General features: G+C 36.6%; 25 protein-coding genes, 1 long non-coding RNA gene, 3 other non-coding genes and 1 pseudogene across 36 annotated transcripts; 19 read left to right on the forward strand and 11 right to left on the reverse strand.

The window, feature by feature from the left end:
* Window positions 1-685: 685 nt before the first annotated feature.
* LOC130472139 (uncharacterized) lies at window positions 686-5,427 on the reverse strand. Its single transcript, XM_056842589.1, has 3 exons — window positions 4,933-5,427; window positions 1,024-1,338; window positions 686-697 (listed from the first exon to the last, which is right to left on the reverse strand). Exons 1-3 carry the CDS (start codon window positions 5,425-5,427, stop codon window positions 686-688), a joined length of 822 nt encoding a protein of 273 aa, XP_056698567.1.
* Window positions 5,428-9,286: 3,859 nt separating this feature from the next.
* Window positions 9,287-14,178, forward strand: LOC110794436 (uncharacterized). Its single transcript, XM_021999416.2, has 3 exons — window positions 9,287-9,788; window positions 13,149-13,256; window positions 13,765-14,178. Exons 1-3 carry the CDS (start codon window positions 9,462-9,464, stop codon window positions 14,059-14,061), a joined length of 732 nt encoding a protein of 243 aa, XP_021855108.1. The 5' UTR covers window positions 9,287-9,461; the 3' UTR covers window positions 14,062-14,178.
* Window positions 14,179-16,364: 2,186 nt separating this feature from the next.
* LOC110794404 (60S ribosomal protein L22-3) lies at window positions 16,365-18,986 on the reverse strand. The gene is made up of 3 exons (XM_021999384.2): window positions 18,855-18,986; window positions 18,496-18,772; window positions 16,365-16,661 (listed from the first exon to the last, which is right to left on the reverse strand). The coding sequence occupies exons 2-3, from the start codon at window positions 18,726-18,728 to the stop codon at window positions 16,517-16,519; spliced, it is 378 nt and encodes a 125-aa protein (XP_021855076.1). The 5' UTR covers window positions 18,729-18,772; window positions 18,855-18,986; the 3' UTR covers window positions 16,365-16,516.
* A 2,115-nt stretch (window positions 18,987-21,101) lies between these two features.
* On the reverse strand, window positions 21,102-25,766 carry LOC110794437 (cellulose synthase-like protein D1). Of its 2 annotated transcripts, none has more exons than XM_021999417.2 (3): window positions 25,016-25,766; window positions 22,621-24,222; window positions 21,102-22,245 (listed from the first exon to the last, which is right to left on the reverse strand). In XM_021999417.2, exons 1-3 carry the CDS (start codon window positions 25,588-25,590, stop codon window positions 21,288-21,290), a joined length of 3,135 nt encoding a protein of 1,044 aa, XP_021855109.1. In that variant the 5' UTR covers window positions 25,591-25,766; the 3' UTR covers window positions 21,102-21,287. The 2 variants fall into 2 exon arrangements, with proteins under 2 accessions (XP_021855109.1, XP_056698383.1); XM_056842405.1 differs by having other exon boundaries at window positions 22,621-24,227; window positions 25,016-25,209.
* A 697-nt stretch (window positions 25,767-26,463) lies between these two features.
* LOC110794405 (uncharacterized) lies at window positions 26,464-34,971 on the reverse strand. Its single transcript, XM_021999385.2, has 5 exons — window positions 34,464-34,971; window positions 28,718-28,936; window positions 28,526-28,609; window positions 27,435-27,564; window positions 26,464-27,093 (listed from the first exon to the last, which is right to left on the reverse strand). The coding sequence occupies exons 1-5, from the start codon at window positions 34,871-34,873 to the stop codon at window positions 26,782-26,784; spliced, it is 1,155 nt and encodes a 384-aa protein (XP_021855077.1). The 5' UTR covers window positions 34,874-34,971; the 3' UTR covers window positions 26,464-26,781.
* A 3,729-nt stretch (window positions 34,972-38,700) lies between these two features.
* On the reverse strand, window positions 38,701-52,092 carry LOC110794406 (uncharacterized). Its single transcript, XM_021999386.2, has 15 exons — window positions 51,606-52,092; window positions 46,902-47,304; window positions 46,635-46,812; window positions 46,398-46,537; window positions 44,805-45,615; window positions 44,486-44,586; window positions 44,030-44,174; window positions 43,836-43,904; window positions 43,696-43,741; window positions 42,713-43,173; window positions 42,176-42,255; window positions 41,565-41,700; window positions 40,348-40,531; window positions 39,420-39,502; window positions 38,701-39,301 (listed from the first exon to the last, which is right to left on the reverse strand). The coding sequence occupies exons 1-15, from the start codon at window positions 51,706-51,708 to the stop codon at window positions 39,179-39,181; spliced, it is 3,063 nt and encodes a 1,020-aa protein (XP_021855078.1). The 5' UTR covers window positions 51,709-52,092; the 3' UTR covers window positions 38,701-39,178.
* A 6,948-nt stretch (window positions 52,093-59,040) lies between these two features.
* LOC110794407 (CCG-binding protein 1) lies at window positions 59,041-61,415 on the forward strand. Its single transcript, XM_021999387.2, has 3 exons — window positions 59,041-59,398; window positions 59,507-59,580; window positions 60,876-61,415. Exons 1-3 carry the CDS (start codon window positions 59,176-59,178, stop codon window positions 61,197-61,199), a joined length of 621 nt encoding a protein of 206 aa, XP_021855079.2. The 5' UTR covers window positions 59,041-59,175; the 3' UTR covers window positions 61,200-61,415.
* Window positions 61,416-62,014: 599 nt separating this feature from the next.
* Window positions 62,015-67,942, reverse strand: LOC110794408 (TATA-box-binding protein). The gene is made up of 10 exons (XM_021999388.2): window positions 67,737-67,942; window positions 66,922-67,073; window positions 65,642-65,729; window positions 65,480-65,551; window positions 64,514-64,564; window positions 64,370-64,414; window positions 64,148-64,240; window positions 63,216-63,317; window positions 62,838-62,911; window positions 62,015-62,401 (listed from the first exon to the last, which is right to left on the reverse strand). Coding segments are annotated over exons 2-10 (603 nt in total). The 5' UTR covers window positions 66,999-67,073; window positions 67,737-67,942; the 3' UTR covers window positions 62,015-62,400.
* Window positions 67,943-71,780: 3,838 nt separating this feature from the next.
* On the forward strand, window positions 71,781-74,348 carry LOC110794388 (pollen-specific leucine-rich repeat extensin-like protein 4). Its single transcript, XM_021999358.2, has one exon. The coding sequence runs from the start codon at window positions 71,822-71,824 to the stop codon at window positions 74,171-74,173; it is 2,352 nt and encodes a 783-aa protein (XP_021855050.1). The 5' UTR covers window positions 71,781-71,821; the 3' UTR covers window positions 74,174-74,348.
* A 2,276-nt stretch (window positions 74,349-76,624) lies between these two features.
* LOC110794409 (uncharacterized) lies at window positions 76,625-83,423 on the forward strand. Its single transcript, XM_021999389.2, has 9 exons — window positions 76,625-76,988; window positions 79,291-79,461; window positions 79,815-79,912; window positions 80,365-80,440; window positions 80,527-80,730; window positions 80,817-81,073; window positions 81,912-82,002; window positions 82,100-82,316; window positions 82,954-83,423. Exons 1-9 carry the CDS (start codon window positions 76,788-76,790, stop codon window positions 83,169-83,171), a joined length of 1,533 nt encoding a protein of 510 aa, XP_021855081.2. The 5' UTR covers window positions 76,625-76,787; the 3' UTR covers window positions 83,172-83,423.
* Window positions 83,424-86,021: 2,598 nt separating this feature from the next.
* On the reverse strand, window positions 86,022-91,517 carry LOC110794412 (uncharacterized). Its single transcript, XM_021999391.2, has 4 exons — window positions 91,371-91,517; window positions 91,127-91,231; window positions 89,034-89,272; window positions 86,022-86,251 (listed from the first exon to the last, which is right to left on the reverse strand). The coding sequence occupies exons 2-3, from the start codon at window positions 91,174-91,176 to the stop codon at window positions 89,044-89,046; spliced, it is 279 nt and encodes a 92-aa protein (XP_021855083.1). The 5' UTR covers window positions 91,177-91,231; window positions 91,371-91,517; the 3' UTR covers window positions 86,022-86,251; window positions 89,034-89,043.
* Window positions 86,476-88,729, forward strand: LOC110794410 (protein DMR6-LIKE OXYGENASE 2). The gene is made up of 2 exons (XM_021999390.2): window positions 86,476-87,483; window positions 88,074-88,729. Exons 1-2 carry the CDS (start codon window positions 86,671-86,673, stop codon window positions 88,329-88,331), a joined length of 1,071 nt encoding a protein of 356 aa, XP_021855082.1. The 5' UTR covers window positions 86,476-86,670; the 3' UTR covers window positions 88,332-88,729.
* Window positions 91,518-107,933: 16,416 nt separating the features above from the next.
* LOC110794413 (protein CYPRO4-like) lies at window positions 107,934-113,810 on the forward strand. Its single transcript, XM_021999392.2, has 2 exons — window positions 107,934-109,793; window positions 113,058-113,810. Exons 1-2 carry the CDS (start codon window positions 108,117-108,119, stop codon window positions 113,337-113,339), a joined length of 1,959 nt encoding a protein of 652 aa, XP_021855084.2. The 5' UTR covers window positions 107,934-108,116; the 3' UTR covers window positions 113,340-113,810.
* Window positions 113,811-114,001: 191 nt separating this feature from the next.
* On the forward strand, window positions 114,002-118,358 carry LOC110794414 (jasmonate-induced oxygenase 2-like). 3 transcript variants are annotated; one of them, XR_008932230.1, is made up of 4 exons: window positions 114,002-114,685; window positions 115,600-115,927; window positions 117,306-117,654; window positions 118,219-118,358. XR_008932230.1 is itself a non-coding variant. In XM_021999393.2 (3 exons), the coding sequence occupies exons 1-3, from the start codon at window positions 114,243-114,245 to the stop codon at window positions 117,564-117,566; spliced, it is 1,032 nt and encodes a 343-aa protein (XP_021855085.2). In that variant the 5' UTR covers window positions 114,003-114,242; the 3' UTR covers window positions 117,567-117,753. The 3 variants fall into 3 exon arrangements, 1 of the variants encoding a protein (XP_021855085.2); XR_008932231.1 differs by lacking the exon at window positions 118,219-118,358 and adding an exon at window positions 118,076-118,203; XM_021999393.2 differs by lacking the exon at window positions 118,219-118,358 and having other exon boundaries at window positions 114,003-114,685; window positions 117,306-117,753.
* LOC110794416 (methyl jasmonate esterase 1-like) lies at window positions 117,942-119,421 on the forward strand (annotated as a pseudogene).
* Window positions 119,422-120,214: 793 nt separating this feature from the next.
* Window positions 120,215-121,452, forward strand: LOC130472011 (jasmonate-induced oxygenase 3-like). The gene is made up of 2 exons (XM_056842414.1): window positions 120,215-120,351; window positions 121,216-121,452. Exons 1-2 carry the CDS (start codon window positions 120,307-120,309, stop codon window positions 121,450-121,452), a joined length of 282 nt encoding a protein of 93 aa, XP_056698392.1. The 5' UTR covers window positions 120,215-120,306.
* On the forward strand, window positions 120,291-123,659 carry LOC110794415 (methyl jasmonate esterase 1). The gene is made up of 3 exons (XM_021999394.2): window positions 120,291-122,346; window positions 122,812-122,943; window positions 123,045-123,659. Exons 1-3 carry the CDS (start codon window positions 121,906-121,908, stop codon window positions 123,315-123,317), a joined length of 846 nt encoding a protein of 281 aa, XP_021855086.1. The 5' UTR covers window positions 120,291-121,905; the 3' UTR covers window positions 123,318-123,659.
* A 3,786-nt stretch (window positions 123,660-127,445) lies between these two features.
* On the reverse strand, window positions 127,446-128,060 carry LOC110794438 (uncharacterized). The gene has a single exon (XM_021999418.2). It carries the CDS (start codon window positions 127,931-127,933, stop codon window positions 127,727-127,729), a length of 207 nt encoding a protein of 68 aa, XP_021855110.1. The 5' UTR covers window positions 127,934-128,060; the 3' UTR covers window positions 127,446-127,726.
* Window positions 128,061-139,511: 11,451 nt separating this feature from the next.
* LOC130472321 (uncharacterized) lies at window positions 139,512-140,515 on the reverse strand. The gene is made up of 3 exons (XR_008932432.1): window positions 140,331-140,515; window positions 140,119-140,195; window positions 139,512-139,553 (listed from the first exon to the last, which is right to left on the reverse strand). It is a non-coding gene; the product is annotated as an uncharacterized lncRNA (long non-coding RNA).
* Window positions 140,516-167,438: 26,923 nt separating this feature from the next.
* Window positions 167,439-181,915, forward strand: LOC110790853 (kinesin-like protein KIN-12D). Its single transcript, XM_021995614.2, has 38 exons — window positions 167,439-167,717; window positions 167,814-167,923; window positions 168,019-168,658; window positions 168,870-169,025; window positions 169,103-169,186; window positions 169,560-169,679; window positions 169,769-169,882; window positions 169,977-170,069; window positions 170,205-170,365; window positions 170,477-170,551; window positions 170,651-170,738; window positions 170,821-170,879; window positions 170,965-171,028; window positions 171,120-171,185; window positions 171,275-171,451; window positions 172,152-172,256; window positions 172,348-172,583; window positions 172,667-172,736; window positions 172,824-172,880; window positions 173,098-173,130; window positions 173,218-173,297; window positions 173,388-173,469; window positions 173,644-174,993; window positions 175,735-178,227; window positions 178,315-178,422; window positions 178,504-178,625; window positions 178,699-178,786; window positions 178,878-178,952; window positions 179,064-179,333; window positions 179,421-179,519; window positions 179,688-179,756; window positions 179,843-179,901; window positions 180,003-180,114; window positions 180,200-180,310; window positions 180,428-180,598; window positions 180,700-180,765; window positions 180,874-180,996; window positions 181,580-181,915. Exons 3-38 carry the CDS (start codon window positions 168,020-168,022, stop codon window positions 181,715-181,717), a joined length of 8,013 nt encoding a protein of 2,670 aa, XP_021851306.2. The 5' UTR covers window positions 167,439-167,717; window positions 167,814-167,923; window position 168,019; the 3' UTR covers window positions 181,718-181,915.
* Window positions 181,916-184,962: 3,047 nt separating this feature from the next.
* LOC110790854 (uncharacterized) lies at window positions 184,963-188,838 on the forward strand. Its single transcript, XM_021995615.2, has 7 exons — window positions 184,963-185,519; window positions 186,177-186,250; window positions 186,343-186,528; window positions 186,626-186,721; window positions 186,804-186,875; window positions 187,304-187,420; window positions 187,769-188,838. Exons 1-7 carry the CDS (start codon window positions 185,303-185,305, stop codon window positions 188,648-188,650), a joined length of 1,644 nt encoding a protein of 547 aa, XP_021851307.1. The 5' UTR covers window positions 184,963-185,302; the 3' UTR covers window positions 188,651-188,838.
* A 1,139-nt stretch (window positions 188,839-189,977) lies between these two features.
* Window positions 189,978-190,048, forward strand: TRNAG-GCC (transfer RNA glycine (anticodon GCC)). The gene has a single exon. It is a non-coding gene; the product is annotated as a tRNA-Gly (tRNA).
* Window positions 190,049-190,125: 77 nt separating this feature from the next.
* On the forward strand, window positions 190,126-190,197 carry TRNAW-CCA (transfer RNA tryptophan (anticodon CCA)). The gene has a single exon. It is a non-coding gene; the product is annotated as a tRNA-Trp (tRNA).
* A 4,654-nt stretch (window positions 190,198-194,851) lies between these two features.
* On the reverse strand, window positions 194,852-199,435 carry LOC110790855 (serine/threonine-protein kinase SRK2E). 2 transcript variants are annotated; one of them, XM_021995616.2, is made up of 9 exons: window positions 198,754-199,435; window positions 198,170-198,244; window positions 197,975-198,076; window positions 197,849-197,902; window positions 197,654-197,746; window positions 197,169-197,261; window positions 196,410-196,514; window positions 196,228-196,326; window positions 194,852-195,361 (listed from the first exon to the last, which is right to left on the reverse strand). In XM_021995616.2, the coding sequence occupies exons 1-9, from the start codon at window positions 198,946-198,948 to the stop codon at window positions 195,068-195,070; spliced, it is 1,110 nt and encodes a 369-aa protein (XP_021851308.1). In that variant the 5' UTR covers window positions 198,949-199,435; the 3' UTR covers window positions 194,852-195,067. The 2 variants fall into 2 exon arrangements, with proteins under 2 accessions (XP_021851308.1, XP_056698411.1); XM_056842433.1 differs by having other exon boundaries at window positions 195,195-195,361; window positions 196,228-196,274; window positions 198,754-199,431.
* An 8,548-nt stretch (window positions 199,436-207,983) lies between these two features.
* LOC110790856 (pentatricopeptide repeat-containing protein At2g15820, chloroplastic) lies at window positions 207,984-212,105 on the forward strand. The gene is made up of 2 exons (XM_021995617.2): window positions 207,984-208,646; window positions 209,831-212,105. The coding sequence occupies exons 1-2, from the start codon at window positions 208,071-208,073 to the stop codon at window positions 211,685-211,687; spliced, it is 2,433 nt and encodes an 810-aa protein (XP_021851309.2). The 5' UTR covers window positions 207,984-208,070; the 3' UTR covers window positions 211,688-212,105.
* An 8,600-nt stretch (window positions 212,106-220,705) lies between these two features.
* On the reverse strand, window positions 220,706-224,126 carry LOC130472029 (uncharacterized). 2 transcript variants are annotated; one of them, XM_056842434.1, is made up of 5 exons: window positions 222,224-224,126; window positions 221,878-222,131; window positions 221,702-221,785; window positions 221,543-221,626; window positions 220,706-221,464 (listed from the first exon to the last, which is right to left on the reverse strand). In XM_056842434.1, the coding sequence occupies exons 1-5, from the start codon at window positions 223,269-223,271 to the stop codon at window positions 220,754-220,756; spliced, it is 2,181 nt and encodes a 726-aa protein (XP_056698412.1). In that variant the 5' UTR covers window positions 223,272-224,126; the 3' UTR covers window positions 220,706-220,753. The 2 variants fall into 2 exon arrangements, with proteins under 2 accessions (XP_056698412.1, XP_056698413.1); XM_056842435.1 differs by lacking the exon at window positions 221,702-221,785.
* Window positions 224,127-224,399: 273 nt separating this feature from the next.
* Window positions 224,400-232,876, forward strand: LOC110790858 (upstream activation factor subunit spp27). 3 transcript variants are annotated; one of them, XM_056842438.1, is made up of 7 exons: window positions 224,400-224,869; window positions 226,036-226,147; window positions 226,253-226,427; window positions 227,230-227,286; window positions 227,449-227,618; window positions 231,462-231,512; window positions 232,420-232,876. In XM_056842438.1, exons 1-7 carry the CDS (start codon window positions 224,529-224,531, stop codon window positions 232,546-232,548), a joined length of 1,035 nt encoding a protein of 344 aa, XP_056698416.1. In that variant the 5' UTR covers window positions 224,400-224,528; the 3' UTR covers window positions 232,549-232,876. The 3 variants fall into 3 exon arrangements, with proteins under 3 accessions (XP_056698416.1, XP_056698415.1, XP_021851310.2); XM_056842437.1 differs by having other exon boundaries at window positions 224,401-224,869; window positions 227,443-227,618; XM_021995618.2 differs by lacking the exon at window positions 231,462-231,512 and having other exon boundaries at window positions 224,404-224,869; window positions 227,443-227,618.
* A 22,255-nt stretch (window positions 232,877-255,131) lies between these two features.
* LOC110790859 (transcription factor HHO5) lies at window positions 255,132-258,102 on the forward strand. Its single transcript, XM_021995620.2, has 5 exons — window positions 255,132-255,706; window positions 255,969-256,249; window positions 256,348-256,744; window positions 257,159-257,235; window positions 257,351-258,102. Exons 1-5 carry the CDS (start codon window positions 255,493-255,495, stop codon window positions 257,603-257,605), a joined length of 1,224 nt encoding a protein of 407 aa, XP_021851312.1. The 5' UTR covers window positions 255,132-255,492; the 3' UTR covers window positions 257,606-258,102.
* Window positions 258,103-267,256: 9,154 nt separating this feature from the next.
* Window positions 267,257-272,798, forward strand: LOC110790850 (la-related protein 6C). The gene is made up of 10 exons (XM_021995609.2): window positions 267,257-267,983; window positions 268,530-268,611; window positions 268,711-268,805; window positions 268,906-268,977; window positions 270,240-270,319; window positions 270,425-270,506; window positions 270,601-270,648; window positions 271,021-271,089; window positions 271,206-271,340; window positions 272,303-272,798. The coding sequence occupies exons 1-10, from the start codon at window positions 267,492-267,494 to the stop codon at window positions 272,561-272,563; spliced, it is 1,416 nt and encodes a 471-aa protein (XP_021851301.2). The 5' UTR covers window positions 267,257-267,491; the 3' UTR covers window positions 272,564-272,798.
* A 5,552-nt stretch (window positions 272,799-278,350) lies between these two features.
* On the forward strand, window positions 278,351-278,424 carry TRNAI-AAU (transfer RNA isoleucine (anticodon AAU)). The gene has a single exon. It is a non-coding gene; the product is annotated as a tRNA-Ile (tRNA).
* The last annotated feature ends 7,784 nt before the right edge of the window (window positions 278,425-286,208 follow it).

Here is a 286,208-nt window from a genome sequence, read left to right on the forward strand (position 1 = left end):
ATCAATCTTAGAAAACACTTTTGCACCTCGAAGTTGGTCAAACAAATCATCAATACGGGGTAAGGGATACTTATTCTTAATAGTAATCTTGTTTAACTCTCGATAATCTATGCATAGCCTCATAGTTCCGTCCTTTTTCTTCACAAACAAGACAGGGGCTCCCCAAGGTGAAACACTAGGTCGAATATATCCTTTTTCAAGTAACTCATCTAATTGTTTCTTTAATTCTTGTAACTCAGCTGGTGCCATTCTATATGGTGCCTTAGAAATAGGGGTGGATCCCGGAATTAATTCAATGCTGAAATATAATTCTCTTGGTGGGGGCATACTAGGTATTTCTTCTGGAAAAACATGTGGGTACTCACAAACAACAGGTATGTCGGTAATGGAAGGTCCAGAGGTATTTAAGTCAATAACACTACACATATAACCAGATAAACCACTCTCAATCATTTTATGTGCTCTCAAAGCATGGACAATTTGAATCGTTGGTTTTCTTACTAACTTATGGAATGAAACTCTATCTCCATCTGGCGTTATAAGGGTCACACTTTGCCTCGAACAATTAAGGTTAGCTTCATACTTAGTCAACCAATTCATTCCCAAGATTACATCAAATTCAGATAGGTCAAAAGCTATTAAGTCTGCTCGAAACTCAACTTTCTTTATTATAATAGGGCAATCCTTATAAATGGTTCTACATTTCACAATTTCTCCACTAGGAAGGGAAACACTCATAGAATGAAAGTCACAACATGGTTTCAAATTTAAATACTTTGCAAACAATGGAGAAATAAAGGAATGTGAAGCTCCAGAATCAAAAAGAACATGGGCTGCTAAAGAATGGATAGAGAAAGTACCGGTGATAACATTATCATTCTCATCTGCCTCATCCTGCCTCATCACAAAAACTCTTCCAGCTGGCGGTGGTCGGGGTGGGTTGCGGTTTGAACCTCCTGTGTTGTTGTTGTTCCGACCACGATCGTTGTTAGTTGAAACTGGTCCTCTCGTGGTTGGGGTTACCTGCTTCGGACAATCTCTGATGTAATGATCATGGCTCCCACATCGAAAACATGTGTTTGATCCTACACGGCATTCACTCTCGATGTGGCCTCTTCTCCCACATTTGGCACATTCTTGCGCCCTATTATTCTGGTTTCCACGATAACCTTGTCCTTTGTTTCCAACATCGTTCCTCCTTTGGTTTCCCTGATAGCCTTGGTTAGGCTTCTTTGCTCCTCCTTGACTCTGGTTTTCATTCCTCCTTTTATACCCAACATTCTTCGCTTCTCGGAGCAGTACCACTCTCTCTACATTAGCTGCAATATCAACCATATCCTGGTATGAAGTAAACCTCTGAGTGGACAACCTATCCTGGTACTTAAGGTGCAGACCTCGCTCGAAACGGTTCATCCTGGACTGCTCTGTCGACACCAGGTCTGGTGCAAACCTTGACAACTCCATGAACTTATTTGCGTATTCCAACACGCTCATTGTTCCTTGTTGCAAGTGTAGAAATTCATCTTCTTTTTGTTTCCTCAGGGATGGTGGATAAAACTTGTCTCTCATTAACTTTTGTAGCTCGTTCCAACCAAATCCAGACCCATTCTTTCGTTCCTTGTTAACTTTCCACCATAATCCTGCTTGACCCGTCAAGTAGAACACTTCGAAATCAACTCTCCATTTCTCAGGGCATTGCATGGTTTCAAACAACTGATCAATGCGACTTATCCAATCCTCGAACTCAACTGGATCGGGCTTGCCATCATAGGACGGTGGGTTAAGCGACGAAAAGTTCTTGAACATCGTTGCGCTCTCGTTCCCACTAACATCTTTCTTTTTCCGAGAATCATGGACTAATTCGGCCAACATTGCACTCACATTTTCCAATCGTTCCATCCTTTCCTCATGGCCATTAACATGGACATACTCCTCGTGAGTAATGTCGTTATCATCGTGAACATGATGCTCGTTGCGAGCTCCGTTGGTAACATCGTTGATAGCATCAATGGTCGACATTCTGCATAACATATCTTATCAGATTGAAGCGAAATAATAATATAAAATAAACCCTTTGATCCCGTTCCTACACTCACACTCATATTCATTTTAACTTAGCAAGATTTTAGAACATTCTTTTTAACTCATTCCTTAAAATTCTTCACTTAAAGCCTAATGAATTCTATTCGTGCCAAAACCCGTAAGGTTTAGCACTTATGGTCCAGAACCTTTGCTCTTGATACCAAACTGTAACGCCCCGACCTCTAATTCAATAATTAAAGCATAATTAGCAGCGGAATTAACCTAATTGGTCGGGACATTACCTGCCGTAACTTCCTTTTCGGAAATTACAAGGCAAACATCAATCATAAGCCTTTAAATACTCCAAAATATATATAATAATCCTTTAATATTATTAAAATGAAACTACATAACTTACTAAGAGTCTTTAATTAAAACTATTAAACTATTAAGACTGTAAGCATAAACTAGGTGGATGATAATAAAGTGAAACTCCTCGCCACTACTCGTGTCCATCATCCCCCGCGGTACCTAAAACGGAAAACAAAACGGTGAGCCGAAGACTCAGTAACGAACTATTCTAGCAGCGTAAATTTATTTCAATTCATTTTATTTAATAACACAGGGAGAATAGAATAAGTAAAACATTTAATAAAACATCATATTCACTTCATTCATAAACTTTGCAATTTAACATGCTAGTTGTCGGCAAGTACGAACCGTGAAGGAATTCTCCACTGGGCCTGGGCCCACAAGAGCCTGGGCTCATCGTAACATGGGGCCTGGGCCCTGAGCCTGGGCTCATAAACCATGGGAGCCTGGGCTCGTGATCCATGGGTGGACAGGTGTCCGTGGTGCATGCATGACCGGTAGATAGGAAGATGGTAGTTTATATACCGCCAGACAAACCAGGTCTTTCACTTTCATTTATCATGTTTTGTATAATTTTACCAAGCCTTGGCTTGTATTTCAGTTCGAAATAACATAACTTATTTAGCTCATAAAACATCATTTTGATCCTTGGATCAATAAACATATTATTTCTTTCAAAGCATTGCATAAACATAATTTTATGAGAAAACTCAATCAAATCATATTATAATAAACAATTCAAACAAATCATATTTCATCCCACAATCCATAAAACACATCAAAACATTTAATTCATAAATTCAATCATAACGTCATAATTTCATAAATCATATTTATAAGGGGATTGCGGGTACTAGAAATAGCCGTTACCTCACTTCCGCGATTTTGCTAAGGAATTCGCTTGGTTCGTTCGTCCTGAGCTCCGAGTCCAATTTCTTACAAATATTAAATCGTTGAATTAGTACTAAATCGATAAATAATTTAAAATCAATATTCTATAAATAATAAATTTAATAAGTAATGATTTTATAAATAAATATAATTTCATAATTTAATGAAAATATTATTAAACGAGATTTTAATCGGGATATATTTATATATTTCACAAATCGATTTATATGAAGATATTATATAAAGTTAGTAATTTATTTTATCAAAATTGATAATTAAATCTGAAAAATAATAATCAATTTTATTAGTAAATAATTATATTATGAAGATTATTAAAACATGAAAATTAATAATTAGAGAATCTGAAATTTAATAATTAGGAAATCTGAAATAGTAATTCAATTTAACTCACCAAAGGCCCAAATGAGTGTGGCCCAATTTAATTTGTGGGTTTTAAGCGGAGATATAAGCAAGTTCCAAAAAGGAACTGATTCTTTCTTTTTTTTTTTTGAATGGGGCACGAACAGGGGAAGGGGAAGGGGGCCGAAACAGGGGAAGGAACGAGAAGGAGGAGGGAGAGGAGGGAGGTGGCTGGGTGGCTCGGTGGTTTGGCGCGGCGCCGAGGTGAGGCGGCGATGGTGGTGGTTGATTGGTGGTGGCAGAACGACGAGGGAGACAGAGAAAGGGCAAGACAGGGGCGGACAAGCAGGGGAGTTTTTGGTGGGTTTTTCGATCGGTTTTTGGGAAGGGAGAGGGCGGTTCGCCGGAGCTTTAGAGACGGAGGGTGGTCGGCGAGAGGTTGAAGGTGGTTGGAGGTGGTGGTGCGTTGTGTGGTGTTGGTGCGGCGAGGCGGGGAAAAAGGGAGAGACAGGGGAGATGGTAGGGCGTAGTGCGACGAAGGAGAAGGAGAGCAGGGGAGGCAATGGGGTATACGGTGGTGACTGACGGTGGTTGTAATGGTTCTGGGTGGCTGAGGTGGTGTTTGATGGTGGTTGAGGTGGTGATTATGGTTGGTCCGAATCACAGAAAACAAAAAGGGGGAGGAGAATTGAAATTGATTTCTGGTTGTTAGAAAATGTGGAATTTGTACAAGAAGAGGAAGAAGGCAAATTGAATTTTGCAATTGAATGGAGACTGGATTTGGGGAAGGAGGGGAGTCAAAAAGTGAAATTGCTTGGAAAGCTCCATGCTTGCCAAGTATACTGACTCATACGACCAAAGAGGGAGAAGAGAAAGTGAATTTGCTTATTGGTGATGTTAGGGTTATTTTGGTAATTTTACTTAGTTAGGCTAAAATTCAGAAAATTGGTTTCTATTTTCAGCAATTGATTTAAAATAGAAATGTTTAACTAAAATAATTCTTTATGAATTATCATTAACGAAAAGTTAAATTAAATTTTCGAATAAAATAAGAACGTTCCGAAATTATTAAAAATTTGAAAATGGTTAAGATTAAAAAGGTCGTTAAGCTCGTAGAATTAAATTATAAAATCTAAAAAAAATAAATCGTGTAACAATATTAAAAATTCAAGCGAAACAAAACTTCGTTAATTAAAATAAAGTTTGAAATCAAGATTTAAAACAAAATTAAGCTAAATAAAAATAATTAAGCATAATTAATCAAGTTTTAAAAGTTCGGGGTATTACACTTGCTGACTCGAATGCTGTCTGGCACCTTAAGAATGGCAGGCTAAATGACTTTTTGTACAGCCGTCCCCACAGGATGATGTACCAAACCGCGTCCCTTTTTGTCTTTTTGGCCTCTGCCAAATCTGCTGGTAGGGCTCCAGTCTGTATGTATGTTTGGATACTATCGTACCATTCTGAAGTAGTTGTGATGGCCATGACCCGTAGTTCTTCCGACTCCGTACTTCGCTTATTCATGACTTCCATCATGACTTTTCTTTTCAAGTCGGCGATATTCGAACTTGCTAACTTTGATAGCGCATCTGCCAGCGTATTTTCTTCCCGGGGTACCAGATTAATGCTGAATTTCTCTAGCTGAGCCGACACTGACCTCAACTTTTCCAGGTATTTTACCATTGAAGGTTCTTTGGCCTCGTACTCTCCGCTGAATTGACTTGCTACTAGCTTGGAGTCTATTGTCAGTGTTACTCTTTTGGCATCTGCTGCGAGGCACATTTGGAGAAAGCATCTAGGAAACTGAGCATTGCGTGGCCGCTAGTAGAGTCTACCAGCCTATCAATCCTTGGCAGTGGGTAGAAATCTTTCGGACACGCTCTGTTAAGGTTGGTGAAATCTACACACATTCTCCACGACCCACTCGGCTTTTTTTACCATTACCACATTTGCCAACCATTCAGGGTAATCACATGGCTCAATGAAACCTTCCGCCAACAGTTTATCCACCTCTTCTTGTATTGCTGCCATTTTTTCCTTGGAGAAATTACACTTTTTCTGCCGTACTGGCCTAACATTTCTGTCGGCGTTTAACCGGTGGACCATTATCTCTGGATCGATACCAGGCATCTCATCCGCTGAGAATGCAAAGATGTCCGCGTGCTCTCTTAGCAAGCTTATGAGGTTGATCTTCATGTCACTCCCCATTTCTGTACCGATCACGACCGTTCTATCCATATTTCCAACCTCCAGCTCAATATTTTCTGTCAGACCATCTGGCATTGGTCTTGGTGCTGATACCGGTCTCTCATCAAAGTGTTCCATGTCTAGGTCAGTTCGACCTCTTTTTGTGCCGTTCTTCTTTTTTGGCCTTTGTTCTTGCCTTGCCGGCTCAGTAGTCAAGTTTACTTCTGGGACCATTCTTCCCGGTGTTCTCAAAGCAGTCAAGTAACAGGATCTTGCCGCCAACTGACTCCCTCTTATCTTTGCCGGCCTTTCAAGGTTCGACATGTATATCATTGTCAAGTGATAGGTGGAGACTACCGCTTGCGCGTCATGTATGAATGGGCGGCCGATGATCACATTGTAGGCCGCCGGTACTTTGATGATTAGGAAATCCACCATGAGATCTCTCATTTCAGATCCCTCTCCGATTTTCACCGGCAGCCGTATGCTACCTTCTGGGTACACTGTAGATCCTGAGAAACCGATGACTGGGTAGTTCACCCTTTGAAGCTCGTCCTCTGGTATGTGCAACTGTTTGAAGGCTTCCCAGAAAATGATGTTTGCTGAGCTGCCGCCGTCTACCAGTATTCTGTTCACATCGGCATTTGCTATATCGATTGTTAGAACTAGCGGGTCATCATGCGGGAAAATGATGCCTTTGCAATCTGATTCCGAGAACGTCATCACTGGTATGCTGGGTGGGTTCGGCCACACTCTTGTGTTATGATAGTTTACCATGTTCCTGTGTTCCTCCAAACTTCTGCTGGCGCCGCTTATCGTCCCTCCGTGGACTGGGCCGCCAGAAATTACATACACGGGTGGTTTTTTTACCGCCATCCCTCTGTTCTGCTCTGTAACTGGTTTCCGGCTGTTTTTGCTCGATTCTAGGTGGATGATATGGCTGTTCGATTCTAGGGTATTGTTGTTGATTTTGCTTATGTGGCCGGTATGAATTGGCAGGGTTTCCCCCCACCGAGTTGTTGTTACCATTTCCTTGTCTCGCCCTATACTGCGAAAAATACCCCTTTCTGACCATATCCTCAATGTTGTCTTTGAGGTCTCTGCAGTCCTCTGTGAGGTGGCCGTGTTCATTGTGGAAGTCACAGAATTTCTTGACATTTCTTTCCCTACTCTGCATTGGTGGCTGCCTTCTCCAACCGTCCATCTTGTTGTTTATGTTGTAAATTGTCGTCCGCGGTGTGTTCAGCGGAGTGTAGTTATCAAAGAGTCCTCTGGACTCCCTTCTGTCCTGTCGGGGTCTCTGCCCCTTTGGATTGGCATTTCTGTTATTCTGATTTTTCTGGCTTGCCCCTTGCTGATTATTGTTCTGGTGAAAATTGTTTCCTCCTTTTCCCGCCTGGGGGTTATAGCCTGAATTATATCCGGCATTCCCGCCGGTTGCCACTACCACATTGGAGATCTTCATCATTTCATCCCCCCTGATATACTCATTTTCCTTGTGCAGGACGTCGCCCAGATTAGTGTATGATTTCCGGCTGAGGTACTTCTTGAATTCGCACTCTTGCATTCCCCTCATCAGAGCCAGAACCGCAACCTCCTGCTGTAGGTTAGGTTGGGAATAGTGATTGATTCGTTGTTGAAGCGGGTGAGGTAATCTCTTAATGGCTCTCTATCTCTCTGAGCGAACGACATTAACTCTCCCGACGATTTCTTTCTCTTCTGTTTGCTCACAAATCGTGACAAAAATGCCGCATGCAGCTGTCGAAAACTGTAAATGGAGTGCGCCTCTATGCCCTTATATCAGCTTGCTGCAACTCCTAAGAGTGTGGACAGGAACACCTTGCACCACATGGCGTCAGAATATGTGTACAGCATCATGTGTTGTTCGAATGTGGTGCAGTGATCCTCTGGATCCGTTGTCCCATCGTATCTCCCTGTCGGGATTTTTATCTTTTCCATCCTTTCTTTTAGGATTTCTCGGCACAGAGGAGAATCTTTTGGTTGGATTGTCTGCCGTCTAGATACCTGTAGAACCGGCGCTCTTCGCTCATATTCAGTGGTGGGGACTTGCTCTGTTTCAGGCCACTCTGTTTCCGTCGGATTCGAGCGCTTTCTTTTTTCCGGGGTGTTTTCTTGATTCAGGGCGGTTAGGAGATCCCTAACGGGTAACTGGGGGTTCGCCGACTTGGTCTTTCTTAAACTGCCGACTGAGCCTGGCTGCTGTGAGGCCGGTAACTCCGACAAACCGGCCATCACCGCCGACAGTGTTTTCAATTGTTCTCCCGTGAATACTTCCGATAGGGGAGACAGGCGCTCCTGTAGCGTCTGCTCCAGAGGAGTTTTTGGTTGCTCTCTAGCAGGGCTTTCCATTTCTAACTCATCATCGTCTTCCACTGTGAACTCTTTTTGTGCCGGTATCGAGGTGTTTTTTGTTGCTGGGTTTAGAATTGATTGTGCTTGTAATGGATGGGCTGGGTTTACAAGTGAGGGTTGGAATTTGGAGGTTCCGGCCGGTTGTGGAGTTGTTGCTTTTTCTTGACTTTTCTTTGATTTTTTACCGTCTTTCTGTGAGAGATCCATACTGACTGTTCTACCGTTACAAGGGATGAGGTCCCCTCCTTCTAACGCCAATTGTTCCGGGTGTGGAATGAGAACAGCTGACTGTGGGATACTTGATTCCTGTTGAGAGTGCCGGTTGATATCTGCACAACAGAATGGATTAACTAGCCTCGGGGGTGGTTCGAGGATCCCCACTCCGATGCTTAAGTAAGATTACTGAGGGATTAAGAAGTGATTAAGAGATAATCAGAGAGTAAGAAAGAAGTGTGTTTAAGTGTTTGTGTACCTCATAGCAATAAATGAGGTGCTCCTTATATAGATCAATCCAAGGGTACGATCAGGTGGGTCCCTCGTAGTTAGATAGCGACCTGTTGATAGTGACCCTTGGTGGTTGTCCTCATGATAACGCCGGTAGGGGTCTTACAAATATTGCCGGTAGGTGCTGTTTACCTAAGATGACCAGATTACCTGCAGGTTGAAGTTAACATATGGGGAGTTCTGCCGGTACCAAGTGGTGCCGGTAGGACACCCCGTACAACTGATTTTTTTTTTTTTATCGTTTTAATGTTTTTTGACACAAAATTCTGAAAAAGTGAGAAAATTTTATGACTTAAAATAGAAACAAGAAACGTTTTTAGGAACTCCCTATTAGAAAAACATGAAACATTTTAAGAAACCGACTACACTTGTTTATTGTTAAAAGATCGGATGGTACGTAAAATGCAAGGGAAGTGCACGTGAAACTATCTAAGCATACCATACCATAATACATGTACAGTAACTATTTCTAGCCTATCATAATAATTAATAAAACAAAATCTATATTAGGACATGATCCACCTTGCCAGCCTAAATTACCGTTTTGCATATATTTTTTTTGGCAACTTTTTCTTCCAGTTTTCGTAGGAATATAACTAAACTACATCAAATTCTCAAACTTAATGAATGAGGCAAAATCAATAAGAACTGTGGCAACGTACTAGTAAGTGGTAAGTAATTCTCTCATTAATTTATCGAAATCTTCCATCGTATGAGGAAAGAAAATCCAATTTTTTTCTCTTAGAAAAAAAATGGAAAAATTCAGAGAATCAAGAAAAAATGGGTTGTTAATAACAGCAATATTAATTGTTATGATGATGATAACAACAAAAACAAAGGCAATAGATACAAATCCAGTGCATGATCCATGTTCAGATGCAAAGGTGCAAAGATGGGATGGTTTTACGTTTGCACTCGCATTTTCGTCAAAGGAATCGTTTTATGCTCAAACTCCTGATCATGTTCAGTTATCACCTTGTGATAGTCGCCTTCAACTCGCTAACGTAGCTCAGGTCGCCGTTTTTAGGCCTCAGGTCGACGAGATTTCCCTCCTCACCGTCAACTCCACCTCTAGTCCGGTATGTTTTCCGTTTTTTATTTTATTTTATTATTATTATTAAGGAATTTTTCATATTTACCACCTTTTAAGTTTTATGTTTTTGTATTTACCACATTATGAAATGTTATTTCATATTTACCACCTTAATTTTATGAAAAGTTTCGTATTCACCACCTTTTAGCGAATTTCATCAGATTTTCATCCATGTGAACTCCACTAACCAACTTCTTTAATTTTCCTCATCTTTTAGTAGGTTTTCAATTGAAGAAGTTAGTTAAACAAAGTTTACATGGGCCGAAAATTTGATGAAAACCGCTAAGAGGTGGTGAATTTAAAATATTTCATAAGATTAAGGTGGTAAATATGAAATAACATTTTATAAGGTGATAAATAAAAAAATATGAAACTTAAAAGGTGGTAAATATCAAAATATCCTATTATTAACTACTATCTCCGTTTTAAATTGATCTTTATAGTTACTTACCGTTAATATTTACACAACTATTAAGACAAAATAGAAAAAAATGTAAAAAAGTGAGGGGATATAGGAAAACACAAATTCTTATTTCCATGGGTTGTACTATAAATATTGTACACCAAAGTTAAAATTAACGTAAAATGGTTAAAAGTTACACTTATATACGTAAAAGTTATCTATTTTTTACTGATATATTTTTTCATTTTTAATAAAAAATATTTCTTCAAAATTACTAATAATGTATAAAATTTATCATTTAGCCTTTCAAATGTTTATCTATCAAATTTTTTTTTAATAATATAAAAGTTAGAGAAATTGGGTAAAAGTTGGACACTACAAGAAAGCGCTTGATTACCAACTGCTTTTACCGACCGCCATAAAATTAGTCAGTAAAAAAAAAAATTAGCGACCGAAAAAAAACCAGTCGGTAATTTACCGACCGAAAATTGAGCGGTCGCTAAATTTTAAGTTTATGTTGGTGTACAATAAATTTATTGTTTACCTTGTGCATACAAGACATTTTGATAATAAAATATGGTAATTGAGTAAAAGGGTGAGTGACTGTAAGAAAAAAATACTCCCTCCGTTCCTAAATAAGTGTCACATTTGGGCTCGGGCACGGTAATTAATAAAATTGTAAAGTGTGTAAGAGTTAATGATTGGGAATGTTTTTTTGGGAAAAGAATAAAGTAGATCATTGTTTAATTGAATAAAGTACAAATAAAAGTGTATGTGGGGATTGAAAAGTGGAAAAGTGTAGAATGTGTAAGTAAAAGTAATTATGATTTATAGAAAAGTGGGAAAAGTGTGTGAAAAAGTGTGAAAAGTGTATGGAAAAGTGAGTTAAGCTAACAAATGGGGTCTAACATTTCACTTTTTTCACCGTTTGGGACCTATACCTTTTATTTTCACCGTTTGGGACCTATACCTTTTATTTTCACCGTTTGGGACCTACTATTCTTTTTCAGGCCAAATTTAACCAATGCACAAAAAGATTAGCTCCTTTGGTTAAAAGTTTGAGTTAGGATTTTTTTATTTCCCTTTTTTATTAATCCTTCAACCCACATTCATTGGAACCATCATCATTGCCGTTAAAACTGTCACCCTCACCTTCATCCTCACTGCCACCATCACCAAAACCAACCATGCACTAGTACACCACCCTCACCTTCATCCTCACCGCCATCGTTGTCACCAAAACCAGCCACACACCACCCTCACCAAAACCATTCAGTTAAAAAAAATGCCTCAAACAAATTCTTACTTGTTAAAATAACCCTTCAAGCTCATCTCCTTGCCCAAATCCATTAACGCACAACCCAATCTTCATTTCGAAACCCAACCAACGCAATATCCGCCTCCCAATCCATTCAAGAATTGATAATCAAAACACCATTTAACACTACCAACACCAACACCCATTGAGTAAAACCACCATTCAACACCCACTTTTTTTTCCTCTCCTCTCCAAGATTACCCAACAATTTTTGTCCAGCAATCTCAATTCTACCCAGCTAAGGAATTAATCAAACACCTCGTCACTTCTAAAATCCTTATTTATGTTCTCTCAAAGCTCTGTGCCGCATTTTTCTCTACAGTTCGCTGCTAACATGGAGTTTCTCCAGCTTGGTTTTAATTAAGATGCCTAAATGATCAGAATGTTCATCATCGTAAAAAAAAATTAAAATGATAGGATTTTAATTCTTGAATTGGGTGTTTGATTGCGATTGAGGAGAGCAATTGAGAAAGAGGAAGATGACTGATAAAGAATGTCCAATGATTTTGACCCATTAAAATTGTAAATGAATACATGAGTAGCAAGGATTGAATCGCTAAATAACAGTGGGATTGCCATTTTTGGTTTTTTTTTTTTTTTACTCGGTATGTAGTTATTGCATTAAAAAACTATTTTAGATAGATTAACCACAGGTGAGTTAAGGTTGAGTTAAATGGCCGGAAAATGAGAATGAGGTCCTAAAAGGTGAAAAAAAAGGTGTAGGTCCTGAATGGTGACAATTGTGAAATGTTAGACCCCAAACATTACCTTAACTCATGGAAAAGTGGGAAAAGTAGATGTTCAAAAATAGAAATGTGACACTTATAAGGGAACGCCAAAAATGGAAATGTGACACTTATTTAGGAACAGAGGGAGTATATAAGAGAAATCGAGTGAAAAGTTGTAAATATTGTGGAGTTATACGGTGGGGTTTGGGTTAGATATCTATCTATACTAATATATTAAAAGGCGTTTGTGAAAACGTATATGTGTCACGTACACTCCCTCCGTATTACGCCATGTCACCACTAATAAGCATCATGGATGTTATTGACAACCAAAAAAGCATGTAGCAAGGATCGAACATCAAACCTCATGGATTAAAAGTTTAACTTCCTACCATCTCAACTAGCTACAATGTTTGTCATATTTTCACATATAAATGTAAAATATAATCTTTTAAAATTGGGCACATTTTTAGAAAACGTAAATCCGACTAAAAGTAAAACCCGGAGCAACGCTCGGGCCACACACTAGTTTTAATAAGTAAAACAAGTGGTGGTGGTGGGTCCTAGGGTGGATATATTATTTAATTAGACGATGGGGTTGAAAAGTTAATAAAAATGGAAGTGCGACTCCTATTTAAATACGGCCGGAAATAGTAAGCGTGACTCCTATTTAAATACAGTGGTAGTAGTAAATTTTCATTTTCAAAAATAGAATAAAGTAAAGTGTAGAGAACATTATGAAACCGACTAAAACAGAAAATGTAAATATCATTTTGAAACGGAGGTAGTAGTTTTTAAGTGCATTTACATATTTTATGAATTAATATTTACGTATTTTAATCTGAGTTAATACGGAGTAATGTTTATGTCATGATCATGAGAAAAATATTTGTGTAGGATACAACGGGTGGATATATGGTAGCCTTTGCCGGAAGAGCATATGCTGCAAGATCATTGCCCGTTTTTGTTGCAGATGGTAACATTACTATAACTACGTTTTCTCTGGTAAGCTCCATCTTCTCTTCGATCTTAGAAACATTGTTATTTCGGACTTATAGAGTATAAACTAATCTTATAGATTTAACCATCAGCTTAAACTTTTAGTTGAATTAGTCATTTAATATGGTATAAGCGTGATGCAAAAGTCACAATTTCAAGTCTCATTTTTATAACTTCGACCTTTAATTTAACCTTTTGGTTGAGCTGATCCTTTGACACGAACAACTTTGCCCCCATAATAAGTTAGTTTTAATATTTCCCGGCAATAAATTTTATACTCTAGTGTTAATGGGCCGCACCCGTCACCAAGAGAGAGAATCCACTTAACAAGACCGTAGGAGGTTCCATCTTAAAACCATATGGCAATAAGGGGAGTAGCCCCTTGACCTTGTTAAGTGATTAACTATCTTCTCTTTTATCAATGTGGGACTCTCACACGTGTTGTTTCATGGGTCAGAATGTCAGATCTTAACATCTAGTTACCAATTTTATTTCACTGTGTTTTTCTTTCAAGGTACTCGAATTTGAAAAGGGTACTCTCCAAAATTTGTACTGGAAAACATTTGGGTGTGATTCGTGCAAGAATGATCAAGTATGCCATGAAAACCAACAGTGTGCAGTGCAAAGTTCAATGTGCAAAGAAAAAGGAGGCTCCATAGATTGTACAATTAGCATTCAACTAACATTTTCAGGCACAGATAAAAATGGTGAGGTACTTAACTCATGGTATGAGTTGAAGAATATGAGACGTTTCTCCCTTTTCAGCCTCTTTGCTGGTCTTCAGAATACATTTACTAATGGTCTCTTATAAGTTATAAGCTTACATTCAAGTAGAACGAACATATATATACTATGTATCATGTATGTACGGTGTTGTAAGAACATTTGTTGTAATACTTATATATAGAACTAACTTTTTACTATAGCATTTCTTTCGGATTAAGGAAAATTAAATTCTAATAATCTAACATTTACCCGATAATACATTAACAGTCACACTTATGAGGTATTTCTAGCTGATCCAATCTTTGGTATCCATTTTCTTTAAACAAACCTTTTTGCCGGTTACCTAAAAGAAAAAGTCAACCAACTTATAATTGACTCAATTAAGCTTGCGTGGCATTTTCTTTTTTTAAGTTTTATGCTGACTTGGAAATAACCCTTCATTTCCTTCCCTTTCCCTTTCCCTCTCAATATCAATATCTGATATCCATAACCATGGCCAAGTATTCGATAATACTGGTAAAATGAAAAATCCAAAGTTCTGGAACTTCAATTGCCCTTTCAAGCACAGGAATCGCCTCATCAAACCTCCCTAAACTGCAGTAAATCGCAGCAACAACATGAAGACTCATCGCCAAATCCAAATTCGGTTCCCCTTCAACCGCACATCTTTTGTCAGCAGTTGAAGCAATCAGACCTGAATCGGTGATTCTTTTTTGAGGTTTATCTGACAGATACCGCAAACTACACAGAAAACCTGAGTGGGGTACTGGACTCTCTGAGATGTGTCAATCACCCATGTTACCTCAAACTCTCAAAGGCAAGCAACCACATCCCCAACTTTTAAAGTGTTGCAAAACTTCGATTCAATTTTTAGAAGGAAAAAGTTGATTAACCTTTGCACTCCAAAATCAGAGACAGAATGTCAAAAAAGAAAATGGCATAATTTTAAAAGTAGAAAAATTATCAAGTTGATGTTGATTTGCATCTCGGTTTCAACATTTCTAAAACCACGATATCAATCCCGAACCGCAAAATTCAGAGCCTTAACCGGGCCATCCCCATAAGCAATAGTGTCTCTAGCAAGTTTGAGAAGTAACAGACCTAGATCCGGGTTGTCGAGGGAGGATTCATCTAAGTTGAGGGGTAGTTTTTGCGGGTCGGGTTTTTTCTTGCAGGAGGACCGGTCAGGGGAGGGTTTAGCCCGAGAGGTAGAGGGGGGAAGGGGAGGGAGTGCGTCTGGGTGCGGGAGATGGGGAGTTGAGGCGGGGTCCAGTGGAGGGGCGGATCTGGCTGGTATGAGTGGTGGTTTCTGCGGTGGAGAGAGAAAGTGTTGGTGGTGGATTTTTAGCTGAGACTAAGCCTGGCATTTTTGTTTGTTTGACACGAGTGTGGGGGGAGAGAGAAAGGGGGAGAAGTTGGAGGAAGAAGATGAAGAATGAGTTGGTTTGTTGGTGGTGAAAGGTGAGTGACGTGAGTTAGGATGGAAATGGAAGCAAGCCAACTTACCGAAGGTTAGAGCAGAAAGATGAAGGTGAGAGAAAGAGAAAAGGAAACCAATTATTATGGGAGTTATTGGACTAATTGATGTGGAGAAGAAGAGAATATGTTTTTGGTTGTTAATGGCGTGTGAGCAAGAGCAGGGAAGGAAATGATTGATTTTTTTTTCGAGAATGAGAGAGACGAAGAACATATAAGGAAAATGAGAAAGACGAAGTTAAAAGAAGGAAACCTGCAAAAATCACAATGGTCAATGCCACGTAGGACATGTGACCTGAATTAGCAGGTCGTCATTTAAAAGGGTTTGTTAAAAGAAAATGGATACCAAAGGTTGGATCAGCTAGGAATACCTCATAGGTGGAACTGTAATGAATTATCGGACAAATGTTGAATTATTAGAATTTAATTTTCCTCAGATTAATTGAAACTTAAAAGTGAATATGGCAACTACAAAAGAAAGTGCTTGCCACAATTTTGTAACTTTTTTATTATAATCAAAGGACATTTTTTTTACGCTTTAAAATAGTAAGATCTTTAACTGGACTTTCATATCTTGATCTAAACTCGTATCGAGATATGACAAGAAAAATATATAAAATTGGGCACAATTATACGGAAGAAACTATTGATCGTAATATGAGTCACATTATTCAATAACAACTTCACCGTCCAATATACCATGGTATTAAAAATTTGGACAAAGTAATTTAGGATAAATAATTTTGACTTCATAACCGTTTGATACAGACCGGGATTCGATATTTTTTTTTCGATTAGTCAGTGCACGTTTTTTTTGGGTATTTTGTTCAATAGGAAGAGAAGAAGCTTCAATGATTTGCATTTTAGAAACTACTACGGAGTATTAAAAAACAAGACCGAACAGGCTAATAGTTGTTCTAAACAATAACCACATTAAATCTGGCAAAATATTTCAAGTGATAACATGTCAAACACATACAGAGTACAATCTAACTTTGTCCAAAAAGATTAAAAGATCTCATGTAAGGAAAAAAAAACAATGATCAAAACTTGTTTCTAATGCTCTAGTCTTCTTCCTCGGCCTCATTCTCAGCGATATTGAAATATCGCAACTCGTACACATTGCGCTCCTTGTTGGAGGCAATGACACGAAGCCAATCCCTGACATTGTGCTTCTTCAAATATTTCTTTGTCAAGTACTTCAAGTACCTGTTAAGAATTCAAAACTAGATGAATCAGACTGCAAACTCTTCAATACAATACCCAAATAGAACATTTTAGAAGTCTAGAATTTGGAATTCAGGTAACTCGGGCAACTTGATTTCTCATTGGAAAAAAAAACTCCAACTCTTTCAGAACAGGCAGACTGAAGTAGGGTGTAGAAACGAAAACAGGTTTTGGAATCAGATCAAGAAGATTTGTAATGTTGATGCTAAAAGGGTCACAGGAAACATACAAGACTGTGGATGCTTAGACTCTCACAATTCATCAATCACCAGATGACCTTTTTGTAAGTCTACTTATAAGAGTAGTGCTAGAATTTACGAGAAAACAGGGAGAGAAAAACAATGAAAAGTTGCAGGGGGAGGGGGAGTTCAAAGTGACAAACCAAGCACACATACAGACTAACCAACGTAAAGTTTTCAACCCAAATGCAAGCAGAAAAACATCAAACAATACATTAACCACTTTAACCCAAAGCAATATAAATTAACAACCACTTTAAGCCAAAGCAAACCAGGGTCTTGGTAATTCAACTACAAATGAGCCTCTGAAGTACAAAGAAACAAGCTCCAGCCTCTGATTACTTCCCCCCTAATCCTCCATGTCTGTTCGATATTACCCTGAACCTTCAGGTTCTTCTTATCTGTTCATATATGTTTCTACTGCTTTAATTATTATAGACCAACATCCCCCTAAACTAATTAACATTTGTCTACTCGGACTACCATTACACATGGAGAAGCTAATAGGCAGTCCTACTTTTCATCATCCAAAACCATTAAAACTGCTACCAATTAAGTTAACATCTTAACCATAAACACCACAAAAGTGACGACCCTAGGATCCATTTTCTAGATACCAATTGGCCACTACCATCTCAAATGAATATGATCATCAGTAAAATTTATACTTGTGTACTACAACCCTTGAGATGAAAGACAAATTGCATTTGAAGGAAATATCATATATAATTCTGTATTATCCCACATGCCAATCACATTCCAAACACATACTCAATTCCCTACTGCAGTTATATTGCATTTGAAGGAAATATCATATGTAAATCTGTATTATCCCACATGCCAATCACATTCCTAACACATACTCAATTCCGTACTGCAGTTCCAGAGATTAGGTGCGTTATGTTCCATATTGCAGTAAAAAAGTCAAGCACTTATTAAGTTATGGCTCCAAGAGTGTGTATGTCCAGTTCATGAACTACGAATATGACAGCCATTACAAGCAGTGGTAGTAATTCGATAGAAATCACTCTACCCCCACAAAGCAAAATAAATTTCACCATCTCAACCCAAAGTAAAACAAATGAACATCTCTAACGCCCAAATCAAAACACATTAACGGTCCAAGTTACTTCTTTTCTCAAACAAATACAGCTAATATCATAATTCTCCCATTACATATATAACCATTTAGTTGTCTTTGGCTAACAAAAATAATAAACCAGAAATGTTTTTTTAAAAGACATTTAAAGTTGCGCAAACCAATAATTTAATTTCAAGCAATGGTAGCTGATTCATTTCTACAACAAATATATAAACTCCAATTGACACATTGATTAGCATAGACTTACAGATTAAAAAAAAGTACAGAAAAGAATAAATATGGACGGAAACATTCGTAAATTTAATAATTTTAACAAACCATAAAATCTTAAGAGAATACAGAAACAATGAACAATCTCACAATGTATATGAAAGACAATAATCAATTAACAATTTACCACCAACACAACACGATAATCCAGATGAATGGAAACAAATTAATTAATAAATAAATAAAAAGGAAAAAGGGAGCAAACCTCTTGGAGAAATTGCTGTCAGAGTTTACGGTGATCTTGTTCTTCTCACGAGTAACGGTGACGGAATCACCAAGAGCACCAGCCTTACCGCCGACCTTAATCCTCTCCTGAAGAAACTTTTCAAGTGACGCAATATCCATGATCTTATCCTCCACCGGTTTCGCACAATCGATGGTGAAGGATGCGCCCTTCTTTTTGCCCTTGGCACCTCCTGCTGCTGCTCCTCGACTCATTTTCTCTCCCTTAAATTATTCGGATCTTCGTCTTCTTCTTTGATCTGCAAAGATGAACAAAAATGGAGTTAGCAGCGAGACTTTTAGAAGTATTTCAATGGCAGTGGAGAGAGAAAGATAGAGTACCAGAGGGACTGAGCGGCGAAAATGAGAAAAATGGAGGAAGTTAGGGTAGGGTTTTAAGTTGATGCGAAGATATATGCGTGTGGGATTTTCAGGGGATCATTAACGGGCTAGGCTGGGTCGGGTCGGGTCGGGTCTAAGCTTATCTTAAATTTAATTCTAACTTAATTCATGGTTAATTAAATAAAGTACTCCCTCCGTTCCTAAATAAGTGTCCATTTTCCAAAATATAGCGTTCTCTTGTAAGTGTCCACTTTCCATTTTTGAACATACACTTTTCCCACTTTTCCATACACTTTTCCCACTTTTCCATAAATCATTATAAATTTTTCTTACATATTCTACACTTTTTCCACTTCTCAATCACCACATCCACTTTTATTTGTACTTTATCAATAAACAATTATCTACTTTTTCCTTTCAAAAAAAAATACATTCTCAATCATTACCTCTTACACACAATTCAGTTTTATTAAATATCGCGTAAATGTCCAAAGTGGACACTTATTTAGGAACGGAGTGAGTATTAAAAAAGTGAAGGTTAATCAGGTACTTGATCCAGTAACCGATTTCCACAGGTTTCGGTACTGGATCCAAATTTTTTGGACTAGGTTTGACCAATTCCGGGACTCAGTTCTAATCGATTTCGGTATCGTGTTCTTATTTTGTTTTGACCAGGTACTCGGTCGGCCGGTCCAGTTCACCTCTAGTAATAATATTGCTCACCATCTTCACCCGTGTTAAGAAATGAAAGTCTAGGGATGGCAATGAGTAGCATCTGGATCGGATCCTATTAGCCAGATCCGTTTTCAACACATGGATCCATATCCAGATCCAAATCCGCAGGTCCAAATATTTTGGATCCAGATCCGCTGGATCCAACGAATCCGCGGGTAGGATCTGGATTCACATGTAATTTACTTGTTTCCTTCAAAAATATTGTTTTTTATGCTATTTTTTATATATAAAAAAAATTATGCATTCACCTATGATGTAAAATATATTCTAACGGAATAAAGAAAATAAATATCAAATTATGAAAAAAAATCATATTCTTTTTATTTTATACATACATTTTATTAAAAATAAAATTTCATTTTAAAACGGATCCATGGGTAGGATCTGGACCGAATCTGGATCTCAAAAACGGGATCCAGATCCATATCCTACCCGCCAGAAACGGATCCGGATCCATATTCGCATGGTCCAAATTTTGAATATCTAGATCCTGTAAAACGGATCTGGATACACTGGATCCGGACAGGGTCCAGTATCCATTGCAATACGCCAATACTCATCAGTGGGTGATGAAATTTATCTAAAGAATGGTCTTTAATCTTCATATTGTAATACTCTAGTCCTCGATATATTTTTAGGAATTACAATTACTATTTGCGATTGTACTTTTTTAAGAGTTACAATTCTATTTTTGATAATTATTGGCTTATTGCTCCAACTTTTCAATTGTTTATTATTTACTACGGAGTACTTTCCTATAGGTCAACTTCAATCATAAATAATTACATTTTTTTGTAATTTTACACCTCACTTTTTTTTTTTTTTTTTTCTATTTCTTTATTGTCTATTATCCTCACTTGAATTATTATTATATGAAATTCAACTAAAATCTTTAATACTTGTACCAATTAACACATAACTTCTAAAAAAAATAAGAAGGGCACACAATTTTCATATGTTTATACATTTCCAGAGACACCTACATTAAGGTGATATCTAACTCTTTCTCATTTCTCTCTCATCTTCTAGGGTTTCAGTTTTGTTGGTCTTTCAGGCCGAGAGTCCGATCCTTCTTTTTTATCCATTGTTTTCTCTTCATCTGTCTTTTTTGTTTGTTTCTTTTCCATTGGTTTGTTTTCAATTTATTCTTGATTTTCCTACATTTTCTTAGGTTCTTGATTCTTGTCCATGGATGAGAATTTTATTTTTAGGGTTTCAATAATTAGAAAGTGGTATGGATTCATACGGGTATAAATTTATCATCAACTCGTAGATCAGAACAATTCGTGCTTAGATTGTGGAGGGTTTTACTTGGAAAGATGCGAAAACATCAAAGATCACTGCTAGCGTCAAGCTAGAAGCGGTGGGGTACGAGTTGTGTTTTAGGATACAAAATAGTAATTGTATTTTCTCTAAATCTATGATATGCATATCTATTTTATCATTGTAGTTGTTGTTCTAATTATTAATGATATTGTTCACTGTAACTTAAATAGATAAAATCACAAAGAATGGAGCAAAGATGAAAGATCCATATCAATCATTTCATAAATGTCAAAAGTTCTATAAAAATAAATAGACTATTAGTACAAAAGTTAAATAACTACCAACAAACTCGTGCATTACACGGGACTTAAAACTGCTCGATCAATAGTTCTCGAGACTCGAGAGAAGAACATTAACAACATCCAAGTGAGTCTAAACCTGAACAGCCCCATCAGAAACACTGGCATTACCTTGTGGAGGACTAATTGTAATCCAAAGCAAAGAAACAGTAATAGAAACTAATCCAGACCAAACCCACACTATAGTAGGCATCCTTCCTCTCCTTCCCATAAGCCCTTTTGCAAAAGGGTACATATGAGCCAAAACCCAGAAACTGAAGAAACAACCACCCATAAACTTATTCCACTGTGGAATCACACTGTAAACCGTTTTCGAAAACCCGATAACAAGAGCAACCATGTTGATAACAATAATGGTAAGAGGCATACAGAAAAGACTGGTCCATTTCACAATGTAAAGATCAGCATAGATATCATCTTCATCCTCAGCAGTTGACTTAGAAGTTAATGTAAATGAGATTTCAACCCCTGCAATAACTTTCAGAAGACCCTGTAAAACTGCAGCAAAATGAGCACTTGTACCTCCAATTACCCAAAACTGTTCGTTTCTCCACCATTCTTCTAGCCCAATACCAGACCATTTAACCTCGAGAAGTGACAGAAGCATAAGACAGACAGTTATGGTTAAAAGGTAGCTGAGAAAAGGAACGCTTAAACCTTGTACAATGAATTGGCCTGAGAAAAGTGATAAAGCTGGTAGGAAGCAGTAAACTACTAGGAATATTGAAGTAAATGGGTAGATTCCTACATTGAGATATGCTACTCGTTGTAGGAATTTAAGGCGTCTTGTTGCAACTAATGGATTGTTTTTTGAGAAGAAGATTTCTACTGAACCTGTTGCCCAACGAAGGACTTGATGTAAACGATCTGTTAGGTTGATTGGTGCTGTTCCTCGGAAAGCGTCTCGTTTTGTAATGCAGTAAATGGATCGCCATCCACGGTTATGCATTCTGTATCCTGTTACCACGTCTTCTGTCACTGAGCCGTAGATCCAACCTATTCTTGATCCCCATTCTGTGTTATCTTCATACCTGCAAACAAATATTTAGTAGTGTGAAAATTGAAATCAGAAGAAAAAAGAAACTAAGGTGCACCCGGTTGTACGTAGCTCTACATGCAACTGGGTTAAAGACGCATTTTTGCAGCTTGAAAGCACATTTATACAATTTAAAAGCACGTTTTTACAGTTTAAAAGCATAACATTTTTTCAGAAAAATTCTTTTTATTTTAGTGATTGTATTGTATTCAACAATATGTTTTTTTAAAGCGGGTGTGTTTTTTTCTTTGTAAAAATGTGCTTTTAATGGGTAAATATGTGTTTTTGAACGATAAGAATGTATTTTTATAAGGATTAAAAGTACAAAACAACTCGGCTACATATATATAAATAAGTAGAGTGAAGTTACCAGCAAGAGATAACAGCAACAGCTTCAGCAACAATAGGAGCATCAAGTGGTGGACGAGGATGAATCAAAGCACCCGGTGGGCGGCCATTTTTAACAGAAATATGATCTGATAAAGGCCTCCCTTGAAACTCAGCAACAGCAATAGTATCAGTAAAAATACTCGAGCTTCCAAACTTTTTAGGAAGTTCTAAATCAGGATGTGAACTCAGATGCTCTCTACCAGTAGTAGATTCATCATCTTGATCAGAGTGTTGTTCTTGAACAATACTTGCTTTTGGTTGCTTATACTGTCCAAACAACCCTGAATACTCATTTGCCCTAGGAGGATCAAAACCATAAAGTGCATAACGCCGAAACATACAACCTGTTCCTACATAAACAGGACCCTGAAGACCATCTAAAGCCCTCATATTTCCATCAAAAAAGACTGTATTATGGTTTGCATATCGATCAGAAGGATCAATACCTTCAAATCTTTGTGGGAATTGTACGTAACAGATCCTATCACCACCGCGGTCCATCATGTAACACATTCCTTCTCGAATAGCCATTGAATTGTAAAAATAATGGTCACAATCTAAGTTGAGTATGAAGGGGCCATTTGAAAGTATAGCAGAAGATCTAACCAATGCGTTCATAGCTCCGGCCTTTTTGTTGTGGTCAAATCCAGGTCTTTTTTCCCTAGATACATACACAAACATGGGTAGACGGGTATCAACACCAGTAAAATCAAGTCTCTTTTCATCAAAATGACCGAAAACTGGATCAATATCTGGTGCTTTACTCATTATCTGTAAAATCCCTGCATGATCTCCTTTCGAGTGATCGGGGGCCTTTTGGTACCAAGTTCCGGGCCAATGGGTCCCATCCGCCATCCATGTAGCTTGTTGAACCTCGAGTTGTTCATGATTAATCCCATCTTTATCACTTGAAGTAGTACTAACACTCCTCTGTAACTGATCCTTAGAATTAAGCATGTCACACCGTTTTTTAATCGCATCTGGTAAACCATTAATCCTGACCTTAAACTCATCATACTCCCTCTTAATCCATCTTCGATCCTTGACAAAATCAGGCTTCTTCTTATTAATTGTAGGGTCTTTCTTCAAGTTGAAATAAGTATCTGGATTTCTGGGTTCAATGTTGTGTTTCCTACAAAAAGGCACCCAAAGCTCACCAAAACTTATAGCTTCCGCCATAGCCTCGAAAGTTAGGATTGCAGCTCCATCATCAGAAATGTAGCAGGAGACTTTCTCAACAGGGTATTCAACAGCAAGAATGGATAATATAGTGTTTGCAGTAACAAGAGGTGGTTCTTTATCAGGATCAGCAGTTGAAACGAATATGTCAATTCCTGGTAAGTCGGAACGACTATGAGGATTTGTAGGGGAAGGTTGCTCAAACTTCTCTTTTAATGCTGCAAGGTCTACAGCTCGATCAATGGGGTTGAGTTTAGGTAATTGATCTAATAACCATGAAAAGGCGAACCAAATTTCGCAAACAATTGATAATCCCCATAACCAGAGTGCATCTTGATTCGGGTTTTGTACTCGCCATGTTAGAAACAGAACCAGTGCTACCAACCGTATCACCACTAGTAACCTACACTGAACTAATAAATTGCTTATTACAATTTGATGACAAATTAAAGAAACTTTGGACTTGTTTGGTAATCGGCTGTTGGCTAGTGGCTATTTTACTTGGCTTGTTTGACTGGTTGTTTGCGTTGGCTATTTGACTATAGACTTTCTAAAAATGTGTTTGATAAAGTTGGTTGTTGGCTACTTTGTTTCATACAAAAGGTCTGTTTGGCAATTGGTCGTTGGGCGGTGGCTGTTTCACTTGGCTTGTTTGACCGGTTGTTTGTGTTTGTTTTTTAGGTTGTTGTTTGACTGTAGATTTTCTAAAAATGTGTTTGGTAAAGTTGGTGGTTGGCTACTTGATGTTTCGTAAAAAATGTAATTACCAAAATAAAAGTTAACAATCAATGTAAAAAGCTACTCTTACTAGCTTATAAGTCTTGGCAAAAATCCGGTTTTTTTAGCCAAGCAAAATGTCATTTACCAAACATGTATTATTGATTGTTTGACCACGTAAAAAACCAAAAGCCAATGAAAAAGCCAACAAAGAGTCAAGTACCAAACGGGCCCAAAATGTAATTAGTAAGCTGAAAAGCCAACAACCAATGTAAAAAGCAATCCTTCATAGCTTTTGGGTTTTGGCAGAAAAGCCGACTTTTTAGCCAAAAGCCACTTACCAAACATGTACAAGCCATAAGCCAAAGAAAAAGCCAATTACCAAACAGGCCATTAACCTAATCTTTAAATGATAATGAATCTTATACTCAAAATAAATTAAATTTATGCACCATATACATGTTTAAGGACTAACGTACCTGTATGGACTGATAATAGCAGGACGAACACTGATCTTTCTTGTAAGAGGCTTCCATGGCTTATCCATGAAATCATCCATGGTCATCCCAGCAGTAGTAGCATCATAAGCTTCTTCATCAGACCAACAAGCAGTCCCAATCCCATACTTTCCTTTAGTCTCAAACAACCATCGATTATGATCAAAATCCCCTGTTTGGCTTCTCATTAACATAGACTTACTGTTAGATTTCAACACTGAAACTCTTCTGTCTAATTTCCCAGATAATCCTCCAATTGATCCATTGTTATCTCGTTGTGACTGTAACCTCGAACGAGAGGTTGAAGATGAAGATGAAGAATGAGCTACCCCTGTTCCTTGTGCTGTAACACCTGGTTGATTATCTGGTGTTGGTGGCATTACTACTGTGTAATCCATGTTATCAATCGACATGTCTATATCGTCGTCTCGAGATAGGCTAAGTATACGTCCACTTGATGTTCTTCGTCCGAATCTTACTGCTTGTGGTGGCCTTCCAGCATTATTTGATGAAGAAGATGATGATAATGTTTTCTTTGGTGGACTTGTTGATGACATATTATTACATGCATAACAAATGAATTTTGATCTTTTTTTTTTATTGATAAATTATGTTCCTAAAAATCTCAAACTATGAATTTCAATTATCATCACCTTGTTTAGATTCAAACTTTGAATATACAAAATTTGTGATGAAAAATAATGAAAGTTTAAGGAAATTAACAATGTTTTTTCATGAATTTTGGCAAGCAAATATCAAGCATTGGTTCAATAAACAATGCCCAAATTTAGGAGGATGATTTTTATGGCTCATAAAATCTCTCTTTATATTAGCTTAATAATAGCAAATCTAATTCCACATTTTGAGGTATATCACCCCTGTTCTTGTAACCACAATTCTCTAAAAAGGGTCATTTTTTGGGGGAGAAATGGTGTCTCTTGTATCAAATCCCTTCTACTCCGGTCTCTATAGATTTTACTTAAATGAGTGAAAATTCTCTACATATATAAAAAGTTAAAAACATTGTTTTTTTTTATTTTATCATGATACCTACCTACTTAGTAGGTATCATGCTTTCGAAAATAACACGTTCTAAAAACAAACATGTATTATGAAATGCAAATATATAAATTATGGTCGTTGATACATGTTGTGCTTGAATAATGTGATTTTAAGTCACAATTCGCTTTTAAAAACACAGGGTTACTAATATGCTTCAAAAAATGATCACTATATCTAAGAATTTTGGTGATTAAATTATTATAATTACTATATGGACAATAATGATTGTTGTGAGGGTAAAAAATGTGCTAGAAAAAACTATTAATTTTGGGTCCACGCTAATATTATTGTGGATCAGGCCCACGCAAAAATAATCCCTCTTAGGTTGTCTTGGCATAAGGAGGCAAATTCACCCCTGAGACCCTGCATTTACCAAGGTAATCTTTCATGGAATCTTGTTTCTTTCAAATTTGTTTAAAAAAATCCATTTGATGAAACACAATCTTTCATAGCAAAAAGGCACAAACTACACAAAATGGCCTCCTCTCAAGAATCCAAAAACCAGAACAAAGAGTAAATCAGGAATCCTGCCACATTGACAAAATAAGCAGATACTGCTATACAAGGATTACAAGCTGCCAGCCTGCATCTTCCTAATTACTACTTCTACTATTTACTTAGCAAAAATAAGGGTAAAAACCTTCAGAATTCCCATAGGTCAAAAGACTAAATGTAGTGCACATACTTCAGTTAATCTTTTGTACCATATCAGCAGCTTCTTCATTAGATACCTCAGTAGTATCAACTTGACTTTCAACAGGCTGCTCCTTTTTAGTCTTTTCACCCTTTGACTCATCCTCACTGTCAGAATCATCAGATTCAGACTCTGACGACTCAGCAGAATAGTCAGAGCCTTCATCAGGCTGTGGTGCTGCTGTTTTCTCTTCTGCTGTTAAATCAAGCACCACAGCTCCATCATTCAACTCCTTTTTCGTGGCACCAGCTCGTCGAGTTAGGATAAGATAATGTGCTACGGATTTAAATCCTGATTCAATGACCTACAAGAGGAATAATAGTCCTTAGGGCTCAGCTTGGGTCTTCACCTCAAATAAGATGAAAAAAATGAAGTGTCCTGGTTCTGTTTTCTACCAGCTAACCAAAGTGATGAACAAAGAATATGCACATGACTGGTGAAGTAAGCAAAAATTGCATGGTTTAAGTCTCCCATATTAAACTCTTACGGCCCGTTTGGTGGCCAGTAATAAATGGTGGGAATGGGAATAAATGTAAGTTTTATTTGGCAAGAAAATAACATCATGATGTCCATGATAATGAAATTAAAAGTGAGTTTAGACTTTAGAAAGTCAAAGATAGTTCTAAGAGGAGGTTTAAGTTGAACCTTTGAGTGTTGAATATTGATTGGATCCCATCCCTTTGTCCGACGGCAGCGGCTGCAGTTACATATCCCACGACATGATGGGCATGACCAAGTCGGATTTTCAACAGCTTCCAGAACATTTTCTCCATACCTATAGACATGCAGGAAGCAGCACAAGTAACTTAGGAAAGCCAGTTAAAAATTACCAAATTTACAGCATAGAAGTCATCAACTCTATTTAACTCATTCGACAACCCGCATACCAGTATGTTGCATACACTAACACAATTGTACTTGTAGAAACACAAGAAACATAGACATCCCAAGCACTTGCACAATATGGGATCATTTAATTTTCCACCTATCCGTTGCATACAAGCCTTTTCTAAGCAATATTAAACCAACAAAGATGATAGGAACGTTCTTAAATTTTAGATTTTCTCCTCCCATTGCATACAAGACTTTCCAAAGCAATGAAAAACCAACAAAGAGTTTATAACAGCTTCTTTATCAGTTGGTAAGAACACTTAGAAGGTTTTGGTTCACTGCCTAATCAGGCTTTAAAGTTTGGAAACAAAATAGTGGTAGAGGAAAGTTCATCTATGCCTTACAGTGACATCCTCTTCTCTGCCACTCCAAACATAATACAATTTTCAAGTAAACAAACATTTCAATTGAGAGGTGCATAGCAATCAAACATTTGAATGCAAAACATACAAGAAAACAACACACTTGAAAACAGAGAATTTGACAACATAGAAATATCTACTGTATAAGGTTGTGCAAGATTCTGGTAAGTGCTCTAGACACACAACAAACCTTCCAATCACCAACCAGTAACAAAAATATTACGAGGACTCGATTAGCTATTTCTCATTATTAACTTTACCCCACTACATTCATAACCAAATACATTATACATGCCTAATATATCAAGCAAGTCAGCTTTTTCTACACCTTGAGGTGATAATACTAAAAAAAGCATCAATGGTTAATATGCAAAAATAGCTGAGAATTAAGTGTATGATCACATTCCCCAAAGGTATTCTTTAATACATCAAAGAAACCAGGACAAAATTCAAATGTGAATTTAATGATGAATCAAAAATCACCTTGTGTACAAGCAGTCTCCACAAATCTTCCCCAGGGGAGACCTACATTTGCTACAGTAGGTGAGTTTCCCATGAACTTTCTGCCTGTAACCATATTAAGCATTAATACTACAGTCAGAAAAAATGAGAAATAGTACGATTATTGACCAAATACAACTCTAGAACAAACCCAGAAAACATAAATTCAAATACCTGCATTGGTGACAAGGTGTCCCATCAGGATTATACAACCGATCACCATCTTCGTCTACTCCATCAACCTTTAAAGTCCATTTCGTCTCACAATCGCCCAAAAGCTTTTCATCTTCTTCGGTATAAATCTCGGTTTTCCATTCCTCCGGTATCCAAATTCCCATGTCTTTCAACGATCTCTCAGTCTCCATGATGTGAGCTCGCTGCACATCCTTCAACCTGCAATTGGTTCCCATCAGAACTCAAATCCCAAGCTTAGATTCTATGATATTGGAGTATATGATCAGAAGCAAGACAGCAGCACAGATCAGTCCACTACAAGAGCTGCGTTGATCACTGCTTTACTCTCTCAACTACTGACAGTTGAAGATCATGATGCACAGATTAATGACATGGCACTCTAGTACACAGATTAGTGACATGGCACAAGTTGTTACATGATGTAATAGTTAGTTATAACTAACTCTTTCAGCTGTGTTTGTTTGCCTAGAAAACTAACACACTAGTATATAAGCTGGTGTGCTTCCTCTTGTAATCTGTAACAAGAATCATTCTGATTCTTACTCAATAAAATCTCTTCTCTTCTTCTCTCAATCAGAAGTTCCAATTCAAGAACTTCTTCATGGTATCAGAGCAGGCTACAGATCCTGCTAAGCTTTCCGCATTTCAATAAAACTGTTAAAAGAACAGCAGCAAGTTTTTTTTCTTAGCAATTCTTCCAGAATCTGTTAATCAAAATCAGAAAACAATCCTGACAATTCAAATCAAAGTTCAATCAAAATTCTCTGTTTCGTTTCTTGAAGATTATCTCTTGAGTTTATCATGGGAACAGAAGCAATGCAAGATCCTAACAGTGTGTACTTCATACATACTTCAGAAAATCCTTATGCTGCAGTTGTATCAGACAAATTTGATGGAGAGGGTTATGCAGAATGGAAGAGAGGCATATTGTTAGCATTTGCAGTCAAAAACAAAGTTCGTTTCATTGATGGATCTTTGCCTAAACCAGCTCTCAATCATGCAGACTATCAAGCATGGGATAGATGCAACAGCATGGTCATGGCATACTTGTTAAGGTCTCTGAGTCCTACAATTGCTAAAAGTGTAGTGTTTCTTCCAACTGCAAGAGACATTTGGAAGGATTTGGAAGAACGTTTTTCAGTTACTTCAGGACCACAATTCTATGGATTGCAACAAAGTCTAAGTGAAGTTTCTCAAGGAGATAGCAGCATCACTGATTTTTTCACCAAGATAAAGATGATTTGGGATGAACTGAATAGTGCCAAGGCTGTACCAGTTTGCATCTGTACTGGCTGTACTTGTAATGTCAGTCAGAAGTTTGTTCAAGAAAAGGAGGAAGAAAGGTTAATCCAGCTGTTGATGAAGTTACACAAGAAACACTCTCAAGTGAGAACTAACATTCTTATGATGAATCCTTTACCAAGCATAGCTACTGCTTACAGATTGCTTGTTCAAGATGAAAAGCAACAAAGAATGTCTGAAGACCAAGAAGTGAAGCCAATGGTGTTTGCAGTTGCTGATGATAGAAGGAATAACAACTACAATAACAACAGGGTTTATCAGCCCAAGATAATACAGGGTCCTGGCAATAACAAATTTGCAGTTTCAAACAAAAGAACTGGAAATTCCTTCTTCTGTAATCATTGCAACATAGCAGGTCATTCAATGGAAAGATGCTGGAAATTACATGGATATCCACCTGGTCACAGAGGCAAAAGATTTGCAGGAGTGATGCAAGGTACTGAAGATGTTCCAAGTGATGAGAGTATCACTCACATCTCTGAAGAACAATATCAGCAGTTTTTAAGCCTAATCAATGAGCAAGAACAGCCTGTTCATGCAGCCAATGTGGCAGGTACATGTCTAATCACTTCATTTAATACAAGGTGGATTGTTGATAGTGGAGCTACAGATCATATTTGTTCTAATTTGGAGTTATTTCATACATTTTCTGAGTTGAAAGAAGGTGTTAGAACCATCACAGTTGCTGATGGTAAGAAAGTTGAAGTAAAACATATTGGTGATGTTTTAATTGGGAAGAATATTGTGCTTAAGAATGTTCTACATGTTCCTAACTGTCATTTTAATCTTATCTCTACTCATAAATTGTGTAAAGATCTTTCCTGTGACATCATATTCACTCATGACAAGTGTATGATTCAGGAACATTCTCAGAAAACTTCAGTGGTTCTTGGTAAGATAGAGTCAGGATTGTATGCTGTGGTTGAAAGTGATTTGGAGACTAAAAGGTTGCAGAACAACACAAGTTCAGAAGTTCTGGTTTCAGTTACTGAAGATATCAAGTTGTGGCACTTAAGGATAGGTCATCTACCTTTTGATAAACTCCATCTAGTGAATAAATCTTTGCCATCTGTTGGAAGAAATTGTGACAGTTTTTGTCAAATTTGTCCTAAAGCTAAACAATGTAGACAGCCTTTCCCTATTAGTCATACTAAGACTTTTCAATGTTTTGAGTTACTTCACATTGATGTATGGGGCCCCTATAAAGCAAAGACTCATGACAATTGTACATTCTTTCTTACAATTGTAGATGACTATTCCAGGAATACATGGACTTTCTTAATGAAGCATAAATCTGATTCTGTTGATATTCTATCCAAATTTTTGAATTTTATTGATACTCAGTATGGCTTGAAGGTGAAATGTTTTCGAACTGATAATGCCAAGGAACTTTGTGAAGGCAGAATCTTACCTTTGTATCATAAGTTTGGGATCAAACATCAGAAAAGCTGTACAGACACTCCACAACAGAATGGAGTGGTTGAGAGGAAGCATAGACATTTACTAGAAACAGCTAGAGCTTTGTTTTTCCAATCTAGACTTCCAGTGAGATTTTGGGGTGAATGCTTGCTTACTGCTACTCATCTTATCAACAGAATGCCCCTAAGTAGCATCAATTTTGAAATACCTTATGAGAGGTTAAACAAATCTCCAGTTCAGTTAGATCACTTAAGAGTTTATGGTTGTCTTGGCTATGTTTCAACAATCAAAGCCAATAGATCAAAGTTTGATCCTAGATCAATTCCTTGTGTTTTAGTTAGTTATCCACTTGATCAGAAGGCCTATAGAATGCTTAATCTAGAAACAAAACAGATTGTTGTTTCTAGGGATGTCCATTTTCATGAAAAACATCTACCATTTCATATTTCAGCCACCCAACACACAAACACAAACCCTATTTTCCTTCCAATCCACACTCCATTTGATTTAAATACAGATTTTGACATTCCTGATGTATTTGATATACCATCAGAACCAGATTCCCCAACTACAGATACAAATTCATCAAACACAGACCTTCAACCTGAAACACACACAATTCTTGAACCTGAAACACACATCTCTGTTGAACCTGAACCACCATTCTATCCTGAACCTAGACAATCTACTAGAATACACAAACCTCCAACTTGGTTGGATGATTATGTGTGTACTGTTTCTGAACTAAGTTGGTGCAACATTGTCAGTTACAGTGAACTTCCTGTTTTTCACAAAGCTTTGGTATCACCAGCTGTTAAAGCTCCTGAACCAGTTAACTTTAATGAAGCTTCTCAGTCTGCAGATTGGGTTGCAGCAATGAACAAGGAAATTGATGCTCTCACTGCTAATCACACTTGGGATATGTGTATTCTTCCAAAAGGCAAGAAGGCTATTGGTTGTAAGTGGGTTTACAGAGTAAAGATGAAGAAAGATGGTTCTATTGAAAGGTTCAAAGCCAGACTTGTGGCTAAAGGGTTTACTCAGAAGTATGGAATAGATTATGCAGAAACTTTTTCACCAGTTGTAAAAATGGCAACTGTCAGGTGTTTGATTGCTTTGGCTGTCACTAAGGGTTGGATCATCCATCAACTGGACATTAATAATGCATTTCTGCATGGTGATCTCACAGAAGAAGTATACATGAAGATTCCTGATGGTATTCCTAATCCAGAAAGCAAGGTGTGTAGGTTGAAAAAGTCCCTATATGGTTTGAAACAAGCAAGCAGGCAATGGTTTGTCAAACTTACTTCTGAACTGCTTCATCTTGGCTTTGTTCAGTCAAAAAATGACTACTCTCTTTTCATTAAGACACAGAACAATGAACACACTCTGGTTGCAGTTTATGTTGATGACATATTGGTCACTGGGCCTCATCACTCAGAAATCATTGCTCTCAAGTCTCACTTGCACAAAAAGTTCAGCATCAAGGATTTGGGTGAACTAAGCTATTTTCTGGGAATTGAAATTTCTAGAGTTCAGAATGGTGTTTTTCTCACACAATCCAAGTTCACTAGGGAACTTTTGGCAGACTGTAACTTGGATGTATCCAAACTAGCTAAAACACCCCTTCCTGTCAAACTTAAGCTCACTGATTCAGTGGATGAGCCATATACTGATCCTACTCAGTACAGATGTTTGGTAGGCAATCTTAATTTTCTCACTCACACAAGGCCAGACCTTTCTTTTGCAGTGCAAACTCTTAGTCAGTTTATGCAATCCCCTAAGGTGTCTCATTTTCATGCTTTGCATCACCTGCTTAGGTATGTGGCTCACACAGTTGGTCAAGGGATTTTCATTCAATCCTCTTCTCAGTTGATTTTACAAGCCTATTGTGACTCTGATTGGGCTGCTTGTCCAGATCTTAGATCTGTAACTGGTTATGTCATGCTTCTTGGTACAAGCCCTATATCTTGGAAATCCAAAAAGCAAGGTACCATATCCAGATCATCTTCTGAAGCTGAATATAGAGCCATGGCAGCTGCAGCCTCAGAAATTACTTGGTTGGTTCGATTATTGCAAGAAATGGGTATTTCTAACCTAAGTCCAGTTCAACTTAAGTGTGATAATCAGTCTGCAATCCACATTGCAAAGAATCCAGTTCATCATGAAAGAACTAAACACATTGAGCTAGATTGTCACTTCACTAGGGATAAAGTGTTAGAAGGTTTGATTGATCTCACTTTTGTTCCTACTTCTGATCAGTTAGCTGATGTGCTAACAAAGGTGTTGTCCTATCCTCAACACTCTGACTTGTTATCCAAGCTAGGTATGCTATCCCCACCTAGCTTGAGGGGGGCTATTGGAGTATATGATCAGAAGCAAGACAGCAGCACAGATCAGTCCACTACAAGAGCTGCGTTGATCACTGCTTTACTCTCTCAACTACTGACAGTTGAAGATCATGATGCACAGATTAATGACATGGCACTCTAGTACACAGATTAGTGACATGGCACAAGTTGTTACATGATGTAATAGTTAGTTATAACTAACTCTTTCAGCTGTGTTTGTTTGCCTAGAAAACTAACACACTAGTATATAAGCTGGTGTGCTTCCTCTTGTAATCTGTAACAAGAATCATTCTGATTCTTACTCAATAAAATCTCTTCTCTTCTTCTCTCAATCAGAAGTTCCAATTCAAGAACTTCTTCATATGATACAACATTTTTAACAAGCGATTACTACCAGCTACTCAGTTCACTCAAAAAAAAAAACCAAATTCTCACATGCAAATGAAAAAAACTTATCAAATCTCCGAACAAATATGCAATAAAAGAAACCCCAAAACAAATTGCCAAAGTTGGAAAACCCCATCTAAAAAATTACAATAAAAACCCCTAAATTGTCCAAGTTTCAACCCTAAAAACAAAAAATTATCACAAACTCAGAAATAAATCACCACAAAACACAAAAATTAAATATTGCATTTGTAATTAAAACAAACCTATCAGATCTGCGAGCAGCGTCATAAGAACGGTCGCGAACACGAGGATAAAGAGGAGGATACCGCTTCTTCTTCTGGGGAGCAGGCTTTTTGCGAGGAACACCCTTTTGATTACCATTAAAGCATTGAGAAGAAAGAGTGAAAATTCCAAGCTTCTCCATTCTTTCTCTGTTTTCTCTAATCCTCTGCTCTCTAATTTTCTCATACTCAAATGAAACCTCATTTTCCTTTTCAGAATCTGATTCTGATTCGGATTCTGAGGAGGATAAAGTCTCTGTCTTCTTGATGGGATTAGGGTTTTTCTGGGTTTTCGCCCTTTTTGGTGAGATTTCGGGTTCGGATTCGGAATCGTGTTCAGATTCACTTTGTGGTGAAATTGGAGGAACCCTTTTCCTCAAGGTCATCACCATTTTTGGTTGAGGCAAGCTTTCTCTCTCCAAGTTTTTTTTCTCTCTCTAGAATGGATGGAAATGGAGTGATGGGAGTTGCAGAGTTTGTGTGTCAGAGTGAATGAAGAAGTGGAGTATATATTTAATGCATTTTTGGCACTTTGGCGCGAGAAGCTTCCCTCGCATTTTTTTCATTTATTACAAATTTGTGAGGGAAATTTTACTTTATTTTTTTTTTGGTGAAATTTTAAAAACACAGCAAAATAAATAGCGGCTGAAAGTGATTTTTTTTTTTTGGCAAGGGGTGAAAGTGAAATAGTTGGTGTGGTTTTTACTCCCTCCGTCCCTTAATACTCGCACCGTTTTGACTAGACACGCTTGTCAATGCACAACTTTGACCACCAATATCTTCAATTATATATTATAAAAACTTATAAAAATATAATATTTTGAAAATATATATTAAGATGAAGCCAACAGCATATTATATACTAACATTTATTTTCATATACTAGAAATAAAATAGGGTCAAAGTGAATTATGTGAACAGTGCAAAAAGTCAAAACGGTGCGAGTATTAAGGGACAGAGGGAGTACTCTTTTAATTAGTATACGGATAGCGGGATAGGGTTATACAAATTCCCTATAAAAAAAAAGGGGTTATGCAAATTAAAAATATGTTTGCTTCTTTGAAATTGAAGGGGACAGTAGGACACATGTCAATGACACGATTTATCATAAAAAGTCATAGGATTGTTCTAGTCAAATGGCATGGCATGATATTGTCACGGTGACATGCATGGTACTTTATCGTGTTGGGTAAGAAATGTGTTATCTTCCCCTCATAACACTTGAATTGATTGGACCTAATAAGAATGGGATAATTGACTGAAACTCATTAGACTTTAGCAGAGTCAATGGTCAATAGGGTTAAGGTTTAGATTATTTGTCTCACTATCGTGTCTCATTCCCTATATCACTCTACCATATTGGTTCAATTCATATCACAATATTCTCTCAAAAATAAAAGGTACGAATATAATTAATTTAATGATTTGTACCGATAGAATGAGTTGGGTAGGGAATGAGATACAGTAATGGGACAAAAGGATTTGAATTACTATCAAATTGGATCTCTAATACTTCATCCGTTCCGGAAATATCGCACCATGGTTGACTTTTACTCTTTTAACCATTACTTTGACTCTTAATATCTCTAATCGTGTGCAAGTAAAAATAATAAAAAATTAATATTTAGATAATATTTATCGATACGAATCTAACATGACCCCACATGACTAAAATTTCATTACGTACGAATCACAAAAAATGGGCAAAGTCGTAGTGTGAATAGTGTAAAAAACAAATTGTGCGATATTTCCGGAACGGAGGAAGTATGATTAATCTATCAATTCTAAGAGGTTCTTTTACATAAAAACTAGTTTTATCTTGAGTTTCTTTTACATGTAATTTCATTTCATAGGAAATGCATACTTTTCTTTGGTTGAGTGTTGTTCGTTACGATTCGTGTGGTCTAATCTTATTTTTCTAGTTTATGATCTGGTTTGAATTTTCTAACTTATGTATGGTCTTATATGGTCTAAGGGGTTGTTTGGTTGACTTCTAAAATGGGGAAAGTTGAAATCCGTGGTAATTTATGGATAGGGTAGTTGGTTGGTTGACATAAAAAGTAAATATGGGGGAGATTAAAATTCATGGTAAGTTGAAATTCCTATCAAATATGAAAAGTAAATTACTTAGTCCCCTTGGTCAATCAAAATTTATGGAAATTTTTAATTCTCATTATGTCAACCAAACAAGTTAAGGAAATTCTTAGGATTTTAGTAAGGGAAATAATTTCCTTAAATACTAACTTCTTATGGGAATTAAATTCCTGTGTCAACCAAACAAGCTCTAAATTTATTTGGTCTGTTTTTTTCTTGTATGATTTGGTCAGATCCAATCTGATTTTTTTATTATTTATTATAAGATGATTTTAGCAAAAGAAAATAATAAACGATAAGAATAAGTGAAAACAAAATAAAAATCTTTTATTTTCGAAAGTAGAACATCATTTGAACTTCAGATTCTCATGTGTTTGCCAATAATAGAAGAACATCACCCTCTTCCACGTTTTGTTTTGGTAACCTAGGAAACATGAATTTTTGACATTAATGAAGAGCAAGTGAGCAACTATCCGTGGTGTTGGTTTAAATATGGGTTTTGATTTTGCAGCAATTTTTGTAGAAGACATTTAAGTTTATTGACAAGATAGCTCATTAATTAAATTCATTGAAAATTGAAAAGATTTGAATTACATCCAAAAGATTAGAAGATACTCCGGATTTGAATTACATCCAAAAGACTAGAAGATACTCCGGATTTGAATTACATTAAAAAGACTAGAAAAATACCAAAATCGTCCAACTTGATTGGGAGTATAACACTCTAACAATTTCTTGTTTTTCTTATAATAATTTCTTGAATAAATAAAAAGAATTATCAAGATATTACCGCCACCATTAATATGGTTAATGCTATTATTAGAAGTTTGCAATGTAACTTAAGTACTAAAAACTTATTTTGCAAAGTTCAACTTTAATTTAAAGTTCATACAAATTGGAACCATTAAAGGCCCATAAAATTTGCAATCCAAAATCATTTAAAATCATTAAACACTTCAATAAAATAAATCCTTGAAATAAAAAGCGTTTGAAACGTTCAACATTCACTCAACACTCAATTCCCAAATGAAATGCCAATCTGGAAATGCTTATTCACTTAAAAACACATGTGAACTGCTCACCACAATTACAAGTGTAAAATATGGATCATAACGGGGTCATTAAAGCATAGGGCATGATCAATAGAAAATACGAATCAACAAAGCTAAGTACATACATGAAATAGAAATGCAAACCATGCTTAACTTGACAATGAAATGGTCACTAACAACCTACATGCTTAATAATTCAACATGCAAGACATCATTAAATAAATAAACATTATTTTTTACTAAACAACTTCTTCTCTCTACTAGACGGAATATGAAAATTGCAGAAATGAATTAAGCAATGAACCAGGTTTCTTACTCTTATGTCCACAAAGGGACATTAGCACGGGAGTTACCTATGCTACCAAACTATGTCACGTATCCATGACGGAATTCCAGCGCATTAAATAATAAAATATGGTACAACGTCCTGAACCACAACGGATGCCACAGGCTACCACTGTGTACCTCCTATATGTTTACTCTATGTATACGATCCATGAGCTTTTAGTGCCTATCCAAAATAACTTATCTACTAGACCTTCATTTACTTAGTAAACGAAGCTTTGGCTTGTCACCAAGTATCTTTGTCAGATTACATGGGTACATAAACACACCTACAATATAAATACTTCTCCTTGACATGGGAAAATAGTTGAAACGGCCTTGTAAGCATGGAAAATGCTCACAAACAAACTTGGCACCCCCTCAAAAAATGGGTACATGAAGTCCCCTCGTTGAGCAAGAAAGCTAGACTTAGTTAACATGCTACGAACCTCCAAGTTTTTCACACTTGGGGAGCAATCTTCAAATATGTTTTTTGAAGGTAATGCGAGAACATCTCATCAACTACTGAACTAAACAACCAAACAACCAAACCTCGTGAACATCATACACTCCTTCCATAGTCACCCTTACGACCCTCTTCCTCCATCTTCACTTCACTTCAACACTACCGTATGTTGTAGTTCAGTACATTTCATTCAGTCCAAAAGAACAGAGCGTTAAAGAAAATTTGACGACAATATTTGAAGGCCAAATACAAAATGCTTCAATTTACACAAACATTTTAGGTATTTCAAGGTAAAATCCAAAAATCACTATGCATAGTAAGATAACAATCATCTAAATATATGATTCTTCGTTTTACACATTTACAAATAAATACAAAATCCCCTTACAAAGGGGGGTTGCCTGAAAAAAGAATACTCGTATGTAACAAAAGTGGGACTAAACTCTATACAAAAATCTGTACACTTCTGTACAGTTAACACAAACACCCATAGCTTTTTACCTCTCTACCCAAATCCAAAATAAAAGCCCATCTCTAAACCCGGCCCTGGAAAATCTCATCTCGTCTCGTATCTGGACATCTTCTCTTTCCTCGTCTTCCATGATCTCTCCCAACTCTCGTCTTCTGATTTGTTCCGGAAGATGGCAGAAGCTTCCGAATGGAGGGTCTTCATCTTCAAGAAATAACATTGTTCTGAACTTTGCAATATTTGCTCGAAAAATGTCCAAGCACGTCTCAAATGGTGTTAAATCCTGTTTTTCCTAAGCATGTTGAGCCTGCATCTTCTGATGCATATCTTCGACAACATCTTTCAACTCAGGAAAGATTGATACAAGCACAAGCTCCAAGATAGAGTAGGCAACTTGTTTTAGACATACCGAAGACTGCAAATTTGAAACATATATCTTCAAAACGCACATTCAACCTCGATAACATTAAACGTAGGAGGGAAAGTAAGGTGAGCCTAAAACTGAAGAAGGTAACTGATTTAACAGTAGTTACCTGAAGAAAAAAATAGAGATCTCGTGCACAACGCTTGTACTGATTTGCACCGATCATACTGACTAAGGGCGCTGGAGCTCCGTCTATCAAAAGAGGAGATAAAAGTAAAACCGGTAATCTTAAAAAATGGAGCTTAGAAAGTTAATTAACTTCTACTTCTCGATTAGCATATTATAATATCAACAGATTCAACAGAACTAACCACACCCTAGAGCTAATTAAGATTTAAGAAGGTAAAGCTTAAACAATCAGGATGCAAGTGATGGTACAAACTTTTTGAAGACACAGAAAAGAAAATCCATTTAAGGCTCTGTAATCCATTTCATTTACCTTTTGAATGACGAGGTGCTGAAATTTTAATACACCTTGAATAATTAATTTTGTTTGGCAAACACCTTAAACAAATTGAGATGGACTTGAATTTAGATGTTACTTTGAATTAATCCATCTTTACCTTCTTTTTTTATCATTTAAAAAAGTTATACGAAGTAAAAAAATTCAGCTCCTAAAACAATTAATTCTACCAAACAACTCATTCAATCAACTACATTATCAATTTCAACTAGCTTATCAGTTTCAGCTCCTTTATTAGCTAGTGTTGCCATACATAGCCTTAATCTTACCTAAAGTTGAACGTTTGCATCAAACTTTACCAAGCATCATTAAGCCAAAATTAGCCAGTGAAAAACAGCATATGGTCCCCACACGCACAAATACGGAATGGAGAAGAACAGGAACTATTTCTATTTATACAGTCAACGAGTTTCTAGTCACTAATGGACCGATAAGCAAAGTGCCTTCATGAGAAAAAAATACTGTGGAGAAGAGGAATAATAGAATTGGATATAATTGACATATATTAAGGTTTGTGACACAAAATCCTGTCATAAAATTGAACAGCACGTCATTTTGTAAGGTAGGTACTTACTGAAAAGCATCTTCTTCACATAACTAGCTCTTCGAGCTTCCTCAAGTTGCATCTCAAATGAACAAGATTGGGACTTCCTGCTGGTTGCTCGAGGTGTCGCTTGAAAAGATGTATTGTCTATTTCATCCAATCCACTCCCACTGATCTCTAGCTTGAGAAAAAACTTTCCATCTGGCCAGAGTATCTGAAGCAAAAAAAACAAAAACAAATACTTGAGCGTTTCCTAGAACTAACCCAAATCTCATCTTATTTCCTATAACAGTGGAAAGAACGTGACAATCTTGCAAGGGATTCAGGCTCAAATTGTCCATGTTGGTTGAAACAGGAGCTCCAATTTGACCTACATGAACTTACCTCCTAAGTCATAGTTACGGAGGACTTACATACATAAAAAATTCAAACGCTGTCCTAAACAAAATGACACCATATAATGTACTACCTCCGTTTCGAAATAATAGGGACACTTTGACTTTTGACGCTATTCACAATTTCAATTTGACTATCTTTTGAGATTTATGGGTAAGGAAAAATATAGTCGTGTGGGTCTTGTTTGATTCGTCTCGATATGTATTTTCGGAATATCAACTTTTTATAATTTTTACAAATACAAAATTAGAGATATTAATGTACAAACATTTACATCGGCAAGCGTATAAAGGTAAACTGTCCCAATTATTTCGAAATAGAGGGAGTACATCGCAGTATATTATAGAATCTTACTCTATGTTTTTTTAGATGCATCACTTTGACTTTCACGCTTGTTAACGCATAATTTTTACCTCTGAATCTCTGATATTTTGAAGACATTGAATATTAATCCAATATTTTACATAATAACACTTGTAGTATTGTATACTTCCCCCATTCTCTTTTCATTGCAACGTTTTGACTTCCATACTTGCCTTGTTGCCGATGCATAATTTTGACCCATTAATATCTTTAATCGTCTATTAATAAAAAATATGAAAATATATTGAAAATATACAATAAGACTAATCCAACAACCTTTTAAGTAATAACATTTCTTTTTATAAATAAATTAAAAAAATATGGTCAAAGTGATGTATGAGCTGAGTAGTGCAAAAGTCGAAAACATTGCACTCAAAGGAAAAGAAGGAAGTAAAATAGTAAACAAAGTCGTAAAAGTCAAAGTGTCGCATACCAAAAAAACGGAGATAGAATGACAAATTGTTAAGACGTGTGGTTGATATACTTACATCTTTCACCCACCGAATTCCTTGAGCAACAACATCCTCTCCGCGGAGCCAATTAATCTGCATCAATAGCCAGTCATCAATAGCGTCTTCCATGACTAACTGCAGTATTTGCTTTGAGATCCAAAAGACTTGTCTCCTGAGGTAGCATCAACAGAAGAGCATACGAAAATTTAGTTCTTAGCTTCCAACGAGGAGGGAAAACGAGCAACGAAATTAGTAACATTCCCATGCAACAGTTCCCCAATCTCTAAACTTCAACTGATAAGTTCATGTGTCGAAACAAAAACATTTAGATTGTCCAGTCTAAGCCACCGTGTGTGTCTGTGAGAGAGAGAGAGAGAGAGGGGGGGGGGGTATAAATATGTCCTGCAACAGTGCAAATTACAGAGGATGTTCTCCTCACACTCTTAATAGATGAGACAATATCAAATTAGCAATCGCGCATTTAACATAAATGCCACAGAGGAAATTTGCCATTACAGAAATTCCATAATAAAATAATAAACCACATAGTCTGTAACCTATATATCTCAGCTATTCCATCAACATGCAAATACTCAGCGAGAATAATAATTCTACAGGGAAAGAAGGTAAGATCAAAACAACTTTACCTTATCCAGCCTCTCCTGTTAAGCTGAAATACCTTGTCAACCAAATTCAACATAGGTACGGTAACATTAGGTGGTGCCCACTGCAACATAAGCAAAGGTGATAAGAACCCAAACATTATTTATTCAACGAGACAACAAATTTTTTGACACCTGTTATTCAGCTCAATATATCGAGGGAGGTTTTTCATCCATAAACTATCGAGATATTAAAAGCTCGATAAGAAGAACAAAATAAAATTAAGTTTGGAATAATGAGTATGAGCAAAATGGACACTTTTTTCAATACCTATTTATGGCAAGCACGAAACAGGGAATACATAACCATACAAAGACTCACTACAAAATATTTTATTTCAGAAGTTGAAAAAAAATGATTCATTAATCCAGCCACAAGCCCCACAATACGGTATTGTACAACACAGCTACAGAAGGGAGGCCTTTTCCAAGATTGGACGACAAAATTAAAGAAAATCGGCACTTGCAATATTTTTGTGAATGATAAATTAATTGGAGTGAACATTTAAAAAAGAATTATACCTCAGGTGGCACTCCGACGGGATCATCAATAGGATGACGCATATCCGGCAATCTTGTTACTCCAACAGAGTTGGATTTCATCACAAAAGGTCGCATCGTCTCACCATGCGAGTGTAGTGTATCTCCAGTTCTTTTGACCACACGCGGTGGAAAGCTCTTTGAGTTCAACTCATTATCTGAATGCCACCCACTCCCGTCAACACCGGAATCTAATGCCTCATTGTCAAGACTTCCATCTTTATCCCCTTCTTCGTTATCAGAAAAAGTATTAGCTGTTTCAATTGAAGCATCTAATGAACCATGCATAATAAGATCACGTTCATTCAAGGACAAGTTTCTGGTTGGCACAGATGTAAGTTCTTCAAATTGTGATGAAGATGAACCAACAACTTTGCGCACTAAGCCATCTGAAACCCCCTTGAACTGGCGTACAATATCATCAACAGCATCATCTACGTTTACTGTTTCATAATTTCAAAGAAAAGTCAAACCACAATCTGAGTTCATCTGTAAGGCTGTGGAGTGTGGACAACTATGGAATCACCAATAAAAAGCACATTGTACAACAGAGTATTCAGAAGTTACTAGGAAAATAACAGAAAAGTTTAGATACATCTACATATTACCTAACCTGTAAAATGAACTATGCAAAACACAAATAGAAGCTACAACAGCAGCTATTCTTCCGCAAAAGAAAAAGAACATATATTATGCACCTGAAGATATTGATAAACTAGGCCAAATAAGCATACCAACAATATCACTTATGAATATTGTTCCTCCTTCCAGAAAAATATTGCCATTGTACAGTCATTTTTACAGTTATTTTTACTCTCTAGACCTTGACATAATAATTGCAACCATCACAAATTGTGAGGTTAGAACTCTGGTTGCACAAAATCACATAAAGAAACATTCGACAATCCTAAATCTGAATTAGATTCTACATCAACACTAGAGATGTGTAAAAAACTAGATCATACCTGCGAGTGTTTTCATCACTGACGGTGACTTTCCAAATGAGTAACTCTATAAAAAAACACAATACAAATGCATTTTTATGTGAGAGTTAAGTTTAATCGTCACTTTTAAGAAATAAAGTGAAACATCACAGAGAGCTCACCTTTGAGGAAGCACTGAGAAAGTCCCACACCTCATGCTGTTCAGCAACATTAGCTATGGATAAAAGATCCTAAGACATGATGATTCAGGTTTCAGATATCAGAAGGATGATTATTTGAGTTGAATCATACGATTTCGGATCAGGTGCCCAAAGAAAATTCAAATTTTAAAATAGTTAAACATTAAATATCATACTTGCAGATATTTGTCAAGCTGGATGCAACGCTGATGCACAAAAGAATCTTCAGTGCTGGATGAGAATATCCTTTTTGGAGGCAAATGTAAGTTATAATTTGGAATATCCTTAAGCTGTCGATGTAATCGCTCAAAGTTCCTGTATCTGCTCACAAAAATATCAACAGAAATCTCTCACTGACCAAATAAGGATAAAGGAGCACTGAAAGTAACTTAACATATTCAGTGCATGTAACGCAAAAGAGCATAACAACAGAAAAAATGAACGAGTCAGACAGTCACAGTCACAGATTTAGCAAACAATAAAAGCAAAAGTCACCGAAAACACAAGTAGACTGAAAGTAACACTATAATAGACAGTGCCAACTTCTGAAAATTCAAATCATGTGTATGACGGACCTAAATTTAGGAACACTGCAAGGCATCAAGGCAAAAGAGCAAAGTAAGAGTACACACCTCCTTTTCACAAACCACTTGTTACTCTGTGCATCAGTGACAGCTATAGAATACACAGCAAAAGATTTCGATCCGATTTTCTCAAAGTATGCTCCTACGACCTGTCATTTATGCCATCGGTTGTCACCGTGAAAGTAATTCATAAATCCAGTAACAAAATTTGCTCGATATTATTGTTGCATATCTAAACAAATGGCAGTAAAATTATTCTAATGCTTCTTGTGAAATATAAAACACGACTTTCCTGGAAGTTCACCTCCTACAAACATGTGGTGCTTCATACTTTGAATGAATTAGAAGTGAAGTATAAGAAACTAACCCGACACATAAGCTTGGGAAAGTGTGACCCCTCAGCCCGAATCACTGAACCAGGCAGATCGTTTAATTTTTTTTGTTCACTGCACCTTCCAATGTTTGGACTGTAGAAGTCCTCTGAAATTATAAGGCTTTGGCTTTGACCAATATTAGCACTTTTCTCCTCAGATTCAACTTTTAAATCAGAAGTACTGCAGGACCGCTTAAGCCTAGTTTTATTTCCATCAGCTGTAATAATATTATCACCGTCAACTTCACAGACAAAAGCCATTTCTTTTAAAGTAGAATCCTTATCCACGTCAAGAGATACTCTTTTCTTCTTGTTGCTACCATCTTTGACTAGATCAGTGATATTTGATCCAGCAACGGAGCCAACTAGTTTGTTATCAGGTACTTGAGGAGGATGCCCTTTTGCGGATTTATTGATTTTATCTTTGTAGTGTCTTCCTATAGCCCACATGTTTTCAAGATTTTCAGGCGCAAGAACTTCAGTTCTTCTCTGAGTTGCAGCGTCCAGTACTCGTGCCCAGTCAGCAACTTTTGGCTGCGCAGACTCTTGATAAGACAGATTAGAAGAAGGAGCCAGTGAAGCCTCCAAGGCCATTTTTATCAGCGGATCCTTTTCACCTTGTGGAATTTCATTCTCTTGATTATGGAAGTCTTTACGTTTCTTCAATGAAGTTTCACCAGATCGTATGCTTCCTTCAGCAACAAATTGATTATTATCCCCCTTTGATGACTGATCATCACCATCTGATCCAGCCAAAAAATCTTTGACGTGAAGAAGAAGAATCTCAACCAACTGATTAATATACCTAGAAGCCCAAAAGAAGCAAAAAATAAGCAAACTGAACATCTATTTCAACCCACAAAAGGATTTAATTAGCAGCTCATAACAGACAGCAGACAAGTGCATGTCCATATCATAAACTTTATTTTAATTTTTCGAACAAAACCATAAATTGTCATGTTCCAGGACGAGAAAAATACAAGCACAAGGTTGATGTGTGTCAACAAAATTTCAGGTGTTGATGTCTACTAAATTAAGACGCAACAAGAAATCACATAATCAGTCCTGGGAAGAAATACTTGAACATTAAACTATTATACCGTAACATGACAAGTAGAGAAAAAGGTATTCCTCCGCGCATATGCAAGACATAACCAGCAAAGAAAAAGAATGGGGGAAAAGCATCTGCACCGTATATCAGACATCAGGAAGTAAATTGGCTAGGCCCACCGAGGATGAACTGACGAAGGGCTCTTTGTCAATACAAGAAATATGGTACGACTCCCCCTTAAACCCCTAGCCAACAACCCTTGATGAAAATCCACCCCACTTTACTTCCTGGGAGGTTGATTAGAAATAACAAAATCCCAGGGCTTTGTGTTAAAGAATGATCTCTATTCCTGACAGCCTAAACTTGTCTTTCCATACATGTCAGATTAGCAAAAAAAATACTCCATACCCTTCTAATGTCAATAAGCATGCAAAGGGACTCAAATCAGATACTCCGTAGATATTAGTAGGAAGAACTGAACTCTGAACAGTAACAATAACTTAGAAAGAGTGGAAGAAAAGATATCCAGGACTCACTCTGGACACACAAGATTCATAACAGGCTGCAGTACTAAACAAGTTACAAACTCTCGGGCGATGCACCGAACAAGAGGACATTGTGCTTCTTTTGGCCTCAGAACCAAACCTAGTAATCCAGCCACGAGACGCTGCAGAACCTGTGAGGAGTGAGAAGAGAGGAGTAAGTTATACACAAGCAACAGATATAGGAGTACAAAATTGGAGATAGTGTAACTTCGTAAAACTCCTTCCAACCTTGTACTCACTCTCAGCAGACATCAATGCTGGATGGAGTTCCTTAGAAGCCATAAGATGGTGTTTTAATCTTTCATCCCTTTCTTCAGAAGACAGAGTAACCATAACATCTACGCCAATAGAAGCTTGGGTTTTTCTAAACAATTCCAGATGATCACCTACTAAGTCAACTATATCCCTGAAGCATTAAACACAATTATGTTAGTCATGATGCAAACAACTGCTATTGTATAAGCTGCAGGCATAACTAATAGATAGATTATTTACCTTGTTAGTAAATCAACAAGGTTCACTTCCTTTACCCTTCCTGCGACTTCTCCTAGGGCTTCCAAAATTATGGAACGCATCAGATCAGGGGCTTCTTTGTCAGGTGTTATAGCAGAATACCACAAGTCCGTAACAAAGTCTTCTTTAATTTTATCAACAAAGTCCTCAACTGCAGCCTCTACAATAGGTGATTTAAATTTCCCCCTCCAATTTGGTGGGGGAGGAACTGTAGACAGACGAGGATCATTCACTGACAGTTGCTTCTTCCCCAAATTATAGAGGTATGCTTGTTTTCTGGTTGATGGAACCTTCGGACAGAACTCAACCTGATTTGTCAGGTGGCGCAAAAGAATTGCAATTAAGACTGCAACTGGGATATTCATCCACATTGACTTACTTGTATCTGCACATATTTCAGAAAAGGCATTGGGAATAGTCGCAGAAGCTTTAACCTTATACACCCGTATTAAAAGCCACACATTAGGATGAAACTAAATCAACAACTAATGATCAGATGATTCATCAAGATTTCCCATAAAGCTTAAAGCTTTCTTCCTATATACAAAAATGCAGAAATTCCCAAATTCTTATCAGGAGCATACTACTATGTTGAAACTGATAGAAGTGAAAGGGGGAAAATGAAAAAACTGCATTACTCAGCCAACATTAATGGCTTCTGTTCTAGTACACACAGACAATAATTGATAGTACACTTTCCATAACTTCTAATCAGGATGCCATGGGTGAGGCCAATTCATGTGGCCTGGCCTAGTGTCTGCATCGTATAGTCACGCTTCGAAACTTTGACGAGCTTCCGCTTTGCAAGTGGCCTGTTTAGGAGCAGTCTTCAAAAAACTCAAAATACACATTTTCATAAACCTTTTCCAAAGTAGTGTGTACTAAACCACAACGTGTCCCCATTACTAGTGTTCAGCCGAGTTATTTTTTATTTTGTAAAGGTAGTAAAATTGGGTAATGATTGTAAAAGCTAGCAAAACTGTGTTTTCGGTGCTTAGTGGGTATGTTTCACAAATGTTAACGTCGAATACCGTTCTCACAACCTTTTTTCCTTTTTGTGAGGCTGTGAAGGTAGGCTAAGTCTTAAGAGTGGTTAAATTAAACATTTATTCATGCCCACCTTCTTGCTTATTTGAAAAGGTGAAATCATCTTCAAGGGTGACCACCAAATTAGTGATCAATCTAGCCTAAGATGACGTCCACATTCATTATCATTGCCATGACCTAATTTAACCTATAAAATATAACCTAGGTTATATAAATAACCAACCTAATATGCCTTCATCTTAACCCAAACAAGTTATGTTTGGTGTTTTGCATGTTCTTTTGTTACTTCACTAATTACTTTTTCTTCAATAAAAGAGAAACATCACAAATACCTAACAGCTAGTAAAAGCCGTAGAACTACTAGCAGTTGCTAGGACATCTAAGAATTAAACGAATAGCTTAGATAAGTTTGTCAAATATGTCTAAAATCAGAGACATTTAGGTGCGAAACAATTATTTTGCATTAAAAAGAGAAAACTTAACATATTACAGTTTGACTAGTCTTGAATCGACCCCAAAATACTGCATTTGATTGTAAGAACACAAGTCCTAGGACAGAGATCACATTTATACTTTGCCATATTCTCGACCATTTTGTTATAAGCAGGAAAAGTTCTAAACACAAATATTTGCGGCATAAGAACATGGAGGATATTTACAAAAACAATTAAAAGCCAAAGAAATAATGAGGACAAATCATGGGGGAAAGCAACAATATACTGAGGTAAAAAAAGACAGTTCATATCCATCACCAAATTCTTTTCGATTTGATGTATAAACAATATGAGAGTTCAACAGCTTTAGGACAATTCGTAAGATTGAGTGTTGCACAGCAATTCACCATTCACATTGCATAATCCTCGGAGTAATTCAATTACTATAGCACCACCACCCAGAGTAAACCACACAACTAACAAGCGTAAATACAAAGAATAATTTCATTTGTGTTACCCCAGGCCAATGCCTTGGTTTAAAAGAACTGCAGCCACTTGTTAGAGCTTCTCAGGCTCATTGATGACCCAATAGCTAATTTCCATCAATTTCTCATTCTTGTATCATTTACAAACCCAAAATGCCACTTAAAAAGATTAACAAATTTTACCACTACAATAATTCTGATAATCAAATTTATTCCCACAACTGGTTGGTAGAACAGTATATTCCAGAGTATCCACCAGGAAAAATGCAGGCCAGGCGATGCCAGGCCTGCTAACAGGTGACTTTCATGTACATGAAGCAAACTGAGCAGTCTTCTTGAAGATTTGAATGATATTCAAGGGGGTAAAAAGCAAAACTTTTTTTCTAACGCTAAAGGACACATGAGAAGTTTCATAACAAGAAGGAAATGCTCCACAACAAACTGTGATATTACTTGATGGATAAATATAATCAAGTTTTCTATCAAAAAACAATATGCAGCGTGCATTTACACCTCCACCTACTGTGATGCAGAGGGCCCCAAGGCCCCTTCAACAGCAAGAAGAGCACTAAATGTTGTTGATGGTGGAAATGATAGAGCACGACGCTTTGGTCATCTAAAAAAACACCTCATGTGCAAGTGCGAGTAAAGGTGAGACAACTAAAACTTTTTCCCATCGAGGAAGAGAACCTTCCCAAAAAATATACAAACGAGTCTTAACTATTTTTTCAAGGAAAGATTTTTTGTTAAATAAGAATCAAAACAGAACACCATAAAATAGCACAAAGAAGAGGCTATAAACCAATCTACGCTGAAGAGTGTGAAGTATCATGGATCTATCTCTAAAATATAACAAATGCAGACCCGCCATCCTCCCCCCCCCCCCCCCCCCTGCGCACCTAATTTCCCCAAGAGCTGAACACTAAATGCTTCCACATGGATTTGAAGAATCCGTTGTGACCCTAAAATCTCAAAAGAACGTCACCCTAATGCCTTTAGCAAAGATCAAACCAGAACAAGGAAAGAAGGTGAAATAAACGCAACCTTACACCTTTGATAAAAGAAAGGTTGTTTCCATCAAGATATGAAAGACAACAACCATTTCCTAACTCAAACAAAACTAGAAGAGCAAAACAGCTTTTTACCACTCACAAGTCAGATACTAATAGAGCCTAATAAGAACTAAGGCTACAGCCCTATAGTGGTAGTACATTTGAATCAAACAGCATTTTGACATAAGTACCACACACGTGTCTTTTTAAAATGTGGTCAAATTGCTTCTTGTCTCTAAAAATAGAGGGAAAAGAAGATCTTCCAGTTGCACAGTTATGGAACAAAGCTTAAATAAAACCTATGTCATGAGATGTTATTTTAAATATATCATATCCTAGATACAGGCATACAGCAACATAAATCTCTAATGAAAATATGATACATCGCTCCTCGTAACTAAAACAGTATCCATTTTTCCATTTTCTGTATCCCCGAATCATGAAACCATAAAGCACCTGACATCGTGAGTATTTCCTTGTCCATTCAGCAGGTTTCAGCTTTCTAGTGTAATGGTCAATTGGTCACTTATTCCGAGCCCTTGTTTCTGCTGTCTTTTTAGTATCTTTTTAAAAAGGTTCTGCAACTGAACTATAACATTCTTTTGCTTCTGCGCAACACCACCCCCCCCCCCCCCCCCCTCTTTCTAGTTCCTTCTAGTAGACGACAATTTTATGGTTTCCAAACAGCTTGACAAACTTAAAACCTCTTTGTAAGGGATAGAAATGCAATCAACTACTTCTCTACGAGACTATTACAAGGAACAACGATCTATACTACAGTCACTTTTAAGCGGGACCACCGTAAACTATTAAATAGCTGCACCATTCAGCCCTCCAAAAAAATTCCACCTTGCACCCTCATCTGCTTCAAACTAGCAATATCTCAATTCTCAACCACTTTCTCTGACGTATTCACAGCTGAACCAGGATCCAAGTGATGTTGAAAACTTCCCTTATAAAGCTACTAAAGCATAGAAAACAAGATACGAACAAGCTGAACTATCCATCCTCGCACATCCAATTCCACGTGTCAACAAAAATTCGGTATAATGGACTCAAAACTGACCAATTGCGCCTAGCATTACCTTCATCTGATGCAAATTAGAAACATCTCAACCATTTCCTCTGACATGTTCACAGCTGAACCAATATCCTAGTAATGTTCAAAAACTTCCCTTACAAATCAACCCCGCATTGAAGCATTGAAAACAAACACACCGCCACCCTACATCATTGAACCCTAAGGTACACAACATGAGAGCACAAGACAAACTATCCAACCCTCGCACTTCCAACTACAAATGTACTCATCAAAAGTTCAGCATATTGCACTCAAACTGACAAATTTCAACTCCATGAATGACATTCACCAATAAAGCAATGCCATTGAATTCACTTTGCATCTAATTATACATATTTGCTCAAACCCAAATATTCCCAGAGCTTTAGTAAAGTGCGGTAGTCAGTTATCTAACATCAAACCATCCTCATCTTCTCAAACAGACAGATGATGATAATTAAAAAAAAAACTATATAAATACTAGTAATCAGTGATTATTATCAAATCAAATATTCGCATAAAAATGAAATAACAATCACGTCTGATTAGCAAATTGAAAATTTATACAAAAAAAGAAAATAAAGAGGAATTTAAGAGAGAAAACTTACGAGATAGGAAATAAGTAATAGAGAAGATGAATAAAGCCCACCATAGAAAACGAACTTTAGCTTCTTCAATGAGATCCTGGATGCTTTCCATCCGGCGCCTCATTGCATACAAAAAAAAACCTAAAAATCCGTAATTTAACAATGTCGAAGACGATTAAAATCCCAAATTGAGCTGATTAAGGTTAAAAGATTGGATCTTGTATTCGTATGTCTGAGGTCGAGGAAGATGAAGATCATTCGCGAAAAGTTAGGGTTTGTTTTGATTAAATTGGGTCGCCCAATTGAGAAATTTTAGTCAAAATTGAGAATTAGGGATTGCGACAACGAAAAAGAACATGGACATGAATGTTCACTGTCCGCCGTCCTGTACAGAGGAGAGAGATAAAGGGGGAATCTGAAGAATCTGGGTAGAGAGGTGAATTTTGTCGTTACGAGGAGTTTTACCGGTTGGGCAGTTTGCGGTTGTTTTTGGTGGGAAATAGGCAACTATATTTGAGAACTTGATGTTTAACGCCTCACCCTGAATAAACCTATGTTTTTTTCCGAGTGGAAAAATAGTTGGGCTTGGATACATTTAAAGAGGTCGTGGGTCGGGTTAGGTCGAGCTTCAGGCCGAGCTCACGCAATATGGGTACGATCGGGGTCGGGCTCACGTCAGGCCCACGTTGTATCGTACCAGGCCGGAAAGTTCAAAGCAGGGCTCAGGCCCGGCTCAAGCACATGGGCTCATGTGCCGGGCGTGGCCGGCCCGTCTGCCTAAGGCTAATTTACTAAATTTAGTGTGTTTTATCGTGTCGAGTCGTGTCGTGCTTTTTCTAAAAAAGTAAGGCCCACGACTCCATGCCCGTACCGATCCGGGCTTTTTTCGTGCTGATCAGGTCGGGTCGGGCCCGACCCACAACCATTTGTAGATACGTTACCATAGGAGAGGGCCAAAAAGGCGAACATGTAACCTATTGTACGTAAACTCTTAACATTTATCATTAGATCAATAAGTTATTATAATATCACACAAACCCTAATATATACCATCAGTTACTAGGTCAAGACTTTATTCATAATTCAAGTTATATGATAGGATTGATTTTTCTAAGTTGGAACGAATCGGTTCATGCCGAGTGACTTTCTGATGTGTTGGTAATTAGTAAATTATGATTTTTTTTTATCACATTTGGAAGAGATGATGGTGTTTTCTCATTAACTAGCTTTTGGGCCCGTTCTTCGCACGGGCTTTTACTCACTTGAAACTTGAAACTATTTTTTTGAGGGAGAAACTACAATTTTTCAAACAAATGATGAGTTACATGAAGCACAATTGCACAAGCTGCTATTATAATGCTTAAAATAAAAAATAATGGCAATCTACCTATGAATGCATATATTTACAAAGAGAATGCCAATTTAAACCCGCAAAAGAATGGTTTCATTTAAGATGGATCAATAATTTTGCTGTCTAAAATTGTAGAAAATAGTCTCTCATAAGTCATAACTGAAACCATTTTCCAAAAATTTAAAACAGTCTTTCATCACCCACTTGTTTAACATGGTCCCTTTTCACCTTATAATCCAATCCTTTGATAGAATATCTTATTGCTGAATTCTGCACATTGATGTCAATAATAATTATGAACCAGCAGTAAAAATATCAACTATCAACTGCTCATATATACATATAAATGGAATTCAACTTACAATAGAGTGAAAGAGATAGAAAGTCAGCAGAGATCTTGAGGCAGCCGACAACGTTCAATTGTGCCTTGATAGTTTGGGATGAGAAATGCAATCCAAGTGAGTATCTGCAAGTGAGGTACTTATAAGGGATGTTGAGTTTGTAAGGGATGTTATGAGTTAAATGACAAACTCAATTCAGTTATATTGGAAGGGGAGGTGGAGGGAGAAGAGGAGAAGATTAGGAATTGAAGAAATTAATTCATTACTCAAACTTTTATATATAAGGCGGTTTTAGACAAAAGACCACTTCGGTGTCATATAAGTTAAGTAATATAATCAATTAGTTAAACACAAGAACTAATTAGTTTTGCAGTATAACTAATTAGTTAAGCAATGTAACTAATTAGTTAAGCACTAAAACTAATAAGTTAAACAACAAAATTAATTAGTTAAGCAATTAAAGTGGTCTTTCGGTAAGACGATCTTACATAAAAGTTGTCGTTCATTACTTCATTGAATTGAATTAAATCTATAACCATAGGTGACAAAATGACAAGTGGCATCACCTCATCAATCAACATTTTTTCTATTTTTTTTATAATTAAAATAGAGAAAATTCAAAAGACACCCTTATTAAAATAAATAAATAAATAAACTAAATAAATAAATAAACAAATCAAAAGACACACATAACATAAACATACAATAAATAATCATAACTTAATAAACTAATTAAATTATATTAATCAACTGATATTCCATAACAATAACAATAACAATAACAATAAACATTAAACACTAATACTTACTTTGTATAAGTTATTAGTCTTTTTAAATTCTTAACTACAAAAAAAGAGAAAACTAAACATCTAATCAAAATAGGCCATCAACCTCTCATATTCCTTGCACTCCTTATAAATAAATCGAACTATCAACCATTTCATCATATCACAACACCATCAACTTTATAGCATCATCATTTTCAACAAAAAAATATCATCATACATTTTTCCCAAGGTATGTGTGCGTGTTTTATGTTATGTGTCGCGTGTATCTTCTTTAATTTTCTATGGCCAAATCTTAATTTTCGTCCATGTTTATTATGATTATTTTAATAATCAGTTGTTTTATCATGGATATTATATTGTACAGTATATTATCACGGTTGTTGGATTGTTTTCTCTAAATATTATTTAGATTAATTTACTAATAACCTTAAATGCTATTTATTTATATATTTATATCTTACAATAATGTTTTTTTATGAATTTACATAAATAATTTAAAATTTCATAATACCTAATAATTGTTGTATGTCAAGCAATGTAAGTTATTTTAACACTTTATAAATTGCTCTTGTGCATTTCACGGGCCAAATTGCTAGTTAAATTAAATTTGGAGGTTATAGAAGCTGAAATGGAGGATTGAAGGCCACGTGTCTTCAAATATTATTGTTTACGTGTCCGCCACATGTCTTCAAAATGATGTTGCTTGTGTGTCCTTGAAATGGAGATGTTTATGTTTTTTAAATACTAGGTATTGATTCTTTTATCTTTTCCTCCATCAAACCCTATTTTTTCTTTGTTGATCTATGGATACCAATCATATCACGAACGATTTGGTTGACGGTAAACGCATTTCTTCTCGTTTATTTCTACATCCCATGTTTATAGTATATATGTATTGTCATTTTATCTTACTAATGGGGAGCTGCTCGTTTATACCTCAGGGTTTTATCTACCAGTTGTGAGAGTTTTGTTAAAATGTTAATCTAGAAAAATCTAAATCTAGAATGTACTATATAAAAATCCAGTAGTAAAGTATGTACGTAGAAAAATCTAGCTAAAATAATGTCTAGAATTTACTTAAGAAATATCTAGTTAAGAAATATCTAGATAAATAACAAGTGTAGAATTGAAAAATCTAGATAAATGACAAGTGTAGAAAAATCTAGAAACTAGCCACAAACACTATAAATATGTTGTATGTGCATGAGTTGAGAGGTGAGCCCATCAAGAGAGCTCCCACAAGGCCACGAAATATGAGAGGTAGAAACAAGTGTTCTACTAAAACAAATATTCTTGTACAATTCTTATTAATTAATGTAATCAATTATAAAAATGCAATTTTGTTATATAATTGAGGTCCATCAAAACTTCCGCGTGCGTCCTCAAATTTCTATCGAGTTTCACGTTGTGTTTAGCTTATTGTACAACAAACTAGTTACGTTCATTGCTGCAATTTTCTACGATTTTTACACAACTCATTTCAATTCTTTATTTATGATCGGTTGCATTAGATATATCATTTATGCTAACTCCGGACTACAACAAATAAATATACCCCTCAAGAAAGGTAGTACTAAACAAAATTGTTAGAGAGGGAATGCATAGGGGCAAATCTCTATTGCAATGATTGCGTTTTTTCTAATTCAATTTAATATGTATTTGTTAAATTTAGATAATATTATAGATGTATGCTATGGTCCATGATCTGAAATTTTAACTGAAAAAGGGATTTAAACAATTTAAGGTTTTGAAACTCTAATCACATTTAATAAAAACAATACCAATGTTTATAATTGAAATTATGTATCATAAGTAGCATACACAATATTACAATTAATGTACCATTAGATCGAGTATTTAGCAAATACGAAGTACTTACAATTCATATATACATTTACATTGTGGAATATTCGAAATGTCTTCAATATAAATGTACAACCCCTACTTTGACAATATATCACATCGTAATAATATGACACCACAATACCACATCATAAAAAATGACAGTTGACTAACTATCACGTGCTTCATCCATGTCACAATGATGGTTCGGTTTAGAATTTTGACAATATTCACAATTAAAGATAATCTTCCAAAATCATCTCTCTTTTTTTCCTTTTTTTTTACATAGTCTAAAACTTACATGAATCATAATACTTTACAAACACAACAAACTACAAGGTCTACAACATAAACAAAATAACCTGTAATTTGCATGCTTCGGAGTCCTTGGTTGTTGCCTTGTCGGTGAAATTGCAACCAGCAAAAACCAAATTTACCTATAGGCTCCACTTGATCTCATAACTTTAGCAAGACTTGATCTAGTGGTAAAAGTTTGAGGTTATGAAATCAAATTTCTAAAAATACCTTTGTGAGATACCAGTTCTGTAGGATCTTTCTTCTTACCTTCTAACTAAAATAAAATTCATCTACTTATTATATAAGTTTTATGTCCATGATCTTTTTAAACATTGGTGGTTCACCCGGACTAACACCCACAACTAGTTTTTTTATGCACGTGATGTGTGCTTATAATTTAAACATATACGCACAATAATTTTTATTAATATCTTGTAATTTTGAAATTTTCCCTAGCTAAATATTATGTGATTTAGGTCAATACCTTTTAAATTGATTCTCTAAATATTTTTGTTTTTTATTTTTATGATTTAAGTAAAGGGTAAAATACACAATTGTTATTTTGACGCAGCCTTATTAGTTCTTTTATACTAGTTTTATATGTACGCGATGCGTGCGAGATTATATGTTCAATGTATTTCAAAGATTATATTTTTTAAACATCTTTTATCTACCTAAAGTTAGTTCGCTAATCATGAAGAGATTTTTTTTGTGTGGCAAATTTGTCAAAAATGACCTTTTACAACCCAATTTTTACGCAAAATGATCTTATATATATTGTAAAATCACACCTTAATGTAATTTTTTTTTTTTTTTTTGCGAAAAACAGCCAAAGGCAAGTTTCCAACATTGATTGAGCTTTTTCCGGCCATTGACTTGCACACGAGCAGCACACGTGACTTTATTTTGCTATCCGAACCCAATTTCTCTTTGTCTTCTTCTGGAGTTAAGCGAATTCTAAAAAGTGCATTTTTTTATTGAACCTACGTCTTCTTCATAAACCGATTATAATCTAAAAATTGCATCTTTCATCGAGGCTGTTTCATTTTTAACAAGTGATTCCAAGAAATTCTCTAGTATTTTTACCATTGAGCTCATGATAAACAAGTTGGAATAAATGTCATGTGCAACAATGGTAAATGCCACGTACAAGTCAATGTCCATGATAAATGTCACGTACAAGTCAATGTCCATGATAAATGTCACGTACAAGTCAATGTCCGGAAAAGTTCAGTCAATGCGGAAAACTTGCCTTTAATTATCTTTTTTTAAAAAAGAAATTATGAGATTTCGGAAAAAAGAAATTATAATTAGTTTGATTAGGTCTTTTAAAAATTTCGGAATATCAGTTTTTAGTTGGCTCGATTCCGGTTCCCTTCAGACAAGATGGCGTGGGATCTTCTACTTCGACTGCTCAAGCTGGAACAAGTGCTCAGGGATGCAATAAGGATAAGGGGAAGGGCATACTGCAGGAAGAATAGTTTAACTAAGATCTATTTTCTTCACCTAGATGGATTAAAATGTGTTTATGTAGTATATGGGTTAAAGAAGCTAGGTGAAGTTTTTGGATGGGCTTTTGGAATGTTTAGAAGCAGGTATAAGCGTAACTTTTGAGCCGTCAGTTTTTGGGTTATGGCCATTGTAGTTTGTATTCCCGATACCGTTCATTCGGTTTAATCTAATATAATTCTCCGCTGTGTATTAAAAAAAAGGTCTTTTAAAAATTTCATAGATTGTTGGTAGGGATGGAAATATCCAGTGGATGATCCAATAACCCGGTCACCCGTTCTAATTAAACCGATGAAAATCCGAAATAAATGGATGAAAAGCGGGTGATGGGTGAAGCGGGTGATGGATGCGGGTGATGTTTTTTCATCCATCACCCGACCCACCACCCGTTTATCACCCGATCCATCACCCATTTATTTTATATATATTATTTTTATTTTTGTTTTAAACATAAAAATGTGTTGGTAAATCTATTATTTATTAAAGTTAGTGTTTGTTTAATTTTTTTGGGTTACGAGTTATGCATGATGAGAAACAATTATATGTTTCGGTAGTAAATGTAGGTATATAAGATTTTTTTTGGTTAATTATTATGCATATTCTTAGGTGGTGAATTTGTAGTTGTTACTCCTTCAGTTCCTAAATAAGTGTCCAGTTCCAATAAATAGCGTTCCCTTATAAGTGTTCAGTTTCCATTTTTGGACATACACTTTTCCCACTTTCCTATACACTTTTCCACACACTTTTCCCACTTTTCTATAAATCATTATTAATTTTTCTTACACATTCTACACTTTTCCCACTTTTCAATCCTCACATCCCTTTTTATTTGTACTTTTAACATTAAACAATTATCTACTTTTTCTTTTCCCAAAAAAAAAAAAAAAACATTCCCAATCATTACTTCTTACGCACAATTCAGTTTTATTAAATCCCGCGTAAATTCCAAAGTGGACACTTATTTAGGAACGGAGGGAGTAATAATTTTCACCCGAATATTACCCGATCCACCCGATTTACCCGCGGGTGATGGATGAACGAAATGCGGGTGATGGGTAAAGCAGGTGACGGATGGACCGGGTGGAGCGGATGAAAACGGGTAATAGATGCGGGTGATGCTCCACCCGATCCAAATCCCACCCATTTCCATGATTAGGTGCTGCGGCGGCGCGGCCCCTAGATTGGAACATTTGGGAACAAGTTGCTCCCACGTTATGATTATTTACCACTCACCCATCACACAGAAAAAACAATTGATTAGTTTGTCACCCAAGAAATAAAAAATATCAAAAGAAAAATATCTTAATCTTATCCAAACACAAAATTCCAGTACTTTTTTATTTTATTCAATTTATTATCGATATATCTTCCCATTTATTCTCCGAAAAAAGAAAGAAAAAACCCCAACTCAAACTTAATCAAAACCAAATCCAAAAAACAAACTACTCCGTAAAATAAAAGAAATGATTAGTGGGTCAATGGCAATTTCTGCATCTAATTGTTGTTCATCAAGTTTGTTACTAGAATCCAATAATAATAATTCAAAGAGATTCAATTCAATCATAAGTTGCAATGCCAAAAATCATGAATATAAGGTACCAAAATTGGAGCCTTTTAGCAGAAGCAAATTCGAGAGATCGGTTAAAGATCCTCCTTTGATTCAGAAATCTGAGAATCAGCTTGCTGGTACGAGTTCTTTGATTTTCAATTACATTTTAGCTTAATGTTGAATTTTTTTTTTTGCAGTTTTTTTTTTAATTAATGGGCTTTTGCCATTTTTGATGTTTGATGCAGATTATTGCTCAGTGATTGAAGGTGAAGATTCGTACGATTGTTGGCAAGCTTATTTCGAGCTCAAAGATCTCGAGGTATAATTTTTTATTTTTCAGAGTCAGTTTTGAGTTTTTAGATTGAATAAGGAACTAAAATATAATCCTACTTATACTAATCTTGTTCGATTTTGAAAACTGACAAAAAAAAGTAAAACTACTTTTTGTGGTTTGCATGTTTTAGTTTTTATTTTTGTAAAAAACAGAAAACTGAAAAGAAAAAAAAAATCGATACCGAACGGGCCTAAAGGACTCGTTTTCGGTTTTTTTAATCTTTGAAAGTCATAAGATTATTTAGATTGAATAATGAACCTCAATACCAATTGTTTGGATTGGGGTTGAACTTGGTTGGAGGACTCGGAGGACTCGGGAGTCGTGTTCGATCCCCCGCAACAACAATTAGGAGGGGGAACCTATCCACCCAGAACTCTCCCCGAATCCGAAAACACCAAAAAAAATGAACCTTAGTAATCATGTTGATTTGAAACTGGACGGGAAGTCATATGATTTTCATATTTAGGAGAACAAACCCCAAAGGCCAAAACCCCACCGAAATCCTTTTCCTAATTTTTATTTTCTAATGTAATGTACTTTTTATTTTCTAAATATAAATTAGTAAATGTATTTTTTATTTTAATTTCCTATATCATATAAATAATTAAAAGTATTTTTTTCTAATTTCCTATATAAATTAGAATTATTTTTCTGAAATAAAAAATTACATTATTAAATTTGTAAATTAGAATATTAAGATTTTCCTACTTTTTTATGACATGTATAATAGGTTATAATTTAAATATTTTAGTTTCCAAATACATCTATGACACATAGGTGTGCCACTGTGACACTGCTTAAAGGTCGCATGTTGCGACCTTTATCATTTCTGTAGTTTTTTTGAGTTTTGTAGAAAATAGAAACTTGGAAACAAAAATGAAGCTTAGGCCTAAGTTCTTAAGATCTATTCTGGATATCTCAAAATCGTACTTCGTATATGTGACTATTGCTCCGGAATCAAGGAAATACTTCAGGGGAAGAAGAAGTTGATTGCTCTAGTTGCATTTTCGTAATAAAATCGAAATGATTGAATATACAATCCATGTAGTTTGTAGAATCAAAACATCTTGATTGGTTTGGGATGTCATTTAAGATATTCATCATATTGTTAAATACTTTACAGAAGGAGGCTTCAAAAGGATAAGTACAATTTATAACTAAAATAAGTTTTGATAAGTTCTACGGAGTAATAAGTTCAGATAAGTTCAGGAAAAATAAGTGAAAATCAGGTGAATAGAATGCAGCCTAAGATATTTATGTTATTGTTAAATATTTCACAGAAGGAAGCTTCAAAAGAAGAAGTGGAAAGGCTGATAATAGAAGTAGGTGGAATGAAGTCTCTAATAAGTTGTCTCCATGGAGTTGCAGCCATTCACAAAGCACACAAAGAGGGATCTAATAAGGCGAAAGAAGACACGAAGTCGGAGGTTGAAGACGAAAGAAAGATTCATGTACATATACCAGATGGATTGCCCAGAACTGCTGAGGAAATTGAAGAAGATGAGAAATCAATGATGCCTGATTCTTCTTTTACTAGGATGTTAAGGCATAGAGGCAAACACCCTGCTTGGTACTCCCCTGTTCCTGATCATGAAACTGATTGATATTACTTCAGATTTGAAATCAATTAGGGGAGTAATTAGTAGTGTACTTAAATAAATTTCAGTTGTTGTTTTATGGTTGAAGTTTTGTGATTAGTGGTGTGTTTCTTTTGTAGAACTTTTGGTGTATATTGCTAATCTTAATTAGCAGTTGTTAAAAGCTTTCCTGTATATATGTAAAATTCTGAATTATACATGAGATTATTGCTTTACATCTGACTTTTCGAAACTTGATAAAGTATCACACCATGCTAAGAGCAACATTAAAGAGATCTTATCTTAAGATTTTTCTCATATGTCAGGTCAGTTTTTCACGAATATTTAATTAATTAAATTTTATTAAGATTTTTCAGACTCATTCAAATTTAGCTCATTCACCCCTCGAACTCATTTGAAACATCTCAAATAATGTAACATTTTTTTTTATTTGTTTAACTCACACGATATTCTATAGGATTAGATTATTGTTCTGTTAAGACTCAGCTCAAAGGATGATAAGAGGAAAAGACACAATCCGAGCCTAATTATATGGAAAATATTAGTAAAAGCTTTTAAAGATCAATATTGTATAAAATTTACGTGAAAAACTGACCCAACATATTACACAATAACATTAAATTTTGTATACTAGTAAAGTAGTAAGAAATTTCGGTCAACATTAATATATGAATAGTGCAAAAGTTAAACTATTGCAAGTATTCAAGAAATGAGGTCAACATTAATATATGAATAGTGCAAAAGTTAAACTATTGCAGGTATTCAAGAACAGAGGGAGCATATAAATCTACAAACTTGCAAGTATTCAGGAACAGAGAGAGTATATAAAACTACAATTATATCTTTTGAATCTTAATGTTAATTGTTTTCATACCAAGCTTAAGGTTAAAAAGAGAGAGAACAAGTAACAGAAACTATATAGAATAGAAATTTTTATCCAAAATTTATGTAATTCTCATTCTAGTCAGTTACTGTTTGAACACTTAAAAGAGTTCGTGAAGCTTATACATCATCATCTGGGGATAGGGGAGGACATAAAAAAATGATTTTGGACGACACCAACAGCCACACATCATGAATTATCATCAAATCCACCAGAAGCAGGCGCCAGCATATCCTTTCATCTATTTACAGTTAAGTTGATGAGAGGCGTTTTAAACTCCTAGAACAGATGTGCTCAGCAACTCCCTTGATTTCATGATAATCATCTGTCATGACATAAAACAGTAGTTTGTAATTCACTGTCACATAACATAAAAGATGATAGACCACCAAAAACGGAGCGAGAATCAATCTACTCAACACATTCTCTCTAGTTCAAATTGTAGGTCAAAATTCTACTGAACAAAATCCAAAGACTTGCATCAACATGTATGAAGTGTGAAAGTTGGTTATGCATCAGCGTTTGACCAAATCCAAAGACTTGCAGTTTCGTAATTAGATAAGTGTAATTAGATATGTGCTTTCGTAATTAGATACGTGTAAAAGTTGATATGTGCTTTCGTTATTAGATAAGTGTAAAAGGTGGTATGTGCTTTCGTAATTAGATAAGTGTAAAAGTTGGTTATGCATCAGCATTTGACCAAAATCCAAAAACTTGCAGAGGGAAAGATAGATAAGATAGAAGAAGCAGTTTTTCTGTACCATTGCTGGCTTTTCCTAAACTCAGTAAGCACTGGATATATGTTCTCAAACGCCAAGTAAGTCTCTTCCCTTACCTGCAGATCATAAGACAAAACGTCAATTAACTAAGAATTTAATTCTCCTGGAATGTTTACTTTAGAATTTTACAAGGGGAGACGTGCATTATGCAAAACAATATCTTGTTTGTATTTGCAATGAGCCAATGATTAGGTAATACTAGTTCATATATATCTAAGGTAAAAAAGAAGGCTCAATTGAACACTGGAATAATTATGTGTGTCAAGACGCCAAAACCCTTTTTAAAAAGATGGGGGGAAAGCATAGATCAGCAGAAGATATGAGTTGCTTACACAGAAAACAAACAATTCAAATTTTTACCTTAGCTCCTGTGAGAACAATTTTCCCTGACACAAATATAAGCAACACAATCTTGGGCTGCTTCATTCGGTAGATCAAGCCAGGAAATAATTCCGGTTCATACTAAACATCAACAAAGAAGGAGAGAGTATCCATCACTACTATGTTATTAACAAAATACAAAATCAGCAAGAAAATAGGAAAAAAAAGGTACGATGATTTATTTTTATGCAAGAAATCAAATGATCAATACTTCCGATCTTCCACCAATATCCCGAACAAGTCACCCAGAGACAAAAAGTAGCAGTACAGACTACAGAGCATCAAGATCAATCTACGGGAAAGTCAATCTGCTAAACAGAACTCTATTTTGAAACCAAAGATGGAGTAGGGGTGGGGTTATTTGTTAGCACACACAGGGCGGGGTGTATGTTGTGTCCTGGGTGGACGTGGCACGCCGGCTGAAAAACAGTTTTTGCTAAAAAAAATTAGAAACCAAAACCGAAGTTTAGTTTATATAGAATATATGCGCTTTACTAGCAATAAAATTGTGTTGCCCCAGTGGTAAATCTCAATGCTTTAAAGCTTCCGTGACTTTTGAAAGGGAAGAAAAGGATCTGGAGTTCTAATCCTCCCAACATCTTTTTACAGTTATTTTTTTTATATGTAATCTGACTGATTTGAAGATTCAGTTTACATAGTATAAGTGCCTCTCCGAACCGGAAATCCTGGATCCATTTTTTATCACATAACAAGTAAAAAAAAAGGAAACAATAGTCAGACACAAAGACCAGTAGCCACGGACATAAATATTATATGTAACTGTTCTACGATGATCAGCATCGTTAATTGGCTGGCTACAGCCAGGCTATAGAAATCCACAAGAACACTAGCACGCATGCATAACAGATAGTAGTAAAAGAGCTGGAGGAATACGTGCTGAATATACTCACACTAGAGAAAGCACCATGAGAATATGCAAGCCCCTCCAGTCTGATAGGAAACTTAACATCACATGACCCAACAATATTTTGAATCTTGAAATCCTGCAGAAGTAGATGAAGTTGTTAGATTCACTTATCATCACCCACTAGTTGAAACCACAAAAATTATGTTCAAGTTGAGATAAACTAAATGCTACAAATAATTTTTAGAACTAATCTATGAAATAATACCTTAAACTTTGCTGGAAATCCCAACTTCTGAATGATTCGAGCATACTGAAAGAGATAACATCAGGGAAAATTGTAACTTACATTGGAAAACACAATTATACACGCAACCAACAGTAACAAACACCTAAACTGCATAAAACATACCTTGCGAGCAGCTAGTTTTGATTGATTCTCACTCTTAGCTCCAGTGCAAACCTGAGTTGTAAGGTAACCACCACACAATAAGCAAGAATTAACACCAATTTAATAATCAACATACTTAGCAAAAAATGAGCAACATTAGTAATATTACATTTTTACTGGAATCGGCTGAAAGAGTAGAATTGTAGATACCTAAACAGTAGCTACTAGTATATAAAGCCTTCCAAAATAAGAATTGTTACATCAAACATATTTCAGAGGTATGGGAACATCATGTGGCTTCCTTTAAGAATGAAGTAGGTTTTTAATTGTTACATCAAACATATTTCGACATAAAGGTTTAATCATAATTCCCTTTGTTTTTAATTGTAACCAATTAAAAAGTTGGAACTTCAAAAGATCAACGCTTAAAGTCACAACTTTATATACGAAACACCAACTAAATGTCATGTCATTTTCTATGCCTTGTTTAAGCATTACCCATCCAGTACACAAGTTGTTACTTCACACATATTTCAAGGGTATGGGGAACATCATGTGGCCTCCATTAGGAATGAAGTAGAGTTAACAAAATAAAGGTTTCATTTTTTTTTCCGCAACCTCGAAGTACATATCTCAAAAACTTTTTTATCATACTCCCTTTGTTTATTGCTGTACCCAATTCAATACCTTAGGCTAAAAAGTTGATATTCAAAAGCTCAATGCTTACAGTCAAAAAAAATATACAAAACACCACCATTAAAATGTCTTGTCATTTTCTTTGCCTTGTGCAAGCATTATAATCTGTTGACACGTTGTCATTAAAGAGGGATATCATGTAGCACCATGGAGGAGTATAGATAAAAGTTACACCTAAAAAACAAATAGTAACCAATTAACCATTCTTCCTCTAGCTATGCTTTTTACCCTGTGAGCATTAAACTGAAAAGACAAAAGCCTTTTGGCAAGCAAATTAATTTTCAGACTTACCATTTTACCAGAAGCAAATATTAAAGCAGTGGTCTTTGGTTCCCTTATTCTCATGATCACTGCAGCAAAACGCTGAAAAGAACAGAAAATACTAATTTAGTATTTTGCACAATAACAAGCAAATTGAATGAAGATAATTCCACATTTGAGACAATCATATACCTTTGGGTTATATTCTGCATTACGAGCTTGCAATGCGATTGCTTTAAGATCCAACTTGCAGTCTAAATTGACAGTTGAGACAATATTTCTGTAGCCAGAAACACATCAAGGAGATAACAACAATCAGATTAGAAACACTGCAACACATCAAGGAGGTAACAACATATAGATGAATCCTGATGTATACCAACATTTATAACCGCCCCTGCTGTAAGTGGGACAGAGAGAGCAGCAGGAACCAGAGGAAATAAATCTTGGCTATCTAAGTAGAGGGAATAAAATCTAGTACAAGTGTACAACCAGGTATTGCAGTATGCTCATCATACAATTACAGAAAAACTTTTACCACTTAGATTTATCCTCAATAAGCCAATGTTAAATTACTTCTTTAAATAACACATGCCCTTTCCATTTGAGAAAATCATGGAAGGGAAAATGACCACTCCCACTACCTTAAGCAGATGGAGTACTTTGTAAGGCTATAAAACAGTAGCAGATATCAGAAAATGGTAAAGAAATTCAGCATGGTGCTACTACCTGGACCTCAGATTAAGACCATTAAAAAGCAGGTAAACAATCAACAGAAGAGTAACCATTGAGAAAGAGAATACAAGCAAAAGGACTATGGTGTCGTAGAACTTTAAAAACGCAAAGTAAGAAACTATGAGGCTGACTCGTCATTCAGCTTACAATTACCAAGTATATCCAAAATAAAACGAGGCTTTTACACACAGTGACACAGGCAACACATTTACTGCCGTCTCCATTACATGCTCAACGAAGGAACCTATCTACAAAATCTCATGTACACATTGTTCACCGTCTCCATTACATGCTCAACAACGTAAGCTACCTACAAATTCTCAGATAATCAACCTCCAATATGCAATCTTTCCCTTGGACCTCATATCAATTTGTTCTATTATTACCATACATCCCTAGGCTTACAATACCATATCATCAACTTGTGCACAATAAGAAATAAAGCCATGATAAACATGTACTCGAAACCACTGAAATGGGAAATTGTGAAGGATAATAGTCGTTTACAACATTGAAGTTAGACATTTCTACAATGATGGCTTCGTACAAGTTACAAGTATCAAATCGTAAACATTCCTCACAACCCTCTTTACACTGCTGAGTACACAATCACAATGCAACCACAAAACCGCCACAACCAACTTTGAAAAACCACAACTTAACAATTCAACAAAACTGCAGTATCTTGGCAAATATGTCCATTACTACCATAGCGCAATAAGCTCGTAGAGACTTACTGAAGAGTAGGAACAATCCCAGATGGATGTTTCACTAAATCGACTGGCTGGCTACCTTCCAAGCTTTGTTCTGCCATTTATTCTCACTTTTATCCCCACAACCCCTTTTCTTTCTTCCAAATTACACTATCACCTTAGCTGAAGCTCCTGAACTGCAGACCAAAATTAACCATCAATAACAGAACAAAGATGATTGCATAACCCATTTTGTACATAATCAAAGTCTTAACAACCCACCACATTAGTTATCAATTGATTCATAGCTCCCAAAGAAATTAAACACTTAGTGGCAGAATGTATGTATCATTTCGGAACAAATGTAGTTTTTATTAACATAAAGGAACATAATTTACAACCCAGAATCAGTTACTTGCAAAAATTACAAAATCCCAGAATTATTTCCAACTAAAAATCGCAATGTTTGCTACTCCGTAGATCAATTTTCCGGTGAAATTTATAGGTATGAATCGGTATACTTTTAAATATTTGCTGGAGAGAAAATAGAAACCCTAGAATCTCCCCAAAGTTAATCATATTAACAAAATCCAGCAACAAAGTTAAACGATTCTTCGTAAAAACAACTGCGTCCTCAACCCCCGATCAAATTCTTCACCAACGACGCAGGATCCAAAAAGCGACCAAAATTCAAACCGGCGAAACAACATTGTTCATTTCACGACTCATAAATGGGTCAATAACAACACAGATTCGAAAAATTACACAAAATACCATAAAATATCAAACAAATTCATGAATCAAACTAGAATCGCACAGCAAATCTAAAATTCAAAAATTAGGGTTTATAAGTTTCGAACTTTTTATATAGTACAGGGCTGAGGAGAAATCAAAATCAAGCGCCAAGAGTTTGAAATTGAGGGTATTTTATATGTAAATATGTAGAGAATTTGAAGTTGAAGGATTGAAACACTTTTATATGAGAGATTGAGGATATACTTATGTGAGAGGAGAGAGAAAGAAGGGGGTGTTTGTTTTGCGAACGGGAGGTTAGAAGATCTAAAGATATATAGAGGCGTGTGAGGGTATATATACTGTGGGTGACGTAACTTTGTTTTATGACGATTTTGCCCTTGTGAGAAAATGGTAGGGTCAACGTTTTGACAAGGGTATTTATAAGAAGGTCGATGAAGAGCGCGAGTTTAATTTTTTTTGAGAAAATTTCCCTCCATTGTTGTTGTGAATCTATAATGATTAGTGTGAGACTCTGGTCTTAAGCCATCCAGCTAGGGGTGTTCATCGGTCCAAATACGGGCCGGACCGAGCCGACCCAGATCGGATTGAAGATCGGATTTAATAATTCAAGATCCAAAGACCTGACCGATTAAGCTTGGACCGGATTCGGACCCGGACCGAACCGAAAAAATCGGTCCAAAACCCGGAGCGGACCGGTTGTAGACCTATTTCTCTGTATTTTTTATTTTTTCTAAAAATTATGGTGAAAAATAAAAAATATGTATAAAAATCCAATTGTTTAAGGCCTTTTTTGGAAGCTAAAATAAAATATATCACAATATAGTAATATTTACAACATATTAAAGGAGAGAATTAAATTTTTAAATAGTTTATTTTATAATTTATTAAGGAAAAATCGGTCCAGTCCACAATCGGGTTTTGGACCGAACCAGACCGGACCGAAGACCGAAAATTGATATTTCTCGGCCCGAAGACCGAACCGATTGCCTTCGGTCCGGTCCATTTTTTCGGTCCTGGCATTTTTGCACACCCCTAATCCAGCGCATAGCTTAGTTGATGAAAAGCAACAGAGCGATGTTAAGAAATGTGTATCTATGATTTAGCTATTTGTTAATTGTTCAATGGAGACACATGATGTGACTAATTACCTCATCCACGATGCTCAAATTGTTGGGCGGTAGAGGTCCAGAGGACGAGATTTCACCCTTTTTATTACCCGGTAAATCTATAAAATTGAGTTTACTATCAATTATAATGTCGTTGTTATTTAATGTGGGTTAATGTATCTATACATATCATATTACCATATCGAGTCAATTTTTAACGATTGGTGAGCCTTATAATTTTAAAGGTTGGATTGTAAGGGTGGTGTATTTGTGTGAGGAGTACGACATTTGGGTCGTGCAATGTCGTTAGTGTTAGGGAAGTGCGTAGTCTAAGTGTGTGACCAAGGTTAAGGTGTTGTGTGCTTGAATTGAGGTTAGGCTTGTGGCTCTCCGTATTACATACTACCTCCGTTTCAAAAAGATCTTTACAGTTACTATTTGCACGAACTCCAATGCAATATTTAACTACTAATATATTTTGATGTATATAATGGTGAGAATTTACGGTCAAAGTTTTTATACTTTGGACACATTTTTCTAAGCGTAAAGAACTTTTTGAAACGGAGGTAGTACGACGCTACGGGGTGAATGAAGTTGTCTTCTTAAAATCATAGTTAAATTTTTTAAATTTTTGTTTTTAAAAAAAACATTGTAAAAGGTGAATAGGATTCATAAGAAGCTTAAGTGAGACATTGGCTTGTTTGACGATTGGTTGTTGGTTGTTGGTTGTTGGTTGTTGATTGTCGATTGCTAGCAGATTCACTTAATTGGTTTGACACCTGTTTGTACTATTTTTTTAGTTGTTTGACTTTTGTTTGTTATAAAACATGTTTGATAAAAGTTTATTTGCTTCTAGTACTCTCTCCCATAACTTAAACAAAAAAAATTGATTTGATCAATCAATGTTTTAGTTTAGTCTTGTTAAAAAATGTCGGTTTAATGGAATAGTAGTTAAGACTAAGTGTATGTAAACGATAGGTCACACATATGAATTTTCATTACCCCATTTGCAATTTGTATTGCCCCTATATCTCATTTGTAACCAAAGAATATTATAGAAAATCACCTCTGATCCATGTCAAATCTTAAACATTTAAAATACTTGGTTAATATAAAATTTAAAATTTACGACAACTCCATACCAAGATTTTAATAGGAGTCTAAAGGTGGAAATGGGTTGGCCACTACATAACATGATCCAACACAAAAAAGTATGACATAACACGTGCACGGAAAATTCACGACTTGACATGGGGTATGAAGCCGTGGTCTATGCTTGATCCACATTAAAAATAATAATTAAAAAAAAAACACAGGACAAGGCCCAATGGGAAAAATAGGTTACATTAAGTGAAATCATGTTTAGTGTCTTAGACCATTAGATATGTAAGCAAGATATGAGGGTTTGGGAACCCACTGGTTTGGCTTGGCAAGGCATATTCAGGCCGACAACAATATTTCTTTCTTTTTTTTGACGTGCACAACAATCTTTATAGAATTATATACCGATTTTTTTGTAAATCAACTAAATAATATTCTTTAAGTACTTTTTTTTTTTAAAAAAAAGGTATGTTTAACTTACCTTATAAAAAAAAATTCAACCAACGTTTTGGTCTAATGGAAAGGTTTTTACTTTTCAACCACAAGGCTAGTGTTTAATTCCTCTAATTAAAGGCACTTTGGGGAGAGTTTTCCCTTACCGTTTCCCTACTCTCAAAGTATATAGCTCGTTCACCTGTGTGCTTGACCTAGTAGGACCTTCATCTTACCTTGTCAAAAAAGGTACTTACTCGGAGTACTAACTAGTAACTACTAATTAGTCATACGGGATACTAAAGTCTCTCTCAGAAACATTTACCTCTACTACTGGTCCAAATCTCTTCACCCGTCAGTAGAATTTTATTTGGATGTTAACTAACTTAGTTGGTTAAAGTCACGAGGAATGATAAGTTTGATGCCATGACATTGATCGAATCTCGTTTACATCACTTGCCCTTCAATTTATGACTCTTTCTATACTTAAAAGAGAAAAAAACATTAGCACAAAACTGAAACACCATATTATCTCTAGAATCACGAAGGCTTCATGAATCATGAGCTTGTTTTATCCCTTATCTATTACTTTATACTAAAACAAACATCATGAATGACACATGTCACTTCCTGATGTAATTTTTTCCCTCCACAAATGTATTTCCTAAAATATATCTACTTCATTTTAATTTTTTACAAATGTTAAAAAGAATATTGGATTACAGAATATCACAATAATAGATACCACATAATAATACTTTGCTCAATATTATTTTGGAAATATTTTAATCAAATCGTTATATCAATAATTTAAATGTATTAACTCAATATTTTGATTAAATTAGCATATTAATGAAGCATATAAAATATGAAGTATGTAATACGTAGGAGGACGAAATTTCATATTAGACGATTAAACGAGTATGTTCAAGATTTATTAAATATGTATCATCTTTAGGGGGAAAAGATTTTATAAAAAACATGGTCCAATACTGATTTTACAATATTCGTACGTGCACGAGTTATAATCTAATAAAATATAAATATTGAGTGTAATTTTGATTATTATCAACTACCAAGCTACATAATGTTTTTTTAACAAAATTATGTTTTTACCAAAAAGAATATATCAATGGCCGGATGTCCTAAAATGAAATATAAAACGGTGAGGTAAAAAAAAAAAAGAGGTCATTGTTATATGCGCATAAATAAATGACTACTCCATAAGTCATTCATAATAATAATAATTGTAGTATTATGTACGGGGAGTAATTAATTAAAAAAAAAAGGAATTTATAAGAATATCAACCATAAGATAATTTATTTATTTACCTTTTGACGGGAGACCATAAGATAATAGTTAAATTTAGTAAATTTGAACTCATCTAACATTAGCTATTTGCCTCAAAATTTAAGGAGTATGAGAGAATTAACATAGTTTGCGGCAAGAAAATTTGTAATTATTGGGTTGTCTTTAAACAATAACCAGTTTATCTACCTCCACATTAACATCATTTAACTTCCAAGGTTACATTGCCTAATTGCCATCAATGGGGAAGATTAATCCTTCCATAGTTCGGCCTTTAGGCTGTTGTTTATCCCTCCTCATAGTATCATCCTTATTATCTTCTACCACTTTAGCATTATCTGACGCCGAAGTCTCATTCGTTGCTCATACTCAACTACAAACTTTTAACGAAAATGGGCACGATTTGCCCGACGGTTATGATCTAAAAGTAAATGTAGCCTTCAACTTCCCAAATTCGAGGCTCCGTAAAGCCTACATTGCCCTCCAAGCATGGAAATCGGCAATTTATTCGGACCCAAATGGCGCGACAAAAAATTGGGTTGGTCCGAATGTTTGTGACTACAAGGGCATATTTTGTTCCCAGGCCCTCGATGATGAGAAGTTAACCGTGGTTTCTGGCATAGACTTGAATCACGAAGACATCGCGGGTTATCTCCCCGTAGAGTTAGGCCTCCTTACGGACCTGGCCCTTATCCACATTAACTCTAACCGATTTTGTGGGATTATTCCCAAGAGCTTCTCCAAACTTTCACTCCTTTACGAGCTTGATGTTAGTAACAACCGTTTTGTAGGAGTTTTTCCACAAGTCGTGCTCGAGTTAAAGACACTCACATATCTTGATCTTCGATTCAATAACTTCGAGGGGTGTTTGCCTCCAGAGGTCTTCAACAGGCCATTTGACGCGTTGTTACTCAACGACAATAGGTTCCATTGTCCTATCCCGGACACTATTGGTAACGCAACGACATCTCTTATAGTATTGGCAAACAACAAGTTCACCGGATGTATCCCCAAAACTATAGGCAACATAGCAGGTAAAGTGAATCAAATTGTTTTCCGGGGAAACAAGTTAAGTGGTTGTATGCCATCCGAGTTGGGGAAGCTTCATAACGTGACCGTTCTAGATTTATCTAAGAATGAGTTCGTTGGTTCTATTCCTAAATGTTTCTCTAGCCTTGTAAATTTGGAATCCTTAGATTTGTCGGGCAACAAATTCACTGGATTGGTTGGTGATGATATTTGTCAGTTGCCATTATTGGAACAATTCTTTTTCTCTAGTAACTATTTTAACGGCGAGGGCAAGAGCTGTGATTTGTTTTTAAGGAAGAATATCTATTATGACGACAAGAAGAATTGTTTGTCGGGTAAACATAATCAAAGATCGCCAAAAGAATGTTTCCCGGTGGTGTCACACACAATTGACTGTGAAAATTTTAATTGTGGGGGGCAACCATCTAAGCCTACTCCAAGCATAGCACATGGAGACGATGGAGAGACGCCTAAGTCACCTACACCAGAACACAATGAACCACACCCTCAAGTACCAACTCCTGCTCCGGAACAAGATGATCATGGAAGATCACCTGTTAGACCATCTACACCACCACCAGTACCTGCCCCAACACCAGATGATCACAAAAGAATGCCAGTTAGACCATCAACACCTACACCAGAAATTATTCATCAAGAGTCTCCACCTCCTACTCCAGTGTACTCACCACCTCCAACACCCGTAAATCCACCTCCACCACAAGTTTACTCGCCACCTCCAACACCGGTAAATCCACCTCCACCACGGATTTACTCGCCACCTCCAACACCCGTAAATCCACCTCCACCACAAGTTTACTCGCCACCTCCAACACCGGTAAATCCACCTCCACCACGTGTTTACTCACCACCTCCAACACCATTACAATCTCCTCCACCCCCAGTTTACTCACCACCTCCAACACCAATATATTCCCCCCCTCCTCCAGTTTATTCACCACCTCCACCTCCCGTTCATTCCCCTCCACCACCAGTTCACTCCCCTCCACCCCCAGTCCACTCTCCTCCACCACCCACACCATCTCCACCACCACCATCCCCTGTTTATCCTCCACCACCTCCATCCCCTGTCTATTCTCCACCACCACCACCACCCGTTCATTCTCCTCCACCTCCCGTCCATTCCCCTCCACCACCTGTCCACTCACCTCCACCTCCATCCCCTGTTTACTCTCCCCCACCGCCTCCAGTACAATCACCACCACCACCGGCTCCCAAGCCTTCACCTCCCCCACCAGCTCCAAAGCCGTCACCTCCCCCACCAGTGTTCTCTCCTCCACCATCTCCTAAGCCTTCACCTCCACCACCAGCTCCAAAGCCATCACCTCCCCCACCAGTGTTCTCCCCGCCACCATCTCCTAGGCTTTCACCCCCACCTCCTGTTTTCTCTCCTCCACCACCTGTTCGATCGCCGCCTCCACCTGTACATTCCCCACCACCACCAGTTCCATCTCCATCTCCACCACCTCCTGATGTTAATCTACCACCATTCATGGGTTTCCAATACTCATCACCGCCACCACCCATGTTCCCTGGGTATTAATTAGTGTTCATTATCAAAAATTAAGACATTATTTTTCATCAGATTCTTACATTGCAATTAATCTTTTCTTGTACTTGTTAAAGAGGAAAAAATGTTTATAACCTTGTACGGAGTATTATTAATGTTTAAATCTTGTATTTCCGGTTAACCTTTTTAACAACAATTGAGTATTGACGTGTATGTCGTGAACATGATTTTGCTCATTTATTGAGTAAATGAGTGGTACATAAACAAGTGCGTATATGCGTATATGGTTAATGTTAATTTATGGCTAAATTATGTAATGAATTAATTAAAAACTTACTTTGGAGAAAATTATGGCCAGAATATTAATAAATTGATATTTTAAACACGAAATGCATGATTTACATGTCTTACTGCTACTACTACTATTATACAGAGTATTAAATATACAAATGAACTAAGAAGAATGTTATGTGTTCAATTGTCACTTTTAAACGCAAAATGCATGATTTACGAGTAATATTCAATACTACTACTATTATACAGAGTATTAAATATACAAATGAACTAAGAAGAATGTTATGTGTTCAATTGTCACTTTTAAACGCAAAATGCATGATTTACGAGTAATATTCAATACTACTACTCCGTAGAACATCTCGTATAATCAGATGAACTAGCTAAAGAAAGAAGAGCGGTTTCAGCAATAATGTTTAAAGATGTCAAAATGCCTAAAATATGCCACATTTCAAAAACTAATTCCCAAATTAACTAATTCCCAAATCTACCATCCACGTCAACATTGTCATAAAGTTTTTTCACATTTCAGCGATAATTTGTCAATTAAATTGACGATGTTATAAGGAAAGATCGCCAATTCAATTGACAATTTTGCCGGACAACATCTCCAATTCAATTGACGATTTTGCCCTTTTTTGTTTGAAATTATGTTTCACGATTATGCATATGGAAGAATTGAAAAGAGTAATGTACTAAAACCAATAACAAGTGACACATCACCATTTGAATTGGAGATTTACTAGTCAGATCGCTTGTTCAGTCGGTGATGTAGCGCTGACTCGTAAAAAAAATGACTTGTTTTGTTGATGATGTGGAATATGGCGTATTTTGGAAATTTGTCACATCTCTTAGTAATATTGACGAAAATCGCTCAAAAAAGAATGTTCAATTGTCAGACACATTTTCTTTACTTTTTTTTTTTGTTATTATTTATTTATTTTTGCAGAAGGAAAAATCACACATAACACTGATATCTTTTTCTAGCTTGTACAACTAGACAATGAGCTCTAGCAACTCGCACCCTTGGAACTTTAGAAATACAAAAATAATCTAGTTTGTTAACAACATTCACAACATCATGTATTAAAGAGCGTGAGAATCAAGGGCTGACCTAGTGGTTGAAGGCTCTCCTTCCACCCTTGTGATAGAAGCTCAATTCTCACGCTTTGCAAGAGGGATCCCCGCATTTCCTTCGTCTTTGAAGGGAGGCTTCATCTTCTTACCTTTTTTTAAAAACCATGTAATTTCTCCATTTCATAAATGTCGCACCATCTTGTTTTTTACATTATTCACACTACACCTTTGGTCATCTTTTATAATTTATAACTATATAATCATGAGAATTTTTTTAAATCCGTATCGATATATATATTTCTAAATATTAACTTTTTATAACTTTTATTTATACATAATTCGAGATATTTAACAGTCAAAAAATGTTTTAGAAATCTAAAATCAATATGGTGTAATATTCTAAGGAATGAAGAAATATTAAAGATCGTATTTGCGTCTTTGCTTCATTCGGACTTGAATTGCGGTTCAATTCGCTGCAACTTGTATGGATTTCAGTGATGGATAAAAATGCAAACGCTGTCGTTTAGCACTTGACACATAAATTTGGGTACTCCCTCTATCCCCTAATACTCGGACCATTTTGACTTTTTGCATTATTCACATAATTCACTTTGACACTATTTTATTTCTTTTATATAAAAACAAATGTTAGTACTTCTTCCGTTCCACAATAGATGCATCGTTTCTCATTTGCACGTACGCCAACACGCTTATTTAAACATTAATATCTCTAAATATGTATAAGTAAAAATTATAAAATGTTGATATTTGGAATCCTTGTATTAATACGAATTTAACAAAATCTCACTTCACTATGTTTTTTCTTACACAACATCGAAATAATGATTGTCAAAGTTGATTGATGAATAGTGTGCAAATGAGAAACAATGCATCTATTGTGAAACAGATGAAGTATATTATATTATATTATATTGTTGAATTCATCTTAATATATATTTTCAAAATATTAATATTTTTATAATATATAGTTAAAGATATTGGTGGTAAAAGTTGTGCATTGACAAACGTGTCAAATCAAAACGGTGCGAGTATTAAAGGACGGAGAGAGTATATCCGTATATGAGAGTGTGCAAAGCACGTGAGGGGTATTGTCTGAAAAAAACGCAACCTCCTCAATCTAACCACCAACGAAAGCAGATCTCAGGACCTTTTTCACGTTGATGGCGAAGTAGGAGAAGACATCAAATATACTAGAAATTCCGAGTTCATTTCCTGATATTTTAATTGAGACACCGCCAAATTTGGTTTCTAGTTAATGGAGGAAGGTAGTAACACCAAGTCGTCATTGGAGGAGGAGAGAGAAAATGAGGCGGATGTAACTGCGCAACAAACCAAAAAAGACGACGTAGACGTCGGAGGTGGTGGCGGATGGGGAGGGTGGGGTTTCTCACCGTTTTCGTACCTTTCAGATCTTCAGAAAGCCGCCACGCTTGCCGCCGAGGAGATCTCCCGCAGTGTACTTTCTCTCTCTTTTTCTCTCTTCATTTGTTGTTGATTGATTTCGTTATTATTGCATTTTGACCTAATCGTGATGAAATTGGAAACATTGAATTTCGAAAATGGAGATTCCAGTATTAGGAAATTCGTTCTTACTGTTTGATATCGTGAAGGTTAGGTTCAGGAATTGTTATTGTGAAAAACTTAATTGTGTAGCTATAACTATTTATTTAAATGTTGAATTTGTATGCTATAAAATTTGGTCCAAAATGTTCATTTTCGCAATCCGTAACACCAATGTTGTTCATTTAGAGTTTGTAGTCGATGTAATGTGTGTGAAATGCGATGAAAGAGTAGCTAGGTTTATTTACTTCAACGTTGTTCATGAAGATTGTCTAATATTATGGAAAGTTAGATAAGTTCAGAGTGTTGGATTTGTAAGATGATAAGCTCTTTATTTACTTCAACATTGTTCATGAAGATTGTCTAATATTATGGAAAGTTAAATAAGTTCAGAGTGTTGGATTTGTAAGATGATAAGCTCTTTATTTACTTCAACATTGTTCATGAAGATTGTCTAATATTATGGAAAGTTAGATAAGTTCAGAGTGTTGGATTTGTAAGATGATAAGCTCTTTAGTAAGCGAGGTGTTATTGGTTCGTGAAGGATTTTGATTTTGTGCATAAGTTCAGAGTGTTGGATTTGTAAGATGATAAGCTCTTTACTAAGTGAGGTGTTATTGGTTCTTGAAGGATTTTGATTTTGTGCATAAGTTCAGAGTGTTGGATTTGTAAGTTGATAAGCTCTTTACTGAGTGAGCTATTATTGGTTTGTGAAGGATTTTGATTTTGTGCATAAGTTCGGAGTGTTGGATTTGTAAGATGATAAGCTCTTTACTGAGTGAGATGTTATTGGTTCATGAAGGATTTTGATTTTGTGCACAATCCTTCTATATTCGACTTAACATGTACAGCCTCCTCTAAACCAAATTTTTGGTTGTATAAATAAAATGGAGAACTCTGAGGAGAAATGACAGGCGCTCTTTGGGATGATGCTTGAATATTCTAATTAATTAAAGGCCAAAGGTGTCCACTTCGTCTTTGGCAAATTTTTTCTTTTCTTTTCATTATATCTATGCGTCCTTAAGTCCTTCAATTTTGACTTGTTTTCCATTGACCATTATCTGTCATTACCTCCGTAACTTCTACTTATAATAAATCAGTGTTTCCAGTAAACTGTAGTAACGTGAAGTGAGTGTGCCCCATGCAATAGACTAAGGGGGACTTAGTTTGTGAATCAGTAAAAAAGAGGAGAATCTAAATTTGGAGTCTTATACCTAGTGGCTAGTGGTGTGCTAGGTTGAGTGTCTACATTTTTGAAATGTGCTAGATCAACAATTCAACTTATTTAAAACAGAAATCAAAGGAAGACTAAACAGAGTTCAGTTGATAACAGTGGAAGTACAAAGAGCTAAATTTATCAAGCTTTAGAGTGTCCGGACTCACTCCAAAGAGCTAAGCAGAAAACTAAGATAACAATTTGAAATTATCCATGCCCTTCTCTCTGCTACTTCCCCTTTCTTTTTGTCTAATCTTTTCTGATTCTTTCTTTACTCTCTAAACCAATTATCTTCCTCTTCAAGCTACTCTCAACAACCAATTATGTAATGCCTACGCTACCGCTTTCCATTTGTCTAGTCTATGACATACTACCTTTAGAAATTAAATACACGAGGCGCCACTGTCTTTAGAAAAGTTAGAGGAGTACGCATATAACGACGTTGCAGGATTGTCTACATCAGTTAACTGGGATGTTACTACCTTTAGAAATGTTAAAGGAGTACGGATGTAAAAGTGAGGGTTCCTTCAATGGAATCAGTCCTTTAGTTTGGTTTGTGTGCCAGTGTGTGTCTTGGGTGTATCCTTTTTCTAAGGAGCACTTGCAAATTCTTATACAACCTTCCCGAAGAATGCTGGTGAAAGTATTGTATTTTGTCCTTTATATGATAGCGTTCTTCACAAGTCACAATCAGGTGCTTACTAGCATGACTTTGTGGGAGACATTGTTTTATTTAGTACCTCTTCGGATTATGCTCGGAGTCTTGGACTATTTTTTCTTGTAAGATGTACGACCCGAGTCTGGTGTCTGTATCCACCTAATTTTCAGAGGAGTATTTTCCTTCTAATTTCTTCTTTTTCCAGTAATAAAAAGTTTATCTCCGTAAAAGAAAGTAATAGAAAACACTCCTTGTTTTCTTTTTTCTTTTGAATCTTGATCATGATTTCTTATTAACTGAATTATTATTTGTTCCTGAATGCAGGCTGCTGAGAGCTTTGGTAACGTACAAGATGTTGCTGAAGATGAACCTTCTAAAGCGGAGGATGACGCTAAAGATTCTGTCACAGAAGGGGAAGATGGACAAGAGAAGGAAAAGTTGATGTCTGCTCTGGATAAGTTGGAGAAGGCTAGTGAAGACACATTTCTTAGCCAGGTAAGTCATAGGAAGGATATTATATGAAATGACTCAATTTTATCACCCCCCTTATGTAAAGCCTATATAGAATATTTATGTTGAAATCTCTAGTGTCTAGAGAATTGTAAGATTGCTATCATTTGGCATGACAATATCTTTACGCGTCCTCTTTTCTCACAATTCGATGCATACATCTAATAAACATTTTCCATTTTCACCTTATTGTCATTTGTCACCATCCATATTTTCCCACATGTCAATCTATATGTATATTCTTATACATTCTTTTTCTAATATCTTGTCTATGTTCTCAGACTTCTGACTACATTTTTTACACAATTTAGTTAGTTAGTTGCTTCTTATCTTGGCAGGGTTTGAAGGTGATAGATGGTTCAGTGGAAAACTTTGCATCAGGAGCTTGGAAGGCACTAGGAAGTGCATTCAAAGGCGGTTCCAACCTTATGCAAAAGTAAGTTTGAATCTAAGACTGCAAGATTTTACATAGATATGGTCTCTTGCTGTTCGTGGAAGATTTCGTAATATGTTGAGAATTTACAAAATTCTTTTAGGATATCAAAAAATTTGCTAAATAAATATACTGTTATCTTTGTTCTAGAATGTACGGGGGGAGTAGAACTTTTGAGAAAAATTGTACATTCTAGAAATATTTCACTTTTGTTTGCTGAAAATCTGAGCATGATGAGTTAAAGTCTGCTTAATTGTTTAGATTTACATTTCAGAAGTTCTTTGAATTTTGGATCTAGGAGAGAGCATTTTCTGCCTGTTGCTGTGATTAAATACAGCATCTGTCAATGAAAAAGCCTTGTGCGCTTCTCGAGCTGATGTTTTCTGCTTCCCTTTGTTCTTGAAGATGAATTAAATTTACTACAAAAATTAATTATGAGATTTCTTGTTCTACAGGCTCGAGCATTCTGCCGTTAGTATAGCTGATTCCGTTCAACATGATGCAAGTTCTATTGCTCCATCTCTTCTAGAGGTCTGGATTCCTTGCCCAGTTATGTCTTTGACATCCTCCTTTTTTATCTATAAGGAATATAAAGTTAAGTGTTAATTTTTTGTCAGACTGGAAAAGCTTTTACTTTCAAGGGGATGCAAGTTCTTGAAAACGTGGGTAAGGAGACTATGGATTTGCTGATCTCTGAGACTGGTTTTGAAGTTGATAAGAAGTCTGATGGAGTCGATCATCAAAGTTACGACAACCAGCTTTATGAGGAAATGACATTTGATCGTTGTTTTTACATATATGGAGGCCCTGAGCAGTTGGAGGTTTGTTTTCTTGCAAAAAGAAATTGCATCCGGTTAGATGATTTATTAGTCGCCTAATGGCTAATGAACTTTTACATGCGTTGTAGGAATTGGAGGCGTTGTCAAGTCATTATGCCTTACTTTTTAACAGAAGAAAAGTGAAGTTGTCATCAGAGGAGAAATCATTGTACGAAGGAAAGGTGAAACAAGTTCAACAAATTCTTGATTTAAAGACTGAAACTGATATAACAACCGTGCACTCAGACAAAGGAAAGAAAATAGAAACTAGGGCTGGAGGAAGTGACTCAGAACTTAAGAACTTACATGATTCAAGTCTCAGTAAGGCTGCTGACTTGGCTGTGGGGTAAGCATTAGCTATCCTTCCTTTTCCCAAATTAAAAATATTTACTTGGTAAGTTATGTAGACAACATTTGTTTGGATACTGTTGTATGCTCGTTTCTTGAATCCGACTCCTAATAGCTTATAACCAAACACAATAATAAAAGACACAAGTGTTTTGAGGAAATTTAGATTTCCTCCAAAATAACACAATAACCCCTCGATTGATGATTCCTCTCACCAATGTATTTTTCCCTCTTATTTTCTAGCTAGGCCTAAACCCTCTTTTATAGGCTAAACTAGAAACCCACGTCTACTAGAATTATATTTGTTCCCCAAGTCTAAATAATTCTAGAGATTGTCACATACCAAAATATATCTAGTTTTTTAATTACAATTCTAATTAAACTAAGAAACAAATAATATAGGAAGCCGACGTACGTAAATCGCCAAGACAAAGAATTTACTTTGAGTTGCCTTATTTCCCTACAATATGCTCCACGTAGTTTAGGATTCTTAACAAGGAAGTCAACTCTAAATTCAATTCTTGTTGTAGCTACCTTGTCCGGTGTTTTGGCATGTTCCCAAATCGAGCTCCGACTCCAACCTCCGATACGAGTCTTTGTCAGTTTAATTCCTAACACTATGCTTATTTGTGCTTGTGGGATGCGTTTTGATGACGTCCACACTGCAGAAAAAAAATGGTGTCTTGTGATTTGAGGGGTGTCATTATGCTTTGTTCTTTTTAGTCTTTCTATACTGCCATTATTCCAGAGACATGAATGGTATTACCATTATTTATATATTTTTTTTGGATGATATTCGTTAAACCTGATCTCTCCCCTGTTCCCTGTGTTTTTAGGTTTACAAGTGCACTATCTGGGGTAAGTGCTAATGACATTATTCAAAGGACTACTGGCAGACTGGAATCTTTGCACTCTGAAGGGGTCCATGTAAGCGTGTTACTTTACATTTTTTTTTTAATATATAAATCTTTTAGTATTCCAGTAGTTATTAGATTAGGTATTTACTTCATATCGAATCTTGCAGAGGTTGTCAGAGATTTGCTGTTTTGCTGTGTCCCAATTATTGTTGTTGGGGAAATCCATGATATCTGTTGCAAACAAGAATCAGGAGGAAAATGTAGATGAGAATATGATTAAAATTGATTGGCCGGAGGATTCTCTTGAAAAAGCTAAAATTATCAGATCCAAGGCTCAGTCGATCACCGAGAGCATGGAAGCTGTTTCCAATAGCTTCATTACCGGTAATTTCTTCCTAGCATGTAAACATTTTGATTGATTGGTGTTTAATGCAAAATGTTGGTTGCATACTTGTCGCCACCCCTGAGTCCTCAACAGCTTTTACTGTCTGAACTCGTAATGCAATTATCCCATAAATTTGATACAAGGCGAAAAAGGTCATAGTGTAGCTTGCTATGGTGTATCCTTTTTGGATGCTTGCAGGTTTTAGCAACACGTCTTTGGAACTCTCATATAGATTTTTCGAAATTATCCTAAATTGTGAGATGACATACATAGGCTCCGTTCTATTAGACTTATTTTGACTGAACTTATATTATCTGAACTTATCTGAACTTAATTGAACTTATCTGAACTTATTTTATCTGAAAAAAAACTTATTTGTGTGTGAAAATGTCTGAAAAAAACTTATTTTTGTTGAACTTATCTTTTCTGAAATAAGTCAAAATAAGTCGAACAGAACAAAGCCATAATATTGAAGGTTATAACTTGTCACGGTTTTGATGTTTTCTTATTTCACAACTCACAACACTAACCATTTTTATTTGTAACATAATCAATTATGTTGATGATTCCTAGCAAGTTTGGGTAACTTGGTGATTTGGGTTTTTGTGCTCATAAAATTGCTCCTCACACTTTCAGGTATATCTGATGTGACTGAAGCTTACCTAGCTGCCATGAAAGTTGTTTCAACAACTGATTCTCATGAAACTCCTCCAGAAATGTCAATTCAAGACAAAGCCAATGCATTTTCAGAACATCTTCGCGCAGATCAGAGTATTGCCGTGGATAAATTTCAGGACGGCCTTCAATACTTGTGCTTTGTTACCGTGTCCACTTCCATGCCCCCCGCTCTCTGAAAAAGCGGGATATCATTTGTAAATACTTAACTAGAACTCTTCCAAATTGTTCAATGGAAAGTACCATGTCCAAGTCATTGAGACATCTTGTGCTACTTTTTGATTGCACTAGAATTAGGGGTCAGTGGCGTAGAAATACAGAATTCAGAATTAGATTTGTTTCGTACTTCGTATATGTTACCATATGTAATGCTATTTTATGATTGAAGTTTCTTTGGAAGTTCAAAAATGGGATAAAATCTTGGTTGAGAATTGTTGGTTGAGATGTTACATCCAGGGAAATTAGCCCCAGAAGCAAAGTGTTTCTTCACATTTTAGTTTTTGACAATGATCCCACCATGTGTCATGGTTTCTAATCAGCGAGTAAGACTTTGAAGCACTTATCATGCATTAAGGTTGAAATTTAGTTTGAGATAAACGTCTTTTTTATGAAAAATCAATATGAATAAATGTTTCCCGTACACACTAATTGAACACAAATAAAGAGTAAGAGAGATATCGGTAAAGTTTATGATTCGAGTTCGGATGGTATTATGACTATGTTTGGGGAAAGACCTGATCAAAAGCCGGACCGGTAACAACAAGTATTATGCACATCATGTCGCTCTGGGCTATACTTTGGGTCCAAATCTTCTATCTCGGGCCAAATAACGTGCTTTTGACCATTAACCGTGCCCGTTTTATAACTAAAAATATAGTTTCGAGTTGTTCAAAATCCACCCAAAAATTTTAAAATCTTGTATGAGACAGGTTTGCGATAATTGGCCGTGAGGAAGATCACATTCTGAATTATTTAAGAGCTTAGGGCTAACCTTTTAACTTCTTGCATTAAGTTACTGTGAGATCGTTTCACCCAACGCTTACTCTTTGTTATGAATATTAGACCCTCATAATTTTTTATTTTTTTTTTACCATTGGTGACTTGATTTTCTTGAATGTGATAAAATACCTTAAAAATATGACTGAGTTGGTAAGAAAGTAATAACATCAACTTGTTGAGGGAATATAAATACAAGATCCAGAGATGATGTTTGAAAGAAGTAATTCACGAAGTTAAACACACTTATGTCTGGGAATAGGAATTATCACAACTTTCGAATAATTCGAACAAGGTAGTACTAATTACAGCTATAATTATTCATTCCCCACAAAAACAAAAGTTAGAACTATTGATTGGAATCCTAATCAGAAAAACATTCTTTGTTACATGTGTTATATTGTAAAGTTATACGTAGTACCATTGGAGGATACATAAATGGTCTCAAACGATTAAGGAAAACAGAAAACACTCTCATATAGGCGTAGTACCACTCAAGTTGCTTGGACACCTCCGACCCTTGGTATTGTGAAAATTAAATTTGATGGGTCAATTTGTAACAATTCTGGAACAGCCGGTGTAGTAATTAGAGACCACCTAGGAAATAATATTGTTAGTCGAACCTACAATCTTGGAAACTCTTCTCCACTTCTTGATGAAGCAACAACTCTTCGTAATAGTCTTCTTTTAGCCATCGAAAAAAAATATACGACATATTTTCATTGAGGGTGATAATTTATTAATCATAAATCATAAACATTTTGTAGGGAAAAACTCAATGCCCGTGGAAGATACAGGTATTAATGATATGATATCAAGCAGCTTTTGAATAATTTTGATAGTATTTCTTCTTGCCACATTTATAGGGACGTCAATAGCGCAGCAGATTACGTTGCTGCTTTAGGTCATCGCATACAAACGCACCAAGAAATTGACCCATACGTAGATAATAAATTTTCTTATTTTTTTTTATCTTTAGACAAGTTAGGATATAGTCTTGAGATAAGACTATCCTAACTTTTGTTGTATCTTTTTTTCTTTTTTTCTTTAAAAAAAAAAAAGTGTATAAGAAGTCCGGTCAAGTGGTAATGTGGTACTTCGTATAGTTATTGTGATCTGATTCTCGAGATCAACCTTTTTATAATCCCTATTAGGCAAGAAGAAAGATCTTACTGAACCAATACCTAGGGCTCGACTCAACCTTGTGACCTCTAAGTCAGACGGTGATTTCTACATCTACTCCACCAACTTGTGCCGGTCTCTAGAGACCAACCTATCAGCCCAATCCCACATAGATAATGTTACATACTCCCTCCATATTTAATTAAAAGATACACTTTGTCCGGCACATAATTTTAGGATAATGAGTTGAATTTATTAAGATAAGAGGAAAGTAGCGTAGTAGGTGAATTATTTATTGTAGTAAAAGATGATGTGAGTAAGTATAAAGATCACAAAGAAGGAGATAAATAATAATATAATTGAAAATTGGAAACATGATAGCCAAAAACGGAAAGTGAATCCTTTAATTAAATATGTCTATTTATAGAAAGTATATCCTATAATTAAATACGATTGAAGTACTTTGTATATGTTAAAACAAATGGATTCATATAGTAAGCCTTTCCTAATGCATATTACATGCACCCGAGTGTACGGTACACCCTCTCACATTTTCTCCTTACATGTGAGGAGAAAATGTGATAAGAACCACCAAGTAAGGAGAAAATGTAATAGGGACCACCAAGTAAGGAGAAAATGTAATAGGGACCACCAAAGGGCACAAAAATACCATTCGATGCACGGTGAACCCAGATGCACCTAATAATTTTCAAGTCTTTCCCCCCTCGAAATAACTTTTATCCTTAAAAAACCTATGAGTCCCTACATATGTTTAAAATCGTTCAAATATGCCAAGGTGAGTGGATTTCATAGTCCAATCACTATGAGCAAAATCTATTATCAAGCCATACCACAACTTAAGAATCATTAAAAAGGTGTAGTGAACAGCCGCCAAAGAACAAACCTCAGAATCCATCTTAAACAGATCACATTTGAATTATTTTGTAAAACTATATTCAAAGCATTCCAAGTTGCTAAGAGTGCTGCAAGAAACAGTCAAAACTGATTTTGTCACACCAAAAGTTGATTTTATCACATTATGTACTGTACTCATATAGAGATGTGCCAGTATCACTAATGTGGTGTTCCAAAATCAATTTCTAGAAACATCACATGCCCAAACGAGAGAGACCGGAAGAACCTGGAAAAAAATAACATAGTTCTTAGATGCAACAATAAATTTTCACATTTATCATAATAATTTTTTTAAAAAAATATACATTCAACGAGACGAATCTAGCAAGATCTCACCTGACTATGTTTTTACTAAAACATAAGTCGCCTAAAATAAAGAAAGCAGAGTGTGTAATAGCGTAAAAATCAAAGTGTTACGTATAGGAATCAAAGAAATAACTTTTGAGTTTATGCTTTACATGTGTCAAGCATGAACCTATCCTGATACTTGAAAAGAGAAAAAAAAAACAAATTATCATGGCAATTGGCAACTGCCCTTGCCTGAATGTCATAGATATAGATGCTCTTAAATTCCAGAATTTTCCATAATTATAAAGCATGAACCAACCCATTTCATACTCAACTATCTATATTTGAACTTACAGAATGGGAGAAATTGATCCTGCATTCATTCAACCCATTGAGCATAGGCCTAAACCCATTATAACAGAAGCTGAAGGAATTCCAATCATCGATCTTTCTTCTATTACCTCAAATGATCATTTCTGTAACAAAACTGATCATGGCAACATTAACGACACTGCTAATCTTGTAGCTCAGATAGGCAATGCTTGTGAAAAATGGGGATTCTTTCAAGTGATCAACCATGGTGTACCACTAGAAAAGCTCGAGAAAATCGAGCTTACAGCTAGGAAGTTCTTCGCACTACCTCAAGAAGAGAAGCGGAAGGTGGGTCGAGATGAAGCAAATCCAATGGGGTATAATGACTCTGAGCATACAAGGAATGTTAAAGATTGGAAACAAGTTTTTGATTTTACTGCAAAAGATCCCTCTTTTATTCCTGTTGATCCTGATGATCTTCAACCCAAGGAGCTGATTAACTGCTGGCCACAGTCTCTTCCTGAGTTCAGGGAGGAAGGCCAAGAATATGCAAGGGAAGTGGAAAAACTCGCGTTTAAGCTGCTGAAGCTAATAGCCTTGAGCTTAGGACTGACAGCAGATAGGCTGAACTGCTATTTCAAGGAACATGCGAGTTTTGTGAGGCTTAATTACTACCCGTCCTGCCCTTCTCCTCAACTTGTTCTAGGTGTTACTCGACATAAGGATGCAGGTGCCTTGACAATTCTGGCACAGGATGATGTTGGTGGTTTACAAGTCCGGCGAAAGTCAGATGGTGAATGGGTCAGTGTCACACCCAACCCTGGTGCTTTTACCGTGAACGTGGGTGATATCATTCAGGTAATGCTTTTACCGTCAACTAACTAATAATTAAACTAAGGCTTTGTTTGGTTGATTGTAAAACATTTTCAGTGTAAAGTGATTTTCATGGAAAACAATTTACAACGGGAAACACAATTTCAAAATTAGTTTTCCGTTATTTGGTTCCATGTAAGAAAAAATGATGAAACGAAAGCAAAATGAAAGGTATATTAAGGAGGTGGTCAGAGGAGTGTACAAGAGAGATAAGAAAAGGGAGGAAGGAAAACAGTTTTCCCTTCATTTTGAAGGGAAAATGGTTTTCCATCATTGGGAGAGCAATTTTACTCCTAGGGAAAATGGTTTTACACTCCTTAGCAAACCAAACAATGTAAACTTGAAAATAGAGGAAAACAGTTTTATAGGAAAATGTTTTACACCCTACCAAACGGAGCCTAAGTAGAAAAGAACCATGAATGCTGCTTGGGTTGAAGAATCATCAGGAATCAGGATCAACCAAAGCATCATTTTTAGCTTATTTTGGGTTCTGATATAATCTTGGAGTTTTCTGCCTTGTGCATCTAAATTTCATATTTTGGTGACAAAATCTGTTGTGCAAGTATGTTTTGCAGGTTTGGAGCAATGAAAAATATGAGAGTGTGGAGCACAGGGTAATGGTAAACTCAGACAAGGAACGGCTATCTATTCCATTCTTCTTCTACCCAGCACACTACGTCATGGTCAAGCCCTTAGAAGAGATGATTGATGACCAAAATCCCCCCAAATACACAGAATATAATTGGGGACTTTATTTCGCCACCAAGAGGAAAAGTAATTTTAAGAAGCTCCATGTTGAGAACCTCCAGATATCTCACTTCAAAATAGTTTGACTTATACACTATTACGACAATTATATCTGGGCGGAAAGGCCAGAGTATTGAAGTAATTTATACTCCGTATATCCTATATATAGAATAAAAAGTCTTGTGAGTCTGTGACCCTTTGTTGATTCATTTCATTTGTTCGCTCTTTTGGTTTTGAGCCAAGTACCTATAACATCAAAGGCAAAGTCTTATGTAATGCGATCTTACAAGAACTTTGCAAGATGAAGTGGTTCTTCTTAGGGATGGCTCCTAAGTCCTTAACATTTCTGGGGGATGATATTAAAAGTCTCCCTATAAGTCTATAACTAAAGTCCTCTACTTTTAATAGAACTTTTTTAATAGAACTTAGTACTACCTCCATCCAAATTTTGTTGACATGATTAATGAGGTTTGTCAATTCTACTTGCTGCTCACTATTTTGAAGATCTGTTTTGCAACCTTTAATACTTGACAACGTTTATATAACCATCCGAAAATATCATTTATTCTGAACTGGACTCAGCAAAGCAGGTACAAGCATAACCTACATGAGGTATAGCCGCATAGTAGGGTTGCTCATTAATTTTTGTTCAAAAAATCTACAGTACATTATTGTAATTCACTTGAAAGGAAGACTATCACTGTGCTAAAAGAAACAAGGTAGAAGACACATATTTAATCTTTTTTCTAACACAAGAAATTTTCAGTCTGTTCAAGATAGCAATTTACCATATACGTTTCATTCTGTTAAAACAACATCAGTGGATTCAGTTGCAGAATTTTGTGCTTCCAACAGCTGCGCTTGACGCTCTGCATGTTCTCTTTCACAAGCACTAATCCCCATTATAATGTCCAGCATGGTGCCTGTTGTTCCGAAAAAAACGAGTGGTGCAAGAGATTTCCTCTTTATTCCAACAGGAATCGCTACCAAAGCACCCAATACCGAGAAAACCCACGTTCCCATGGCACTGTAAAGACAACATCACTGATGAGTATTACATTTCAACAGCAGACATACATTGTTTGGTGAAGATATAAAAAGTAGGAACAACAAACACCTCAACTAGAAATAAGCACGCACTTCCTGATTAAAGCGAAAGCCAATAACCTGGTTTATTTGAAATTCTCATGAATTGTCAATAACTTAAAAGCTATTTTCATCATAGCTCAAAACACACTGTAACACATAGATCCTATGATATTACGAGCTGGAAACATCAACCAAATCATGATCTTCTTTTGCAGCTATATCAACTTCACACCAGTCTAGATAATACAGGAAGCTATCAACAACAATCTAATGTCTGCTAGACTTTCAGTGCTTAATTAATGACAGCAAACAATCACTGACCAGTTTTAAATTTCCAGCTTGTCTATATGGTGTATAGATAGAACGGACAAGTAACGATAAATCTTAACTCCTTCCACCATAACATAGCCAACATAGATGAATCCGAATTTTACTTAAACATTATCTATTAACACCAGCAATGTCTCAGCTCCAAAATACTGTTTTGAGTTTTAACTTTTAACTTAAAGATGCCTATTCCAGGATGTGGTCAATGATACTAACTGGCTACAATTATGCTAATAATCTAACTATCTAACCTGCAGAACGCACAGAAATGATCGTCCAGCTTCAAGTTCACTCAAGTTTTTCTATTATCAGAATCCAACACCCATAATGTTCTATTTGCCTTCATCCTCTTCGTTGTACACAACTGTTTCTTAAATAATCTCCAAACTTGATCATGAGTTAGATGAAAATGTACAAAAAAATTGCACTATTTCAAGGTTTCATAGAAAATTTATCAAGCACACACAGAAACTAGCAACAAGCTCAGTCGCCCATTAACTAAAATGAAGGTGCAACCCACGTACCCAGCTACATACTTTGGAAGAGAAACTAAAGGAACGGTTTCTAGCTTAACAAACCGTATTAGCGGCCCTAGAGCCATTTTTCAGCATCCCTTTCCTATCTCAAGTCTCGACCATGAAAGAAAGAGAAATAACCAACAAATAATGAAGCTAGAAACCAATAAAGTATTAAATAACTTGTACGGAAAGTGGCAACATATGATCCCTCAAAAGGTCAAAAGTCTTACGAGCATGAAGTATACAAAGCACTAACTATGTCACCCAAACATACAGCCAATTATTTCCCCCTTAACATTACCCTCGAACCCACAATTGGAAATCCAAATTCAAAAGTAATGTTGGTGAAACCAGAAACAACAAGAACCAGAGAGGTTGATCACAAGGGGTTACACAGTATTGAGTCACGGACTAACTGCCGTGAGTGCCATCTATGTTACTTAGACTTGGGTCTCTTGTGTGTTTCAAGTGTCAAGCTAGGCTATTTATCGAAACAAAACGTGTTTTGGGGCCAAAAATCCACGTGTCGAGTATCTAAAACAAGTACTTGAGGACTTGAGGTGAAATGAAAAGAGACCGACTACCAAATGCGTGCAATCAACACCATAACATTTCATTTAAGGAAGCCTAACCATGAGATAAAACACCGTAATCTAGTATAACAACTTACTGTAACATTTCATTAATTCATTGCAATCCAGAAAGCTCATTAACAAGAAATTGTAATTGAAAAATGTAGAGAACCCAAATTATGGGATTAATGTTCCCCAATAATGAGCAGAAAAATGCATAAAAATATATCAATTTCATCAATAATTAAAAAGAAAACCCATGAAATTTAGAGTGAGAAAAGGGCCAGAAATAACTTGATGGAAAGAAAAAATTGACAAACTCCAACACATTACTCTGGGTAGCATAATCAGGGGGATTGAAGGAAAGAGACGAACTTGGAAATAGAGCATTCCTCAATATGCTTTACTTCCTCTTTCCCAGCCATTTTCTCCAGCTCCTTTGTTTGTTTTGATCTGTTATTGCACCGATTTCTCAAATGTCTATTTACAAAGAAGAAATTCAATCAATCAAATGAAATGGGTAAGAGATCACATCTCAAATGGGTAGCAGAATTATAAGCATTTGAAGAAAGGGACACAAATGGAGGAGATAAAAGAAGGGGAAGAGAAGAGTACTTACTGACGATGATCAGGAATTAGCCAGGTTAGGGTTCTTGAATTCTTTCTTCGATTGGAGAGAGAGGGGTTTTGACTCTTTTGAGGAGGGAATCGGGAACCCGAACTGGTAAGGCCTGGAGTTGGACACGAAAGGATCAAAGGAGTCGCTATTGAACGGTTCGGGTTCGGGTTCGAGTTGGTTAAGTTTGGCACGACTTGACTCGTTATTTTAGTTAATTAGGGTAATTGAAATTTTAATACTTCGTACAAATTATAAGTGGAATTTTCTAAAAAAGAATTGAAATATTAAAAGATAACCACACGAGCAATAACAATAATTATAGTCATATTTGTGCAATGTTTATTAAACAAAACAAATTCAATCGTATATGCTCAAATTACTTAAAGTCGAAATAAACGTTTTTCACGTTCTGTAAAATTGGTCTAGCTACGTTGGAGCTTGATTTGGTTGATACTGAACCCTTTCAAAAGCATAAGGATTATTGAGTCTATTGAGAATAGCAAGATCTTTTGTGCCTAAAAAACCCTAATCTCATAGAAAATCATGAATATCACGATCATTTTGACATTTTGCTCTACAAAACACACTACATTACTTCTCACTTGGAATGGCAATGAGGAAGTCTTAGTTAAGAGTACTCTCACCAGTGAGGAAAAAAGTTCCTCACGAGTGAGAAACGGTGAAATTAAATTGGCTCACACACTACACCAATAGGTAAAATGAAAAATGTTCACAACCAAATCGGAAAAATCTCGCATGGCGTTCTTTAAAATGGAAATTGCTCGCCGAAATATGTGGTCCCAACTGCCATTGTTATTGTCGTCATTTGCAGAAAAAAGCAATGTCAGTTGCTGCCAAAAGGTAATGTTGCCGTTGAAAATGCTTTATTGCATTTTATTTCCAAAAAAAAGGGATAATCTCCTTCGCTGACGCAACTTTGCGTGAGGCCCAATGGGCGACGCCCATTTGTCCAAGTCTGATTGGATGGAGTATGTGGGAAATAGAAAGTGTGGTGGAGTTTAGTGAATAGTGAAAGTAAAAGTGGTGAGGAGTTTTTTTTTTTAGTTCATTGGTGGGATGAATTTGTTGTAACAAAATTTGTATGTGAGGAAAGTGATGTGGAGGAGTAAGACTGTGGTTTTTTCCCCACTAGTGAGAGTGGTCTAATAGTGTAAATCACACATTCACACCCAAACTTAGTTAATAGTGTAAATTACACATTCACGCCCTTAAATTTTTGGAATAAGATCCAATTTCTGATACCTACACAATCCTTGAAATCACACGAAATGACATTGTTAGAGTGTTATATATCTGTAATAAGATGTGTAGCGTGATATTACGTAGTATGGGGTTATTTACTTAGTTATCATATGGCATAATCTGGGTTAAGAACTGATGCATAATATATTAATATGGATGAATTCAGGATGAGTCCTGGATATTCAATTACATGTAATTGCTATATGTTACTATTTTCTATCATTTATTTGTCAAGTTTTGGGGAAGACTGAAGTATATTGCTATTATTTAATACTATTAGTGCTTCTGGATTAAGATGGAAGTTCAATTAATTAATTTTAATTTGATTATGCTGCTTTTTAATTATCAAAGTAGTCAGACATTGTAAATATGTAATAGGTTGCCTAACTCTGATCATTTTAAATTTGTAATTGTAGTAGGAGTTGAGCCTAATTTGGGTGGTGCAAGTACTGGTGATACTAGTCGCGGTGGTGAGAGTGGACAAGAAAGTAATGACTCATCTGGGAGTCGCAAAAGGAAATGGGCATCAAATGTTTGGGATCATTATAATTGCTTCGACGGCGGCGAGTTCAATGACAAACGACCAAGAGCTTATTGCAAATATTGTAACCAAGGACCTGTGTTTGCTGATTCTCATAATGGTACAACTAATTTCAAATGTCATACTGAAATTTGTCCTAAAATTGCTAGTTTTGATGTTGGTCAAATATTTTTAGACAAAGAGGCAAAAAGACCTAAAAAGTTTAATCATCTTATTTACAAAAAAAAGTTGCATTAGCTATCATTAAGCATGGTTATAGTTACTCGTTTGCTGAACATGAAGGGAATAGGGATATTCATATGTATTTGAATGATGAATGCAAGCCAATTTGTCGAAATACAGCTAGGAATCGGACTATTAAAGTTCATGTGCTAGAGAAAAAAAAGCTTAAGAGAGAATTGCAAGAGGTTCTTGGGAAGATATGTTTAACAAGTGATATGTGGACGTCTTCTGTTGGTCAAGGTTACCTTTCTTTGACAGCTCATTATGTAGATGAGAATTGGAAGTTGCAGAATAAGATACTAAACTTTTGTCATGTACCTCCTCCTCATAATGCCCAAGCTTTGCATCATAAGGTTCTTGCTCTTTTAAAGGGATGGGGAATTCATAAGAAAATATTTTCTATTACATTAGACAATGCTAGATGCAATGATAATATGCAAGATTTGTTGGCCGATAGTCTTTCTGTGTTTGGTAGATTACCTTCTGATGGTGATTACTTTCACATTCGTTGTGGTGCTCATGTATTAAACTTGATTGTTCAAGATGGATTGGGTATTGTTTGTGATGCTATGAATAAAGTTAGACAATCAGTTAGATATTGGACTAGCTCTGAGGCTAGAAAACTGAAATTTCGAGAGTGTGCTCTTAGTATTGGTATTGATTGTTCCAAGGGTTTTTGGTTGGATTGTCCTACAAGATGGAATTCCACTTTTACAATGCTTGAAAGGGCTTTTATTTATCGTGCTGTTTTCACAAGGATGGTAAGGATTAGTAATGCAAGTACGCCTCAAGCTCCAACGGAAGATGAATGGTCTAAACTTGAGAAGATATGTGCACTATTAAGACCTTTTGATGAGATTACCAAACGATTTTCTGGTAGGAATTATCCAACTGCCAATTTGTATTTAATGCATGTTTGGACAATTGAGTCTCTCATAAGGAGTTATTGTAATCATGAGGATGAGACATTGAACACAATGGGAAAGAAGATGAAAGAAAAATTTGACAAGTATTGGGAATCTTACAGCATGATTCTTTCTTTAGCTGCAATTTTTGATCCTCGCTTGAAACTTCAATATGTTAAGTTTTGCTTTACGCAATTGGATGCTAGAAGTGCTGAATATAAGACTGAACAAGTGAAAGAATCTCTTGAAGGAAATAATGCCCTTGGTCCAAGTATGCATTCAATGTTAAGTCTAATAAATGCGGTTCAGTATTAATTAACAAGTTAATAATTCAGTGAGATCAAGTGAGCTGAATGCCTAGCTAGAGGCCGCTTCAGTTCAAGTGGAATTAATGATATTAATCCACAGCTTACTCTTGACTGAACCCGTAGGGTCACACAAATAGTACGTAAACGGATCAAGTATTTAATGGCATTAAATACTCCATCTATGGATATTCGGAATCGACGGATCTTGGTTTCAGTGGGAGCTGAGATCGTCACAGGCAAGAAATGAATACTCCGGAAACGATGATATTGCCGGAAACGGAAATATGGATCGTATCGGAAATATAAATATTATCCAAGTCGTAGATGTTGCCGGAAACGGAAACATGGTACGTATCGGAAAATATTATCGGAAATGGAAATATTGCCGGAATCGGAAATATTGCCGGAAACGGAAATATTGTCAGAATCGGAAATATTATCGGAATCGGAAAATAATTCCGGAAACGGAAATATTAAATATTTGTTCGAAACGAAAATTGATTCCGGAATCGGAAATGTTGAATATTGTTCGTATCAGAAATGAATTCCGGAATCGGGAAATTAATCGGAAGCGCATCGTACGAATTAGCATCGGACGAAGCCTGCCAGACGAAGGCCCAGCACGATGCCGGGCCATCGCCCAGCAAGCCAGCGCGCCACAAACGCACCAGCCAAGGCTGCGCCAGGCCCACCGCAAGGCAGGCCCAGCGCGCGCCAAGGCTACGGCAGCGTGTGGGCTTGCGGCAGTGGGCTGCGAGCACGCGGGCTGCGCGCGCGCGCATGGCGCCCCTCGTGGGCTGCTGTGCGTGCGTGTGTGTTTGTGTGCTACTCGAATCCTAAAGCTACCGGGATTTGTCATATGATTAAATCTAATCCTAAAAGATTTAGTTTATTTAATTAGAGTCCTAGTAGGATTATAATTAAATAAATTAGTATCCTAATAGGATTCCAAATCCTTTTCCATAACTCTATAAATAGGTGCCTAGGGTCACATATTTACATCGAGCATTAAAGTATTCAAAGTGAGTTTTTGAGAGCAAAATTCAGTCATACAATTGCCTATAAAGTGCCGAAAATTCAGAGTACCTTAAGGGCGATTCTAGTTGGTCAATCTTAAGGCGGATCCGGACGTGCTGTGGACTATCTACGGAGGGACGACACTTGGAGTCCTAAAGACTTGTTCTTGTTCGGTTCGGGCGCAGCTAGGGAAGGCACACAACAAAGAGTATGCATCTAAACTATGCTAAATGATTATGTGTAAATAATATGTTTTCCTGGCTTTATGGTTTTTCCGCATGATTTATGAATTGTCATATGTATCATAACCTAACAGTGGTATCACGAGCCTCTTATTATTTTCATAATCTAAATTGCATGAACATGGTTAAATATTACAAATTTGCAAGAATTAGAAGGGGTGATTAATTTTCGTAATTGTTAATTAATTGCAAATTGCGTTTATTTAATTATACGTACGCAGTTTTTCGGCAGTTTCTTCGTTACTCATCCAAATCGAGTGATTTTTGTGTCAATTCCGCATGTAAAAGGCATTCTAAAATTTTGACAAAAAAATATTTTTCTGCCGAACCCAGAATTCTCAAATTCGAAGCCTAACTATGACTTTTTGGAGGTTTTAGTTTTTCGAATGCAAAATTTCGTAAATTTAAGATGTTAAATTAAATATTTGCGATTCTTGTTGATAAATCTTGAATTTTTGATTGACCTACTGTATATGTTTAACAAGTTTGAATGCCTAGCCTTGTTAATTATGCAATCTAATTTGTAATTATGATTAATTTGTTGAAAATTAGAATAATTTAGAATTAATTTGATTTTCATAATTAATTATAATTTAATTAGATACCTATGATTAAAAACCACCATAAAAATTGTAAATTTATGATAAATTTTAAATTTTTATGACCTAGACTTGAATCCATATTAATCGGAAATCAATTGAATAATAAATTTTCGATTTTTCGCCCTAAAATTATGAAATTAATATTATTTATTAATTTGTCATTAATTTTAAATATAAATTTTTTAAATTTTATACGATTCGCCCATATAACTTGCACGCACAAAGCAATGGACGCTACGTGTTACCCTTAAGGGGTGTTGTATAGTGCGGGCATGTGACGACGAGCAAGGGAGCTCGTCGCCCATGCGGCACGAATGCAATGAGCAAGGCCATGGTGCACGAGCACAAGGCAGCAGCCCTGCCTTGTGTCGTGGGCTGTGAGCAATGGACGAATGGGCGAGGGCGAAAGCAAGGCACAGCAGTCGCGTGTGGGCAGCAAGCGAGCTGCGCCACAGCGCGCACTGCCTCGCGCAAGCGTGCGGAGCCTCGCGCGCAGCGAGCGCAAGCTCGCGTGCCACGAGTGCTACGCCCAGCGTCAATGCCTCGCGCAGCAAGCGCTGGCGAGCGCGCGCAGCGAGCAATGGCCCGCACAAAGCGAGCGCTGGCAAGCGCGCGCAGCGAGCGCTGGCTCGCATAAAGCGAGCGCTGGCGAGCGAGCGCAGCGAGCGATGGCTCGCGTGCATCGAATGCTGGCGCGCGCAGCGAGCACCAGCTCACGTGATGCCTTGCAAAGGAAAGCAGCAGCAGCGATGCGACGCAGCGCATGGACTGCGCGCACATGGCCAGCGATGGCTGTGTGCGTGTGGCCCATGGGCGTACGTTGCATGGGGTTGTTGCGTTGCGATTAGATCGTTTTGAAATTTTAATTTGAAATTTTCAGTTTACGTAATTTTAATTAATTTTAAAATTAATAATTTAAATTATTTTCTTGGATTTTAATTTTGAATATTGTAATTATAATAAATTTTATTTATTCTAATTATTTTACTAAAATTAAAATCATGAATTAATTTAAATATGACTGAAATTAAATTAAACTTTTGGATTCAATTATAAATTTATATGAGCTTTAAATTTTAATTAAATTTGTATGTTTCCGGTTAGACTAGAAATACATTTTTATGGTTAAAATTAGTAAAGCATATGAATTTATTGGTTTAAGTGGGAGCCCTTTTAGTCATAAACTGTTGATTAGGTCTACAAATCTTTAAGGTTAAAACAACTTGATAGAATTAATAAGGACTGAATATTTGGTAGATTATTGGTGCCCTTGATTAATTGCTGCAAATGTTTACGTGATGCATAATGTGTTTTACTAACCAGCTATGTGGGCCATTCATGATAATGAACGGGTGAATGGTATATATTGTATATGTACTGTTTTGCAGGTTATGAAGTGACTAGTATGGCCCAAATAGGATAGAAAATATGGTCTGCGTACCATTAATTTGAATGTAATTGGTCTAAAGTACCAAAGTTGTTTTTCAATTCAAATATGGTATGCGTACCATCAAATAGTTGTAATTAGTTTTAATTATAGCTTATCCTATTTGAAGAAAATGGTGCCTCCCACGGAGATTTTCAAGACGGACTTTGAAGTTAAAGCTTCAAGATGAAGTCGGGCCATACTAGATCACATTTATCTTATGCATGTTTTAAGTTATTTATTGCTTTTAAATATGTCTTAAAATGCATGAGATCAAAAGCTTGATTATGTTGCATGATTAAGGATTTTAGTTCACTTAAAATCTAACCAACATAGTAAGAGCCTTAAGTTCCAAACTTAAAAATTGAGTTAAAAGGTGCCATGCCAAAATATACACTTGCTTGGATATCCTTTACATCAATCTAGTAATAGTTTTCGCTCAGCGAGGTGTTACTTATTGGTCCTAAAGGGGCAGGGTACACAAATAATTGTGAGTACATGTTAGTTTTGGTGAAACTCAACGATATAAGTAAGGAGTCCTTTTATGTCGTGGCAAAATCGATAGGTTTACCTAATAAGTTCTTAGACGTACCTATCAACCAAGAATAGTTTCTAGACTATTAGCAAAAGGCTTTTGCTTACCTAAGATGTTTTAGGATTAAGTCGACAAACTGTGCTTAGTTCTTCAATGATTTTAGGATCTTGGAATCATTTTATTCACACCTGCCGGAACACATAACTTGAATAAAATGCTTAATAAACATTGAATTATGCATGTATGCTAGAATTTAAGTTTATTAAGAGAAACTGTGAATGGTTATTTATTTGTTTATTCTTTTCAATTGTAGTTTTAAATATGGCAAACAACAATTCATTCAACATTCGATCAATTCTCGAAAATGAGAAGTTGAACGGGAAGAACTTCCTTGACTGGAAAAGGAACTTGCAAATAGTTCTTATGCAGGAAGAAAAGGAGTATGTCCTAGAAGAGGCGATGCCCGAAGCCGCAGGCGACGGGGTCACTCAGGCAGCCCTCAATCGTTGGATTGATGCCAACAAGGATGTGAAATGTCTAATGCTCGCCACCATGAGTGCGGATCTGCAGAAAACGTTCATCAACTCATATGCTTTCACAATCATCAGTGAGTTGAAGAACATGTTCCAAGATCTGGCTCGAGTCGAAAGATTCGAGACTCATAGGCAAATTCTTGAGACCAAGCTTAAGAAAGGCGAGCCCGTAAGTCCACATGTTCTCAAAATGATTGGACTCATTGAGAATATGAGTCGGCTGGATCAGCAATTTTCTCAGGAAATGGCTATAGACACCATCCTCCATTCTCTTCATAGCGGGTATGATCAGTTCAAACTGAACTACAGTATGAATAGTCTAGACAAAACGCTCACTGAGCTTCACGGTATGCTGAAGACCGCTGAAAAGACGCTCAAAAGTGATAAGCAGGATGTGCTTATGGTGCGTGGGGGCAAGTTCAAGAAATCTGGAAAGAAGAGGAATGCTAAGAAAGGTGGCAACAAGGCCAACCCAACTAAGCAAACTGGCGCCAAATCTGTAAAGAGGAAGGTCAGTCAACCCACTTCTGAATCCGAATGCTTCTACTGCAAGAAGAAGGGGCATTGGAAGAGAGATTGCTTGAAGCTAAAGGAAGATCAGAAGAACGGAACAGTCGTTCCATCTTCAGGTATTTTCGTTATAGACTGTATACTTGCTAATTCAACTTCTTGGGTATTAGATACAGGTTGTGGCTCACACTTATGTTCCAATCCACAGGGACTAAGAAGAAGTAGAAAGTTAAGCAAGGGTGAAGTCGACCTACGAGTGGGAAATGGAGCACGGATTGCTGCATTAGCTGTAGGAACTTATTATTTGTCGTTGCCCTCCGGGCTAGTTTTGGAACTGGAAGAATGTTTCCATGTTCCAAGTCTTACTAAAAACATCATTTCAATTTCTTGCTTAGATGCTAAGGGATTTTCCTTTTTAATAAAAGACAATAGTTGTTCGTTTTATTTTAAAGAGATGTTTTATGGATCTGCTAGATTAGTCAATTGACTTTATTTATTAGATCACGACAAACAAGTATATAACATAAATACCAAAAAGGCCAAAAAGGATGATTCAGATCTCACCTATCTGTGGCATTGTCGATTAGGCCATATAAACTTGAAACGCTTAGAAAGACTTCAAAAGGAAGGAATTCTAGAACCATTTGACTTAGAGGATTATGGTAAATGCGAATCATGTTTACTTGGCAAAATGACAAAGCAACCTTTCTCTAAAGTTGGAGAAAGAGCAAATGAACTATTGGGTTTAATCCATACAGATGTATGTGGACCAATGAGTACAAATGCTAGAGGTGGTTTCAGCTACTTTATCACTTTCACTGATGACTTCAGTAGATATGGTTATGTCTACCTAATGAAGCATAAGTCTGAATCCTTTGACAAATTCAAGGAATTTCAGAGTGAAGTAGAGAATCAATTAGGCAAGAAGATTATGGCACTGCGGTCTGATAGAGGCGGTGAATATCTGAGCAATGAATTTGATGACCATCTGAAAGAATGTGGAATTCTATCAGAATTGACTCCTCCTGGAACACCACAATGGAACGGTGTGTCGGAACGGAGGAACAGAACATTGCTAGACATGGTCAGGTCAATGATGGGTCAGGCCAAACTTCCATTAGAATTTTGGGGACATGCACTAAATACAACTGCACTCACTATAAATAGAGCTCCGTCTAAAGCTGTCGAAAAGACTCCATATGAATTATGGTTTGGAAAGCCTCCAAATGTGTCTTTTCTAAAGATTTGGGGATGTGAAGTATACGTCAAACGATTAATTTCAGACAAACTTCATCCAAAATCTGACAAATGTATCCTTGTGGGCTATCCATAGGAAACAAAGGGGTATTACTTCTACAATACATCTGAGAACAAGGTGTTTGTTGCTCGAGATGGTGTCTTTTTGGAGAAAGATCACATTTCCAAAATGACAAGTGGGAGAAAAGTAGACCTCGAAGAAATTCGAGTCGAACAACAAACTCTAGAGAATGCTCAAGATGACATTCAGGATGAAACTCAGAGATCTTTAGAAGAATCTGGTGAGAATCATGGTCAAACTAGAAATGTTACCCCGCGTAGATCGCAAAGATATAGATCTCAACCGGAAAGGTACTTAGGTATTTTGACGAACGAGAGCTGTGACGTTCTATTACTTGAAAGTGATGAACCTGCGACTTACAAACAAGCTATGACGAGCCCTAGCTCCAAGCAATGGCAAGAGGCCATGCAATCTGAATTAGACTCCATGTCTGAAAACCAAGTATGGGATTTGGTCGATTTGCCAGATGGCTACCAAGCCATTGGAAGCAAATGGGTTTTCAAACTGAAAAAGGACAAGGATGGGAAACTTGAAGTTTTCAAAGCTAGATTGGTTGCAAAAGGTTACAGGCAAGTCCACGGTGTGGATTACGATGAAAACTTTTCACCAGTTGCAATGCTAAAGTCTATTCGGATAATGTTAGCAATCGCTGCATATTACGACTACGAAATATGGCAGATGGATGTAAAAACTGCTTTCTTAAACGGCGTTTTAACAGAAACTGTGTTTATGACACAGCCTGAAGGTTTTGAGGATTCAAAGAATGCTAAAAAGGTATGCAAGCTAAAGAAGTCAATCTACGGATTGAAGCAGGCATCCAGGAGCTGGAATATACGTTTTGATGAAGCAGTCAGTGACTTTGGTTTCATCAAGAACGCAGACGAATCTTGTGTATACAAGAAGGTCAGTGGGAGCAAAATTGCTTTCCTAGTATTATATGTCGACGACATATTACTTATCGGAAATGACATTCCTATGTTGAACTCTGTCAAGATTTGGCTTGGGAAATGTTTTTCGATGAAAGATCTAGGAGAAGCACAGTACATATTGGGCATCAAGATTTACAGAGATAGATCTAAAAAGATGATTGGACTTAGTCAAAGCACTTATATCAATAAGGTGCTTGATAGGTTCAAGATGGCAGACTCCAAGCGAGGCTACCTACCCATGTCTCATGGAATAACTCTAAGCAAGACTCAGTGCCCAAAAACACTTGATGAGCGTAGACGAATGAATGGGATTCCATATGCATCATTGATTGGTTCAATAATGTATGCTATGATATGTACACGCCCGGATGTTGCGTACGCACTCAGTGCTACGAGCAGATACCAGTCAGACCCAGGAGAGGCGCATTGGACTGCTGCCAAGAATATTCTGAAGTACCTGAAAAGGCACAAAGATGACTTCCTGGTCTATGGCGGAGATGATGAATTAATTGTTAAAGGCTATACGGACGCAAGTTTCCAAACCGACAAAGATGATTTCAGATCACAGTCTGGGTTTGTCTTCTGCCTCAACGGAGGAGCAGTAAGCTGGAAAAGTGCTAAGCAAAGCACCATTGCGGATTCTACAACTGAAGCGGAGTGCATTGCTGCACATGAAGCAGCAAAGGAAGCTATATGGCTAAGGAAGTTCATAGGTGAACTTGGTGTAGTCCCCTCCATTAAAGGACCAATAGCCCTGTATTGTGATAATAACGGAGCTATTGCACAGGCAAAGGAGCCTAGACACCACCAGAGAGTCAAGCATGTACTTCGTAGATTTCACCTTCTACGAGAGTTCGTTGAAAGAAAAGAAGTCGAGATAAACAAGATTGGAACTGATGACAACATATCGGATCCATTGACTAAACCTCTGCCGTAGGCGAAGCACAACTCGCACACTGCAGCTATGGGAATCAAGCATATTGGAGAATGGCTTTGATATCCCTGTTTAATGTTTTAAAGTTTTAGAGTTTAAATCTTTGTAAAACATTATTGGTTAATCATTCACAATAAATGAAAAGAATTCATTTTTCCATTTAATTTGTGGTTTATTAAATGATGAGTCCCTTCAATTTGACGATATATTCAAGATAGACTGTCAGGACCAGTCCTGTGACTAAGAAATGTCTATCAAGTGAACTTGAATGTCAAAGGTTGAAAATGGTCCCTAGTCGGAGTTTTCTATAAAATTGGACGCATAGAAAACGTTAGACGACTAGAATGCAAGATGACTAGTAGTTCTGTTTCTTGAACTATGTGGACATGGCAATGTCATAATCATTTGCATAGATACTTACTTTGGGAAGACTAGTATCGGACAAGACCTATGAAACTTTACTGTAAGAGATGAAAATCTGTCATAAGTAAATTTCATTAAAATTATTAGACACTAAATCCTCAATACCTGAGTGATTTGAGATTACTTGTTTGAGAACTGGTTGCTTTGACGTTGACCAACCGTCGCACCGTAAAAGGAGGCTATAAAGGCAACGTTCTGGTAATCACCTATCAAACGAAGTCTAATCTCGAGATCGCAAGATTGGGATTGTCCTCCCATAAATCGGGATGAGATGCTTAAAAGTTGTACAAGGCCACTCGGAGAGCTAGAAACTGTGAAATGCATGGCCGTGCTCGGATGAATCATAGGCTATGATTATCTGTTTATTTGATCAGTTGAACTCTGAAACCGAGGAACACCTCTGGACATAATAAGGATGACAACTCTTACCTTATGTTCAAGAGCAAGCATCGAGCGACAAAGGAATTAGGAAATGCACACTTGTCCCTAAGGACAAGTGGGAGACTGAAGGAAATAATGCCCTTGGTCCAAGTATGCATTCAATGTTAAGTCTAATAAATGCGGTTCAGTATTAATTAACAAGTTAATAATTCAGTGAGATCAAGTGAGCTGAATGCCTAGCTAGAGGCCGCTTCAGTTCAAGTGGAATTAATGATATTAATCCACAGCTTACTCTTGACTGAACCCGTAGGGTCACACAAATAGTACGTAAACGGATCAAGTATTTAATGGCATTAAATACTCCATCTATGGATATTCGGAATCGACGGATCTTGGTTTCAGTGGGAGCTGAGATCGTCACAGGCAAGAAATGAATACTCCGGAAACGATGATATTGCCGGAAACGGAAATATGGATCGTATCGGAAATATAAATATTATCCAAGTCGTAGATGTTGCCGGAAACGGAAACATGGTACGTATCGGAAAATATTATCGGAAATGGAAATATTGCCGGAATCGGAAATATTGTCGGAAACGGAAATATTGTCAGAATCGGAAATATTATCGGAATCGGAAAATAATTCCGGAAACGGAAATATTAAATATTTGTTCGAAACGGAAATTGATTCCGGAATCGGAAATGTTGAATATTGTTCGTATCAGAAATGAATTCCGGAATCGGGAAATTAATCGGAAGCGCATCGTACGAATTAGCATCGGACGAGGCCTGCCAGACGAAGGCCCAGCACGAAGCCGGGCCATCGCCCAGCAAGCCAGCGCGCCACAAACGCACCAGCCAAGGCTGCGCCAGGCCCACCGCAAGGCAGGCCCAGCGCGCGCCAAGGCTACGACAGCGTGTGGGCTTGCGGCAGTGGGCTGCGAGCACGCGGGCTGCGCGCGCGCGCATGGCGCCCCTCGTGGGCTGCTGTGCGTGCGTGTGTGTTTGTGTGCTACTCGAATCCTAAAGCTACCGGGATTTGTCATATGATTAAATCTAATCCTAAAAGATTTAGTTTATTTAATTAGAGTCCTAGTAGGATTATAATTAAATAAATTAGTATCCTAATAGGATTCCAAATCCTTTTCCATAACTCTATAAATAGGTGCCTAGGGTCACATATTTACATCGAGCATTAAAGTATTCAAAGTGAGTTTTTGAGAGCAAAATTCAGTCATACAATTGCCTATAAAGTGCCGAAAATTCAGAGTACCTTAAGGGCGATTCTAGTTGGTCAATCTTAAGGCGGATCCGGACGTGTTGTGGACTATCTACGGAGGGACGACACTTGGAGTCCTAAAGACTTGTTCTTGTTCGGTTCGGGCGCAGCTAGGGAAGGCACGCAACAAAGAGTATGCATCTAAACTATGCTAAATGATTATGTGTAAATAATATGTTTTCCTGGCTTTATGGTTTTTCCGCATGATTTATGAATTGTCATATGTATCATAACCTAACATCTCTATTCAAGCTCTTTGAAGAGTAACAACTGGTAATGTGCAAGATAATGTCCCTGGAGCTAGATGTGAAAGTAACCACCTTGCTGTAAGTTCCTTACCTCTCATCTATAATTTTTATTGGTTATGTTATTAAATAGTTTATATTTTGTCCTAATGTCTATGTTTGTGCTATGTAGGCATTTTCGAACTTTGAGAGTTCGTCTTTTCAAGGTAGAACACAACTTGATGACTATTTGGGTGAGCATAAACTATATCCTTTAGCAGAATTGGATGTTCTTCAATGGTGGAAAGATAATGAAATAAGGTTCCCACAAGTTGCAAAAATGGCTCGAGAGTTGTTAAGCATCCCTATTACTACCATTGCATCTGAGTCGGCTTTTAGCTTAGGAAGTAGGATATTAACAAAGTGGAGAGCTTCTTTGTTACCTGAGAATGCAGAAGTTTTAATTACAACTCGGAGTTGGATAATTGGCTACGATGTCGAAAAGGGTGAGTCATTTATCCCCTAAAAATAAATATTTTAAGCTCATTTTAATTATCTTTACGTGTTTAAATGTTTAATATATTTCTTAATTAATTGAATTGCTTGAAGGTGACAATTCTCTTGATGATGGTATTGAGATTCCTCTTCTTCAAGATCCCAACATTGCACCTCAAGAAATCAGTGATGATGAGTATGGTGAAGATGAGGAGGACTTCTGAGAAAAGTTCTGATTACATTTTGGAGCTGTTTGTTTTATTTTGCGTTATCGAAACTTTGTTTTATTAAGCTTCACTTGACTTTATTAGTAAATTTTAGTTTGTATTTTTAATTTGAGCATGACTGTATTTGAAATACTTGGAATTAAATTACGAGGACCTTCTGCTTGGTCCTGTAGTTCTTTGGCTACTGTTGGTCTGTTGTGGTGTCTGAATGTCTGATGGCTGCAGCCTGCAGGTTCCGTTTTTGGCTTGTTACAGTCTGTTTTTGGCTTGCTGCAGGTTTTGTTCATTGAATGAAATGGTTACAGCTTTGCAGGTTCAGTATGAAGAAACCTAAATGAATGAATGAATGGTTGTAGCCTGCAGGTTATGTTACTTGTTGCTTGCTGAGTTGTTGCTGCTTCTTGCTGATTTGCTGGTCTGGCAAATGATAGAGATGTTGCAGTGTTGTTTCTTTCATGTGGCATATGATAGAGTCATAGAGCTGTTGCTGCATGAATGCTCTCAAATGTTGTACGTACTACTAAATGGAAGTTTCGAGCTTTCAATTGGATGTATCTTTATTAAACTTTACTACTATATTATATTATTACTAATTAGACCTTTCAATGTCATACTATTATTAGTACTATGTTTATATTGCTGTTGCAGTGCTGTTTCTTTCATGTTTTACTATTATAGTATGATAATTATTAATAATTAGAAATCTAAATGTTAAAAATTTGAAATGCTTTTAATTTCATGTACATCTAAAATCATTATACGAGTAAAACTAATAGTTATAATAATCATTTAACCCGTGGGTCAATCCGAACCCGTAAAAAAGGCATATAATAGTAAAAAGTGCGTAATAAAAAAAGGCGTAATAAAAGCTCTCAACCCGTTGGGTCAACCCGAACCCGAACACTCTGGGTCTTGAACAAGCATTTGTCAACCCGAACCCGAAACTGACCGACTCGTTATAACCCGAACCCGAAGTTGACCGACACTGACCCGACCCGACCCGACCCGACCCGTTTGACAGGTCTAACTACAATACTATATTTGATCATTAACTTTTATTTATAAAGACAAATTTGCCAAAAACAACTATTTATAACCCATTTTTTGCGAGAAACAACCTTTTAAAAAGTTTTTTGTGAAAAAGGACCTTAAACTAAAATAAACTTGCGAGAGACAACCTTTTTGTTTTTTCCGGCGTTGACTACTCATTTCATCCACTATTGAATTCGTCGATTTTGCTAACCTCGTCATTTTCCCCTTAAAATCAAAAGATAAATTTGTCAAAAACAACATTTTATACACAACTTTTTGCGAGAAACAACCTGTTAATTTTTGTTTTGCGAAAAAAGACCTTTTTGGGTTTTCTAGCGTTGACCACTAATTTCCTGCCATGACTTCCCATGTGCAGGTCACATGTTTTCGTTTTTCCTTATTTACACCCATTTCCCTCCATATTCTCTCATATAAAAGTAGTTGATTAAAACCTAAAAAAAATTACAATTGATTAATAGTATACTTAGATATCTACTTATTTCTAAACCCTTACCTTTATAAAATTCATGCATATGGTAGAGACAATCTAAAGCTATTTGCCTCGCCGCAACACAAAAATACATTGCTTAGCATTTTACATATAACCTCCGCATACAATAAAAAACACCTAATTTCACCACCCTCTTCCAATCAGATTAACAATATCCTTTATGTTTTTAGTAGATTAACGTAAAAAAACCTTAATTCCGAAAATTAGTTGTCAACCTCAAGGCTGTAAATTAGTGGTCAACGCCAGAAAACCCAAAATGGTTATCTCTCGCAAGTTTTTTTTAGTTTAAGGTCCTTTTTCGCCAATTTTTTTTTAAAAGGTTGTTTCTCGCAAAAAGTGGGTTATAAAATGTTGTTTTTGGAAAATTTGTCTTTTGATTTTAAGGGAAAAATGGTGAGGTTAGCAAAACCGGCAAAGTCAATGCCGGAAACGCCGAAAAAGACAAAAAGGTTGTTTCTCGTATTTTTTTTTAGTTTAAGGTCCTTTTTCGCAAAAAAAACTTTTTAAAATGTTATATTTCGCAAGAAATGGATTATAAAAGATTATTTTTGACAAATTTGCCATTTATAACATACCTTAATGGTAATCATTCCTATACTTAGGCATTAACATTTTTTTTAGTTGCGTTAAATATAAGCTACTCGTATTGGGCTTGGGTTACGAGTTCTATTTATATCGGGTATGGTTGGTCAATTAAGTAATTTCGACCATTTAAAAAACTTGTTCTAATCCGCATTTCCGTTTTTCTCCTCACCAGTTACCAGTTTCATTCTTTTTTCAAGGGTGTGGCGGTTTTACATCTAACGTTTTTCAACTTTCAAATTTCAAAAATCAAAAACCAAGAAATCCTTCATTTTCTCCCTCCTTGATCTGCTCTTCAAGCTCATCAATGGGGGCAGCCAATAGTCGCGAAGGTCTGGAGCTCTCTGATTCCGACGATTACGACGAGCGTCAATCTGAAGGTGAAGAGGATGAAGATTACGACACCTCTGAAGAACAGCAAGATGAAGAACAACGCAGCCATGTCAGCCGTCAGACTACTCCTTCTTCTTCGGCTTTGGATGATGTGGAATCTAGGTTGAAGGCTTTGAAGCTCAAATACTCTACTCCTGTTACTGCTTCTGCTTCTGGTTCGCAAAAGAAAAATGCTGTTAAGCTTTACCGTCATGTTGGCGGTGGTACTACCGATTCTAAATGGAAGACTGCTGAGGGTGCGACGACGTATTGTTTTGTGAAGTCTGGCGGTGGTGAAGAGGATGGAGAGGGGGACGAGGACGAGGAAGAGGAGGAAGAGGGCGGGGGTAAGTTTTGGGAATTGCGGGTGGGGTCGAAAATTAGGGCTAGGGTTTCCACGGATTTGCAATTGAAGATGTTTCCGGAACAATTGCGGGTTGATTTCGTTTGGAATGGTGTGTGGGCTATGAAATTCTTTGAGAAGAACAATTATTATGATATGTTTGTGTCTGAGTTCAATGATTGTTTGTTTGAGAATGTTCATGGGGTTGAACCTACTGATCAGAACAAACTGAAAGTGTATGGGAAGGATTTCATGGGGTGGCATAATCCTGAAGCTGCTGACGATACAATGTGGGATGCGGTTGATGATGAATTGATTGGAAGCAAAACCCCTAGTTCGACTCCGTCTAGGATTAAACAGGATTTGCTTGAAGAATTCGAGGAGGTTGCGAATACCGGGATTCAGAGCTTGGCATTGGGTGCTCTTGATAATAGTTTCCTTGTTGGGAATGATGGGATTCAGGTTGTTAAGAATTTTAGGCATGGGATTCATGGGAAGGGGGTTTGTGTTAAGTTCGATAGAGGAACTGGGTCTAAGAATGTGAATTCTTCAAGTAATTCGACACCGAAGAAGGCAATTTTGATGAGGGGAGAAACCAATATGATGCTAATGAGTCCAGTATTGGAGAACAAACCCCACGCCGGTGGTCTCCATCAGCTGGATATTGAGACTGGGAAGATTGTCACTGAATGGAAATTCGAGAAGGATGGTGCTGATATTTCCATGAGGGATATTACTAATGACAACAAAGGGGCTCAGCTGGATCCATCAGGGTCTACATTCTTGGGTTTGGATGATAATAGGCTGTGTCAATGGGATATGCGTGATCGCCGGGGTATGGTGCAGGACATCGCCTCTGCAAACTCTCCTGTGTTGCACTGGAATCAGGGACATCAGTTCTCAAGGGGTACCAATTTTCAGTGCTTTGCTTCAACAGGGGATGGTTCAATTGTTGTTGGTTCGCTTGATGGGAAGATAAGACTGTATTCCAAGACCTCTATGAGACAAGCTAAGACCGCGTTCCCTGGTCTTGGTTCGCCGATTACTCATGTGGATGTTACCTATGATGGAAAATGGGTGTTGGGTACCACAGATACATATTTGATTCTCATTTGCACTTTGTTTTCTGATAAAGATGGGAGGACTAAGACGGGATTCAGTGGTCGTATGGGTAATAGAGTCTCGGCTCCTAGGCTGCTCAAGTTAACTCCTGTAGATGCTCATATGGCTGGGGCAAACAACAAATTCCATGGCGCTCAGTTTTCATGGGTGAGACTGATTTATATCTCTGTTATCTCTTGCATGCTGTTTTATGAATAGGTTGCATTGTTGATTTGTTGCAATATTGTCATGCTCTTCTTTGCGCTTTTTGTTTAGAATCCAATGTTATTATTGGATAGGAAGATATATGTGCTGATTTGTAGCTCTGTTAGCTCTTGCTTGCTGCTTATGATTAGGTTGCATTGTTGATTTGTAGCAGTATTGTCGTGCTCTTCTTTGTGCATTTTGTTTAGTTTTTGTCTATGTTGATGTTGCTCTCAATGAATGTCTATACTAAATGCTTATGCAGCTTTTGTGTGCATGATGTAGTTCCAAGGGAAGGGCACTGATGTAGTTCCACTTATCCCCCTCCCCCCCTTCTGGCTTGGGTTATGTAGAATTGCAGATGCATTAAATTGGATGAATGGTGCTGAAATAGGTTTCTAACTTAGGCTTATTACCAGTTTTTGTTATGTCCTGTTTTTTTTTCAACTGGAGCAATCACACTAAATTTGCATTATGTCTCTAAAATATACCTAACAAAATCCCACTTTAAATGCAAGTAATCCTTAAGACTACATGCTATGCTCAATAATAGTATACTCCTTCCATCCCTTTTCAAGAGATTTTAATTGGAAACGCCAACAAGGGCCAAGTGAAAAGCCAAAGAGAGATACTCCATTAATATTAGCCATGATAAAGCAAGTTTACAGTTCATTTCTAGACGGAAGTAGTAGTAGCAACCAAGCTACAACCTGTGCATGAATAATTTGGTTCTAGGTTGTCACAAACAGAACAGTCAGCTAAATATAATCCACATTGTGGGAAGTGAAAATGCATACTGTCAAAAAATAATGTTAGTAGCAGTTGGGCATCACAGTTTTCTATTTAACTTAATTTACAGGTTAGAGTCAGCCCAACAGTTAATTAGTACAAGAACATTCATATGACAACCCCCTTAACCAGAACTTTGTGAATTGTTGATGATGGAAACCAGTCTCCCTCTGAAAACTGCTTATCAACCTACAGCTTTACGTCAATGTTTCAAACTTCTGTAAGAACATTAAAATCATAACCGGAAATAATCCGAGTAAGGAGCTTCAAAAAAGCAACTTTCTACCTGATTTTGAAACCAATCTTAAGAAAGGAAACATCTGCTTTGGACAATGGCTGCTTCAAATTTTCTTTCTAAACTCCATATATGTGCACTCTTCATGCCCTACACATACAAGGGGTCAAAGGGTTTTCTCATAGATCATAATTAGGGAAGGTTTCCTCTGGCAAACCCGTCCTTGTTTGGTGGGTCACTACAACATCCTCAACAAAGGTGGCCCAACCCATGTAAGGGTCCCCGAAAGACTTGGACATAAGACTTTTATCTGGTTTAATTGACTTTAACTTATGACCCATGTATCGCCTGTAGCCAATGATGAGCTTAGCGAAGTTGCCACCATGGGTCATCACAAATACATCAGACTTCAAGCAAACCAAGAAGTCGAGCGCCGCCAGGCTCGTAACATGCTTTCTGAAGCCATCCAACTCTTCCTTACTTGTCAATTCCTCCTTTGTTACCTGTAAAATAAATTTGATACAAGTTCATCTCCTTGATTAAGTCAAACTACAATCATGGCAACAATAATCTTTTATAGATAATTTAGAATGCGAATGCATGTTTCACAATTACTCCATAATAGTTTGGATCAAATTTGTTTCAGGAATTATAACCAAGGTAGAGGCCATATGACTTCCTAGGAATAACTTTGTTACTCCCTCCCTATTTTATTAGGAGTCACGTGTTAGACCGACACGCGTATTAAGGAACGAATTGAATCTAATAAAAATAATAAAGCAAGCAGGGGAGCGCGTAATAAACTAATAGGAAAAAGAGGATGGGAAAGTATTTTAATAAAGGTAGAGAGAGGGAGTTTATTGTAGTGGTGGTCCCTAGAGGAAATTAGATATATTAAATAATTAGGAGGTGGGGTAAAAAAGTTACTAAAAAACGGAAATGTGACCCCTAAAAGAGGACGGCCGGAAGTAGTATATGTGACTCCTAAGAAAATACGGACGGAGTACAAGTGTCGAGTGCAGTGTGGGTATATATCGAGTGTTTTTGTTAAAATTCCTCTTATACGATGATGAAAAGGCAAGTTCAATGACACACCTCTGAGGTTGACTTTTGAAGTAGTGTTAAGTTCTGACACAGGCACATATTATGAAACACCACTTGTACTCAACTACTACCTTGATTTCAAATTCTCTGTTAATTTTATAATATGGAATCAAACTATCTAACATACCTAGGCTGGGGTTGAGTCTGTCTTGGCCCTTGTGTTTGTGGTTGGATAGTATGTTCGATTATGTTTTGAAGCTTTCAAACAAAGTAACCAGGTCACTTTTGACATACTGGTCCTTTTGATTTAAGTTGATTTGTGATGTATGTTTCTGATGAACATGGTGAAGCCTGTTATTGTGTTGCTTAATGTTCCTGCTACTAATAGATAAAAGTATCTTATAGCGATAATTTTAAGTCTGACTTTGACATTTCAAATTACCTTTGTCATGGGCAGTCGATCTTCATAGAAAAGTACATAAGATTTCTGATGAAAATTGGCTTGTTTTCTGAGTCCTTGTCTAGTTTTCTACATGTCTTAAAAAAACATAGAGTATCTATGTACTTTGGCAAGGAGGGAGAGGGGGATGGATTAGAGCATTGACGGCATTTCTTGATCCCTACCCTAAGACATGCATTATTTTGGAGAATGGGTTCCTATTTACCAATAGGATGGAAAAATCACTACTCAATAGACACACCTTACAGAATCATAAACACAAGCTGGTTAAAACGCACACAACCAAACACACTGCCATGACAAGTTAAACAAAGTTGGTTTTCTGTAGAGCACTTCTATGTACATGATTCATAGATATCTCTTGGACACAGCTTTTGCTCTTGTTCTGTCAGTGACTCAGTGAAGTTGTTTCTAAAGTATTATATTGTTTACAAGTAGTAAATAGATAAAAGATGTGGATTTAAGGATTTATCAAGAAACTAGTATTACCAAAATCTTGCTTGTTTTTAGTGAAATTGATGCAATTTATGAAAATATATGGTTTTTTTGGAGCTTCACCTGAGGTGCTATTTAGAGATTTGTTATTTAGCTAACTAGTTTTCTTAGTTCAGATGTTTCCTTTATTTTTGTAATGCATCTATTAAAGGTACGGGAGAGACGTAATCACAGAATATTGACTTGAATTTTTGTATGCCTGCAGGTCACTGAGGAAGGGAAACAAGAACGTCACATAGTCGTGACAGCTGGAAAATTCAGTGTCATTTGGAACTTTGAGCAAGTGAAGAACAGTGCACACGAATGCTATCGGAATCAACAAGGCTTGAAGAGCTGCTACTGCTATAAGATCGTACTGAAAGACGAGTCTATAGTGGACAGTCGCTTCATGCACGAGAAGTTTGCAGTTAGTGACTCTCCTGAAGCTCCTCTGGTGGTTGCAACCCCTATGAAAGTGACTTCCTTCAGCATGTCGAACAAGCAATAGCAGTATTTCACTGTTATTTTGTCAGTCTCGAAATTCAGTTATCAGATGATTGTGAAGAGTACGCCTGCTGCATCAATAGAACCTCTTTTAATGTTTTTTTGTTGTTTCTAGTGGTTCGTTTATGTGTGTAAGTAGAGCTGCAGCACGTGTTCTCGAGTGCATTACTTAATTTTGGGCATGAGAGACTTCTATAGATTGTCTTTCTTTAAGTAGAAACATTTTATTTTGATTAGTGTTGATTAGGATGTGGAAGATAACATTCTGAATGACTAAATGCAATATCATTTGGAAAGTTAATCCTAGGGGATTGAATGATGTTACCCAAACTCGGGGTTAAATAGTTGTTTGTACAGTTTGGTTTCATCCTAGTGGATTTACTTCTGATCGTATATTGAACTGTGGTTCAGTATATATTGTTAAAAGTAATTTCATAAACTGATGAATGGAATTGAACATGCCCTTTCTTTTTTATTCTGCTGTTCTTTTGAAATTTCGCTTTTTTGCTTCCTCGTTTTTTACGTATGCTCTCATAGTCTCATCTTGATCTCGTTTTGTCGAATATTACTACATTTTATCCAATCAAGTGGTAAATTTGTGTGTTATTTCTGCATTTTTAGTGTTTTATTTGCAGGGTAAGTTTTATTTCTGCAACAAAACAAGACAAATCTGCCCCAAATTACAAAATCAGTGTACATCAGCATTTACTTATTTAGCAGCACCCAGAAAACTCCAAACTCATACCACATGAAACAGTCAAGCACCCCCATAACCCAAAAACAGGGAAAAGGGGGAAGTTGCTAATTAAGAATTTAAGATCCTAGTTTCAACAGTTTTACTTATAAAACATCCCAAGTACTGTAAGTAGTCAACATAAATAATTAAGGTACGAGGTTTTCAGAAGTGATGGGTGATGTAAACCCAGATTTTATTCAACCAACTGAATACAGACCAAATCCCACCTCCACCATTGAAGCCAAAGAAATCCCAGTAATTGACATCTCCTCTGCAAGTGATGAGGTAATAGCAGAGATTAAGGAAGCTTGCGAAAAATGGGGATTTTTTCAAGTGGTAAATCATGGGGTGCCTTTAAAGAAGAGAGAGATAGCGGAATTGGCGGCGAGGAAATTCTTTGGGTTGTCAATGGAGGAGAAGAAGAAAGTGAGAAGAGATGAAGAGAACCCTTTGGGGTATTATGATTCTGAGCATACTAAGAATGTTAGGGATTGGAAGGAGATTTTTGATTTTACTGTACAAGATCCAACTTTGATTCCTGCTTCACATGAGATTGGAGATGATGAGATTAAGGAATTGAGGAATCAGTGGCCTGATTATCCTCCTGAGTTCAGGTATATTTTGTTCTGTTCTCTTTAACTTGAACATCTTTTGATTGATGTGTTTTTTTGTTCAAGATTGATTAGAATTTTTTGTTTTGTTTAATTTTTGGTGGGAATGATGATAAATCTATCTCCAAGATTTGTTCAATTATGGTATATCTAGGGATGTGTTGGAATTTTTATGAATCCCGACTGATTAAAGGTTAGTTTTTGAATGAAAATAATGTGGATTCTGGTTTCGTAGATTGATCAACACAAATTTTTATTTTCAATTAGTAAAAGTTAACTCAAAATGCTTAAAAGGTACCTTTATATAGGTAAAAGTTATCTATTTTTAGTGATTTATTTTTTTATTTTAATAAAAATCATTTCTTCATAATCACTAATAATGTATAAAATTAATCATGTAAATTTGATAGGGATCATTGCCAAACAAAGATTGCGCAGGATCACCAGTTCCTCTCTTCACCTGGATGATTAGTTCTTTTCTGAATTTTTATTTCATTAGTGCTAGTTGGCGTGTAATTGTTTTATAAATTTATAAGTTGCCAATGCATTTGTGGTTTCCGATAGAGCCAAAGATTCATTTGTTCTTTTGGCCGTGGGATGTAATTGACTAAATCAAAATGGCTCTTAAAACCTGTTCGCTTCCTTTCCATGAAGTAGAAGATCTGAAGATGGTCGTCCCGTTATCGATTTTGGGTCAATTGGAAACAACCTCTCTGCCATTGCAGGGGTAAGGTTGCGTACACCCGACTCCCCTACCCCGCTTTTTGCGGGAGCCTCTTTGAGGCAATGGGTAATGATAATGATAATGATGTTGGTTTCTTGTTGCTTTCTATTGCACTGGCTTTCAACTTAATGTTCAGTTAAACTCAGTTTTGACTGAATGTTGGTGAATCTGTTCTTGATGGTTACTCAACCAGGGTGGCCTGTGAAGAATACACTCAAGAAATGGTGAAACTATCTTTTAAGCTGTTGGAGCTTATAGCATCGAGCTTAGGTGTACCTGCGGACCGTCTTAGTGGCTATTTCAAAGACCATGCATCATTTGTTCGAATCAATTACTATCCACCATGCCCTTACCCTGATCTGGCTCTAGGAGTTGGTCCTCACAAGGACTCTGGTGCCTTGACTGTTCTTGCACAAGATGATATCGGAGGACTTGAAGTCAAACGAAAAATGGATGGTGCGTGGATCCTTGTGAAACCTATTCCAGATGCATATATTATCAATGTCGGGGATGTAATTCAGGTACTCTTCTAATCTCTGACTCCCCCCCCCCCCTAAATCAGTACGCATTGGAACTTCTTTCCAGAGTGCCATCTTGTCACGGACCGAATATTTTGGGCACTGGAGTGGTGCGCTCTTACCTAGTGGGCGGTAAGGGCGGAAGCCTTGTGCGGAACGAAGTCCAAGGGCTCGTGAAGCACGAGCGAGCAAAGGTTTCTGGAAAGGGGGACTCTTGTCTATTGGCAACAAGAGAGGAACACGAGCGTCGATCGGGCACTTGGTGCGCACAACAGTCACAAGTGGGGCCGACGACGTGAGTGTATCTGTTCGAGGGGACTTTGTTGAGTCTCGAAAGCTTAAAAAGAAGCGGCACCACTATATCAATAAAGCTTACAACAACGCTAGTGATTAAGCAAAGACAACGTCTGGTGAGGGTATTGGTTCACAACCCTCATAGGGGTTTATTTTGAACTAGCTAAAAACACCCAGTGAACACTGAATTGACAGAAACATAATAATCTTATCTAAAACCTAGAAACTTTAAAGAAAAGTCCTAGAAAGCATTACATAAGGAAAATACAAGGAAAGATAAGGAAGGTTGAATTCTAACGCATCTGCACCTGCCTATTTTAGTTTTAACTTTAATATCTGAGATGTTTCTGAATCCATTTAATTGTAACTACTTACACCTTTAAACAGTACCGTGCCATTATTTAGTTACTGTGCGCCCATGCCTAGCAAAAAGATTGTAAATTTGTTACTCCCTCCGTTCCCGGAATACTTGACCTGTTTTCCTTATCGGGCCGTCCCTTAATACTTGACCTGTTTCTAAAAATGGAAATATTCTAACAATATTATATTATTTCTCACTCCACCCTTATTAACCCACCTACCCCCTACACCATACAAAAAATAATTAAAAATTCAACCCCTACTCTCCCCCAACCCCACCTCTTAACCCACCTCCCACTAACTACATTAAAATAATACCCCACTATCAACTACTACCTATTAAATTAAATAAGTCAATTCAAGTCCCTTAAACTCTGTGCCGGTCAAACCGGGTCGAGTATTCCGGGACGGAGGGAGTATTTTTCTCAGTGTTTCCTTGAGGTACCTCAGTGAAGTACCTGTTGGAAATTTCCCTTCTGTTGAATGGACCAATATGTTGCGGTAAAGTGGGAGCCAAGGGGTTTCAGTAATTAGAAGTTTGCATAGAATTCTTATAAATAAGTTAGAAGCTTTTTTGGAAGGAGGGAAGTAAGGCATATAATGCATGCTATTTACTATTTTCTTCTGAATATAATGCATCAGCAGGACTTGTGTAAAGATATTTCACTCTACCTTGCGTAGGATCCCTAGTTGAACACGATGGTGATGATACATTGTTTTTATGCAGGTTTGGAGCAATGATAAATACGAGAGTGTAGAGCATAGAGTGAAAGTTAATCCCGATAAGGAGAGATTATCAATTCCATTCTTCTTTAATCCGTCACACTATGTTATGGTCAAGCCTTTGAACGAACTGATAGACAAACAGAACCCTGCTAAATACAGAGAATATAACTATGGGAAGTTCTATACTACAAGAAGGCTCAGCGACTTCAAAAAGCTCAATGTTGAAAATATCCAAGTTCTTCATTTCAGAATACAAGAGTAATTTAGGGTCAGTTGTCTAAATGCAAATTATGCCACAATTGTGGAAGGACACTTTCAGAAACTTCTGGTTGAAAAGTCTGCTAGTTTCAGTAAGAACATAGCTTTCCCCCAACAAAACGTTATGAATTCTGATGTATATACTTCTGTTAAATAAAATATCCTTTGACTTTGTAGTCATTGTCTGTCAATTATGCATCTGTGTTGAATGAATATGAAGACTTTTATTTATTTTTCTTGCAATTATGTTGTTGCCATATCCTTGAGGCTGTTGACACTGTCAACTCTGAGATAACAAAAATCTGATGCCAGAAATCATCTACATTTCTGACCATATATAAGGGCACCTTATCATCAAACTCTTTAACACTTCTGCTCCTCTTAATTGTATAGCACTAACCATTTCTTTTACAAACCCAAGACTGAAATTTTACGGGTAAAATTCCATGGAGAATACAAAGAGATGTGCCATTATCCTGTTTCTTTTCTTCACAGCTATTTCTGCATCAACAGGAAAACATCATCAGCATTTTGTGCTAGTTCATGGGTCTTGTTTAGGAGCATGGTCTTGGTACAAACTAGTCCCACTACTAAAATCAGCAGGAAATATGGTGACAGTGATTGATTTAGCTGCTTCTGGGATCAACCTTGTGCAGGCTAGAGATGTTCGGTCCTTCTCAGATTACACACAACCATTGATGGATTTGATGAAAGATATTCCCTCACATCAGAAGGTGATACTAGTTGGTCATAGTTATGGTGGTGCTGTTATATCTCAGGCAATGGAACATTTCCCGGAAAAGGTCTCTGTTGGTGTGTTTCTGACTGCTGGAATGGCCGGTCCATCCCTTAATTATTCTGTTATTGATAAAAAGGTAAACTTTGTCAAACAAGTTTCTCAAATTCACTTATTTGGTTAAGTCAAAGGCTCTGTTCTTTTCACCTTATTTTCACTTATTTCGGGAAAAATAAGTTCAGTTACGTTCAGATAAGTTCATATAAGATAAGTTCAAGAAAAAGAAGGGTTTCCCAAGTACAATTAATAACTAAATAAGTTTTGATAAGTTTAGAAGAAAAAAGTGAAAATCAGGTGAATAGAACGCACCCTAAGTGTGTTCAATGATATGAAATTGACATTGCTAATTTTTCTTTTATTGGAATGCAGACGATAAGTAGATTGGCTAATGTTCTGGACAACAAGTTTACATATGGTAACGGTCCCAACCATCCTCCAACGACCTTTATATTTGGCCCTAAGTTTCTATCACAAGTAGTTTTTCAATATAGTCCACCTGAGGTATGCAGCAGCAACATTTCAAGAAATTTGCAGTTTTTTTTTTCTGACATGTCTGTGATGTATGATGAATGTAATTAGCCTTCTGTAAAATGTATAAACAGGATGCAGCACTTGCAACAGCATTGGTGAGACCAAAACCGCTGGTCAGTTTAGGAGGTTTGGTTCTTTCAAAAGAAAAAAATGGTTCAGTTAACAGAGTTTTCTTATTGCTGAGGAAGACAAGATTGTGACAGAAGATGTTGTGAATTTAATGATTGAGAAAAACCCACCAAACAAGATTTATAAAGTAAGAAGTTCCGATCACATGGTTATGTTGTCTCAGCCTACACAACTATTCTCTCATTTACTTAGTATTGCCCGAGACTTTTCCTGAATCAGAGAAGTGGCAAAGATGCTGATAGAAATCTTATCAGTTATACCCTTTACTCTGTCAGAGAATGTGGAAAAGTTTCTTTGCAACAGTAAATAATCTGTAAGATCAAGTCATGGCTTTTTTCAGACATGATCAGTCTTTGAACCTGTTTTGTTTATGGTAGTAGTCAAATACGAGGTATGAACCAAAGATCTTAATGTTTACAGTTCAACATCAATATCTTCGCTTGTTTAGTGATTATCTTATAGCTATAAAACTGTACTATTCCTTGCAATGTATTTATTTATATATCATGTTGGAAAAACGAGTCAAAGTAACCTTGCATCATCTTTCTAATCAATCTCTATATCCAGTTGATATTATCTTCACAAAGTTCAGTTTTATTTATTTATTATTTGTTTGATGATTTCTCTGTTTTTATTGTTAGCTTTGAACTTTTCTTTGCTAGGAGAAAATAAACATAAGATCTGCAGAAGTGGTACTAATCAAGATCATGATGTCGAGATCTTGAATATTCCAGAATCAAAACATCTTAATAAATATATTTATTATAATGGTCAATGTCCAGTTAATTAATTATCCATGTTATTTTATCTAATCAGCTTATAGTGTGGTTTTTGATGCTGCTTATAGTCTGGAACTTCTTACCATTTCTAAAAGGGTTACAAAAGTCAGTTCTTTGGTGTCTATCTGCAATCTGCAGTTCTGTAAACCAGTTCCATAGTACTTGGCTCTACTAAATGTGTTAAGAAGAGAAGGCAAGTAATGAAGTCCAGCCCACTAAAGCTGCCGAATGCAAGCATTCAGCTTCCTTGTTTTATTTCCTAAAATAGTCTACTGCTTCTTTTTGTTTTCTTGCCAATTATGGCAATGTTGCTTTGCTGTTTTCTAGGTTGATTTAGGACAGCTGTAAGGTAGGGTTGGTAAAAGGGAATCCCACCAACTTTGAGGCAGTATGCGCCGCCTATATAAAGGCTTGTAATGCTCATTTAGAGCAACACAGAAAACACCTGAATGAATGAAAGAAATGGCTTGCTTGCTTGCTGGAAATTGTGAGTGCTTGGTTTGTGTAGCATGAATGTTCAAAGACCAAATGTCTTCATGGTATCAGAGCTTCAGGTTCTGCCATAGCTCTCTTCTTTGTTTTTCATTAAATCTATAATTCATGCTTGTCCTGGTAATGTACCTGTGTAGTTAAAAACATTGATTTTTAGTGAATCTGCAAGCTTAGCTATTTCTGTGATAGTATACCTTTAATTAAGACTACTAATGAGCCAACCAGTCCACTCTACCTACATCCTTCAGATGGAAGTCATTCCATTTCTGTTGAGAAACTCCAAGGCTCATCTAACTACAGAGCCTGGAGTAGATCCATGCATGGAGAGAGATCTCCCTAGCTTCAAAAAGGAAGCTTGGGTTTGTTACAGTGCTGATTAAAAGAGATATTGTAGACACTGTCAAACAAGACCATTGGGATACTTGCAACAACATGATCATATCATGGATCATGGGTTCAGTTTCAGACTCTGTGAAAAAATCTATCATGTATGTGACTGACTGTTCTGTCATATGGAAACAATTGCAACAAAGGTATACTGTGTCTAATGGCTCAAGAAAATATAAAATTAGTAAACAAATCTATGAAACAAGGCAAAATGGAAAGTTGATCACTGAATACTACACTGAGATGAGAGGATTGTGGGAGGAGCTAGAATCCCTGAGCAGTATGCCCCCTATTACAAGCATGACCACAGAAATCTCAGCTTTTGTTGATGCCTTGAACCAAGTAACCAACAACTGGAAGAACAAAGACTGTTCCAGTTTTTGAATGGGCTTGATAATGTCTTTGGAGCCCAAAGAAGCCAACTGTTGATGATGAACCCACTTCCAAGTGTGGATACTGCTTGTGGTTGCCATAGTACTTTGATCAGTGTAGGATCCCTAGTTGAACACGATGGTGATGATACATTGTTTTTTATGCAGGTTTGGAGCAATGATAAGTACGAGAGTGTAGAGCATAGAGTGAAAGTGAATCCTGAGAAGGAGAGATTATCTATTCCATTCTTCTTTAATCCGTCACACTATGTTATGGTCAAGCCTTTGAACGAACTGATAGACAAGCAGAATCCTGCTAAATACAGAGAATATAACTATGGGAAGTTCTATGCTACTAGAAGGCTCAGCAGCGACTTCAAAAAGCTAAATGTTGAAAATGTCTAAGTTCTTCATTTCAGAATACAAGAGTAATTTAAGGGTCAGTTGTCTAAATGCAAATTATGCCACAATTTGTGGTGTGGAAGGACACTTTCCGAAACTTCTGGTTGAAAAGTCTGCTTGTTTCAGTAAGAACATAGCTTTCCCCAACAAAAAGTTATGAATCCTCGACTTTGTAGTCATTGTCTGTCAATTATGCATCTGTGTTGAATGAATATGAAGACTTTTATTTATTTATTCTTGCAATTATGTTGTTGCCATATCCTTGAGGCTGTTGACACTGTCAACTCAGGGATAACAAAAATCTGATGCCAGAAATCATCTACATTTCTGACCACATATAAGGCCACCTTATCATCAAACTCTTTAACAGTTTAAACACTTCTGCTCCTCTTAATTGTCTAGCATACACTAACCATTTCTTTTACAGACCCAGCCTGAAATTTGACTGGTAAATCCATGGAGAATACAAAGAGATGTGCACATTCGGTTACCTTCATCCTGTTTCTTTTCTTCACAGCTATTTCTGCATCCACAGGAAAAAATCATCAGCATTTTGTGCTAGTTCATGGGTCTTGTTTAGGAGCATGGTCTTGGTACAAACTAGTGCCACTACTAAAATCAGCAGGAAATATGGTGACAGTGATTGATTTAGCTGCTTCTGGGATCAACCTCGTGCAAGCTAGAGATGTTCGGTCCTTCTCGGATTACACACAACCATTGACAGATTTCATGGAAGATATTCCCTCACATAAGAGGGTGATACTAGTTGGTCATAGTTCAGGTGGTGCTGTAATATCCCAGGCGATGGAACATTTCCCGGAAAAGGTCTCTGTTGGTGTGTTTCTGACTGCTGGAATGGCTGGTCCATCCCTCAATTATTCTGTTATTGCTCAAAAGGTAAAAACTTTGTCACTTCTCTTAAAAACAAGATTCAGAAACACTTATGTGGTTAAGGCTTCGTTTGGTTTGGTGTGAAATGTTTTCAGTGCAAAATGATTTTCCATGAAAAACATTTTGCAAGGGAAAACACAATTTTAAACTAGCTTTCATTTGTTTGGTTCCTCAAAAGAAAATGGGCGAAGATTGAGGGGGAGAAGGGAGAGGGAGTCAGGGAGGTAAGGAGGAAAGGTGGAAAGGTGGAAAAGTGGTTTCCCTCTCTTTCAAATGGAAAAGGTTTTTCCACCTTTGAAGGAGTTAAGGAAAATTAATTTTCATCCCTTGTCAAACCAAACAACGTAAAATGATTGAAAAGGGGAAATTTATTTTCCATTAAAACGTTTTACACCCTACCAAACAGAGCCTTAGTTCTGAGTATGCAAACATGAAATTGACATTGCTGAGTTTGCTTTTATTGGAATGCAGACGATGAGTAGAGTGGCTAATGTTCTGGACAATAAATTTACATATGGTAACGGTCCCAATAATCCTCCAACAACCTTTATATTTGGCCCCAAGTTTCTGTCACAAGTAGTTTTTCAATATAGTCCACCTGAGGTATGCAGCAGCAACATTTCAAGAAATTTACAGTATTTTTTTTCTGTCATGTCTGTGATGTATGATGTATGTAATTAGCCTTCTGTGAAATGTATAAACAGGATGCAGCACTTGCAACAGCGTTGGTGAGACCAAGACCGCTAGTCAGTGCAGGAGGTTTGGTCCTTTCGAAAGCAAAATATGGTTCAGTTAACAGAGTTTTCATTATTGCTGAGGAAGACAAGATTGTGACAGAAGATGTTGTGAATTTAATGATTGAGAAAAACCCTCCAAACAAGATTTATAAAGTAAGAAGTTCCGATCACATGGTTATGTTGTCTCAGCCTACACAATTATTCGCACATTTACTTAGTATTGCCCGAGATTTTTCCTGAATGTTTATTTCCTCGGCATTAGTAGTTACAGCATCAGAGAAGTGGCAAAGATGCTGATAGAAGTCTTATCAGTTATACCCTTTACTTTGTCAGAGAATGTTCAAAGTTTCTTTGCAACAGTAAATAATCTGTAAGATTTTTTCAGACATGATCTGTTTTTGAACCTGTTTTGTTTATGATAGTAGTCAAATACGAGGTATGAACCAAAGATCTTTATGTTTACAGTTCAACATCAGTATCTTCGCTTTATTAGGGATTATCTTATAGCTATAAAGCTGTACTATTACTTTCAATGTATTTATATATCATGTTGATAAAACGAGTCAAAGTAACCTTGCATCATCTTTCTAATTAATCTCTATATCCAGCTGATATCATCTGCACATAGTTCACTTTTATTTTTTTATTTGTAAGTGGATTTCTCTGTTTTTATTGTTAGCTTTAAATTTTTCTTTGCTAGGAGAAAATAAACATAAGATGTGCAGAACTGGTACTAATCAAGATCATGATGTCGAGATCTTGAATATTCCAAGAATCAAAACATCTTAATAAATATATTTATTATAATGGTCAATGTCCAATTAATTATCCATGTTATTTTATCTAATCCAGCTTATAGTGTGGTTTTGATGCTGGTTAGGGGGAAAATAGCAGTTTGTTGAAGAGAAGTCAACTATGTCAGTGTTTATTGGTACTATGATTTTTCCACTCTTGCATTAAACAATCTATCCTAATACGAGGAGATGTCGAGTTCCCAGTTTGTTTTTTAATCCCTCAACACAGCTTATAGTCTGAAACTTCTAACTATTTCTAACTCTGCAAAAGGATTACAAATGTCAGAAAGTGGAAAATGCTGAAATGAAATCTGCATCAGAGACTGATCTCTCTGAAACTCCTTCTGATTGTCTGTGTTGTGAGTGAGGCATTTTATGAACAGATTGATCAGCAACAGATTCATAAACCCTTTAGCCAGCACTTTGTACTGCTTCATGGATCTTGTTCAGGAGCATGGTCCTGGTAAAAGCTGCTTCCTCTGCTTAAATCTGACAGCCATACAGTCACTGCGACTGATTTAGCTGCTTCAGTGATCAATTCTTTGCAGTCAAGTGATCTTCAGCCCATTTCCAGCTCCGTTTGATGGGGTGTAAAACATTTTACAATGGAAAACGCAATTCCAAAATTAGGTTTCGTTGTTTATGAAAGGGGGATTAAGCGGACCAGAATTGACCGGGTGGTAGAGTCTGTTCCATGTAAGAAAAATGATGAAACAAAAGGAAAATGAAAGGGAAAGTAAGCAGGTAGAAAGAGGAGTGTACAGTAGAGATAAGGAAAAAGAAGGAAAATAGTTTTCCCTTCATTTTGAAGGAAAAATGGTTTTCCATCATTCGGGGAGCAAATTTACTCATAGGGAAAATGGTTTTACACTCCTTTGCAAACCAAACAATGTAAAATTTGAAAATAGAGGGAAACGGTTTTCCAGGAAAATGTTTTACGCCCTACCAAACAGAGCCTGACATACTTGATTTAGTTGCTTGGGTGATCCTTCAGAGCATTGCAGCAGATCTTGATTAACCGTTGTTCGGCTACTTCTTTGGTGTCTATCTGCAATCTGCAGTTCTGCACTGGTAAGCCAGTTCCATAGTACTTGGCTTTACTAAATGCAAGGAGAAATATCGAACATTATTTTCTGAATTTACTGGCTTACTGCTACTCTGAAGTCTGAAACAAACATTCGAGTTTATATTGTGTATAAACTCGAATGTTTGTAAACATGATCTTATATTTGCATAAGAACCTGCTTCTAATTGTTACATTGATGTAAAGTTTTCTACTGGATGATACACCCTTGTATAATTTAGATTTCAATGTGCTCAAATGATCTGTCCATTTCCTGTTAGATATCTTGTTACATGTATCCATTACAGTATGTACATTACCCTTCTTTTCGTAGGAGTTCAAACATACTATGATGACTCCGTTGCTTTATATTTATTTCGTCTGTAGTTCAGCTATCACCAAAGTTCTTTTTTGATCCGAAAAATAAAATAAGGTTTTTTTTGTGAAAATTAAAGATTGTGACGCTTATGAACTTGTGAGAGTGGATTGTCGAACTCTAAACTCATTGCCAATTACTTCCTTCATCTGAATTAATCGTAAGATTGATTCAACCTTGCCTCATAATTAATGATAAGTATAATTGTTTTTCTTAAATGATTTTTGTATTTTTTTTTTAATAAAAGAAAAGTAAACAGAAATTAGGACAATCTTCTTTCAAAATTATATCCTAATTTATCTAAGCATATAAAATAAGAAAATTTGATATCTTCTATATTTTGGAAATAAAATAAGAAAACTTGATATCTGTTATAAGGTCTATAAAATAAGCTAACCATGCATCTTCGGGTCAATTTTACGTGCCCAAAACCCGCTATATCGGGTTAAAAATAGCGGGCTTTAAGCCATTTTCGGGCCAAATTTATAACTAAAATTGTTGTTTTACGTTGCTCAAAACCTGCATTTTTTTAAAAATTCGAGTTGGGTCGGGCCAGGGCCGAACACCAAATGTTCTGCCCAAAACCCGGTATTTTTCGGGTCAGGCCGAGCCCATATTGATCAGCTCTAATCTTGGTAGATCTGAATGTGGTGACCAATATTTACAACATAGTCCACTACACGGTTAGCTTCCTGATATACATGACAGGAAAGTAGAATTATCAAAGTGTGTAAGCAGATATTTGATGTCGTCCATAAATAACTGAATCTTCCACGTACAAGTAACACGTTGCTGCAAGAGATCTTTTGTAGTAATATAGTATATAGGAAGTAGATCATTATACAAAAGGTGACATTTTTTCAAAATATTACACTAGTATACACCTGTCATCATTTTAGCTAATTAATAAATAACCTACTCTAAACTTGTTTAAGAAGATAATCTTTGAGTGATGAATTCTGTAAAAGATATTTTAGAAATTGAGAACATAATACTGGATGGGTTGACAACTCATACGGATAAGGAGGTTACACAACTAATGACCAACATTAGACATCTTTGACACGATTTATCATTTTGGTTTCAAGAGTTATCACTTATCATGTAATTCATATTGTATAATTACGTGTCACTTTCTCATATAAAAAATGGAAAAGTTCGGTTGGCAAACTTTTAGCAAACAAGTTAATTATTTTATAAATAATGAAGATAATGGATATTCGTTTTTTTTTTTTGTGTGTTTTTTTGTAATTTTTAATTACAATAATTGAATGATGGTCCTAGATGGCTAGATCCATCTAGATAATCTAACATATGAATAAAATGACACGCGTTGATTTTGTTTTAATTTTTAATTTGAAAATGGAAACTTGATTAACATCCAAAATACAAGTAAAATATTTGAAATTTCTCTCGTGAAAGCAATGGTTAGACCACAAAAAACTAAATAATTAATATAAGACCATAATTAGGAGGGTCAGTGTCAAGCTTAGAATTCTACTTAGCGGAAGATGCATGGGATTTCCCTGTCCCAACTACCCTATTAAGAAACCCCTTTTTACAGTCTTGATTAGCTATAGCCTATAAGTGGGGCTGCCCTCCCCCGCTTTCGCCTCACCGTGCCAACCACCACAGCTCCGCCTCTTAATTAGGCAAACAAATTCAAATTCAAGAAGCATGTTAAATTCAACTACCCTATTAAGAAACCCCTTTTTACAGCCTTGATTAGCTATAAGTGGGGCCGCCCTCCCCTACCTTCGCCTCACCGTGCCAAGCACCGCGGCTCCGCCTCTTAATTTGGCATGTTAAGTTTGTCACATTCACATTGATCCAATTACTAATAATAGGGGAGTTACAACTAATTGGATTATTTCGGGCGGAACAAATCCGGATAATTGTTAGAATGTACAATGTTGTACCTCCGAAATGAGGTTTATGAAACGACAAATTTTAGAAAGACACACCAAAAATGACATGTGTTATCTCGTACTAATTGATATATTTATCGTTATTGATCCATCTTATATGAGCATTTGCGGATACTCAAAGTTGTACCTCAAAAATGAGATTTAATGAAACAACAAGCTTTAAATTTTAGCAAAAACGACTAAAATCACAAGGAGTGACAACACAAATGAGACAGAAAAGTTGCCAATTAAGAATATGAATTACTACTAATCAAAACTGTGATCAACTCACAAAGTAGAAAATTAACTACATACATACACTAAACTTTAATTTCCTAAAACCAAAACAAAATTGTAATTAATTCAAAACGAAGAACAAACATCGTTACATCGATCGATCCCCTCGTATTCTTGCCATCATTTTGTACAAAGTAGATATACATGCAATACGTATATTTATACTCCTCCGTATATGTACAAAGATCAATTAAATGATGCAGAGAAATTAATTAAGGAAGAAGACCAGGGTAAGGAAAAGGAACTTGGTAATTATAATTAAGAATTTGTCGATTTCTAGCACTCATACGCTCATCATCAGCATCTAAACTTCGATGCATAACCGTTTTAACTGCTTCTGCAAAAACAACCACGAATTCTAACCCTAATCTTACCAAACTTAAGCACATCTCAACCTCTTTAATCACCATTCCTCCCATTTTCTTTTTCTTTTTTGTTTCTCGAAAATTTGATAAATAAAATGCAACTTCTAGACGCCGCGTATTTTGTATCGCTTTTTTTTAGTGTTTGTGTGTTTTTTTGGTTGAATGTTTGATGTTAAAAATGAGGTGAAAAGGTCTGTTTATATATTGCTAGAGAATGGGTAGGCTTAGGTTTAAATTTTTCATGTGGCTAAGGATGAAGTTTTGTTTAAATTGGCTCTTGTTGTTTCCCAAAGGCCGTTTTTTGCATTATTAGGTCATTTTATAAGTCTATTCTCTTTGGACCAACCAAAATAATTTATGATCACAAATATCCAATCTTTCAAGCACTTGCAATTTTTGTGTTCTGTTTTTTTTTTTCTTTCATTATATATTTTGCCACGTAGGTATTGTAGGGGTACTTTGGTAGTTTACGTGGCCTCAAGCCATCTATTTGTTTCTTTATTCTACCCTACCAGGGTTCATATTGATTAAGACCGTTTTCATATAATTAACAAGATTCCCTTAATTTTCCCGAAATTTTAATCGCTTTATTATTTTCTAAACTTTTCAATGGATTATTCTTCATGTATAATGAGGTGCATTTGAATCAAAGTATCGACATTGCAATTTGTAATAATATGAATAGACAAACAGATTAATTGAAATCGATATTGGTAATAGTACGAGTAATCCGTATTTTAAAGGAACTGGAATTAAGAAAATCGAGATTGCCTTCATCGAGTCATGTCGAAATTGTTCTCTTAAGTTTTTAATGGTAGGAGGGCTTATGGGAGCAAATGTCTTCCGTAGCTCCTCCATTTTGTGGGAATTAACCTTTCGAGAGAGTGTCACTTTTTAGGGTTTGTTCCATTTAGACCTGATCATATATAGGCGGAATAGTCTGACTTGTCCCGGTTCTGAAAAAAATTGGTATGGGTTTTGGCCAGCTCAAAACTGAAATTTTAGTTAAAATTTTAACATGATTCGAAATGGCATGATTTGGGTTATGCGTACAAAAAATGGCCGATAGCAAGCCAACATTGGCTCTAGTTTTGTTTACCTAATTTTCACTTATTTGAGCTTGACTGAACTTGTTAAAATTTGTTTTTATTTACGTAGTAAGTATTTATCATGTACAATGTAGGGACTCTGGCTATAACCACAACCACAACCACCACCACCACCACCACCAACCCCCCCCCCCCCCCCCCCCCCAACCCCAATTCCAAATTTTAATTTTAATTTTTATAACATTCATATGATATGTGTTGCAACTATTAGCAATGGAATGGAATTTTCCTCAATTGAATGAAAAAAAAAAAATAGCAATGGAATAGGAAATGGGCAAGCTAAGTTGTTTTACACATTGCAAATAGCTCCAGGGTACTTTTAGTTCTCATTTTTACAAGAATTACAACCAAGTATTATATTTTTGCATTAATTATGTACACTTTAATTAAAGTAAAATCTTGAGAAAAATATGCACCATTAGCTCATTTTAGTGCTCATTTTTGCATTAATTATGTTCACTTTTATTAAAGTGAAATCTTGAGAAAATATGCACCATCTTAAAAGCTCGATATGATGATATCATACGAATTGAATTACTATATTTCGCAAAAGTCTTGCAAAATTTAAGTTTGATAAGTAAATTAATACTCCAAATACGTGGGGTGTTTGCAACAACTAATCATATGATTTGCCAAAACATACTTGTGTTACATCATGCCCTAATATTATTATTGGCCTTATCCAATCAAGTTGTTAACACGACAGCCTTGGGACATATCATGCACTTTTCAACTTTCCTCCTCCCCTTTGCTCTTTTATTAATCACACATTACTACTATTTAATGCAACTTGTAAACTATACGAAGTACGTACTACACTGGCTAGTATAAAAAAAAGGGTTATGATATATTGGTATATATAGCCGTTAGCCCGTTACAGGCTTAGGAGCTGTGTGCAAGATATATTAATTCAACGACTGTAGTTTTAATGAATATTAATGGGGCTTTTATTTAATTTAACTAGCTTTTGAGCCATAAGGATTATTTAACCGTTTTTTAAAGTTCTAATTTTATCAAGGGTATGTTATTTTAGTGGAAATACATGATTTAAATAGATGTAGAATTTGAAGGTTGAAATATTATATAAATAAATTTTATGGTAAATTCATATCGAGTGTTAAAGAGGGAGATGAGGTGAAAATGTTAATGAATAAATGTATTAAATAGTGAATTGATATTGAATGACAATAGTAAAGTGGAAGAGACTTTAGAGTTGTAAAAATAACAACAAAAGGAAAATTGAAAAAACTAAATTGATTGATGAAAGAAGAAGATGCCACGTGGCATCTAATAAGCTATGGTTATGCTTTTTATATACTAGGTATAGATTTGTTAAACAAGAAAAACGGAAGGCTTTCGGTATGTAATACTACGCAAGTGTTTAACACATTTCTTAAACTTGAATTAATATAGAAATATGGGTGATGATAAAGGTCGCAAGTTGCGACAACTAAATGTTGTCGCAATCTTACGTGTCGGAGTTTAATTGGAACATATAGGCGTCACGTAGGTTATGCTTCATCACAATATTTTTACTATCAATGTGATATTTTAACTATGAAAAAATGTAAATAAAGTAGTTGATATAAAAAAGACACAAATTAGAATATTAAGATTTCCCTACCTTTTTTCTAACATGTATAATAGATTACGGAGTATATAAGTTAAATATTTTAGTTTTCAATTTAAATCATGACACAAAAGCATGTCATGTTATCATCGTGATAAGGCTTAAAGGTCGCATGTTGCGACTTTTATCATTTTCGTAGAAATATATGACAATATTACGCGTCGATACATATGATTAAAGTTTAATTTGGTAAATATTTTCATTTTTAACTCGTTATATAAGGTCCAACGTTGTATACTTGAATATGCATCCAAGTAGCTACTCCCTCCGTTTCTTTTTGTTCTTTACATTTGGCTTTTTACACGTTTATTAACGACTAATTAATGTATTTTGAGATTTCTCTATTTTTTTATTTAAACAAGACAAATTACGTTTATTTATAATGTTTTCACTTTTTATTAAAATTATGATATTGGGAAAATGAGAAAAATTTAATGTCTCAGTGGAAAAGTGTGAAAGATTAAATGAACCAATTAATCTAATTGGTTAAAATAATCATTGGACACAAATTTTGATTGAATATTAAAGCATTTATTTGATAATATAAAGGAAATGTAAAAAACATTTTAAAACACCCAAAAATAAAAACGTAAAGAACAAAAAGAACGGAACGTAGGCATTTATTAGTGTAATATAAAGAGGAAAAAGTGTATGATTGAAATCAAGTTGACAGCGTGTACACTATTCAATGATTTTGAATGGGGAAAATTTGAGTCATCTTGTCTCCACTAATCACAAATAAATAACATTACTTTTAAGCAAGACTTATGAATGAAATATTGACGAAAATAATTAATTGGTCCGTACATAAACTATTTAATTAGACATAAATTAAATGAAATAATAGAGCTTTATAATTGTTGATAAAACGCGACTTGTTCACAACCCACGCTATTTGGTGGAGTATAAACCAGTTTAATAGTAAAGGGTTTGGTGGATTAAAGGGTCATCGAATCTTATTCATTAACAACATTTTCAGATTCTGTTCTTTTTCTTCGATCTTATCTTTGATTTTCCCCGTGTTCATCATTTCAATTGTGCTTTCACTATTACTCTCGTTAACTAAATGTCATTATGTCAACATCAACAAATAGCGTATGATTTACCTCTTACATGTACTCATTGTAATTTTTCGTGCTTTAAAGGGACGAGAATGTAATTTATGGCTTTTTTAAAAAAAGAGTGATTTCCGTCAATAATGCTCAAAGATACATTAGTTCAAAAAATACGCCACATTATAACTTATTACCTACTTTACCGTCCAAGTCAGCATTTGAAAGAGAAAAGTATTTTTTTTTCCGGTTCAATTCTAAACCGCCATTTCAATTGGCGGTTTAAATTTAAACAAAACCGTCAATTGAATTGGCAGTTTATGTCACAATACCACGTGGTTTAAGATTACTATGGCAGTTTAAGATTACTATGTAGAAGTTTACACTTAACTAACCGCTATTTGAGTTGGCGGATTTGCGGTGATCGATTAAAGAAAATGAGACCAGTTTTCTTGTCGACGTGGACTGTAGAGTTGAAAATAACTACAAATGTGAGGTATTTTGGAAATTTACGGATCTTCAAGCAATATTGAAGGAAATCGCTCAGATGTGGGATGGACAAATGTATTTTAATTTTATCAATTACAGAGTACTCCTTACCAAGCTAGTATGGTAGTAAAGAGTTGAACTTGTGACTTGGAGCCGAAATGAGAACATATATTGCCTTCTGATGTTGCTGAAATTGTTGTCTTGGAATGACCTTTTAAGGGACGAGAAGGTAAGAGAGTGTAATTTTACACTCAAAACAAATTAATGAAGGATATACGCTAGTATTTTTCGCAAGTACACAACACAATACCTTATCTTACTAATACGCCGTACTTGAGTGACTAAGAGATCACATGGGAAATTGTCTTCTTTTGTTGCTGAAATTTTTTAGACTTTGGAATAACCTTCTTTTGCTTTATCGCGCACACACAAAAAATAAAAATAAAAGACAGTGAATAAGAGATGTATAAAGTTGATCAATGCGTATTTTTGTTTAGACATATACGTATATTTCGAAATATAACCAACACAAGTTGACGGAGAATTCACATTGTGACTTTAAGGTTAAAGGATCAAGCCTATCAGCATGTGCAATACTTGGGTGTGACTCAAGCGTAGATATGCGTAACTGAGCTGACTAACCCGTGATGGATACTGATTTAGTAAACTTTTTCTCCGTCTTCTTACCTAATTTTAAAAATACTTTGTACTCCGTATATATACATTCTGAAATAAATATTGTCACTTGAGAACATCGTATTCTCATGCTACTGAAATGTTTGGTATTGGAATGAACTTTTTGCTTTACATCAAGGTTTTGCTAATAATTGCAGTTGAAGGGGAAAATCTAAAATCTCATAGTTGTAAATTTTGCTATAACTAGTTGTTGGAACGTGCGCTAGCGCGCACGTTTCCCCGAGGTATAAAAAACTATCTCCCGGAACACTATACAAATCATAAGCCTAATTACTCTATAGAAATAGTTGAAAGCAAGAAAAGAAATACGGCTAATTACTTGATGTAGTTTACATATATAGAAATCATGGCTAAGTATAAAAAAATACATGCCTAAGTTTGGAGAAATTAAACACGACCGGCCTAATAGCATAAACAACAGTCGTGATAGTTCCTCGCCCAACTTTGTGGAACGTACAACTCTGCAAGAAAAGATACATGATTACTTAGTTGGTCAATGATGAAGCAAGAAAGCAAGAAACATGCCCGTCCTGCAATTATTCACTATACACAGACTATTGCAATACTCAATCACCTAATATAAGGCCTTATGCATAATAGTATTTTATAGTTGGATAACTAAATTTATTTGCGCTAATGAAATTTCAATTGCACCCTGAATATTTATTTACATTTATATTTACCAGAAAATCCAAGTAGAATTAGCTCATCATTTTCATTTATCAAGTTCACTTGATGTTGTGGTGTACTCTCTAAATTGTAAATTTGAGAGAGTGCTATAGAAATTTGTTGTTTGATTATATGTAAGTTTAAGATATTATGTATACATTGCTCTTGAGATAAGGAGGGATTTGAAGATTTTTTTAAAACAAACGAGCTAACTTTTTCCAAAAAAAATGACCAAAATTAAACAAACCGGCCAAAACACATAAGGGCTTTGCACAAACCACCCCCATTCAACCCGAATAGTCTCGAACATTGCTCGTACTCCTCTGTGTACTACTGCCTTTGGAAAACACTCCATGTATTTCTCAAATCAGTAGATGACATCAGAGTAATTTGGTTGTAAGTTGGACTTTGATCAGACTTCAGAGCTGTTACAATTGCAATTTCAGCTAATATTGCAGACGAATCAACAACTGTGCAAGTCAAGTCAAAATATGAATATAGCATGAGATGCCAACCTTCAAGATTAACAAAAAAAATCCAGCATGTGCCTCGGTAATCAAGGGTACAAATTGGAAATTACACAACATTACGAAATGTTTGTTTATTAAAGACGACACTGGGGCATTAAACATAGAGATGAGATCCAAAAGTTTGAAGCAACAATAAAAGAGGGCAAATAACAAAAGAAGCCCTTAACAGAATGCAGAGGGGTCAAATTCAGGCACCCTCTTGCTGGAAAATCTCTTTCTTAGTAAGCTTGTTCTCGTCCCGAGCCATCACATCAATAGCGCCTTCCTCCTCATCCGCCATAACAAGCTTATCTTCCCCATGAGCCACCATAGCAGCTTCATGTACAACTTGTTGTGCAGCTCATTGTGCAACTCGCAGTACAGCTCGCTCTGCAGCTTGTTGTGCAGCTTGCTCTGCAACTTGTGCAGCTTGCTGTTCTTCCATCGAGTTTCGTTGCGGTACAGCTTGTTGTTCTTCCCCAAGCAGATGAGCATTAGGCTAAAAACCTAAGAAGACACATTTCATCTGTTTTCTGTAACAAACCTCAACCTTAACACTAAAAGAGTACAAGGAAATTCTTGCCAAACTATCATCAAGTAAACTAAAATCAAATTTCAGTTCTCAATTTACTATGCTATAAGATCGAGTTCAATCCGTCTATTAGAAACAAAAATGACAGTGTTTTAACCGACTGATTTACCATAAAAGTCTAAAAAATGTGCTTTCATCAATTAAACTCTTAAAATGCTACATATTTTCCTCCCTCCCTTGTACCTCGCATCCTCTCCTTTCCCTCAAAATCCCCCCTGCTCACTGCCCCCCTCTCACTCCCTGACCTTTACTCAGTAATCAGTCAGCAACTCAGCATATACAACTTATATTTTCCAAAGTCAGACTGTGACACCCAGCAATCAGAGCATACACAATAAATTATGAAATCCTAATGTGATAGTGCCATCATCCATCATTCTAACAGAAAGATGTCTGCATAACTGGTTAGAATGATGGAGAAACAACTCAGCATATAGAGAAACAACTCAGCATATATAGTACCTATAACAAGAGCAATATTATAACAGAAAGCTGTCTGCATAACTCGTTTAATATCCACAGAAGCTGTCTGAGTATGATCAATCATGTTTAACCGAAGTAGTGCAACTAACTGTTAATTAAAATGTGTTAAGACGTACTTTGAATTATACATATTTAAGCCCATTTTATTGATTTCTAAAAATCCTAGAAGTAACTTAATGTCAAATGTTGCACATAATTTGAAGACCAGCATTTTAAGTGGTATTTTCCAAAAGATGAACAAAAACATCCAGATTTTAAAATTAATGAGTGAGTATTTAAACTACTAAGTGCATTCCGACTTAGCGAGAGATGCGAAAAATTAGGCATGTCCCAAATTGAGCTTGGAATCAGACCTCCAAGAAGATTTAAACTCAAATCAAGATATGAAAGAGAGGTTATTCCACCTAAACCATTAGAAAGGCTACCTAAAAGCAAACAATAAGAGAGGTCATGGTGTACCAAGATAGAACTAATTACCCCCAAAGTAAACAGTCATCGGATTTCAGCAGAGAAGAAAGTATTGCTAGAACGCAGGTAAGAAATTATTGCTAAACGGTTCACTTTTTTGAAATGTAAATGATGGTTTAAGGTTCTAGTTTTTGATATTTATAGAAACAAATCAGTTTAGACAATTCAAGTCAACATGGTTATGCATTAAACATTGCTGTGTAAACATTACTGATAAGTCAAGATGGTTATCCATGAATCATAATTGCGTAAAAAAGGCCCTGATTTTAAGAGAATCATCATTCATTAGGTTATTACTTAGTAGTTTGTTTGTAAAAGAGTCAGAGACCAAGTCAAGTTTTGACAACACAAGAATATTCATGTAATTTACCCAATTTCCTTCTATTACTAACTTTATATACCAAATTCTTGCCTTTCCGTCATAATTCCCTCCAACCCAAAATGAAAGGCCAAATTAACCCGGCAAACTGATTTTAAACACAGCATATATTCATTTTATCTCATTTTCTAAACTCTAAAGTTATTCAGCTAAAATTCAAGAGCATTGTTATTAGACAATGAAGTTAACATATACAAGGGGAGTCTCATTACTAACATCAACTCCTGGACCAGACCTAATGTTCATTTTATAGCTAACATTTATAGAGTTCAATTTCAAACAATTTCAAATTTCTAATTGGTGAACTATGCTATGAAATGCCAAATTGTTAATGGTCTAAGAGCTTCTAATTTCAAATAAAAATTAATAGATTTGACCACAATTGTACCTCTTCAGAAAATAAGTACCATTTGCCTTTTTCATAAACTCAACCTTGAAAGATAGTCGAACAACAGGAAAAGAACCACCCATGCCACTAAAAATAAGACTACAGGATGTGTGGATTTTGATCTCACTAAAAATGAAAACAAAATCAGATCAAAACCAAACAAACAAATAAAATAACCACCACAAACCAAAAACCAAAATCCTCAAAAACATAAGTTATACCTAAAATGAATGAGCTTGAGATCATTACCACCTTGGAGTGCGGAAAAAATGTAATAACAACACCAAGCTCACCTGGGCAACCCACTCTTTAGGCTCATCCTCCTCCATAAACACCACTAATTCCGACCTCATACTAATCCATACCGGCGTTGCCTTGCCGCTCGAAATCCCCATCCCAATTCCCTTACCATAACCCTCCCTCCCAATTCTTTCCCCCAAATCTTTGCCATACCTACCACCGTGGAATCCGCTCTTTGAATGTCCTTGAAGAAATAGACCCACCATTTGATTCCTCATAACTCTTCCAATTCTCACTCCTCCCTCCCGCTCATGGCTTGCAGTTCTTGTACGCCCCAGATGCCTTCATTGCCATCCACTTTATCTGCGAGCTCCAGCACGTGTCTTTTAGAAAATTTTCCTATCCCTTCCCTTCCCAAAGAAAAGTTCAAAAACAATATTAGTTTTGAACTATGTTTAAAAGAAGTGTTTGTCAATTACTTCATATTTTTAGGGATTCAATTACTTGAGGTCCTTGAGGATTATTGTGAGAACTAAATCTAGCATCACCTAAGTTGTTTTATTTGACCCCAAGTCATCTAAAAGGAACTCTTCCATAATAAAACTCTCCCTGGGTTAAAGATTGAGTAGCTAACCAGATAAGAGATATCTCATCTGTAATCAATCTATATTGTCTCAATATCCTAGCTTGGCGGAAGACTCAATGGGTTCTTGTTCAGCTAGACCTTTTAAAATTAGACAAAAAACAACCAATAGAGGGTTATTGTTTCTCATACACCCATTTACCAATTACTACATCTTTTAAGACAATGTATCATTGTCATGCAAATCATGCTTATATAATGATATCAGCGTGCATCTAGCTGAATTCAAATTCTCGACTATCCTACTATAATAATAGAACTACATATTCAAGGGCCAAGAAACTTCAATTGAAATTAAGAAGGTTGAAGAAAAGACTAAAGTGATATATGTTCCATAGAACTCCTTAGGAGAAAAAGCTCATTACTCACCCAAATATCAACTGAACCAAGTTCATTTACAGCAAAATCAGCTAACTTTCTCACGTCATTAGGGTTGCAAACATCATATGGTATGCCTACCACTTTTGCATATCTCTGATTTTTCCCATTTACAACTTTCATTTCCCTAAGACTTTCTTAAAGCTCTTTAACAATTGCATCCACTGAATCAGCACTACCTTCAAGGTAGCACACTATGAGTTTGACATTTAAAAAAAAAAAACAAAAGGTGACCTATACCCTAGAGTTCCAGAATACAACCTGCGTGAAATAAGAACCACTCAGTCTCCAGAAGGAATAAATTCTCTAGCAAGTGCTTCACCAAGTCCTCTAGTATTACACCAAGTAATGAGAGAGTCAGACTAAACAAAGATAGAACTGCTTCAAAAGTTCAAAGTAACATTTGGGATACAAGATTTCTGAAATAAATAAACAACCAGACTACCAATTCTTATCTAAGTCGTTTAATAATATCTTTAGATAGGCAAGTCACATTTGTCTAATTATCCATAAATTTCTTGCCTAATGAGTAACATATGCAGATATGTTGTTATCTGTCACAAATAGACTCATTTGTCGATCTCAATTTTCCCTATGGATTACGGACAATCTAAGGTAATCAAAGAAAACATGAGCCAGGAATGGAAAATATCTAATCAAACACGAAATGTAGGCTATCAAAGGCTGCCACTCACCTTTCCTGCATGATCAACATTGCATTTCAATATCACTAACATTCGATAAACACGTTTTAAAAGCTCAAACATAAAATAAAAACTGTAAATCCATTTCATTCAACAAATCCCGTTCTAATCAAGAATAATACAATTCATACCATTAATACCATCCATTGAAGATTTCACAATAGGCTGAGTAGCAATATCGTAAACCTCCCCCGTTGTCGCATTCGGCCCAAATACCTTGTCTGCCATTACCAATACAATCACAAAATTGACTGAACTCCACTCAATCTCTATGCTCCAACTACAAGCAATGCATTATGTATCTAATCAGAAGCATACACTAACAAAACAAACATTACTTCAATAGAAAAACCATAAAAAAAGAGAGAGGGAAACGTAAATATGGTGTTTCTTCTCCTTGGTCCTTACCTTCCCCAACTTTTCCCGGTTATGACACTTACTTTTTTCCATCACAAACATAAAATATTATTGACATCCTTCATCTATGGAAAGTAATATCAGACTATTGTGCTTATCTAATAGGATATCAATCATTCAAGCTAACAATTCAACTACGTCATTCTCTTTGCCAAGACTTGGATAACAAAAGGTGGTTACAAAATTACAATTGTAAAGCTAGCTTCTTGAAAAATCCATCCCCATGTACAAATCTGTGATTGTGGTTGCAGGGCTTAAATGAAATACAAACGGGTGCCAAAGAGGCAATATAAGTGCACATAACATCTTTCGGGTTCTAATAAATAGTCATATAGACAAAGGTCTCAAAACTAACGTACAACCGGAGCAAATAAAACTCCAGTGTTTTCATTTCTATAAAAAAACCACCTATGTAACAATACTAACTAAACAACTAGAAATAAACAAGTTAGGTAAACTATACTACTTATTCTCTAATATCATCCATGGTGAAAGAAACAAGCCATAATATAAACTTGTACCTATTATGTTGGAATGTAGAACTATAATGATGATCAAGATACTACATTTGGTCTGTGACCTTTAAAGATGAATCCACTTTAGGCGACTTGAAAAGAAAATTCTGCAGACAAGAAATACGTTGGAATTAAACATTAATACCAGTCGTAGTTCGATCAAGTTGGATTATAAGGTTCAAATATGTACATGAAAATCTACCTTAGGTTTCAAATCACGATGAACTAAACAATGTAAGTGACACTGAGCAGCGACTTTCACATATGACGCTCCACCACTATCGCGTCTTTCTCTGAATACCGACAATCATTTCTGATTTGAATAACAAAAGAAATTAACATTAGAACATTTATATAACAAAAATATAACATAAACGCTTAGTATCGAATCTATTAGAATGTTGTAACTTAACTCTACTCAATCTCAAAGCTCCAACTGCAAGCAATGCATTATGTATCTAATCAGAAGCATACACTAACAAAACAAACATTAATTAAATAAAAAACCATTAAAAAAAATTAACTCAATTCATCAAATTCTCCAATGAAACCTAATCAAGCATTACAACCCAATAACTGAATTCATCAAAGTAGCAACCATTACACTAATTAAATTGATCCACCACATTAATTAAACCCCAAACACAAATTACCAATTATAACCAACATCAAAAATCAACTGCAAGATAAAAGAGGCAGTCCCCCATCATACCTATGAGCTAAAATTAGCACAAAAATCAAATTAAATAACAATTACATAGAAACCAAATATGCATAAAAATCAAATTAAAGACAAAATTGAAGGTGAGTAATTACTAATGTTGCCCAAATATGCATAAAAACCAAATTAAAGACAAAATTGAAGGTGGGTAAGTTACCATTGTTGCCAAAGATGGCGTGGAAGCAGCCAAGCGTAAACCTGTAATTGGTGGCGCTTTGTAGCCATATCCCCAAACTAATACCTCGAAACCAAGAAAAAAACACCAAATCAATATTCCAAATCAATTAAACCATCCATAATTCAACAAAATCAACAATTAAAAGCAAGAAAAAACCCTAATTCGAAAGATCCGGAGAACGAGAACCATACCAAGGAGTAAGAGACGAATTAATAGTGAGGAGATTCAGAAGATCGGGAAAAAAGAAGACAAGTATGTAACAATGGACAACAAACGAAGAACAAAGAAAATGAAACTGGGAAGGGAAGGGAAGGGAAGAGCAGAAATGGAGGCACCGAAATGGAGAAGAGGAAAGGGAAAAACCCTAAAAAATGAGAGGACGCATACACTAACAAAACAAACATTAATTAAATAAAAAACCATTAAAAAAAATTAACTCAATTCATCAAATTCTCCAATGAAACCTAATCAAGCATTACAACCCAATAACTGAATTCATCAAAGTAGCAACCACTACACTAATTAAATTGATCCACCACATTAATTAAACCCCAAACACAAATTACCAATTATAACCAACATCAAAAATCAACTGCAAGATAAAAGAGGCAGTCCCCCATCATACCTATGAGCTAAAATTAGCACAAAAATCAAATTAAATAACAATTACATAGAAACCAAATATGCATAAAAATCAAATTAAAGACAAAATTGAAGGTGAGTAATTACTAATGTTGCCCAAATATGCATAAAAACCAAATTAAAGACAAAATTGAAGGTGGGTAAGTTACCATTGTTGCCAAAGATGGCGTGGAAGCAGCCAAGCGTAAACCTGTAATTGGTGGCGCTTTGTAGCCATATCTCCAAACTAATACCTCGAAACCAAGAAAAAAACACCAAATCAATATTCCAAATCAATTAAACCATCCATAATTCAACAAAATCAACAATTAAAAGCAAGAAAAAACCCTAATTCGAAAGATCCGGAGAACGAGAACCATACCAAGGAGTAAGAGACGAATTAATAGTGAGGAGATTCAGAAGATCGGGAAAAAAGAAGACAAGTATGTAACAATGGACAACAAACGAAGAACAAAGAAAATGAAACTGGGAAGGGAAGGGAAGGGAAGAGCAGAAATGGAGGCACCGAAATGGAGAAGAGGAAAGGGAAAAACCCTAAAAAATGAGAGGACGGGAAGCAGAGAAGACTGGAGAGGGAGAAGGGGCGCAATAGTAACGAACTAACGATGGATGAAAAGCGCACGTGGCATAATCCGGAAAGAAGGGTAAATGGGTAGTAAAGAGATATGATTGGGGGCAAAACCGTCAGCACACTATTGCTGCAATAGTAACTTGGTTGAAGGGGAAAATCTAAAATCTCATAGTTGTAAATTTTGCTATAATGTAGTTCGACTTATTTGAGCATTCAATTGCTTATTTCAAAAAGAATATGTAAGAGGAGCCATTAAAAGCCCATCCTTACTAGATCAGTAGACATGATTAAAATGCGGGTCGGGCCGATCCATAATACTTTTTCATCCTATTATATTAAGTTAAGTAAAAAAGCGAACTAATTTATTTGTGCCCAAAAGCTGCCATTTTAGGTAAAAACTAGTATAATACCCGTGCGATGCACGATCTATAATCTAAATAGAAATTTATATGAAAAATTGGTAGTCAATTAATTATCATTAAAATAGTGCATGGACAAAATTATTTTTCATCCCTAATCATCACCCCCTGTCAAACATTAAGTTATCTCATCCATCATTCCTTTCGTTAGTCATGCCACTTAATACTTGCCTAATTAACTCATTATTCGATCATTTAACGCCTACCCACCCCTCCCAGTCCCCATCTCAAGAGGTCAGGTATAAAATAAAATTTATCCACGCTCCATCACCCATGCACCAATGTAACCTCACCCCTAGATTCAACTTTTCTTTTTTAAAAAAAAAGACTTTTAAATTTTAAAACTATGTTCTGGCGTCTTCGATAATTCAGTTGTCTGATTATATTAATTGAGTAAATATATAAACATTATAATATGTACATTAGTGTAAAAAAATGTTGATATATTCATAATCATTTCGATGAAAGATAAGCGATGCGGGCGGGAGGGTCCAATTTAAAATTCATTCTCGCCCCGTTCCCGCTTGCTGATAAATTTTTAACCCCATCACCCACCAAAGTTTCATTCATTCCCGCACGTACACTTAGAGAGGATACCCAAAAGACTCCCAAAAAACCTCCTCCACTGACAACATGGCATCCCTATATTCGGTGAATAAGCAACTTTGTCTTTACCTAACATTTGAATATCTTGACATAACTTTATCATTAAAATTAATTTTATTAGCTATAATATGGAAAATTTGCCAAATACAACCTAATAAAGTTCTCTATTTGCCAATTACAACCTCAAATTTCTAATTTTGCCAATTACAACCTTAAACTTATACATCAATTTTAAATTACAACCCAAAATTATTTTCCGGCAAAAATCACCGGAAGATGATGTCATAATGTTATTAAAAATGACATCCATAATAGTTAGGATTGGGTGAGTGTTCCAAATCCAGCAAATGTAAACTCGCCCATCACCAAGGTGGGTACATGCTATCCTTATACCCGCTCACCAACACCGAATCTATATTTGTTAGTAATATTAGTCAATCATCCACGTTTATATTCGTCGTCAGCCTTATCTAACATCCAAACTCGCCCCATAGTCAAGTGTGATGCACGGTCTACATATCAAAATGTTAATTTTGCACGAAGTTTATATATACCTTACTTAGTAAATGAATGGGGATGTGCAAGATGAGGCCAACAATCAAGACAACTTTTATCTTTGTAGTTTATTTTAATGTAAGCAAGCAGTTTGCATTATGTAGTAGAACTCATATACACAGCTTTGGTTGGCCCAAAGTCTTACTAATGAGTTTATAGGTTGTAATGTATAAACTCTTTGTTTTATGTAAGTTTAGCATATGTCAAAAAAAAAAATAAAAAAAAAATAAGAAATTATCGTAAGACACTTGCCCAATTCCCTTTCAAAGCTGAAAGGTATACGGAATACTCGTTGTAGACTTAATGACTTATGTTACATTGTTACCAAGATTAAAATATTCCCCACAACATAAATCAACTATTGGTACTGTATAATGACACTGTAATTTTATAGCCATAATAATTGTTAACGTGATCAGTTAGTTGGTTTTTTTTTTTTTTTGAGAAAAGATCAGTTGGGTTTTACAGTCTAAGAAAAGCGCTAGTATTTTACTGAGATATTTTTTAAACCCTTATTTATTATTTAATTAATTATAGCGGTTTGGTACTTTTTATTTGTGCATTTAGAAAATAATATCTGCATTTAGAAGCTATATTTTCACTACAAAAAATTGTACCATTAACGATGAGAAATCCCGTCGTTAAAGGCCAATAATCGTTGATTAATGGCGGGATTTCCTGTTGCCAGCCCGTCAAAAAAGGGGCCGTCGTTAATGGAAAGTCTCGTCGTTAACCCGTCGTAAAAGACATTTGCGACGGATGTCCCGTCTTTGTTTGATTGTTAGCCTCGTCGCAAAAGACTTTTGCGACAGAATTTTTGACCCGTTGTAATTAGGTTGTTGTTAAAGATACAAATTCTTTTGCTTTTGCATATTTTTTGAGACAAATAAGAAGAAATGCTCGAAGATCTTCGCGGATTGTTTTAACATAATCTTGGTTGAATTAGGATGCAAGATTATTTTTATCTATGACTTATGGGTTTGGTAATATATAATGGGTATCTTTTCTATATTGTATTGGGTAATGTACGTAGTACATGGATAAGCTTGAGAGTTAAAAAGGAAAATTAGTTTAAATTGTTGTGTCAATGAGATATTGGGGGATCACTCTTCCTGTATTTTTCCATATTAGTTAATATTACCATAAAATACAATAAGTTAAATATACAAAAAAAATTATATATTAATTATTTAATATTAAAAGAGAGGCCAATCAATGAGTGACATTTGTCATCACCACATTGATTTCCTTTCTTTTAGTATAATATATAGATAGATACGGGATATTTCATGTTATTTTGGGCCAGGGCAAATATATTATTTAAATTCTAGTTTTGAGCCACACAAAAATCAAACAAAAAAAAAGTTGATTTTTTTTTTTGCCCAAACCCCGACATTTTATGAGCCGGGTCTAACCGGGCCCGCAGAGCAGGCTACATATAATCCTTGTAACTAAATTCTAACTTCTGCAAGGTAAGAGAATTTGCACTTGTTTAATGCATTGAACGTTTAACTTGTGTTAAGTCCTTTTATGAAAAAATGCTATGTTGAGTTATCTTAAGTCCCATAAGAAGAGAAATAACAACCAACTTACACCCATTGTCATTGTTTGGGCTCCCAATTGATTCTCAATTGGGCCACTAAGTCCAAAGCCCAATGGCTCTAAACAAACAGCATCAAACCTACCAATGGCTAGTCAGCCATCCATCAAGGCCCAAGGCCCAAAAGCAATAAATGACCTATGGGCATTTATTATGCAAACACTATAAATAGGCCGCCAAGGCTCACACCTCAAGGTACGTCCAATTTATCGCCTTAAGACTACTCTTCTAGAGAACTTCTCTCTAGAATCCGAGCATCGTTCTTACTTAGGCATCGGAGGGGCTTTCCTCGGAAACACCCCCGAGGATAGTGACTTTGCTCTTGTGCAGGTGAATTCGGACTCTACTCATTCAAACAAGCAAGATCTTCAACACATACGAAAAGGCCTTCATTCGAAGCCCATTGTTTCCATCTTTACAATACCAGAACAATTTGGCGCCGTCTGTGGGGAAGAACACTTCAAAGCCTTTGAAAGACATCAATCACCTCTTTCCGCGAAAATGGTTAATGATGTTATTAACAACAATGATGACGATATGATGGTGCGGTCAGATTCAGAATCTGACCAAGAGGAGCACCCTCAATCGATGGCGAGGTCACAGCCAAGCAGAGCTACGACCGCCACAAACGCAGGACCTCCGATTCCAACTAGGGAAGAGCTCACTGCGGCCATGACCATCATGCAAAACTTCCTCTTCAATGAGAAGCAGCAAGGATTGGCAAAGGACCGCAGAGAAGAGAGGAGGACCAGGCGAAGGCTGAACGAACAGCCCAGTGTAGAAGTGTCCAGACCCGAAAGAGAGCTCCTCCCCTTGACAGGAACACACCTGACGTCGAGATGGATGGAAAGCACGTGGGACACCCAAAAAAGGGCACAACAACAGCCAGATTGGTTTGCAAGACCATCGCCTACTCCAACAGCTCTCCAAAGCGAATCGACTACTCGTAACACTCGGATCCGAAGCTCGGTGCTCAGCAGGTTGAGGCCCTCGGTCCACTCAAGGTTAAGACCTTCGATCCATACGAGACTCGGGGTAGGTGAGTCAAGCAGATCTGGCGAACGACCCGAGGTCAGTAGCCGAGAAAGAAGAAGAGACAGGAGGCATGATCGAACCCCTAGTCCCCATCGTACGCCCGAACGTTCTAATCACAGAACCTCGGCAAACGAAGGCATCAGGGCTAGACTCGGGAAAAGAATCATGACTCCCACGTCATCCCCTTTCTCGGACGAGCTGATCATGGAAGAAATACCGAAGGTAAGACTGCCAGCACACCTAACCTATAGCGGAATCACGGATCCGAGGGATCATGTCATCTCCTACGAGCAGCAAATGTTCTTGAGTCCCTACTCCGAAGCATGTTGGTGTAAATACTTCCCAACCACGCTAACCGGAGTGGCGGGAGAGTGGTTTAGATCGCTGCCGAAGGGATCGATCAAAAGCTGGAAAAAGCTGAAAAAGAGATTCTGCACACAGTTCGTGAGCAACAACCGCCCCGAGCGAACCACAGCAGAACTGACCTCAATCCAACAAGAAAGAGACGAAAGTCTAAGAGAATTCATGGCCAGATTCATGAAGGAATCAACAAACATACCAAACTTGCAGCCAGACGTGGCCATCTTCGCCTTGAAGCACGCGCTCCAGGAAGGGAAATTCCGTGACGAACTCTCAATGAAGAACCCCTCCAGAATAGCTGACGTGCTCCAAATGGCTGATGCGTTCATCAGAACCGAAGAGTTCAACAAGGCCGCTGCAAGATTGAAAGGATCGTCGGATCCGAGAGACACAAAGAATACCCAGAGCAAGCCCGAGGGCGGCTCAAGGAAAGGGAAGGAAAAAGTAGGAGCCAGAGAGATGAGCCCGAAGAAAGACGGGAGAAGGGGTGAACTTCAACCCAGATACACTAACTACACTTCACTGACTCTGCCCCGAAAAGAAATCTTTAGCCTCAACAGAAATGATGAAAAGTGGAAACTACCTGGGAAGCTCAAGTCCAACCCAGCTCGGAGAAACAAGAACAAATGGTGCGAGTTTCATGATGACTTCGGTCACCACACCGAAGAATGCAACTCGCTGAAAGACAACATTGAGGACCTCGTTCGCCGAGGCTACCTGAAACAGTACTTGTTAGACCGAAGGGAGGAAAAAGAAAAGGCCGCAAGTGGCAAACAACACGAGCAACCCCAGAAAAGGGTCTACGAAGCAACAGGGCACAAGAAGAATGACATCCTAGTGGTGTTCGGGGGACAGAAGTCTGGCCAAGCCAGCAAGAAACACCTAAGAGCCCTCTCCCATCGGGTCAACTTCAGCGCGGTGGGAGACAACCAGCCACACCCCCCGAACATGACCTTCACTGCTGATGATTGCTTCGGAGTCCAGTATAAACATGACGATCCTCTAGTCATTTCCATGGACCTCAATAACCACAACGTACATCGAGTGTTAGTCGACGGAGGAAGTGCCGTCAATATCATCTTCAGAAACTGCTTCGAGCAGCTGATCCTCGAAGAACCAGAGGAAGCACTGACGAAAGTCAGTTATCCTCTGATCGGATTCAACGGATCCGCAGCTATCCCTCGAGGAAAGATCACCCTGCCAGTCACGGTGGGTGAAGGCCAAGCAGCAAAAACCCTTCGGGACGAATTTCTGGTGATGGACTGCGACTCCGTATACAACGTAATCATGGGAAGAACCATGATTCACAAGATGCAAGCAGTCCCCTCCACATACCATCAGCTGATGATATACGTCTCGGATGCAGGATTCGCCGAACGAATCAGAGGTGATCAAGAAGTGGCGAGAAGAACCTGCCACACTGTTGTCCGAAAGCCCAAACTAGGGGACGGCCCCGAGGAAGAAAAAGGAGTTACGGGAGAGGAAAGCGAGGCAAAAAGGAGAAGAGCAAGCACGAGCAGCTTATCTCCCGCAGAAGTTGATGCCCGCCCCGAAACCCTATCTCCCGAACCAGATCAAGAAATGGAGGATATCTTCCTCGAAGAAGATTCAGACAGGAGCGTTCGAATAGGCAAGGGCCTAAGCTCGGGGCTCCGAATCGATTTGATCCGACTACTCAGGGATCACAAAGACATCTTTGCATGGTCAGCAGCAGATATGCCAGGGATAAATCCGAAGCTGATTTATCACAAGCTGGACGTCAACGCTGAAGCTCGGCCAATCAAGCAAAAAAAGAGGAATTACTCCTCGGAGAAAAACAAAGCCATCGCCGAGGAGGTGAAAAAGTTGCAAGAGGCCGGATTCATCGAACCATGCATGTATCCGAAGTGGCTGGCCAACGTGGTGGTGGTCAAAAAAGCGAACGGCTCCTGGCGAATGTGCGTGGATTTCACAGATCTAAACCGAGCCTGCCCCAAAGACTGCTATCCCCTGCCAAGGATAGATCAATTGGTTGACTCCACCAGCGGCCATGCACTGCTCAGCTTCATGGATGCCTTTTCAGGCTACCACCAAGTGTTCATGCACCACGACGACAGGGCAAAGACAGCATTCATCACAAGTGCAGGAGTGTTCAACTACAAAATGATGCCTTTCGGCTTGAAAAATGCCGGAGCCACCTACCAGAGGCTAGTTGATCATGTCTTCGCCGACCAGAAAGGGAGGAATGTGGAGGTCTATGTGGATGACTCCATCGTAAAAAGCATCAAGGAGGAAGACCATGTCAAAGACTTGGCAGAGACCTTCGGAAATCTGAGGAAATACAGCATGAAGCTGAACCCAAAAAAATGCGTCTTCGGGGTGAAGTCAGGGAAGTTCCTTGGATTCATGGTGAGCGAAAGAGGAATTGACGCGAACCCAGACAAAGTCCAAGCGGCATTGGATTTACCCGAGCCGAAGACCAAAAGAGATGTGCAGAGGCTAACCGGCAGGTTAGCCGCACTAACAAGGTTCATATCAAAAGCTTCGGACAAAGGAGCCCCCTTCTTCAAAGCACTGAAACCAAAGAACCTCCCCGGGGGAGAAGCAGAACCAGTCAAGAGAAAGGGGGTCCCGAGGAAGGTGGATCCCGAACTGATATGGGAACAGGAGCAAAAAGAAGCTTTTCAGCAACTCAGAGCCCACCTAGCTCAACTACCGACACTGGCCAGACCAAAGGAAGGGGAAACCCTGTACCTATATGTCGCAGTCAGCCCTGGAACCGTCAGCGCAGTGCTTCTCCGGGAAGAAGAGAAAAAGCAACAGCCAATCTACTTCACCAGCCGAACACTCACAGGGGCCGAAACTCGGTACCCGCTCATTGAGAAAGTCGCATATGCAGTAGTGGTAGCTGCGCGAAAACTGAGGCCATACTTCGACTCCCACCAAATCACAGTACTAACTGACCAACCGCTCGAGAAAGTACTCGACAAAATAGAGAGGTCAGGAAGATTGGCTGCCTGGGCCTTCGAACTATCAGAGTTCGGCATCAAATACCAGCCGAGGACAGCAATCAAAGCACAAGCGTTGGCAGACTTCTTGGCCGAGTGCTCATACCAGGAAATGCTGGATGATACGAAAAGCACTTGGGAGGTCTTCACTGACGGATCTTCCACAATAAACGGCTCAGGAGCAGGAGTTGTACTAATCCCCCCGACGGGGAAAAGCATAGAGTATGCATTGAAGTTCGGCTTCAAAGCAACTAACAACGAGGCCGAATATGAGGCCGCAATCGCAGGGATAGAGCTTTGCTTATCCCTGGAGGCCGAGCATGTTTGCCTCAAAACTGATTCCCAGCTTGTAGCCAACCAGATCCGAGGGGAGTATGAGGCCAAATGGCCCAGCATGACAGCTTACTTAGCAAAAATTAAATCCTTAACGTCAAAGTTAAGATCCTTTGAAGTCATTCTCATCCCCCGAGGACAAAACACGCAAGCAGACGCACTGTCAAAACTCGCAAGCTCAACACTCATCGACCTAAACAGGTCGGTCCACGTGGAAGTTCACCAAGAGAGAAGCATTGACTTGCTACCCACCACAGTATGCAGCTTACGTACCGAACCCAGCTGGATGGACGCAGTAGTTGCATACAAAGAAAGGGGAGAGCTTCCCGAGGATAAGCTGCAGGCGAGAAAACTGAAAAGATTCAACAAGTGGTTCATCATCAGCGCCGAAGGAGAGCTCATGAGGAAATCATTCTCCGCTCCGCTGCTAAAATGTGTGGGTCCAACAGACGCTGACTACATCCTAAGAGAAATCCACCTCGGGATATGCGGAAACCACATCGGAGGCAGGACATTGGCACATAAAGCCCTTCGGGCCGGATACTGGTGGCCCACTATGGTTTCCGAGGCAAAGCAGATGGCAAGGAAATGCGAGAAATGCCAAAAGTTCGCACCAGCCATCCATCAACCAGCTCAAACCCTACAATCAACACTGTATCCCTTACCATTCGCACAGTGGGGGTTAGACATCATTGGTCCCTTCCCCTCAGCTACGAACCAGAAGAAGTGGTTGATTGTAGGAGTAGACTATTTTAGCAAATGGATCGAAGCTGAAGCTGTCTCCTCCATCACTGAACCTCAGGTCCGCAAGTTCATATGGCAGAACATCATCACAAGGTTCGGCATACCAAGACTGATGGTCTTCGACCACGGGAAACAGTTCGACAACACCCCGTTGCAAAAATGGTGCAAACAGTTCGGCATACACCTAGCTTACTCGGCAGTTTGCCACCCACAAAGCAACGGGCAAGCCGAAGCTGCTAACAAACTCATCCTCAATGCACTCAAGAAAAGAGTCGAGGATGACAAAAACAAATGGTTAGAAGAGCTACCCGGAACACTATGGTCCCTTCGGACCACTGAGAAAGAAGCTACCGGGCAAACACCGTTCCACCTTGTATATGGATCCGAAGCTGTCATTCCTGTGGAAATCGGAACAGAAAGCCTAAGGATCCAGGCATACAACAGGTATGATGGGCTCCAAGGAGAAAGCAAAAACCAACTTCTGTCCGAAGCTCTCGATCTACTGGACGAAGCTCGGAACGATGCAAGGACACTCAACGCAGCATATTTGCAGAGGGTCAACAAGCATTACAACCGAAGAGTCAACGCCAGACCCCTAAAAGTCGGTGATCTAGTACTCAGAAACGCCGCCTCGGTTCAGAAAGGACGGATCCATGGCAAACTCTCAGCCACTTGGGAAGGACCATACATCATCCATTCCGGAAAAAAGGCCAGGCACGTTTATGCTGAAGCAGTTAGATGGAACAATTTTGAAGAACCATTGGAATACCGATGTTCTCAAGAAATATTTTGTATGATCTATGTTTGTAAACCAAGTAAGTTGTTTAATGAGAAGAGGAAAGCCATCGGCACCATGTGTTTCATTAAACTTATCTCTATATTTATTGTCCCTTTATATATATATATATGCAGCCTCGGATCTGATCAATCCGAGACTAAAAACAGGTTGACTTTGCCCATTCCTTGATAAAATGCAAGAAATGACCAAATCATACACTTCAGGGAATCGTCCAGAATCCTCGGATTCGCGATACCCAGATAAAACTTGTTCGCAACAAACAGTCGCTCGAATCAAGTTATAAAACTTCGGCTCAGATCCACGGATCGCCGAAGTCATAACTAAGAGGCAGACTAGCGATCTCTTGCCCAGGTTTCCGAACCACAAGAGATCGGAAGAACAATCCAGACCTCTTAGCAGATCGACGGATCTGAAGAGTCTGGAAATAAAAGAGTCTCTTAGCAGATCTACGGATTTGAAGAACTCGCAAAACTAAAGAGTCTCTTAGCAGATCTACGGATTTGAAGAACTCGCAAAATTAAAGAGTCTCTTAGCAGATCTACGGATTTGAATAACTCGCAAAACTAAAGAGTCTCTTAGCAGATCTACGGATTTGAAGAACTCGCAAAATTAAAGAGTCTCTTAGCAGATCTACGGATTGGAAGAACTCGCAAAGTTAAAGAGCCTCTTAGCAAATCAAAGGGTTTGTAGAAAGTCTACAGAAGAAAGAGCTCGAAAAGTCTACGGATTCAAAGACTTAAAATTGCGAAAGTACAAAATTGAAAAGAAGCAGCCAAGTAACAAACATTCATTTTTCATTCAATATTTGGGGGAAGTACAAATACATTGAAAACCTCAAAAATTGAAAACAAAATGAAACAGTTAAAATCGGCAGCCATCAACAGACAATACCGGCCTACCGAAGTACTAAGAAAACAAAAAGAAATGAGTACAACGCAGCGCCGAGGCAAAAGGGGGAAAGGCAAGCACATATTCGGAAGTCCTCAACTGGAACCGACCGACTCTGAAGAAGACGACTGCCCGAATCCCTAACTCTTGGGAGTCTCAGGAGCAGCCCCCAGGGGAGCATCCTTCGAAGAACCCCCAGCAGTAGTGTCACCTTCGGAAGTCGCCTTCTGGGCCCGAGCCTCTGCAAGAGCAGCTTGGCGTTCAGCTTCAGCTTCGTCTCGATCGGCCTGGCACTCCACCAAGTGATCCTGGGCCCTCATCCAGAGCGGAACCTTCTCATTCCAAGGGAAATGAGGCATATGCTTCGCAAACATCCGCCGAGCACCCAGGATGCCATTCCAGTATTGCTCCCTACACTGATCAGCAGTGTAGAGGTCAACTCTCTCTTGCTCCAACTTCCGAATGGCCGCATCCTTCTCTCAGATCTTCAGCTGGAGAACGGGCACCTTGTCAGCTTGATTCTGAATAATCTCCCGATGCTTGACAAACTGCTGAAGCCTCGCCTCCGCTTCCTGGCTCTGCTTAGTGGCCGCCTCAAATTTAGACGCCATCTCCTTGAGAAGACTGTCTTTTTCTTCAAGTTCGCTCGCAAACTTGGCGGCCATTTCTTTCCTCTCCTTGTCGAAGGAAGCTATCTTTTCAGCATCCTCCTCAACTTGGAAAGTGAGCTTCCCAACTTCGGCCCCGATCTGCTCAGCCGACTCCCTAGCCTCACGACTGTACTGAAGGTACAGTTGCTTGACCTCCACTAGCTCGGCGAAGAGCTGCCCAGCCTTCTGGTCCAAGATAGGGATATCACGAGCATAAGCCTCCTGATATCTCCTCAGTTGTCTCTCCTCAACCGAGCTACACTCGGAAGCGAACGAGGACCAGAAAACAGCCTGGGGAAGAAGAAAAGATGAGGAAAAGTAAAAACAAAAACGGAACTCAAAAGAGAAAATCCAACACTTACCTCATTCAGATAGTATTGGGCCATCATAGCTGGGTTCCTCTCCTCAGCTCCAGGAACCCTCCACTGCGGGTTGGCCCGAAGAAGATTCTCCCGTGCAGCTTCGGGACCCACCTAAGATCCCACATGAGCCATGGGGTTCTCCCCCAAAACCGGAGCCCTAGCATAGCGACCCATCGCCTCCCTTACCTCCTCGGGGATCCGTTTCAGCGGAACATCCGAGCAAGGGTCAGCGTGGATCAGTCTATCCAAGGCCGAGGTCGAAGTAGAGCCCAAGGTCGAGTGGCGCCTCTTCCTCGTCAGACCCTGTTCGGGCTGCTCCTCCTCAACAGAAGGGACCTCCTTCTCAGCTTCGGGAACCTCAACGTGTGCTTCGGTGAGGTCCACCATCTCCTTATCTGGCCTTTTCTCTCTTTCAAGAGAAACGTCAGCAGATTCCCTCTTCTGCTCGGCCACAGTAAGGACATCCGAACCAGGAACAAGGTCGGCTTCAATCGCCTCCATCACCTTGGTGATATCCTGAATCTCGATCCCTAAAGCAGCAGACGGCTTCAGAGGAGAGGGGATGGTATCTTCCTCAGCCAACGGTTGGTCCACGGGCGGCGGTTCCGCAACCACCACACTCTTTAACTTCTGCCCTGGCAAGGGCATGAAGTGAAGGAGATTCTTGGGAGGAGGCATGTCTTCCGAAACAGTTTCCTGCAAAACAAGCATTCAAAGGTCAGCTTCGGAGAAGGGAAAAACGGACTGCAAAACTCCAAGTCAGAGCAAATACCTTCTCCGAGGACTGGGAAGCCTTCGCTTTCTTCGGATGCGCGGAAGGCCTCAAAAGAGTGCTACCCTTCCTTTTGCGTTGATCCTAAAAAGGGGAGACCAAGGGTCAATAAATGTAAAAGAAGACAAAGGAAGAAATAAAGAAAAAAAGCGTGAAGTACCCGGTTCCTGGATAAAGAGATATCTATTCGAGCCGGAGACGAAACCGAAGGAACGGCACGCGGCACAGCGTCAGTCCCAGGACCCTAAAAAGATGGTCCAGGACCAAGACGTTAGCCGACGGCCAACCAGAAAGAAAGACAAACAAAAGACTTCGGGATATAGAAACACTCACCGGATCCGAGGTTGTCCTCAAATCAGGAAGCACGACCTTCACTGGAACAGCTTCGGGAGAGGAGGCAGAATCCCACGGATCAGCTCGAACTTCAGATATCCGAGCGACACCCGAAGGAGACAGCACGTAATCCTTCAAGCAAGGATTACGAGGATTCTCTTTCCCGAACTTGTAATCAGGAGCCGAGTCGTGAATAGTCTTCAGATCCAAAGAAATGCCCAAAACCATAGGATCAATGCAGCTAAAGCCGTACTCTGCAGAAACAAAGCACAAAACAAAGTCAATAAAACGAGACAAAAAGGAGGAGGACAAACTTACTAAAGCACGGTCCCAGCCGAAAGACACCTACCCCTGTCAAAAATCCTGCTGAGACCGGCAACAGCAAGAATGTCCTCCCGCAAGATATAGTTGAGGTTCGGGAGCCAGTTAGACGGCAGTTTGTAGTTGTCCTCCCGAGCCAAAAACCACTGGAGGAGATCCACGTAGTGGTGATGGTTCCGATCCGGAGCAGCCACGCTTCGCATATCAGGATCAGGAGTCACAAACCACTTCGGAGGGCGATAAAAATGTGGATGCTTCGGATCTGTCGGCACACGAACGAACAACCACTCCGTCTTCCAATTATGGTCAGAGCTGAGGTAAGGGTAGGCCGTAATGTAGTTCGGCTCCCCCTTTCTTCGGGACTTTTTGTTGATGATGGTCCACCAACCATACCCATCCCCCTTGGAAGCGTGATTGAAAGACAGATCGTGGAGATCCCGAAACACGGCGACAGAGCAGGGAAAGTTAACAAAATCGCACACCCATCTAAATCCGATGATGTGCCTCATAGATTTGGGGGTAAGTTGGGCCAAACTGATGTTATACGACACCAGGAGCTCGGAAATGAAGGGATCCAAGGGAAAGCGGAGACCGTTCTCCAAGTGATGAGTATACACAGAGATGAACCCCCTCGGCGGATGAGTCACCCGAGGACGCTCCTGATCGGGAAGCTCGCACCAGTACCCCAAGGCGTGCTGGATTCCGTATAACTCTTCGGCCCTCCGATGGTAGTTCCCCAGCTTCGCCTCCACCAACCAGTCACCACTGACCGATTTCTCCAACGGACCATCGATCTTAGTGGTCTCATGCAGGATCGGGGCATACTTACCCTGCGGATCAGCTTCAGTCCAATGAACTGGAAACTCAGGGTAAGGACGGCGCACACCCGAAGAACCAGCTTTCTTACCAGAAGTTGCGCGTTCAGACGCGCTAGACCCGCCAACAACATCATCTTTGGAAGCGTCCCAACCAGTCGAGCGCCTTTCCACCGGCCTCTCCGAAGGCCGACCCCTCGAAGTTTTCGGTAACCTTCCCGAAGGCACGTTCTCCCTCTCACTAGAGGAGCCAACGACGAACTTGCTTTTGCCCCTATTCTTTGCCATGGTCGCGAATTCTCGGTCTAGGGTTTAGATTGAGGGGTAGAAGGAAAAACGAAGAGGAAAGGAGAATTCAGAAACAAATTACCTTTTTCCGAAGCGGAATTCGCCGATAAAACGAACAACCCAAGTTCCCGAAGTCTAAAGCTGGCCGAATTTCGTAGATCTGAAGAAATTTGAAAACTGCGATCGCCGGAATTTAGAGAGAGAATAAGTTTGAAAGAAGGAGTAAAAAGTTCGAAAGGAGCAAAGCACCCAGTATTTATAGAAAAGAAAGGGGGCGCATCAACTTCCTCAACCCATGATCTCCACGACACAATACAAATCCCCACACTTGTCATCAATGCAAGTCGTCTCTTTTCAAAAAAGAGAGGGAACTTTTGGACTTCTGACAGCTGGAAACCCACCCATTTAATTCTAAATGGACCGGGTCTGGGGGGCATGTTGTTTGGGCTCCCAATTGATTCTCAATTGGGCCACTAAGTCCAAAGCCCAATGGCTCTAAACAAACAGCATCAAACCTACCAATGGCTAGTCAGCCATCCATCAAGGCCCAAGGCCCAAAAGCAATAAATGACCTATGGGCATTTATTATGCAAACACTATAAATAGGCCGCCAAGGCTCACACCTCAAGGTACGTCCAATTTATCGCCTTAAGACTACTCTTCTAGAGAACTTCTCTCTAGAATCCGAGCATCGTTCTTACTTAGGCATCGGAGGGGCTTTCCTCGGAAACACCCCCGAGGCTAGTGACTTTGCTCTTGTGCAGGTGAATTCGGACTCTACTCATTCAAACAAGCAAGATCTTCAACACATACGAAAAAGCCTTCATTCGAAGCCCATTGTTTCCATCTTTACAATACCGGAACAGTCATTAATTGGGTTTGGGATGAAATTAACCTTCTCTTATGTTCAAAGTAGATAGCTCAATCTCCTTGTTGTGCTTATGTCACGACCCAGTCCCATGGCGAAAAGTCATCAACTTGTTGATGAAGGAAATAATGCCCTTGGTCCAAGTATGCATTCTATGTTAAGTCTAATAAATGCGGTTCAGTATTAATTAACAAGTTAATAATTCAGTGAGATCAAGTGAGCTGAATGCCTAGCTAGAGGCCGCTTCAGTTCAAGTGGAATTAATGATATTAATCCACAGCTTACTCTTGACTGAACCCGTAGGGTCACACAAATAGTACGTAAACGGATCAAGTATTTAATAGCATTAAATACTCCATCTATGAATATTCGGAACCGACGGATCTTGGTTTCAGTGGGAGCTAAGATCGTCACAGGCAAGGAATGAATACTCCGGAAACGATGATATTGCCGGAAACGGAAATATGGATCGTATCGGAAATATAAATATTATCCAAGTCGTAGATGTTGCCGGAAACGGAAACATGGTACGTGTCGGAAAATATTATCGGAAATGGAAATATTGCCAGAATCGGAAATATTGCCGGAAACGGAAATATTGTCAGAATCGGAAATATTACCGGAATCGGAAAATAATTCCGGAAACGGAAATATTAAATATTTGTTCGAAACGGAAATTAATTCCGGAATCGGAAATATTAAATATTGTTCGTATCGGAAATGAATTCCGGAATCGGAAAATTTAATCGGAAGCGCATCGTACGAATAAGCATCGGACGAGGCCTGCCGGACGAGGCCCAGCACGAAGCCAGGCCATCGCCCAGCAAGCCAAGCGCGCCGCACAAACAGCCACGCCAGGCCCAGCGCAAGGCCAGGCCCAGCAGGCTGCGCGCAGCGCGCAGCGCGCACAGCGCGCACAGCACGCGCAGCGCGCAGCGCGCGCGGGCGCTGAGTGGGCTGCTGCTCGTGCGCACGCATGGGCGGCCCATCGTGGCTGCCGTGTGTGCGTGTGTAAGTGTTTGTGTTCGTGCACGTTTCCTAAAACGTGCAGAGTTCGGTTAATGATTAAATTCCTAATTCTATTTGATAAATTAATTAAAATAGAGTTCTTGTAGGATTCTAGGTTTAATTAATTTGTATCTGAATAGGATTCCAATTCCCTTTCCATACCGCTATAAATATGAGGCTAGGGCTCACAATTTATAACACAAGTTTCAAAGTATTCAAAGTGAGTTTTTGAGAGAAAAATTCAGTCACACATCTTGCTCAAAAGTGCCGAAAATTTATAGTACCTTAGGGGCGATTCTAGTTGGTCAATCTTAAGGCGGATCCGGACGTGCTGTGGACTATCTACGGAGGGACGACACTTGGAGTCCTAAAGACTTGTTCTTGTTCGGTTCGGGCGCAGCTAGGGAAGGCACGCAACAAAGAGTATGCATCTAAATTATGCTATATGATTATGTGTAAATAATATGTATTCCTGGCTTAATGGTTGTTTCCGCATGATTTATGAATTGTCATATGTATCATAACCTAACAGTGGTATCACGAGCCTCTTATTATTTTCATAATCTAAATTGCATGAACATGGTTAAATATTACAAATTTGCAAGAATTAAAAGGGGTGATTAATTTTCGTAATTGTTAATTAATTGCAAATTGCGTTTATTTAATTATACGTACGCAGTTTTTCGGCAGTTTCTTCGTTACTCATCCAAATCGAGTGATTTTTGTGTCAATTCCGCATGTAAAAGGCATTCTAAAATTTTGACAAAAAAAATATTTTTCTGCCGAACCCAGAATTCTCAAATTCGAAGCCTAACTATGACTTTTCGAAGGTTTTAGTTTTTCGAATGCAAAATTTCGTAAATTTAAGATGTTAAATTAAATATTTGCGATTCTTGTTGATAAATCTTGAATTTTTGATTGACCTACTACATATGTTTAACAAGTTTGAATGCCTAGTCTTGTTAATTATGCAATCTAATTTGTAATTATGATTAATTTGTTGAAAATTAGAATAATTTAGAATTAATTTGATTTTCATAATTAATTGTAATTTAATTAGAAACCTATGATTAAAAACCACCATAAAAATTGTAAATTTACGATAAATTTTAAATTTTTATGACCTAGACTTGAATCCATAACAATCGGAAATCAATTGGATAATAAATTTTCGATTTTTCGCCCTAAAATTATGAAATTAATATTATTTATTAATTTGTCATTAATTTTAAATATAAATTTTAAAATTTTATGCGATTCGTTCATATAACTTGCACGCACGAAGCAATGGACGCTTCATGTTACCCTTAAGGGGTGTTGTATAATGCGGGCATGCGACGACGAGCAAGGGAGCTCGTCGCCCATGCGGCACGAATGCAATGAGCAAGGGCGTAGTGCACGAGCACAAGGCAGCAGCCCTGCCTTGTGTCGTGTGCCACGACCAATGGACGAATGGGCATGGGCGTAGGGCGAGCCAAGGCAGTCGCGTGTGGGCAGCAAGCGAGCTGCGCCACAACGCGCGCTGCCTCGCACAAGAGCGCGCAGCCTCGCGCGCAGCGAGCGCAAGCTCGCGTGCCACGAGCGCTGCGCCTAGCATTGCTCGCGCGCACAGCGAGCGATGTCGCCCGCCCAACGAGCGATGTCGCGCGCCCAGCGAGCGATGTCGCGCGCGCACTGCGAGCGATAGCCCGCGTGCGATGAGCGCTGGCGCGCGCAGCGAGCACCAATGCGTGCGGAGGCTTGCGATAGGGATGCAGCAGCTATGCGACGAGCGCATGGGCTGCGCGCACATGGCCAGCAATGGCTGTGTGCGTGCGGCCCATGGGCGTGCAACGCGTAGGGTGTTTGCGTTACGATTAAATCGTTTTGAATGTTTAATTTGAAAATTTCAGTTCACGTAATTTTAATTAATTTTAAAATTAATAATTTAAATTATTTTCTTGGATTTTAATTTTGAATATTATAATTATAATAAATGTTATTTATTCTAATTATTTTACTAAAATTAAAATCATGAATTAATTTAAATGCGACTGAAATTAAATTAAACTTTTTGGATTCAATTATAAATTTATATGAGCTTTAAATTTTAATTAAATTTGTATGTTTCCGGTTAGACTAGAAATACATTTTTATGTTTAAAATTGGTAAAGCATATAAATTTATTGGTTTAAGTGGGAGCGCTTTTTAGTCATAAACTCTTGATTAGGTCTACAAATCCTTAAGGTTAAAACAACTTGATTAGAATTAATAAGGACTGAATAATTGGTAGATTATTGGTCCCCTTGATTAATTGCTGCAAATGTTTACGTGATGCATAATGTGTTTTACTAACCAGCTATGTGGGCCATTCATGATAATGAATGGGTGAATGGTATATATTGTATATGTACTGTTTTGCAGGTTATGAAGTGACTAGTATGGCCCAAATAGGATAGAAAATATGGTTTGCGTACCATTAATTTGAATGTAATTGGTCTAAAGAACCAAAGTTATTTTTTAATTCAAATATGGTCTGCGTACCATCAAATAGTTGTAATTAGTTATAGCTTATCCTATTTGAAGAAAATGGTGCCTCCCACGGAGATTTTCAAGACGGACTTTGAAGTCAAAGCTTCAAGATGAAGTCGGGCCATACTAGATCACAAATATCTTATGCATGTTTTAAGTTATTTATTGCTTTTAAATATGTCTTAAAATGCATGAGATCAAAAGCTTGATTATGTTGCATGATTAAGGATTTTAGTTCACTTAAAATCTAACCAACATAGTAAGAGCTTTAAGTTCCAAACTTAAAAATTGAGTTAAAAGGTGCCATGCCAAAATATACACTTGCTTGGATATCCTTTACATCAATCTAGTAATAGTTTTCGCTCAGCGAGGTGTTACTTATTGGTCCTAAAGGGGCAAGGTACACAAATAATTGTGAGTACACGTTAGTTTTGGTGAAACTCAACGATATAAGTAAGGAGTCCTTTTATGTCGTGGCAAAATCGATAGGTTTACCTAATAAGTTCTTAGACGTACCTATCAACCAAGAGTAGTTTCTAGACTATTAGCAAAAGGCTTTTGCTTACCTAAAATGTTTTAGGATTAAGTCGACAAACTGTGCTTAGTTCTTCAATGATTTTAGGATCTTGGAATCATTTTATTCACACCTGCCGGAACAATAAAATCGAATAAAATGCTAATAACTTGTTTGAATTGCATGGTTGCTTTAATTTCAAGTTATTATTCATGATAAATGTTTAGACTTTGCATGCTTCAATGTATGTTTTAATTATTGTTTATAATTAAATATCTTGCACTGCAATAAATCCTTTTAGAAAGGTAACAGTAAATTTCCTCGATTGGTAGTGAATCCAAGAACGATTCACGGAAAAGAGAGAAAGTGAGCAATTTAAAATGTACGTTTCTTATATCGACTTTTATGGTTGTTTTCGAATATCAAAATTGAATAGCAAACCAATTGGTGCTTGTGAATTCAAAATACACTGTAGTTTTGAGATCATAAAGCATTGAGTTTAATACGCTCAGCTTTACCAATGGTTAACAACCTAATATCTTTGTCCATTTAATTCTCGAATGAGTCTAGTCCCTAGACATTCGAATAGATCGATGCTTAGAGAACTTTAGAAGCTTCTGGTAAGATCATCTAGTTGAAACAAAATATTCAACATAAATTAAAATGGTAAAGAACCTTGTTGGTGACATTAGACATGTCTAACAAAGTATAAAAGTCAACACTAAAGAATTCAATTCTTAAGACTATAAGAAAGGTTACAAGAAATAGGAAAACGAGGAACAAATGAAAGGAATTTACGATTCCGTTTCTACCTATAAGTTTATGTTTAAAGAAAAGTGACCTAGCAATCAAACTTCCTTGGTATCATATACCGCTTGAGGTTCTTACTTCGGTAATAACTCAAACAATGGAAGCTAGGATACACTAATGACCTACAAGTGGGAAATGAAGCATGGCAATGCTACATTAGTTGTAGGGTCATCTAGTTTGTTTTAAGTCCTTTCAAAGGCTGGAACTTAATGGCTATTTTGTTCCATAATCAGCATACCTAAATTTCTGTTTTTCAAAACACAGAAAAACTCACATTCAAGAAAAACAAAAACAATGTTTGTTTGTTTATTTGAATGAAATGGTCAATTACAGATTGAGTCAATATGCTTGATTAAAACAAACAACTCTTTAAAGAACTTTACTAGGTTCAAATCAACTTCTTGATTTGAGTTCCACTAATCTTTGGCATTGTTGCTTAGACCATATCAACAAGTTAACATTAAAAAGCTCTATTTTGATGGACTTTTGAAAGTTGGTTGATTTCTAGATCAACTTAAGACAAGCTAGTCTTACTTGTTGAAAGTAACAAGGAATATGAACTATTGTTAGAACGCCTAGACGATAGAGTTCAAAGCTAAAGAAAGGTTTTATGACTTTATTATTTCACATGGATTTGAGTGAATATAGGTTTATTTACTCAAATGTGATATAAGTTGAATCTGTTTGGCTAGTTCAAAGATTCAGAGGTATAAAATCCACTTGGCAAGAAATCATAAAGATCTAGGTTAGATCATGTTGATGATTACTTGAGACCAAATATGATCATCAATGATTGTGTGTTGTAATTTCACAATCTAGGTCCATAAGATATGGCATATCTTAGTTGGAATAATCGAAGTCAATTAGTACTTGATTCGATCAATGATGAATCATAAAGACTTTTCCTATAATTTCTAAAACAAAATGCTCAACTACCACCAAACTAAACTAAATTCGCCAAAGCTATAGAAAAGAAATTTCAGAATATCTTTTCGATAATATATATCTAGAGAGTTGCTAAATTCAGTGGGAGCTTAGTGTTTGTTATTCGACAAACTAAGGCCCAAGTATAGATATATGTTTCATTGTGATTTATTCAAATGAGACACAAGGGTATTGTTTCTACCACGAATTTTTGAGAACATAATGTTTGTTTGCTCGAAATAATGTCCTTTTGGAGATTCGTTTCCAAAATGACAAGTGGGAGAAAATAGACCTCGAAAGTCTTCGAGGCGAACAACAAACATAAACGGACATTCCGGAGGCTTTTCGAAGTGCTTCAGAAAATCCGAACTTATTCTTTAAGGACTTTAGAAGTGGCTTTAAAGAATAGATATCTCTTAGAAGACTTTACAAGTGCTTCAAGGAGAACAGAATATTCAAAGGACTTTCAAGTGGCTATTGATATTCTATTGTTTGATGTTCTATACCCAAGTAGGCATAGAATTCAAGTCACTGAAACTATGAGATTCTTCTATTAGATAGTAAAGAAACATAGAGATCAGGTCAATGAAACTATGAGATTCTTCTATTAAATAGTGAAGAAACCTACAACTTGCAGTCAAACTATTACCATGTAGATTAATGAGTTTGTGACTTGTAAGAAAGCTATGACGAAATCTAGATTCCCTAAAATGGTTAGAGGCCATATATAGACTCAAATGTTTTAAATGGTTAGAGGCCATAAAACATACTCAATGTTTTGATGACAAAATTGAAATTTTGTTGATTTGCAAGAATGGGTTCACACCTATTGGTTGCAAGTTTGTTTTAAGGATAAAAACCATCAAACATGGAATTGTGTTCACACACAAAGCTAGATTAGTTGCTAAAGGTTACAAGCAAATTCATGGTGTAAATTGTGTTGAAACCTCATGCATAATCGTAATGCTCAAGTCTATAATTCAAGCAATGATTGCATATTGGTACATATAGCAATTGGATGACAAAACGTATTCCTCAATCAAATGTTGGAATAAACTATGTACATGGTATGTCATAGGATTTGTGGATCCAAATAAATGCTTGAAAGAGAAAGCTAGCTTATAAAATCTAAGTACAGATTTAAGCAAGCAATTGGGAATTGGAACTGTATTTTAAGTGAAGCTAATAAGCATTTTAGTTTCATAAAATATACATGATTCTTATACATATATAAGAAGTTTAGTGGGAGTACATAAAAACTTAATTGGTCCTATGTGTATCACACACATATCTCTCTATTGTAAAATAACATTCAAATGCTAATGACTTAGATTTGAGATTATTCATCAATGATGGACCATGGCGAAACTTAGTACATACTGGGTATTAAGATCTATTTACAAAGATTTTATGATATTGTTTTGGATTAAGTAATGGCATTTACTAAATCAAACACGAAAGTCTCCATTGGAGATATTCGACCCATGTGAATAAATCTAAGTAAAGGATGTTTGAACTATGTATAAGCATTTACTAAGTTAAACATCAAAGGATCTAAATAAGATTCTTAACCTATATTATATGTCAAAGAATTTAGCTGAATTTAGTATCTACTGAAACTAGATAAGCTAAAGTTACATGAATAGAATTCAATTGGGAATTATTCTGCAAAAGAATTTATCATGTATGATATAATATGAGGATCGCCAAAAACGTATCGTATGACTTTAGGCATGACGAACATATACCAATCTCTATTGATCTAATTGAAGATCAACTAGATTGAGATCAAGAATACTTATGGTACTTGAAAAGGTACATAGGAATAGTTCTTGATTCAAGGAAATAAAGATATGCTAAATATTGATGCTACACGCATAAACACTGGCAAAGGATCAAGCAAAGACCCTTTGGAGTTAACCATTGACAAGGGCGAGCTAAAGAGCATCGTGTTTCGAAATGGCAACATGGATTGGAGACCATGAGTTGTTGCGTGGGAAATTAAAATATTAATTTCTATGTTCTAAGATACAGCTGGAAAGTCTTCCACATATCTGTGAACTGCTTGGATAAGCAAATCCAAACAAAGCATCACTAGCAACCTAAACAGTTGAAGTAAAAGTACTTATTGCCTAAGAAGCAATAAAACAGAGTTGTTTATGTTAATTAGTTCTTCATTGAACTTGGGAAGATCACATGTCTGTTGACTTAATGGTTCTTCATTGCAAAATGCGTAGTACCACTAATGTAGCAAGAAAGACTAGATCACAAAATAAACAAACTCGAAAAGATCTTATCATCATATCTCGAAGAACATTCGATGAAAAGGATATTAAGATTGGAAAAGCATGATAACTAAACCTATGCAACAAGTGAGAAGCAACACTCACGTTGTAGCACTGGAAATCAAGCATAGCTTTGAATTCCATGAATTGTTTTAGAAGATGGGTTTGAGGCCCATGGTTATAAAACATTGGGGTTGAACATTTATCATATATGAAATGTATTTTCATATTCCATTTAATCTTGGTTTAGTATTAAATGATGAGTCCCTTCAAATTTGACGATATATTCAAGATAGACTGTCAGGACCAGTCCTGTGACTAAGAAATGTCTATCAAGTGAACTTGAATGTCAAAGGTTGAAAATGGTCCCTAATCGGAGTTTTCTATAAAATTGGACGCACAGAAAACGTTAGACGATTAGAATGCAAGATGACTAGTAGTTCTGTTTCTTGAACTATGTGGACATGGCAATGTCATAATCATTTGCATAGATACTTACTTTGGGAAGACTAGTATCGGACGAGACCTATGAAACTTTACTGTAAGAGATGAAAGTCTGTCATAAGTAAATTTCATTAAATTATTAGACACTAAATCCTCAATACCTGAGTGATTTGAAGATTACTTGTTTGAGAACTGGTTGCTTTGACGTTGACCAACCGTCGCACCGTAAAAGGAGGCTATAAAGGCAACGCTCAGGTAATCACCTATCAAACGAAGTCTAATCTCAAGATCGCAAGATTGGGATTGTCCTCCCATAAATCGGGATGAGATGCTTAAAAGTTGTACAAGGCCACTCGGAGAGCTAGAAACTGTGAAATGCATGGCCGTGCTCGGATGAATCATAGGCTATGATTATCTGTTTATTTGATCAGTTGAACTCTGAAACCGAGGAACACCTCTGGACATAATAAGGATGACAACTCTTACCTTATGTTCAAGAGCAAGCATCGAGCGACAAAGGAATTAGGAAATGCACACTTGTCCCTAAGGACAAGTGGGAGACTGAAGGAAATAATGCCCTTGGTCCAAGTATGCATTCTATGTTAAGTCTAATAAATGCGGTTCAGTATTAATTAACAAGTTAATAATTCAGTGAGATCAAGTGAGCTGAATGCCTAGCTAGAGGCCGCTTCAGTTCAAGTGGAATTAATGATATTAATCCACAGCTTACTCTTGACTGAACCCGTAGGGTCACACAAATAGTACGTAAACGGATCAAGTATTTAATAGCATTAAATACTCCATCTATGAATATTCGGAACCGACGGATCTTGGTTTCAGTGGGAGCTAAGATCGTCACAGGCAAGGAATGAATACTCCGGAAACGATGATATTGCCGGAAACGGAAATATGGATCGTATCGGAAATATAAATATTATCCAAGTCGTAGATGTTGCCGGAAACGGAAACATGGTACGTGTCGGAAAATATTATCGGAAATGGAAATATTGCCAGAATCGGAAATATTGCCGGAAACGGAAATATTGTCAGAATCGGAAATATTACCGGAATCGGAAAATAATTCCGGAAACGGAAATATTAAATATTTGTTCGAAACGGAAATTAATTCCGGAATCGGAAATATTAAATATTGTTCGTATCGGAAATGAATTCCGGAATCGGAAAATTTAATCGGAAGCGCATCGTACGAATAAGCATCGGACGAGGCCTGCCGGACGAGGCCCAGCACGAAGCCAGGCCATCGCCCAGCAAGCCAAGCGCGCCGCACAAACAGCCACGCCAGGCCCAGCGCAAGGCCAGGCCCAGCAGGCTGCGCGCAGCGCGCAGCGCGCGCGGGCGCTGAGTGGGCTGCTGCTCGTGCGCACGCATGGGCGGCCCATCGTGGCTGCCGTGTGTGCGTGTGTAAGTGTTTGTGTTCGTGCACGTTTCCTAAAACGTGCAGAGTTCGGTTAATGATTAAATTCCTAATTCTATTTGATAAATTAATTAAAATAGAGTTCTTGTAGGATTCTAGGTTTAATTAATTTGTATCTGAATAGGATTCCAATTCCCTTTCCATACCGCTATAAATATGAGGCTAGGGCTCACAATTTATAACACAAGTTTCAAAGTATTCAAAGTGAGTTTTTGAGAGAAAAATTCAGTCACACATTTGCCTATAAAGTGCCGAAAATAATAGTACCTTAAGGGCGATTCTAGTTGGTCAATCTTAAGGCGGATCCGGACGTGCTGTGGACTATCTACGGAGGGACGACACTTGGAGTCCTAAAGACTTGTTCTTGTTCGGTTCGGGCGCAGCTAGGGAAGGCACGCAACAAAGAGTAAGCATCTAATCTATGCTAAATGATTATGTGTAAATAATATGTTTTCCTGGGTTTATGGTTTTTCCGCATGATTTATGAATTGTCATATGTATCATAACCTAACAGTTGAGACATCATGATAAATATGCATATCATTCGTTACACTGTAACGGAGAAGATGAAATATTACCAACTTATTAGCTTGACTTGAGTCACTTGACAAAACTAGCCCGACCGGACCCTACCAAACCTAGCTAAATCTTATCCGAAATGGATTACATGAAACTGATCGAAGATAACCGGAATAGACCCGGTATAATCCGATATGTACTTGAAACTAAAGATGGTTTTGGGACGGCCTGGAACGTGCTTCGTGTCGAGCTGTGTGCCTTGGGCCTGAACGGACCCGATCCACACCAAGCCACTTGTTTCTAACGAGTCGGGCCGTGTGCTTTTCCAGAAAAATGCAGCACGTGGCCAATGGCCCACAACCTCGTACTTATGTAAAACCGTACTTTCTTCTCGATATACCGGGGGCGTGCCTCGGACTTGGCCGTCCTGAGCAAATTTTTACATGGAACTATATAACCTGGTCAAAAAGGACTCGAGTCGAATCAACCTGATCAAAACAAATGTAGTTCGAATTGAATATTTCCACAGTAAATATTTCAATTGACCCGAGTGAACCCGAACAATATTTTAGGTACAAGGATGTCCTCTTTGTGATAGACCCAACTTTCATTCAAACTTTCAAATAAATTCGGCCCGATGAAAATTAGATGATGGGCTGGCTGATCCAATGTACAACCCACCCAATCCATATCATTGCCCAACCACCAAGTCCACAACCTCTTAATGTCAATTCTCAAAACATCCAAAAGTCAAAAGAAGGTACCAAATCATAAAACTAACAATAATGACACAAATTCAAATTCGCATAGCCGTTATTACGCTGTTGTTGGAACCCCTTATTACGGAAACTACACTTGTCTACAAACTAACTTGTTATTTCCCTTTTTTAAAGGGTATTTATGTCAAATTCAAATATTTGAACCGCGGGCCAATAACCACCGTCAGATCTTCTCCCCAATTTCAAATCCCCAAAACATCCACCGTTGATTGGTTTCCACATTTTTTTCAAATCCAAAAATCCAAACCCCGATTTTCTCTTTCCTCATTGTCTTCAACTTCAAGTTCAGGAGTTCAAACTTCAGATAGTGAAGTGTGTGAGAGAGAAGATGTCGTATTCAGGAAGACACAAAAACTGAGTGAGATTAAGGGAGATAAAATTCAAATAGAAGATCAAAGCATGTTTGTTTGATTGAAAGGGGAAAAACCCCATTAATTTTTCCAGTTTTTTCCACTATTTTTTTTTTTCCAATTTTTATAGCAATTTTTTTTTTCCAGATTTTGGGGAATTAAGTAGCTGAATTTGACCACATTTTACTTCGAAGTTGCTAGAAAACAATTTCAGGACTTCGCCCATTGCAAATTGTATTCCTCAATTCGTCAGTCAGGTAACGAATTTTGAATTTTAGGATTTCATTTTTATGTTTGATGATTTGCTTAAGCTGGGTGAAATTTGATTCATGTTTATGCTTAATTGGAATAGGATGTTGCGGGATTTCAAATTGTCGCGCCGTAACCCCGAAAAGAATGAGGAAATTGAGAATGTACCTATAAACCCTAATGATCCATCTTCTAATTTGAGTAATTTAGATTCTTCTAGAGCTCCACTGGTTAGCTTAGATCATGAAGTGAGTGTTAAAAGTAAGTTTGAGAGGACACCTATTAAGTCTAAGCTGAAAACTACTGAGCTGCTTCGGACCCCGGAGAGGCAAGGGTTTGGGACTTTAGGGCGGAGGAGGTTCGGGTTTTCGGGTGTGAATGATGATGGGCGGTCTGAGATGAGTAGTTATTTGGGGCAATCTGGTAGAAATGGTGGTTCTTTGAATTTGACACCTAGGGTTAGTGGAGCTACTACTACTGGAAGGAATAATAGTGGGTGTAATGAGCGTATTTCTGCTCAGACTACACCAACAAAGAGTGTTAGTAAGCCTCCTAATCCTGGGTATGCACCGTTGAGCAGCCAACGATATCCGGGGAATAGCAGTGCTCGTGTTGGGAATTATGCCACGCTTTCTAGAGGATTTTCAGTTTCTGGTGCTCAGCATTGTGTTGTGAATAGTGTTGAAGTTCCACATTTTGATCTCAAAGAGGATCCGTCGTTTTGGATGGATCACAATGTACAGGTAAGGAGAGTTCTTTTCTTTTTTCTGATGTTGGTTAGTTAGCTTGTTTGAGGTATAATGTTGCATGGATGAAGGTATATGAGGGCTGTAATTTTGGGGCACATTTTTTGCTTATTGCAGTAGTTGTCAAAGGTTATATAGCCCTGTAGGATTACAAGGTATTGTAGCCTAGAATTCTAGAGTTTTTATCTTTTATGTGGTGCACTTTTAGGTTATATTAAGGGCACGACCTCTTAACGGCGTGGAGAGAAATACTCAAGGGTTCAATAGATGTGTGAGGCAGGACGGTCCGCAGAGCATTACTTGGATTGGGCAACCAGAAACTCGATTTACGTTCGACCATGTAGCATGTGAAACAGTAGATCAGGTACAACCCGGTTATGTTAGCCACCTTTAAGCTAAGTTTTAAGTTTGAAAATGTTTCTGAGATCATGGACATTGCAGGAGATGCTTTTTAGGATGGCTGGTTTGCCAATGGTAGAGAATTGTTTATCTGGATACAACAGTTGTATGTTTGCTTACGGGCAGGTAATTCATCTTTTATTGGTTTTGTTCTTCATGTCAAGTTTAAATGTCAACAAATTCGTCTAATCTTATTATATCTGATTCTGGTGCTGAAAAGCTCAACAATATCTGGTATACAGTTATGCATAAAAGTGTCAAACAATATCAATATTAATATCATGAAATTTATACCCATTGTGGCCTTTATACGTTAAATCGTACCACATACACAACTTTATCTCATGTTCATGTGTTATAGGTGGCTCTGGATCCCACTGCATGTGAAAATAAACTTTGTATTTGTTTTTGTGAACGTCCATTAATAAAAAGGATAGTTAGGTTGGTCATACATCAACTCATTGATCTGATCTAATTAAGGTCTTATTTCTCCTATTAGACTGGAAGTGGGAAGACTTACACTATGCTTGGGGAAATGGATGGCATTGAGTTCACACCCAGTCCCCATCGTGGTATGACGCCAAGAATATTTGAGTTCTTGTTTGCAAGAATCAGAGCGGTAAGTTTTATTTGCTTTGACAGCATTAGCTAGTCAACCAATACTTGGACCTAATGGGAGAATATTTACCATGTGTCCTCATAACCCAGGAAGAGGAAAGTCGAAGTGATGAGAAATTGAAGTACAATTGCAGGTGCTCTTTCTTAGAGATTTATAATGAGCAAATCACAGATCTCCTTGATCCATCATCGACAAATTTGCTCGTAAGCTTCGCAAATTAAGAATACATGTCCTTGATAATAATCATATTATGACTGGGAATAACTCTTCTAATGAACCATTATTTTATCTGAACAGCTTCGAGAAGATGTTAACAATGGTGTATACGTTGAGAATCTTTCAGAATTTGAGGTTCACACTGTAGGCGATATCCTGAGACTTCTGATTCAGGTTTCGTTCTTGATGCTTGTTGATTTGATTCGCCTGTTATCATTTGTGAACCTACTATGCTATCAGTTCTGCCCCTTGAATGGCTTCTTGTCCTATCTGTTACTAGTGTCTTAATCCTGAACTGCTTGGCAACAGGGTTCCTCAAATAGGAAAGTCGCTGCAACAAATATGAACAGAGAGAGCAGTAGGTCTCATAGTGTCTTCACATGTATAATCGAGAGCAAGTGGGAGAGGGATTCGACAACTAACCTACGATTTGCTAGGCTTAATCTTGTTGATTTGGCTGGTTCAGAAAGGTAACACCGACTTATTGCAATTTGATTCCTGGCGTATTCATTTCCCAGCACCTCTTTGGAAACGATGTTGTCAACTTGTCATGTAGTTGATACCGTGACTATCCTTTGCAGGCAGAAATCATCTGGTGCTGAAGGCGAACGATTGAAAGAAGCTGCTAATATCAACAAATCCTTGTCAACGTTGGGGTAGTCTACCTGTTGCTGGATTGTCTTTGCAACTGTTTGTTATTTTTTTACTATATTTTCATCATTGATTGATGTTGTGCATATAAACACGTACTGCAGTCACGTAATTATGCTTCTAGTGGATATTGCTCACGGGAAGCCTAGGCATGTTCCTTACAGAGATTCAAGGCTGACTTTTCTTCTTCAGGTTACTGTTTTTCAGCATTGGAATCACTTGTGTTTATACTTTCCTGTATTGGACCTCACTTTTGAGATCTTATGCTATGTAGGACTCACTTGGTGGTAACTCAAAAACCATGATAATTGCCAACATTAGCCCTTCTATCTGGTAGGGATTGTGATGATTATGTGACTCTTTTTATTAGTTGTAACTCTACTCTTATGCATCTTAGCATTAATTTGGTTTTATCCAGTTGCGCTGCTGAAACACTCAACACACTGAAATTTGCTCAAAGAGCAAAACTGATTCAAAATAATGTGAGTTATCTTTCACTCAAAGGTACTATATACTTATGCATAACAAATGGTGAAAATTTCAGTTGATTAGACTTGCTTCATCTTGTTTTAGGCTGTCGTGAATGAAGATTCTTCAGGGGATATTGCTATGCTACATCACCAAATATCGGTTTTAAAAGTATGATTGGTATATTATGCTGCTTGTAAGAATGTGAAAAGGGTTTTGAACTTTTGACAACTAATTGACGTTGCAATGTCTTGAAACAGGAGGAGCTCTCTACTTTAAAACGTCAAAGTCTCTCCCGAGCTTTAGCATTCGATCCCTGTACAGTGGGAGGTCAGGAAAACCCTGACACAGAAAACAGAAAAGAAAATGAGCAGCCAAAGGATGATGATTTGTTGGGATGTGAATCCAAAGGAAACCTACAAATGTCTTCCAAACAGGTATACTTGATAACTGTTAATACTATTATGCTCCGAGAAAAGCAAGGTCAACAAATTAACATGCCTTTGTTTTGGATTGTTACAATGAGTTACTTCTTTTCGATTTAGTCTTTAACATTTTTTTTTGTGATTTGAACATTATCATTCTATTTTTTTTCTCCTTTATGTTCCGGGGTGTTTTTATATTCTACTATGTTTACTTGATAAACTGGATTTTCTCAAGGAAATGGCTACCACACCAAAAAACGAAAAAAGTATTATATACATTACATGGAATGAAAACAAAAATAAAAATGAAAACAACATGTTCAGTCTAAAAGAGAGATGATAAAACTGAAAACTTGGATGGTGAGGGGTGTGAAAGAACCTGACAAGCTATATGAAGAATCGGGTTAACTGGATATGGGAATGCGAGCAACTTTCCAGGTCGATTTTAATTGGGCTCGATGTGAGTGAACATGAATGTATCAGTATTTCAGAAAGCCATGTGGCTACAGAGCACATAATATTTGAAACAAACGAATAATTTTGGTGATAGAACATTTTATATTTATATTTGGCTGTTGTTTGTTTTACTTGAACATTGATTTCTACTATGTTTTCAGTTTGCAAGTATGTATTATTCTGTGCAAAGATTAAATGATATTTGTTTCTTGTATACTAATGATTACTTGGTAAATTGGTTTAATTGTTTTGATAGTTAAAATCCATGGAATTGATGCTTGCTGGAGCCATGAGAAGGGAGCAGATGTCAGAAAGTTCCATCAAGAAGCTTGAAGCTGAAATTGAGCAGTTGAACCGATTGGTAATTTCTGTAGTGTCATGAGTGCCATGAGTGTAAAATTTTAGCGAATGCAGTACATGGCAGTGAACTCATCAAATTCAATATGTTTCAGGTTCGTCAAAGAGAAGAGGAAGCTAGATGCAGTAAAATGATGCTGAAGTTCCGTGAAGACAAGATTCAAAGATTGGAGTCCCTTGTCGGCGATTTAAAACCAGTTGATGCTTATCTGCTTGAAGAAAATGTTAAGCTTTCGGAAGAGAATAAACTGTTGCGAGCTAAAGTTGACAGGAACCCTGAAGTGACCCGGTTTGCTGTGGAGAATATTCGGCTACTGGAACAGCTTAGAAGGTTTTTCCTCCCCCTGGAGAAAATAGGAATTTTGAGTCATCGTTTTTGTATATTAATTGGAACATTCTTTGGTGAATCTGTAGATTTCAAGATTTTTATGAGGAAGGGGAAAGAGATATGTTACTGCAAGAAATATCCGAGCTTCGGACCCAGGTTTGTGCATCTACATATTTCTTCTTTTCACTTCTGTTTCTCCCCCATGTCGAATTATTAATTCTTTATTTTATGATTGTTTTACAGCTGATTCGATCTCTTGATAACAGTAGCCAACAGCATAAACATGCAGACATGGTTCAAGTATGTTATTCCTATTCCTTCTATAGTATCTCACAGAAGCAAGTTTCATTGGAGAAGTTTATTAGTGTTAGAGCATGAGAGCAATAAGAACCCAATTAGGACATTTTCTTCAAAACCTAATTTAAAATATCGTGGGAAAATCACTTTGTAATTGAGGAGTTTGCTAGAATTCTTTAACGATGTCTTACAAATGGTTACTCTATTGTTGTTGATGCAGGATGCTCCAAATAATAGCAAAGAAAATGAAGAGGTAGCAGCTTTGTATTTCATCTATGCTAGTGGCTTATGAATTTGGTAACATGTTCAACTCTAACTTCTAGTTTCTGTCTGATTTCAGTTAAATTGTACCTTGAATGAGTTAGCAGAGTGCCAAAGCAAGCTAAAGTCTTGCATAGCAACCAATGCAAAACTAAGCAGGTAACAGCTTTTGGGTGTTCTTGGTTATCCAGCAATTTTGTATTTTAGTAAATTCGACCCCTTTGATTGATTTATGTCTATTTTGTGCAGAGAAATTGAGGACTTACAGGCTCATTTAAGGAATAAAGAATCAAGGATACATGATGAAATTGTGATTCCTGATTCAATGAAGGTAGTACATATTACCTAGTCGAAAAGATATTTGATACATGATTTCTTTTATCTTCAGAAAGAAAAGCTAGCACAAGTAGAAGCTTAGAGAATAATTATTGCTTAATATGCTGTTCTCTTTTCTAATGATCGGTTCTGAATGATGAAATATTACTGAATCTTGTTCATATCACAGGAAATGCAAGCTCCATGTCTTGGAGCTCAATTAGTTGATGCGGTTGATGAAAACAGTAGAAGTAATAGTAGAGATCAGGCAAGACATGCTGAAGAAATAGTAAATTTGGAACTTGAGCTGGATATACTGAAAATAATTCTGAAAGAAGAGAGGGTTTTGCGTGGAAAAGTGGAAGAGACGGCGTTTTCATTGACTAGAGATGTCCAGTTGGCAGAGGAGAAACTGTTGTTAATGAGGAAGCAGTGGGAAGGTGCCAAAGAGGACCTAAACGAAGCAAAATCAGTAATCGAAGCACTTGAGTCGCAGCAACTCTTATCCATCAGTGAGATCGAGGATTATAAAATCTGTAACAGCCATTATTTGGAGCTTTTACACCAGCAGGAACTTCAAATTGCTGCACCAACGGAACAAAAACATGACCAAGAATCTACCTTGTCATGTATAAAGCATTCTGAAGGTGAAGATTCTCCGTTACAGTTGCAATTGAAGAGGATGCAAGCTTCTCTTGACAAGGCCAAACGTTTAAATATGTGGTATCAAAGTGACCATGCTTCTCAGAGATCTAATGAAGAAGAAATGGATGAAGTACGGCGTCAAGTTGAGGCAGAAACTGCTGAAGTGATTGTCTGCTTGCAAGAAGAACTTTCTGTCCTTCAGCAGCGTGTGCAAGAAAGTGACTTGAGAGAAAAAGAGGCAGAAAGCAGGCTGCATACTTTTGATATCAAACTGAAGGAGCTGCAGGAAACTTCCGACATGCTGTCACATGAGAATGAAACTTTACATCAAAGTCTTCTAGAGAAAAACACAGAAATGCAATCACTGGTAGATGACTGGGAACTACTGAGCTGTGAGATCGAAGAATCTCTTATTGAGGGACATGACGCTCTTAGAAGTGCCTCAGATCAACTTTCTTCTGATTCTCTTTCCGATAGAAGGGGATGGGTTTCTGAACAATTTGGTAAAATGATCAGACAGATATCTGACAAAGAATCAATAATTGAACAACTTAACCAGTGTTTAGAGGATGCAAACAGTAGAGCCAATGACATGGAACGCATGTTGATGTCCCTTAGAGGTGCAGCAATGGTCATGACTGAGTCTCACCAACAAGAGTGCTATGAGAAGGAGAACGAAATACAGCAGCTGAACGCAGAGTTATACGCTCTCCTCTCTGCTAACAAGGGTTGTGAAAGTAAAGAAATTATGGAAGCTGGAGTACTCAGCCTCCAAGCAGCTTTTATTGACTTTGGGGAAAAATGCGAAAGTAAAATCCTGGCTCTGGATCATAAGTTGCAGAAGATTGAAGGATGTGCCCAAGATGCTAAAATCTCCTGGCACCAATCAAAAGAGGTATCTAATTATTTCTTTGATAATATGTTGGCAAACATAACAATTAGCTTTTAGTATAGTTTATGCAAGTCATGGTTATTCTTTTTAATCTTTTGTCACATGAGCCAAGGCTGCCAAAGTAAGTGGACATTGGTGTAAACCTAGGCCCTAATATGAGTGAACGAAAGAAAAACAAGTTACATTGAAAATATTTTCTTGCAGAAACTCTCTCACCTTTTCTTTTCTTTCTATTAGCCAAGTAACCAAGTATGCCACTTATTTAATCCTCTTTGTTCCTGCACCATTTCCCTTTTCTCCTTAGCCTTGGATATGTCTTCTTTCCTGCATGATGATGCAAGGAGATGAAGTACTAAGCTTCTGGTCAGTAAATAGATAGGGTTGATGTTACTTAATAAGCTTCTGGTCAGTAAATACATATTACTCCTTTTCCTGCTACGGGTTGATGTTATTCCTTTTTCTTCATGTATGCAAGTAACCTTGGGCATATGATATAACAAAAAATGGCTTTTGTGATCCAAAACTCCAAGGTCATAACAAAAAAATGATATATACTACGAAGTACGGAGTATATTTTAAAGAAACTGCTATGACCAAAGTGTGAATGCTTTTTCTTGTGTTTTATCGTTTTTGCATGAGTCACGATTTTTGCTTATTTTTACTGTTAAATTGACCCAGAACCCATTTGCTTATTTTGATCATCATGACATTTGTGTACTTAATGCCTTTCTGTTCTTTGTGTAGTTACTTGAGTTGCAACTGGTCGATGCCGAATCAATTACTGCTCAGAATACAGTAGAGACTTCTTGCCTCCTTGCTAGGTTTGAAGAAGCTCAGGATACAATGAAAGAAGCTGATATAATGATCAACGAACTGATGATTGCAAATGAAACAGTGAAAATTCAAGTAGAAGACCTCAGAACTACGAATGTCATGTTAACTAGTGAAAGAGACGGGCTAATTATTGAAGTACAGAGACTACAATCTGCTAATGAAATGAATGATCAGACTTGCAGAAATCTTGAGAAACAACTCGAGATGGATGTTTCACAAAATTTGTGCCTTATTGAGGAGTTGGAGAGGATAGTTTCACAAGTGCAGGATACATCTGAAGAGGCATTCATATCTCTAACCCATGAATTGAACTGTACAAAGGCCCAGCTTCTTGATACTGTCAAAGTGATGCATTCATCACTCGAAGACATTTGGTCACAGATTTTCATGAAGGACTGTGCTCTCTCCGTGTTACATCTTTGCCATATGGGCGTGCTATTAGAGGCAGTAACATCACTGAATGCAGAAAATGGACTTCTTCACCATGGTATAAGTGAATCAGATGCTGTGATATATGATTTGAGGGAGCACAACATGAAATCAAAAGAGGAGCTTGAAATGTGTCGAATGTTAAAGGGGAAGCTGTTGGCTGACTTTAAGAGCAGCTTTGATCGTATCTTAAGGAAAGAAGGTGAAACCGGAGAGCTTAACTTGAAGCTAGTCCACTTCAAAGAAAAGCTACTGGATCTTCAGCATCAGGAGGAAATGATGTTGGAAAGGTCCAACTTCATGAGTTCTGAGCTCTCTAGCTTAATGATGGAATTGGGGCAGAGTAACTCGCAATTGATTGCATCCGTTGCAGAGCAAGAGGAGTTTTTAACTGTTGAATGTCAGGCTAAAGACTTTGAACTGCTTATTATGGCTTCCGAGCTGCAGGAATTGGCTGACAGCTGTTCTACTATGCAAAGGGAACAAACAAATTTCCAGGCAGCTTCTGATTTCTTGATCAGAGAGATAGTTACGCTCCAGATAACTGCAGATTTGAGAGAAGAGATCATGATTGAAAGGGAAACAATGGCTATCAACATGCAGAAAAGAGTAGACAAAGCTGTGGATGGTGAGGCAAAAGTGTTGACCCAGCTCCAAACACTCGTTGCAGAAAACAAGTTATTGGGAGAGCAGTTGAGCTTGAAGGAGAATGGTTTTGCGAATCTGCAGAATTGGATGTTTTTACTGCAAGCTTCATCTCAAGATCTTAAAAACAGCCTATTGGTGTCAGAAAGTGAGAACGAATCACTGCAAAACAAATTACTGGATCTGAATAGTGAAAATTGCACTCTGCTTAACGATATCCAGACCAATGACTTGAAATTCAAGTCATTCACAGGCGTTATTGACTCACTCAAGATAGAGAATTCGAGCTTACTAGAGAGCATTTCTGTTCTGGAGTCAAGAATAGCCTTCCTGGACAAAGATCTGGAAGGGAAAAAGGCAGAACTGGATGACTTCCAATGCTTGCAATCTTCTACAGTTGAGGCACTTTGCAACAGAAGCCAGGATTTGGAAAGCTACACCATTAAAGCGAATGCACTACAGGAAGAGAACCTCGTCTTAAGAAATGAAGTTCAGTCTCTTGAGCAAAGAATCTTTGAAGTGCTTAACTGTTCTAGTTCTAAGGTTGTTATGAGTGCCAGTTCACTGGAAACTGCTGAGCTGCAGAGTTGCAGGATACATAAACAAATAGAAGAAAAAATCATGTTAATTCTGGATCAAATGTCCGAAGATGGTTGTCAAAACCTGAATATGGTGTCAAGGTTTTTGGAAGAATTGGAGTTCATAGACTTTATAGCCAAAAGCCTAGTATCTGAAAACTTGTCTATGCAGGAAGAGTTGCTCAGGAAAGAAGAGGTTCTGAACGGATTGCAATTTGATTTACGTCTTTTGCAAGAGTCTGCAGCCAACATTAAGGATCAAAAGGATGAGATTGAAGAATTAGCCACCATTTTGGAATCTACAGAAAGTGAATTGGCTACAAGATCACATGAACTTGATGAGGCAGTCGCTTATGGACAAGCGCTTGAAGCTAAGGTGATGAAACAAGGAGAAACAGCATCTGGATTGGAAATGGACTTGGAGAAGGCTAACCAGTCTGTAAACATGCTCTCTGATGACAATTCGGTGCTGAAGTCTCAAGTGGAGGATTTAATGGCAGCACGAAGTTCTCTTGAGAGTGAATTGAGCGAGAAAAAGAGCATAATTGACGATTTGGAGAATGAACTACTTGAAATGGGACACACTCTAGGCCGTGTAAACGATTTAGTTGAATCTTTAAAGAGAAACTTGAATGAAGTTAACACTGAAAAGGACCAACTCCAGGAGGAGCTACTGAACTTGGAAGGAAAGGTGGAAACTGCGCATGCACTTGCTGAGGAAAATGAAGCCGTAGCTGCGGAAGCTCGGGAGGTATTTGTGATAAAAGCACATATGTCCTTTTACTTAATTTTTTGTAAAGCTAGAAACATTGAATGTTCCTCCATTTCCAAACTACAGATAGCCGAATCTAGGAGGTTATATGCAGAAGAGAAGGAAGAAGAGGTGCAGCTTTTAGAGAATTCTGTGCAAGAGTTAGATTCTACCATTAGCGTATTGGAAAACAAGGTGCCTTTACATTGCGTTATATGTTTCTTCATTTAGCTCTTGGATTATTGAATTCTTATATTATTATTTTTGTCAATTCAGCTTGATGTTTTGAAAGGAGAAGCAGAAAGGCAAAGGTTGCAGAGGGAGGAGCTTGAACTGGAGCTTCAGTCTCTTAAAACCCAGATTCTGAATGTTGAAAATGCTGATGCTGATATTAAAAGGTTTGTGAGATTCTGAGTGATTGCTCCAACGAGTTGCTTACACAATTCTGCTGATATGTTCTTTTTTTTGTAGGCATTATGATGAAAAATCAAGAAATCTTCAAGAAGCCATAATGCGTGTACAAATACTTGAGAAAGATTTGAAAAATAAAGACACGCAGGTCTGTTCCTAGTACTTCATCCTTTCTCTTCTTTGAAAGCTTTCAGTTGACTTGATCCAAATATGCTTTTGTCTCTTTTCTCTGTTTACAGATTGTTAAGTGCAAAGCACATATCTCGGAGTTAACATTGCATGCAGAAGCACAGGCTTGTGAGTACAAACGGAAGGTCAGTTTTTTTCTCCTTTCATTTCGGTAAATGTTGTCTTCAATAGATCACAGGTGCCCACAATTTGTTGATTTTCAACCCGTGTATTAATTGTATATATTTGACATGCAGTTCAAGGAGTTAGAAGCAATGGTAGAACAACTTAAATTAGAAGAGGTTTCCAACAATAAGTTGGAGAAAAATGCTACCAAAGGGAGGGGTTCTGCATCCCCTTTCAAGGCTAAGGGTTCAGGTTCCCCTTTCAAACCAAAGGGTTCTGGTTCCCCCTTTAAGTGCATTGGCCTGGGATATCAGCTTAAATGTGAAAAGGATGAGGAGAATAATGCTGAAAGGTTGCGAATTGAAGAACTTGAAGCCTTGGCTGCAAGCAAACAGAAAGAAGTAGGTTATTTCACACCTATATTTTTGCAGTTCTTTTTTTATTACTCCGTATGTAGTTTCTCTCCTAATTGGTTTCCTTTCCCCCAGATATTCATGCTGAATTCCAGGTTAGCTTCTGCAGAAAGCATGACACATGATGTAATTCGAGATTTACTGGGAGTAAAATTGGATATGAGCAGTTATATGGTAAGATTGTGTATTCCATGCATGGTTTGTTTAGAGTCTATTGGAATGTGGGCTAGTAGATGAATAAATGGCTATTTTTTCCCCCTCTTGCTGCAAATGAAAAATACATTGTATTCTTTGTATATTTATAAATCTGCAAAGTGATTGCGCTGCTTTTAATGATTGCAGACGCTGTTAGATAAGCAGGGAGTTCAAAAGATAACAGAAAAGGCTCAACTTGATAGTGTAGAACCGCAGGTGAAGTTATAAGTTATGATGAAGTAACATGTTTCGTTTGATAGTGATATCTTAGTGCTGAAAGTTGAGTTCTGTTATTGTTGCAGGACCAGGAAGTGAACAAGGTAAAAAAGCAACTCAATGAGTTTATTGAAGAAAGGCAAAGGTAAAATCTTTTATTGTAGGCTAGCATTGTCAATTACTTTTCTCAGCTTTCCTAAAAATTACTTTACTCAGCTGTACTGACAATGTTGTCAAAACATTTAGATGGTTGGAGGAAATCGACAGAAAACAGGCTGAGGTTGTTGCTACACAGATTGCATTAGAGAAGCACCGCCAGCAAGAGCAGTTGCTCGCTTCAGAAAATGAAGAATTTAAGGTTGTGATCACCCCCCTCCCCCCTCCCCCTCCCCTTCGCATAATCCTCTCCTAATTATACTTATTTTTCTGCGTGTGAGGTGCAGGCGGAAATTCATAATCATAGGAAGAGAGTGGCGGAGCTTGAAGGCGAGCTGAAAAAGTTATCTGGTCAGCAAAACATCCAACAGCGTATACACCATCATGCCAAAATCAAGGTACGTATTTGATCTCAACTCTAAGTTGGATTACTCCAGAAAAATACTCGAAATTTTGTCAAATTTTTATTTAAGCTTCTGAAACATTATTTTCAAATGTGAATCGGAATATATCAGGAAGAAAACAATGTGCTGAAAGTCCAAAATGAAGACCTTCATAAAAAATTGAAAAGATATGCATCACAATACACAAGTCTCAGGGAGGACCTGGCTGATTATCGTGCTCGCAATGGGAAAGGTCCTTACACTGATTTTGACGAGGAACAGAGACTAAGGGACAAAATAAAGGTTAGTGTTGGCAAAAATTCATTGATTTTAGTTATTGAAGTATTATAGAAAGACCAAAATGGTTAGTGTTGGCAAACTGACAATAAGTGTTTCTTTAACAGGAGACCAAACAGGAAAATCTTCACTTGGCACAGACATTATTGGCCTTATGTACAAACATTCTAAAGGTATGTAAGCATAGATTTAGCTTCTGCAGAATAATTTTTCTAGCCTCAGATTTTCCTTGATCATGTTTCCTGATATGGATTGGGATTTCCGGGATTACGTATCCGTAGGCTGCAGGTATTCAGAAACCAACATCTGAAGTAGACTTATCTGCTGCTGCTGAGGAAGCTCTCGAGGAGCTCGTAACTCGAGTGATTTCATTGGAGAGAGAGGTTGACGATTTGAGATTAAAGGTCCTTATGCTTACCTTTTCTTCTTTTTTGACAGATGACATTAATATTCTATCATACACCCTCCATCCCTAAAAGATTGCCCCATTTGACTTTGCACGGTCTTCAAGACACAACTTAAAACGTAAATAACTCTAATTCTACACGCGTAAAAATTATAAAAAGTTTATATTCCAAATATATATAATGAAACGAATCTAACAGACCTCATATGACTATATTATTTCTTATAGACTAATGAGAATGAATGGTCAAAGTTTACAAAATTTGACCCAGAAAATTGTAATGGGGCAATCTTTTGGGGACAAAGGGAGTAGAATAAAGATGGTTGTGGGCCGGACCGGGCTTCAGGCTTTCGGGCCGGGCCGTCGTGCATAAGCCTAATTACTAAACTTAGCGTGCCTTGCCGTTCTTTTTCCCAAAAAAATCGGCTCACGGCCCACGATTTTGTGCTCTTGCCAGTCCGTGCTTTTTTCGACCGGCCCACAGCCATCTTTATAGTAGGATACTTCCTAATTGTAACTGCTAGTTTCTTCATGCTGTGGTCTTAGGACTGAATTAATGTGTAAACTGTTAAACTTTACAGAACAGGAGCACCAAGGAACGAACCCGATTGACAGAGCATAGGACAGATCCTTCAACATTGAGCTCGAGGTCAGGGGATAATCGACAAAGTCAAAGAAGACGTTCCCAATCACAATTTTTTTCTACAATTGATCGATAGATGAAGTTACAAACTAGTACCAATTAGGCCATGTATAGCAGTAAGTTGTTTGCTTACAGCTAAAGTGTAAATATGTGTATTCTTTGTTTACCAGTAAATGTAAGCTTAGTTTGCTGGCTTGTAATTGTATAGGGTTTATTCTTTTGTTGTATGTAACCTACGTATAATTTTGTTGAGCATAATTATCTCAGTGAGCAATTCCTGCGTTGTGAATTGTGATCAATTCAGTTATCCTAATATGATACGGAGAATCGAAATTGTGAAATAAATACTTCAAATTCTAGAAGGATTGTCATTATGAGTCACAAGTTGTATGGAATAGGTCAACACTTGAGCACTCCTATTATAATGTGAAAGGGCTCGGCCTTGTGTACTCCAAGTTACAAGGTGAGTTTTTCACCAACTTGAGTTGATTGTTTTTATAACGTGTGAAATGTAAACAATGTTGTTATGCATTTGTGAGAATAAATAAGATCGATTATGAGTTAGTATTCATTGAAGAGGTGAATGAACACTTTGATGATTAGGTTGCAAAGTTACTATTCCTTTGCACAATTTAGGTTAAATCTTCTACCTTTCACCTAGGCATTTCGGTAGGCCTATGCTATGTATACTACTTCGTATTACAAACATCCATTACAAGTGATGTACACACAATTCTTTTTAAGGTAAAATGAAGGGGACTCACCTAAAGGGGAGTAAACATGCCTAAATACTGTACAATACTGTACTAATTGTGAGTTTAGGTGTCATGGGGAAAGTGTTTTGACAACACAATATCAATAAAGGGTCAATAAAAGGTTACAACAACACTAGTATAAGTAAGGTAAGTTTTGATGAGGAGTATGATGCTAGGTGTCACGGACGGGCCTTTTGACAGCCCGCGCGGTGCCTGAATCCACGGGGCTTGATCTAGGCCAGCCTACCTCATAAGCGCAACAAGCATTGAACACAACAATAACAAAGGAAACAACACACAATGATACTGACCTGCATCAAGATACGTGCATCAGTTTAGGCACACATGCTCATGGGAGTTGGCTCATATGAGACACGTTAGGCCTTAGTATCGGGAAAATGTCAACACGTGACATAGGGGTGATCAAATACCAACCTCATTGCTAAGACTATTTATCTATCTATCTATACTACATATTAAAAGGCGTTTACAATCAAGTTCATCTTACACGTGGCGCTCTCTCTCTTCCTTCTTAAAGGGTGGTACTCCATGCATTTACATACAATTAAAAAAATAGAAATATTGTTTATGTAAGACTCGAACCCTTGACCTCAGGTTTCAAACAATAAAGACTTATCCACCAAGCTATATGTCATGTTTGATTCTTTTTTTCCAAACAAAATATAAATATGATTTTTCATGTAATGACCCGGGACATCGCCCGGGATCAAAAACTAGTTATAATCTATACCTAGTCTATACCTAGCGAAACCACATTTTATTAGATGACACGTGTCACCACATTTGATTAGATGACACATGTCATCCATTCCTTTCTCCGTCAATTTGGTTTTTGATTCTATTTTTTCTTTGTTGTTTGATATATTATACAACTTCGGCCGCCTCTTTCACTTCATCTTCCTCATACAACATCAATTTATCAATATATTCATTCAACATCTTACACTCCATCTTCCCAATTAACACTCAATATTAATACACTATTTAATTAATATATTCTTTCAACTTTTAAAATTTACCTCTATTTAAATCATATATTCTTTCTAAAATTACAACTTTAAAAAATAGACTAAATAACCACTGTACATCGCCCGTTTTTTAAACAGGCTCAAAAGCTAGTTTAACTATACGAGTATGTAAAATTAGTTATATGAGTATCATGGAAAAAATGAAAAAGCTCTAAATTAATTTACTAAATTCATAAGTGATCTTCGAAATACTCATTATTTTGGAACAAAAACTAATGTGGAATTCGTGTAACTAGTAATCAACATCCCCATAATAGAGAATCTCCAATAGTTGTAACTAGAGACTAGTTTAAAATTTATAAAAGTTTCAAGCTAATAGCTAGACCATTGGAATGAAAATAATAAAATAGTTTGGCCAAGCAAATTAGCTTGTTTAAGCTAATTTGTTTGACAACTAGCTTTCAAAATTGCCAAATAATTAATTGACAAGTGGACAAGTGGGACAAATTTAAATAACAAGCTAGCTGCTAGCCATTGGAGCACAAATTAGCTAAACAATAAAATAGCTTGAAATCTTATTTGGCATAACAAGTTAATTGTTAAATAAGCTTACCATTGGAGATGCTCTTAGGATAACAATTGAAAACAAGAATAAACATTTTGAGATGAAAAAATGTAGCAATTTCATTTTTTACAAATGTTCAGCAGCTATTTCCTTCAATAATGCTCAAAGATTCGTAAATTCCCAAAATACGTCATTTGTTTAGGTAATTTCCACTCTACCGTCCACGTCAGCAAGTAACCCGGTTCAATTTTTTATAATCGTTCAGTAGGAAACCGCCAACTGAAATGACGGTTTAACAAGTAAACCGCCAATTGAAATAGCGGTTTATTTGTTAAACCGCCATTTCACTTGGGGGTTTGTAGTACCCAAAAGAAAGGGGGACACAACGTAAATAGGTTTTGATATATGATGCATATAAAACCGCCGACTCAAATGGCGGTTTTGTTTTGAGTTGGCGGTTTTGTGCTGAACCGAGAAAAAATTACTTTTATTTCTTCCATGCTGTCGTGGACGATATAAAGGAAATAAGTTAGTAATATTTTGGGAAATTATTAAATCTTTAAGTAATATTGAAGGAAATCGCTCAGATCAACTCTTCTATTATACACCCGAGTGTACATACATTTAGAAGACACGTCTCTCACAAATATTTTACGCAGTTGCACACATCACACCCCAATGTATTACGGAGTATTAAAAACGATAATCTATACTATATATTAAAAGGCGTTTACAAGAAAGTATACGTGACACGTGGCGCTCTGCTTATGGGTCGTTCTCTCCATGTAATATTTATACCTTGAGTTTAAACAATAAAGCTTTTACCACTAACCTATTACAAATTTTAATGTTATCATTACAAAAATTATATATAAATAGACGTTAATGTTATTAATGAGTAACCCGGGGCATCGCTCGGGCCTAAAAACTAGTAATACGATTATTTTCCGTATAAGCACACCCGGATATACAATAGGTTTAGGGAGCGCGTGGGATGGACGTGAGTCAAAGACTCAAATTTGCGACGCCGTAACCTCAAAAAGATTGATTACATAATACAGTTGCACTCACCACTATCATACTACTGGCCTCGTCTGTCTCTCTTTGTTCCCCCCCTCCCCCCGTCTCTCTCTGCCTCACCCTTCCCTCTTCCCCCAAAAATTTCCCCATTTTCTCTCTCCTCTGCCCTCACCTGGGTTTTGGATCCACCTACCCTTTCCCCCAAATCAATCAACCAAATCTTACAATTGACAACAAGATTTAGGGTTGAGTTTTTTTGTAGGGTTGATTTTTGAGGGTGGTTGTAGTAGTGGTGGTGGCAGCCATTAAAGGACCTTTAGAAGAGAGATAAAATGGAGTCTCTTGGGACTAACAATGGTGGCAGTGGTGTTGGAGGGAAGAGGAAGATAGAGGACCAAGTTGAGCTTGCGAAGCAAAAAGCTCAAGCCATCGCTGCTCGTCTTCTTAGCGACGCCGATTCTAAGCGCCCTCGCACTCTTCCCGATTCTTCTTCGACTACTCCTGATTACTCTTCTCCTTCTTTTACCTCATCTCATTCTTCGTATCCTGGTATAATTTTTGTTTTCTGCAATTTTCTAGGGTTTTTCATTTTTTCAGATTTGTTGCTCTTCTTTCTTTAATTTCCCGTATTTGAGTTTTAGGTTTGAAATTTGTATCATACTTGCTTTGCCTGTCGAGTTTACAGTTTTTTCTGCTTGTATTCACTATTTCGAGTGTTTATTATGGTGTATGAATTCAAATAAAATGCGCAATTTAAGTTATTGAATGCAGATATTATCAATGTATCTGTAGCACTGTCTTATACTGTATATAATTATTCTATATGTTAATCAAATTTGTGTTTGGTGATGTTGAAGTATTGTCCCATCACCTTTTTGTTGTGTTGATTGATGATTCTTTGCCATTGTTCACAATGTCAAAGAAGTTGTGCCTTGTGATTGTAATTTTTGTGGGATGTAGGTATGGATTTTTTTGTTATAATTCTGCTAAAACCTGGGTTCTTCCATTTACTTTTTTTTTCAATTCTCTTGTTCTCGAAAGGACTATAGTTATTACTTTTGAACTAGTGTCGATTCACTCTGAAGTTCTAGAGGTGTACCTGGCTTATGCTATCTTGTAACTTTTGAATTGAATTGTTTCCTGTGAACCCACATTTTCTGTGGATTTCTAAGTATTGAAAGTTGTGCTTTTTGTCCATGATACCAGTGTCTTATGCTACTCAAACAAGTCAGTACAGTAATGTACCAAGCAGCAAGAAGATCGTTATTCCAAATGCTAAGGTTGGTTTCAACTAGAACTTATTTTAAACCGATGTATGCTCACCTTTCTCATATCTATGGACGATGACACTTGTTTTTTCTTCTGGCTCCAGGTTGGTGTTATTATTGGAAGAGGAGGTGAAATGATCAAAACGCTTCAACTAGAATCAGGTGCTAAAATCCAAATAACTCGGGATGCTGAGTCTGATCCTTCTTCTTTGACAAGGGATGTTGAGCTGATGGGTACCCAGGAGCAAATTAGCAGAGCAGAACAACGAATTAATGAAGTAATTGCTGAGGTGAGAGCAAGTCCTTTGTATCTTATATTCTTATTTGTGATTCTAATTAATTTTTGGTGAAAGTCTCTCATCAATCCTTATTGTATTGTCTAAGCAGACAGACGCGACAAGCTCTACCCCATCTGGAAACAGAGGTCCTCCTCCCCCACAAGCTGGAGGTGAACAGTTTGTGATGAAAGTCCCGAATGACAAGGTATATTTCGTATTCTTAATTTTGGGTCTTTTAAAGTTTTGACTTTCATGTTTAGATTTATATGTGGGCATCTCTATATTAGGTTGCTCTGGTCATTGGAAAAGGAGGAGAAACCATAAAAACAATGCAAAGCAAGTCTGGTGCTCGTATTCAGGTGTGTACATATGTAGTTATTTTGTGAAGATGCTATTTATTTGACTAAACTCATTTGTGTGGCCTCAGTTGGCTCATTGGTTTTGGAATTTTCTTTTTTTATTTTGCTAGTTGGAATATTACTCAGGTCTCACAGTTTGGTGAAGTCGTGTTTGTTCAATATAGAGCCAGATTGTTCAGTTGTTTGCTATGCATTACATAAGTGTGACTCATTAATTCTCGTTCCTTTCTGTGGGGAGGGGGGTGATTTTGCTCGAATTTTAGTTATTGATATTGTGTTTGATCAGAGTAGTGGCTGTTGATTCAGTTTCTTTGCATTGCATATTCGTGACACATTCATTGTCTCTATAGTTTTAGTTCTTTCTTATGGATGATAGTCACGAGGGTTATGATTGGTCGATCTTACCCTGTGATGCTCTGGTTTTGCAGGTTGTTCCGCTTCATCTTCCTCCTGGTGATTTCTCAACAGAAAGGAATATTTATATAAACGGAACACCAGAGCAGATTGAAGCTGCCAAAGAGCTGGTCAATGAAGTTATTAGTGGGGTAAGTTTGTAACTGCTTCTGGTTCTATGCCTTTCCACTGTTCATCAATTTGGAAAAGTTCATGTTTCACAATGTGTGAAAACTTTGCAATTGTAACCCATACGGCCAAACGGCATCTTTGGGCCTTTATTCATTTTTGTGCATGATCAAATCTGGGACCAATTGAAACTGGAAATATTAAAGAAATGCATGTCTTTTTCATGGCTAATTGACTTGTTTCAACTTTCCTCCTTCACATTACTCTTCTTAAGAGTGATGATAACTGAAGCTCGAGTATTTTGTTCTTTTTTTCTTTGTTGCTACTAGCCGTTCTTATACCACATTGAATTGTCCTTGTTATAATTTCAGAACCGTTCGAAGGTTTCGTCTGGGACTAATTCATACCAACAGTCTGGCTACCCTCCTAGTACTGGCTGGACTCCTCAGGGTCAATCTTCTGCACAGCAGCCTCCTGCATATGGCTACTCACAGCCTGGAACATATGCTATGCCACCACCACCTTATTATGGCGGCTATCCTCCACAGGCAAATGCGTGGGACCAAAATCAAACAGCTGCTCCACCTCAGCAGCAGAACACTGGGTACAGTGCGTACGGACAAGCTCAACCACCATCGTCAACCCCCTCGAATGCTGCTAATTACAATTATGGCCAGATGCCGCCAGCTGCAGGCTACAACTACAATCAAGGGTACGCCCAACAGCCACCAAGTTATGGTGATGTCTCAGGTCAAACTACAGCTTCCCAGCCCGAAGGTACAGCTGCTGTCCAAACTTCTCAGCCCAGTTATGGAGCCCCTGATGGAACGACCCAAACCCAACCCGCATCTGCATATGCAACGGGCTACAGTCAGCCCGCAGCTGCTCCTGTGAACGGTTATAGTGCATATCCGAGTTATTCTAGTTCAGCAGCACCTGTTCAGCCAGCTTATAATCAAACAGGCTATTCACAGACAGGTTATGGACAGCAGCAGCAGCAAGAAGGTCAAGTTGCAAACCAGGCATCGTACTCATATTACGGACAAGGTGGGTACCCACCATCTCAAGCCCCCGCTCAAGGAGGCTATTATCAGAGTGGCTATCCTCCAACTGTTCCTCCACCACAAGTGCCGCCAACACAGCCACAAGCAACTAATGGTGTTTCCCAGACATCTTATGCTGACGGCGGAGACTCGGCTACTGGGTCTGGTGCTGCTGCTGCTGCAGAGGAAAGTGAAAATCCTCAAAGCTGACACTTCAGTTGATGAGGGCATCATGGTATTTGCTCCTTTGCTTCTATTGTAGTAGTATTTCTGTCTCTTTAAATGTTTGAAAGATCTCTTCTGTTACAATTTACCCAGAAAAACTATAGGGGTTGATGATTTAGACTTAAAAGGTGCTCGAAGAATTTTGAGTTTTTAACCTGTTTAAATTTTGCTAATGTTGGCTATATGTTCTTATATTCTCACATTTTATGTCTGGATGAACTAGAATTGGTGTTACTGGTTAAGAAGTTTCTTTGGTTATCTTGGTGGGCTTTTCTCCATGCAGATTTGACCTTAATAATCACAAAACCATGTGGAATGCTCCCATTCTGTTAGCTTTAAAGGGAGACAATGCAATATTATGGGGGAAGTAAGAGATAAGTACATACAGTACCGGTACATAGATTGGGTATGAAAACGTCATCCAAAAACAGAAAATACAAGTGTGGTAAAATGGATATTAACACCTTAAAAAAAATCAACTTTTGTAATTAAATACCTTAAAAAAACCTTCTGGAGGGTTTACTCTGAAGTTGGATGGATATATGCAAGTGTGGGCCCCACCTTTGTTTTTTCTAATGGAAATCGTTAACCGGTATTGAATTCAAAATTTTGTATTTTTTAAGATGTTTAAATATAATTTAAATCAAATAAGGTGTTTAATTACATAAGTTGGCTTTTTTAAGGCGTTAAATGACAAAAAAATCTTACGGAGTATGAATAAAATCAAGACACATTGAAGATCTAATACGATCCATTTGAAATACAAGTATGTAGTACTGTTGCAAAAAAAAAATTAAAGGTAAGAAAAAATACATTAGGAGGCCCTCTTCCCGAGGATAATACTTAAGTAATCACTACTAAGAATTGAATGAAGATGATGACTATTACAGGTATCAATACACATTGAAGATCTAATACGGAGGTTGGAGGTTACGAGGCATGTGAGTCAACAAAATTCACTTCGCAACTGGAATACTTGTGTTCAAGTTTCATTGATTTGGTTAAATGATATTCCGCAGTCCGTACTATATTCTAGTTTACTGGTAAAATGAACTATTAGAGTAAACCAAGGCCCGTCAAATACAGATTCTAACATCAACTATTTGGTTGAGTTATTCTAGTTTACTGGTAAAATGAAGGCAACGAAAAACACAGATTGGGTGCCGGAAATTGAACAATTAGAAACTAGATGGACATCAAAATTTTACTTTTAAGAAACTAGATGAAATTTAAACGCCAAAACACCTTTTCATGGAAATTTGGTTGAATATTTTTGATTTGTAAAATTATAATTCCTCTAAAATATTAATCAGCACCAGTGGTCTAGTGGTAGAATAGTACCCTGCCACGGTACAGACCCGGGTTCGATTCCCGGCTGGTGCAATGAAATTTGTTGTTTTTAATCGCAGACTTAATCATGTTAAGTTATATATATAATAGTCATCGTATTTAAACAACAAGGATCCGTGGCGCAATGGTAGCGCGTCTGACTCCAGATCAGAAGGTTGCGTGTCCGATTCACGTCGGGTTCAATCCCCCGATCCTTAACGCGGATAATTTTTTTTTTCCCTCCAGAATTGGATAATATTAATCACCCCTATTCACTTCTCAAACTCCTGCTTCACTTACATAAAGCATAAGATTTATAATCGGTCTTGCGCGCAACAGGTATACGTTAATATTAACGTACACTAAACTTCCACACGTGTGAAAGTTAGACAGCTGCGGAATATGCAAATTCTTCCACGCAATCTGATTTCATAGTTACCTCCCAAACAACTAGAGGAGAAAGAAATTAAAAAAAAACCCAGCAAAAACCAGAGGAGAGAGAAAGACAGAAAAACGCAGAGAAGAAAGGGGAGAAAGGAGAAAACGCATAGATCGCGATCGGAATTGGAGCTTGAATCCCTCATGTGCTTGACCTTCGCTCCAATTCGTAGAGGATCATGGTGTAGGTATCAGGTATGTATTCAACCTCTTTGAATTTAGTTTTTTATAGATTGAGCAATTTAGGTATACAATTATACAATCAAAATGTTTGGATTTATTTATTGTTTTGATAGATTGATAGTAACAAATTGTTGATCTATTCTTATGCCTAGTTGATTTGATTTTGATTGATTTTCTAAGTAGTTGTTGTCTTGATTCTGCTCTGTTGTTCTTGCCATTCTTAAGGTCAATTTATTGAGCTTGATTTTGTCTCTATTGGCGGATGTCATCGTTCTAATTGAAATTGGTTTGAAATTGGATTTAATACCCTGTTTAGCATTGGAGAAGTGGCTGAAAAATATGTTAGTTTAACAATCACGTAATTAGGGATTTTTCAATATCTTATCTTCCCCTGGGTGGGGCAATGATATATGGGATCATAGCATCACGGACTGGTGGAGTTAAGAGGTGCACTCTGGGCTGCAATGTGCATCAGGGTCTTTTGGTGGCGAGGGTGTGATTTAGGTGGGTATGGTTATCGCTCCTATGGTAGTTGACATATTGTAAATAGGATTGTTTTGATTATTTGTTCTCTTCCTCGTTCCCCCCTTCTGCCCCTTCTGGCTTATTGTGTATTTGTGTGTCTTGGGGTGCCTGTTGCAGGAATTGTAGCAGGGTATTATTGATTGGTGAACCGGCGATTAGGTTTTTAGAGGACAGTGACTAGTGAGAAAGAGAGTAGTTTTATTTTTGAAAGTATCACAGAATGTATAGGCATAAATCAGTTTAGTGCTTTCTCATTGAGATGCTACTTCTGGATATCCACTTAAACATGGATACCTCTTTGCTTGCTATTGATTTTGAGGTCGAGGACTCAAAGCAGGAAACCTTTCGCCTCTTGTTTGGGAACATTGTCGTTGCCAAGCTCTCTTATGATGCAGATCTTCTCGACTCCATGTATACACTTTGAGAGTCGCTCTATTTTTTCATCACTAATGTCCTCTTTATATCCAGTAACAATAAGAACATTCTTCACCCTGCCCTCCAAAGTGGAAATCTCTGCCTTGTTTATGTTGAGTTTAAGTTCATTGATGGCTTGCCTTATATCTGGGATGAGTTCTGGCTTGTAATTACAGCAAATTGAGTTTAAGTTCAACGTTGGCTCTTGTTTAAAAGGCTTGAATCAGTTGTTTCCTTCAAATGGATTTCATGATGTTAGTGGTGCTGTGTAGGAGATATTTTTGTACCTGTGAATTGACCTCATATGTTGAATACACTTTGCTCCTTGTTCTGATCTATGTCTTTCTGAGAGTCCGATTTGAATTGGTTTTATCCTACTGTTGTTAGCACTGTGGTTACCTATTCTTTGCAAGTGTTGCAAGCCTGAGCTCAAATTTTTATTCTGAATTGCTTAGGGTGTTACAGCATCTACCACTAGTGATTTCATCACTTGATGCATATATGGGAGATGGTTTACATAGGTATTGTATCTCATAATTTTTTATACCAAATTTTTTTTAAGCCTATTAGCTCAACTGGGCGAGCACCGTGCAACTTGCGCGGAGATGTGGGTTCAAATCCTACATAGGCTATTTGTTTTATTATGAAACTTCAGAAATTAAAGTTAGGCTCTTAACTTTTAGAACAATTTTCATAACTTTAACATACAGAACTACAACTAAATACACATAAAACTACAATGTGTACAATAAAAAGATTGACAGACTCACATTAGCGGAATAAAGCTAGAAATATAAAAGTCAGACTTTTAGTAGTTAAAGTTAAGTTAATAAAAGTAAAAGTTAGGTTTGAGATGACGGAAGACTGTCTTAACTTTTAGAACAATTTCCATAACTTTAACCTATGAAACTACAACTTTAACACAGAAAAATACAATGTGTGAAATAAAAAGAATGCACGACTCACATTAGCTAAAGAAAGGTAAAAATATAAAAGTCAGGCTTTTAGCAGTTAAAGTTAAGTTATTAAAAGTAAAAGTTAGGTTTGAGATGACGGAAGACTGCCTTAACTTTTAGAACAATTTCCATAACTTTAACCTATGAAACTACAACTTTAACACAGAAAAGTACAATGTGTGAAATAAAAAGAATGCACGACTCACATTAGTGAAAGAAAGGTAAAAATATAAAAGTCAGACTTTCCGCCGTTAAAGTTAAGTTATTAAAAGTAAAAGTTAGGTTTGATAGTCGTTTCACAATATATCAAAACACAACCCAATAGTATGTAGGCTATATGGGACTTGAACCCATACCATGTACATAAATGCACATTGCTCTACTATTTGAGCTAATAGCCTTAGTGTTCAAACATTTGCATATTGGGTAGACTGGTACAAAACTTTTCTTAACTTATAACAATTTCCATAACATTAACCTATAAAATTACAACTTTAACACTGAAAAGTACAATGTGTGAAAATAAAAATAATGCATGACTCACATTAGCTGAAGAAAGGTAAAAATATAAAAGTCAAACTTTTAGCAGTTAAAGTTAAGTTATTAAAATTAAAAGTTAGGTTTGAGATGACGGAAGACTGCCTTAACTTTTAGAACAATTTCCATAACTTTAACCTATGAAACTACAACTTTAACACAGAAAAGTACAATGTGTGAAATAAAAAGAATGCACGACTCACATTAGCTGAAGAAAGGTAAAAATATAAAAGTCAGACTTTTAGCAGTTAAAGTTAAGTTATTAAAAGTAAAAGTTAGGTTTGAGATGACGGAACACTGTCTTAACTTTTAGAACAATTTTCATAACTTTAACATACAGAACTATAACTAAATACACCTTGTGGCACGGCAACACCCGTACTATTGAAATGGTTCGTCAGTATCCAGGGTTTCTCTGAATTTGAAAGTTTTCACATAAAACTACAATGTGTACAATAAAAAGATTGACGGACTCACATTAGCGGAAGAAAAATAGAAATATAAAAGTCAGACTTTTAGAAGTTAAAGTTAAGTTAATAAAAGTAAAAGTTAGGTTTGAGATGACGGAAGACTGCCTTAACTTTGAGAACAATTTCCATAACTTTAACCTATGAAACTACAACTTTAACACAAAAAAGTACAATGTGTGAAATAAAAAGAATGCACGACTCACATTAGCTGAAGAAAGGTAAAAATATAAAAGTCAGACTTTTAGCAGTTAAAGTTAAGTTATTAAAAGTAAAAGTTAGGTTTGAGATGACGGAAGACTGTCTTAACTTTTAGAACAATTTTCATAACATTAACATGCAGAACTACAACTAGATACACATAAAACTACAATGTGTACAATAAAAAGATTGACGGACTCGCATTAGCGGAAAAAAGGTAGAAACACAAAAGTCAGACTTTTAGCAGTTAAAGTTAATAAAAGTAAAAGTTAGGTTTGAGACGACGGAAGACTGTCTTAACTTTTAAAACAATTTCCATAATTTTAACCTATCGAACCACAACTTTAACACAGAAATGTACAATGTGTGAAATAAAAAGAATGCAAGATTCACATTTAAGTTTCTTAACTTTTACTCACATAAACATGAAAACTAATCGCATAAAATAAAATAAAAAACCTAAAAAACAAAATCGCAACATCTAAACAATGATATGCATAACATCATCATAGCCTAATCGCAAACAATAAGTGAAAACACAATCTAGAAAACCTAAATTAAAACTAAAATTTGTAAACCTAAATAGAAAAATACGAAAAGATAAAAAATAAAAAATTGACTTATACCTAAATTTGACGACGTGATGTACGTCTCCATTGCGTTGGATTGCTAGCAGCAAGGTCTTAATACTTTCTTCATTATTTTGGATCTCTTGTTCCTTTGCTTTTATACGCATGATTCATTATCATGGTGATGCATTTCTCTGTTTCCAATACGATGCATATAATAAGAATTTTGTCCTGTGATTCTAACATGAAACTAATCGAAGAAAAAAAAGAAGGAAGCTGACCTTGATTATGGAGAAGAATCGCAGAGAAAATAGCAGCCAAAAATCGCATCAATAGATAGAAAAAAATCGCACAAAAATCTTCGGATAGAAGGAGAGAAAGAAGACAGAGAATGTCGAGAGAAAAACAGAAAAAAATAACGCTTTTTTACTCACACGTGTGAGTCCAGCCCACAGTAAGGAAACCCGGTTATTTGGGCTTGGTGTACAATAAATGACTGTACACCCATTATAAACAAGATTTTGTGTAAGATTTTTGTTTAATTTACAAATGAAACAACACAAGCAGTTACATAATGTTACAACCCGATTCCCATTGTTAAAAGAAAGGTACAAAGTTTGCATACCAGTGAATCAGTGATACCAAATGGCACGGTTATACTAACTACATAAACAGTTAAACACACATGACATGAACACAAGAAAAAACTGAAGCTTTTCTTTCAGTTCTCCCTTTTTGAAAATCCCAGCACTTCAATCATCTTCTAGCTAGGAATATGCATCATCAAACAGCATATACAATCTCGCCGCTACTATCGAGATCAAGTTCAGGATCAGATTCTAAATCTTCTTCCATATCATCATCAGTGTCCAAGTTGCCAGTTAGATACTTGTTAAGATTTTGAGATCCAGCTGCAGGTATAGTTGCCTCTGAAATTATCTGCATTATCTCATCAATACTTTGCATTGGCTGATCGGGCTCTTCGAACTGATTATCTGTCGCGTTTTCATCCACGAGTTCTGCTGGTAGGTTCTTCAGAAACCAATCGTGCTGCCTTATCTCGGGAATGGTAATTCTCTGACAAAAAAAATGAAAAAAATGCTTCATAAGTTCAGTTTTCAGGTAAGCAGATTCAACCTCACATTGGATAGATAAGATTTAGCAGCAAAACAAGCAGCTATTCAGTTTATTGTTATGAAAAATAATTCTCGGTATAAGTTATTAATTCATCAAAACTAGCTCTCATCGAAAGAAATCACTCCCTCTATTCGGAATTGATAATGACATTGTTGGGTTAAGTTGTCACATTTTCTAATATAGCTTAGTTTTGTACTCCCTGCGTTCCTAAATAAGTGTCCATATTGAGTGAATTCACGGTAATTCAAGAAAATGAAAAGTGTGTAAGAAAAATAATGATTGGGAGTGTTTTTTTGCGGGAAAGGATAAAAGTAGATAATTGTTTATTGATAAAGTACAAATAAAAGTGGACGTGGGGGGTGGAAAAGTGGGGGAAATGTAGAATGTGCAAAGAAAAAACAATCATGATTTATAGAAAAGTGGAAAAAGTGTATGAGAAAGTGGACACTTATTAGGGAACGGACGATTTAGAATTATGGACACTCATTTAGGAACGGAGAGAGTTATGTTTTATGTTCTAATTTTATCCAATATGCCATGTTGCCGCTATTTAAACTAAGAGATGGGTTAGTAAAATCATGTCACATACTTAATCACGAAGGGGCAGGGCTAGGAAAATGTGTCAACTAATTCGTGACAGATGGAATACTACACAAACTAGAATGAAGTTGATGGATATCAAACCAACAGGTACAAAAATATCAATGAAGTAATGCAACAAGAATAGATGCAAATGCACACATAAAACGATGAAGAATCGAACAGAGTTCCATTAAGTAAGATCTCAACAGTCATAAGTGATTTACCTTTGCTGGGTCAGCAACAAATATTCTTGAAAGAAGATGGCGACATTCTGGAGATATATGTACATAGTCAGGAATAGAGTATTGGACATTTAAAATTCGCTGCAGCAGCAGAAATAAGTTGAGGGTCAGACAGGCAACCACAGAAGCCACCATCTTGGTATATAAACTGATGAATGACTTACGTGTATTGTTTTGCGGAAGTTTTTAGGTTCCTCAGGGTCTTCAAATGGGTAAGCTCCAACCAACATTACATACAAAGTTACCCCACAAGACCACATGTCTGCAATCTGAAATGGCGTAGAAGCAAAGATGAGAAAGAATATTCAAGTGTAGCCAACTAGCCATCACTTAGGCTCCGTTTGGTAGGGTGTAAAACGTTTTCGTAGAAAACGATTTCTCCCTTTTCAATCAGTTTACGTTGTTTTTGATAAGGGATGAAAACAATATCCCATAACTCCCTCAAAGAAAAAAGAAAAAAAAAGAACCTTTTCCATTTGAAAGGGAGAGAAACCACTTTTCCACCTTACCTCACTCTCCCTTCTTCCCCTCAATCTTCACCATCTCCCATTTTCTTTTAAGGAACCAAACAAAGGAAAACTAATTTGAAATTGTGTTTTCCCTTGGAAAATGTTTTCCATGGAAAATCATTTTGCACTGAAAATGTTTTACACCAAACTAAACGGAGCCTTAGTGGTTTTAAAATCAAAGGGTGCATGATGTTTTGGAATACATGAAGAAATATGTATCCTAAGAAATAATCTCCAATCTAGTCCACAATGTCTCTTCAAGAGTTTTCAAATGATAAGTTGTTTAATCCAAAATACAGTAGTAAAGTCGAGTTCCATATGAAGAGAATTCTGAGATCAACCCGAAAGACAATACAAGAAAATGGAGAAGGAACACATAAAGGCACACAAGAGAAGATGTGATGAGTGTATAACCTTGCCATCATATTCTTTCTTGAGTAAGACCTCAGGTGCAATATAAGCAGGAGTCCCAACAGTTGATTTGGGTTGAGAATGCAGAACTGAGGACTGAAAGTGAGCAAACATATACGCAAATATATGTGAGGATCTAAATTAAATAAGCAGCTATGATGGGATTAAGGGGCCAGGGGAAAAAAACTAACAGCTGTAAGAAACATAAGGTGTTCCATAAACAAGTATACTTCCATTTCAGATAATCTACCTATATACACTAAAGATCATACATATGCAGCAGGAATGGTAACATTATTTTTTTTGCTCATTAACTTTTGTTAGATATGCCAATTAAAGTCTAAAGGGAAATGATTGGCACACCAAAAAGTTGATTTTAGCACACCACTATGAAACACAGTTTTCCGTGTTCTACTCACAAGGCGTGTGCCAAAACCAGTTTCCACTGTAAACCATAGTATGCCTATATATCGAGAAAAGGCATATACCTTAGAGTACCCAAAATCACAAATCTTCAAGCGAGGAACTGAACTTCCATCCAGTAACGTGTTCTCCAACTTTAAGTCTCGATGGCAAACTTGCTTCAAAAAGAAAAAGGACAAAGAAAATCAATAAGAAAATGTATAAAAACAAAAAGAAAAAGCCATTAATATAGAGAACTAGTTATAGTCTTATAGAAGTACCATTGCGTGACAGTAGCTGACCCCGGATATCAATTGTTGAAAGAAGAAACGTGCCTAATGGAAGGAGCGGAATCAGTACTTAACTTAGGCAATAATCAAAGGGTAAAAGCACAAATACACAATCACCTCATCCTCGCTGAACCGCCCAGCATTACAAATACGTTCAAACAGCTCTCCACCCGAAGCATATTCCATAACAATAGCCAAATGTGTAGGAGTCAATATAACCTAAAAGTGAACCGATTAACTGGTGTGATGCTTTGATACAATCAAACACTTGAAGAGAAACAAGAAAGGTATATATGCTGTACAAATACTAACCTCCTTGAATCTGACAATGTTAGGATGTCTTAATGACCTATGATTAATAATTTCTCTCTGCACATTCTCATCTATCTGTTCATAACATTTTAATCAAACCATCAACAAAATGAAAAATCTCAGTAATACTTAAAAATGTCAAAATTAAAAACACAGTTGCTTCATTAGATTCTTTTTTTAAATCCCCTGCTCCTAGAGCAAAATTGAAACAAATAGCACACATATTCGACATCAGGGTAACAAAAACATGATGAGGCCTCAAATTTCAGTTACTTTTATGTATGTATGTCAGTGAATCAGTGATTCAGTCAACTGTTCAATTCTCATAGTTCAACTTGATCACTGAAATAAAAATTGTGGGTATTATGAAATTAGTCAGATAATCACTTTAAATAATCCAAAAAAGTCATAAATAAATACATAGTGATCAAATAAGCAGTCAATTAAACAATTCTAAGCCAAATTATAAAGCAAAAAAAAATGGAATCTTAATATAAGCTGTTGTATAAAATTGAAGCTAAATTGCAAAACCCAGAATTAAAAATGGAGTAAGGAGAGATTAAAGAAAGAAATGAAGAACTAACCTTCTCACCTCGCTCAATATATTTAACAGCAACAAGTTGATTAGTAGTTTTATCTCTCATCAACCTAGCAACCCCAAAATTACCAGACCCAATATCTTTTACAAGTTCATATCGATCACTGTTATGCATTATCGGCAAATCGGCGCTCAAACTCCCTCCTCCTCCACCGCCGCCACCCGCCGCAGTCCGATCCATTTCACTTCCCTTCTCCTTTCAAAATAAAAATATCCCCAAATTTTGAACTAAGCATGGAACAAGCTGAAGTGTACCATCATCATCGTTATCAACCTGATCATAATAAAACTCACAATAACTCAAAGAAAAGTGAAATTACGTGTAAAGATATGGAATCCCGTGAAATATGAAAGTGTGATGGAGGATTAAAGCGAAAAATCCTGTGATTCGGCAATTATTTGTCCTCCCTTTTTGTTAAATTTGGTCACAGTTGTGAATTAGGGTTTTGCAGAGTTGGTTGAGAATCGCCACTCGTGAATTTGTTTTCCCCTTTTTACTGATTTATTTTTTGTAGGAGCTCTGTTTCTCTCTCCTCCATAAGCAACTTTTAGCTCAAGCCGGAAGACATGGATGGTTGAAGTTCTTGTTGCCACCAGTTTTTTTTTTCTGTGTTTCTCTTTTTTTTTTTTTGCCCGTTTCGGAAATGATTGATGTGAAATTGTGAATAGCGGGAAATTGTATGGGATTTTTGTTTTCTTTTACATTGTTAAAAGAGTGGGTTTTTTATTTTTTTATTTTTTTAAGGTTGCAGAAATTATGAGAATTACATTTAAAACTTTATTAATTAAGCTAGTTGATATATTTTGAGTTAGTTATTTGACGTCTGCATTTACCGTATTATAAATTGTCCAAAGTAATGCTATTATGTATATGCCCTGAGGAAGGCATGTATTTGCAAAAACATGCCAACCCCAAATAAAAAGGTAAATGTAAATGTAAATGTTAAATATTTTTGGAGGGAAATGTATAACGGAATTGTAAATTTGTAAAACGGGGTGGTGATTTGGCATTGCTGAGTTGGTATTGGTATTACAAAAATGGTATTGGTATTACAAAAATGGTACTAAATTTTTTTTAAATGAAATTCATTTTCCTTAAATGGTACTCGTTTTGTACTAAATTTTATAAAGTGGTATTAATATTACAAAAATGGTGCTAAATATTTTAAATGGTATTCATATTATAAAATTGGTACTCAATTTTTCTATATGGGATCCAAGTTGACAAACGGAGTTGACTAGTCAACAATTTCAAAATGGCTGGGAAATTACAAACAAGCCCATGGTCGTTTTGACGCCCTCATATGTCCTTACTCAAATACCAATTCACCACCACTAATCACTATTCATCATAATTATCCACCACAAACACCCACCCCAGGTCGTTTTCAGCTATTTGGAGGTCATGTGCTATGTACAGACATTAGGCCCCTATAATTTCAAGACTCGAACTCTAGTGTTAGTTATCATGCATTTAATTACTTCTCTGCCGAAGTATTATTTAATACATCAGTGGAGAATATATGACGGGGTTTAACCAAAAAAATTCTTTTGGGCCTAAAATTTTGTGAGTCTGTGTTGTAGGTCTAATTGAACTGCCCCAAAGCCGGCCTATCCCACCAACAATCACCGCAATAAAAAAAAAATCTAAAAATGAGAATTTCAAAGGTAATTTTTTTTAAAAAAAAAACATACCTTCTCGGTACCGCCCCGGGATTCTGGTGGTACCAAACATTCCATGTGGTACCACCATGATCTCCAGGTGGTATGTTGTGTTGCCGAGAAAAATAACCGGCTACTTTCACGAATTAAATATGGATGTTTTAAGTAAAAATAGACCTCGCTTAGTGCCACAATCTTTCTTTTTATGAATTTTTTTAACCATTAATACTAAGAGCATATTTAATGGTAAGCTAATTTGACAATTAGCTTGTTATGCCACATAAGATTTCAAACTATTTCATTATCTAGCTAATTTGTGCTATGATGGCTAGCAACTAGCTTGTTATTTAAATTGGTCACATTTTCCCCACTTGTTAATTAATTATTTGACAACTTTTGGGAGCTAGTTGTCAAGTGAATTAGCTTGTTTAAGCTAATTTGCTTGGCCAAGCTAATTTATTATTTTCATTCCAATAGTCTAGCTATTAACTTGAAACTTTTATAAATTTCAAATTATGCCCTAACTATAACCATTGGAGATGCTCTAAGTCATATATTAGATGTTAGAGACCTTGGAGTAGATTAGCAATTGAGCACTAACGTAGACAACTAAGAGTCCATTCGGTATCACTGTCAGTTTCCAGTTTTTGGTTTTTTGGTTTTATAAGTCATGTGATTTAGATTGAATTATGAACTAAAAAATAGTCAGACTTGTTGTAATCAAGTTAATTGTGAAAACTGACAAAAAAAACCGGAAACTACTTTTTGTGGTTTTCATATTTTGGTTTTTAGTTTTATGAAAAACAGAAAACTGGAAACAAAAAACGATAAGGAACGAGCCCTAACTAAATAAATAGTAAGTCTTTTATACACGACTAATTTTGTCGATGTTTTTATATGGTTCACAAGTCACGAAGAGAAGTTTCATCAACCTTACATAAAGATGGCCGTTGGTCGGGTCGGGTCAGGTTCTGGCTGAGCCCACGGGCCGTGGGCCTAACCAGGTCGGGCACACGGTAGACCTACGTTGTAACGTGTCGGGTCGGGCCGAAAATTTCAAAACAAGACCCGGCCCAAGCCCACGTTTTTTCTTGCCGGGCTGGGCCGGGCCGTCGTGCCTAAGGCTAATTTTACTAAATTTAGCGTGCTTTGTCGTGGCGGGTTGAGTCGTGTCTTGTCGTGCTTTTTCCAAAAAATTAAGGCCCGGCCCACGACCCCGTGCCCTTGTAGGGCCAGGCATTTTTCGTGATCGGGCCGTGTCGGGCTTTTCCGTGTCGGGTTGTCCTTCGTACCGACCCGGCCCACAACCATCTTTAAGCGTACACACAAGAAGAATAAGACCGATGTAACAATGAATGATTAATAGTATGAACATCTATCTTAGAAAGCTTGCCCTGCATTTTTAGCATTAAAATCATAACCATAGTGCATATTATCAGTTTTAGGCCCTGTTTAGTTCACCTTATTTCTCCTGATCTGATCTGATCTGATCTGATCTGGTCTTGTCTGATCTGATCTGATCTGGTCTGGTCTGGTCTGATCTGAACTTATTTTTTCTGATCTAATCTGATATGAACTTATTTTTTCTGATCTGGTTTGGTCTGATCTGATCTGATTCTTCATAATTAAGTTTAAACAAAAATCTACATTTATTAATATTAAACGACTTACGTGTAAAATAAATATTACACAAATTTATAATATTGTTATTATTTATTTGACTTTGCTCATTATTTAACTATTCCTTATATTAGATAGATCTAGACATGATCTAGATAGATCGGTTATGATTTGGATAGGATCTGTACATATCGGTTCTGATCTGGAGATGATTTGTACAGATCTGTTCTGTTCTGGACATGATCGGTTCTGATCTGGACACGATCTGTACAGTTCAGTTCTAATCTGGACATGATCTGTACATAACAATTCTGATCTGGACATGATATGTACAGTTTAGCTTTGATCTGGACGTGATCCGTACAGATTAGTTCCGATCTGGACGTGATATGTACATATCAGTTCTGCTCTGGACGTGATCTGTATAGATCAGTTCTTCTCTGCACATGATCTGTACAGATCAGTTCTGATCTGTACATGATCTGTACAAATTAGTTCTGATGTGGTTATGATCTGTACAGGCCAGTTCTGATCTAGTCATGATCAGTACAAATCAATTCTGATATGGACATGATCTTTGCAGAAAAATTCTGATCCGAACATAATCTGTACATAGTCGATATCTAGACCAGTTATAATCTGGACATATCGATTCTGATTTGGACATGATCTGTACAAATCGGTTTTGATTTGAACATATTGGTTATGTAAGGATCGGTACTGATGTAGACAAGATCTTTGTAGATTTGAACATGATATGGACATGATCTGTACAGATCAGTTATGATCTGGATATTATCTGATCCTATCAATTCTGGTCTAGATATATAATGGTTCTAATCTATAAAAATCAGTTTTGATATGGACATGACCTGATCATATCATTTCTGATCTGGACTTAATGGTTTTAATTTGGATATGATGAATTTGAATGTTTTTTTAATGTTTTTTTATGCCTTAAGTAATACTCCCTCCGTATTTATTTAAGGGGTAGAATTGGCCGGACACGTGTATTAAGATGAAAAATTGAATGAAATAAAGTAATAAAACAAGTGAGGTTGGGTAGATATTTTAATAGGTAAAATAAGTGGGGACCATGTCATTTTAGGGGGTGGGAGGTGGGGTGTAGTTCTGAAATTATTTGTGTTAATAGGGTGATGGAACATATGATATATTAGATAGATTATTTAATTAGATGGTGGTGTTGATAAGTTACTAAAAATGGCAAGTGTATCTCTTAAATAAATACGGCCGGAAAAGGCAAGTGTATCCCTTAACAATGATATAAATATATACTCCGTAATAATAATAATCATCATAATAATCGGGTCTGGTCTTATCTGATCTGATCTGATCTAATCTGATCTAATTAAATCTGAAATAAGTAATAAGGTTCTGAAATAAGGTGAGGCCTTAGTCTTAGTCTTAGTCTTATAGTGAGTGACATTGATGTAGTTTCATGGCATTTCGGCAAACTTGGATGCCAATCACTTTTTCTCGTAAAATAATCACCAGTTTATACTAAACGCCAACCATTATAAAGTTACCATTTTCTAGCATGGAGATAACATGACACATTCTTTAAACGAATAAATTAACAAAACGTGACTAGGAGATCCATAAATTAGTACTTAGAGGAGGGGAAATCATTAATCTCTTGGCCTCTTCCACTAACAGTACCATACACTAGTAATTTTAAAGTTCAGCACAACCTGAACATCTTTTTATAAGCAAGAAAAATAATAATTTGGTTAGAATCCTGTATGAGTCAATCAGACCCAAGTTAGATCCTTTAAATGTGAGGTGTGAGAAGGGTAAATAATTAAATCCAAAAATATTGGAGGTTGAACAAAATTTATAAGCTGAAACCGAATTTCAGCTGAACCAACCCGGAAAATAATGTGTCAAACCCTACCAAACCCTTTTTTACTCAATGGATCTATCAAAAATCCTATACTTGTAGTAACAAAATACTTCAATAATTGTTGACTTTTTTGCATAGTAGACCTTTAATTGTTACTATGATAGCTTAGAATAACTCTTAAAAAAAGACATGCTCACAAAAATAAAAACATGTGAACAGATAGCCAACCACTGGTACATTTAATGACATAAGCAACTACGTAGTATGAAAATCTTATAGCTATTTTGAGCAAGTAGCCGAAATAAAAGTAAGGGGAAAAAGAAATAAATTGTTTAAATTTAAGTATTATAGGGAGTTACAAGGTATTGTAGTCAACCAATGTGAAAACTTGTAGCTTAAATCAATTGTAGCTAGAAATTTGATGTGGCAAACTTAGCTACACCACCTTGTAGCTCGATTGGAGTTGCTTTTAAAGTGTGTTTTATTCACGTTAAAAAATAAGTTTCATCGCTAATAAATTCCGATAATCCCAATCAGATCCAATAAACTTATTCTCTCGAGTTTACTCTTTCAAGTTGCAATTAGGTTTGATTAGATCCAATCAAGTCTAATCAAATCTAATACTCCCTCCGTCCCGGAATACTCGAAACGGTTTGACTTTTTGCACTATTCACATAATGCACTTTGACCCTATTTTATTTCAAGTATATGAAAACAAATGTTAGTATACTTCGTAATATATTGTTGGCTTCATCTTAATATATATTTTCGAGTTATTAATATTTTATAAGTTTTTATAATATGTAGTTAAAGATATTGGTGGTTGTGCATTGACAAGCGTGTTCAATCAAAACGTTGCGAACATTCCAGACTGAGGGAGTAAGTACAAGAGTTTTCATGTGAAAGAAATACACCATTTACATCATTTTATGGTTGAACTTAGTCACAAATGATATTTATGATAATTCGTCATTTTGTACTAGAGCTGGCAAAAGCTGACCCAACCCGCTAACCCGACCCGAACCCAACCCGTTAATAAAGGGTTGGGTCAAGATTTTTCAACCCGTTTAGTTAAACAGGTTGACCCAACCCAACCCGTTTATTAAATGGGTTGGGTCAGGTTGAAAATTGCAACCCGAAAGCAACCTGCCTAACCCGTTTAATTATTGGGTCATAGGTCAACCCGTTCAACCTAACCCATTAACCCGTTTAAAAGTTAAAAAACAAATTAATGAAAATCTGAAATCAGTATTGGGCTTTATTTGTTTGGGCTTAAGGTCCTTTTTCTTTAATCATTTATATATGAAAGATTGAAAACCCTAGCATTCATTATTCACCCTCATTCTCTGATTTCTCTCGGTCTATCTCCTCTCTCACATTAGAACTGAAACCCTAGTCTGAGACTCTCACGCCGCGCAGCCGCTCCGCTCGTCGCCTCGCCGGTCTACTACTCTCCTCTCACAGTCTCACCGGTTCACCGTGTTACTCGGTGGTCTCCTCTCACAGCGCCGCTCACTCACTCTAATTCAAGTATGTTTTTTTGAAATTTTAAGTCGAAATTTAGAGTAATATTTTGAAACTTCAATTCGAAATCTGGAGTAATTTTTTGGGTTATTGAGTTTGTGATATGATTCCTGACTTCCTGGTTTAATTTTGAAATTAATGATGGTGTATTTGTGCTAATCAAATCCTAACAGTTTCTTTTTATTTGGCTCATATCTATTGAAATTAATGATGGTGCATTTGTGCCTTTCTAGAATATGCTCATGTATTTTAATTATTTGTGCACTTTTTCCTTTTAATTTGTAAGTTTTTTTGTTTATTTGTTAACGAGATCCAATGACTAGTAATGTGTTTGGGTTGTTCGAAGGTTCATTTCAGGATTTCAGTCATTTGTACAGATAGTTCTATAGTTCTATGTTCTAAATTATTTGTTAATTTGCAAAGAAAAAGCTAGAGAACCTAATCTAAATGAGTGAAAGTAATTGCCAATATGAATTACTGATCTGATGCAAATTTGAATTAAACTACATTTAATAAGAGTTTCTTTTATTGGTTTATTTTACAGTAATGGAAGGCTTTCAAAAGTAAGAATGCTCGTGAATGTGGATGATACGACACCCTCACCCATAGCTGATTCACCAAGAACTCAAAATTCCAACAAAGTTTGATGTTTAAATAGGGATAGCCCCTATTAAAACGAGCTTTGAACAACTATTAACGCATTGTAACATATTTAAATTTTACCTTTATGTCAGAATTTGGTTATGTATTCTTAAACTTTAATTTCAGATTTGGTGGTGTATTAAGCTTTATGACTTGTGATAGCGCATTGATTAATGGAAAAAATTGTAAGTTTGAGACTTTTTAATTAGCAGATTGGAAAGAACAGGTTATTAGCAGGTTGTCTACAAAAAAAAATTTAAGTAAATGGGTCAGCAGGTTGAAATCAGGTTGACCCGTTTAATTTCAGGTTGGGTTGGGTCGAAAATTGCAACCCGTTTAACTAAACAGGTTGGGTTCGGGTTGGGGAAATCTCAACCCGTTTATAAACAGGTCGACCTGATTTCGACCCAATCCGACCCATTGCCAGCTCTATTTTGTACGCACATTTATCAAAATGAATCATCTCTATACTAAAAAGCCGATGGATTACAAATTTTTGGAGTAATTTTTTGTTCCAATTTTACCCCTCTATCCCTTTGTTTATTACAAACTCTTTTAGCTAATTCAATTTATTATTTTTGTTTGCATGATTGTCATGTTGATCAAGAATTATTTTCCTTCGCTTCTTAAACATTGCATCATGGTATATGATTTTGACTCTTAATATCTCGAATTATGTGTAAGAAAATTTTTAAAAGTTGATATTTAGAAATTTATGTTGATACTATTCTAATAAGACCGCACATGACTATTACAATTTTCCATACGCATTAGTTTATTCACAAAAATGACTAAAGGCCTAGTGTAATAGTGTAAAAATCCAAATGGTGCTATATTTAGGAAAATGGGGAAGTATGATAGACTGGTAGTAGTTTACTCCGTTTTAGATAAGAGTTCATCCAGGAAAACTCGTGATGTAGCAATTAATTAAGTATCAATGTAATTTAGGAATTTCTTATGTTAGTTTTGAGGTATTATTTCTAGCATGTTGCTTAACTAGCGAAATTAAATGAACTTACAATCTTGATTATTTAGAAATATCCGACTATGACAAATCCATAAACTTCATATAGGGTATGTACAGTTTGCTCAAAACAAAATTCAAATAATTATAATACCCACGCATGTCATTGAAGTTTGCACTCATAAATTTACTATAAGCTACAACTATGTAACGATATATTTTAATGTTCTCCTATAAATACTAATCCCTCTCTTTCTTTTTAAATGTATTGCTTGGACCATCACACTTGCCATTGCATCATTATGACTTATCTTTCATTTCATATTTCTAAAAATTATATAAAGTTGTTATGATGAAAATAGGCGTCGTGACTAACCAAACAGCATTTTACATAATAACATTTGATTTTTATACATTAGTAAAATATCCAAGTCAAAGTTAGTACGTAAATACTGTGAAATTTATAGTGATACATTTAAAAAGAAATGTAGATAATCGATATACAATAATTGTTTTTGTAAATGTAAACATTTTCATATGGATTTTTATAGAGACAGGGATATACACTTCTTAATGTGCAAATAAGAATGATAAACTTTGTTTTAATGTAAAAGAAAAAAGAACTTAATTAATTAATACGAGTAGTAAAATTTATAATTGTACGCCGAGGCAACACGTGCATGACACGTGCTTCTGACTAGTATCTCAATAAGTAGAAGAGTCATAAACATTGAACAAGCATTGTTCGGCCCGACTTAAAGATGGTCCGAACTAATAAACTATAACTAATCATATACGAAAACAGTTTGAGTTTTTGACTCGAGTCAAACTTGACCCATTTGACAAGTCTAGAGTCAAACTTAACCCGACCCATTTGACAAGTCTAGATCAAACCCGACCCATTTGACAAATCACAAATTCACAAAGAGAAAAACACACTCAGTATTCAAAGTGAGCTGAGAAAGCAGGATAAGAGCTGGAAACACAAAATCAAAACTCAAGAAGCACTGAAGCAGAGAAGAGAGAAATGCTGGTGGTGAACCTAACCAAAGCTCAAGAGTTACAATATCCACTCTCTCTCCTCAACCTTGTTCCTCCTCCTTCACTCCTCTCAAACCCCAATAAATTCTCCTCTTTCTCTCTCCCAACCCGCCACCTCAATCCACCACCACCCCATCAAAAAACCACCTCAATTTCATGCCGTACTACACCCAGAACCGCCGCGGGAACTTCCATCAAACACTTGGCGGGCAAAGAAAGAGAACCTGATTCCGGTACGGAAAACGGTAGTGTTTCCGATGAGGAGGAGAGAGAATCAATGGGGTTACAGGGCTATGATATGGGGTGGGATAATGGTGAAGTAAGGAAGAATCTCGGTGGTGTACAGTTCGAGTCGCCGGTGGTGGAGGTGAAGGAATTGGAGGAGTTGCCGGAGAATTGGCGGCGGTCGAAGTTGGCTTGGCTTTGTAAAGAGTTGCCTTCTCAAAAACGGCCTACTCAATTTCGCCTTCTCAATGCTCAGAAGAAATGGGTGCGGCAGGAGGATGCTACTTATATTGCTCATCATTTTCTGCGAATTCGGGTTAATGATTCTGCATTTGCGGTATAAATTTCTACATTCTTGTACATTTGAATTTGAATTGTAGTTATGGATTGTGTATTTTCTGAACTTGGAGTGAGTGTGCTATAACTATTGTTCATATGTTTAGATTGCTTCATTGTCTTATGCAAGAATTTGCGTTGTTGTTAGAACTCGAATTAGGAAGTGTTTATTTGATAGGGAGGGAAGTATTCCCCTAACTCCCCAATTAAGGTCAACCTAAAACATCGTTTTGGATGGTACTTTGGTAGAAGCAATGTTTACATTTGATAATATTGTGAAATCAAATACTCCGTTTGGTAGGGTGTAAAACGTCTTCCTCTTTTCAATCATTTTACGTTGTTTGGTTTAGCAAGGGGTGAAAAACAATATTCCATGACTACCTCAAAGGTGGAGAAACCTTTTACATTTGAAAGGGAGGGAAACCACGTTTCCACCTTTCCTCCTTACATCCCTCTTCCTTCTTCCCATCAATCTTCACCATCTTCTCTCATTTTCTTTTAAGGAACCAAACAAAGGAAAATTAGTTTGGAATTATATTTTCCCTTGGTAAATGTTTTCCCTGGAAAATTATTTCACACTGAAAACGTTTTACACCAAACCAAACGGAGCCTAAGTAGCGATGAATTCACCGGTTCTTTGGACTCCATTTTGCCGTAGATGAAAACGAAGCAATCGGAGATTGGCTTGATTATGTTTGCTCCAAAGTTAGTTTGATGTTTAGAGATTATGAAGCTTTGCCTAGAATTGCATACCCCTTCTACACAAACTTAATAATGCCAATTTCTAGAGGTATTGTCCTCCTAAAAGGGTAGGCGTATAGCAATAGTATTTGTTTATTGCAACACCTGAATGTGGAGAACCACATGAGATCTTCGACACTATTTTTCTCAAATACAAATGCAAAGGCTACATAGGCAACCACCCATCCGAGCTTTTCATCTGATGCTCTCTTTCTGGTCCTGGTCTTATCCCCTAGTAAGCCTTTAGTTTCTAAGGTTGCTTTCGAAAGAAAACAGAAAACTCATTTACAGGACATTGCTTCAATTTCTTGTTTGTGGACTACATTATAGGTTTTCTAGTTATTTATAGATAACTTAAGATGAATTCTACACTAGTGACTACTACCTTGTGTACCTCAGGCTTTCTTCTGTATTTTATGCACATTTATCTGTCAAACATGATAGGTGTACAGGTGGATGATCCAGCAACACTGGTTTCGATTTGATTTTGCTCTGGCTACCAAGCTTGCTGATTGCATTGGTAGAGAGAGGAAATTTGCGAAATGTCGGGAGATTTTTGATGATATAATCAATCAAGGACGGGTGCCTAGTGAGTCAACATTTCATATCTTGATTGTTGCATATCTTAGTAACCCAGGTGAGGACTGCCTTAAGGAAGCATGTGAAATTTACAATCGCATGATACATTTGGGAGCATATCGTCCTCGACTTAGTCTGCATAACGCTCTTTTCAGAGCTCTTATTAGTACACCTGCAAAGTCTGTGAAGCAGTATCTTAAACAGACAGAGTTCATTTTTCATAACCTCGTAACTTGTGGATTAGAAATACATGTGGATATTTACGGTGGTCTCCTTTGGGTTCATAGCCATCAGGATATCATTGACAAAGAACGAATATTTTTCCTGTTGAAGGAGATGCATATGAAGGGAATTCCAGATACAAAAGATACTCTCTTATCTATTCTGAGGGCTTGTTCTAAATTAGGCGATGTAGATGAAGCAGAAAAGACCTGGCTCAAACTTCTGAAATTTGATGGTGGCATTTCTTCTCAAGCTTATGTGTATAAAATGAGTGTCTATGCCGAGGTTGGGGATTCCGTGAAATCTTTGGAGATATTTAGAGAGATGCAGGAACAATTTGAACAGATAAATATTGTGGCGTATCAGAAGATAATAGAGATTATGTGTAATAATCAAAAGGTGGAGTTTGCCGAGTCTCTTAAGAAAGAGCTTGTTGGGAGTGGTCAAAAGTCTCTTACACCATCTTATGTGGATCTTTTGAATATGTACTACAAATTAAGCTTACATGATAAAGTCGAGTCCACCTTCTTGGAATGCATAGGAAAATGCCGCCCAAATCGAGCTATCTATGGTATATACTTGGACTCATTGGTGAAAACTAGCAATATTGAAATGGCAGAGAGCATCTTCAACCAGATGTTAGAGAATGAGGCTATAAGTATCAGTAGCAGGTCATGTAATACCCTTTTAAGTGGGTACCTATCTTGTGGGGATAATGTAAAGGCTGAAAAACTCTATAAGTTCATGCGGCAGAAGAAATATGAGGTTGAGTCCACTTTAATGGAGAAACTGGACTACCTTTTTACCTCCACCAAGAAAGTTATCAAGAACTCTTTAACCTTGAAACTAACTACAGAACAACGAGAGATTTTGGTTGGTTTGTTTCTGGGTGGCTTGCAAATTGAGTATGCAGGGGAAAAGAAGCAACATTTTGTCCATTTTAAGTTCAAGGATAATTCCGGTATACATTCAATCTTGAAAAGACATATATATAACGAGTTCCATGAATGGCTGCAACATTCCAATGGCTCAACAGATGATATTGATGATGATGATGATGATGATATCCCTTCGAACTTTTCAACAATCCCACATACTTGTTTTGGTTTTTATGCTCTTCAATTCTGGGAAGATGGGAAGCAAAGCATTCCCAAATTAATTCATCGGTGGTTGTCACCACGTGTTCTTGCTTACTGGTTTATGTATGGCGGATACACAACACCAAGTGGTGATATTTTGCTCAAGGTAAAGGGAAGCAAGAGTGATGTAGAAAGGGTGTTTAAAGCATTAAAATCAAAGTCACTGGATTTCAGGGTTAAGCAAAAGGGCAGAGTATTTTGGTTGGGATTCATGGGAAGCCATTCTACTTGCTTTTGGAGACTTATAGAACCTTACCTTCTAGATGACTTACAAGACTTCATAAAAGCTGATGAACAAACCTCGGAAAATTTAACAGCAGAAAAGTCAAGTATCTGGTCAAGTACCGAGTCTGATTCTTGACCTCGATATATTTACAAGATGACAGATCAGTTGTTCGAGGAGAGTGCTTCTGAAGTAATGGCTCGAGCATATCAGTGCTACCGGCTTGAATTTTCCTGCTATTGAGTACGTCAGAGGCGGTGTCTGTACTTTTTATACTTGGTGAGAGCAAAGGGGGTTGTACATAGTCAGAAAATGCAGGGATTTCAGCTTGTAATCTTAGATAGGAGCCACAGTTTTGTTAACATATGATGTTGATCCCATGCTTTATAGCTGCACATTCCTTGTATTAATGTCTTTCGTCCTTGGGAGAATTATAGATTCATGTGAGGAGATTAGGTTGTTCTGTTCGACTTATTTTGCCTCGTTTCAGACAAGATAAGTGTAAACAAGTTCATATAAATTAAATTTAGAAAAAAAAAATATTTTTTTTTCCAGATATCCTGATACACAAATAAGATTATTTAAGACAATAAGTTTTTTACTAGATAAAATAAGTTAAGAAGTTCAGTTAAATTCAGATAATTTCAGTTAAGTTCATATAAAATAATTCGAATAGAGCGAAGCCTGAGAGTTAATAGCAAAAGTCAAGGATCGAGTCATGTAATCCCTATCTTATACTCCCTCTGTATTTATTTAAGGGATACACTTGCCTTTTCCGGCCGTATTTATTTAAGAGATACACTTGTCATTTTTAGTAACTTATCAACCCCACCATCTAATTACATAATTTATCTACACATTCCCACCCCCACTCCCTAAAATGACATGGTCCCTACTTGTTTTTCTTATTAAAATATCTAATCAACCCCACTTGTTTTATTACTTTATTTTATTCAATTCTTTTTCTTAATACCCGTACCCGGCTAAGTGTATCTCTTAAATAAATACGGAGGGAGTAGTCACGAGTCAGGACAATGTTGACTGCTGAGCCAAGAGGAGAAGATGGTCAATTGGTCATTTAGATATTTAGATGAGTCCTTAATCCTTATCCACATCAGCATCAAGGGAAAATATATTAGGGTTTATCTCTTATAAAATAAGAATAAAAATATCTAACTTCGACAAGTAAGTTGTTTTACAGAAAAAGCAAGTTAGTAAATCAGTGAAGTAGTGAGCCTATCCCTTTCTGAGTCTTCTTATGAACGTACATTTAGTTTAAACTATATTCAACTTATGCTTTAGAAATTGGTAGGTTTAAAAGGTTAATTTTACACACCATTGATATTTATCTAGTCACTTGTAAACACCTTATAATGTTTTGGATTGTCAAGAAAAAAAGGTAGGTAGAAAGGAGTAATATAAGACAGAAGTATACATGTATGATGTATGATGTATCTGTGTATGTTATATTGTTATTCGTGTGAAAGTGAATTTTACGCTTGATTTTAAAAAAAAAAATTGGTGATACTTATCTATAACTATTATATCAATTTCTCAATAAGAAAAAACATATACTCCGTAGTTAAAAAAATATATCTTTTTAAGAAAATTGATTATGTATGATCCCAAAAGTGATGTACTCCCTCCGTCCCTTAATACTCGCACCGGTTTGACCGGTGCAGAGTTTAAGACATTTGAATTGACTTATTAATTTAATTGGTGTTAGATGATAATGAGGTATTTTTTTAATATAGTTAGTGGGAAATGTGTAAGGGGTGGGGAGTGGTGTGAGAGGGGTGTGGATTTTTAAATGATTTTTTTGTAGGAAATGGGGTATAGGTGGGGTAGTAGGTAAGTGTGAGAAATAATATAATATTGGTAAATATTTTCATTTATAGAAGCGGTGCAAGTATTAAGGGACGGCCCAAAAAGGAAAGCGGTGTGAGTATTAAGGGACGGATGGAGTAGTTCATGTTTACCATCATGCTATTGTATTACTACCTCCGTTCCTAAATGATCTTTACGGTTACTATTTGCACGGTAATTAAGGAATTTTGGTGAACATGTGATGGTGGGGTAACAAATGGAAAATGAGTGGCTATAAATTGTCCAACAATGTGAGTGGGTGGAAACTAATATTAAGTATGTGAGTGGGTAAGTTATGGTGGGCCAAATAAGAGTAAAAATGGAATAAAGTAGGAGTGTAAAGAACTTTCAGGAACGGACTAAAACGGAAAGCGTAAAGAACTTTTAGGAACGGAGGTAGTACGATTTATGAAGTATATGACATATTATACAAATAATGAGAGGTGTAAAACTTGATATGTATTATTACTTGGTGCTTTTTTAACATTCACTCTGCATTTCAACCTATGATATCAATAACAAGTGTGTCGTTATATGTGAACACATATAAGATATACACGGGTCAATTAATGTGCAAACTTCTAACTTAAAAATGATTTGTTTACTAAGAAAGATATATTTATAAAACAAACGAAGAGCGTATGCATTATATATGTGCAAATGTGTAAGAGCATTACACTTAATACTTTTCCAAGACATCATATCATGTTGTTATAGTACAAATGAATGCATACAAGCGTAAATGTGTAAGAGATCAATAGGGAAAAACTACGGAGTAATACTTTTCTATCCAACTCTCGTTATCCTGTTGGCAAATTGTACAAATGATTGGTGTGTGTATTTTGTATGTGTAAACATGTAATAGCGTTACACTTTATACTTTTTCAAACATGCATTATGTGCGTTAACTTGGCAGATAGTCAAATAAAAAGTGTCTGCATTATATATGTGTAAACGGGTTAATAATACTACAATCATTTTTCTTCAATCACTCGTATCGTGGTAAGCAGATAGTACAACATCATGTATGTGTAAATGTATAAGATCGTTACCATTTATGCTTTTCCAAAATGGATTACGCGTTGTAGATGGTACAAATAAAAAGTGTATGCATTACACATGTGTAAACTCGTGTAAGAGCGTTACACTTCATACTCTTCTGACGTCATGTCTGCTGACAATTTAACATGTAAAAATGACAAGATTATGTATAATACTTCATGTTTGGGCTCCCAATTGATTCTCAATTGGGCCACTAAGTCCAAAGCCCAATGGCTCTAAACAACAACATCAAACCTACCAATGGCTATTCAGCCATCCATTAAGGCCCAAGGCCCAATAACAATAAGTGACCTATGGGCATTTATTATGCAAACACTATAAATAGGCCGCCAAGGCTCACACCTCAAGGTACGTCCAATTTATCGCCTTAAGACTACTCTTCTAGAGAACTTCTCTCTAGAATCCGAGCATCATTCTTACTTAGGCATCGGAGGGGCTTTCCTCGGAAACACCCCCGAGGCCAGTGACTTTGCTCTTGTGCAGGTGAATTCGGACTCCACTCATTCAAACAAGCAAGATCTTCAACACATACAAAAGGGCCTTCATTCGAAGCCCATTGTTTCCATCTTTACAACACCGGAACAATTTGGCGCCGTCTGTGGGGAAGAACACTTCAAAGCCTTTGGAAGACATCAACCACCTCTTTCCGCGAAAATGGTGAATGATGTTGTTAACAATGACGACGATATGATGGTGCGGTCAGATTCAGAATCTGACCAAGAGGGGCACCCTCAATCGATGGCGAGGTCACAGCCAAGCAGAGCTACGACCGCCACAAATGCAGGACCTCCGATTCCAACTAGGGAAGAGCTCACTGCGGCCATGACCATCATGCAAAACTTCCTCTTCAATGAGAAGCAGCAAGGACTGGCAAACGACCGCAGAGAAGAGAGGAGGACCAGGCGAAGGCTGAACGAGCCACCCAGTGCGGAAGTGTCCAGACCCGAACGAGAACTCCTTCCCTTGACAGGAACACACTTGACGTCGAGGTGGACGGAAAGCACGTGGGACACCCAAAAAAGGGCACAACAGCAACCAGATTGGTTTGCGAGACCATCGCCTACTCCAACAGCTCTCCAAAGCGAATCAACTACTCGTAACACTCGGATCCGAAGCTCGGTGCTCAGCAGGTTGAGGCCCTCGGTCCACTCAAGGTTAAGACCTTCGATCCACACGAGACTCGGAGTAGGTGAGTCGAGCAGATCTGGCGAACGACCCGAGGTCAGTAGCCGAGAAAGAAGAAGAGACAGGAGGCATGATCGAACCCCTAGCCCCCATCGTACGCCCGAACGTTCTAATCATAGAACCTCGGCAAACGAAGGCATCAGGGCTAGACTCGGGAAAAGAATCATGACTCCTACGTCATCCCCTTTCTCGGACGAGCTGATTATGGAAGAAATACCGAAGGTAAGACTGCCAGCTCACCTAACCTACAGCGGAATCACAGATCCGAGGGATCATGTCATCTCCTACGAGCAGCAAATGTTCTTGAGTCCCTACTCCGAAGGATGCTGGTGTAAATACTTCCCAACCACGCTAACCGGAGTGGCGGGAGAGTGGTTTAGATCGCTGCCGAAGGGATCGATCAAGAGCTGGAAAAAGCTGAAAAAGAGATTCTGCACACAGTTTGTGAGCAACAATCGCCCCGAGCGAACCACAGCAGAACTGACCTCAATCCAACAAGAAAGAGACGAAAGTCTGAGAGAATTCATGGCCAGATTCATGAAGGAATCAACAAACATACCAAACTTGCAGCCAGACGTGGCCATCTTCGCCTTGAAGCACGCGCTCCAGGAAGGGAAGTTCCGTGACGAACTCTCAATGAAGAACCCCTCCAGAATAGCTGACGTGCTCCAAATGGCTGACGCGTTCATCAGAACCGAGGAGTTCAACAAGGCCGCTGCAAGACTGAAAGGATCGTCGGATCCGAGAGACACAAAGAATACCCAGAGCAAGCCCGAGGGTAGCTCAAGGAAGGGGAAAGAGAAAGTAGGAGCTAGAGAGATGAGCCCGAAGAAAGACGGGAGAAGGGGTGAACTTCAACCCAAGTACACCAACTACACTCCACTAGCTCTGCCCCGAAAGGAGATATTCAGCCTCAACAGAAATGACGAAAAGTGGAAACTACCTGGGAAGCTCAAGTCCAACCCAGCTCGGAGAAACAAGAACAAATGGTGCGAGTTCCATGATGACTTCGGTCATCATACCGAAGAATGCAACTCGCTGAAAGACAACATTGAGGACCTCGTTCGCCGAGGCTACCTGAAACAGTACTTGTTAGACCGAAGGGAGGAAAAAGAAAAGGCCGCAAGCGGCAAACAACACGAGCAACCCCAGAAAAGGGTCTACGAAGCAACAGGGCACAAGAAAAATGACATCCTAGTGGTGTTCGGGGGACAGAAGTCTGGCCAGGCCAGCAAAAAACACCTAAGAGCCCTCTCCCATCGGGTCAACTTCAGCGCGGTGGGAGACAACCAGCCACACCCCCCGAACATGACCTTCACTGCTGATGATTGCTTCGGAGTCCAGTACAAGCATGATGATCCTCTGGTCATCTCCGTGGACCTCAATAACCACAACGTACATCGAGTATTAGTCGACGGAGGAAGTGCCGTCAATATCATCTTCAGAAACTGCTTCGAGCAGCTGATCCTCGAAGAGCCAGAGGAAGCACTGACGAAAGTCAGTTATCCTCTGATCGGATTCAACGGATCCGCAGCTATCCCTCGAGGAAAGATCACCCTGCCAGTCACAGTGGGCGAAGGCCAGGCAGCAAAAACCCTTCGGGACGAATTTTTGGTGATGGACTGCGACTCCGTATACAACGTAATCATGGGGAGAACCATGATTCACAAGATGCAAGCAGTCCCCTCCACATACCACCAGCTGATGATATACGTCTCGGATGCAGGATTCGCCGAACGAATCAGGGGTGATCAAGAAGTGGCGAGAAGAACCTGCCACACTGCTGTCCGAAAGCCCAAACTAGAGGACGGCCCCGAGGAAGAAAAAGGAGCTAAGGGAGAAGAAAGCGAGGCAAAAAGAAGAAGAGCAAGCACGAGCAGCTTGTCTCCCGCAGAAGTTGATGCTCGCCCCGAAACCCTATCTCCCGAACCAGATCAAGAAATGGAGGATATCTTCCTCGAAGATAATTCAGACAGGAGCGTCCGAATAGGCAAGGGCCTAAGCTCGGGGCTCCGAATCGATTTGATCCGACTACTCAGGGATCACAAAGACATCTTCGCATGGTCAGCAGCAGATATGCCAGGGATAAATCCGAAGCTGATTTGTCACAAGCTGGATGTCAACGCTGAAGCTCGGCCAATCAAGCAAAAAAAGAGAAATTACTCCTCGGAGAAAAACAAAGCCATCGCCGAGGAGGTTAAAAAGTTGCAAGAGGCCGGATTCATCGAACCATGCATGTATCCGAAGTGGCTGGCCAACGTGGTGATGGTCAAGAAAGCGAACGGCTCATGGCGAATGTGCGTAGATTTCACAGATCTGAACCGAGCCTGCCCCAAAGACTGCTATCCCCTGCCAAGGATAGATCAACTGGTTGACTCCACCAGCGGCCATGCACTGCTCAGCTTCATGGATGCCTTTTCAGGCTACCACCAAGTATTCATGCACCCCGATGACAGGGCAAAGACAGCGTTCATCACAAGCGCAGGAGTGTTCAACTACAAAATGATGCCTTTCGGCTTAAAAAATGCCGGAGCCACCTACCAGAGGTTAGTTGACCACGTCTTCGCCGACCAGAAAGGGAGGAACGTGGAGGTCTACGTGGATGACTCCATCGTAAAAAGCATCAAGGAGGAAGACCATGTCAAAGACTTGGCAGAGACCTTCGGAAATCTGAGGAAATACAGCATGAAGCTGAACCCAAAAAAATGCGTCTTCGGGGTGAAGTCAGGGAAATTCCTCGGATTCATGGTGAGCGAAAGAGGAATTGATGCGAACCCAGACAAAGTCCAAGCGGCATTGGATTTACCCGAGCCGAAGACCAAGAGAGATGTGCAGAGGCTAACCGGCAGGTTAGCCGCACTAACAAGGTTCATATCAAAAGCCTCGGACAAGGGAGCCCCCTTCTTCAAGGCACTGAAACCAAAGAACCTCCCCGGAGGAGAAGCAGAACCAATCAAGAAAAAGGGGGTCCCGAGGAAAGTGGATCCCGAACTGATATGGGAACAGGAGCAAAAAGAAGCTTTTCAGCAACTCAGAGCCCACCTAGCTCAACTGCCGACACTGGCCAGACCAAAGGAGGGGGAAACCCTGTACCTATATGTCGCAGTTAGCCCTGGAACCGTCAGCGCAGTGCTTCTTCGGGAAGAAGAAAAGAAGCAACAGCCAATCTACTTCACCAGCCGAACACTTACAGGAGCCGAAACCCGGTACCCACTCATCGAGAAAGTCGCATATGCAGTAGTGGTAGCTGCACGAAAACTGAGGCCATACTTCGACTCCCACCAGATCACAGTGCTAACTGACCAACCGCTCGAAAAAGTACTCGACAAAATAGAGAGGTCAGGAAGATTGGCTGCCTGGGCCTTCGAACTATCAGAGTTCGGCATCAAATATCAGCCGAGGACAGCAATCAAAGCACAAGCATTGGCAGACTTCTTGGCCGAGTGCTCATACCAGGAAATGTTGGATGATACGAAAAGCACTTGGGAGGTCTTCACTGACGGATCTTCCACAGTAAACGGCTCAGGGGCAGGAGTTGTACTAATCCCCCCGACGGGGAAAAGCATAGAGTATGCATTGAAGTTCGGCTTCAAAGCAACCAACAACGAGGCCGAATACGAGGCCGCAATCGCAGGGATAGAGCTTTGTTTATCCCTGGAGGCCGAACATGTTCGCCTCAAAACTGATTCCCAGCTTGTAGCCAACCAGATCCGAGGAGAGTATGAGGCCAAATGGCCCAGCATGACAGCCTATTTAGCAAAGATTAAATCCTTAACGTCAAAGTTAAGATCCTTTGAAGTCATCCTCATTCCCCGAGGACAGAACGCGCAAGCAGACGCACTGTCAAAACTCGCAAGCTCGACACTCATCGACCTAAACAGGTCGGTCCACGTGGAAGTTCACCAGGAGAGAAGCATCGACTTGCTACCCACCACAGTATGCAGCTTACGCACCGAGCCGAGCTGGATGGACGCAGTAGTTGCATACAAAGAAAGGGGAGAACTTCCTGAAGATAAGCTGCAAGCGAGAAAACTGAAAAGATTCAACAGATGGTTCATCATCAGCGCCGAAGGAGAGCTCATGAGGAAATCATTCTCTGCTCCGCTGCTAAAATGTGTGGGTCCAACAGACGCTGACTACATCCTAAGGGAAATCCACCTCGGGATATGCGGAAACCACATTGGAGGTAGGACATTAGCACATAAAGCCCTTCGGGCTGGGTACTGGTGGCCCACTATGGTTTCCGAGGCAAAGCAGATGGCAAGGAAATGCGAGAAATGCCAAAAGTTCGCACCAGCCATCCATCAACCAGCTCAAGCCCTACAATCAACACTGTATCCCTTACCATTCGCACAGTGGGGGTTAGACATCATTGGTCCCTTCCCCTCAGCGACGAACCAGAAGAAGTGGTTGATTGTAGGAGTCGACTATTTTAGCAAATGGATCGAAGCCGAAGCTGTCTCCTCCATCACCGAACCTCAGGTCCGCAAGTTCATATGGCAGAACATCATCACAAGGTTCGGCATACCAAGACTGATGGTCTTCGACCACGGGAAACAGTTCGACAACACCCCGTTGCAAAAGTGGTGCAAACAGTTCGGCATACACCTAGCATACTCGGCAGTCTGTCACCCACAAAGCAACGGGCAAGCCGAAGCCGCTAACAAACTCATCCTCAACGCACTCAAGAAAAGAGTCGAGGATGACAAAAACAAATGGTTAGAAGAGCTACCCGGAACGCTATGGTCCCTTCGGACCACTGAAAAAGAAGCTACCGGACAAACACCGTTCCACCTTGTATACGGATCCGAAGCTGTAATTCCTGTGGAAATCGGAACAGAAAGCCTGAGGATCCAGGCATACAACAGGTATGATGGGCTCCAAAGAGAAAGCAACAACCAGCTTCTATCCGAAGCTCTCGATCTACTGGATGAAGCTCGGAACGATGCAAGGACACTCAACGCAGCCTATTTGCAGAGGGTCAACAAGCATTACAACCGAAGAGTCAACGCCAGATAGTACTGGGCCATCATTGCCAGATGAGCAAAATAGGAAAAACATAAAACAAAAACACAACTCAAAGAGAAAAATCTAGCAAATTACCTCGTTCAGATAGTACTGGGCCATCATTGCCGGATTCCTCTCTTCGGCCCCAGGAACCCTCCACTGCGGGTTAGCACGAAGCAGATTCTCCCGAGCAGCCTCGGGGCCCACCAAGGATCCCACGTGAGCCAAAGGGTCCTCTCCCAAAATCGGAGCCCTGGCATATCGAGCCATCGCCTCCCTTACTTCTTCGGGGATCCGTTTTAGCGGAACATCCGAACAGGGATCAGCATGGATCAGCCTATCCAGGGCCGAGGTAGAAGTAGAACCCAAAGTTGAGTGGCGCCTCTTCCTCGTCAAACCTTGCTCGGGCTGCTCCTCCTCTCCAGCAGAGGGAACCTCCTTCTGAACCTCGGGGACCGCAGCTTCGGGGCCCGAGAGATCTATCATCTCCTTGTCTGGACTCTTCTCCCTCTCGAAGGGAAGATCAGCAGACTCCTTCTTCTCCCCAGCTACCTCAGGGACATCCGAACCAGGAACAAAATCGGCTTCAATCGCCTCCATCACCTCGGTGATATCCTGGATTTCGATCCCCAAAGCAGCAGATGGTTTAAGGGGAGAAGGGATGATATCTTCCTCGATCAGCGGCTGATCCACGGCCGGCGGTTCAGCAACCACCACACTCTTTAACTTCTGCCCTGGCAAGGGCATGAAGTGAAGAAGATTCTTAGGAGGAGGCATGACTTCCGAAACTGCTTCCTGCATAGCAAGCATTCAAAGATTAGTTTCCGAAAAGGGGAGAAACGAACTACAAAAACTCCAAGTCAGAACAAATACCTTCTCCGAGGGCTGAGAAGCCTTCGCTTTCTTCGGATGCGTGGAAGGCCTCAAAAGAGTGCTACCCTTCCTTTTGCGTTGATCCTAAAAAGGGGAGACCAAGGGTCAACGAATGTAAAAGAAGAAAAAGGAAGAAATAGAGAAAAAAGCGGGAAATACCCGGTTCCTAGATAAAGAGATATCTATCCGAGCCGGAGATGAAACCGAAGGAACGGCACGCGGCACAGCGTCAGTCCCAGGACCCTAAAAAGATGGCCCAGGACCAAGACGTTAGCCGACGGCCAACCGAAAAGAAAAAGATAAACAGAAAATCGAGCCTATAAATGAACACTCACCGGATCCGAAGTCGTCTTCAACTCAGGAAGCACAACCTTCACAGGAACAGCTTCAACAGAAGAGGCGGAATCCCACGGATCAGCTCGAACTTCGGATATCCGAGCAACCCCCAAAGGAGACAACACGTAATCCTTCAGACGAGGATTACGAGGGTTATCTTTTCCGAACTTGTACTCGGGAGCCGGGTCGTGAATAGTCTTCAAATCCAAAGAAATGCCCAACTTCTTAGGATCAATGCAGCTAAAGCCGTACTCTGCAAAAACAAAGCACAAAACATGTCAGCAAAACGAAACAGGAAAGAGGACAAACTCACTGAAAAAACGGTCTCAGCCGAAAGACACCTACCCCTGTCAAAAATCCTGCTGAGACCGGCAACAGCAAGAATGTCCTCCCTCAGAATGTAATTGAGATTCGGGAGCCAGCTAGACGGCAGTCGGTGGTTATCCTCTTGAGCCAAGAACCACTGGAGGAGGTCCACATAGTGGCGATGGTTCCGATCTGGAGCCGCCACACCCCTCATATCAGGATCAGGAGCCACGAACCACTTCGGAGGACGATAAAAGTTGGGATGCTTCGGATCCGTCGGCACACGGACGAGCAACCACTCCGTCTTCCAATTGTGGTCAGAGCTAAGGTAGGGGTACGCCGTGATGTAGTTCGGATCCCCCCTCTTTCGGGACTTCTTGTTGACAATGGTCCACCAACCATACCCATCACCCTTGGAAGCATGGTTGAGAACCAGATCGTGAAGATCCCGAAAAATAGCGACAGAGCAAGGGAAATTGACGAAGTCACACACCCATCTAAATCCGATTATGTGCCTCATAGATTTGGGTGTGAGCTGGGCCAAACTAATGTTGTACGACACCAAAACCTCGGATACGAACGGATCCAAAGGAAAGCGGAGACCATTCTCCAAATGGTGAGTATACACGGAAATGAACCCCCTCGGTGGATGAGTCACCCGAGGACGCTCTTGTTCAGGAAGCTCGCACCAGTACCCCAAGGCATGCTGAATTCCGTATAGCTCCTCGGCCTTCCGATGATAATTCCCTAACTTCGCTTCCACCAACCAGTCACCGCTGACCGATTTCTCCAACGGACCGTCGATCTGCGTGGTCTCATGCAAAATTGAGGCATACTTGCCCTTCGGATCAGCTTCCGACCAATGAACTGGAAACTCGGAGTAACGACGACGAACACCCGAAAAACCAGCTCTCTCACCAGAGGTTGCACGTTCATCTTCGGAAGCATCCCAACCAATCGAACTCTTCTCCAACGGCCTCTCCGAAGGTCGACCCCTCGAAGATTTCGGTAACCTCCCCGAAGGCACGTTCTCTCTCTCACTAGAGGAGCCAACAACGAACTTGTTTTTGCCCCTATTCTTTGCCATGGTCGCGAAATCTCGATCTAGGGTTTAGATTGAGGGGTAGAAGGAAGAACGAAGAAAAAAGGAGAACTCAGAAACAAATTACCTTTTTCCGAAGCGGAATTCGCCGATAAAGCGAACAACACAAGTTCCCGAAGTCTAAAGTTGGCCGAATTTCGTAGATCTGAAGAAGCAAATTGCACTGCGATCGCCGGAATTTAGAGAGAGAATGGGTTTGAAATAAGGAGTAAAAAGTTTAAAAGGAGCAAGGCACCCAGTATTTATAGAAAAGAGAAAGGGCGCATCAACTTCCTCAAACCCACGATCTCCATGACACAGTACAATTCCCAACACTTGTCATCAATGCAAATCATCCCTTTTCAAAAAAGAGAGGGAACTTTCGGACTTCTGACAGCTGGAAACCCACCCATTTAATTCTAAATGGACCGGGTCTGGGGGGCATGTTGTTTGGGCTCCCAATTGATTCTCAATTGGGCCACTAAGTCCAAAGCCCAATGGCTCTAAACAACAACATCAAACCTACCAATGGCTATTCAGCCATCCATTAAGGCCCAAGGCCCAATAACAATAAGTGACCTATGGGCATTTATTATGCAAACACTATAAATAGGCCGCCAAGGCTCACACCTCAAGGTACGTCCAATTTATCGCCTTAAGACTACTCTTCTAGAGAACTTCTCTCTAGAATCCGAGCATCATTCTTACTTAGGCATCGGAGGGGCTTTCCTCGGAAACACCCCCGAGGCCAGTGACTTTGCTCTTGTGCAGGTGAATTCGGACTCCACTCATTCAAACAAGCAAGATCTTCAACACATACAAAAGGGCCTTCATTCGAAGCCCATTGTTTCCATCTTTACAACACCGGAACACTTCATATATGTGTAAATGTGTCAGATTCATTAGTCGATTAACATGTTATTCCTTACTCTCTACCATGATTTGCTAAAGAATGTGTTTTTGGTATTAGGAGTTGATTTATAATGACCTAGCATCCTAGCTTAGTGATAAGTAACTTGTGAACACCATTCGGGTCTTCGAGTTCCTCAACCGGGTTCTTTCAGATATCCGAATTCGAATCCGGTAGTTACTTGTTAGTTGCTTTGTTGGTAACTTTATCATCCAAATTACGCCACCCCACCACATTTTCGCACTTTGATAAAAACCAAGTGACAAAGCAAACTCTTCCCTACTACTTTCTCTCTCTTACATTTTTGCTCCCTCTCAAGTTTTAGAAACGGATCCCGGGCGGGTAAGTAGAAAATGGTATCGGATTCGGAGCTGGTGAATCGGCTCCGCGAAATATTGCGGACGGCGGACCTCAACACCACCACGTCTGGCACCGTGCGCCGGCAACTCGAAAGCGACTTCGGCGAGGATTTGACTGATCGGAAAAAGTTCATTTCTCAACAAATTGATGAAATTCTTCAGGCCGGTGGCGTCAATGGCGGCGGAGATGAGAATGTGAACTACGAGCAGCAGGAGGTAGACGACATAGATGACGGCGGTGAAGAAGACGGTAAAGAGGCGGAGGACGAAGAAGAAGACGGCAAGGAAGCGGTGGTAGAAGAGGAGGAGGAAGAGGATGAAGAAGAGGAACAGAGGTACGCCATTATTTCTACTATTATTTTTTCTTTCGAATAATGTTACAAATAAATAGAGAAGTGGTTTCTTTGGATTGTTCTACTAATTAAGAAAAGCATTTTTGAATTTTTCATGGATACTTTGTTGTAAGAATGAAATTAGAACCCCAATTTTTTAATTTTTTTAATTATTGTTCTTTTCTGGTGAGTATTATCCATTGTCTTGCTTTGCATGTATGTTCTGTTACTCCTGGAAGAAATTTTAATCTTGCGTTGGAAGATTAAGGCTGTGTTAGGGGTGCTTAGATTATGCATATGGTGCGCATCATGCTCTAGAGTTCTTGGACTGTATGTTCTTTTCATGTATTTGGTTCAAATAATACATTTTGAATTGAATTGAATTGAATTGAATATCAATGAAAATTTGCAGTCTTCGTTTTCTTTTGTTTGGTTCCTTGCTCAAAACGTTAGAGACAGATAGAAAAGGAAAAAAGGGATTGGAACTTGGAAGGGTGGGGAGTGAGGGGAAGAGAAGGGGAGAGGTGGAAAATGTGGCATTCATTATTTACGAAAAAACGAACTTTTCACACTTGGGAAAACTATTTTCGACTTAGGTTATGGTTGGTTTGACGGAAAACATTTCCAATGTAGAATCATTTTCCAAGAAGAAAAAAAAATTGTGTGTGGGGAGGGGAAGCACAATAGGACTTTGTTTTCCTTCATTTGGTTGATTGGAACAAAAGTTAGAGAGATGCATGGATGGGAGGAGAGAGAGAAAGGCAAGGAACATGGGGGAACACGTACTTCGTTGCAGTAGGAAATGTTTTACACTCTTGGGAAGACTGTTATCTTCCCTATACAAACCAAACAAAGGAATATAGGGAAATTACTTTTCGTGCGCAATGTTTTCTTCCAACTCACAAAAAATATTCTTTTCCATTTACCCAGTAGTTGATTTCGGCCCAACCATACCATAAGGGCTTTTGATGTCTTTAGAAAAGTACCTCACTGGGATACCTTAGGTAACCATTTCTGGGGCAATATTAATATTGCCATTTACAACATTCGAAAATTGGTATCTCATTAATGTGTTGTTTTGCCAACAATGTAGTAATAAAGAACTCTGTGCCTCCAATTCTTATATGCTTCTTTCTTGCTGCAATGTGCCTTGTTTATTCAACATTTAGATCTGAGGAGGAGATAAAAAAGAAAAGAAAAGGAACCGGCTTTACCAGGTTATGTTGTCTGTCCCCCCAACTTCAGGAGCTTGTTGGAGTACCTGAGATGGCTCGAACTGAGGTGATATTCTACTACTTTTTTTCATCTCATTCATTTTGATCAGGGTTGCTAGACTATTGGTGTGTAAATGTGGATTCTGTATTGCCAAATTCTATTTGGGTTCAGGTAGTTAAGAAACTCTGGGCATATATTAAAGAGAAGGATTTGCAAGATCCAAGTAACAGGCGTAACATAAAATGTGACGAGATGTTGCATCCCATTTTTCGTGTAGATACCATCAACATGTTCCAGATGAATAAATCTCTCTCTAAGCATATATGGCCGCTCGAGTCAGACGAAGGTAATACATGTGTCCTGTTTATGATCATCTTCCACAGCCTTTATTCTTGCTGTTGAAATCTTTTGACCTGTATGTCTGTGTGAAGCCACTTTTAAGTTCAAAGAACTGCAATAGCTCTCTAGAATTGGCTTGTGTACATCCAACCCCCTACCTAGCAGGCTAGCCTAAAGCTGGAATGCTGGATCCTTTTTAGAAGCATTTGGGTAATGATTGGTTATGATGTACTCCTAGATAGAAAGAAAGATGCATTAGTGCTTCAACAAATAATTTAGACTGCATTAGCAGAATCTAGGAACATTATACTTTAGAGTAAGTTGCATTATTTTGCTACATGGTGGTTTTAAATTACAAATTTATTCGTGGAGGACTGTATTTTTTTTTTTTTCTGTTGGAGTTGTCTGTTCTGCTTCTTAAGGTCTGTAGGTGCATTAACATGTATGCTGTTTTGGATATCTAGTCTTAGGCTCTTAGCTCTGTGCCTCTGTCCTCTTTGACGTGATTCTGTTTGTGGTGCCATCGTTGTGTTGTTTATTCCGAATGTTGATCAAGGGGTATCTGGGAAGATTTTCCCTGTCAAATTTGTATATGTATTAACTATTCGACTGTAATGTAAGAAAGGTTCATGATGTTCTTTCTGCTATTACAGATTTATGCGTTTTTAAAGACTCTTTTCTCCCTCTCTGTGTTTGTGCAAGAAATGGCTGTATATTTATGTTTCAGGATGTGATGGTATTTGCTGTAACAAATTATGTCAAACTTGCTTATGTAACTTTTTTTCCCTATGTTTTACATTTTATTTTAGATCGTTCAATCGAATCTAAGCCTCCAGTTAAGAAGCAAAAACGTCAGAAAGACGAAGGTGATACTTTTCTCTCGTATTACATAAACACTGTTATTTTTTTCGTCAATTTCTTGTACTGGTCAATGTTAATTGCTTGCACACGAAGATGAATGATCTCTGTCTTGTTGTCTATTGTATTTACATATTCTTTTTTTTGTTTATAAAATCGATTAGATACAGAAAAATCAAAGCCAAAAGCAAAGCAAAAAAAGGGAGGGGCTACTGGCTTTCTTATACCCCTGCAACTCTCTGAGGCTTTTGCGAAGTTCCTTGGTACTGGTGAAACTACGCTTAGTAGGTCAGATGCTGTCAAGAGGATTTGGGATTATATAAAGCAGAATCAGCTCCAGGTATTATGTTGCTTGTCAATTCTAAGCAATGAATTTCGCTATGTTCCTTCATTTTCTCCTTTCCTTTCTCTCTTTTTCCCCCCTTTTCGGGAGGGGATTATTGGTGGTGGCCATAAATATGTGTATGTATAACTTGAAGATTCTTTCTCGCACATTGGGTACTAGCTAGATCTAAATGCCTGATATTGTTTGTGGGAATGTGTTCATCCATTCATGATGCAACATGCTTTCGTCTTCAAGTCAGAGTAATTAGGAAACCTACTTGTATTTGCATTTTGCAAGTCTTACATTTGAGGCTTTCACGATACTCCTAAAAATTTACCAAGTTTATAATAGTAAAAATTTTGCAGAAGAGAAGAAATGGGGGGGAATCTTTGCAATGACGTTCCCTTGAAACTTTTCATTTTGCTATTCTATTCAGCCCGGTTGCTGACAATTTTACGTTGTCGAACTAAGCTGTCTGTTGACAATTTGACATTGATTCTTCAATGCTTTATGTGTTTCCTTTATACTTATGATTCTACCACCACTATTGCTATTTGCTAATAGTAACATGATACTCAACTGTTGAAAAGAAGACATTTATACAGTACATCTAACTTCGTAAACTCTTCTCTAAAACGTAGCTAGTTTTTGAAATATTTATGGGCCTTCTTGAATAGCATTGTTATTCTCTACTAGTATTTATTGGTCTAGGGTAAATTTGTATACTCTTTGACTTCCCACTATCCAGAGTATCCACACGGGTGGTCTTGCAAAAAATGCTTGTGAACGCTAATTTTGGGGTGGAAAATTCCAGTATTATTACACTTTAGTCTTAATGCATCCTACAAGGGTCTCAGCTTTGACAGGGTCCAGAGAGTTGTACATTGTTGTCTAAGGTCCCCTGTTTCTCTTAGCATTTGACTGGAAAAGTATTAAGTGACATGTACTTCACACAAAGGAAGAAAGTTCAAGTAGTTTGGTTTAGCCTGTGATAATTTTGAGCTTGTGTACTGGTGCCTGGTGACCTCTTCCACTTTGGTGAAATTGAATTAATTTTTTTTTTTTTTTTGGACAAGTAAGAGAGGATTTATATATATCAACCAAAACAATTTACAACCTAATCAGTACCAAGTACTGAAACACCAGCAAGGCTCAAACAAAGCCCCAAACAGACCCCAAAAAACTAATTACAAGCTAGCAAACCAATGAGCTTCACTAGTGCTAATCTTCTTTCCTATGAGTTTACTAACTCTATTTTTTACACAAAACTGAATGTGCTGTACAGTGTGTTTGACAGTAGGGACAGACCCTTCCCAAAATAGAAGAGTTCCTAGCTTTCCAGACGGAGTAAACCACCCCAGCAATCACTGCATAAGTGACTTTCCTTTTGAAACCAGAAGTGCAATATCTTCTAACCCACTGGAAGAGGGAGATAAGGGGGGACCTGGAGGTTCTAAAACCTAGCCAGTGCATAATGGCAGTGCAGCAATCAATACTATACTTGCACTCAAAAAATAAATGAGCTCCAGTCTCTGGGTGTGAGCCACAAAGGCCACACAGATTATCAGTACCAATGCCTAAGGGGAACAACCTTGCTTTGGTTTTCAATCTGTCTTGTAAAGCTAGCCAGCATATGATTCTGTGCTTTGGCATAGAAAATCTGTTCCAGACAAACATGTTCCATCTGATCTTGTCTCTAGAACCTCTCATCAACTTGTAGTTGTCTTTAATGCAGTATTTCACAGAAGTGAGCCAAGAGGAAGAGCCAGTGAACTCAGTACAAGCTTGTTTAGCTCTGCAGATGTACTTGACAGCCCAACTAGCTGCCATGGAGGGAGTGTACATCTGCCAGGATTTGCTTTTTATATAGATAGAATGAACCCATTTGACCCATAAGTTGTCCTGTTTTTGCTCAATTGCCCAAGCTAGCTTCCCAACTGCAACTTGGTTCCAAATGGCAAGATTTCTGAAACCAAGGCCACCTTGTTCTTTTGGAAAACACAAAGTCTCCCATGCAATAGGGCCAGGCCTGTTGTCATCATACACCCCATGCCATAAGAATGCTCTGCAGACAGCATTTATCTTTTTCACTACAGGTTTAGGGAGGATGAAAATCTGCCCCCAATAGATACAGATGCTCATCAACACTGAATTTACCAATTGCATTCTGCCAGCAAAAGAGAGGTTTCTAGTGCTCTAGATTTTGATTCTTGTAACCATTTTATCAACAAGCCGATCACATTCACCTGCTTGTAATTTCCTGGTGCTGATGGGTACCCCCAAGTACCTGAATGGTAAATCCCCAAATGTAAACCCAGTGATATTTCTGATGGAGTGTTTGACAGCATCAGAAACACCACTACAATACACAGATGACTTGGAAGGGTTCACTTGCAGGCCAGTTGTTGCAGAAAACAGGTTGAACCCCTCCATCATAAGCTGAATAGAGTTAGGATCTCCCCTGCAGAACATTAATAGGTCATCAGCAAAGTCATCAGCAAAGCACAGGTGGTTGAGTTTGAGTGTTCTGCATCTGGTGTGAAATCTGAAATCAGGGTGTTCACCAACAGTTTTCATACACCTTGAAAAATATTCCATACACAGTGTGAATAAGAGAGGAGAAAGGGGATCTCCTTGTCTCAATCCTCTCTTTGGCTGGATGAGGCCAGTGGGAGAGCCATTGATGAGGATAGAGTATCTAGGGTGGAAAGACAAGTCATGACCAGCTGCACAAAGAACACAGGAAACCCTAGTTCTAGCATAGCCTCCTCAATGAAACTCCATTCAACAGTATCATAAGCTTTCCTTAAATCTAGCTTCATTAGGCAACAAGGTCGAGTGTGTGTTTGGTTGTACATCTTGACAATATCTTGGCAAATGAGGACATTGTGTAGAAATTGAATTAATTTTAGTTATTAGAGTGTATGCAATTTCTAGACATTGGAGAATATTGAACAAAACTAAGTGTCATCGAACGTTATTTACTTAGTTGTTCTATGGCAGCCAAGTAGGCAACTGTAGGTTCATGTTCAGCCTTAGGTCTAACTAGGACAACTTCAGAATAGCCGTATTTAGAGCTTGTGCATTCACTTACTGAAGTGTTTGTTTCGAAGCAAACCTGTATTTCTGTCATTGCCTTTTGAATTTTGAGTAGCTTTTAGCTTGTAAAGTTGGGCATGCTCAACTAGAGTTGATATCAACTGAAGTGGTGGTAGTCTGGTTCAGCGTTACCTAATTCTCTAATCACCCCACGAACGAACCGCGAACCGAAAAGGTGAATTATAACATGAAAATGGTACAATTTTGGCCTAACTTAGCAACGTAGGTAGCGAATTGCGATCCCGTACCCAGTCTCATATTAGAGAATCAGGTAACAGTGGTCTGGTTGACTGGTAGGAGTTGAGCTCAGTGTGAAGAGGATCCCATCCGTTCCACTACATGAAACTGACAGTGTTAAACATAAACCTTTTGGATTGACAGAGCTTTTTTTGCATGCTGAAATTCTCTACCACGTTAATATGCAATCTTTTAAAGCCAATGTTCTCTTATACGGAGTATCATAATCGTCTATTACTCCGTACTATTTGTCGTATTATAAGTTAATAGAATAGTGGATTGGTCATAGGTGCACTGTGCACACTCGCACCTATATGGATAAATATTGATACAGAAATATAAACGTAGTAATGCCTCACTAATTCTTTGATTCTTTTTTTTTTCCTGAAAACTTGTTCAGTGTAGTGAAACTTGCACCGAGGTCTATGGGGATTCAAATCATTTTTCAAGTCTCTGCATATTAATTTTTCATCACTTGGTCTGTACTTTTTGTAAAAATCTCACATCCATACTCTGTTTCAGAATTCTTGCCATATCAAACAGAATAAAGTGATTATGTACAGTCCAAGCAAGGTGGATCTCTGATTTGCTTTTCTATAACCTTTATTTTTTGAGCTAAAGATAATTTCTGTTATTCGAATAGCATCAGTAGGTATAAAATCTATTCACAATTTTTCGGCCGAGGAAGGTCATCTCTTTGAAACAATCTCTTTACTAATCTATCTTATATTGCCTTGAGGGCGAGACTGCAAACACTGAAACTTCCTCAACGCCCACTAGGACAAAATGCCAAGATCCATATTGGCTTTGTTGGGCCTGTTGGCTGGGGTAAAATGTCAAATTAAGGCTCCGTTTGGTTTGGTATAAAACATTGTCATTGCAAAATGATTTTCCATGGAAAATATTTTTCAAGGGAAAACGCAATTCCAAACTATTTTTCCTTTGTTTGGTTCCTTAAATGAAAATGGGAGAAGATGGTGAAGATTGAGCGGGAAGAAGAGAGAGGTAGGTAAGGAGGGAAGGTGGAAAAGTGGTTTCCCTCCCTTTCAAAATGGAAAGAAGGTTTTTCCATCTTGGAGGAAGTTATGGAAAATTATTTACCATCTCTTGTCAAACCAAACAACGTAAAATGATTGAAAAGAGGGAATCGTTTTCCATGAGAACGTTTTACACCCTGCCAAACGGAGCCTAACTGCTTCTGCAACATAGCATTGTAGCAGATTCTTCATAACATATCGTATCAATAGTATGATTCCCTTTTTCCCATATTTGTTTAGGAGATTCATCATCACTCGCTTCAAACGTAGTTGGCACTTGGGGAAATTCAGTGTTTAATAAGTCGTTCACATTTCTTAGGCAAATCTAACAAGATACCATCATACCTCTTGAAACATTCAAAGTTACTTCCTTGTTCATGTCTTCATTCTTTCTTTCTTTTTTGAGTTTTGACCTAAGACATGCCTATGTTCTTGTAATGAAGGACCCTTCGGATAAGAGGAGAATTTTGTGTGATGAAAAGCTGAAAGAACTGTTTGACGTAGAAACTTTCAACGGATTTTCAGTTACAAAGTATCTAACGGCTCATTTGACCAAGGTAGAGCAACAATGAGCAGAGTACTACTAATGTTGGAAACTTGGAAGTAGTTCGGCCTGCAAAAGAGCTGAGCAATTTTGTGGAAGTGCAGCATACCATGTATACAAATTTGGGAATTAGTAGCAGAATGCAGGTTTGATAGGTAGTAATTTAACAAACAGTTTGTAACTTATGTATTCTTTTTTCTTTTTCTTTTTCTTTTCTGACCGATTCACCTTCATGGATGTAATTAGCTTTACTTTTGTTTTAATATAAGTTCCTCTGTAACTGTAAGCTTCTCTGTAATGAGGCTGAACTGTGACTTGCTTTTGAATTCTCATATATCATCAAGACATTTTCTGAAGTTATAATGAGAGATTTGTTGCAGGGTTTTTCCATGCTAGCTCATGTGCCCTGCCTTGGTTGGCCTGTTGGCCAGGCATGGTTTCAGTGGCCTTGAATGTGAGCTCTAGGTGCACCAAAAGATGGAAGTGTGTCGGGCTGGGCTTCGGGCCAAGCTTATAGGTCGTGTGCCTGCACGGGTCTGCCCCACTCCAAGCCCGCTTGTATTGGTTCGGACCAAAAGTTCCAAAAATGGGGCCTAGGCCCACGTGCCTTTGTGCCAACCGGGCTGGGTTCTCGTGTATATGACTAATTTACTAAATTTATCGTACTTTTCCAAAAAAAATATAACCCAGGTCTAACCCACAACTCCTTGCCCGTGTTGGGCTGTGTTTTTTTCGTGCTCATGTTGGGCCATGTTTTTTCGTGCCCGTATTGGACCGTGTTTTCTTCGTGCCCGTGTTGGAGCGTGTCTTTTTCGTGCCAGTGTTAGACCGTGTTTTTTTCGTGGCCCAATCCAAGCCTGCTTGTATTGCTTCGGACCAAAAATTCCAAAATGGGGCTTAGGCCCACGTGCCCTTGTGCCCACCCGGGCTGGGCTGTCGTGTATATGACTAATTTTATTAAATTTACCGTACTTTTCCAAAAAAAAGTGTAGCCCAGGTCTAACCCACAACTCGCTGCTCGTGTTGGGCCATGCTTTTTTCGTGCTCGTGATAGACCGGGTTTTTTCCGTCTCGGTTTGGGTCTGGACTTTTTTGTGCCGGCCAGGCTCACAGCTATCTTTAGGTGCACTTTGGTGTAAAGATGGCGGTGGGCCGGGCCGGGTCCACGTTATTTCGGGCCGGGCCGAAAAATTAAAAATAAGGCCCAGGCCCGGCCCAAGCCCACGTGATTTCGTGCCGGGTCGGGCCGACCCGTCGTGCCTAAGGCTAATTTGACTAAATTTAACGTGCTTTATCGTGCCGGGTCAAGTCGTGTCGTGCTTTGTCGTGCTTTTTCCAAAAAATTAAGGCCCAGGCTCGGCCCATGGCCCACGACTTTGTGCCCGTGCCGGGCCGTGCTTTTCGCGTGCTCGTGCCGGGCCGTGCTTTTTTCGTGTCGGGTCGGGCTTCGGGCCGGCCCGACCCACAGCCATCTTTACTTTGGTGTAGCTTGGAATATTCTTCACACGCTGTGATGCGTGGTTCGGTAATACCTTCCTCAAAACATGGACTTTACCCTTCATTAATGGGCCGTAAAGAATTCTTATCGGGCCTTGTACCATCAAAGTAATGATTGGACCTTTTCCAAACAGTAGTAAAGCCATGAGGCCCATGACTTAGGCCTTATGTAAGATTCAAATATTTCTAAGATAAAGGACCCTACTGTACTGGTATTTCCTCACTCTCAAAGAGATCTTAGTGGGGTTTAATCCCATAACCTTGAGGTTATGAGGCCAAACCTTTACCACTAGGTCAAGCCTTGCTTGGTATAAAAGATAATCAAATATCTATGGTGAATACTGAATAGTGTAAAAAATACTTTCTCCGTTCTTATTTACATGACACAATTGGATTGTTGATACAATTCACACAGGGGCGGAATTAGGGGGGCCTGGCGGGGGCCATGCCACCATGATATGTTCAAGTATTAAATATGCACTACAAAAACACATGTCTAGTATAGTTCAAGTGGTTATTTTCCTTAAAATTTGGAATACACATGTTACAAGGTTTGATTTTTAGCTCCCTCAATTTTATACTTAGTTTTCTTATTTTATTTTTGTTTTTCAATGTTATAAAAATTATATGTTAAAATTTGGTCCCCCTGTGTATAATTTTTGGTTCCGCCACTGTATTTACACAAGCTCTTTTGACTTTCTTTTGTGATTTATACTTAAGAAAAAACATAGTCGTGTAGAGTTTTATTAGATTCTTCTCAATAAATGTTTTTCAAATATCAACTTGTTATTGAATTTTTTTCTTATCTATAATGAAAGATATTAATATTAGTATTGACAAATGTGCATAAATAATTATGCCATTTAAAAAAGAACCGAGGAAGTAAGATGGTGCGATGTTTATGAAACGAGTGAAGTATTTGTGATTCCAAGATAAGCAGCAAGTAGAAAGTAAGAGCATTATTTTAATACTAGTTTTACTTTGTGTTTCCTTCTATCTATTGAAGGAACGGATCAATATTTTAATGTATACTTACAAATATAAAAAATTTAAAGTGATAGATTAACCAAAAAAAAGTATTGGCCCTAAGCTTTTTGAATAAAAATAGCTTGTTGATGCATATTATGACTATATTTCAAAAAAGCTGTTTGAAAAAAAATTGTAGTCTAAAAAGCATATGTGGTGGGTTTTGTTAGAGGTTACTCTAGAAAAAATCTACATGAGTAATGAAAAATCAAGTGATGATGTATCTAGAAGCATTTAGGACATGTGATGTGGAGTTATGTAATATTTGATAAGTGTAGAAAAATCTAGAAAAGTAGGATACACCAACTATAAATAAGTTATATGCATAAGTTGAGAGGGTGAGCTAATCAAGAGGAGCCAATCAAAAGAGCTTTCACAAATATGAGAGGTAGAAACAAGGGTTCTACCAAAGAGATAAGTGAGAGATATAAGCTCTCGCAAATATTGTAATACAATTCCTATTAACGTAATCAATGATAAAATACAATTTTGTTATATAATTGAGGTCCATCAAAATTTCCGCGTGCGTCCTCAAATTTCTATCAGGTTTTATGAAAGCTTTTAGCTTATTTGTTACGGAGGCATCGTACTTTATACGGAGTAGCTGAAACAACTGCTCTATATATAATATCTACCACTATTTATTAAACATTTTTACATAAACATAATATCTACCATTATTTATCAAACACTTTTACATAAACATAATATCTACCATTATTTATCAAACATTTTTACATAAACAGTTAGTGTAATCAACTAGTTAAACCGGCAAACATAATCCGCTTCCAGTAACTCTGTTGGTTACTCCCTTCATTTTTATTTTTTTTATGGATTACAATTACTAATTTTTGTCCTATTTTATTATGAGTTACAAGTTTATTTTGGTAATTTTCCTACCATATTCCTCAATTGTTTAATACTCCGTATTTTCTACTTTCCTTTCCTACTCGCTAAGGCTACTTTTGATAAATTTCTTACCCATGTATTGTTCTATTTCTTTATTACTCCGTATCAACAACCCCTTGCTTCAATATTACGTCAAAAGGTCTTGCGCGCACAAGGTGTACAATAAATTTATTGTACACCAAAATAACTTTTATCCATTTTTTTGTAATTTTAACCTAGTTTTGATTAACTTTTACATTAGTAAAAAAAAAAAGTTGATAGACAAACATTTTAAAGGGTTAAATGATTAATTTTATATATTATGTGATTTTGAAGAAATAAGTTTTACTAAAATGAAAAAAAATTATCACTAAAAATTCGATAACTTTTACCTATATAAGCATAACTTTTAAGCATTTTGAGTTAACTTTTACTTCAATGTACAATATATATTGTACACCCCTTGTAAATAAGAATTTGTGATATTACGTACTCTGTATGAAGTAACATTTAACTAGTTTTCTTAGTATTTGTGTCGGCTAACTTGACCACTAAAATAATTCATAAGGAGTACAATTTGGTAGTTGTTAGATGGTTAATCGGTTTAACTAGCGGGTTGTATTTAAAATTATTAGCGGATACACCCTCTGTTCCATAATGTTCCAATTTTCTAAATATTAATTTTTTATAATATTTACTAATACGAAATTAAAATTATTAACAGTCAAAATAGTGTATTGGAGACCGCGCATAATTAAAAACTGAGAAACATTATAGAACAGAGGGAGTATCTGTTCAGGAGAAGAAATCTTGATTGTTTAAAAGAAATGACTAATGAGGGAGCCCACCGGAACATTAGAAAGAGACCAAAGAGTGGTGTATGCGGTGAACCGATTCCCAAAGAAGTGCCATGTCATACGAAACCTTATCAGCCGACACCTCCACGATTACCTCAATTGCCTCCATTCTTTTCCCTATCGTCCTAATCATTTTTTGTCCACCAATTTTTAGTGAACAAAAGGCTAAAAATGAGGTTGCAAACGGATTGTTTGGTTTGAGTACATAATATATATATACTTCGTGTGTTCTTTTTAAATGACACAATCATTTAGATACGTTTGTTAATGTATGATTTTAAATATTAATATATCCAATTATTTATTAAAAAAAATTAGGATTTTTTGGATAAAATCACCTTTTAAAGTTCAACTTTTTGAAATAACCACCTTATATGTATTTTTTTTTTAAAACCACCTTAAACTTTCAAAGTTTAAGAAATCACCACCTTCTATTAACTTCCGTCAAATGTTCCGTCAGTGGGCCCCACATCCAACGGCCAAACATTCGGAAGTTAACGGAATATTTGACGGAAGTTAACATAAGGTGATGATTTCTTAAACTTTGGAAGTTTAAGGTGGTTTTAAAATAAAAAAATCATATAAGGTGGTTATTTCAAAAAGTTGAATTTTAAAAGGTGGTTTTATCCAAAAAATTATAAAAAATTAATGTTTAAAAAATATTTATTGAGACGAATCTAATAAGACTCCACACGACTATTATTTTGCTTAAGTATAAATCACAAAAGGAAGTCAAAGTAGCTTGTGTGAATAGTGTCCAAAACCCAATTGTGTCATATAAATAAGAACAAATAAAGTAGATGATAATTTCAAGTGTTTAAAAAATAAATTAGCTTAATTAATTATTTTTCCATTACTAAAATAAATCGATGTGTAATCTAGATAATAATAAACTTTGTTAAAATAACATTGATAATAATTATAAAAATATTACAACACAATGACAATGATTAACTAACTATGACAATAACAAACCCTAACATTGACAATAATAAAACGTTACTACTGACGTGAATTAATACAATACACTAACCGTACATGAAAAAGAATGACAGTATTAATCCTACCGGTGACAATAATAATGAAAATTGCAGTTACTACTAATAATTCAAAGCAAAAACGTACTACGTACTAAGTTAATCTCTTAGTTTTAGGTATTTGTGCTTCAAGTTCATCATGAAAAAGATGAAATGTATGAAATATGGTTAAAATTAGGTTCATTTTATTGAGGAAAAAAATATATATAATCGTTGGTGTTATTTTATTTACAAATAAGTTACCGTTTTTTGTTTATTACTGTTATAAAATTATAACCGTTGATAAAATTGTTTTAAACCACCCTCCCAAACATAATATATTGCGTTCCTCTAGCAAAGTAGTATCCTCTCCTCCATTTTTACATAAAAAAAGGATACTACTTTGGAGGAGAGAGAGTGAAGGGAGGATGATATATCCTCCCAATGTATATGCTCTGTAAAAATTAATTTCCACTTCTTAATTGAGCGATTTCCTTCAATAATGCTTGATGATTCGCAAAATTCACAATATATGCTACTTTTTCACTTATTTCCCACTCTACCGTCCATGTCAGCAAGGAATCCGGACTAATTTTTTTTTATAAAATCTACAATAAGCCGCTATCTGAAATGACGGTTTAAAGGGGTAAACCGCTATCTGAAATAGCGGCTTATAAAACCGTGCGGTTTTGTTTTAAAGCAAACCGTCATTTGAGTTCGCTGTTAAACCATTGAACCGCCAATTCAAATGGCGTTTTGTTTTAAAACAAAACCGCCATGTTCGGTATCGTTTTTTGTTTTCAGTTTTTTGTTTTTTACAAAACTAAAAACCAAATTATGAAAACCACAAAAAGTTGTTTCCAGTTTTTTGTTGTCAGTTTTCATAATCAACATGATTGCTATAAGTATGACTAATTGTAGTTCATGATTCAATCTAAATCATATGACTTTCAAAATCAAAAAACCAAAAACTAGAAACCTACAGTGATACCGAACGAGCCCTCAATTGGCGGTTCTAAGCTGAACCGGAAAAAATATAATTTTCTTTCTTCCATGCTGACGTGGACGGTATGGAGGAAAATAAGTTAGAAAGTGGTGTATTTTGGGAAATATTGGATATTTAAGCCATATTGAAGGAAATCGCTCTAACAAATCAAGCGAAAAAAATTAAGAAAATCAAATTTAGAAATTGATTTTCACCAATCAAAAACTGTTCAAAAGAAGAGATCCTATTTTCAAGTTCATGAGGATGCGAGAGACTACTAGCAAGTAGAAACTAATACAGTTCAATCAAATATAGAAAGTTCCCAAACCTCCACCTCCACTGCAACACCGCTCTGTCAATTCCACGGTCATAAAGCTCGCCGGCGGCCGATCTAGCTTTCGTGGTCGGCGGCGAGTGTAATTCTCTAACAGTCATATGCTGAAAGCTTTGTTTCGCGCGGCCAATTGCAAGGTTTTAATCTCCACCGTTTATGTTATATCTGTTTTCTATCGCGATGGGATTGGGGGTAGAATCAAGTTTGGCTCCTATTTTGTTGTATCATTTGGAGTGCTTGGAAGAAGATGATAGTATTATTGTGGGCTTGTTTGAGAATTTTAATGATCCAGAAATGGCTATGGAATATGTCTTTTATCTCAAGGAAGAAGGAAACTCTCTGTTCAAAAAGAATGATTTTAGTGATGCTTTGCTGAATTATCAAAAGGCAATCAAATATTTTTGTGTCATTATATGTGGTGTTAGTGAGGACTTTCATTTGCGTGGCATAAGTATAGAGTTGAAGGAACTTATAATCTCATTACATTTAAATGTTGCGGCCTGTGCGCTCAAATTAAATGAGTTTAGTTTAGCTATTATCTCCTGCTCCTTAGTTTTGGAGATTGATGGCAGAAATGTTAAGGCTCTGTTTAGGAGGGGATTGGCTCTAGCAACATTGGGAAGGCACGAGGAGCATATGAAGATTTTAGGAAAGCAAAGGAGGTAGAGCCAAACAATAAAGACATTGTAAGGGAGATAGGAAATCTTGAAAGCCCTCACTCCGTAAGAACTGAAGTTAAAGCAGTAAATGCTTTCAAGGAAACTAAAGATCAAGTTTTTACTTTGGATGTTAGAGGAGGGATTAAACGAAGGGAGGATAGTGAAATGGTGGCACCACTAAAAAAATCTAAACATCTCCAGGTTGTTAACACTAATATGCAGGATTTAGATAGGTCGAATGATAAGGAAATGATGCCCTCTTATATTATGGAAGATAAGAAAGGCAAGAAGATTATGTCATCTGTAGATATGGCTTCCACATCAAAGAATGTCATGAGTGAAGATAATTTGAGTTGTATGCTTGAGGTAGAGGATGAGAACATGACTAGTGAGATAGCTAGTGTTTGTAGTAATTCCAAAAATGACTGGGGTAAGGATGGATTTCCAGTGTCTGAAGTTGAAGAACACTCTGGTGAGGCTTCGGGTATTGCTAAAATAACTCCTAAGAATATGTCCTTCGAAACAAATTTTTATGTTGCAGAGCCCAAGAATCGGTTTCAAAACCGAAAAAGGCAGGGTTCTATCATGATGATACCGAAAAAAGTGTATGATCAGCTTGTTCAAGGGAGGTCCATCACCTATTACAATGCTAAGGCCGGGTCAATTTTAAAAGTTCGAGTAGCTGGTGTGCAAAAGTCCAAACAGACTGAGGATAAACCTGAATTGTCCCCCTTATTCTCTCCAAGGAATCAGGAAAACAAAGATAAGAAGATTGAAGGCACTGAATCAACTTCAAGTGTTGAACAGAAGGAGGAGCTCTTTCCTCTAGAGTCCATTAATGAAAGTACCACTTTGAAATTTGAGCAAGCCTTGTGTGAAGTTGTGGAAGATAATTTTTTGAAGGGTGATTATACATCATGTATCTCAGGTCCAACAGCTTCATATCCTGAAAACTACTACATCAAGCCAGATCTTAAGTTCCGGAAAGCAAATGTGAAGGTCGAAGGTCGTACACAAGGGAGAAGAGATAAGACTATCAGGAAGAAAAACTTTAAATGCTCTAACCCTTCATTTGGTTGCAGGATTCATGTTGGAATGAAAAGGAAAACGCCAAGCACAACATCTCTGGATTGCCACTACCGCCCATGGAAGAAGAATATGGCTACTCCTAGTTACTGTTATGTTAATGTTGAGTCTACTAGTGTCAATAGTATTAAGGATAGTAAGCCCCAATGTAAGGTCCCAAGGTGTTATTGTATGTATTATTCTAGTAAGGTCGAGGATTCTGATAAAGTTAGTTGCATCTCCCATGAATCAGTTATAGGCTGATTGTAATGGGGGTTGTTGTATCTTTGTTTTAATAATGCATGTTTGAATTTACTGCCAAAAAAAAACAGTTCAATCAAATACGTCATACGTTGACACCTTCAATTAAGTACGAAGTACTCTTTGTCTTTTAAGTTTTAATGTACGTTTTGAAATAATATGGACACTTTGATTTTTGACACTATTCATAAATTTCAATTTTTATTTGACTATCATTTGTGATTTATGGGTAAGAAAAAAAATATAGTTGTGTGGGATCTTGTTTGATTCGTTTCGAAGACTACTTTCGTAATATCAACTTTTTGATTTTTTTATGAATACAAAATTAGATATATTAATGACCAAACATTTACATTGACAAACGTGAAAATGTGAATTGTTCCCATTATTTCAAAACAGAGGGAATATGATACTTGTTTTTTACCGAGTAGAGAGATAGTTGTGTTGGCGGGATTTTGACATCAAGTTTTTAGACTAGCTTTTAGTCCGTATTATGCAGTTTTTAATAAAATTTACATAGTGGTATATGTTGATATAAGTTAAAGAGACAATTAAGTAATTGTTCTACTATTGATGAAATATGATGTTATTAAATAGAACTATGTCTTTAAAATAGAACTAAAATATATAGTCGTACCATAGTATGATCTTATGTAGATACGGAGTATGAAGTACTCCCCCCCAAAAAATGTACTCCGTAGATATGAAGTACTTCATATTCTGTATTTTGAATGCAAACATAAATAAATTTTTTATATATATTAGTACCATATAATTATCGAAGTATGATCTTATGTAGATATGAAGTACTCCATATTTTAAATTAAGGCATAAATAATTTATTTATTTTTGGTGTAGAAAGAATTAATAATTGAGACCTAAATAATTAAGTAGGCTTAGTAAGTGAATAATTAGTACATCTTCCATGATTTAGAAAGATTCCATCTAAAGGGGAAAGAAATAGAATGTAGGACAAAAGGTACCATAATGAGGGGCCGACAATTTCATAAAAATTCCATGAATAAATGAGCTTTATCGTCACGTGTTAGATTCTTTTCTCTCCTTGCTAAAAATGCTAACGACGTCTTTTGTTGTCCTTTTTTCCGTTTTGCAATCCAAATTCCAAATTCCAAATTGTGGAATATATTGCATCACTAATTTATTCCCTTCCCTTTATTTTTTATTTTTTGAAGAATCTTAATTTATTTATTTTGATTTGCATAAGGTTTTCTTACCCCATGAAGTAAGACTATATTATCTTCAACTTAAACCCTGTTTATTTCACCTTATTTCATTACCTTATTACTTATTTCAAATTTAATCTAATCAGATCAAATCTGATCAGAAAAAATAAGTTCAAATCAGATAATAAAAATATTATTATTATTATTATGTTTTTTTGTGGTAAATAAAAGATTTTATTAAACCAAAAGGCATTAAAACAAACTACATCAATGTAACTGCCACAACAAAGCAGAAACTCAAACGACAAACAAACACAAGAGGAAAAACAAAAGGCAACAGCCCCAAACACACACACAAACTCAAGGCACTAAGCCCATTGGGTCGTTTTTTGGGATATCAGATATGTGTGGCAACATACATATCATCTAAAAGACAAATAGCTAAAAGACAAAAAAAGAAGTACCATTCATGTTTAAAAAGTACCATTCTGTAAAAAAAAAAAATGTACCATTTTTATTTAAAAAAGCACCCTTACATCTAACCATGCGATAAAGATGCAATTAGGAGGGCTGGGATTATTGCACAATAATTTCCTCCAAAGGCACCTTAACAATGTGTCCTCTTAACTCTTTATACACATTGCTAATAGAGAAGAACGAATGATGAAGCATAGAACCTCCAGCGAGCCCCTGGATCGTTGTTCTTGCATCAAATATTTTCTTATATTATTATCATCATTGTTATTATTTCTATTATTTTATTACTATTTTTGTTTTAATAAAAAATGTTATTGTCTAGATCTGAATCGTCCGGATTATAACTGGTATGATCAGATCACGTCCACATCATAACTGATTTGTATTTATCATGTCTAAATCAGAACCGATTTGTACAGATCATGTCCATATCAAAATCGATATGTACAGATCATGTGCAAATCATAATGTACATATCAGAATCGATCTGTACAGAGTATGTGCAGATCAAAATGTCCAGATCAGAACCGAATATATAAATATCATTTCCAGATAATTAATATGTCCAAATCAGAACCGGTATGATCAAATTATGTCCAAATCATAATCGACATGTTCAGATTAGAACCGATCTGTACACATCATGTTCATATCAGAACGGGTATGTCCAGATCAGAACTGATGTATACAGATTAAACAGATATGTGAAAATCATGTCCAAAAAAGAATTGGTATGTGTAGATCATATGCATATCATAACCAATTTGTACAGCTCATGTCCAGATTAGAACTGGTTTGTACAGCTCATGCCAAAACAAAACAAATCTACACAAATCATGTCCAAATCAGAACTGATCAGTACAAATCATTTAATATATATAATTGTAGTTTTTTTTGTTTAAAATTTAATTATGAAAAATCATACCAAACCAGATAAGTTCATATCAGACCAAATCAGAACAAATAAGTTCAGGTCAGATCATATCAGAAAAAATAAGTTCAGGTCAGATCATATCATAAAAAATAAGTCCAGATAAGTTCAGATCATATCAGATAAGGAGAAATAAGGTGAACTAAACGGGGCCTTATTCTTAGTATTTATTACATATTACATATTCTTCTCAAAATTAAACCATACTGCCTCCGTCCCAAATTACTTGCACCGCTTTTCTTATAAAGCTGTCCCGAATTACAAACTTTTATTAATATTATACTTCACTCATGGACCCTCCAATATCCCTACTCCATAAAAAAAACATTAAAAGTGAGTCATTTTCCACTACCCCTTTAAAAAATTTACACGATTTTCACTATCTACATTAAAAAAATACTTTAATGTGCCGGTAAACTACCATCTAATTAAATAATAAGTCAATTACATTGCATTAAACTCTGTGTCGGTCAAACTGGTTCGTGTATTCCGGGACGGAGGGATTATTACTTTGTCGAAAAATTTAGATTTAGTTCGGATCATATCAAACTAGAAACTAGAAAAATCAGATCATACCAAATGAAGAGAACAAAACTTTAATGTGTGTATGGACTTGCCTTGTTCATTGAATCTTTGCCAAGATATTCCTATAATAATTCGCAATTCTTAAGTATCAAGACATAATTTTGCATTTTGTTGTTTGATTCCATTTATCAATTCGATAGGGTGTAGTTAAATGATAAGAAGAACAATAGCACGGTCCGTAAAAATTTACTCTATATACCATAAATGAATATCTTTACGAGTATTTGTTTGTCTCGTATATTATTTGGGTTATAGACCTTATATATCCATCCTCACACACTATTATTTAATTTAACTAAAAGACTAATCTTTTTTTTTTGGTGAAGAACTAAGAGACTAATCTATATACTCACTTGCGAGCATTCCCAATTTTTAATAAAGAAATAAACTCATTTGAGGCAATTTTTTAGGAACGGGTAGAGTACGTAAAACACTTGTTCTTTGTGTAAACAATAGTTATTTTGATTGATGATTGAAATTATATTTTCACCTAAAATTGGCATAATGTTGATCTCACACCACACAATGAATTGTTTATGTTTTACTATTTGACTCTTAGCATATAACTTTGCCAGCCAAAAGATGCACCTTGCTGGCTACGGTTTTTTTCACTGTCATTCATTTATTATATTAAAAAAAATGATGATGTTAGTGATATGTTATTTTTACAGTTACCAACTACTCAAATATTAAACAATAAATACTCGAAATATTTGGGGATTCAACCATTTTTAAAGAACGGCAAAGTAATAGGTTAACAACTAGTCAACTATCGCTAGTTTTACCGAACACAACCTCACTCGCGCAAAAAATTAAACTTGTTAATTGGCATATTCTTGTTGCAATACTAAAGTGAGGAAATTAAAATTCTAAAATGTTGTGAAAAAATAGAGGTAGTAATATTACTTGATACTAGAAAACATATGATGGTGGTACACTTGTGAGAACAACAAAACACAAAGATACCAAATAGTATTTTAATTTCTTTTTGTTTTTTCAATTGGGTTGTGTTCTTGGATTCCTTATTTGATGGATGCCAAAAGATGCTCATCTAATAATGACTTCACTATATACATCCAATTAATTTTTAGTAATTTGTACATTTCTACATATTGATTGAAAATTAATCATTAATCCTTAATAAATTTTAAAATTATAATTTCTACTTATTTATTTTATTTTCTATAGTTTTGGCCACAATTTCTACATAAATTTATTTGATTTTATACAGTTTTTGCCATGCCATATATACCATGTCCCATGTATAGGAGGGACTAATCATAGGCAGCAATAATATGATAACCTGTACAACAAAGGGTTTTATGGGTGTATCCACCAAACTACCAAAGGAAGAGTGATTCATGTCTAGCTAATTTTTTTAAAAGATTGTTATTGTTGTTGTTGTTGTTGTTGTTTTACTAGCTAGTTAAGGTTCGGATATGAAATAATGTAACATTTTAAGTATAGTAAAACCTCCACATGAGTTTAATGTACTACGGAGTATTTGTACGAAATATGTTAGATTTTCAACTTGAGACTAAAAATGATACAAAAATTGGGGTAAAATCTAGAGGTCTAGTCTTTTAATTTAAAAGTGACTATTAGTCACTTTTTATTACATTCCTTTGACTCTAAACCCAACAAATTTACCATATACTACGTACTTGTCCTCTTTTTTTTCTTTTTCTTAATTGATCAACTATCTTCAAAATGAGCAAATGAGTTATTAAAAAAATAAAAAATAAAAAATAAAAATTCAATTGTGCCTTCTAAAGTATAATAGTACGTACAACCAGTTGTACCATACATGAGCTTCTAAACCTGACTATACTGGTTTGAATAGTCAATCATGCGTTCACATAATGACTTTTTATTTGACCTAAAAACTATTTTTTCAGCTATTGCCCAATAGTTAATTAATTAATTTATAAAGAGTATATAATTAACAGTTAACATTGTTTTTTAATACATATTAGTACAACTAGCCAGATGAATCGGATTATCAATTTTAATATTCAGATGGTCCTAATATAATTTTACAAAGAACAACTTTGGTCAAATATAAAAAAAGATTATTAGGAAAAGGTGATTAATAAAAGATGACTTTGCGGCTTGATTAATTATATTGTGTCCAAATTAAATACTTTTGTTTTGACCAAGATTTGTTAATTAAGGCGCCAGATGTATGGAGCAGGTGCAGCCAAGCAATATTCCGTACAAAATACTTCTATTAAATATATTAAAATAAAAATAATAAATAAAAATAGAAATAATAAATTGATTGGTCGAAGAGCAACCAAATAATTTAAGTAAAGTGGGGGAAAGGAAGACGAGATTCTTATCAATACAACACACAAGTGGGGGAATAATGTGGGGGAATCAGATGGCTGGTGAAACGGAAAAGGCTTTGTCGGCTTATCAATTTTGTGTTTTTGATTTAAAGGGAAGCATCTTATTCATCGAGGAACTACTTTTATTTCAATTCCATAATTATAGTCCCGTTTGAACAAAAACATGGATTTTAAGAAAAATGAAATATAGTACATGGAAAAGTGGAATAATGTACAAATGATGATTGAATTTCATGGAAAAGTGGAATAAAGTACGTGAGAAATAAAATATAGTACATGACAAAATGGAATATAGTACGTGGGTGGGTTTTCAATGCATTTTAATTAATATAGTACTCCCTCTGAACCTAAATGTTTTCCCCGTTTGTCACTTTACGCGGTTATTAAGGAAAAATAAACATTGTAAAATTAACTATTATTAATGTAGTATTATGGGGAATTGTTGCTTTTTTATTCTATTTTCACAAGAAAACTAAATAGTTGAGGCAATAGAATTTAAGGAATAAAAATGTCAACTCATTAATCCATCCAAACTTAAACCAACCAATGAGATTACAAGGTTTTTTTATTGATAAATCAATAGAATTACAAAGTTAAAATTACAAGGAAGAGATTAAAAATGAAAGAAAATAAATGGGAAGATCATTTTTGGACACCTTAAAAGAAAATGGGAAAAACATTTAGATTCGGAGGGAGTACATGGAAAAGTGGGGACCTTAATAGCCAAAATTAGAAACAGGACTATAATTTTGGGACGCCCGATTTAGAAAACAGGACTATAATTTTGGGACGGAGGGAATATATATTTTGACAAAAACATATCAGACCAAAAATGATACTCCCTCCGTTCCTAAATACGTGTCCACTTTGGACATGTACACGGTAATTAATAAAATTGAATGGTGTGTAAGAGGTAATGATTGAGAATGTTTTTTTTTTGGGAAAGGAAAAAGTAGATAATTGTTTATTGATAAAGTATAAATAAAAGTGGATGTGGTGATTGAAAAGTGGGAAAAGTGTAGAATGTGTAAGAAAAAGTAATAATGATGTATAGAAAAGTGGGAAGAGTGTATAGAAAAGTGGGAAAGGTGTATGTCCAAAAACGGAAAGTGGACACATAAAAGGGAACGCCATAAATGGGAACTGGACACGTATTTAGGAACGGAGGGAGTATTCAGAAGTTCAAAAATGGTACTAAGATATTCAAAAATGGTGTTCATTTATCAAATATGGTACTTAAAATTTTCAAAATAATGGTGAAATTACCGCCTAGCCCTCGATATGTGTTTGGAAACACATCTCTGAGATGGGTCTCTCTGCCCTCCTTATTCATTCATCTTTCTTTCTCATCCTCGTTTCTTCTCTCAAAATTATGACCTAACTTATTTAATTTTTGGGAAAATTTGGCAAATACATCCTAATAAAGTTTCATATTTGTCAATTACAACCTCAAACTTCTAATTTTGTCAATTACAACCTTAAACTTATACATCCATTTTAACTTACAACCCAAAGTTATTTTCCGGCAAAAAATACCGAAAAATGATGTCATTATGTTATTAAAAAAAACAATTACATAATCTATAAAGAAAATTAAATCGAAAAATAAGAACTAAAACAAAAAAAATCGAAAAATAAGAATTAAAAAAAATCGAAAAATGACATCACTTTCCGGTGATTTTTTTCGGAAAATGACTTCGGGTTGTAATTTAAAATGAATGTATAATTTTGAGGTTGTAATTAGCAAAATTAAAAATTTGGGGTTGTAATTGGCAAATAGGGAACTTTACTAGGTTGTATTTGCCAAATTTGCCTTAATTTTTAAACGTGTTAGTTTTTGTTTTATCGAGTAGCATATAGATGCATGACTAACCCAGAAACTGAAAAAAAAATTGATTAAAAATATTATTGAGTAATTTCACCCACATTGTGCTAATTATGTGGTTGTCTAGCTGGACTCATAAGACTATACACTATTTGGATTGAGATTATTAATGTTATTTCTTCACTTAATTTTCACTCTTCCTTAACGATAAGGACCCAATCGACTTTAGCTTAATGGTATAATTGTACGTTATGGGTGGACCTATAATGTATTTAAGAGGCAATGTGGAAGCATAAAAATGTATTGTTGAATATATAATGGTCAGTCAAGTATCTTATCTCAAAGAAGATGACTTGGCTAAATCATTCAACTATCTTTAAAGGAAAAAAAAAATACTTGTTAGTAGTTTAGTACACATAAATATTTGAGATATAAGAAATGTTGTTGAGAGTTCCGCCTAAAACTCATCTTAATACATCGATTTTTATGAGCGTTATTGTAACTTGATCATACTTCCTCTGTTTCTTTTCATAAGTTTTCAACAACAAAAAAAATACTTTTATAAGCGTTATTGTAACATCACGCATTGGATACAAAATCAACTACATTAGTCATGACTACATAAAATCCATACATATATGGCTAATTAATTAGACAACCCCTTTCGAGTGTTATTGTAACTCATATATTGGCTTTGTTCGTTAACCTTAATTCACCCTACTAATTAATACAATATTGAGGCCTTGTTTGACAATTAGATGTTCGTTATCGGTTCTTATACTTTGGTGGTTTGACCGTTTTATCTTTTATGTGCATATTTTATTTCTAGAAGTAAAATTAATTTATTAATAAAAAGTCATACGACATTTTGCATACAAGAGCATATAAATCTAACAAATATATAGCATATTGAATCAATTAAATGTAGGTTTCCTTCGTTAAAAGTACAATCGTTAAACATATCTTGCACTCACGATTTGTTATAGCCGCGGAAATCATTTTCACTTGATTCATCTAGGTGTAGTTAGAAAAGTTAATCTTTTGAAAAGTACGGTCGTTAACCTAGACATTCTCCAATTTTCTTTTCCCTCTCAAAAAATAAAACAGATAATCCTTACCTCTTTTATTTTTCTTTATAATTAATGTATATAACCCTTAATAAATTATTAACTATAGATTATTTTGTACAAGTATATTTAAAATCAACTATTTATTATTGTTTGTCATTATTGTATAATTTGGGCTTGATTCAATCAATTGTACAAACTTCCATCATCAAGTTATTTTGTATTAGATTATTAAAAGCCTAACTAATAATATATCCATAAATAAATAATAAAAGAGGGAAGGGCCGAGATGGTCATTTCTTAAATTGAAATATTCACATAGTTTAAAACCAGGCTTGAAATCAGGTCAATGGCCGGGATGGATTGGGTTTGGTTCACTTCGATTTTGGGGTGTGCAACAAATATGTTCAAAATAATAAAAAAGAATTGAAATGTTCACATAGTTTGAAACCAAACTTGGAATTTTAGCTCAATGGCTTGGATTGGGTTTAGTTCGCTTTGGCTTTGGGATATTCAACAAATATGTTCAAAACAGTACAAAAAACACATATTAAGAAGAATATGTTCTGTTCCGGTGTTGAAACAATGAGCTTCGGATTGAAGGCCCTTTTATCGATATGGAAGATCTAGTGTGAATGATTGTGTAGAATCCAAACGTACCTGCACAATGAACAAAGTAACTGGCCTCAGGGGTGTTCCGAGGAAATCCCCTCCGATCCTAAGTAATTATTTGGTTTGGATTCTATAGAGAGTAAGCGTTAAGGTGATAATTTGGACGTACTTTGACTTGTATGCCTTGAGTCCTTGACGGCTTATTTATAGTATTTGTGTAGTAAATGCTACGTAGAGCATTTATTACTTAGGCCCTGTTTAGTTCACCTTATTTCAGGACCTTATTACTTATTTCAGATTTAATCAGATCAGATCAGACCAGATCAGATCAGAAAAAATAAGTTCAGATCAGAAAAAATAAGTTCAGATCAGATCAGATTAGATCAGACCAGATCAGATCAGACCAGATTATTATGATGATTATTATTATTATTATTATTATTTATATCATTGTTATTATATTTAATATTTATTACTATTATTGCTTTAATAAAAAAGAATTTTGTTGTCGGTGCAATTAAAATCTACTTCCTTCGTTCTTTTTTAAATGACACAATTATTTAGACACGTTTGCCAATGCACAATTTCAAACACTAATATCTTCAATTTTGGATAAGAAAAAATTATTAAAAGTTGATATTTAAAAAATATTTATCGAGACGAATCTAGTAAGAACCCACACGACTATGTTTTTTTTAAGTATAAATCACAAAATGAAGTCAAAAGAGCTTGTATGAATAGTGTCCATAACCCAATTGTGTCATGTAAATAAGAACAGAGGAAGGATTACTTAAGGCATAAAAAAAAACATTAACAACACATTCAAATTCATCATGTCCAAATTAAAACCATTAAGTCCAGATCAGAAACGATATGATCAGGTCATGTCCATATCAAAACTGATTTTTATAGATCAAAACTATTACGGAGTATATATCTAGACCATAACTGATAGAACCAGATAATATCCATATCATAACTGACCTGTACAGATCATGTCCAGATCATGTTCAAATCTGCAAAGATCTTGTCTACATCAGAACCAATTCTTACATAACCAATATGTTCAGATCAAAACCGATTTGTACAGATCATGTCCAGATCAGAATCGATATGTCCAGATTATAACTGGTCTAGATATCGACTCTGTACAGATTATGTTCAGATCGAAATTGATCGACAAAGATTATGTCCATATCAGAATTGATTAATAGTGATCATGACCAGATCAGAACTGGTCTGTACAGATCATGGCCAGATCAGAACTGATATGTACAAATGATGTCTAGATCAGAAATGATATGTACAGATCATGTCCAGATCAGACCTGAACTGTACAGATCATGTTCAGATCAAAACTGGTCTGTACAGATCATATCCAGATCAGAACTGGTCTGTACAGATCATATCCATATCAGAATTGGTCTGTACAGATCATGTCCAGATCAGAATTGAATTGTACATATCATGTCCAGATCAGAACTGATCATGTCCAAACAGAACAGATCTGTACAAATCATGTCTAGATCAGAACCGATCTGTACAAATTATGCCCAGATCAGAATCGATCTGTACAGATCATATCCAGATCAGAACTTATATGTATAGATCATAATCGATCTATCTAGATCATGTCTAGGTCTATCTAATATAAGAATAGTTAAATCATGAGCAAAGTCAAATAAATAATATCAATATTATAAATTTGTGTAACATTTATTTTACACGTAAGTCGTTTAATATTAATAAATGTAGATTTTTGTTTAAACTTAATTATGAAGAATCAGATCATATTAGATCAGACCAGATCAGATCAGACCAGACCAGATCAGATTAGATCAGATCAGAAAAAATAAGTTCAGATCAGATCAGATCAGACCATACCAGATCAGATCAGACCAGATCAGATCAGATCAGATCAGGAGAAATAAGGTGAACTAAACAGGGCCTTAGTGGGCCTTTGGGCCGTTGTAGATTTGTTGGCTTTGTTATTGATGACAGCCTATTGGGCTGTTGGGCTGTAGGCCCAATTGAGAGCCAATTGGGCACCCAAACATGTTCAAAGTTGAATTCGAGTTGTTCGGGTTAGGTTCGGGTTTTTAAAGAAAATTCAAATCGTGTTACCCACCCCAACTTATTCAAAACCTGAAATGAAAAAGAATAAAGCCTAAATATAAAAAGTATCAAAGTATTCTAACGTTAATTTACAAAAAAATACTTTAGTTTACTCGGTAATTAATAAAATAGAGTGAGCGTATACCGATCTGTTATTGTACTATTATTGACTTGTGTACATGCTTGGAAAGTCCATTCTTATACCATATTCCACTTCACTCACCTCATATTCTTATAAAAGGATGTTCTCTTCATGACAAGTTGCAACCATGTCTTCCAAGGGAAATAAGTTTCAATCAATTCTAAGGGGATGTCGGGTTGCATATAAATAGAGGGGGGATTGTGAGTTCTTAGGAAATCTATATATTGCTACTTGTTTGGTTGGCATGAAATAGGAGTATGGGGGAATTAGAACTTCCTTGGAAAGTTAAAATTTCTATGAACATGGGAAGTGACTTACCTACCCTCCCCTTAGTAAGTCATACTTTCCATGTCAATTCCCATCAATTATAAATTCTCAAGTTCAACCAAACATAATCGATCAACTTGTTTCCTAGAAAAGTAACAGATAATTAATTTTCTAGGAAATGGAACTTTTCATGGGAAGTTATTACCAAAGTGTACCAAACAAGCACTAAGTTACAATCAAGTCCAAAAAAATCCACTCCCTAAAATTTACTCTCTTAAAAGCATGTTTAATCAAATTCAATAATTTTCAATCAAGTTCAAGTTCCAATAAGACTAATCAGTGCATATCTCGTTCTCTTTCAATTGAAATGTAGGAGAATGATAGAGTAACCCTAAGGGTTGGTAACCCTTTCAATATTGATTTTTGATTGGTTACAAATGCATTGAAACTTTACATACAACACTTTCTCTCTCCAATTAATTATGTTTATATATTATTTTATGTTATATGTATCTTAGGGGTTGCCAACCCTTAGGGTCAACCAAACATTTTCCTGAAATGTACATAGCCCAACAATGTAAAACGGAGCATGGTTTGACAAGTAAATAATACTTTACCTGTCTCAATTTAATCATCACAGTTTTCTTTTTTGTCTGCTCCAATTTAATTATCATATTTCATTTTATGACATGGACCCATAAATATTTTAGTACCCTTCGCTTGAGTCTATCCCCAGTTCCCACCATGAATAGTTGTGGTCCCCACTCTCTATCTCATTCAGGGGGTGTCTGGTTGTGAGAGTTTTGAGGAAAAAATAATTTTTTGAGGTGAATTAGGTGTTTGACTTTTTGAAAAAGTTAACCAAAAGTGTTTGATTTTGAGAGGTTTGGGGTGAAAAATCTTATTCTCAAAAAGCTCAGCGTATGAGCCTTTTGCAATTAGAGGTTTGAGAAATTCAATATAAAATGACTACTTTGTCCTAATATTGCCTAAAATTACAACACTTACCAAGCTTAGCACCCTACATTATCTTTTGCCTAAAAATATTACTCATGCCTCCTTCATTTTACCTCTTTTGCTACTCGTTTCTTGTTGTAATAAATTTTATATTAGTATTTTGAAGCACATGAAAATTATTGCAATCATGCTTGTAATAGCATTGATAATATTTCTTTATTTGTATATCAAGAATCTATATACTTCATATAATTTTTTTTAATTAATTTTTTTTTTCAAAAAAATTGCTTTCTTTAAGGGAAAATAAAGTTGTTTTATTTATTCAAAAAATAAAGATAAATACTTAACATAATAAACCATTTATCTAATACTACATCCGTTACACACTACATGTATCACATATTTCTCCTTTGGACATTATTCATCAATTAACTTTGACAATCTTTATTTTACCATTATTAAGAAAAAACATAGTCAAATGAAATATTGTTAATTCGTATTAGCGCGAGGATTCCAAATATCAACTTTTTATAATTTCACTCATATGCATTTAGAGATATTAATGTCCAAAGAAGCATGTTGTAAACGTGCAAAAAGAAATGTTGCATGTATTGTGAAACGATGTAGTATTAATAAGAAACACAATACTCAACAAAGTATGTCATTGTCCTTAATTGTCATTTACATGTTAAATGATTAATAACTAATACTCCCCCCGTCTCTTTTTTTTTTTTTTTTTTTTTTTTTTTTTACGTTTGGTATTTTTCACGCGTTTTAACGAATAATTAATTTGCATTGAAATCCCTCAATTTTTTTTTATTTAAACGAGATAAATTACGTTTATTTATAATGTTTTCACTTTTATCAAAATTATGATATTGGGAAATGAGAACAATTTAATGTCCCAATGGAAAAGTGTGAGAGATTAAATGACCCAATGAATTTGATTGGTTAAAATAATGATTGGACACAAATTTTGATAGAATATTAAGTTATCTATGTGATAATATAAAAGGAAATGTAAAGAACATTTTGAAATACCCAAAAAGAAAAATGTAGAAAACAAAAAGAGACGGAGTGAGTAGCTAATTTACCAAACACTTTTATACAAAATTTTAACCACGTAGTCAAACTAGTTAATAAATACAACGAACAATTTCTAGCCAAATATAACCTCAGCTAAAATAATTACATCTACTTTTTCTATTAAAATAAACAGTATTCCATACCGTGAAAATTTAATGACGATTAAATTGGAACAAATGGAGGATGATTTGATCGATAACTAAGAACTAACCTAGGTCATATGACTATATGAGTACTTTTAACGTTTGAAATTACAAACCTACCCAAGAAAACAACAATAATAAAAAATTTAATTAATGACATAGATTTTTTTTGGCATAAATTTAATTAATGGCATAGATATGCGACGACAAGAATGGAAATATCTTGCATAAGAAGAATAATAGAATAAAGAAAATCCAAAGAATTAAATTTAAGAAAAGAAAAAAAGAAAAAAAACGAAAACGCGATCCTGGTGGAGTGTGAAAAATCGGCGATGCACCAAAACAGAATCTTCGCATTTCAATCCAACTTTCCAGCTTTCATCCCCAAACCACTCCCTTCTTCTGCCCCTTTTTCCATTTCCATCTTCTCTCTCTCTTTCTCTCTCTTCCCTTTGATTCCTTCCCTCTCCTCTTTGTCTCTCTCTCTCTCTCTCTCTCTCTCTCTCTCTCTATCTCTGCTATTTATCACCGTCACTATCCCCCCTTTCCTCCATTTCTGTACTTTTCTCTTTTTCATTCACTCATATCCTCTTTTGTATTATTAAAAAAAAATTAAGAAATCGAAGGAAGTTGTGAGGAAAAATGGGTCTGGTATGTCCTGAACTGAGTTTAGATTTGAAACCCAGTTACGTTTCTGAAACGATTAATGGGTTTCTCGGTGAAGTCTCGATGATCGGCGATTCGTCTGAGAGATTAGATAAAGTGGATGATTTTGTTAGGAAGTTAGAAGCTGAATTGAATAAGATTGAAGTTTTTAAACGAGAACTCCCTCTTTGCATGCTTCTCCTTAAAGATGGTTTGTTTCTATTATCCGATTTCATTTTTCTATTATTTTTTCCGCTTAGACAGGATCCGAAACTAGTTATTCACGAGTATATTTGATAAGAAATGGGTTCTTTTGATTGAATTATATTTCGTTTTTTTTTGGTGGGTTTGATGAATGTGTGTGTTTTTTTTAATTGGTTTTTTTTTTGGGTTTCTGTGGATTTCCTGTAGCTGTATTTAGTTTTTTTTTTTGGATTGAGCTAGAATTTGATGAACATGATGATTCTGTGCAGCAATTTCATATTTAAAACAAGAATCATCCCAGTACAAGACTAAAAATGCTCATCAACCTGTGTTGGAAGAGTTTATCCCAATGAAGAAAGATTCAATTCGTGATGAAAACACTCAATTGAGCAAAACTGGTGAAGAAGCATCTAGGAAAGACAAGACGAATTGGATGAGCTCGGTTCAGCTATGGAACACAGATGGTTTAACTACTAATACTATTGCACCTCACTTGATTCGCAATTCAAACCAAAATCAAAGACAAAACTATGTTTCAGAATCTCCCAAGGTAAAAAGAATTCACTAATTCAATGAAATTTGATTGGATAATCATGATGACAGAGTAATTGATCTAAGATTATTGGTTGATTACTTGTGTATTTGCAGGAAGATGAGAAAAGAAATCAAATTGTGGGGGGTAATTTGTATGATCCTTGTAAAATTAGGACAGAATCAAAAGGGTTTGCACCTTTGGTTCATAATTATCCTACAACTACTACTACTTTCCCTGAGTTGAGGAGGAAAGTTGACAAGGATGATGTAAAAGTTTCAGGACTTACTTTGGTTGTGCCTGGAATGAACAATAATAACCCAGAAGAGGATTCAGTTACCAGGGTGTTTAATCCTACACTAGGGGGAAACAGAGCTTTGAATTCTTCGTCTCCTGCATCCAGTGGACGACTCTCTCATCAGCAGTCGTCTGCTCGGAAACAGAGAAGATGTTGGTCACCGGAATTACACCGGAGATTTGTTGATGCTTTGACTCAGCTTGGCGGTCCACAAGGTAGTTAAACTTCTTTTACCTTCTTGTATGAAGTTTTGACTGTTTTTCAAGGTTTTTCAGAATCATTTGCTGGTGTATTATGTTCAGATTACAGGATTAACATGTGAACTTTCATGGTCATTTATATTGGTGTACTCATTTGGGTTTCGAATTTGGGAATGGATTATCTGTTGTTTTGTGTCTATTGCCACTCCTGATAGGCCAAGATGGTGGGATTAGTTCATTTAATTGGCTTATTTCAGCTTGTTAACTGTACTTTGTGAAGATTAAGAAGATGGAATTCAATTGGTTGATTTTCAAAATTAAAAGTGACTACTTTCTATGAACAACAATCTAATTTGTAGCTGCTGTTCATGCCTTTTTCTTTTGGATTCCCACTCATCTCCTTTTTATTTTATGTTTATCTGATTGCAGTGGCAACTCCGAAACAAATCAGGGAGCTGATGAGGGTGGATGGTCTCACAAATGATGAAGTAAAGAGCCATTTGCAAGTGAGTTTCAAACCATTTTTATCCAAGTTTGAATGATCTACACTGAATTAATTACTGATGAACTTGTTAAGCATATAACTAAGAAATTGTCTGGTTTTTTTTTTTACTATTGCAGAAATACAGGCTTCATACAAGACGAGTCCCGAATGATTCAGGAACCCCAGGAAACAAATCCGGGCAGGATTTGAGTGGTTCATGGACAGCTCAGGATCAATACAGTGAATCCTCAAAACCAAGTAGCTCACAATCTGCTTCACCTGAAGGTCCTCTACAGTTTCCTGGGCTTACAGGGGAGACCTCAACTACTGGAGGTGATAGCATGGATGATGATGATGATGAGAAATCCGAAAGCCATATCTGGAAAGGATGATGATGTATAGGCAAATGTATAACTAGATCAAGTTTTGGCAGATAAAAAATTATACAACCAATAAACCCGGACTCAGGTTGAAGCTTGAAAGAGGGCGATTCTGAGATGGAACTGAATTTTTGCAGGATTAGGAGTGTAGTTTCCCCTGGATCTTTGTCATTGTATCTCTTGAGTAATATTGTTTTCGGATTTGTAACTGTAACGGCATAATTATCAAGATCCAGGTGAGAACTAGAGAGAGAAATAGTGTGAAAACAGAGCATTTTGGTGGGGGATAGAGGGGGGGTTGAAGATCATGTGTTGTTGAAGTGTTTTACAAGTATAGATTAATCATATTGCTCAGCCATTATGATGCTTCTTTATTCTGTTTCCACTTCTTGAAGGATATGATTAGAATACAAACTATACGCTACTTCATCTGTTCTGGATTAGTTTTGCATCGACAGTGTAATGATATTAAATGATAATGTGACAATTAGACGTTGTTCTCTTCACAAGGTCTGGTCTTATTTTCTAGTTTCTAGTCTGGCCTGGTCTGATTGCTTTCTTGTCTAGTCTGGTCTCTTGAAGGATATGATTAGAATACAAACTATATGCTACTTCATCTATCCTGGATTAGTTTTGCATTGACAGTGTAATGATGTTAAATGATAATGTGACAACTTAGACCTTGTTCTCTTCACAAGGTCTGTGATTGGTCTAAAATTTGAAATTCAAATACCATTTGAAATTTTAGATTTAAATTTCAATCCCATGTGGGGTTGCTTATATGACAACAACCAATGGGAGCCCAAAGTATGTTACTATTTGATACTTGGGGACATGTAGCAGCTTCCTGATTTTTTAGTTTCTAGTTCTGATTTGGTCTAGTGTGGTCTGATTGTTTTTTGGGAGTATTTTTTGTTTTTTGTGGTCTGGTTTGAAAATCAAATTTGATATAATTAGCAATAAGAATTAGGGGAAGATAACATAGCCTTCCAAAAGAAACATATATGTGGGATGATAATGTTTGGTTTAATTCACGGATTTCTTTTTTAATTACTCTTGCAAATCCTCTAAATGGGATCTAAACAGTTGAAGCATATGTTATCTGTGAATGATGTCAGATACTCTGCACAATGGTATATTGGTTGAGGATGTCAATTCTGGTTGATAAAAAGAATCTTAGCCAACAGACAGGTGCCACGTTGCGGGTGATGGTGCTATTTCTTGGCGTGAAATTGGTTGGAATTGGACAATTTTTTGGTGAAAGGTTGACTATATAGTTGACACCTGTATTTTTTTAATTTGGATGAATATAGAAACCCCTATTTCTCACCAGGAATATCAAAGTTATTATCCATATGATCCAAATAGTACTTCAAAGCAATTTTTTGGATGGTGGTGGAAAAAAAAGTTATCTTTAAATTGACAATTTTCTGCGTCCTACGAATATTATACACCGCATAAATTTGAGTTAAGCTAAAGGTTGGGGTTCAACCTTTTGGTTTTTTCACCTTTTAGGATCTCAACCTTTTTTTTTTCACCTTTTGGGGACTCATATTCATTTTCCGGCCAGTTAACCATAGTTTAACTCACTGTTAACCATACTATCACTCAAATAATAAATTTAGACAAAGGTTAGGGTCCAATTTTTTTTATTTTTTCATCGTTTAGGACCCGATTTTTTTTCCACCTTTTGGGACCTCATATCCATTTTTTGTATACTAACGTTATTTACTATTAAAAAAAAATCAGAAAATGCAAAAAAAAAAAGTTAGCGCTTAAATTAATAATTATAATAATAGTTATTAATATTTTTATTTTTATTAATTATTATGTAATAATTGTTATTAATATATTTAACAATAATAATAATAATAATAATTCATCTTTCCCAAACCCCATCATACAATTAAACCTTCATAGTACTCTTCTCCAAACATCATAGATAATGTTTACTCATTTATAAGACCTTTAATAGTTGAAACTTAATCTACGTAATCCAATAACAACTGATTTGAATATGTATATAGAAAATTTGAGGTCAGAAATTTTATTTCGGAATTGCTGATTAATTTTTATCGAGTTAAGCATAAATCATTTAAGTACCTCATCAAATATGAGCATCAATAATCCAATTGTCTTTACTCTCATAAAACAATCAAGAACTAGTATGATATATTAACTTGTGATCAAAATCAGAATTCGTTTAAAATTAACCTATTTTTATTATTTTTACGTTTTTGTGTGGACATTATTAACATTCTTCAAACAAACCACAAATAATTGTGAGGATATACCATCAATGGCAGATCTTCCTAACAACTTGGGTCCCGGGGCGGAAAATTCCGTAGTGTATTTTTAGTTCCACCATCCCCGTAAACCTTTGAGTATAATTGTATGAATATCGTACTCTACTACTCCCTCCGTATTTATTTAAGGGATACACTTGGCCGGACACGAGTATTAAGAAAAATAATTGAATGAAATAAAGTAATAAAACAAATGGGGTTGGGTAGATATTTAATAAGTAAAATAAGTGGGGACCATATCATTTTAGAGGTGTGGGGGGTGGAGTGTAGTTATAAAATTATTTGTTTAATAGGGTGGTGGGACATAGGATAAATTAGATAGATTATTTAATTAGATGGTGGGTTGATAATTTGCTAAAAAAGCAAGTGTATCTCTTAAATAAATACGGCCGGAGAAGGCAAGTGTATCCCTTAAATAAATACGGAGGGAGTATATAAATTGCTTAATTCTTCTATTGTCATTGGACACCATAACCAAATATATAAAATATGATCAGCTTGTAAATAAGTATTTGTTTCTTTATTCATTATTATTTGATACCCAAATCAATTTATATATGGGCTAAGTTTATGAATTAAGTTACATATTATTTCAATTTGAGCTTATTATATGTTAATAATTAGAAACTTTAATAATTGAATTGGAATTACATGAAAACTTGAATAAGGTCTCAAAAGGTAAAAAAAATAAAGTTTAGGTCCTGAAAGGTGAAAAAACGAAAAGGTTAGTCCTCAAACTTTTGATTTACTTTAACCTTTTAACCCAAGGACCTAACCTTTTAATGTACTATAGTTAAATTTGGCCGGAAAAGGGGAATGAGGTCCCAAACGGTGAAAAAAAAGGTATAGGTCCTAAACGGTGAAAAGTTCAAAAGGTTAGACCCCATTTATTAGCTTAACTCGCATAAATTTTATTCTCGTATCAGTAAATGTAAAATATATGTCACCTGGATTTAGAATAAATGTGTGACGGTATGAGAGAAAGGTATTGAAAGATTGCATAAATATTAAATTTATAGGAACGGTGTAAAATGCTAGCATATTTTTTCTAAATTCTAAAGCAATTAAGAAAGTCTAGTTAGTCAATATTCTAAATTCGTTCCTTGTGTTGGAGGGCTGAAATTTGTGTTTAGTTGGATCGGATTCTTTATAATATCTTTAGATTAGTCACCAACCACATGATGCATACAAGTAGAGCTGTCAAAATTTGACCCGACCCGAAAAATCGACCTGAACTGACCTGTATTTTTAAGGACTCGGACCCGACTCGAGACCCGATATTTTGTTAAAATAAGAAACCCGTAACCCGACCGTACCAACCCGTTAAAACCGACGAACGGTTTCGACCCGCTAATGCATGACCCGGACCCGAACCTGACACCCGACCGAAATATAACCGATAACAAAATTGAGTGAGCTTACCCGACGGAATAATGACCCGAACCCGATTCAACACCCGACCCGATGTCCACCCGAAACCGATTATAACCCGGTGAAACCTGTTATTGACTCAATCGTGACAACCCGTTACCTAAATTTACGCGACATGTTGACAACCCGATTTGTCATTGACTAATTAAATAATAACTTAAATCAAGTTAATATTATTTTTTATAATTACCTAATCTAGAACAAGTGAAAAGCGTTAAACCAAATTTAACCAAATTTATAATAGTTAATTATAAGGTTAAAACTTGACTAGACCTGATAGCTATCTCACCCGGTCTTAACCCGTGCACGATAGTGAACCCGACCTGACTTTTAACCGACCCGGTAATTATCCGATCCGAATTTGACCCGACTCGTTAAGACTCGAACCCGTAATTGTACCCGACTAGAAAAAGACCCGACCGAACCCGAACTGAACCCGATTTATACCGAAACGGAAAAATAACCTGACATGACCCGACAAATTTTCAACCCGACCGAACCCGACCTGAACCCGACCTGCACCTGGTGATAAAATGACCGAACACGACCCGACCAGATCATGACCCGAGACCCGAGATGACCAGACCCGGACCCGACTCGAGTAACCGTTTTGACAGCTCTACATACAAGGATAACTTGTATGGGAAGGTTATATTTCATAACATTGCTTGCTCTAAAATCTATATGTTCTTGCTCTAACTTATTTTCTTGAAGTGTAATGAGAAGATATGTAATTAGATCTTCATGAATAATTCGAATGTAGTGAATGAAGTCTACTATATATGCCCAAGAATATTCAAATTTTTTTTTAACAAAGAGTTTAACATGTTAATCTATCGTAACTCTATCCAATGTTTAATAAATAAAAAATTACATTTATTAAATGATCGATTTGTAAAGAAATTGAAAAATAAATAAAATATGATCATCAAAGTTTTTACGTCTCCTTTCAAATAAAAGACATTAGAATATTTAGGTGAACATAAAGATTGTTATTAAGTAGGTTATTCAACCTATAAACCAACCCCTTGTGGCAATGGGCCAACCCAATCCAACCCGACTCAGACTCTACCTAATTAATCCGATCAGTTTGAACGGGCCAGTTACCCCCACTATCTTGTAATAAGTCACTACAAGAAATTGTATCTTTAACGACAATCTAATTACGACGGGTCAAAAATTTCGTCGTAAAAGCCCTTTGCGACGGGGCTAACAACCAAATAAAGACGGGAACAACCGTCGCAAATGTCTTTTACGACGGCTTAACGACGAGATTTTACATTAACGACGACCCCCTTTTATGGCGGGTTCGCGACAGGAAATCCCGTCATTAATCAACGATTATTGGCCTTTAGCGACGGGATCTCCCGTCGTTAATAGTACAATTTTTTGCAGTGAGTGTATTATCAAGGGTGAGACTAACAATAATTTGTTTTAACTTACTAAATTCAGAGATTGGTCTAAATATAGTAATTCATCCTTCATCGATCACCATCTCAAAGTAATAGTTGACCTTTATATTACAAAGTAGAAACCAATATAATCTGATATTAACACCAACTAAACAAGTGCAGAATATGCTTAATTCTTAACACCAATATACCACCAACACAAATTAAAGCAATCTCATTTTGACCACTCCCTTAATTAGAATCATATTTTTAAAATCTCTTACAAAATTATTCACCCATCAATTCATCATAAAGCTACACGTAAAGAAGAGGAAAAAAAGCATGTCTTAAAAGCCATGATTAGTTTCAAAAGTAATTGACAAGTAACATCATTGTTTATCTAAGAAAGCATTTGGAGTCGAATGTAGGATGTTTCGTGAACCAAAGACTAGAAATAAAAATATATGATGCTTCTTACGTGAAATTCTAGAGCTCTTATACCATGTACGAGTGTTTGTAAATATAGGGCTCAACCCTCAATAGGGAGCACTATAAAAGCCAACATAAGTTAATTGGTTGAGTTGGTGGGGAACTCACCTTATGATTTGTAGGTCACTGGGTCGAGCCCCATCAGCTGCGATATGCTTAAAAGTGACTTAAGCGATGACTTGCGTAGCTGGATTGGTTAACCTGTGTTAGGTGCTGGTTTAGTATGGTCGTTCTTCTTACCTATTCCAAAAAAAAAAAAAATGGCAATACATATATTGATACAATAGTTATACAAGGCCCTATGCTTTTTATAATTGTCAATAAATTAGCTTTAAGATAGAACCTCGTGTAAAAATATTCGCTTCTTGTCTCTTTTCCATGCATGAGTACCGTTATGAGATGATATCTTTAAAAGATGAGATATGAGTTAATAAAAGTTGAGACTTTTTAAAGCGATCCACTCATTATTAGAACTGTTAATGTCAATTTTTTCGTTGAATAATTGCATCGGGAATTAATTGTCACATAATCACACTTCACTAACATCTGGATCAAAGTTAAGAATATGTACGTGTTGAGGATAATATGTTTATTATAAATGATAAAATATCATATGAGAGACAGTTATGTTATAACGAAGTATGACATGAGATAAACATCCATGATTAGTTATTGATTTAAGACAAAATTTGTAATCTAACCTCTCTCCTAATAATCCTTATCTGTTTAATTTGTAACGTTGCTAATCACCCTCGAATAGTAAGTCGGTAAGAATGGAAGATGCAAGACAAATCAGTCACAGTCAGAAAGCTTAATGATAGATGGTAGGAGATTGGAGAATCTTTGAGAAAAGAATACAAAGATACAATGACCCTACAATTAGATAGATAAGCTAAGGGGGGCCATTTCCCATTAATACACATTAATAGAGTTCAATTTAAGTGTTACATGTGACTCAAAATGATGGAACTTCTTTCCAATCACTTCTTGCTCTAATTGATTTCTCCTGCATTTATATTCGAGTACAACAAGGGTTAGTTAAAATCGCGATTTGAATCTTAGAATTTTGAAACTCTATGATTTCAAAATATACGACCAATTATAGTATATGATTTTTCGATTTACGATCTTATTGTACAACGATCTAATACTACAGTGATAACTTAAAGGTTAGTATATATGAGCATATAATGCTTTAATTTAAACAATTTATTTTTAAGTGTTGTCGATTAAAAATAGGTAACAATTTACAAATTTATCATAGGATCTTCTCAAATTCGTAAAATCTTACGATTTGATTCCACTACAAGAAATTGTACCATTAACAACGGGAAATTCCGTCGTTAAAGGCCAATAGTCGTTGATTAACGACGGAATTTCCTGTCGTGGATCCGTAAAAGCGGTCCGTCATTAATTGGAAAATCCCGTCGTTAACCCGTCGTAAAAGACATTTGCGACGGTTGTTCACGTATTTATTTGGTCGTTAGCCCCGTCGTAAAAAACTTTTGCGACGGGATTTTTAACTCGTAGTTATTAGGTTGTCATTAAAAATACAAATTCTTGTAGTGTTCTGACAGATCTTTCCGACTTAATGTAGAATAGCGATTTTAGCCTTAAGTGCTACTGCCTCCGCCTCTTAAACATGGTCCCATTCGATAAATTTTAACTCTATAAACTCTATTGAATGGATAGTACCGAAAGATTATCATATTAACAAAAGCGGAATGGAACAATCTTTTAAATATGGTCTAAAATGTAAAACACAGGACATTATTTTAGAGACGAAAAGATTAACACTACTACTCTGGAGTCGGAGTAACGTGGTAAGATAAAAATGTTGTCTTAAGTTATCAGCTCACTTATCAGGTAGATGGACGAATTGCATTATGAGTTTATGAATCGGCCCACTCCGTTATGTTCTTGGCCCACTATACGATATTTTAGCTTTTACTTATATAATTAAATATTGATGACAAAACTATGGCATTAGTATTTCAGTATGTAGACCATCGCTAGTGCTGAATTAACTCATCTAGGGACAGATTTTGAACAGTTTATGAAAATAAGTAGAAAAATAAAATAATATGTTACTCCCTCTGTCCCTTAATACTTGTACCGTTTTGACTTTTTGTATTATTCACATAATTCACTTTGATCCTATTTTATTTCTAATATATGAAAATAAATATTAGTATATAATATATTGTTGGCTTCATCTTAATATATATTTTCAAAATATTAATAGTTTTATAAGTTTTTATAATATGTAGTTTAAGATATTGGTGGTCAAAGTTGTGCATTTGCAAGCGTGTCTAGTCAAAACGGTGCGAGTATTAATGGACGGAGAAAGTATGAAATTTATACGATTATACTCAAATTATAGAAAGGGCTGAAATTAAAAATACACTATTAAATTTTCGTCAAACGATCAGGCGCCCCCGCCTCACAAAAGATCTGAAATTGGCTTCAAGTGGACGAGACTATCAAAATGTCAAGTGGCTTGTGACCAAATCGAACACAAGTAACCCAATACAATCTCTTACAAATACCAATGCAGACTCACAAAGTAGGTAAGTACCAATAACACAATTGACTCTTATTGGTACTAATTAGTACTCCCTCCGTTCCTAAATAAGTGTCACATTTCCATTTTTAGCGTTCCCTTATAAGTGTCACATTTCTATTTTTGAACATGTACTTTTCCCACTTTTCCATACACTTTTCACATTTTTTCATACACTTTTCCCACTTTTCTATAAATCATAATTACTTTTACTATACATTCTACACTTTTCCACTTTTCAATCCTCACATACACTTTTATTTGTACTTCAATTAAACAATTATCTACTTTATCCTTTCCCCAAAAAAAACATTCCCAATCATTAACTCTTACACACTTTACAATTTTATTAATTACTATGCCGGAACCCAAATGTGACACTTATTTAGGAACAGAGGGAGTAGCATATTGGTATATCAATAACACATCCACTTGTACTAATAACAAATTAGTTAGTATCGATTATAATCACTTGTTGATTTGAGTCACTTGTGTCCATTTTGAACACAAGCCACTTTTGACATATACTTCCTCCATGGGGACAGGTCGGCCGTCGGGGGCAGACTTCGAGCCACATTGCATGGTCGACCCGATAAATCCTAGGCACATACTCTAATCAAACTCACAATAACGTTTAAAAAAAAAAAACTAAAACACCCTCCTCCGAATTAGAATAGGTCCGTTAAAATTAGGCTAAGGTAGGGTCCTAAACTCGGTATCATCCCTAATTAAGACCGCTATTGTTAACCTAGTTAATGGAAAATAGTAATTAACGCCATTTTGGATTTTTGTGAAATAATGGGGAATATTTGGCGAATTTTAGAAAATTAAGGGTATTTTATGAATCTCTATTATATAAGTGAAGAGGTGAGGTTATTTTAGTAAATCCACATTTGGTATCTTCCTTGGATTACTAAAATATCCTACACACTTATAAAATGGAGAATATAATGACAACTTATCCAATAGGAAAAGCCCAAAAAAAACATTTTAATCAATCTAGCCTCTTAAATAAATTCTTACAATTTTAATCAATCTGTTTATATGCGTTCGACTATATCTAACTTATATGTTTCTTATATTCGCACGCATCGCATTTATATTATATTTTTTACATGTTATTTCAGGTTTAAATGTAATAGCACAAATCTTATTCTTATACTTGCACGCATCGCGTGCATATAAGACTAGTTAACTAAAGAATAGAGGGGTGTTTTATGATAATCACTTTTGTAAGTATATTTTTTTTAAAATGAGAATTCTCAAAAAATAAATTAAATTAAAAGAAAACTAAAAACAATGAGAATAGAGTGTTGGAAATGAATGGTCAAAAGCATGAGTTACGGAGTGTTTGTGTGAGGAAAACACACAAAGAATGGTAAGAGAAGTAGAGAGATGACAACAGATTGCTCATAAATAGGGGGAAATGTGGATGAATTGTCGAAATTACTGTTACTAAACTTTAGGAGATCCATATGTTAATAATTTAGATCAAAATAATTATAATTTATTATATGATCTCGAATTATTACTCCCTCGCAACTATTGGTAACCCTTTAACAAACTAAGTTAAGATCAAGTGCGAGAAAGTATATGTTAGTTAGAACACAAAAAATTACAATTCTTAGATCTAAACAATCATTAGGAATTAATTGAGAAGTGTCTAGGATTTAGAAGATTTTAATAACACAAACAAAAAAGTGTGGAGATTGATTAGAATGTCACACGAGCAAATGAGGAGTCCGGAAAAAGAAATAAAGTATGGTAATGGTAATGGTAATGGTAATAGTAATAGAGATAACGGACGTGGAGGTGGCGGTGGAGGTGGAGGTGGAGGCGGGTTTAAATTCAACGCGCAAGCGGCGGAATTCGTGCCGAGATCATATAGTACAACAAGTAGTTATAGCAATCCACAGGTGTTATCAACGGGATATTTCTACCCGTGTGTGCAATATTTGCAAGACGGGGATCATGTTGTGGGAACTCCTTCGGCGGATTGGTTTTACGTTAGTCCTTCTCCGCCTCCTTCTCCTCGTAGTAGTACTACTAATGGTACTACTAATAATAATCATAGTAATAACAATAACAATAACAATAATAGTAACGATTCGAGTCCGGTGCACACTTCTAACAATTCTCCCCGATCTCACCCGAACTTGTCCCGGTCGAATTCGCTCAATGACGATCTCCAACAAAAGATCGTCAAACAGGTTAGATTTAATTTTGTTATATATGTATATTATCGTTTCTGATTGATCATCTATAAATTGTTAATATAATGAGTGTTACGCTTTTGTTTATCAAACAATCTTGTTATAACCAGTGGCAGAACTACATTTTGTGTCATGTTGTGTCACGGTTTGTGGGCAGTGATGACACACACCCACTGGTTATACATATCCTTATAATGCAATGCCGTACCTTTATATATGTATAGTTGCTTATAGGTAGGTTGTCACATGGTACAATATACAACTCGTATTACATTTGTCACGAACAAGTAATCGTGCATTGATATCTTAAATGACAAATTATATAGAATGAGAATTAAGAAATATGGAATAGAGTGAGGTCAAGCATGCATTTTGGTCATGGTAGAAAGTGTTCATGTTGAATGTCACTACATATGTTTTTTTACCGATGAGGTCTTAGACTATTGGTGAAGATTGAAGACTTGTGTATAATAGGTTTCAGTTTCGAATCTTCCATTACCGTATAAAAAGAGCCTGGTCGATTTTCTTGTTTGAACGTGACAGGTGGAATACCTATTCAGTGATTTGAGCTTAATGGCAAATGATACAATGGCAAAACATGTAAGCAAAGATCCTGAAGGTTATGGTAAGCACCAATTCATAAGTATCATTATTAGACACTAATAATCAAAATGGCAAATTCTTACATTGATTAATTGATTGATTTATGTGTTACACATTGTAGTTCCAATTCCAGTCATAGCATCTATGAAGAAGATCAAATCCCTGGTTACAGACAACCATTTGCTCGTTCAAGCATTTCGCTCATCTAAGAAACTTGTTAGTATTAATCGCCTAAAATTTGTTCTTATGAAACTTGCATTTTTGTTCATGTACTAATGATTTTTGGGTTCGGTTTTTGTTGTCACAATCTTTGAAGATTGTTAGTAAGGACAATAAGAAGGTCAAAAGAAGGATTCCCTTTACAGAAAGTTACAAAGATGAGCTCCAGGTACTAATTTTCTTCCTGTATATATGTGATTGTCTGTTGCTGCATTTTCAATTCAAACGGTTTATGCGAAATACTACCTTCGTTCCTGAAATTTTTTACACATCGGAATATGTGTTTAAAGTACGGAAACTTTGGTAAATTCTTACTATTACATACATTCGGAACATTGTCATGTAAGATCTTTCGGGCTGCAAACGAGCCGAGCCGATCCGATTTTTACCTTATTCAGGCTAAGTTTGATAAGAATTTTCACTGTTCGAGCTTGTCTTGAGCTTAATCGAGCTTAATGAGCTTTGTAATTTGTTGTTCGAGCTTTGTTCGCTAAGCACCAGAATGTCTCGAGCTCGGCTTGAGCTCGCTCGTTTAGCTCGAGCTTTAAGAAATAGTCAAATCGATTTAAATTATATAATCAAGGAGAAACTTCAAAAAATATATGTATGACTGGAATATTCTATTTGATATTATACTACATGATAGATTCGCTTGCGTTTTATATATTTCTTGACATTTTTGGTGTTAGCACCCGGTTCACCCTTGGGGCTAATCCGGATTCGGGGCGAGATCTGGGTGGATAGGATCCAGTCCCCTCCCAATTGTTGTTGCGGGGGATCGAACACGGGTCCTCCCTACCAAGTTCAGCCCCAATCACCACTGAACCAACAAACAATTAGTATATATTTCTTGACATTAAAGGGTCAGAAATACTTATATTTATTCCACTAAATTATTTTTTCGAGCTTGAGCGAATTACAAACGAGCTAACAAAGAGTAACTAATGAGCTATAAACTAGCGCTTGTGAACATTAACGAGCCGAACATGATGTTGTTCGAGCTTGGCTCGTCTACTTATCGAGCCTAAAACTTTTGTTCAAACTCGTTCATTAATTAATAAACGAGCTTTGACCGAGCTTGTTCGTGAGTTGTTACGGAACGTATCGGCTCATTTACAGTCCTAGATCTTGTTAAATAGATCTCGGCATATATTTTCAAAATATAACTTTTTACAAAATAAGATTTTTTCACAAGCAAATATATTGGATATATCAGTAGTTAAACTTTGGATTGAAGTCCGTGCAAATAGTAAGTGTAAAGAACTTTAAGGAACGGATGTAACATATGTTACATTTATAAGGAGTCCATCTATGTTTCCAGTTATTACGATTATAGCAAAGGACACGAGAAACTTTCTAGTTACGGTTTGAATACAGAACATGGTAAGGGGATGAAACTGATGACTAATTGAGAGCTTATATAATCTGCAGTGTCGTACTGTGATGGTTGAGAATTTGCCTGATGATCATTCTTACCAGAATCTCGAAAACATATTTAGTGTAGCTGGCAGGTCAGTTTTCCTATCTTGCTGTATTTTTTGGGTTAATCTTCTAATTAGTGTATGTTTAGCACTTATACATTCATAATGATTCTTCAAATTTTTGCATAAAAACAGTGTGAAGGCCATTAGGTTGTGCCATCCTCCAGATGTGAATCCTTCTCGTTCCAAAAATGAAGTTATGATCATCAGTAACAAGGTAATAAAAACGCGATTAATCAAAGAGATTTTCAAACAGTTTATGGATGTTGAAAGTTTGTCTTGTATTTTGAGTTCTGTGTTTGTAATGACAGCTTCATGCACTTGTGGAGTATGAGACTGCTGAATTTGCAGAAAAGGCGGTATGTGCTTATGAATTTTCTATATATGGAGTATAAACCTATCTTAGAACTTGTTCTTCTGAAATGAATTTTACTGAACTGAAATGAACTGAACTAAATGCTACTAAATTGCACTGAACTGTTGTAAAATTCAACAAAAACATGACTGATAGAGTATAAAACTAATTTTGGGGCTTTAACTAAGCTGATAGTTGAAGGCACAAGATTAGTTTTATACTCTATCACGTCCCTTCACATGAAAGCCCTGCTCTGATAACATGTCAAATGACCAACTCAACCAAAAATTTAAGCTGGTGGTTGAAACCCCAAGATTAATTTTATACTCTATCAAGGGCCTTATGTATACTTAAGTATTGATGTACACACTTTCAGGCTGAAAAGCTGAATGATGAAAGAAACTGGAGAAAAGGAATGCGAGTTAGAGTGATGCTAAGATGCACGGTATATATTCTGAATTTCTGATCAATAACGCCTTCAATATACTATAAGTTTACTGTCAAATTCCTGCAGTTTGCAAATATATCTTAGTTTATAATGTCTGAAATTTGAAATTGCAGCCAAAATCTATCTTGAAGACCAGAAAGTCCGACTTTGATATGCTTATAACTGATGATGATGAATCGCCTCATGCTGAATCTCCCAAAGAAACTCCCCAAACAAATGGTTCAGAATTGGTTAAAGATAACAGTATTGTAAGTAATTATAATGCAATGTTTTTGTATTACTACGAGATGCCACTAATAGGGGTGAAAGTTCGATTTTCGGTTTGGATTAAGGCCCAAACCGAATCCAAACCGAACTAGTTTGATTTTCATTTTTTTAAACTGAATCCAAACCAAATAACCTTTTAATCTAAACCAAATCAAACCTGATTTTTAATTTTCAGTCCAATCCAAAACATAAAATCGAATTTTCATGGGCATTTCATTTGGACTTATTTTTGGACCTATATTATACCTATTTTTAGCCAATTTTCCGTCCTTTATTATACTTTTTAGCCAAGTTGGGTTTATTCGGTTTTAGTTCGGTTACAGTCTTTTCAATCGAATCCAAACCGTAAAACCAATTTTAAAAAAAATCTTAGTCCAAACCGAACCGAATAGAAAAAACCCGAACCGAATAGAAAAAAGCCGAACCAAATATTCGATTCGGTTTTCGGTTTTTCTACCAAACTTTCACCCTAAAAGAAGGGGTGATGATAAAGGTCGCAAGTTGCGACAACATTTAGTTGTCGCAATCTTACGTGTTGGAATCTAATTGGTACATATAGGCGCCACGTAGGTTTGTGTCATCACAATATTTTTACTTCAATGCAATATTTTTACTATGAAAATATGTAAATAAGGTAATCGATATAGAGAAGGAAACAAATTAGAATATTAAGATTTTCCTACCTTTTTTTTGAAATATATATAATAGGTTATATAATTTAAATATTTTAGTTTCCAATTTAAATCACGACACATAAGCATGACATGTCATCATTATGACACGGCTTAACATGCGACCTTTATCATTTTCGAAAAGATAGATATACATTTTAATTGGCATTCTTGATGATTGTATTTGACCAACACAAGTTAACCTGTGATAGATGTTGGTTCAGTAGAATCTCTTCTTCTTACCTGGTAAAACAAACTCTTGATGATTTCAGGGTGAAGAAACATCTGGTGTGTTAAGAAAACTAGCATCACCGCGTGGGCGTATTAAAACCAAAGGACGCGCTCAATGTCTAAATGATCGCGGATTGCTTTCATCACCTACACATACAATTGGTGCAAGCTTGTTATATGATACATTAACAACCAAGTTAATCAATAAAGGACCGCGAATGCCTGATGGTACTAGAGGCTTTACTATGGGACGAGGGAAACCAATTACAACTTCATCAAATCCAAGTTCACCTATGGGGTGAGACCATGAGACAAAAGGACAGTAACATATACAAATCTGGTTACGTTTTCTGTTTTTTTTCTGTTAAGAAGTCCATTTGTTAAGTATGTTGAGATTGATTACTATACAATTAGTAACAGAAAAAAAGAAAAAAAAAACCTTAAAACCAAAGCAACTTAAATATATATGTAATACAATTTTGTAAGACGAGGTTTAACATTTTGAAATCTGGTACTTGATAATAAGATTTCACATTATTTTTGTGTCTTTGTTTACTGTATTTACTTGTTTCTACATACCATTTCTGCTTAAAAGAAAGAGGAAGTTCTGATTTTCTGTCGAATTTCAGACGAATTATGTTGAGTATATAGATGTATCTGACCTAAATCAAGTCACCAATAACAAATAGGATGGCAGCTGGTCCAAGATCCTAAACAGACCCTACTCCAAAATTAGGATATGGATCTTAATTTTTTAGATCCTATAGTATAGGGTAAGAGTAAGGGCAGGGTATGAGTACGTAGATCATGTATCAAATAGGGTAAGGCAAGGGTCAATTTTCTTCAGACCCAAACCCTACCCACAAAGAGACAGTAATATATACAAATCTGGTTACGTTTTCTGTTTTTTTTTTTCTGTTAAGAAGTCCATTTGTTAAGTATGTTGAGATTGATTACTATACAATTAGTAACAGAAAAACAAAAAAGAAAAAGAAAAACAAAAGGTCTTGCGCGCACAAGGTGCACAATAAATTTATTGTACACCAATATAACTTTTACTCATTTTCTTGTAACTTTAACCTAATTTTGATTAACTTTTATATTAGTAAAAAAAAAGTTGATAGATAAACATTTTAAAGGGTTATATGATTAATTTTATATATTATTAGTGATTTTGAAGAAATAAGTTTTATTAAAATGAAAAAAAAATCACTAAAAAATAGATAACTTTTACATATATAAGCTTGACTTTTAGGCATTTTGAGTTAACTTTTACTTCAGTGTACAATATTTATTGTACAACCCTTGTAAATAAGAATTTGTGAAAGCAAACACCTTAAACAAAGCAACTTAAATATATATGTAATACTCCCTCCATTCCTTTTTGTTCTTCCCATTTCCTTTTTTAGCATTTCTTTTTGTTCTTTCCCTACTGAATCTTTACTATTTTTGGCCATAGTTTTTTTTACCAATTTAACCTAAGATTCCCCACTATTTACCAAAAAACCCTAAGATTCTACCCTTTTTCCACCCTCTTTTTCCCCACCACCCTTATTTAATTAATTTCCCATCCCCCATAACCCCACCCCACTACCGTCACTTTCACTCTCTCTCACCTCTCTGATTTCTCTCTCTCTCTTCATTTCCTTACTCTGTTTCTCTCCTCCTCTCATTTTCACTATCTCTCCTCCAAAACATCTCTCTGTTCTTCAGAGATCTGGAATTGAGATCGCCGCCACCACTACAACCAAACCTCCGTCGCCGCCGCCCTCCATTGAAGTTGTAGAATACGAAAAAATGGCTTTAGATGGTGAAATTCGACCATAAAAACTCTAGATCTAGAGTTTTCATGGTCGAATTTGACCTCTAAATCCTTAAAATCGTGAGTGATAGTAAGGATCAAGTGGGTCTTTATTTATTTTTGTGTATTTTATTTGTCGAATTTTCTGGGCAAATTTTTTTGTCGATTTTTCTGGTTGAATTTGGTCGAATTTCTCAGTTGATTTTCGTCGAATTTTTGGGTTAATTTTGGTCGATTTTTTGGCTGAGTTTTTGGGTTGAATTTGGTCGATTTTTGGGTTAAATTTGGTCGAATTTGTGGTTGATTTTGGGTTGAATGTGTTCGTATTTATGGGTTGAATTTGTTCATATTTCTGGGTTGAAGTTTGCTCGATTTTTGGTTGAATTTGTTCGAGTTTCTGGGTTGAATTTGTTAGATTTTGGTCGAATTTTTTTGGTTGATTTTGGTTGAATTTTGTGGGTTGACTGTGGTCGGAATTTTGGGTTGATTTTGGTCGAATTTTTGGGTTAATTTTGGTTGAATTGCTCGTCGAATTTCTGGGTTGATTAATTCGAATTTTCGGGTTGATTTGGTCGAAATTTTGGGTTGATTTTTTCTCGAATTTCTGGGTTGTTTTGGTCAAATTTCTGGGTTTAATTTTGGGTTGAATAAATCTCGATTTTCTGGGTTGAATTTTGGGTGTAATTTTCTCGAACTTCTGGGTTCATTGTACCGAAATTTTCTTCTGGGTTTATTTATGTCGAACTTCTGGGTTCATTGTACCGAAATTTTGGGTTTTATTTATGTCAAATTTTCTTGATTGTTTGTTTTGTTTGTTGATTTGTTGATTTCGAATCTGGTTTTTTTGTTCGAATTTAATTTGGTTTTTTTGTTCGAATTTAATCTTGGTTTTTTTGTTCGAATTCTTGATTGTTGATTTGGTCAAATTCTTGATTGTTTGTTGAATGTTTTGGTTTGATTTTTCTTGATTTTTCTGGTTTGAATTAAACTGGTTTTTTTGTTATTAATAATAAAATATCTCCTATTTATCTTATTTCTTTAATATTTTCTCTCTCCTTACTTTATTTTAAATATATAATCCTTTACACCCAATCATTATTCTTACACTCAATCATTACTCATATCCCAATACAAACCAAGATTCAGTTTTCTTAAACCACACCCAACATTCTTTAGGAGAAGAACAAAAGGGAATGGAGGGAGTACAATTTTGTAAGACGAGGTTTAACATTTTGTAATCTGGTACTTGATAATAAGATTTCACATTGTTTTCGTGTGTTTCTCTTTGCTGTAATTACTTGTTCTACATACCATTTCTGCTTAAAAGAAAGAGGAAGTTCTGATTTTTTTGTCCAATTTCGGACGAATTATGTTGAGTATATAGATGTATCTGACATAAATCAAGTCACCACTAACCGAATGGGCATGGGTCTAGGACATGGTCCAGACCCAGTTGGACCTGATCCATTTTTGCGGGTATGGGTCAAATTATTTGAGATCCAATGGATCTGGGACGGATCTGGATCCATGTGTTTAAAAACGGGTTTGGGTCTGGGTCCAATATTCTCAGATCCGGCCCATGGACCCGGTCAATTATTAGAAATTAGAAATCGTTTAATTAGATACATGCCTGCATTAGTATTTTGGCACTATTTTGCAAATTGTGATATTTTATGTATCGAATGTGAATATGTGATGGTAAATGACGGTTAAATTAATGGCACATGAAAATTTTCTAAGAAAAAATGTTAAAAATAAAAAAATAACACTAGACCCATTTTTGACCCGAGACCCATTCCATTGGATCTGGGTATGTGTCTGAATTTTCCAGACTCAATGGATCTAGGGCAGGTCTGGGTCCGCCTAAAAAATATGAGTCTGGGTCTCACCAGACCTGGTCCAGATCCAGCCCATGCCCATCCCTACCACTAACAAATAGGATGGCAGCTGGTCCAGGACCCTAAACAGACCCTGTCTGAACCTACTCCAAAATTAGGATATGAGTCTTAATTTTTTAGACCTTATAGGAGTATGATGTATCAAATAGGGTAAGGGTCCATTTTCTTCAGACCCAAACCCTACCCATAGACCTTTAAGACTCATACTCTACCCACACCCTAAACTAAACCAGCTCAAATTTTATTAAAATAAATATAAAATATAAAAATAACACAAAACCCTAAAGCAATCCACAAAGTCATATCTACTCCTCTACTAATCATCCAACACTACCACTCACTAAGTCAAAGAAACCTCTCATAGTCTCCTCTAACCATTATCCAACACTACCACTCAAGTCAAAGATACCTCTAAAATTGATGTTGTCTAATTGAGAACTTGAGATATTTTAGTTTGTGACCTTAGTACTTTAAATTATAACGTATTTAAGGAAGACAAGGATGATTTTAGGTACTAGGATTTATTTGCTTTAAAATGTCAAATTAATCGTTTGACTTGTATTGTTTTTTGCGCATTACAAATGACTGGATATAGAAAAAAAATCGATTAAAGTTATAGAAAAAATAGGCAACACGAACGCGCTCCAGACCGTAGATCATACCCATGCCCTATTAGACCTAGGGTCCATTTAAGAGTCTTATTATTTTAGACCCTATAGGATAAAGGTAGGATATGGATATAGGTCAACAAATTAGGGTCCAGGTACCGATATTGCCAAACCCTACCCATTGCCTTTCCTACTAACAAGTACTCAAGTGTAGCTGAAACTTGATATGTTGATTGCTCTGAACTAAGTTTACGGCATGCTTATATTATATGATGAGCCTTGAATGTTAGTTTAAGACTGCAGACTGCAGACATGCATGTCATATGTATCATGAAGAGAGGAGTCGCTTTCCGGTTTGCTAATGATCTACATTAAACATTTGCTTTCATTAGTACAACTTTGAGCTGCCCTAATTAAGCCATAACCAAGATCATATGCATCAAACAATGTAGCTAAGAATCAAAGGTAATGACATTATAAATCAAACACTTAGGCCCTGTTCTTTTTGGCTTAATTTCAGCTTCAGGACTTATTTGGCAGTTCAGTTCAGTTCAGTTCAGTTCAGTTCAGTTCAGTTCAGTTCAGTTCAGTTCATTTCAGTTCAGTTCAGTTCAGTTCAGGAGCATTCAGTTTAGTTCAGTTCAGTTCAGTTCAGGAGCATTAAATTCAGTTCAGTTTAATTCAGTTTAATTCAATTCAATTCAATTTAATTTAATTTAATTTATTTTAATAATAATAATTATTATTATAATATATTATTATTATTAATATTAATTATATTATTATTATTATTATTAATATTAATTATATTATTATTTATATTATTGTATTACTTATTATTTATATTTATATTATTATATTATTATATTACTTATTATTTATACTTATATTATTATATTACTTATTATTATTATTTATAACTAAATATTTATTAATAATTAATATAATTTATTATTATTTTTATTAATTAGTATTACTTATTATTTATTATTTATTATTTATTATTTATTATTTATTAGTATTATTTATTGTTTATTATTTATTATTTATTATTTATTATTTATTATTTATTATTTATTATTTATTATTTATTATTTATTATTTATTATTTATTATTTATTATTTATTATTTATTATTTATTATTTATTATTTATTATTTATTATTTATTATTTATTATTTATTATTTATTATTTATTATTTATTATTTATTATTTATTATTTATTATTTATTATTTATTATTTATTATTTATTATTTATTATTTATTATTTATTATTTATTATTTATTATTTATTATTTATTATTTATTATTTATTATTTATTATTTATTATTTATTATTTATTATTTATTATTTATTATTTATTATTTATTATTTATTATTTATTATTTATTATTTATTATTTATTATTTATTGTTCAGTTCAGTTCAGTTCAATTCAATTCAGTTCAGCTCTAAAGAACAGGGCCTTAGATACTAGTAGTTTTCGTCATCATAATTGAAAGATCGTACTCTACAAGGGAAAAAAAACAGTATAAATAAGGACATAGTCAACCTTGTTGAGAAAGAGTGTAAAAAGGATCGTTAATTTTATATTTTTTCTCTAAAAGCGGTAAATTTAAAATAGTTTTTTTTTTTTTTGCGTTTACAAGCACCAAATTAAACATGGTAACAAGTAACAACTTGGGATTGTCAAAGAACCAACTTGGGATTGTACAATATAAGATTCAATCCCTTTCTTTATTCTATAGCCTAGACAAATAAAAATGTTATAAAATATCAAGGCCCATTAGCTCAGTTGGTTAGAGCGTGGTGCTAATAACGCCAAGGTCGCAGGTTCGACCCCTGCATGGGCCAATTATTTTTGCTTATTTTCTTTCTTTGTACTCCGTAATTAAAATTTTGGCAATTCCTTTATTCTAATATTATTTATCAATCTTGACTTATTTATTATTTTAAATTAAGTTTTTTCAAATGCTACATTAATATTGATAGACATAGGGTATATAATTTCAAAGTGGACATTGCAGAGTAGTTAAACATTTGATTCTTAAAGCCAACAATTAAAAAAAAGGTTACTTCAATATTTATTCTGCAATAAATAGTTTAAAGTTATTATTTTTTCAAAGAAAAATTGTTTAGTGGTTGCAATTAGATTCTACAAAAATATTAAATTTAAATAAATGTGAGGTTATTCAAATATTAAAGAGTGCAAAGAACTTATACTGAAAGACACTTTATTTTCTCTTTAACTTCACCTGCATGTCATATTGTATCAATATATCAGGGCTTAAATAAAATGGTACAACTAAAAGACAGATGATGTATGAGCTACGAGTCTACGACAATAGATCAAAGTAGGAGTATTTGAGCAAGTGCAATCCTAATCCTCCTTAAGACTCTTATTCCATAACAAAAACTTTTCATAAATGCTGATCTACGATAATATATTGTGTGACGGTTCAAAACAGGAACATTACGCTTAATGATGTTATTAATTTTCTTTATTGTAATTATAAGTTACCTTATTTTCAAGCTTATTAGCTCAAATGGTAGAGCAATGTACAGTATTGTACATGGTGTGAGTTCAAACCCCACATAGTGACATAGCCTACTACCAATATTACACTTGTGTATTGTTGTATTCTCATTGTTGGTGTTGTACTGGTCATAGTTATAACAAACATATCACTTTTGATCAAGGTCACTTTATTGTTTATTGGTTAGGGTCACATTATTGTTTATTGGTTAGGGTCACATTTTTCATTGGTTAAGGTAAATTTAGTCCTCGAATAAGGTTACTTATAAGCTATATCTTTAGACGGTTTCACTTTTATCTTTAATCTGGGTCACTTTTATCTTTGATCTGGGTCACTTTTTACCTTGAATAAATTCTATTTTTTACTTTTTACATGCTAAGTTAAATATACAGTAAAATACTGTAGATCGAGAACCACAAATTTTTTTATTCCCAATAATATAAGTGTCCAAGTCACAAGTGGATTAATGTGGTGACAGACGTATCATATGAAAGCATAGTTGTACGTCTTAGTCAATTAGTTTTGCACATCTTTAATTGCCGATCGACTAGGTTTTGCGAAGGGAGCAATTGCAAAAGAGTCGGTGCTTTTTTGTTGGGCAAATGCGCAGGTGGTCCTTTTGTCAATGTAACCTTGTCTTGTTTGATAATGATAGAAACTGAAGACAAATGAATTGGCAATTTGAGTTGACGAAATTCTGACATTTGAGCATCTAATAAAATTTCCCTCATCAAATAATTTAAGTAATTAATAAGTTTGTGGATTACTATTGTGGATAGTTCTTTTAATGTGAATTTGAATTATATCGAACCGAACTAAATAGAATTAATTTTTATTTAATTTATCGAAATTGAATTTAATTAAACTGATTGGAATCATAATGAACTGAACTAAATTTATTGGAATGTAACTGTATATCTAACATAATATATGTGCACTTTTTACATAGCCGTCTTTCGTTTACGAAAGACTCCCAGTGTATAGCCTATTATTCTACTTTTTTCTAGTTATTTCCATTCTTAAACTATGTTGTTGATAATTTAGACTTAAAAAATGTCCTTATTATTAGGGTTTTTGTCTCATTTAAAACTGTGGAATAATTTATATTGATAGATCGTTCCATTTTTCTTAGGGTTTTGTTTAAATCTTTTTTCGCCTTTGGCTTTAAACTAGGATGTAGAGGAATAACTTGGTATTTTTATGTTACACTCTTATGTTGTCACCTTGAAGAATTGGAACCTACGGAGTAGTATTTGGGGGGAAAAAATGGTCAATGTAAACCTACTTTCCAAATAATTGTCAACGCTTCTACTTTTTTCTAAAAAAAATAACGTGAAGACTACATGACGGAGTACTAGCTAAGTGTGGAGTAGCTAGCATACTCCTAAGTTCACGTGCTCGTATGTTGTTTAACATAAAGTACTCTAATATCTGTAAGTAAAATACGATTTAGACAAGGTCGTACGATCTCATTTTGTGTATCGTACTCAACACTTAAAAATGTAAAAGTCATCCAATATTACTCCGTATTAGAAATGTAAAGTTTTGTTATAAATATTACTCCGTAGTGATTAAAGTAAATCAATACCTAGTATTTAAAAAAGAAAACCAACTTTATTTTAAAGACACATAAGCAATTCTATTTTGAAGACACGTGGTGAAGACTTATATCACCATTTTGAAGACACGTGGCAAGCATATATCTATATCTAATCTAATATTTAAAAACTAAAACCATGAAAGTCATGTGTCATTCTCTTAATTTGTGTGAATAAATTGCTTATTTACCAAACGTTGTTAATTTGACGCTAATGGAAAACATATACCCATGCCAATGTCTTGCTTCTTCCCCTTCAACTTCTCCCTTCTAAGCCAAATCTTCATTTAATACTTAACTAGTGTGTGGCCCGGGCGATGTCCCGATCGCTACATTGAATAGTTAAAATTTTAGATTTTTCTTGAGCTCAATATTTGATGAAATGCATGTATACCTTAAAGTGAAAAACATCAATTAAGTTTGTCAACTACACAGACACACAACGTCATTTATCATGCCAAGTAATTTTTCAATTAGATCATCTTACAATTGTATAATTTGTTTCTAGTGGAACTAAGTGCTTCCAAGTAATAACACCAAATTAGATATAAGCAGCCATGCAAGTTATTTCTATAGTTGATGCTTATGAGATTCATGACATCATGTTTCTTCATAGTTGTCTTAATTATTTATTTTTATTTTTTTCAAAATATTCCATAGAAAATAAAAAATCAAATAAAAGTTTAGTTGGTTTAGACTTCATGTTAACATTTATTTATAAATTAATGTGAAGAAATAAACCACAATTGGTGGTTGGTTAAGATGGTAATGAGAATTATCATTCAAACATGAGGTCTAGAGTTCGAACCTCGTTGTATTGATTTTTGGTTATCCATGACATGACATACCACTTGGTGAGTTAATGATGTGGCGCAAAGGGAAGAGTGCTACGTGACACATAGACGTTTTTCAAAACGCCTTTTAATATATTAGTATAGATAAGTCACCTCAATATTTCATCTTTCCCTTTCCAATTTTAGTTTAACCGTTTAGAATAATTTAATTAGAGACATAGATTAATACATTGGCGGTTATGGTGAATCAAGAATGAGAAACGTTTCAGATAGTTATAATTTCCGGGTTAATGAATTTGACTATTTATTAAATCTACATGTCTACAATTTTTTAAAGAGCGATATTCCTCCCTGCCTTATTTTGCTAAATTTCTTCATTCTGAAGAATTTTACTATTTTCATATAGGTGGATGGAAGTTAAAATTATGTAATGAACTTTTAATTCATGTCCACTCCATTGTTTTCTGAAAAAAAATATTTCTTCTAACGAGTTTGGTATTAGTTAATGTTATCATTATATTCATTTTTTTTAGCCCATTTAAATCAACGGTGCATCTTCTTTGCATCCCGTTGCCTGACTTGCCTTAATCGACATCATATTTCAAGTTCATTTACAAACTACTCAAAAATCCGACAAACATGGATGCATTTTTGTTTTGAATTCTGTATGACATCTACTACTACCACACCCCTAATTCTATAAGCATAATTTCGAGTTTTAGAAAAATGGTTCAGTCTTTGATATGTTCCAGAATTTTGACATATCACGTTTGGTTAGCTTAATCATCAACTCTTAATTCTTAAGTAACTTTCCTTTTTAGTAGTTTTCTTGATTGTGATGCAAAGGATAGGGTGCAAAACTTCATGTACACTTGGCAACTGAAACATAGTTATTGTCAAAGTGCATGTTTTTTTCTCGGGTGATTGATTGAACAATCATTCATCAAATGTAATGAAAAATATTAATAATTAATTTCCCCTCTAAATAGCAAGAAATAGGTTAAATAATCGATATTAGAGCTAGAAAAAGAACTAAAAGAAGGCAGCAGAATATAGGTTAATTAGGCTAAAAAGCAGTGCTTAAAAAGCAAAGACCAACGACTTTGTAATGTGTAAAACAAACAATCTCGAATTCTCTAATCCTTGTCTTACTTCAATACAATACGAATCATACCACTTCATGTTTTTGCCTTTTTTTCTTTTCTTAATTACTTTAATTTTCCTGTTTTTACCCAGCCTGCATTTTGTCAGATTCTTGTCTATGCTCTTTTCTTTCTTCTGCCTCCATTTTCATTTTCCAGAACCCCGTTTTAGCTGTAACTCCCTTTTTTTTTTGGATTTTTTTTTCAAAAAAGTTTGACTTATAAATTATAGGCCCACTTTATCAATTTACTAGATTTTAGCCCGTGCGATACACGAATTCTATTAAATTGTTAAGTTAAAATAAAACTCATATATCAACTGTTATATTTATATATTAGATTAGATTATTTTTTATTTTGGATTGAATTTCATTTTAGATTTTTTTATTATTATTATAGTGTTTGATTTTGGATGAAATTGTATATGTGTAATATTAATAATTAATTAATAAAAATATATACGTGGCGCCTAATTATTTATCTACGTGGCTCTCGACTTTTTTAATTCAAAAATAATTTTAAAATATTATTTTCATTGGCCGAAAGCATTAGATTTCCTATGTGTCGCTCTAATATTGGATTAGTGTTTGTGTTTTAGATTGAATTTTATTTTAGATTAGTGTTTGATTTTGGGTGAATTTTATTTTAGATTAGTGTTTGATTTTGGATTAATTTTATTTTAGATTTATTTTTTAGTTGTTAGAGTGTTTGATTTTGGATGGAGTTGTATATATTAGTAATTAATTAATTAAAATATCTACGTGGCACCTAATTAATTATCTACGTGGCACTTGATTTTTTTAATTCAAAAATAAATTAGAAATCTTATTTTTCATTGGCCGAAACCAATACTAATCCTAGGTGGCGCTCTAATATTTCAGCAAATATGCCTCCTTTATATATAGATACTAGATTAGATTTGCATATTTTACAACCAATTATTAACAAAGTGAATTTTGACTATTGGACAATCTTTTAGGGACGGAGGAAGTACTTGGTATGAGGTTTTAATTGTTCGGGTTTGGCTTAGGTCGTTTTCGAGTTATGATCAACATATATCGAGTAAACTTATACAGGTACTCATGAAACACGTACGGAGTACTTGCTATCACAAAACATAATAAAAGAGTTTGGAATGTTTGTGTGTTATACCAAACAATATCTTGACCTAGTAGAAATGATTCTCGTTTCAACCAAAATGTTGGAGTTCAATCCCACTAATGTCACCTTAAGGGAAGGTTCCTTTACTATTTTGGTATGGATTAGGTACGATTTGAGAGGTCTGCCGCTTGTCTTGTATTCGGTATACTGATAGGATTATGCACATATATAAACGTTAAGCTCCCCTCAGGGGGATTCTCGAACTCCCCCCCCCCTCCAATGCTTAAGTTAGAGATTACAAAGGTATTATCGAATAAATGTTCAATGAAATGATTGAGATTACGTACCTTTCACAATAATTGAGGTCTATATATATAGGAAGCTGCTATGTACCCCCAGGGTATCGAATAGTAACATACCTTGGGCTCTCATTGGTTGTTTTCACATAAACAACCCACCATGGGATTAAAATTTAAATCTAAAATATCAAACGGTATTTGAATTTGCAATTTTAGACCAATCACGGTTAAAGGTTTCATACCCTGAGGGTACATGTAGACTTTTCGATATATAGGCGATCGGGTGTACGAAAGATATGGGCTATTACCCATAGGATAGTGACCAGTTGACCCTTGTTAGATGACATGATCCAGCTCTATTGATAGGAGGAAGTAAAAATCCCATGCTGTGATGTATCACCAAAAACATAACACTAACAAAGAGACAAAATAGAGAAAAGACAAAATTGCTTGCTGTCATATTTTTTTGGACCGGTTATGGATCGAACAAATGATGTAATGGTACAAAAAATGAAATGAAATGGTATTTTTTAAATAAGAATGACATTTTGTAAAAAACAAATGGTGTTTTGTTAAAAAATGGTACTTGTTTTTTAAAGAATGGTACATTTTAAAAGAAAATGGTACTTGTTTTTTAAAAAATGGTACATTGTAAAAGAGAAGTGGTACTTCATGTCACTTTCTCTCTCCTATTTTTCTATCATTCTCTTCTCTTTTATTTATTAATTTTGTCATTTTCCGGTTGTCCTATTCATTTTGTCATATTCCTAATTTGTTTGATGTTGGTGTAAATTTACGAAAATACCCCTGTGATGTGTTTGCTCACACATCACAGCATGCCCCCTCTCCAACCTCCTATTGATAGAGCATCGGCTTGATGAGAAAGTAAAAATCACATGTTGTGATGTATACACAAAAATATAACACATCAAAAAGACAAAATAGAGAAAAGATAATTTTTTTGCTGTCAACTTTAATGGTACTTTTTTATAAAATTTTTTTTTTTTTTAAAGAAATTGGACTATAAAAAAGAACGATGGTACATAAAAATAAAAAAACAAATGATATATACAAAAGAAACATGGTACATAAAAAAAATGGTATATATATAATCCTATTATTTGTGAGGCGCGTAACTCTGTGATGTACTTGAAGCACATCACAACATGTCGTTGCGCCAAACTCATCAGCTGATAGGTCTGGTTCCCTGGCTATTGGCTGGTAGGTAATTTGTGAGGATCCTCCTTTTTGCCCTATTATACGAAGGGTCCTACCAGCACATTTAGCATTCCCCCGCCTTTAAAGTGTCTAGCCCGGTAACCTAGAGCACGTTTACGGTTTACCCATGCTGAGTTCCGATCCGATAGGACACTTCGTCTTCCCTTCTACAATTTTATTTTATTTTGAGTTATAGACTTATAGTTGTGTCATTTTCAATTATTTTTGATTAATTTCGGGTCAAATATGATCTATTTAGAAATTAATACTTTGTGGATTCTTATACCATTCTGCTGAAATAAAATTCTTTTTGTGTTTTTCTTTTTAAAGCCAAGTTAAGGCTCAAGTGAGAGGAAGTTTCGACAAATGACATTGCCTTCACAATTCTCGAATCCTAAACATTAGTTAAGATACAACATTTTCCTTACCAACTGATCCAAACTCTTATTGGTAAACTAAAACCTTTTTAAAGATGGGCCTTTTAGTCCATTCTCCATAAATAATTCTTTAAGATGTAATCAAGTCAAATAAAAAAACTTCTCCTCTTTAATCATAGATCAAAGGAGATGAAATAAAAAGAAACTTGACCATCTGAAGAAAGCTTTAAATTAATTAAAAACAAAAAGAAGAAAGGATGAGCTCGATTTGGGCTCATAAAGTTTCAACTTTTTTGACTTATAATAAAAGCAAATTATGGGTTCAAATAATTTACTCGTTCTTAGCTCAATGTTGGGGTCCTATGCACCTTTCGTGGTTCAAATATAGTGCGGTTGGCAATAATTCATGTTTCTGGCTATTTCAATTCTTTTTAACGAGAATTTCTAGGCAAGCACGTCTCTTGATTGTGTTGAATACGTTTTTGTTAGAAAAGCTACTTAAATTAGTAACTTCCATATCTGAAGTTTGGATAAAAAATACACAGTTTCGACTATTAGAACTACAAAAATTGT

This window comes from Spinacia oleracea, chromosome 4 (assembly GCF_020520425.1).
Source record: "Spinacia oleracea cultivar Varoflay chromosome 4, BTI_SOV_V1, whole genome shotgun sequence".
NCBI lineage: Eukaryota > Viridiplantae > Streptophyta > Magnoliopsida > Caryophyllales > Amaranthaceae > Spinacia > Spinacia oleracea.

Excerpts from the sequence above, each read along its gene's own strand:
- LOC130472139 (XM_056842589.1), bottom strand. The coding sequence starts at position 5,427 with ATGTGCCTCGCAGCAGATGCCAAAAGAGTAACACTGACAATAGACTCC. Across the intron at positions 1,339-4,932 it reads CAGCATTCGAGTCAGCAAGT|GATATGGTTGATATTGCAGC; the intron begins GTAATACCCCGA and ends ACTTCATACCAG.
- LOC110794436 (XM_021999416.2), top strand. The coding sequence starts at position 9,462 with ATGGAAAAATTCAGAGAATCAAGAAAAAATGGGTTGTTAATAACAGCA. Across the intron at positions 9,789-13,148 it reads TCAACTCCACCTCTAGTCCG|GATACAACGGGTGGATATAT; the intron begins GTATGTTTTCCG and ends ATATTTGTGTAG. Across the intron at positions 13,257-13,764 it reads CTATAACTACGTTTTCTCTG|GTACTCGAATTTGAAAAGGG; the intron begins GTAAGCTCCATC and ends TTTTCTTTCAAG.
- LOC110794404 (XM_021999384.2), bottom strand. The coding sequence starts at position 18,728 with ATGAGTCGAGGAGCAGCAGCAGGAGGTGCCAAGGGCAAAAAGAAGGGC. Across the intron at positions 16,662-18,495 it reads GACAGCAATTTCTCCAAGAG|GTACTTGAAGTACTTGACAA; the intron begins GTTTGCTCCCTT and ends AATTCTTAACAG.
- LOC110794437 (XM_021999417.2), bottom strand. The coding sequence starts at position 25,590 with ATGTCATCAACAAGTCCACCAAAGAAAACATTATCATCATCTTCTTCA. Across the intron at positions 24,223-25,015 it reads GCTATTATCAGTCCATACAG|GTTACTAGTGGTGATACGGT; the intron begins GTACGTTAGTCC and ends AGTTCAGTGTAG. Across the intron at positions 22,246-22,620 it reads GTTGCTGTTATCTCTTGCTG|GTATGAAGATAACACAGAAT; the intron begins GTAACTTCACTC and ends ATTTGTTTGCAG.
- LOC110794405 (XM_021999385.2), bottom strand. The coding sequence starts at position 34,873 with ATGGTGATGACCTTGAGGAAAAGGGTTCCTCCAATTTCACCACAAAGT. Across the intron at positions 28,937-34,463 it reads GCTGCTCGCAGATCTGATAG|GTTGAAGGATGTGCAGCGAG; the intron begins GTTTGTTTTAAT and ends AACCAATTGCAG. Across the intron at positions 28,610-28,717 it reads ACACCTTGTCACCAATGCAG|GCAGAAAGTTCATGGGAAAC; the intron begins GTATTTGAATTT and ends ATATGGTTACAG.
- LOC110794406 (XM_021999386.2), bottom strand. The coding sequence starts at position 51,708 with ATGAGGCGCCGGATGGAAAGCATCCAGGATCTCATTGAAGAAGCTAAA. Across the intron at positions 44,175-44,485 it reads AAGTGGTTTGTGAAAAGGAG|ATACAGGAACTTTGAGCGAT; the intron begins GTGTGTACTCTT and ends TTTTGTGAGCAG. Across the intron at positions 41,701-42,175 it reads AACAGGAGAGGCTGGATAAG|GAGACAAGTCTTTTGGATCT; the intron begins GTAAAGTTGTTT and ends ATGCTACCTCAG.
- LOC110794407 (XM_021999387.2), top strand. The coding sequence starts at position 59,176 with ATGATTAGTGGGTCAATGGCAATTTCTGCATCTAATTGTTGTTCATCA. Across the intron at positions 59,399-59,506 it reads ATCTGAGAATCAGCTTGCTG|ATTATTGCTCAGTGATTGAA; the intron begins GTACGAGTTCTT and ends TGTTTGATGCAG. Across the intron at positions 59,581-60,875 it reads TCGAGCTCAAAGATCTCGAG|AAGGAAGCTTCAAAAGAAGA; the intron begins GTATAATTTTTT and ends AATATTTCACAG.
- LOC110794408 (XM_021999388.2), bottom strand. The coding sequence starts at position 66,998 with ATGGCAGAACAAAGCTTGGAAGGTAGCCAGCCAGTCGATTTAGTGAAA. Across the intron at positions 64,565-65,479 it reads TATTTGCTTCTGGTAAAATG|GTTTGCACTGGAGCTAAGAG; the intron begins GTAAGTCTGAAA and ends CTTACAACTCAG. Across the intron at positions 62,912-63,215 it reads TTGTTCTCACAGGAGCTAAG|GTAAGGGAAGAGACTTACTT; the intron begins GTAAAAATTTGA and ends TATGATCTGCAG.
- LOC110794388 (XM_021999358.2), top strand. The coding sequence starts at position 71,822 with ATGGGGAAGATTAATCCTTCCATAGTTCGGCCTTTAGGCTGTTGTTTA.
- LOC110794409 (XM_021999389.2), top strand. The coding sequence starts at position 76,788 with ATGGAGGAAGGTAGTAACACCAAGTCGTCATTGGAGGAGGAGAGAGAA. Across the intron at positions 79,913-80,364 it reads GGTTCCAACCTTATGCAAAA|GCTCGAGCATTCTGCCGTTA; the intron begins GTAAGTTTGAAT and ends CTTGTTCTACAG. Across the intron at positions 82,003-82,099 it reads TGCACTCTGAAGGGGTCCAT|AGGTTGTCAGAGATTTGCTG; the intron begins GTAAGCGTGTTA and ends CGAATCTTGCAG.
- LOC110794410 (XM_021999390.2), top strand. The coding sequence starts at position 86,671 with ATGGGAGAAATTGATCCTGCATTCATTCAACCCATTGAGCATAGGCCT. Across the intron at positions 87,484-88,073 it reads ACGTGGGTGATATCATTCAG|GTTTGGAGCAATGAAAAATA; the intron begins GTAATGCTTTTA and ends TATGTTTTGCAG.
- LOC110794412 (XM_021999391.2), bottom strand. The coding sequence starts at position 91,176 with ATGGCTGGGAAAGAGGAAGTAAAGCATATTGAGGAATGCTCTATTTCC. Across the intron at positions 89,273-91,126 it reads GAGGAATGCTCTATTTCCAA|TGCCATGGGAACGTGGGTTT; the intron begins GTTCGTCTCTTT and ends TTGTCTTTACAG.
- LOC110794413 (XM_021999392.2), top strand. The coding sequence starts at position 108,117 with ATGGGGGCAGCCAATAGTCGCGAAGGTCTGGAGCTCTCTGATTCCGAC. Across the intron at positions 109,794-113,057 it reads ATGGCGCTCAGTTTTCATGG|GTCACTGAGGAAGGGAAACA; the intron begins GTGAGACTGATT and ends GTATGCCTGCAG.
- LOC110794414 (XM_021999393.2), top strand. The coding sequence starts at position 114,243 with ATGGGTGATGTAAACCCAGATTTTATTCAACCAACTGAATACAGACCA. Across the intron at positions 114,686-115,599 it reads GATTATCCTCCTGAGTTCAG|GGTGGCCTGTGAAGAATACA; the intron begins GTATATTTTGTT and ends TTACTCAACCAG. Across the intron at positions 115,928-117,305 it reads ATGTCGGGGATGTAATTCAG|GTTTGGAGCAATGATAAATA; the intron begins GTACTCTTCTAA and ends GTTTTTATGCAG.
- LOC130472011 (XM_056842414.1), top strand. The coding sequence starts at position 120,307 with ATGAATGTTCAAAGACCAAATGTCTTCATGGTATCAGAGCTTCAG. Across the intron at positions 120,352-121,215 it reads TCATGGTATCAGAGCTTCAG|GTTTGGAGCAATGATAAGTA; the intron begins GTTCTGCCATAG and ends TTTTTTATGCAG.
- LOC110794415 (XM_021999394.2), top strand. The coding sequence starts at position 121,906 with ATGGAGAATACAAAGAGATGTGCACATTCGGTTACCTTCATCCTGTTT. Across the intron at positions 122,347-122,811 it reads ATTCTGTTATTGCTCAAAAG|ACGATGAGTAGAGTGGCTAA; the intron begins GTAAAAACTTTG and ends ATTGGAATGCAG. Across the intron at positions 122,944-123,044 it reads TTCAATATAGTCCACCTGAG|GATGCAGCACTTGCAACAGC; the intron begins GTATGCAGCAGC and ends ATGTATAAACAG.
- LOC110794438 (XM_021999418.2), bottom strand. The coding sequence starts at position 127,933 with ATGGGAGGAATGGTGATTAAAGAGGTTGAGATGTGCTTAAGTTTGGTA.
- LOC110790853 (XM_021995614.2), top strand. The coding sequence starts at position 168,020 with ATGTTGCGGGATTTCAAATTGTCGCGCCGTAACCCCGAAAAGAATGAG. Across the intron at positions 169,026-169,102 it reads CATGTGAAACAGTAGATCAG|GAGATGCTTTTTAGGATGGC; the intron begins GTACAACCCGGT and ends TGGACATTGCAG. Across the intron at positions 173,470-173,643 it reads TGATTCCTGATTCAATGAAG|GAAATGCAAGCTCCATGTCT; the intron begins GTAGTACATATT and ends TTCATATCACAG.
- LOC110790854 (XM_021995615.2), top strand. The coding sequence starts at position 185,303 with ATGGAGTCTCTTGGGACTAACAATGGTGGCAGTGGTGTTGGAGGGAAG. Across the intron at positions 186,529-186,625 it reads TTAATGAAGTAATTGCTGAG|ACAGACGCGACAAGCTCTAC; the intron begins GTGAGAGCAAGT and ends TTGTCTAAGCAG. Across the intron at positions 187,421-187,768 it reads TCAATGAAGTTATTAGTGGG|AACCGTTCGAAGGTTTCGTC; the intron begins GTAAGTTTGTAA and ends TTATAATTTCAG.
- LOC110790855 (XM_021995616.2), bottom strand. The coding sequence starts at position 198,948 with ATGGATCGGACTGCGGCGGGTGGCGGCGGTGGAGGAGGAGGGAGTTTG. Across the intron at positions 197,747-197,848 it reads TCAGCTACTGTCACGCAATG|CAAGTTTGCCATCGAGACTT; the intron begins GTACTTCTATAA and ends TTCTTTTTGAAG. Across the intron at positions 196,327-196,409 it reads ACTTCCGCAAAACAATACAC|CGAATTTTAAATGTCCAATA; the intron begins GTAAGTCATTCA and ends CTGCTGCTGCAG.
- LOC110790856 (XM_021995617.2), top strand. The coding sequence starts at position 208,071 with ATGCTGGTGGTGAACCTAACCAAAGCTCAAGAGTTACAATATCCACTC. Across the intron at positions 208,647-209,830 it reads TTAATGATTCTGCATTTGCG|GTGTACAGGTGGATGATCCA; the intron begins GTATAAATTTCT and ends CAAACATGATAG.
- LOC130472029 (XM_056842434.1), bottom strand. The coding sequence starts at position 223,271 with ATGGCAAAGAATAGGGGCAAAAACAAGTTCGTTGTTGGCTCCTCTAGT. Across the intron at positions 222,132-222,223 it reads CAGCAGGATTTTTGACAGGG|AGTACGGCTTTAGCTGCATT; the intron begins GTAGGTGTCTTT and ends TTGTTTTTGCAG. Across the intron at positions 221,786-221,877 it reads TGAAGACGACTTCGGATCCG|GGTCCTGGGACTGACGCTGT; the intron begins GTGAGTGTTCAT and ends CCATCTTTTTAG.
- LOC110790858 (XM_056842437.1), top strand. The coding sequence starts at position 224,529 with ATGGTATCGGATTCGGAGCTGGTGAATCGGCTCCGCGAAATATTGCGG. Across the intron at positions 226,428-227,229 it reads GCCGCTCGAGTCAGACGAAG|ATCGTTCAATCGAATCTAAG; the intron begins GTAATACATGTG and ends ATTTTATTTTAG. Across the intron at positions 227,619-231,461 it reads TAAAGCAGAATCAGCTCCAG|AATTCTTGCCATATCAAACA; the intron begins GTATTATGTTGC and ends ACTCTGTTTCAG.
- LOC110790859 (XM_021995620.2), top strand. The coding sequence starts at position 255,493 with ATGGGTCTGGTATGTCCTGAACTGAGTTTAGATTTGAAACCCAGTTAC. Across the intron at positions 255,707-255,968 it reads CATGCTTCTCCTTAAAGATG|CAATTTCATATTTAAAACAA; the intron begins GTTTGTTTCTAT and ends GATTCTGTGCAG. Across the intron at positions 257,236-257,350 it reads AAGTAAAGAGCCATTTGCAA|AAATACAGGCTTCATACAAG; the intron begins GTGAGTTTCAAA and ends TTACTATTGCAG.
- LOC110790850 (XM_021995609.2), top strand. The coding sequence starts at position 267,492 with ATGTCACACGAGCAAATGAGGAGTCCGGAAAAAGAAATAAAGTATGGT. Across the intron at positions 268,806-268,905 it reads TTCGCTCATCTAAGAAACTT|ATTGTTAGTAAGGACAATAA; the intron begins GTTAGTATTAAT and ends CAATCTTTGAAG. Across the intron at positions 270,320-270,424 it reads ATATTTAGTGTAGCTGGCAG|TGTGAAGGCCATTAGGTTGT; the intron begins GTCAGTTTTCCT and ends GCATAAAAACAG.